General features: G+C 55.0%; 64 protein-coding genes across 64 annotated transcripts; 34 read left to right on the top strand and 30 right to left on the bottom strand.

Annotated features, from left to right (window-relative positions):
• Positions 1-18794: 18794 nt before the first annotated feature.
• GGS23DRAFT_606758 (cytochrome P450) lies at positions 18795-20613 on the top strand (the record flags this gene model as incomplete). The annotated part of the gene is made up of 5 exons (XM_051519940.1): positions 18795-19040; positions 19095-19220; positions 19279-19438; positions 19494-20129; positions 20180-20613. 5 exons carry the CDS (start codon positions 18795-18797, stop codon positions 20611-20613), a joined length of 1602 nt encoding a protein of 533 aa, XP_051369470.1.
• A 2396-nt stretch (positions 20614-23009) lies between these two features.
• GGS23DRAFT_580160 (DUF1690-domain-containing protein) lies at positions 23010-24652 on the top strand. Its single transcript, XM_051517112.1, has 3 exons — positions 23010-23490; positions 23638-23695; positions 23845-24652. Exons 1-3 carry the CDS (start codon positions 23432-23434, stop codon positions 24253-24255), a joined length of 528 nt encoding a protein of 175 aa, XP_051369469.1. The 5' UTR covers positions 23010-23431; the 3' UTR covers positions 24256-24652.
• GGS23DRAFT_580157 (methyltransferase TYW3-domain-containing protein) lies at positions 24653-25461 on the bottom strand (the record flags this gene model as incomplete). The annotated part of the gene is made up of 2 exons (XM_051517111.1): positions 25377-25461; positions 24653-25210 (listed from the first exon to the last, which is right to left on the bottom strand). The coding sequence occupies exons 1-2, from the start codon at positions 25377-25379 to the stop codon at positions 24656-24658; spliced, it is 558 nt and encodes a 185-aa protein (XP_051369468.1). The 5' UTR covers positions 25380-25461.
• Positions 25462-25842: 381 nt separating this feature from the next.
• Positions 25843-26570, top strand: GGS23DRAFT_580156 (uncharacterized protein). The gene has a single exon (XM_051517110.1). The coding sequence runs from the start codon at positions 25858-25860 to the stop codon at positions 26176-26178; it is 321 nt and encodes a 106-aa protein (XP_051369467.1). The 5' UTR covers positions 25843-25857; the 3' UTR covers positions 26179-26570.
• GGS23DRAFT_580152 (anaphase-promoting complex subunit Apc5) lies at positions 26565-28276 on the bottom strand. The gene is made up of 4 exons (XM_051517109.1): positions 27971-28276; positions 27657-27731; positions 27399-27491; positions 26565-27289 (listed from the first exon to the last, which is right to left on the bottom strand). Exons 1-4 carry the CDS (start codon positions 27996-27998, stop codon positions 27141-27143), a joined length of 345 nt encoding a protein of 114 aa, XP_051369466.1. The 5' UTR covers positions 27999-28276; the 3' UTR covers positions 26565-27140.
• Positions 28277-28728: 452 nt separating this feature from the next.
• Positions 28729-31321, top strand: GGS23DRAFT_580147 (DUF1613-domain-containing protein). Its single transcript, XM_051517108.1, has one exon. It carries the CDS (start codon positions 29470-29472, stop codon positions 31045-31047), a length of 1578 nt encoding a protein of 525 aa, XP_051369465.1. The 5' UTR covers positions 28729-29469; the 3' UTR covers positions 31048-31321.
• Positions 31307-35128, top strand: GGS23DRAFT_580146 (Coatomer, gamma subunit). Its single transcript, XM_051517107.1, has 5 exons — positions 31307-31489; positions 31598-31908; positions 31968-33282; positions 33353-34171; positions 34267-35128. Exons 1-5 carry the CDS (start codon positions 31414-31416, stop codon positions 34497-34499), a joined length of 2754 nt encoding a protein of 917 aa, XP_051369464.1. The 5' UTR covers positions 31307-31413; the 3' UTR covers positions 34500-35128.
• A 703-nt stretch (positions 35129-35831) lies between these two features.
• On the top strand, positions 35832-37590 carry GGS23DRAFT_224047 (Choline/ethanolaminephosphotransferase). Its single transcript, XM_051511993.1, has 3 exons — positions 35832-36247; positions 36352-36494; positions 36617-37590. Exons 1-3 carry the CDS (start codon positions 35940-35942, stop codon positions 37438-37440), a joined length of 1275 nt encoding a protein of 424 aa, XP_051369463.1. The 5' UTR covers positions 35832-35939; the 3' UTR covers positions 37441-37590.
• A 2443-nt stretch (positions 37591-40033) lies between these two features.
• On the bottom strand, positions 40034-42005 carry GGS23DRAFT_223840 (uncharacterized protein). Its single transcript, XM_051511992.1, has 4 exons — positions 41864-42005; positions 41173-41329; positions 40766-41073; positions 40034-40692 (listed from the first exon to the last, which is right to left on the bottom strand). Exons 2-4 carry the CDS (start codon positions 41317-41319, stop codon positions 40179-40181), a joined length of 969 nt encoding a protein of 322 aa, XP_051369462.1. The 5' UTR covers positions 41320-41329; positions 41864-42005; the 3' UTR covers positions 40034-40178.
• Positions 42006-45614: 3609 nt separating this feature from the next.
• On the top strand, positions 45615-48164 carry GGS23DRAFT_580127 (uncharacterized protein). Its single transcript, XM_051517106.1, has 2 exons — positions 45615-47936; positions 48006-48164. The coding sequence occupies exon 1, from the start codon at positions 45908-45910 to the stop codon at positions 47501-47503; it is 1596 nt and encodes a 531-aa protein (XP_051369461.1). The 5' UTR covers positions 45615-45907; the 3' UTR covers positions 47504-47936; positions 48006-48164.
• A 240-nt stretch (positions 48165-48404) lies between these two features.
• Positions 48405-49112, top strand: GGS23DRAFT_223751 (uncharacterized protein). Its single transcript, XM_051511990.1, has one exon. The coding sequence runs from the start codon at positions 48497-48499 to the stop codon at positions 48914-48916; it is 420 nt and encodes a 139-aa protein (XP_051369460.1). The 5' UTR covers positions 48405-48496; the 3' UTR covers positions 48917-49112.
• On the bottom strand, positions 49101-51096 carry GGS23DRAFT_223760 (uncharacterized protein). The gene is made up of 2 exons (XM_051511991.1): positions 50520-51096; positions 49101-50443 (listed from the first exon to the last, which is right to left on the bottom strand). The coding sequence occupies exons 1-2, from the start codon at positions 50978-50980 to the stop codon at positions 49309-49311; spliced, it is 1596 nt and encodes a 531-aa protein (XP_051369459.1). The 5' UTR covers positions 50981-51096; the 3' UTR covers positions 49101-49308.
• GGS23DRAFT_223744 (uncharacterized protein) lies at positions 51097-51945 on the top strand. Its single transcript, XM_051511989.1, has one exon. It carries the CDS (start codon positions 51213-51215, stop codon positions 51660-51662), a length of 450 nt encoding a protein of 149 aa, XP_051369458.1. The 5' UTR covers positions 51097-51212; the 3' UTR covers positions 51663-51945.
• Positions 51946-55983: 4038 nt separating this feature from the next.
• GGS23DRAFT_580120 (ABC1-domain-containing protein) lies at positions 55984-59475 on the bottom strand. Its single transcript, XM_051517105.1, has 4 exons — positions 58426-59475; positions 57857-58344; positions 57174-57613; positions 55984-57004 (listed from the first exon to the last, which is right to left on the bottom strand). The coding sequence occupies exons 1-4, from the start codon at positions 59238-59240 to the stop codon at positions 56711-56713; spliced, it is 2037 nt and encodes a 678-aa protein (XP_051369457.1). The 5' UTR covers positions 59241-59475; the 3' UTR covers positions 55984-56710.
• Positions 59476-62855: 3380 nt separating this feature from the next.
• GGS23DRAFT_223527 (SUR7/PalI family-domain-containing protein) lies at positions 62856-66015 on the top strand. The gene is made up of 3 exons (XM_051511986.1): positions 62856-63792; positions 63868-65332; positions 65389-66015. Exons 1-3 carry the CDS (start codon positions 63606-63608, stop codon positions 65897-65899), a joined length of 2163 nt encoding a protein of 720 aa, XP_051369456.1. The 5' UTR covers positions 62856-63605; the 3' UTR covers positions 65900-66015.
• A 2755-nt stretch (positions 66016-68770) lies between these two features.
• GGS23DRAFT_613649 (uncharacterized protein) lies at positions 68771-70539 on the top strand (the record flags this gene model as incomplete). Its single annotated transcript, XM_051520585.1, has 1 exon — positions 68771-70539. A coding segment is annotated over one exon (1443 nt), but the record flags the coding sequence as incomplete, so codon positions are not given.
• Positions 70400-71797, bottom strand: GGS23DRAFT_580110 (ribosomal protein L21e-domain-containing protein). The gene is made up of 4 exons (XM_051517104.1): positions 71613-71797; positions 71487-71554; positions 71365-71412; positions 70400-71197 (listed from the first exon to the last, which is right to left on the bottom strand). The coding sequence occupies exons 1-4, from the start codon at positions 71646-71648 to the stop codon at positions 70867-70869; spliced, it is 483 nt and encodes a 160-aa protein (XP_051369454.1). The 5' UTR covers positions 71649-71797; the 3' UTR covers positions 70400-70866.
• Positions 71798-72073: 276 nt separating this feature from the next.
• On the top strand, positions 72074-72812 carry GGS23DRAFT_599259 (40S ribosomal protein S9; the record flags this gene model as incomplete). Its single annotated transcript, XM_051518908.1, has 3 exons — positions 72074-72138; positions 72219-72317; positions 72401-72812. The coding sequence occupies 3 exons, from the start codon at positions 72074-72076 to the stop codon at positions 72810-72812; spliced, it is 576 nt and encodes a 191-aa protein (XP_051369453.1).
• A 274-nt stretch (positions 72813-73086) lies between these two features.
• GGS23DRAFT_606749 (Pre-mRNA splicing Prp18-interacting factor-domain-containing protein) lies at positions 73087-74493 on the bottom strand (the record flags this gene model as incomplete). The annotated part of the gene is made up of 1 exon (XM_051519939.1): positions 73087-74493. One exon carries the CDS (start codon positions 74491-74493, stop codon positions 73087-73089), a length of 1407 nt encoding a protein of 468 aa, XP_051369452.1.
• A 537-nt stretch (positions 74494-75030) lies between these two features.
• GGS23DRAFT_599257 (uncharacterized protein) lies at positions 75031-80226 on the top strand (the record flags this gene model as incomplete). The annotated part of the gene is made up of 2 exons (XM_051518907.1): positions 75031-75265; positions 75323-80226. 2 exons carry the CDS (start codon positions 75031-75033, stop codon positions 80224-80226), a joined length of 5139 nt encoding a protein of 1712 aa, XP_051369451.1.
• A 1327-nt stretch (positions 80227-81553) lies between these two features.
• GGS23DRAFT_580100 (uncharacterized protein) lies at positions 81554-85730 on the top strand. Its single transcript, XM_051517103.1, has 2 exons — positions 81554-82402; positions 82503-85730. The coding sequence occupies exons 1-2, from the start codon at positions 81912-81914 to the stop codon at positions 85057-85059; spliced, it is 3048 nt and encodes a 1015-aa protein (XP_051369450.1). The 5' UTR covers positions 81554-81911; the 3' UTR covers positions 85060-85730.
• A 1612-nt stretch (positions 85731-87342) lies between these two features.
• GGS23DRAFT_599255 (uncharacterized protein) lies at positions 87343-87662 on the top strand (the record flags this gene model as incomplete). The annotated part of the gene is made up of 2 exons (XM_051518906.1): positions 87343-87403; positions 87508-87662. 2 exons carry the CDS (start codon positions 87343-87345, stop codon positions 87660-87662), a joined length of 216 nt encoding a protein of 71 aa, XP_051369449.1.
• A 1121-nt stretch (positions 87663-88783) lies between these two features.
• GGS23DRAFT_599254 (COX6A-domain-containing protein) lies at positions 88784-89549 on the bottom strand (the record flags this gene model as incomplete). Its single annotated transcript, XM_051518905.1, has 4 exons — positions 88784-88829; positions 88961-89128; positions 89289-89313; positions 89381-89549. 4 exons carry the CDS (start codon positions 89547-89549, stop codon positions 88784-88786), a joined length of 408 nt encoding a protein of 135 aa, XP_051369448.1.
• A 262-nt stretch (positions 89550-89811) lies between these two features.
• GGS23DRAFT_223259 (DNase I-like protein) lies at positions 89812-92634 on the top strand. Its single transcript, XM_051511985.1, has 4 exons — positions 89812-90401; positions 90475-90487; positions 90550-92246; positions 92350-92634. Exons 1-4 carry the CDS (start codon positions 90305-90307, stop codon positions 92469-92471), a joined length of 1929 nt encoding a protein of 642 aa, XP_051369447.1. The 5' UTR covers positions 89812-90304; the 3' UTR covers positions 92472-92634.
• Positions 92635-96110: 3476 nt separating this feature from the next.
• Positions 96111-97758, bottom strand: GGS23DRAFT_599252 (uncharacterized protein; the record flags this gene model as incomplete). Its single annotated transcript, XM_051518904.1, has 2 exons — positions 96111-97576; positions 97653-97758. The coding sequence occupies 2 exons, from the start codon at positions 97756-97758 to the stop codon at positions 96111-96113; spliced, it is 1572 nt and encodes a 523-aa protein (XP_051369446.1).
• Positions 97759-97827: 69 nt separating this feature from the next.
• Positions 97828-99166, bottom strand: GGS23DRAFT_613635 (uncharacterized protein; the record flags this gene model as incomplete). The annotated part of the gene is made up of 2 exons (XM_051520584.1): positions 98638-99166; positions 97828-98518 (listed from the first exon to the last, which is right to left on the bottom strand). Exons 1-2 carry the CDS (start codon positions 98862-98864, stop codon positions 97828-97830), a joined length of 918 nt encoding a protein of 305 aa, XP_051369445.1. The 5' UTR covers positions 98865-99166.
• A 2911-nt stretch (positions 99167-102077) lies between these two features.
• On the bottom strand, positions 102078-105967 carry GGS23DRAFT_223222 (ANTH-domain-containing protein). The gene is made up of 5 exons (XM_051511984.1): positions 105792-105967; positions 105500-105640; positions 104894-105375; positions 102427-104840; positions 102078-102320 (listed from the first exon to the last, which is right to left on the bottom strand). Exons 1-5 carry the CDS (start codon positions 105821-105823, stop codon positions 102234-102236), a joined length of 3156 nt encoding a protein of 1051 aa, XP_051369444.1. The 5' UTR covers positions 105824-105967; the 3' UTR covers positions 102078-102233.
• Positions 105968-107960: 1993 nt separating this feature from the next.
• GGS23DRAFT_580082 (kinase-like protein) lies at positions 107961-108959 on the top strand. The gene has a single exon (XM_051517102.1). It carries the CDS (start codon positions 107972-107974, stop codon positions 108899-108901), a length of 930 nt encoding a protein of 309 aa, XP_051369443.1. The 5' UTR covers positions 107961-107971; the 3' UTR covers positions 108902-108959.
• Positions 108960-110629: 1670 nt separating this feature from the next.
• On the top strand, positions 110630-112461 carry GGS23DRAFT_580077 (CIA30-domain-containing protein). The gene is made up of 2 exons (XM_051517101.1): positions 110630-110943; positions 111040-112461. Exons 1-2 carry the CDS (start codon positions 110865-110867, stop codon positions 111804-111806), a joined length of 846 nt encoding a protein of 281 aa, XP_051369442.1. The 5' UTR covers positions 110630-110864; the 3' UTR covers positions 111807-112461.
• GGS23DRAFT_613633 (anaphase-promoting complex subunit 5-domain-containing protein) lies at positions 112052-115137 on the bottom strand. Its single transcript, XM_051520583.1, has one exon. It carries the CDS (start codon positions 114789-114791, stop codon positions 112434-112436), a length of 2358 nt encoding a protein of 785 aa, XP_051369441.1. The 5' UTR covers positions 114792-115137; the 3' UTR covers positions 112052-112433.
• Positions 115138-119092: 3955 nt separating this feature from the next.
• On the top strand, positions 119093-121839 carry GGS23DRAFT_223140 (ferric reductase NAD binding domain-containing protein). Its single transcript, XM_051511983.1, has one exon. It carries the CDS (start codon positions 119712-119714, stop codon positions 121608-121610), a length of 1899 nt encoding a protein of 632 aa, XP_051369440.1. The 5' UTR covers positions 119093-119711; the 3' UTR covers positions 121611-121839.
• Positions 121840-122831: 992 nt separating this feature from the next.
• GGS23DRAFT_580065 (2-isopropylmalate synthase) lies at positions 122832-125855 on the top strand. The gene is made up of 4 exons (XM_051517100.1): positions 122832-123266; positions 123399-123543; positions 123608-125185; positions 125261-125855. Exons 1-4 carry the CDS (start codon positions 123259-123261, stop codon positions 125426-125428), a joined length of 1899 nt encoding a protein of 632 aa, XP_051369439.1. The 5' UTR covers positions 122832-123258; the 3' UTR covers positions 125429-125855.
• Positions 125856-127677: 1822 nt separating this feature from the next.
• GGS23DRAFT_580063 (ARM repeat-containing protein) lies at positions 127678-132032 on the top strand. Its single transcript, XM_051517099.1, has 8 exons — positions 127678-127899; positions 128053-128354; positions 128476-128534; positions 128612-129418; positions 129495-130664; positions 130835-131078; positions 131147-131255; positions 131313-132032. Exons 2-8 carry the CDS (start codon positions 128303-128305, stop codon positions 131500-131502), a joined length of 2631 nt encoding a protein of 876 aa, XP_051369438.1. The 5' UTR covers positions 127678-127899; positions 128053-128302; the 3' UTR covers positions 131503-132032.
• Positions 132033-132862: 830 nt separating this feature from the next.
• GGS23DRAFT_613629 (uncharacterized protein) lies at positions 132863-137348 on the bottom strand. The gene is made up of 9 exons (XM_051520582.1): positions 136842-137348; positions 136008-136527; positions 135701-135829; positions 135469-135613; positions 134944-135359; positions 134669-134724; positions 134406-134568; positions 133972-134307; positions 132863-133829 (listed from the first exon to the last, which is right to left on the bottom strand). The coding sequence occupies exons 1-9, from the start codon at positions 137000-137002 to the stop codon at positions 133173-133175; spliced, it is 2583 nt and encodes an 860-aa protein (XP_051369437.1). The 5' UTR covers positions 137003-137348; the 3' UTR covers positions 132863-133172.
• A 1562-nt stretch (positions 137349-138910) lies between these two features.
• GGS23DRAFT_580051 (uncharacterized protein) lies at positions 138911-142226 on the bottom strand. Its single transcript, XM_051517098.1, has 2 exons — positions 141722-142226; positions 138911-141540 (listed from the first exon to the last, which is right to left on the bottom strand). The coding sequence occupies exons 1-2, from the start codon at positions 141727-141729 to the stop codon at positions 139425-139427; spliced, it is 2124 nt and encodes a 707-aa protein (XP_051369436.1). The 5' UTR covers positions 141730-142226; the 3' UTR covers positions 138911-139424.
• Positions 142227-142246: 20 nt separating this feature from the next.
• On the top strand, positions 142247-143341 carry GGS23DRAFT_223003 (uncharacterized protein). The gene has a single exon (XM_051511982.1). It carries the CDS (start codon positions 142400-142402, stop codon positions 143078-143080), a length of 681 nt encoding a protein of 226 aa, XP_051369435.1. The 5' UTR covers positions 142247-142399; the 3' UTR covers positions 143081-143341.
• Positions 143342-148694: 5353 nt separating this feature from the next.
• On the bottom strand, positions 148695-150746 carry GGS23DRAFT_222830 (L-gulonolactone/D-arabinono-1,4-lactone oxidase). Its single transcript, XM_051511981.1, has one exon. It carries the CDS (start codon positions 150482-150484, stop codon positions 148910-148912), a length of 1575 nt encoding a protein of 524 aa, XP_051369434.1. The 5' UTR covers positions 150485-150746; the 3' UTR covers positions 148695-148909.
• A 1813-nt stretch (positions 150747-152559) lies between these two features.
• GGS23DRAFT_599241 (Rec8 like protein-domain-containing protein) lies at positions 152560-154728 on the top strand (the record flags this gene model as incomplete). Its single annotated transcript, XM_051518903.1, has 4 exons — positions 152560-152578; positions 152634-152670; positions 152747-153022; positions 153084-154728. The coding sequence occupies 4 exons, from the start codon at positions 152560-152562 to the stop codon at positions 154726-154728; spliced, it is 1977 nt and encodes a 658-aa protein (XP_051369433.1).
• Positions 154729-154919: 191 nt separating this feature from the next.
• On the bottom strand, positions 154920-157578 carry GGS23DRAFT_222570 (GDP dissociation inhibitor-domain-containing protein). The gene is made up of 3 exons (XM_051511978.1): positions 157409-157578; positions 156122-157272; positions 154920-155864 (listed from the first exon to the last, which is right to left on the bottom strand). Exons 1-3 carry the CDS (start codon positions 157483-157485, stop codon positions 155452-155454), a joined length of 1641 nt encoding a protein of 546 aa, XP_051369432.1. The 5' UTR covers positions 157486-157578; the 3' UTR covers positions 154920-155451.
• A 379-nt stretch (positions 157579-157957) lies between these two features.
• GGS23DRAFT_222631 (ribosomal protein S5 domain 2-like protein) lies at positions 157958-159437 on the bottom strand. The gene is made up of 3 exons (XM_051511980.1): positions 159418-159437; positions 158124-159340; positions 157958-158060 (listed from the first exon to the last, which is right to left on the bottom strand). Exon 2 carries the CDS (start codon positions 159192-159194, stop codon positions 158181-158183), a length of 1014 nt encoding a protein of 337 aa, XP_051369431.1. The 5' UTR covers positions 159195-159340; positions 159418-159437; the 3' UTR covers positions 157958-158060; positions 158124-158180.
• On the bottom strand, positions 159438-160454 carry GGS23DRAFT_222630 (uncharacterized protein). Its single transcript, XM_051511979.1, has 3 exons — positions 160103-160454; positions 159876-160050; positions 159438-159803 (listed from the first exon to the last, which is right to left on the bottom strand). The coding sequence occupies exons 1-3, from the start codon at positions 160151-160153 to the stop codon at positions 159604-159606; spliced, it is 426 nt and encodes a 141-aa protein (XP_051369430.1). The 5' UTR covers positions 160154-160454; the 3' UTR covers positions 159438-159603.
• A 3186-nt stretch (positions 160455-163640) lies between these two features.
• GGS23DRAFT_606736 (ferric reductase like transmembrane component) lies at positions 163641-166277 on the top strand (the record flags this gene model as incomplete). The annotated part of the gene is made up of 1 exon (XM_051519938.1): positions 163641-166277. The coding sequence occupies one exon, from the start codon at positions 163641-163643 to the stop codon at positions 166275-166277; it is 2637 nt and encodes an 878-aa protein (XP_051369429.1).
• Positions 166278-169979: 3702 nt separating this feature from the next.
• GGS23DRAFT_606735 (kinase domain-containing protein) lies at positions 169980-171257 on the top strand (the record flags this gene model as incomplete). The annotated part of the gene is made up of 2 exons (XM_051519937.1): positions 169980-170481; positions 170536-171257. The coding sequence occupies 2 exons, from the start codon at positions 169980-169982 to the stop codon at positions 171255-171257; spliced, it is 1224 nt and encodes a 407-aa protein (XP_051369428.1).
• Positions 171258-174454: 3197 nt separating this feature from the next.
• GGS23DRAFT_599235 (uncharacterized protein) lies at positions 174455-175913 on the bottom strand (the record flags this gene model as incomplete). Its single annotated transcript, XM_051518902.1, has 2 exons — positions 174455-175008; positions 175100-175913. The coding sequence occupies 2 exons, from the start codon at positions 175911-175913 to the stop codon at positions 174455-174457; spliced, it is 1368 nt and encodes a 455-aa protein (XP_051369427.1).
• A 2878-nt stretch (positions 175914-178791) lies between these two features.
• GGS23DRAFT_599234 (uncharacterized protein) lies at positions 178792-180328 on the top strand (the record flags this gene model as incomplete). Its single annotated transcript, XM_051518901.1, has 3 exons — positions 178792-179201; positions 179309-179559; positions 180288-180328. 3 exons carry the CDS (start codon positions 178792-178794, stop codon positions 180326-180328), a joined length of 702 nt encoding a protein of 233 aa, XP_051369426.1.
• A 152-nt stretch (positions 180329-180480) lies between these two features.
• GGS23DRAFT_222259 (uncharacterized protein) lies at positions 180481-180939 on the bottom strand. Its single transcript, XM_051511976.1, has one exon. The coding sequence runs from the start codon at positions 180839-180841 to the stop codon at positions 180590-180592; it is 252 nt and encodes an 83-aa protein (XP_051369425.1). The 5' UTR covers positions 180842-180939; the 3' UTR covers positions 180481-180589.
• GGS23DRAFT_222267 (uncharacterized protein) lies at positions 180677-183052 on the bottom strand. The gene is made up of 2 exons (XM_051511977.1): positions 182840-183052; positions 180677-182790 (listed from the first exon to the last, which is right to left on the bottom strand). Exons 1-2 carry the CDS (start codon positions 182896-182898, stop codon positions 180981-180983), a joined length of 1869 nt encoding a protein of 622 aa, XP_051369424.1. The 5' UTR covers positions 182899-183052; the 3' UTR covers positions 180677-180980.
• Positions 183053-184498: 1446 nt separating this feature from the next.
• GGS23DRAFT_579998 (uncharacterized protein) lies at positions 184499-188164 on the top strand. The gene is made up of 3 exons (XM_051517097.1): positions 184499-184627; positions 184897-185002; positions 185094-188164. The coding sequence occupies exons 2-3, from the start codon at positions 184954-184956 to the stop codon at positions 187802-187804; spliced, it is 2760 nt and encodes a 919-aa protein (XP_051369423.1). The 5' UTR covers positions 184499-184627; positions 184897-184953; the 3' UTR covers positions 187805-188164.
• A 2256-nt stretch (positions 188165-190420) lies between these two features.
• GGS23DRAFT_613621 (uncharacterized protein) lies at positions 190421-191993 on the bottom strand (the record flags this gene model as incomplete). Its single annotated transcript, XM_051520581.1, has 1 exon — positions 190421-191993. A coding segment is annotated over one exon (1398 nt), but the record flags the coding sequence as incomplete, so codon positions are not given.
• Positions 191994-198926: 6933 nt separating this feature from the next.
• Positions 198927-200102, bottom strand: GGS23DRAFT_579989 (uncharacterized protein). Its single transcript, XM_051517096.1, has 2 exons — positions 199667-200102; positions 198927-199563 (listed from the first exon to the last, which is right to left on the bottom strand). Exons 1-2 carry the CDS (start codon positions 199983-199985, stop codon positions 199469-199471), a joined length of 414 nt encoding a protein of 137 aa, XP_051369421.1. The 5' UTR covers positions 199986-200102; the 3' UTR covers positions 198927-199468.
• Positions 200103-200114: 12 nt separating this feature from the next.
• On the top strand, positions 200115-201959 carry GGS23DRAFT_222117 (Di-copper centre-containing protein). The gene is made up of 3 exons (XM_051511975.1): positions 200115-201034; positions 201181-201350; positions 201485-201959. The coding sequence occupies exons 1-3, from the start codon at positions 200243-200245 to the stop codon at positions 201786-201788; spliced, it is 1266 nt and encodes a 421-aa protein (XP_051369420.1). The 5' UTR covers positions 200115-200242; the 3' UTR covers positions 201789-201959.
• A 3762-nt stretch (positions 201960-205721) lies between these two features.
• Positions 205722-209325, top strand: GGS23DRAFT_599229 (uncharacterized protein; the record flags this gene model as incomplete). Its single annotated transcript, XM_051518900.1, has 4 exons — positions 205722-205790; positions 206074-206153; positions 207239-208992; positions 209096-209325. The coding sequence occupies 4 exons, from the start codon at positions 205722-205724 to the stop codon at positions 209323-209325; spliced, it is 2133 nt and encodes a 710-aa protein (XP_051369419.1).
• A 1415-nt stretch (positions 209326-210740) lies between these two features.
• On the top strand, positions 210741-212563 carry GGS23DRAFT_579977 (SCO1 protein). The gene is made up of 2 exons (XM_051517095.1): positions 210741-211586; positions 211684-212563. The coding sequence occupies exons 1-2, from the start codon at positions 211029-211031 to the stop codon at positions 212110-212112; spliced, it is 987 nt and encodes a 328-aa protein (XP_051369418.1). The 5' UTR covers positions 210741-211028; the 3' UTR covers positions 212113-212563.
• Positions 212564-212605: 42 nt separating this feature from the next.
• On the top strand, positions 212606-215003 carry GGS23DRAFT_613611 (HAD-like domain-containing protein). The gene is made up of 2 exons (XM_051520580.1): positions 212606-213250; positions 213407-215003. Exons 1-2 carry the CDS (start codon positions 212970-212972, stop codon positions 214557-214559), a joined length of 1434 nt encoding a protein of 477 aa, XP_051369417.1. The 5' UTR covers positions 212606-212969; the 3' UTR covers positions 214560-215003.
• Positions 215004-215558: 555 nt separating this feature from the next.
• GGS23DRAFT_613607 (kinase-like protein) lies at positions 215559-219405 on the top strand. Its single transcript, XM_051520579.1, has 3 exons — positions 215559-216083; positions 216605-218043; positions 218246-219405. The coding sequence occupies exons 1-3, from the start codon at positions 215966-215968 to the stop codon at positions 219083-219085; spliced, it is 2397 nt and encodes a 798-aa protein (XP_051369416.1). The 5' UTR covers positions 215559-215965; the 3' UTR covers positions 219086-219405.
• Positions 219406-219796: 391 nt separating this feature from the next.
• On the bottom strand, positions 219797-220581 carry GGS23DRAFT_221999 (uncharacterized protein). The gene is made up of 2 exons (XM_051511974.1): positions 220345-220581; positions 219797-220287 (listed from the first exon to the last, which is right to left on the bottom strand). The coding sequence occupies exons 1-2, from the start codon at positions 220469-220471 to the stop codon at positions 219947-219949; spliced, it is 468 nt and encodes a 155-aa protein (XP_051369415.1). The 5' UTR covers positions 220472-220581; the 3' UTR covers positions 219797-219946.
• On the bottom strand, positions 220486-221280 carry GGS23DRAFT_613601 (uncharacterized protein; the record flags this gene model as incomplete). The annotated part of the gene is made up of 1 exon (XM_051520578.1): positions 220486-221280. The coding sequence occupies one exon, from the start codon at positions 221278-221280 to the stop codon at positions 220747-220749; it is 534 nt and encodes a 177-aa protein (XP_051369414.1). The 3' UTR covers positions 220486-220746.
• Positions 221281-222069: 789 nt separating this feature from the next.
• On the bottom strand, positions 222070-223011 carry GGS23DRAFT_221980 (uncharacterized protein). Its single transcript, XM_051511973.1, has one exon. The coding sequence runs from the start codon at positions 222892-222894 to the stop codon at positions 222289-222291; it is 606 nt and encodes a 201-aa protein (XP_051369413.1). The 5' UTR covers positions 222895-223011; the 3' UTR covers positions 222070-222288.
• A 994-nt stretch (positions 223012-224005) lies between these two features.
• GGS23DRAFT_221872 (SGNH hydrolase-type esterase domain-containing protein) lies at positions 224006-226440 on the top strand. Its single transcript, XM_051511972.1, has 6 exons — positions 224006-224450; positions 224554-225086; positions 225321-225502; positions 225639-225843; positions 225951-226074; positions 226326-226440. The coding sequence occupies exons 1-6, from the start codon at positions 224248-224250 to the stop codon at positions 226369-226371; spliced, it is 1293 nt and encodes a 430-aa protein (XP_051369412.1). The 5' UTR covers positions 224006-224247; the 3' UTR covers positions 226372-226440.
• Positions 226441-236348: 9908 nt separating this feature from the next.
• On the bottom strand, positions 236349-237946 carry GGS23DRAFT_221747 (uncharacterized protein). Its single transcript, XM_051511971.1, has 3 exons — positions 237383-237946; positions 236948-237327; positions 236349-236892 (listed from the first exon to the last, which is right to left on the bottom strand). Exons 1-3 carry the CDS (start codon positions 237555-237557, stop codon positions 236596-236598), a joined length of 852 nt encoding a protein of 283 aa, XP_051369411.1. The 5' UTR covers positions 237558-237946; the 3' UTR covers positions 236349-236595.
• A 13019-nt stretch (positions 237947-250965) lies between these two features.
• On the bottom strand, positions 250966-253055 carry GGS23DRAFT_599220 (uncharacterized protein; the record flags this gene model as incomplete). The annotated part of the gene is made up of 3 exons (XM_051518899.1): positions 250966-252545; positions 252729-252768; positions 252834-253055. The coding sequence occupies 3 exons, from the start codon at positions 253053-253055 to the stop codon at positions 250966-250968; spliced, it is 1842 nt and encodes a 613-aa protein (XP_051369410.1).
• Positions 253056-253860: 805 nt separating this feature from the next.
• On the top strand, positions 253861-256206 carry GGS23DRAFT_606729 (kinase-like protein; the record flags this gene model as incomplete). The annotated part of the gene is made up of 3 exons (XM_051519936.1): positions 253861-253906; positions 254085-254543; positions 254600-256206. 3 exons carry the CDS (start codon positions 253861-253863, stop codon positions 256204-256206), a joined length of 2112 nt encoding a protein of 703 aa, XP_051369409.1.
• A 1217-nt stretch (positions 256207-257423) lies between these two features.
• On the bottom strand, positions 257424-258589 carry GGS23DRAFT_221310 (uncharacterized protein). Its single transcript, XM_051511970.1, has 5 exons — positions 258266-258589; positions 258103-258141; positions 257875-257952; positions 257592-257718; positions 257424-257503 (listed from the first exon to the last, which is right to left on the bottom strand). Exons 1-5 carry the CDS (start codon positions 258416-258418, stop codon positions 257439-257441), a joined length of 462 nt encoding a protein of 153 aa, XP_051369408.1. The 5' UTR covers positions 258419-258589; the 3' UTR covers positions 257424-257438.
• A 978-nt stretch (positions 258590-259567) lies between these two features.
• Positions 259568-260925, bottom strand: GGS23DRAFT_599217 (putative O-methyltransferase; the record flags this gene model as incomplete). The annotated part of the gene is made up of 4 exons (XM_051518898.1): positions 259568-260342; positions 260404-260486; positions 260593-260703; positions 260761-260925. 4 exons carry the CDS (start codon positions 260923-260925, stop codon positions 259568-259570), a joined length of 1134 nt encoding a protein of 377 aa, XP_051369407.1.
• Between the last annotated feature and the right edge of the window lie 611 nt (positions 260926-261536).

Raw genomic sequence — 261536 nt, 5'->3', positions numbered from 1 at the left:
AGGATTATAATCTTACTTAAGCGGTTTTTAATTACTTATATATATCGATTACCTTTCGATAGAAATAAGTTTATAATAAAGTCCATTTATATATCCTTAAAGTAACGGTCCGGTATAAGAAGGGATTTAAGGAGACCTTTTTTATATTTCCTTTATAACTTAAAGCGGCCGTAAACGTTATAGTTACGGATAAACCTTCTTACGTATTAATAAAGTATCGGTTAATAAAAGTCTTGGTTTAGGATCGCTATAGTACCCTCCCGATTAAAGTAGTTAATAGCGTATAAATCGTAAGCTTTTTAGATTATTTTCGTTCGTAATTCGTTAAGCTAATCCGTACCTAAGGAATTTACTCCCGCGTTTCCGGGAGGCGGATCCCCCGGTACCTATACCCGGTTCTTAAATAATAACCGTCCTCCGGCGTTTATCGTATATTCCGCGATTTATACTTTTAGCTTTATAATCGAAGCGAAGGAACGGACGCCTTATCTTACCGTTTAATACGCTTATTAATATAACGTATCGAAATACGCCGTCCTTTCTTATAGGAATTAGAGTTTATTATTTTTAAAGACTTTAATATCGGGCCCGGCGGGTTAGAACGTTATTATTACGTAGGTTTAGTTTTAAAAAGCCTTTTTAAGGATAAGCTATAAATACCGTAACTCCTTATCGTTAACGCTTAACCGGTTTTAGTCCTTTCGGAAGAACGCGTCGGGAACTACGGCTTAATTACTAACGCGATAAACGAGGTTAAAGTTATACCGGGATAGGAGCTCCGTTTAACGCGTTTATCGTTCCGAGAAGCGCTAACGGGTTATAAAATATTCGAGGTTCTTATAATCGGTTAAGATAGTAAATTTCTTATAGTTCCTTAGCTCGGCGTTCTATTATTTTAAGTACTTAATAATAACTAATATCTCCTTATCGTAAATCGGGTAGTTAATCTTAGCTAGCCCTAGCTTCTAAGAGTAATAAGTTATTACCTTTCTCCCCCTCCCGGCCTACTAGAATAATACGCCGCCGAACGCCTACCCTAAGTAGTTTACTTCTAAGAACGTTAACTTATTTAGGTCTTATTACGTTAAAATAAATACCGACGTAAATAAGGTCTTTAGACGTTAGAACGCCTCTTCGTAAATAAGGTTTTATTTAAAAGGTTAATTCTTCTTTATTAAAGCCGTAAAGGAGGCGGTAATCTCGGAAAATCCGGGGATAAATATACGGTAGTAATTAACGAACCTTAGGAAGCTTTTAACTTCCTTTATTAAAGTAAGGGCCTCTTAATTTAATATTACTTTTATTTTCTCCGGGTCCGTTTATATTCCCTTACCGGCGTATATAATAAATCCTAAGTACTTAATAATCGTTATTATAAACTCGTACTTCCCGGGGTCTAAGTAAAGGCCGGCTTCGTAAAGGCGCTTTAAGATTATACGTACTTTAGCTATATAGTTCTTACGGGACCCGCTCGTATAGATAAGGATATCGTTTATATAAGCGCTAGTAAAGTTATCGAAAAACCCCTTTAAAACGTTATTTATATATCTCTAAAAAGTTACCGGGACGCTTATTAACTTAAAGGATATTATTAGCCATTCGAATAAACCGTATCGGGTTTTAAACGCCGTTTTAAATTCGTTACCTTTCGTAATACGGACTTTATAAAAGGCCGCGATTACGTCTACCTTCGTAAACTACTTTACCGACGTTAGGTTACGTAAGGTATCGCTAATAAGTAAGAACGGGTAACGATTTCCTCGGGTTAAGCGATTTAACGCCCGGTAATCGTAATAAAATCGGAGGCCTTTTCTTAACTTACGAACGAAGAGAACTAGAGCTCCTACTTCCGAGCTATTAGCCCGGATAAACCCTTTATTTAATAAGTCGCGGAGCGTTTTCCGTAGTACTAAAAGTTCTTCCCGAGATATCTTATATAAAAGGCCTTAAGGTAATAACTTCTTTCTTTCGTTTAATCCTTTCTTTATATCGATCTTATAATTAACGCCCGGGCGATATAAGGCGAAACGGTTAACTTCTTCCTTCTTTTATAACGGGAATAAGTCGTAAAACTCCTATAGGATTATCTTTCGTAGCTCCGCCTCCGTTTTTACGGGCTTCGGCTTTAAGGCTTTTTTTATATTTACTAAGGAAGCCGCGAATATCGATATACCTTCCGTATTTATTCCTTTTCTCTTACGGCGGCGTATTCTCTTAACTAAGCCTACGAACGTATTAATTAATACGTACTAAGCCTTTTCTAGCTCCCTTATAAGCGGGGTCGTACGTTCCTTTCCCTTATATTATACGCTTATTCGTACTTTTCCGTACTATAGTCGATTTTCGTATAGGTACGAAACTACTTCGTTATATATTTACTACGGTTTTTCTAGAATTATTAGAAATTCTAGTAACGGAATAACGTATACGTATATTAACTACGTATACCCGTTAATCTTTAGAGCTATATAGGTAATTCCTTAGATTACCGCTTCTTTTATAGCGCTTAAAGCGTCTTTAATATTATAGGAAAGGATAGGAATAAGGAATAGGTTAAGGAATCTAAATAAGTCCTTACTAATAGCTATAAAATATAAGTAACCTTCGTTTATAAGGGCTTCCGATAATAACGTTTTATTAATTATAATTAATAATAACGAGGGGCTACTTTTTATTCTATCCTTATAAGCTTTTTATTTATTTACTACCTCCTAGCTAGGCTCCGTTACCCGACTTCGTAACGGAACTATTCTTTTCCTGCCGTTATATTAATTAATATATCCTCTAGTTCTTTTAGTAATAATTCGATAACTTACGTTATCCGTACCGGTACGGGCGGGAACCGCCCTTAGTTACTCGGGCGAGCTACCGGTAAATAAGGATAATCCCTAACCTAGTACTAGCTAGCGCCGTAATAGAAGTAACTACCTTAGACCTTCCTTTTCTCGTATTCTTCCTAGGGTACTTATTTTATCCGTCGGATATTATTACTAGGCCCGTTATTAGACCTACCGTAAGCTTAATAGGGCTTCCTTTACGATTTAATAAAGCCCGCTATAATCGTATCGCCCTAAGTATTTATCCGGGCGAAGTCCGAGCGTTAAATAACGGATATTAATTCGTAGCTCGGAATCGTCGAATAACGTTTATTTTCGCTTAATTAATTCGTAAATCGCTTAAATTCGGCGGTTTATTCGTAACGCTACGCGATTAAGTAAATTTAAGCGATAAAGGTATCGTAATCTTAGGATATTTAAATTAGGATTAATATATTTTAAAGGTAGTTAGATAATACCGCCTTTAATTACGTTAGCTTATTATCGTTATCCTAACTAAAGCCTTTAGCGTTCGTTAAGACCTCTTCGAAATCGGGTAGAAAGCTTCCGAAGGTCTCCCCTTCTTTCTACCGTAATTTCCGTAGTTTTTACTACGTATCCTCCTTATAATGGGCTATGCCTATAGTAGGGCCCTGGCTAGTACTAGGGCTTAGTACGTAATTAGTACCTACGGCGGATAAGGCTAGCTATCGTAAGTACGGCCCATAGGGTATACTTTCTTCCTTTTTCTCCTCGTTTAGCTTTAGTTCATTAACATACGGCTTTTACCTAGCGAATAGCTCTTAAAACCGTAACAAAAAGCTAGACTAACCTTCTTTTATCGTTTTACGGAAGCAGTAGTATATCGAAGCAAGCGGAATCAGTAGTAGGAACGGCGATATAGCCCTTAGAGAAGCGGTACTAAGCTAGTAATCGGAAAGGCGGTATTAGCTTTTAGATATACGCGCCGGTAGCTACTACGAAGAGGACCGACGATAGTAGCAGACTAGTATCTTAATACGCGGGATTAGCAGTAGGAAAGGCGGTACTAGCGTTTACGCCGGCTAAGTTAACAGTCGGAAAGGCGGTATTAGCTTTTAGACATACGCGCCGGTAGTAGCCTACGGACGAGGACCGATAAGATAACCGAAGAAACGACCGATACCGATAGCCCCGAGAAAACGTAATTTAAACGGTAATTTCGAGATAAAAGAACGACGAAATCGACGAAATTTACGGCTAAAAACGGCGGAAAATTTTTTTCCGGAGAAAGTGTAATAGGCTGCGCCTAGTCATAGAACCCTGGTTAGCATAGTACCAGGGTACGTAACCGCTCCTCCCGCATATAGCTAGCTTCTAAAGGCGCGGCCTTAATAAAGCGTACCTTTCTTCCTTTTTTTCCTCGTATAGCTTTATTCCTTTAATTTATACCCTTTTATCTAGCGAATAGCTCTTAAAACCGTAACAAAAAGCTATACTATCTTTTCCGTAAGGTTAGTACTTAGACTTCCGATATCCGACTCCTAGATAGCGGAAGATAAGTCTAAGGCGTAATCGAGCGCTTAGGAGGCGACGCTAGCTTATTACGTATTATTATAAGACCCTTACTTCCTAAACTCCATAAGAGAATATATAACCGATTTCCTACGAAGTAACTCCCTAGTACCCGTATTACCGGTACCCGTACCCGTACCGGAGGTTATAGCTACCCTACTTACGGGCGTAAACGGAACTCGACGAAAACCTCTTAAGTAGTACGAATAAAACGGAAAGGCTATATCGTTTTACTTCTACCTAGAAAAACTATAGGCGAAAATCCTAATCGACGCCTTAAACGGGTTATTCGGTAATAATAACGCGATATAGTACTTTATCTTCGGTACGATACCCGAGGATCGGTAGCGGAAGATAGAATACTTCTAGAGATCTAACGGCCTAGAAGGCGGATTTTAACCTAAGGACCTACTAAGGTATATAAAAAAGACGTTTAGTAATATTTAGGTTAAGGAAGATACGTAATAAAAACTACGGAAACTACGGTAGAAAGAAGGAGAAACCTTCGGGAGCTTCCTACCCGATTTCGAAGAAATCCTAACGAACGCTAAAGGCTTTAACTAGAATAACGATAGTAAGCTAACGTAACTAAAGGCGGTATTATTTAACTACCTTTAAAATATATTAATCCCGATTTAAATATCCTAGGATTACGATACTTTTATCGTTTAAATCTATTTAATCGCGTAGCGCTACGAATAAACCGCCGAATTTAGGCGACTTACGAATTAATTAAGCGAAAATAAACGCTACTCGGCGACCCCGAGCTACGAATTAATATCCGCTACTTAACGCTCGGACTCCGCCTAGATAAATACTTAGGGCGATACGATTATAACGGGCTTTATTAAATCGTAAGAAAGGCCCCGCTAAGCCTACGGCGGGTTTAATAGCGGGCCTAGTAATAATACCCGACGGATAAGGTAAGTACCTTAAGAAGAATACGAAAAAAGGAAGGTCTAAAGTAACTACTTCCGCTACGGCGCTAGCTAGTATTAGGTTAAGGATTACCCCTACCTACCGGTAGCTCGCCCGGGTAACTAAGGACGGTTCCCGTTCGTACCGGTACGGATAACGTAAGTTATCGAATCATTACTAAAAGAACTAAAGGATATATTAATTAATATAACGGCGGAAAAAGAATAACTCCGTTACGAAGTCGGGTAACGGAGCCTAGCTAGGAGATAGTAGATAAATAGAAAGCTTATAAGGATAGAATAAAAAATAATCCCTCGTTATTATTAGTTATAGTTAATAAAACGTCGCTATCGGAAGCCCTCGTAAACGAAGGTTACTTATATTTTATAGCTATTAATAAGGACCTATTTAGATTCCTTAACCTATCCTTTATTTCCATTCCTTCCCGTAGCATTAGAAGCGCTTTAAGCGTTATAAAAGAAACGGTAATCCAAGGAATTACCTATATAGCTCTAGAGATTAACGGATATACGTAGTTAATATACGTATACGTTATTCCGTTACTAGAATTCCTAATAATTCTAGGAAAACCGTAATAAATATATAACGAGGTAGTTTCGTATTCATACGAAAATCGACTATAATACGGAAGAATATAAATAAGCGTATAATATAAGGGAAAAAAACGTACGACCCCGCTTATAAGGGAGCTAAAAGAGGCCTAGTACGTATTAGCTAATACGTTCGTAGGTTTAGCTAAGAAGATACGCCGCCGTAAAAAAGAAGGAATAAATACGGAGGATATGTCGATATTCGCGGCCTCCTTAGTAAATATAAAAAAAGCCTTAAAGCCGAAACCCGTAAAAATAAAGGCGGAGCTACGAGAGATAATTCCACGGGAGTTCTACGACCTATTCCCGTTATAAAAGAAAGAAGAAGCTAACCGTCTCGCCCCGTATTACCCGGGCGTTAATTATAAGATCGATATAAAGAAAGGATTAAACGAAAGGGAGAAATTATTACCTTAGAATCCCTTATATAGGATATCTCGGGAAAAGCTCCTGGTATTACGGAAAACGCTCCGCGACTTATTAAATAAGGGATTTATCCGGGCTAATAGCTCGGAAATAAAAGCCCTAGTCTTTTTCGCCTATAAGCTAAGAAAAGGCCTCCGATTTTACTACGATTACCGGGCGTTAAATCGCTTAATCCGAAGGAACCGTTACCCGCTCCCGTTTATCGGCGATACCTTACGTAACCTAACGTCGGTAAAGTAATTTACGAAAGTAAACGTAATCGCGGCCTTTTATAAAGTCCGTATTACGGAAGGTAACGAATTTAAAACGGCATTTAAAACCCGATACGGTTTATTCGAATAGCTAGTAATATCCTTTAGGCTAATAAACGCCTTAGTAACTTTCTAGAAATATATAAATAACGTTTTAAAGGGGTTTCTCGATAACTTTATTAGCGCTTATATAAACGATATCCTTATTTATATAAGCGGGTCCCGTAAGAACTATATGGTTAAAGTACGCATAGTTTTAAAGCGCCTTTACGAAGCCGGCCTTTACCTAGACCCCGGGAAGTACGAGTTCGTAATAACGACCATTAAGTACCTAAGGTTTATTATATACGCCGGTAAGGGAATATAAACGGACCCGGAAAAGATAAAAGTAATACTAAACTAGGAGGCCCTTACCTTAGTAAAGGAAGTTAAAAGCTTCCTAAGGTTCGCTAATTACTACCGTATATTTATCCCCGGATTTTCCGAGATTACCGCCCCCCTTACGGCTCTAATAAAGAAGAATTAACCTTTTAAATAAGACCTTACCTACGAAAAGGCGTTCTAGCGCCTAAAGACCTTATTTATATCGGTACTTATTTTAACGTAATAAGACCTAGATAAGTTAACGTTCCTAGAAATAAATTACTTAGGATAAGTACTCGGCGGCGTATTATCCTAATAAGCCGGGGAAGGGAAAAAGGTAGTAACCTATTACTCTTAAAAGCTAGGGCTAACCGAAATTAACTACCCGATTTACGATAAGGAAATATTAGTTATTATTAGGTACTTAAAATAATAAGACGCCGAGCTAAGGAGCTATAAGAAATTTACTATCCTAACCGACTATAAGAACCTCGAATATTTTATAACCCGTTAGCGCCTTTCGGAGCGATAAACGCGCTAAGCGGAGCTCCTATCCCGGTATAACTTTAACCTCGTTTACCGCGCTAATAATTAAGCCGTAGTTCCCGACGCGCTCTTCCGAAAGAACCAAAACCGATTAAGCGTTAACGATAAGGAGTTACGGCATTTATAGCTTATTCTTAAAAGGGCTCTCTAAAACTAAACCTACGTAATAATAACGTTTTAATCCGCCGGGCCCGATATTAAAGTCTTTAAAAATAACGAACTTTAATTCCTATAGGAAAGAACGGCGTACCTCGATACGCTATATTAATAAACGTACTAAGCGGTAAGATAAGGCGCCCGTTCCTTTGCCCCGACTATAAAGCTAAAAGTATAAATCGCGGAATATACGATAAACGCCGAAGGACGGTTATTATTTAAGGACCGGGTATAGGTACCGGGAGGTCCGTTTCCCGGGGACGCGGGAATAGATTCCCTAGGTACGGATTAGCTTAACGAACTACGGACGAAAATAATCTAAAAAGCTTACGACTTATACGCCATTAGCTACCTCGGTCGGAAGAATACTATAGCGATCTTAAGCCGAAACTTTTACTAACCGATACTCTACTAATACGTAAGGAGGTTTATTCGTAACTATAACGTTTACGGCCGCTTTAAGCTATAAAGGAAATATAAAAAAGGTTTCCTTAAACCCTTCCCTATACCGGACCGTTACTTTAAGGATATATAAATAGACTTTATCGTAAACCTACCCTTATTAAGAGGTAACCGGTATATATAAGTAATTAAAAACCGCTTAAGTAAGATTATAATCCTCGAGCTTACGCTTATTATAAACGTAGAAGTATATACGGAGCGCTTCCTAGCGTACTACGTCCGATATTATAACTAACTAAAGAATATCGTAAGTAATAAAGGATCGAATTAACTAAGCCGTTTCTAAAGCTATCTTTACCGCTTAATAGGTATAGAGTAAAAACTAAGTACGGCTTATTATCCCTAAATAAACGGAAGCTCCGAAAGAATTAATTAAGAAATCTAAGCGGTACTACGAAGCTATATTAACTACGAATAAAACGACTAGGTATAATAACTATCTATCGTTTAATTAGCGTTAAACGGACGGCTTAATACCTCGATAAAGCTCTTTCCTTTCTTCGCGATATACGGCTTCGATTTAAATCCTATACCCGCGGTTTCCGCTAACCCGGGCGCGGAAATAATACCCTTACCGCCGGAACTCTAAGCGAAGGCGTTCGTAAATAAGGTCCGCGTAGTTTTAAACTTCGTATAGGTAACGTTAGCTATAGCTTTTTAATAATACGAATTTTACGTAAATTAAAAGCGATTCCCGGCCGAGAGATTCTAAGTAAGCGATAAAGTATGGCTCGATTTTACTTACTATAATACGGATAGACCTAAAAAAAAGCTCGACTAATTAAAGGTAAAATATACGGTTACGAAAGTACTAAACCCGTACGTAATCGAGCTAGAAGGTATCCCGGCCGAGATCGATAATAAGTTTTACGTCGACTAATTACGGAGAGCGTATACGGACGAGTTACTAAGCTAAACCCGAAACGACCCGTAACTTCTTCCGCTATTTATCGAAGGAATTAATAAGTTTATAATAAAGGAAATCCTTTACGTAAAAGATAAAAAAGTAGGTAAAGGAAAACGACGTAAAGTCCTAATACGTTAAAAGGGCTATTAGGAATTATCTTAATATTTATTATCCGACTTTATAAAAGTAAAGGTATTAAATATTTACGAAAATAAGTACGGATTAATAACTATAAACGACGGTTTAAGGGAAAAATATACGACCTAGGAGAACTTAAAGTTACGATTAATTAAGAAACGAAATACCTAAGAACCGGGCCGCGAGATTAAATCTCTTTCCTAAACGCTATAAAGGCGTTATTTAATTATAAAAAAAAAAAAAAAGGAAAGGGAAAGGCGATTAGTCGTCGTCGTCGTCGTAGTCGTCGTTCTTTTCCTCCCCCGGAAGGAACTCGGAAGTATTAGCCTTTTCTACTTCCTCGTCGAGGATAAAGCGGGCGGCGAAAGAGCGGCGGGCGCGAGCGGCGCGGTTAATACTTAGCGTTTCGAGGGAAAAAGGAGAAGCTAAGGGGCGGAGGCGGTATTAAAAGCGGCGGGAACGTAAGCGGCGACGCGGGGAACGGATAAGCGAGCGGGCCGGCGAACGCGAACGCCGGAAGCGCTAGGAGCCTTCTAAGGCGTTAATCCGTTTCTCTAAGGCCGAAACCGTACGTTAAAGGGCGGCGTTATTAAAGCCGGGAACGGCGGTAATAACGGGCGGGCCGGTAAGGGCGGTAAACGGGCCGGTAAAAGCGGTTTTACCGAAGCGGGGGATAGGGCCGGAGGCTCGGGCTATAAGGTTTACGAATTCCTTATAAAAAAGAGGGGTTAATATATATAAAAAAAAAAAAAAAAAAAAAAAAAAAAAAAAAAAAAAAAAAAAAAGAAGGAGGGAAGGCTAACGGGCCGATTAAGCCGTAAGTTAGTAAGCGTTCGGCGGCGTTAGCGAAGACGAGGGCGTTCCGTAAGCGGGAGTCGTTAACGGAAGTACGGGCGATTATTTATTAATAAGCGGCGGAAAGCGTAACGACGGAGCTAGGAGATATTAATAATAACTATTTATACGGGATATATATAATACTTATAGCGGCTAATAGCTATATCCGTTAACCGCGTATTTCGCGTACGTTAGGCCCTAGTCCTTTTTATCGTAATAAATACGTAAAGCGTTTACGTAACGACGGTAAAGGAAGGCGCGGGCGCCCGTCGGACGGGTAGCGGCCGAGCGGGAAATAATAGCTATACGCGGGACGGTAGCCGTACGCGGAATAATAAGAGTCTAGGGAAAGGCGGTAGCCTCCGAGGAGACGGGTTCCTCGGCGGCGGGCTCCTCGGCGGTAGGCTTTACGGTAGCGGACTTAAGGCTAAGGAAAAGGCTTTCTCGCTATAAAATCGATTAATACGTAACTAAACGAAAGGAATAATAAAACGGAAGAGGTTAGCCTTATTAAAGCCGCTACGGTAGCGATACTACTTACGTTATTACTACTACCCTCGTCGGCGGAAAAGATAGGCGTAAGGCGTCGTATTAAGCGACGGAAGGTAGGAACGGGAAAACCTAAGAGATCGGAAAACGAAAAGAAGGATATTTATTAATATTACGTTAGCTAGGAATTAATCGAATACCCTACGAAGCGCGCGAATTAAAAGAAAAGCTATATCCCGACGAAATACGGCCTTAATAATAATATAATAACGACGAATAACCGTAGAGGAAGAGGTTTACTTACGTTAATTAAAGTAGCGGAAGCAGGAGAGCTATTATTATTATAAAAGGAAGAAAGAAATAAGAGGAGGAATAAAAGGGAGGTTAATTAATTAAAAAGGAAAAGAAGCGCTACTAACTAAGAACGATTCGAATACCTTAATTAACGGAAAGAAAAGCTTATATAATAAGTTACGCCTAATTATAAAACCCTAATTAATATAATATTAAAGTACGTAACCGCTCCTCCCGTATATAACTAGCTTTTAAAGGCGCGGCCTTAGTAAAGCGTATCTTTCTTCCTTTTCCTCCTCGTATAGCTTTATTCCTTTAATTTATATCCTTTTACCTAGCGAATAGCTCTTGAAACCGTGATAGAAAGATAGTAAAGCGCTAGAGCATAGCGCTCGTCGACGAATTAAGAACGCCCGAGGCGTAACATAAGGAAGGAACGGCGTTAGAATAGCAGGAAATATATTAAGGTTTCGGCTAGGATAATAATACTTCGATAAGGGTACTAGAGGTACTAGCGGTTTACGGAGAAACCACCGGTCTCTTAGTATCGATAAGGGCGCTAGCGGCGCTAGTAATAAACGGGAAGGCGCGCCCTCGCGCGCCCTTAAGCGGAGCCTTTAGCTCCGCTAGCGGTATACGATAAACGATAGTCTTAAAACGAATAGGAACGGCGTACCTTAGTACGCCTTCCGGCGGAGCTTCGCGGCTCCGCTAATAGTACGGATAAGCCCCTAGCCTTTAAACGATAGCAGACGAGAGAACGCGCCTTAATACGCTCTTAGGCGGAACCCTTAGCTCCGCTAGCGGAAGATAAACGATAGTCTTTAAACGAATCGGACGGCGTATTCTAATACGTCCTTTAGCGGATCCGACGGGATCCGCTAGCGGAAGATAAACGAAGGTCTTTAAACGGCGGTAGAAGGACCAACGATCCCGTAGCTACGGGAGCTAGGCTAGACCTAATAAGCGCCGATAGCGACTTCGTACGCGGGGCTTTAAAGTTCTACGGTTTAACAGGAGGATCGGGACCAGACCTAGGGGAGCAGTAGTACCCTGGGAAATAAGAGAAAGCCCCGGGAAATAATAACGCCCCGGGGAACGAAGATAATAGCCCGGGAAGCGGATAACGTAACCCGGGAAACGGAAACGAAAAAGGAGGAGATCCCGGGGAAGAGTAAGACCCGGGAGAAGAGCGCCGGGGGGCTAGAGACGCCCGGTATAGTACCCCGGGAAACGAAAGGCCCCGGGAAGAAGACGGCGGAGGAGGAAACCCCGGGATATAATATAACCGCCGGGGAGGAAAGGAAGGAGGCCATACCCGGGAGGCATTAATACCCCGGGAAACGTACGAACGGAAGAAGGCCTAGGAATATACTAATACCTTAAGCGGCGGAAGTAATAACCCGGGGAGCGAGTAGCGTACCCCGGGAGGCGGAGGTAGCAACCCGGGGAGCGAATAACGTATCCCGGGGGACGGAGGTAGCACCTAAGGATACGGTACGTATCCTAAGGCGCGCGGAAAAAAACGGATTAGGTTATTAGAGCTAAACGCCGAAGAAAAGGGCGGCAAGGCGTACTTTTTTTTTTCCGGGAGGGGACCTTATATAATAAGCTATGCCTATAATAAGACCCTAGCTAGTACCAGGGCTTAGCACGTAATCAGCACCCACGGCGGATAAGGCTAGCTATCGCAAGTACGGCCTATAGGGCATACTTTCTTCCTTTTTCTCCTCGTCTAGCTTTAGTTCATTAACATACGGCTTTTACCTAGCGAATAGCTCTTAAAACCGTAACACTCCTTAACCTAAATATTACTAAACGTTTCTTTTATATACCTTAATAAGTCCTTAGGCTAGAATCCGTTTTCTAAGCCGCTAGATCTCTAGAAGTATTCTATCTTCCGCTACCGATCCTCGGGTATCGTACCGAAGATAAAGTACTATATCGCGTTATTATTACCGAATAACCCGTTTAAAGCGTCGATTAAAATTTTCGCCTATAGTTTTTTTAGGTAGAAGTAAAACGATATAACCTTTCCGTTTTATTCGTATTACTTAAGAGGTTTTCGTCGAGTTCCGTTTACGCCCGTAGGTAGGGTAGCTATAACTTCCGGTACGGGTACGGGTACCGGTAGTACGGGTATTAGGGAATTACTTCGTAGGAAATCGGTTATATACTTTCTTATAAAGTTTAAGAAATAAAGGTCTTATAATAATACGTAATAAGCTAGCGTCGCTTCCTAAGCGCTCGATTACGCCTTAGACTTATCTTCCGCTATTTAAGAGTCGGATATCGGAAGTTTAAGTATTAACCTTACGGAGAAGATAATATAGCTTTTTATTACGGTTTTAAGAGCTATTCGTTAGGTAAAAGGGTATAAATTAAAGGAATAAAGCTATACGAGGAGGAAAAGAAAGAAAGGTACGCTCTACTAAGGCCGCGCCTTTAGGAGCTAGCTATATACGGAAGGAGCGGTTACGTACCTTAGTGCTATACTAACCAGGGTTCTATGACTAGGCGTAGCCTATTATACCGGTAACGCCTTATACGATGCCTATCTCGTCGGCGTTAAAGAAACGCTCGGGAGGAATGGCTAATAATTCGGAAGCTTCTAATCGGTCGAAAAAGAGGTTAATATTTACCGCCGTAACGCCCTTAATCCGCTTATAATCGACGATCTTAACCTTAAAGGCCCTAACCTCCGGGTTTCGATCTAAAAAACGGTAATACCAGTACTTCCCTAGCTTTCCAGAACCGCCGTTAGCGTTTAATAGGCGGTCGGTTATAAGCCTAAATTAAATAAAGGCTAGCGCGAAGCCTAACCTAGCCTACGAAATAACTTAACGAGCTAATTTAACTTCTAAGATCGGTAATAAAGCCTACCGATTCTTATTTAGCTCTTATTTCGTTAGTCTGCTAGCGAAACGGCGCGCTAGGTAGGAACGAGAGACGCTATATCGAAAGGTAGCTTTTCGGATACTAATACTATATATAACCTCCCGAATAACGGCTTCCGTACGGATTTACGTTTCCTTTAAAGATACTATCTTAATTAGTAAGAAATTAGGAAGAGATTAATAGTAAAAGGAATTACTAAAGATCAAAACTAACCGAGAAATTATAGGTTATTTAAGCAAGGGCGTCGCGTTAAAAGGCGCGTTCGTAGGTCCTAACGCGGTAGTCCGTGAAGGGGTGGCTCGTGGAGGGGTGCCCTAGCTTATACCGAACGCATTCAGATAAACTAGTCTACTTACCAACAGGAACTACTTACCATTAAGTTTAACTACTAGTGACACCCCATTTATAGGTCAAGCAACTGCTGGCAATATCCGTCGTATATTGTATCTCAGCGGACTTCCGAAGAGGTCGCACGCGTTATAAGCATTATTACTTCGACAGAGGCAGCACTCTCAGTACGTAGAGGTAGTTATGACTTTAATACCCATCACAGTAGCATTAATAAAAGCGGAATCCTCATAGATTTAAGCAACCTCAACTACGTTTTACTCGGGTTAAACAAGTAAACTGTTACCGTTGGGGCCGGTTCTCGATGGGGGCAAGTATACCAGGCTCTGAATGGGACTGGAGTATCCGTCAATGGCGCTCGAAGCCCCCGTCCAGGCATTAGTGGACAAATACTTGGTGGTGGGATAGGCTGGTTTTCGAACTTGGCTGGGCCTACCGCCTCGTCTGTAGTAGCGGTCGAAATAGTACTTACGAACTCAACAGTGATTATAGCTAACGAGTCGAGTAACACCGAACTCCTTTAGGCGCTGCGAGGGGGCGGCCCAAACTACGGTATCGTAACGTCGTTTACCTACAAGACCCTGCCTATTGACAGGATATAGTTTTATACGCGGCTATATACCGCCGATAAAAACCAGCAACTGTTAAACGCATTGGTCGCCTATGAGAAATTAACTACGTATAATCTCAAAGCCAGCCTCGTATATCAGCTATTATCAGAAGATACTTCCGTTCCACAGTCTTTCGTTGGGTTTTTATATTTCGGGCCTATCGAATACCCGGAGGGTTTCAAGCCATTCTACGACATCGAGTCAACTTCTAACATAATCAATTTAACTATAGGGACTCTCGCAGAGCTGGCAACAGCTTACGACGGCCCCCAATACCCTAAGCCTGGAAGTCGCCCATTAAGGTATATAGCTCACCACTCTATACCCAGGCAACCAAGTAACTAACTTACCATGGTATCTCTAGACATTATGTCGTATCTCACCCGCACAGAATAGACAACTCTACCTACCAAGAGAGTTACAAGGCATTTGTAGGGCATGCAAAGCGCGCAATAACCTTCGGATAGGAAATAAACTATGGCGCATAGCCGATCACTACAAGTGCGGTGAAAGGCTCCTTCAACACCCCTCTAAATCTAACACTTATCGACCAAGACTGTAATCCTCTCTACCATTCCCCAGCCAGGATCCAGACACTTAAACCTTTCGAACCATTACAGCACGCTAACAGGGACTATATGCAGGGGTCCATGTGACACCTTCTTAGGAGGCTTCAGAGGATAATGCCGCCGCGATGGAGTTAATTCATAGTATGGACCACAGCATCGGTATATCAGCCATCAATCATAGTTCTAAGTTTGAATACCGTTTTATGAACGATACTTATGAAGGACAGAATATCCTAGCTAGTTACGGGTTTAAGAGCATGGAAAAGCTTCCCGAAATTAGTCATAAATACGACCCTGACCGTATCTTTCAAAAGCTGCAGTATAGTAATTAGCTCCTGGAGCAGGAGGCATAATATACTAAATGAAAAATAACCGGTTGCGTTTTATTCGGGTTTAAAGGCTAGTCTTGTCGCGCGTGTATGCACTCAAACCGCGAAAGCATTTTCCTAACACAACAAGGAGAACAGCTGCGAAAAGAATGAAGTCTGTCGAATACTCCCAGTGCATTGAGTGTAGAAAAGGCGTAATAGGCCCTAAAAACAGAATCCTAGGATGCCAACCATTTTGACACCTTATGTGCCTCCTAATACAACCAGTACTCATGATGAGAACGCGCTAGCATGAATGTCCAGGATGCCTCCCAGGGCTATGCAGTTATGCATCCCTAGCATAACGGAATTCGAACATTTCAGTGCTTTCAGACGTCTCTGGTATCTTGCTCGTTTGAGGCACGTCCATACTCTGCGTCTTTGGGTTTTCAATTCTCGTAAAGGGTCCTCCATCGGTAGCATCTCGTGGTACCAAGGGGTGTCTGTATCCTCCATCCGACCCAGTAGTAGATTGTGTAGAATGGTACCGTTGCTTGAGCTGAGTTACAAGACCGGGAATCATTAGCATACAGCCACATATAATAACGCAGGCGGGCTCGACGACGGTTAAGATGATCGCAGTGGTAGAAGTATCTAAGAAACAGCGTTAGGCTAGCCTCATATAGCAGTGGGATCGATGCAGGTAATAACTCTTAACATATAAGTAGAATCCGGGTCAGAGCCTGAGTTAGCCCCTACGAGGAGGGGTATGCGAACGATACTGATTACCGTCGTACTTATTGAAGTTAGTTAGATGTTAATTCAGCACTTAATCAAGACACTTACAACGCTTCAACCAAAAACGCCAAACTAACGGCAAGCTTCCTTGTAAATAAAAACTGTAATCTCCACATCGCCGGTTACGGGAGAGCCAAGACACCGATATCAGATACGGCATTAGTAATACCAACAGCGACGCTTACTCTCAAGTCTGGCAGACATTTATAGGGTACGCCCCAATTCGTACTCAATAGCACACAGCCGAGGAAGACAATAAGCATACCGGCTACGAACTATAACGCGATGTAGATGGTAAGTACCCATATACCGATCCTTATAGTTCGAGTATAGAGGGTAAAAATCCAAGCATAAACCGCTAAAACAGACCATTTCCTACGTATCATCGCGCCCTAATAACCGACAGAAAACGCCAATTATACCTTCCAGAGCATTTGTTAACACACCACAGGACATTAAAAGAACCGAGTCGTGGTCCGCTTACCTTGCTAATGCAGACGAAGTTCATCGGATCTTGAGCAACCGCTATCAGGTGTTTTCCCGTCCCGTATTGAGCCACTGCATGTTTTAGCCATGACCCATAAGCAGGAACCAGGTCCTTCACTAACTATAGCATGCCGAGGTATTCAGCGCGATCAAGGAGATCTAAAGCAGAGTTTAGCACCTCTCGCTATCGCCGGTGACGGCTAGGTGATTATCCAACGTTGCCTCACCAATGCTGCGAGTGAAAGGTAGTCATCCGGACCCAACCTGACTCTAGCGATACGACGGGCAACCAGACGAGCTGTAAACACCAAAAACGCTATCGCAGTAAGCGCAGTCCCGACTCCCATGATCACGGGGCTAAGGTTATCATCGACATGGGCTTACTAGTAAGCCAATTCATCCGGGAAAAGTTGATCCATGCCGATTTTCTTGCTTGCTAGCGGCAGCTATGGTTGTAGGGGCAATGTTGCTAGGTGTAGTGTATGTAATAGTATATGTTATATGATGGTAGCTAAATATTATAAGGCTCAGGACCGCAGATTATACCCATTCAAGCTAAGGCTAGGATAAAAACAGGCAGCACAGCCCGTACTTGCTCAGTCTACGTAACTATATAGTCTCTAAAGCCTTGGGGTCATTACGGAATCCGGCCGGGCCTTAATTATAGCCTTCCAATAGCTCCGTCAACAGATAAACCGCATTAAGAGGGGATAGGTATTAGAATAAGCGTAGCTCATGGACACCGCCGCCGCTGCGCCGAGTGGCAGGTAGGCAGCTTTCAACCCCCTCCTGTACCGTTAAGTCCTAACGCTGCCAGAGCACCCCCACACCCACAAGCACCCACGCATTCTGTACATAAATAGCGCTGCGTCAGTCATCTAATATAAGATCTAGCCGCCAGTGTCTTGTAGCACGACCAATCGTACCGGTGGCATATCCTACAAGCTGTTGGTGTTGCCAGAATGTACATGTACCTACACGTAGGTACATAAATATCCTTACAACGTAGGAGCGAATAGGCGTAGGCTAAGATCAAGGCCCGGATAACAGCACTGCGAACCAAACGATAATTATGAGACAGTTGGGTGGCACAGACGCAGTTAGAAATCCTACATTAGGTATATTATGTCTCAGGGGACGGCAAGATATCAGCCCTCCCGGGAGCAGCCTGCGTCAATACATTGGCGGGATCGTGGCGGGCTTACAAGCCATATGCGGGGCTTCTGGGTCAGAAGGACCCAACCGGGTTACAAGGACTAGATACTACATATGAATGGGGGCTGTTGGGAATTCGCAGGCTTCGGTCGTGTTAACGAGTATTTCGCACAGTACCGAAAATGGCTTATGGGTTGCCTAGTGTTACTTGAGAACTGAAGGCAATAAGAGGGCATTGCCAACGGGGACACGGAGACTAGCAGTGATTATAGACTTGGTGAACCATTAGATATATAACTACATGGCCGGCATATGTTCCAGGGATCCTCGCTAGTAACAGTTGAGTGCTTGCAATTCTGCCGACTAAGCATGGCCACGAACATCATATCAAGTCCGCTGGATGATAATATCCTCCCTAGGTTGGGGGCAAGCCTTGTCTCAAGCCTCCACCCCTCGGGCCCTTGGCCATTGTAAACTGCTACAAGAACATTGCACAGCATTCAGGACTTGTCTGAGTCATAGGTAGCTATTTTTCCCTGTGGCCTGCTGCAAAAGGTGGTCGGGTTTATTTCAGCTATCATCGTTCGCAATCTCATTCCGTAAAGCCCTGCCTAGAGAGCAGAGACATCGGTACGCAATGTATGCTCTAGGCTTAATTATTATACGTATCCTGAGATACTGGCACCTTGGGGGGGGATCAGTTCCCCAGAAAGGCCCCTGAACCCGCTAAATCGGTTAGATTACAATAACTAGGAAGCTCTGCAGTTCGAAGGCCGTTAACCTCCACACCCTTCTAATAACATCTACTGTCTCCAACTCACCTTCGCCACCATAGAGATCACGAGAAGAAGTCATGGCCAAAGACGAACTTCCTGCTATCCAAGCATATGTTAGAGCAATTTCTGGCAAATTTAATTATGTGCACTTCCTGGTTCTATTGCTTGGTATTATCTCAGTTTACGTCTCATTCCCTAGGACTCGCCCTCGCGTCTCCAATGCGCCTGTCCACGGTTTTCGCTCCTCGTTCGAGCCTTCGTTGCTCCTCAAGGCGAGGTTCATCACTCAGGCGTTTGGAATAGTCGAGAGTGGATATAAAAAAGTGTGACCTTCCTTGTTTCTTCATAGATCCCTAGCTAATGTCGGTGGGATTTAGTTCGTGGACAGGCCATTCGTCGTGTCCCGCTACGACTCGGACGTCGTGATAATGCCCATCAGATATCTAGATGAGCTTAGTCGTTTTCCCACGAAGATGTTCGACAGCAAGCCTGCAGCCGTGGGAGTAAGTACGCGGCTATTGCGGAACACATAAAGGTTGCTAATACCGGTGGTTCGATTAGAACCTAGTTCCAGAATGGACCTGGATGAAATTTGCAATTGAGACAAACCTCCACATCCGCGTACTGAATAATAAGCTCATTCCCGAGCTGTCGAAGTACCTCGATATCGCTAGAGACGAGCTAGAGTACTCTTGGGATATTGAGGTTCCTAAGTCTGACGGTAACTCCCTTTCCCTCGAACATGAGAGGTATGTGCTGAAGCCAACTTCGCCTAGACTGGACGGAGATCGACATTCAACACATCATCCGCATGTTAATAGCACGCATGACAGCGCGTATCTTTGTCGGATCTGAAGCGGCAAGGAACCCGCAATGGTTGAACTTGACGATCGACTTTGCTGCGGACCTGTTCATTGCCGCATTCATGCTGAAGATGTTCCCGCCGTGGACACTACCCATTGTCGCTCACCTAGTCCCGGCACGGTACAGGCTCAAGCGTCACCTCAGGAATGGCAGCAGAATCGTTGGCGAGGCCATGTCTAAATGTGCCGAGGCAAAGCGGCAGAGAATATCAAACGAGCAGCCAGCCGAGGAAGACAACACTCTCCTAAGCTGGATGATGGATAACGGCACGGATAGAGAAGTGATGGTGCCAGAAATGGCGGCTCGGCAATGCGTCTTAGGTCTAGCGAGCATTCACACAACTTCGACGAACGCTGTGAATGTGCTGTTTGATTTGTGTGCTCACCCTGAGTGGTTTCCTGTATTAAGAGACGAGATCGACCAGGTGACAAAAGAGTACGGACAGCTAGGCGAACGAAGCGACATCGATGCAAAGCAGTGGCTCGCAAAACTAGAGAAGCTTTATAGCTTCCTCATCGAGACGCAGCGCTTCAATCCGCCAATGCTAGGTAGGTAAACAGACCCGCTGGTCAAAGAGACACGTTGCTGACTACCACAGTCCACCCGCAAAGGGTTGCGATGGAACCGCTTACCCTCAGCGACGGAACACATATCCCCGCGGGGACTTGGATTGCCTGGGCTAACCATCACCATGCTAATGATCCTTCTGTGACGCCGAACCCTACTCTATTCGATCCCATGCGAAGCTGTCGCAAACGGCACTTCTCGCCAGAGCAGATGAACAAGCATTTGGCTGGTCAAACAGACCCCAATCTCCTCTCTTTCGGATACGGGAAGTCTGCTTGTCCCGGGAGGTACTTCGCAGTCGGTGAGATTAAGACCTTGATAGTGCGCTTATTGACGGAGTTCGACTGGAAGTACCCCGACGGGAAGAGCCGACCGCAGAACATGTATGCGAATGAGAACGTGTTTGTGGACCCGAGCGCGAAGCTCCTCGTGAAGAAAAGGGGAGGCGGGGGGGTTGAGGGCTAGCTAGCACATTGCGTAGCTCTCTCACCTCGATCTTTGTCGCAGGTTTCGTGACAACAGAGAATGCTAGTTATGGGACCCATGGCATTGGAAACAAGGCGTTATTTACTAGCGTGCTTCACTCGCTAGGGTCTTGCAGTCGCCAACAGCGCATAAAAACACCCAATTATGGTAGATGTGGGAGCTTGGGTTTGGTGAGTTGCTTTAAGGCTACATAGATTCGCATACATGGCAATACTGCTATTGCACGTTCATCACAGCGTCAATACGTCAGGGCGCTGCAGGTCGAGCTCTCGCCCGGCGGAAAGGAAGGGCAAGCCTGAATATTCGACGGTATCGTTACATATAGTCTTGGTTAGGCATCCTAGTTTCTCGAACAGCCACTCTATGTAGGTCTCCCTTTACGTGTAACCCACCTTGTAAGATACGGGACGGCATTATTGCAAGCCCAAGAATATCACTTGCTGTAATACTACGTATACTTCCCTCGCATTCCACTCCTCGCGTGAGCAGACTCAAAATGATGTGCGGTACGGTGAGAGTTGGTGAGGCCATCGAGTTACTCATAGAGCAGCTTGCGGCCGCGTACGACCTGTCACCTTACGATCACGCTGTTGTAAGCGGAAGCAGTTACACAAAACATCCACTCTACACATGCTAGTGGTGTAGGCGGTTCTCGGCATATCTACCTCGGTAGGTATAAGCACGCTTGCACTTCTACATGAAAAGGAAACAAACAAGTCCAGCGGGCGACGGTTAGGTACTACCTATATTTAGCATCGGCTTTAGACATGTCACGCCCGTCTCAGTCTACGCCAGACACGGCCAGGCTAATATTTCACAACACCACGATCACAGCCCACACCCTTTCTCGGAGCAAGCCACCCCATTCCTGCAAAGCGTACCTACAAGCAATCCCCGAACATGGCGGCCTCACAAGAAAACATCCGCGCGGAGATGCAAGCGACCCTGAGGTCGTTCCTCGAGAGTCATGACACCGCTGTCGAGAAGCAGGACACCTCCTATCTATCCGCCAAACTCACGCCGGACTGCGAGCGCCGCCTTGCGCCCACCAGCTATCTAGCCACCTTTCCGGCTGCGAAGGCGGTCGAGACCAAAAGCGAGTACGAGGCCCGCATGAAGGGCGAGATCGCCGTGATGGAGGTCACGCGGCACAAGGTCCTGTCCCTCGTCGTCGACCCCGTCGAGCGCAAGGGCTGCGCGCACGCCGAGCACTGGACCAAATTCCGGGGCCACGAGGGGGTCGCGCTGGAGATCTGCTGGCTGGTCGACTTTACGCCCGACGGCAGAGCGATCTCCAAGATCGTGGAGTTCATTGACACCGCAGCAGCGACGAAGCTGGTGGAGGCTATGCGTCCTACGTGAGGTCGACAGCTCGGGCACAGGTCAAGCTGGAGTTCCATATATCTCCGTACGGAAAGTCAAAGCACGCTTTGGTCATCTGTATATCCGAGAACAGAAACCTTTAGTCCAGCTTGTCCTCGTCCACAGCAGTGATCCTGTTGTACATTAACTGTCAAGGCTCATATACCATAACAGGACTCATCCATGAGATGTAAGCTTAAGCGAAATCTCCTCTCGAAAACGATGACCATTGTACGATGAACCTACACCATAGACATATCCAGTTATATTGCCCTTACGAAGTGCAAATTCGACCGCATCAATAGTCTGAGCACTAAAACGACGTGGGACTTGCAGTGGGTTTAAAGGGGAGAAAGTTTATTCAAGTATTTCAGCCAAGTACTACAGCGAAGGAGAACAGAGTGAATCAGCAAACAATAACGCCATGGCGCCCGGTCGTCTGCACTCATTACCTTCGTCTTTTGGAGAACCAGCCTCGTCACACGCCGCCCTCCCAACTCTTCAAGCGCCGGAGGAGAGGCCTCCCTGTCAAGTTCCCGCAACTCCACGTCATTGGGAAACTTTACCCTTGGAAAAGACGGCCAAAGGGGTGGTGGCCGTGTGTCCCCGTTAAGACGATCGAAGTGCCGATAAAGTATTTGGCTCTTAGCATCGGTCGAATATGTATTGATACCATATCCCCTAGGCGCGGATGCCGTGATGTTTCGTCCCATGTCTTCTACGTGACGCTTCGAATCGAGGATACCTTTCCGTTCGAAAAAAAAAAATTTGCAAATCGCATAGGGAAGGGCCATAGCTAGGACCGGCCTGGTAAGGAAGTTGTAGGCAAACTCAAGAAGCCTGCCAATATTGTTAACTCCCGGGAGAAGTTGAGCTGCGATTAAGGACTCATTTGTCATAATTATTGCACGATTGAACCAATCTCTTGGCAGCGTAAGAATCGATGTTGAAGAGAAACATCAGATTTTACGGAAGAAAAGGGGGCTATAAGCAAATAGGAGTACCCCTCTACGGGCCACCTAAATTAGGTATTATTTTTCAACCACCACACCCATAAGTAGAGGTATTTTTATATTATGAAAATCAATTAAAATCTATAACGGCGGACTGGGTGGAAATCAAACAGGGGTTGAATAGAATCCTGGGGACGAGTAAATCTTCGATGGTACATCTCAGCATCGAGTGACATCACGTGGAGAAGTAGACGCAGGTAGGTCCCGTACGCAGGTACCTACGTACAACCCCAGAGATCAGCCTTACCGTGCGAATAGCGGACAGCACCTGGTCAATTCACACTATCTATTTTTTTTTTTCCGACAACGAAAACTACGAAATATTCAGGCCGGCGCGGCAGCCGGGCAAGACGCTCGAAATCGTGAAGCTATCAGAACAGCTAAGCCAGCCCGCCCCAACGACCCGAGTCGACCGACGAAACATGGGCACCAGCGCGTCCAAGCCGGCTTCCGGCGAGTCGCCCTCACATGTATGGAAGGCGTAAGGAAATCCCCCATGCTGTCGCTCTTTTCCCCCACCCTCGTCGTGTCCGAGCCGGCATCATTCAGTCTCCCCCCCTCCCCCCCCCGCTACCCTGCCATGTGCTCCTCTCGCTAACCTGACTTGCTCTCTCGCGGCGTCGATCAGACCGTCGTCTATAGGCCTCTCGCACGATGTCGCCGAGTCCCTCAACTCGAGTAGCGAGGTAAGAGAGATCCCGCCCAGTCCCGCCCGCCGTCTCTCTCCCTCCCCCCCACCTGTAGCGAAAACGCCCTCGGCCCGACCGCTACGGCGATGCTCGCGCGCACTCGGTTACCCACGTACTTACCTGCGCTCTCCGCGCGCCCCTCCCAGACCGACACCTCGCGCGCGCAGACGCTCGAGCTCCTCGTGCAGGCGCGCGTGGCCGACGAGCTGCGGCGGCTGTCCGAGCACGAGAGCGCGCTGCTGCGGGCGGCGCACGACAAGATCGCGAGCAACGCGGACGCGGACGACGGCGCCGCGACCCCGGCAGACGGCTCCTCCCCCTCTCACCCGCAGCACCGGCAGACCGTGTCGAAGGAAGTCGAGGCGCTGCGCGCGCGGCTCGACAAGCGGAAGCAGCTGCGGCCGCTGCCGGAGAGCGTCGAGCGCGCGCGCAGCGACGTCGTGCGCTGCCTCGTCGACAACGACCGCCGCCCGCTCGACTGCTGGCGCGAGGTCGAGGCCTTCAAGGAGGAGGTCCGCCGCCTCGAAAAGAGCTGGGTCGATCGGGTCGTGTCGTAGTCGCGCCCGGAAGAGGGGGCGGCGGTTGAAAGAGATGGTCCTGCCGGTGTCGAGGGAGCGAGCCGGCGGGGGAGAAAGAAAAGGGGCAACTAGTCGGGCCGGCCGAGGCATGGGAACCGTAGTCTAGGCGCTGATACTGCGCCGGACGAATCAGGGACGACAGGTGGATGAGCACGGGCGACGAGCTGGACGTGGAAGTGGGGAGGGGAGGGCTGTACAGAAACCAGACGAAGCGAAGTGAAGTTATAAGACAACTCCCTCGGGCAGCTCGTCGGGAAGACGGAAGGGGGAGCGAGGAACCGGGTGGCCACGGCGAATAGAGACACTCCGTTGTAACAACAGCCAGACACACATCAGTGCATAGAAGCTTTTTTAGAGACTATCTATTTTTACATACATGCTACGTAAAGCCTACACCGAGGGTCATGTCTTCCACCCCAGCATCTTTCGGGACAATAGTAATAGCATCACCATCTCGCTTACACTCTCGCTGCTGCCGCCGCAGCTCCTCCCTCCTTTGCAACCCCTCCGCCTTCTTCCTCTCCTTCCGGACCTGCGCGTCCTCCCACCGCTCCCCTGCTCTCTCACCCGGACTCGCGCCAGTCGCCTCCGCGAGCGCGTCTAGGAACCTCTCGATCCGGCGGGCGTTCTCGACGAACCGCGCGTTGGCGAGCCGGACCAGCGTCCGCAGGTACGCCGGGGACACAGTGCAGCGGATCCGGCCGACTGCGTCGCCGTCGTTAACGCCAGTCCCGGGCCGACAGAATCCGACCAGCGACTCGAACGCGAGCCCGGCGGACCGGATGGCCACCATCGGCGTCGCCTGGCCTTCAGATGCGGCGATGGCGGCGGACGGGACCAGGTTGATGGCGCCGCTCTCGCGGAAGCCGGCCTGCAGGCCGCACCGGAGGAGCAGCTGCGCGTGCTCCGGCGACGCGGTCAGCACGTGGAGGATCTGGCGCGGCAGGCCTGCGGTCAGCTTCGTCGCTCCGAGATCCTTAGGTATGCCTGCCTCGCCTGGCCGGAGACTCAATCTCTCTCTCATCAAATCAGGAGGGGATATAGGAAATCACCGCACCGTGGCGCACACAAGCACGCATCCAGAAAAGGGCGGAACTCACCATCGGCTCAAACTTGAAGTGGACCAGGCGCGCAGCCGCGACCTCTCCTAGCGCGGCCTCCTCGTCCTCGTCCCCCCCCTCATCCTCACCCCTCAAATTCTCGCCCCCCTTGCTCAGCCCCAGCAGCACCTCCACGTCCACGTCGGCGTCCAGCGGGACCGGGTCGTGGGAGACGAACAGCCAGGTGCCGCCGGCGCCCTTGCCGCCGACGCCCGCGAGCCGCGTCCTCCGCCCCCCCTTTCCCCCCTCCCCCTCCTCCTCCTCCATACCCTCCGCGCCCGCCGCGGGCCCCGCCCTCTTCCGCCCCTCGACAAACACGCACGCCCGCCCCGCGCAGCTGCTCGTCGTCGCGAGCCCCGGCACCCCGTTGACCCGCGCGATCAGCGCCCGCACCCCCTCGTCCACGCTGCCCTTGGGCGACGCGTCCGCGTACGCCGCCGCCCCGCCGCCCCCCTCGCCCCCCGCCGCCAGCTGCGCGACGATGCGCCGCTTGCGCGCCGCGAAGGGCGCCGGCTCCGGCGGCAGGGATGCCGTCGTCGCCGCCGTCGGCGGGCGGTGTCGGTCCGGGGACATTGCGCGTTGCGTCTTTCTCTTTCTCTTTCCCTCTCCCTATCTCTCTTTTTTTACTTCCCGCCTCCTCGGAGACTTCTTCCCGATCCCGGTCCCGGTCGCCTTGCTAAGTTTTTTTCTTTCTTTTTCTTTCACACCCCTCTCTGTATTGCCAGGTGAGAGAAATACGAGTTTCAGAAAATTAACTTTATTAAACTTTCAAAAACGGAGAGTTTCCGGCGTGGCGAGGTGACGCAACCCAAGCCAGCCAGATAGTTACCCCGTTACCTCGTTCGAGATTGCCGGGCTGTGCGGTAGACCCCACGTGCGTGCGTGCATGCGGAGATCAGCATCGAGGAATCGTAAAGGAGCGGATCAGAGGGGCTGACAATCGATCAATCACAATGCGATTGTGTCGCGAGAGGGCGTCTTGTCCTCGATAGGAAGCTGGGGAGAGGGGAGGGGTTGTGCAGGCGGACGCGCGAAACGTCTATCCGAGGTGTGGAGAGGAGGGAAACAACACCTTCACGGTCACGCGAACATCGTTAAATGTGGAAAAGCGAGAACTAGCTAAAAGGCATGACGACGAGAAAAGATTATCAAGGGCACACACTATCACATAGTGCATTTGCATGTAAATGAGCGACTGAAAAGTAATTGCTGACTACTTGATCACTACTGCTAATAAGTAATCACGACCGGCTCCACTGGTAAGAGCTCCCGCTACCGGAGAGAGTCTAGGTAGCTGTTCCTCCACGCGGTGTCTATCGACGCCGTCTTTGGCAATACGAGCATTGATTTTTCGGGCGGGTATGCCGATGAGTAATATGTAATGGCATTACTGCAGAGCAGGGGAACGAGAGTATTGCATGTCCATGTCATTCATACCACATCTCTGCGCGAAAACCAGCGACCTTATCGTCCTCCTCATTCTCCTCGCCACCCTCCTCATGCCAGACTCAGCCTCAGCCCTCGCCTCGTCCAACTGATTTCGAATACCAGAAGCCTCGACTACTCGACAAAAGGGGGTATCATGTCGTAACCACTCCGCAAACGCCTCGATCAATGGTGCAGCCCTTGGCACGTGGTAGAGGACCGCTAGCGAGGAGTCCTCGCGTAGCGGCCCCGCTCCTTCAGCACCTAGGGTTGACCATCTCAATTGTGGCTCGTGATCGATAGGTAGGCGTTACAGACGGTCCCCAGACATGGTCGGCATTAGAAACCGTGGACCTTAATGGTCTTGGGATCCAGCTCTAGACCCTCCTTCTTGTCGACGAGGAACTCCTGCACATCCTTGCGCTGGTCGCCCTGCAGCTGGATCACCTCGCCCATCTCGGTGTCGTTGACAATGGTGCCATTGCAGGCTGTTGGTCCCGGAAGGAAACGGATCCGGTTAGCCCTCGTCATCCCGGAAGAGGGGAATGCGGTGCGGCGCGGTGCGGCGCAGCACCCAGCAGGGACATAGTGACATACCGAACTTCTTCTTGATGACCTTAAGGATTTTCTTCTGGTCGAATTTCTTGGGGAGACCCTGGACAGTGGTCAAGGTTTTACGACCATTCCGCTCTGGTGGCACACGTCAGCACGAATGGTTTTGAGGTCACGCAAAATATGGTGGTTGGGGGCGAGTTGGGTGTGCGAGGGGCGAAAAAAGTGCCGCGTCGAGCGCAGATCGCCCACACGTGAGGCTGTCGGTGAGGGGGTTGGTTGGTTTGGTGAGGGGGAACGTACGCTGAATGCGGATATGGATGTAATTCTGGGCCTGCTTGGTTTCACCTGTATCCTCATCGGCTTCGGCGAAGGGGTCTGTTCCATCGAATAGATTAGCGTACGCGTCAGGATATGTATCGTCAGACGGGTTACGTGTAGATGGCAAGGGATAGGAGCGGCGAAAACGAAATGACCACCATCGCTCCGTCGCGAGATGGAAGCAGGTGTTGACGGAGCCACCGCTCGCCAGATGAAAAATCATCTCGCAGAGGGTGGCACGCATCGGGGCCGTGACGGCTGTGACGGCATCTCGACGACGCGGGTATTGCACGTACCATAGGTCTTGAGGTTTTCGATTGACATAAACTCGAGTTTACGGGGTGACTTAGGGGAAAGGGTTTTGTTTGGGTAGACCCGGGGTGAAGCGACCGACGACTGTGTATAGCAGTGGCCTCGCTAGATGAAAGGAAGGATAGCGGGTTGGTTGGTGGATAGGAAAAAATGCACTGTCGATGCTGGAAAAGGGTACGGGCGTAGTTGAAGGGGTGGTGGTGATGTGTCGGTGGGTGGAATCGATGGATATTTGTAGGAGGATGGGAGGAAGAGAGCGGACCGGGAGAAAGACCGCAGGTGGTGTGGCAGCCCAGGTCTTGAATCGGAGGGGCAACTGTGAATCGCATAATCCAGCTGCCCAGGCCATTCTTCTAGGGGCCAGCCAGCGGGGACGGTGTCGATACATGGCCGGTACGCGGCACGCGGAAATATCCCATACGTGCTGGTGGGTTGTTGTGGGCGCCGCGTGTATCCACGTGTACTCTTTGTTGATGACACGCCGCCCGCCTTATCGGACCAGGTACATGGCGTATACCTCGAGGGGCGCCCACATCACTAACCTAACGGGGCCAACCCCATCCGCGCAGGTAGCGCAGTGTACCCTGCTAATGATAGAAGCTTCGTGACATCCCGTGGGAGGTGGCGGCCTCCATCAGGCAATTCCTACGTCGTCTTTGATGGCACAATCTGCGAAGTGGGCGAAAGGCGCTTCCACCTCCCCCCCTCCCCCCTTTTTGCCTTCTCTTAAGGGTCATCTGAGGAGTTGTAAATGCCGGTCCGACCTTTTTTTATTTTTATTTTTATTTTTTTTACCTCTACTAGCTAGAGGCAGGTATGTCATAACCCGCCTTGCCGCGTCCGATGCTATCCTATCGAGTATGCACATATACGCGTAGATGCGTAGATGTATAGGTATGAGTATATCGGTGTTATACCTACGTGTATACAGGTATCCAAGGTATACATTTAAGATGCTCGCACGCGTATGCCTTCATACCAGCGAGACGGGAAAACTCGGCACGCGCATACGCATTCCACTTTCGCCTCCTGCAAATCCTAACCCAGACAATCACCACTTTGGTAATCTCCAATTCCCCATTTCCGGGGCAAATTGTTCAATCCCAACTCCCATCATCCCGCCGCCTGACGAATCTCCAACACCTCCATTCGACTGTGGTTACCCCCGCGGATCAACACATCCAAGGTCCGTTCTGGCTGGATTTCTCGTTCCAGGTTGTCGTGCCTGCTCCTGCACCGACCGCCCAGGTACTCTTCATACATATTACACCTACATACCTACCTCTCTACTTGCATACATACGTACATACCGACTGAACTTCTCCCCCTGCATGGGTCTCCGCCTGGGCCCTAGCTTGCTAGAACACCGCCTCATCGGCCTCGGCGTTGACCGCTAGCGAAACCTGCGGGTCTATCTCAGCCCGTGTCTGCGTGCCTCCCGATTCGGCTGCCTTCTGGCGTGGTCACGTTATGCCATCCTTTTATGCCAACATCTAACTGCTCTATCTATAAAAAAAGGGGCAATTCAAGACTACCCGTCCATCGTGACTTATATCCGGAAATGGTATTCGAGGCGGAAGAGTTTGTCGAAGGTTCCCCCTGCCTGGTAGAAGACACATCCGGTGCTAGATGGACGCCTCTCTTCAGGAAGAGCTGTGGGTTCGATTCCCAAATTTTCCTTAAGGTAATGATGAATTTCATCCGCAACCCGAATATCAATTCCAGTTGGCTGTTCCGGGCCGACATATTGGTGGAGCGTGACCTAAGCCGGCAGGCGTCCGTCGAACCCACCGCTGCTCAGCCAACAGTTGCCATCATTCTCTCTTTCAAGGGCATGCACCTGGATAAGGCCCTGGTACGAAAGCTTATCCCAAGAAATACCGTAAGGGACCAACCCTTAGACCAGACCTGTCTGGTTTACCATGGTAACGGGCCGGGCGGCGTGGAGAGATCTATGGTGGTTTACAAGCCTCACGTCTCCTCCCCGGCTGGTATGCCCTTCTACCATCCCGCGGTGCGAGGCATCGCGTTTCTTCACGAACGGAGCACCGAGACCGATGAAGGCACCGTCTCCATACACTATCACTTTTTTGACGATGTAGACCGCCCACCGAAGTTGACGAGAACAGGTCTCAACCTCCTAGCGATGCTCCACAAGCACGGAGAAGGGACTAAGGCAGGGTATGTCAAGCGGGTTCACCATGACACCATCATCCCCCAAATCTCTCTCCAGACAACGTATACTCGCCTGAAGCAGAGCTATGCCCGACAGTTGATCAAGAGTTGGGTCGAGGTCACGGACCCTTCAAAGCATGTATTTGAAGACTTGTGTATCGCAGCCTTTCTTATCGAGCTTTGGGCTCAGATGTACCGAGATTCACCTTTCCCCGGCTTTGTCGACATCGGGTGTGGCAATGGACTCCTCGTCTACATCCTCCAAGCGGAGGGCTACTCGGGATGGGGTTTTGACGCGCGGGAACGCAAGTCGTGGGAGAATTACTCTACCCCCTGCGAGGACGACGTATCTGGGTGTAAACGGAGCCTCCGGCAGCACGTCCTACTCCCATCCGTCCTCAACCAACATCCAAATACGGACGCAGACGCGCAGAGTGCCAGCGGTCTAGATAGCCCGGATATCCTTCACGATGGTTTATTTCCACAAGGGACTTTCATCATCTCTAACCATGCGGACGAGCTAACACCGTGGACACCGATACTAGCAACGGTGTCGGATTGCCCATTCATCGTCATACCGTGTTGCAGCCATGACCTATCTGGCGCCAGGTTCAGAGCGCCAGCGCCAAGGGTGCAGAACACATCGCGGTCAGCGTACTCGTCGCTCGTGGAATGGGTGAAAGGCATCGCAACAGACTGCGGTTGGGAGGTAGAGACGGAGATGCTGAGGATACCAAGTACGAGGAATACGGGCTTAATAGGCAGGAAGAGGACATGCGAGTCTTCGTCCGTCAACGTGCAGCAAATCCTAGCCAAGTATGGTGGCGCCGAAGGATACGCAGAGAACGTGATGAAGCTCACGAGCACCATCCCGAGAGGACACTAAACGGCACATGTGAGCTTAAGAAGAAGACAGAATATAGTAAGAGTAAAAAAGACCAAATCTAACGTCGCAACATATAGGTATTGATCTTAGGTAATATATTCAATGCTCGGTGTAGAATGGGACGCATTTTCAGGGGGTGCATTGCATCTACGGAGCATATGACATAAGGTTATAGAGGTAAAATGCGGCTTGAGAGATCGGATCACGTGATGGTGGCTGACGTCCCCGTAACAACGCTTCTCACGTACAGGGCTAGACAAGGGAAATGTGCTGGCCTCAATTTATTATCTATGTGCGAACCGAACTGCTCCTAAGATCGTGACATCTTCAACTTTCACCTCCAGATCAGCCGACTCACCACCCACCATGAGCTACGGCAAGAAAGATGAAGATGCCGATCTCGGCTTGGTCAAGGTAGACCGTACTCAAGTCTTCCAAGAAGGTAGGTGCCCGCGCAATTCTCCCTCGAAATTCCGCGGCATTGTCGCCCCCACCGTGCTGTGTCCTCTCTAGTAGTTGTCCTTGAGTAGCTAAACGGTGCGGAATGAAGCCCGGCTATTCAACAATTCTCCTATCCAGCCGCGAAGATGCCGCATCCTCCTGACCAAGATCGCCCTCCTCCTATATACCGGCGAGAAGTTCCCGACGAACGAAGCCACCACCCTTTTCTTCGGCATCTCGAAGCTATTCCAGAACAAAGATGCCAGCTTGCGACAGATGGTTCACTTAGTGATCAAGGAGATCGCCCACTCGGCCGAGGATATTATCATGGTCACAAGCACTATAATGAAGGATACCGGCGGCAGCACAGACGCGATTTACCGGCCGAATGCCATACGGGCCCTCTGTCGCATTATCGATGTGAGCCCGGCGAACATTCCAGCCCGCTCTACTCCCCCCTCCTTACTGACACCGTGCAGGCGACGACCGTACAATCTATCGAGCGTGTGATGAAAACGGCCATTGTCGATAAGAATCCCTCAGTATCTTCTGCCGCACTCGTGTCCTCCTACCACCTCCTCCCTATCGCTAAAGATGTCGTTCGGCGATGGCAGTCCGAAACCCAGGAGGCTGCCGCCTCGACGAAGTCGTCCGGCGGCTTCTCCCTCGGCTTCTCGTCGTCTTCCGCCTCGCTCCCCGTCAACAACTCCACCATGACCCAATACCACGCCATCGGCCTCCTGTACCAGATGCGGTCCCACGACAGGATGGCTCTCGTCAAGATGGTACAGCAGTTCGGCGCTGCTGGCGCAGTCAAGAGCCCGGCCGCGATAGTGATGCTGGTCAGACTGGCTGCGCAGTTGGCCGAGGAGGACCAATCCCTTAGGAAACCCATGATGCAGCTTCTAGACGGGTGGTTGAGGCACAAGAGCGAGATGGTCAACTTCGAGGCTGCCAAGGCGATATGTGACATGCGGGATGTCACGGATGCCGAGGTCACTCAGGCTGTCCATGTGCTGCAGCTATTCCTCACTTCGCCAAGGGCCGTCACCAAATTTGCCGCCCTTCGAATCTTACATAACTTCGCGTCCTTCAAGCCGCAAGCTGTTAACGTGTGCAACCCCGATATCGAGGCGCTCATCTCGAACAGCAACCGATCCATCGCGACCTTCGCCATCACCACCCTCCTCAAGACGGGCAACGAGGCTAGCGTGGACCGCCTGATGAAGCAAATCTCCGGATTCATGTCCGAGATCACGGACGAGTTCAAGATCACCATCGTCGAGGCCATCCGAACCTTGTGTCTCAAGTTCCCGAGCAAGCAAGCCGGCATGCTTGCTTTCCTCAGTGGTATCCTACGCGATGAAGGTGGCTACGAGTTTAAGAGGGCCGTCGTGGAGAGCATGTTTGACCTCATCAAGTTCGTACCGGATTCCAAGGAAGATGCTCTCGCTCACCTCTGCGAGTTCATCGAGGATTGCGAGTTTACTAAGTTGGCTGTTCGTATCCTGCATCTGCTGGGTCTCGAAGGCCCCAAGACTTCCCAGCCTACCAAGTATATCCGGTATATCTACAACCGTGTCGTCTTGGAGAACGCGATTGTCAGGGCGGCGGCGGTCACCGCCCTGGCGAAGTTCGGTGTTGGCCAGAAGGACCCAGAAGTCAAGCGCAGTGTCGATGTTCTATTAACTCGGTGCTTAGACGATGTAGACGATGAAGTACGTGACCGCGCCGCACTTAACCTCAGGTTGATGCACGAAGAAGATGACCTCGGCGAACGTTTCATTAAGAATGGTACGTACATGACCCAATCCCATCCCATCCATCCAATCGGTAACCCCCGACGGGCTAACCAGATGAGTAGAAAACATGTTCTCTCTGCCATATTTTGAGCACCAGCTTGTCATGTACGTAACTTCGGACGACAAGTCGGCTTTCGAAACTCCTTTCGACATCAGCAAGATCCCAGTGGTCACCCGTGAACAGGCGGACGCCGAAGACCGGACGAAGAAACTCACGGCCACCACGCCATCTCTGAAGCCACCGAAGGCAGGACCCACAAAGGCGGCGCCAACCGGCGCAGAGGCACAGGCCACAGCGGCAGCTGCTGCGCAGAAGTATGCCCAGGAACTGATGTCCATCCCGGAGATGAAGGAGTTTGGCGGCGTGCTCAAGTCGTCCCCGGTTGTGGAGCTGACCGAAGCCGAGACGGAGTATGTGGTATCGGTCGTGAAGCATATCTTCAAAGAGCACATCGTGCTCCAGTACGAAGTCAAGAATACTCTCCCCGCCACGGTGCTCGAGAACGTGTCCGTCGTCGCGACGCCCTCGGACGACGAGGAGCTCGAAGAAGTTTTTATCATCCAGGCCGAGACCCTCCCCACCGACGAGCCCGGAAAGATCTACGTAGCGTTCAAGAAAATCAACGGCGAGGGATCGCTGCCCACAACGTCCTTCTCGAATATACTCAAGTTTACGAGCAAGGAGATCGACCCGATGACCGACCGACCGGAAGAGAACGGATACGACGACGAGTATGAGGTGGCGGACTTCGACCTAGCGGGCAGCGACTACGTGATCCCGACTTTCGCGGGCAACTTCAACCACGTATGGGAGCAGGTGGGCGCTTCAGGCGAAGAGGCCGAGGAGACGATGCAGCTTTCTGGCTTAAGTAGTATTGCAGGTACGTGTTTTCAACACCCCCCCTCTCCCCTTGCCCACCCGAGAGATATAATCTCAGCACCCGAGTCGACCTGGCTAACATTGTATCGCTGCTAGATGCTACGGAGCAACTTACCAAGACATTATCGCTGCAGCCGCTAGAAGGCACCGACGTGCCGGTCAACCAGACGACACACCAGCTCAAGCTCTTGGGCAAGACAGTCAACGGTGGACGGGTGGTGGCCACCGTCAGGATGGCGTACTCGTCGAAGTCGGGGGTTACCACCAAGATCACGGTGCGGAGCGAGGAGGAGGGCGTGGCGGCGATCGTGGTAGCGTCTGTGGCATAATGATAATGGGGTTCGGAAGGCGTTTTCTGCCCCCCCAAAAAAACCACGACCAGCAAATGCTGGTCCTCATCCCTTAGGTTTTCGAAGGCAGGGTGTAGGTGGGTGTGCTATGCATACTGTTAGAGATTGGGGGGTTTGACCTGATGATCAATCAAGTACCCTAGAAGGCGGGTGGTAGAAGATTAGGTAAGGCTCCGAAATATCTCATTCCCCCGCCTCCCGCCTCCCGCCTCCCCTTCTCGTCCCTCCGTTGTCGATAGACGAGCAAAGAATGAACTGAGGGTGGGGAGAGGGTCGGTAGAGTGCCGGAGCAGCCAACAAAGGCGAGCCGAGTCCGGTAGGAAATAAGACCAGCATATATACCTACAGCGCCAGTATTACCTCCTACCGGGTGTGTGGGCCTTTCCGGGGTTCCTCGCTCTCCCATCCCAACCTGCGTCGCCGCGGATCCTTAGCTCTCTGCTCGTCAGAACTGTGTGCGTATATATGCACATATGTAGAATGTATATACACATGCATATGCGTGTATGGGTATATGTGTGGATCTCTGGATAAACATGGATCCGAGCCGTGAGCGCACGACACCTAAATATCAATTGCGTTATCCTAAGCTTCTAGTTAGCTCGCCTAATTGATCGACCGTTCAGTCTTCCTAAATATTCGCATACTGGTTGTTTGCCGACTGGTATCATGGGATCACAGGAAGCGGACCAGCCGCGAAGCACATACGTATGCTAAGTATGTTGTGGGTGGTTTACGAATGGATGTATGGGTTTATATGCATACTTACATATACAGTTTAGCTGTCCTTTTCACATGTCGGGTCCGACCTTCCCACTTGCGGTCGGATCGCGGGCTGGGACAGGCCCGATAAGCTCCTAGACAAACTCAGGTATGCATTAGGGAGTTTATGACGTGTGTCCAGTCGAGGCAAAGCTGGTCTAGCAAAGTTGCCCTTACCCCAGACTTGAACCATCAATTGAATAGTCTTTTTTTTTCTATTCGATTTTCCCTCTACCCGTTTAGTGCTTTTATTTCACTGCTCAACCTCTCTCCTTTCCCTTCGCCATTCACTGACGACGCAACGGTCGGGTGAATCAATTCCTTTCGCGATAGGATCATTCCGCGTGCACATACGTCTGTGTCGTGCCCACTTAGATCGGGCCACCCGGATTCTTGATCGGTTAGCGGCTGCTTCGTTCGTTCATCCATCCGCCCACCCATTCCGTCCCTCTGCCGCCGGTGTTCTGCGTACAGCCTGCCTGCCCAGCAGCCGGGCCACTCGGCAACTCGCGACGTGTTGCCAGTCTTTCTAGTCTTCGTCGCCCTCGCGAAACCTCAGTCAGCAACGGCAACTTGTCTCCACACAGCCGACTTCGTTCGCGCACTACATCACTGACTACGCCGGCAAGGGAGCCATCGTCGTGTTGTGTCGTCACGATGGTGTACGTGCGGCAGGAATACTTGCCGAACCTCAAGGCGTACAAGTATTCGGGTGTCGACCACTCGCTGACGTCCAAGTACATCCTCAAGCCCTTCTACACCAATGTCGTCATCAAGTGCTTCCCCATGTCCATGGCCCCGAACCTCATCACCCTGACCGGGTTCATGTTCGTCGTCGCCAACTTTCTCACCCTGCTCTGGTACAACCCTACTCTGGACCAGGACTGTCCCCCTTGGGTGTACTACTCGTGGGCCGCCGGTCTGTTCCTCTACCAGACCTTTGACGCCGTCGACGGGACACAAGCGTACGTGACTTTCCTGCTACTGTTCCTGCCGACATATATATGCCATCTTCTGAGTTTTAGTATCCACCCACTGAAGGCTAACGTGTGATTTAACCCCCTCCCAGCCGACGAACCCGGCAGAGTGGTCCCCTCGGGGAGCTATTCGATCATGGCGTCGACGCTCTCAACACCTCCCTCGAGGTCCTCATCTTCGCTGGGTCGCAGAATATGGGGCAGAGTTGGTACACAGTCGCAACTCTCTTCTCATGTAAGGACCCTACAGCACCACCACCCAGACGGAAAATCCGTGGAGTTTTCTTCTTACCCTGCCCCGATCCGCCTGCAGTGATAGTGAGGCAGGCTGGCTAACAAACTGACAACCTGGAACAGCGCTCCAAACGTTTTATGTGCAGACCTGGGAAGAGTACCACACCAAGACCCTGACGCTGGGCGTCGTCAACGGGCCCGTCGAGGGCATCCTAATCCTCGTGTCGGTGTATGCGCTGACCGGCTTCCTCGGCGGCGCCTCCTTCTGGCAACAGCCGATGCTCTCAACGCTCGGCCTGTCGCAGCTCCCAGGCCTCGACGCGCTACCACCAGTCCTGCAGGGCCTCACCTTCACGCAGTGGCATATGATCGTCGGCAGCATCGTGCTTGTATTCAACACGATCGAGAGCGCACGTAATGTGATCCGCGCGCGGCGCGCCCGCGGAGACCGCAGCCGCTGGGCGCTGCTTGGCCTCCTGCCCTTCTTCGGCACCTGGGCCCTCGTCGTCGCCTACCTGTACTTGCAGCCGACGATCCGGACGCAGCACCTCGTGCCATTCACGCTGTTCGCCGGGCTCGTTAACGCCTACAGCGTCGGGCGTATCATCACTGCGCACCTCGTGCACCTGCCCTTCCCCTACGATAACATCTTGGGGCTGCCACTAGCGTGGGGTGTGCTCGACTCTCTCGGGCCCGTGCTGCGGTCGCGCGTCGGGTGGGCGTCGGGGTGGCCTAGCGCGCTCGGCGACGGCGTGTACCAGGTCGCCTTCCTATTCTGCCTGCTCGGCGCGGCAGCCGGCGTGTACGGGTCCTTCGTCGTCGACGTCATCGTTACCATCTGCGACTACCTCGACATCTGGTGCCTCACCATTAAGCACCCGTACGTCGAGGGAGGGCAGGCCAACGGGAATGGCAAGGAAAAAGGGGAGAAGGCTAAGGTAAATTAAGGTGAAGAGGAGAAGACAGGATAACGAAACACGGAAGAAAGAATATGAGGAAAAGAGAGGAAGCTGGTAAGGGACCTGGAGAAAAGGAGAGACGAGCGAGGGAGGCTCGCCATCCTTTACAAGACACCTTTCTCGTCTTCTGCTCTGTTTTTTTTTTCCTCTTTCTTTTCGGCTAGGCGTCAACCATGGAGGAGCAAATGTGTATCGCTATACCAACCACGTAATAGTCGATCGGTCGACGGACAGACGGACAGACGGACGAGCTGGCCGGCGGAAGTAATTGAAATATACCTACAGGACTATGAAGGAGGCGGGTCGAGGAGGGGGTGCGGTACATGGCGAAGACGGTGCTGCGCTGAGTGGGATAGGATAGGGTAGGGCAGGGCAGGGTAATATATGCCCGTACCCGTCGGCACCAGCAAGACAGCAGATAGGCGATGATTTTCCCTAATGACGATGACGTTTTCTTCTGCTGCGTCTTCCCTCCTTTTCCTCTTGTTCCCGTGTTCCCCCATCTGTGCCCTATTCCTATCTCTTGCTCGCGCTATACTGCTCGCCTTGCTCTCTCGTCGGGCCCCCGCTCCCCCCTTTCGCCCCCCCTCGTCTGACAACGAAGTGGCACGGAGTGGCGCGCAGCAGACGAAATGAGCGGCGGACGGGACCTGCGAGGGGAGAACGGCGCGAGGGCGAGGGGCCTCTCTCTCTCGCCTCTGCCGCTCAGCTACCCAAGCGTGCCGGCGTCTGCCTGACCCGCCTATCCGCCCACACCGGCTGCCCGACTGACTCGCCGACTGGCCGACGCGCACTACTTTTTACTCAGGTAGCTCACCCTGCCCTCGCCGCCGCCACGGCGCAGAACCCGTGGGCGCGGCGCGCCTTGCGGCGTCCTCGTGCCACCCCCCCCCCCCCCCCCCACTCTCCTCTTCCCCCGCTCTGTGACGCTAGCGGCGGCGGCGAAAGGCGCCTCGCTAGGTGCGGGCTCGTATGTGCGCGGCTGTGTGGACAAGTCGCGACGGCTGCCTCCGCACCACACACGCGGCGCGAGGCAAGGTAGAGCTGCCTAGGCAGCTAGCAGGCAGACCCGTTCGCGCGGGGCCGCGACGGGCGTCTCTCTCTCGACACGCTCCCCCGAAAAGGCCTTAAAAGTAAGCCCGCCCGCCCGCCGCCCGGTCCAGGGAGCGGACCCCGCCAAGCGCGCGCCGTCTTCGCTCTCCGCCGCCCCGGGTTAGCGCTGGGTGCTGGCTAGTGCTAGGTAGTGTGATTAATTACGGCTGCTGCTATTCGTCTTTTCCTGTCTCGCCTCGCGCTGCTGCTCCTCGCCACCAGCTGCTATGCTGCCTACCTGCATTCTCCCCCTCCCCCTCCCCATCTCTCTCTCTCCTCCCGTCTCCCCTTTTTCTCTTCCTCTCTTACTGTCTCTCTTTCTTTCTCTCTCCATCTTTGCCCCCTTCTCCTTCCCCCCCCCCATACCCCATACCCCATACTACCCCATCCGCCCCCCCTTCACTCCTTACTCCTCCTCTCCTCCCTACCCCCCCCTCTCTTCTCACCTAACTCCTGAAAAATCAGCCAGCCCCTAAAGCTCCTCCACTCCACTCCACCCCACTCCGCCTCCCTACGACCACCGCGGCGGGACGGTCGAGTACTCGGTCCAGTCCTACCCACCTACCTACCTACCTACCTACTACGTAGCAACCTCGCGCTCTAACGTGCGGCTAGACACGTACCTAGACAGGCAACCCGGGAACAGTACAGCGCAGCACGGCCCGAAGAGGCGTTGCAATTTTTCTCAGATTTTTCCGTATCGTGTGGGGTTTGGTGCAAGAGAAAAGCGCCAACCTTGGGCCATACCTAACCAAGATAAGTCGAATACATACACGCGTAGCCCAGGTCCCATGGCAAAAAAAAAAAGGGGGGGGGGGGGGGACCCCAAAAAAGCTCGGCCGACTGCAACGGGTTCACCAGGCCCACACGCTCACTCCAGGTCACTTTCCCCCCCAAGCGAGAGGAACACGAAAAAACAACCCGTCCATATCTTGTTGTGGTATATGGCCCCAAATACCGTACGGATAAAGAGAGATCGCCTATACAAACCAGGTCCTGAGCTAGAAACCGTAGAACGCAGCCCTCCCCTCCGAGGCCAAGAACGAGAGCAGGAGCAGAAGGACAAAATGCGAATGTCCGTTCCGTCCCAGCCTGAAACTCGTCCTGGTTTTCGAGCCGCCTCCTTCTGTATGCCATAGATAGGTATAGTAGCAGTGTCATTATCATCCTTGGCCAGAAGTAATCGGGGTGGGAAAAAAAATAGCAAACTCCACCCATGATCCGTACGTCAAGTATTGATAGCCCCCCTCCCTTTAGTATATCGCCTGCCCGTTTTGTCCCCCGCCCGGCGCCTGTGCTGCGTCTCCGATCGACCGTCGCATCCCCTCCTCGGCACATAGACATCGAGGTGAAGGGATATCAGGGCTCGGTTGCGTCGGTTCTACAGAATCGCCCTTCGGTCGTTGCAAACGTTCCCATCCACTCGTGTCCCGTAAGCTAAGTCATTCGTCGTGGCAGAGGAGTCGATCCTTAACCATCCGCTTCTGGTTGAAATCCGCGGTGCGATAGCATACCCCCCCTCCCGTAACCGCTCCCTCTCCTAGATGTGCGAGAGGAGACTTCGACTCTTCCCGTTCCACGTCGTCATCTCGTCACACCTTAGTCTCTCGGGCCGACTCCAGTCATCCGTCCACTCATAACAGCTCGTCACTCCCACTTGCGACACTCTCCACAATGGCCTGGAGTATGACACGTTCCTCGAAGACGGGCCCTTGGCCGTCACACTTGGCTTGGGACTTCAGTCGCAAGCTCACGTCCCCGACGTCGACCAGGCCCTTCTTAAATAATTCGTGGTTGATGATGTAATCCCACGTAGCGCCGGCAGCCAGGAGGCGCTCGCCATCCGACTCCACTATGCGGTGGCTGGGGGTCTTGTTGGCGTGGTTTTGGAGAAGGTCCGAGTAGAAGTCCGTTGGGTTGTACTGCATAGGTCCTGTAGTCGTCGTCACAGCCGGGGACACAGAACCGTTCTGGGCGTGGACATTCGACGTCGCACGCAAGATCTCATTCTCGGTGCTGATCTTCTGCAGATCACGTTTCAGCTTCTCGTTCTCGCTGGCTGTCTGGTGCTGCGCTGCTTCTAGGCTCGCCAGCTTCGCCTCGAGGTCCTTGACGTGGCGTTCCTTGCGTTCTCGGAACGCGCGCTGGCTAGAAGTCGGTGAGGAGCGTTAGCGAAGGCGGCGCCCGTACCGCCGAGAGGGGAAGGGGGGGTGGCACTCACGCAGCCCGGTTTTGAGCCTTCCGGCGGGACTGTGCGGGTGTCAATTCATCCTCGTCCGAGTTAGACGCCGTCTGCCGACTTCCGTCGGGGTCCGGCTTTGCCATGGGTAGTAGGTCAGTGGAGCCATTCTTCACACCTGAGACCCCGTTCGCTTGAGGCTGGTTCTGGCCATTCTGGCCGTGCAGAGGGTGTGTCGGCGGGGTCGGCGGCCCGGGAGGCCCGTGGAAGGCTGGGGCTTGATTGAACTGAGCGTACGAATCATAGCTCGGCGGGAAGTGATCACTGTTCTGGAAGTTTTCATAAACATCCTAGATGAGGAAGAAGGTTCAGCGCCGCCGCCGCTGCTGTGCCGCCTGATACGGCTTTACGGTAGAATAGAACAGAGCAGAGACACGAGAGGCACTTACATGGGGAGAGTGGCTGTTATTGGTGCTGTTGCTGTTGGCGTTGAAGTCGTCGGATGCGGCCGAGTTGGAATGGGACGGAGTCAAGGGAGGGATCCCGATGAAGTGGTAGGGATTAGCTCCGCCGTAGAACGTGTGCGAGAAATCCATTTGTATGGTCCTGTGTCGTGTGAGCCAGAAGCCGCAGCGAGACTGGGAAAACGGGAGAGGTTGCGAAGGAGGTTTTCGAGGAAGAGAAGAGAGAGAAGGTTCTGCGCGGCGAGACCGGCGGTTCAACGGACGGTGTTATTATTGTCCTCTCAGCAGGGCGAGAGCTGATGGATGGTCCAAGTAACGGGGGTATAACTCCAAGGGGGGTGTCCCTCTCTCTCTTCTTGTCTGGTCCGTACCCTAGCCCCCAAAGAGGCCTACACCAATAGGATACCAACGGGCGGCGCGTGCTGTGCTTCGAGATTGACGCAAGCATGCAACACAGCAGATCCCCAGGTCGAGTGCGTCTTGGCTTTAGGTCGAGTTACCTCCCTACGCAATCCAAGCTTCTCGCTGTTGCTCCGTGTGTCCTCGACTTCGGCTTCGGGTGAGTGTCGAAAGGATTAGGGAAAATGGGGGGGGGGGGAGGAAATGTATCCTCAACCTCTGGTCTCCCCCCTCCGGTAGGTATGGGATTGCAAGAAATAAGGGAAAAACGTCTTACTAAGTCTGGTAATGTGCCAAGTGCTTCGGCTCTGATGGCAAATAAGAACCACCCTGTTCCCTCTCCACAGACGGGAATGGTAGGATGACCCGTCCCAACTAGTCTAGACCAGGCTCCAAGGGGTCATCTATTGAAAATATCCCACATCCCCCGGTACCCTATCCCACATCTACCCTCCCCTCCCCTAGAACATTCGATGATTCGACGACACTGATCGCTAGGCCGAAGGCGAGAGAGGTAGAAAACGCTCTATCCCCCTCTCTCTCCTCTCCAAGGCGAAATGTAAATGAAATAAATGGTCCTACCGTTCTTTAAAAAATGTTCTCAGACCCTTCTTGCATCAGTGATGGATGTGAATACGTCCTCTCCCCATTGGACGTGTGCGTCTATAACTCCACACCACTTTATGGCTCAACATCGTGCCATCCTCTATGATGACGCCAGTTATGCTATGCCTCCGAGATAATTTTGTCCAAAGCAGCCGGGATTTCGGCTCCTCCGCACGTTTGGGTACTCCGCAGGACTTGTTCAGCTCGAATCCTCTATGAGTAAGGCCATTTCTGGGGGTGTACTCTGTGCTGGTCGCCAGACCCGGGCCTGGATCAAGATTCGAAGCTGCTGTGCGCGCAGCAAACTGCGCTCCGGGAGGTTGCGTGGTGCCGCGTCCTTCGACAAGGATGGCCGGTGTGCGGCATCCTATGCGCCGTCTCCAAATGCTGCTCGCAGCCAATCTCTTCCGCAGAATCCATCTCTGCATCGAAGCGCAGAGAGAGAGCCTGTCTGGTTCACACAGACTCACGGGTAATCCGTTGCATACAAGACCGATGCTGGACCGTGTTTCCGCCAGATACACCCCCTGGCGACCTATCACCGCCAGTCCCCCGCAGGCCGAGGCAGTTAAGCTATACCTACGACGAGCGATACCTCTGAGTAGGCGTCAACCTTCCACCGCCACACGTAACACGCACGCCTTAAGAAATCCGTACCTACATGGTGAGCATGTAGAGAACTGCGCCTTCAGGCCTCCCCAGCCGCCTTATGGCCCGGGGCGCGTTTCCCTAAATAGCAAGCGTAGGTATGTCGGCCTAGACCGCCTAAAAGGGCCACCCGGGCCGCCTCAGCTGGATGTCTGACCTTCAGTGCTGCTCGTCAGTCTCGCAATCAATTCGCTACCGATGTCTAACAAGGCATGACGTGCGCCATTAGGCTATGCCCATGTGCCAGACAACCTCTGGCGTTCATCAGGCCTAACGCCGGCGCAGGCCGTGTGTCATAGTCCATCTAGGTTGCTCTCCATCGCCGCTCTCGTAAGCGGCGTTGCCTCGACCATGGCTGTCTGAATACGATTGGTGGGCATGCAATGCGCCTAGTCTTATATCCTGTGGTCAGCGGTCGTTTACGCAGTGAACGTACTTGAGCAAACTCCAACTCAAATGCATTCCTCCTAACTAGGGATCTTCGTGTGGCCGAGAAGTGGTATCCAAGTCGTCACGTGCATCACACTCCAGAAAGCCCCAAACGCCAGACTGCATCTTTGTACCGTGCGGTTTCAGCGATGCCCACGTACATGGCTATGCTTCGTAAGGCGCCAGGTAGGTCTTAGAAGCAGTTGTTAGAACCACCGATGTTGGAAACAGGCTCGGCGTCGAGACGAACCACGATACGACGATCATCAGCGTGGCAGGGCTCGGAAGATGTTCATAACGCTGGTGTGGGTAGATGCCTAATTCTTACCGAGCCTCGCATAAAACATCTCGGCTTGTTTTGATAGGCGATGAGCGGCTATAGCCTGCGAGAACAATCATTATCTGCCGACACCAGTCCGCCCCCTCCCCCTCCCCCTCCCTCTCCCCCTTTTGTCTTTCTTCGCCCATTACCTTGACTCTAAATGGTTCTATTTAGTACCGGACAGGTCTCATACGGGTCCAGACGAGAAACGCCTTCACGCTTCGTCATCGAGGACGCAAGCAGGTACGGTTGTGGATAAGTTACATACCGTTGAGACGAGCGCTTCCCATTACCTATCACCATGCATAACGACACAGGGCGATAGCACGCGAAGCACCGGAGAGACGGCTAGGTATATCTAGCGATGATTGGCAAGCTCAATCATTGCCAGATGCTTCGCGTCCGGCCGGTCGTCCTATCGTGGGGTGCCAATGCGGACGAATATCCCAGCCGGGATGGCTATACCACCAGCCACGACTCCGATCCCCATACATACCACCCACGGGGGGATTGTCCGAGCGCTTTGCATCGCCTAATCAACCCCGCAAGTGCGACAACTACACGTGAATATCGGCCGAGCTGGATTTGTGGGGGAGGACGATTCCGCTCGGGACAAACCAGGCGCGAGGACCGGAGAAGCTATCGAGGAACGGCCAAACGAGAACTGGGAAATGGACAAGTCGGATTGGTTCGCTGGACGCTTTCCCGGTTGCTTGCTAGGAGTTTGCCGGGGAGTTTGTGCTGGGCCTGTGTCTTATCAAAGGAGGAGTTGTAGAGTTGGCGACACTGGACGAAGCAGGGGAAGCGGGAGGGAAGATCTCGGTCTGTCAGCTCCCTCCAGATCTTTCCCTCCCTTCGGCCGGGGCGTATTATGAAGGCGGCGGGGCCGTACGCGGCTAACAGGCTGCCGTCGACGTCGCGAGACGGACGCGGTCCACGTAGGTAGGTAGATAGATAGATGCCTGCCTCCTCCCTGCTACCTACCTACAGGTAGGTATGTACTGTGCTGAGTAGCATCCCGACTTCCTCTACGTACGCGTTATGCCATTGCCGCTTCCCTTCTGTCGCCGCCCACACCTCCCCCCTACCTTCCTTCCTTCGCCACCTCCTCCCGCGACTTGTTCCGCAACAGCGAGGCACCCACCTTTCCTCTTGCCTTCCACACTTTTAGCATTCACTACCTAAAGTACCTAGGTACCTACATCGTCAACCGCCTGGCACAGTACGGGCGTATGAACCTTACGTGCCCACATCTGCATGTGCATGGGAGGTACCTACCTGAGGTATCTTGAGGAGGTAGAGGTACCTGCAGTGCCACATATTATATCAGGTATATAGGGTAGGAGTTGTCCATGCCCAAAGCATCTATACTTGTACATACCTCCCATATACCTGTACCTACGTAAGATATCAGGTAGGCAGGCAGGCATGTATAAGGTTAGATGTCTACCCTCTATATAGGTATCTGTACCTACATCTAGGTATATGTATACTTGTGGCTTAGGTGCAGGTGCCTAAGGCAGAGACGGCGGCACCCAAGAGCTAGCCTCGACAATAGGATATCCAGATGTGATGCCTCGTCGCCTCCATATTCACCGCTCCGGCTCCGACAGAGACACGTAGAGGTAGAGGCATGGCTACGGGCGACCCTGCCTCGGGTACTTGGGTGGGTGGTTAGCAACATGGATGGCAGCCGAAGCCAATATTGGCCCGTAAGAGACTAGGGCGCCTGGTCCGGGCCGCGAAATACAGCACGGCCGAGTAGAGGAAGGGGCAATCAACCTACCTCCTCCCCTCCCTCCACAGCTCCTGCCCGGACGGCGCCTATGCTTCGGATACGTTATCGGATCTGGCTGCGTGTCTCTGCAGGTAGGCAGGTAGGTGAGTAAGTAGGCACTTACCTACCTCACCTTCCTCTCGTTGCCCAGTCCACCTCAGACTCTCCTCCCGCAGACTCTCCTCACTCATCTTCATCTCCCTCACCTATTCACCCCTCGACTCACCCCCCCCCCCCCCCCCCCCTCCGGCATCCCCCTCCGGCGCGTACTCGTGCGTCAACCCTCATTCACTCTCTATACCGCTCTTCATGATCTTCGGCGCTGCTGGTTTTCTTATCCCCCTCCTCTATCCAACCTCCCCACCACCACCGACGCATCTCTAGCAACCGTCCCCCTGGTCCCTGAATCTACCTCCTATACGCATCCTGACATCGGACCATCCCAGACGCACGCACATACATAAAACTAACCGATCCGCCGAGGTCCTCGCTCGGGACGAACTTGAACCTACGTGTTGGTTACCCACGTAATTCGTTACATGGTAACCATGGATCCCACCAATCCGCCCCCGGAGCAGTCACAGCCGCAACGCTCGGCCGCACCTCAATACACCACTGTGGGCTCTGTCTGGAATCCCCAGTCGCTACCACTTCAGCCTCCCGTTCGCCGTGGCCGTGCTATGAAGTCTGCTCTCATGCATCCCTATAGCGACAGGCCCTCGTCTACTGTCCAGCACTACTCGCCCCTGCAGCAGAATTTCGACCGTGCTGTCAGTCCCGACCATCCTATTCTCGCGGAGCGCATTGCTATTCAAGAACGAGAGCGAGCTATCCTCGCCTCGTCACCCCGACTACCCGTCCATCAGCCGTATCTACACACGCAGCCTCAGGCAGCCAATCCACCCACCTTCCCCGCCAACCCATTCGACGCCGGCGATCTTCCTGTCGAGGGTCGAGACCGCCAAATCACAGAGCCCAACGATACCAGCAACACTTTGATACACATGACAACCAAGAGTTTGACCAACTTGGCATCATACCCAAATCCCATGCAGAAATCCGCCCAGAAGATGCTTGAGAAGGCCCGTCAGCCTCTTGCCCCGGCGACCAATCAGGCTCCTGATCCTAGAGAGGAAACCGATCTCCCTGTTGGCGGACCCCCAGCCAGCCTCCGAGACACTCGCTCCGAGTTTGCCGCTATGGCCCATCTGCCGCAGTCGGATAGAGCCGACGAGTATGGCGACTTCACCCGGCTCTCGGGAACTCATGATCAGACTGCCGCCGCTCCCTGCTTTCGAGAGACCGCGAGTCGTCTTGCCGTCCTATCTAGGGGCCCAGGCGCACCTCAACCCCTAACCGCAGGTCCTCCTGGCCAGCGGCAGTACCGTCCCTCTGGATTGGATCCGGCTAGCGATGCCTCGCGAAGGGACGCGCAACGGCTGCGCGAACTTAATGACGTCATCGCCAGCGCCCAACAATCCGCTCTACCGTCTCGCACACCCCAGCCCCTTCAGCTTCGGCGACGCATGCATACTATTGGTGAACGATCGAGCCCTGTACCAGAAAGCAGGGGTTGGCCATCCTTACGAACTCCAGCAAATATCGGCAATGAAGCCCCTGAGAGCCTTGACCACATCATCGACACACTCCCCCCAGAGGAGGCACGAAAGTTCTATCCGCACGCCTTCCCCTCGAATTATAATTACGTCTCCTCCGCGGCCAACGACGGTTGGTGGAAACAGAAGCTCCTACTGCTTGAGGATGGTGAAGAGCTTAAGCTCCATTCGCAAACTGTATCCCAGCACGGAGGAGACCTCAATGCTCCAACCGCTCGCAAGGACGGGACTCTCGGCGGGACCTATAGCAGGGTTTGCACTCTCGGCAGGGATTTCGATATCCCTTCCCACCGGGATGCCGGTGACGACTTAGACCGTGTAGGTGGTAGCAATTCTAACGAAGGACCCGGGGGCACGAGCGGCAACCGGTTCGATCTCCGGCCCACAGTCGAAGGGGCCGACGACATGGCCGCGTGTAATCACGCCGAGACCCCTTTCGGCGCGACGTTTCGGAGCATTCCCAAGTATTCGGGGTTTCCTCCCGGCTACAACCCGCCCAGGGACGGCAGTTCGCGTTAAGAGAGCCTCTTGAAGGAGGCCTAGAGGTATCGCCGATATTATTGGTAATCACGACAGGATGATTGGCTATTGCATGAGGATTTATAGGGGGAGGGGAGATGGCAAAGGGGACGAAGTTTCGGCAAGATTTGTTGTAACTGGACACGGCACACTTGCGCTCGGAGAGTTCGCGGAAGCATGATACGGACAACAGGGGACGGAAAGAGAAAATTCATTTTTTGTGATCAACCGAATGGCGTTTAGGCAGGTTGGCAGGCAGGAGCGTCACTACAGGGGACTTCTCAGCGAAAGACGGTCGGCGTAGTATTCGAGTCGATACCGCAGACATGTAGAGTAGTCAGTCAGTCAGTCACGACGACGACGGTGCCTCGCTTTTCGGTTTTTTGGGCATTGGAGATAAGAAATATATTCCTCGCAGACGTTCCTGGTATAGGTATGTGTGCAACCGGACACCACCCTAGGACGCAGGGGTTTTAATACTGACCTCGCGCGTCCGGCCCAGAGTGACGGGAGAAGCTAAAATCACTACTCCCGCCAGGACCTGGGCGTAGGGGGGCTCTGGCGGCCGCGAGAACGAGTATCTACCTAGCCTAGGCTCTGCGCTGCCCCCTGACCTACTCGCCTCCTCACCTCCTCTTAACACCCCCCCCTTCCCCTCCCCCCCTTTTTTTCTTTCTCTCTGCTTTCCCGGTCCTATCCCGTACTCCCTTATTACCCTTGCCTATATCTCGGTGCCGCTACTACTGCTACTACTTCCTCCCCGCATACCCCGGGCATACGGACAGAGATAGGTACCTAGACACCCACAGACACAGGTGCTTACCTAGGCACCCAGGCAGGCAGGCAGGCAGGCAGGTGAGTGACTAATGCTGGCCCCATCACAGGAGCAGTTACCCCCCCTCCCAAAAATAAAAGGGCAAGGGGGGAAAGGGGGAGAGGGGAGATTCTCGCAGAGCCCTACTTCGGCGCATACCTAAGTCACACGGCGCGGCGATGGGGACAGCGATGGCAGGAAAAAAAGTTAAAACTTTGTGTAAGTGGTATTTCATTCACATTCTTCATTCTCTTCTTCTCTCTCTCCCGTTCCCTATCCTCTTCCCCTTGCCCTCCCGCCTTGCTCCTCCTCCCGTCCCCGCGCTCTCGCCACCCTTCCGTATTCCGTCCGGGCAATATTGTGGGAGGGGAGGGGGGGGGGGAGGACAGAATAGTGGAGGCGATGGGGTCGAGAAAGTATGGGAGCGTCAGGAGGTAGGCTGGGGGAGACCCGAGAAGATCAGAAAGAAAGCCAAAAAAAAAAAAAAAAAAAGGGGGGCGATCGATCTGTGCGTCTCCAATGCCACCACCAACCGCCTAAGTGAAGGGAATCTAGAATGCGGGGAGAGCGAGAATACATCATACAAAGGAATCGAATAGTGCGCGTAGCACCCTTGTTGTTGCTGCTCATACCATGATCCGTCCTCGCGAGGAGGAAGAAAACTCGTGCCGGCAGGTCGCGTCGTTTGGTCGAGCCCATTAAGAGGTTAAAAAGAATTTCTTGTTCTCGAGAGCCCCCGAGTCCCCCTCCCCCCCAAAATAAATAATCGGCACCCGCCGAGCTTTTCCTGCCCTTTCCTGATAAACCAGAGCAGGCAATAATACACACAAGAAAACGATCAATCGAGGGGGTATGCTGTGATGACCACAAAACGCGAAGATATAAAAAGAGGTGAAAAAAAAAAGAAAAAGTGGGTGACAACCCGTAAAAGCTATGCCGCATCGTAATCCAGCACCCCATCAGGGATGGCACCGCCGTTCACCGTTCATCCTCATCGACGCCGGCTGCCACCAGGCTGTCGTTGCTTCAGCCGGCTCGTCCGCCAACCCTCGTACCATTGCTCCTTGCTGGCCTCGCGCAGCTCGCCGCGCCACTCGTTAAACACGGCATCCTTCAGCCGAGTGAAGTCGCAGTGCTCCTCGTTATAGGGGTCAGCGAAGCCCCACGGGAATTTGCGACCGACAACGCCAGGTTCGTACAGATCTGGGCTGATGATCGACATGGGGAGGAAGGGCACTTCGTCAGTCGTCTCGCCGTCCGACGCCCTAGATCGCGACCCCGACGTATTCGAGCGCCGTTTCGAGGCCGACGAAACCCGGCCCTGGATCGGCAGATCGTTCTCGTCGGGGCTCTCGTCTTCGGCGACGTCGGGCGCTCCTTGTTGACCCTCCGACTTCTCCTGCTCATCTTCGGATTCGACGGCCTCCTCTTCGTCAGCTTCATCAATCCTACTAGAGTCCGGCGTGGCGTCGCCTTCGTCGTCTAGCCCCAACACCTCGAGGGGGTCGAAGTTGGCCTTCTTGAGACTAGCCCAAACGGTCTTCTTGAGGACTGCCATATGCGCCGTGGTAATCGTGTCGGCTTTGGAGATGACCGGAATCACCGTAGTTTTGCCTTGGAGCGTTCGCATAACTTGCAGGTCGAGATCCTCGTCAAGGCCGCCTACGATGCGGCTACCCTCCGGCGAGTAGTGCTCGTCGTGGCCGTTGGTGGCGGTGGCGTTGGCGGTAGCTATATTCCGATCTAGGCGAGCCGGGTCCAGAATTAGAAAGACCGCGTGGATGTGCGTGTCCTGGACGCCCGGCGACCGAATGACCTTCATCTCTTCGGCAAAGGTCTCCTCGAACTTGCTCTCCAAAAAGGCCGACATCTCTCTCAGCTGCAAGTCCACCACATTCTTCTCGAGGCCCTCCGAATCCCACAGGGTCAGTCCGATGCGCTCGTTGTCGATCTCGCTCTCGAGGTAGTGGGGGATGAATTTGCCAGAAGGGGTTGCGGTAGCGGTGACCTCTTGCTCGATCTCGGTCGACCGTTGGGACCGCTTCTTAGGCGGCAGGGCCAGCGACGTCTTGAGGAACTCGAGGAACGAGGTCTTCCCCGAACCGCGGGTGCCCACGATCAAGATGCTGCGGACGACGACGGTTAGCAACCGGGACGCAGAAAGTGCATTCACGAATCGGCGGGCGGGGACACGCGACTTACTTGAAAGGCGTAGGATCCTTCCTCCTACGGACCCTCCTAGGGCTGTTGATGGTGCTCACGGCACTGCTCGCATAGCTATATCGGCCACGGTGGGTCATGCTTTCGGTACGAGCGTAGGGGTCGACCCAGGCTCCGTTGGGAACGGGGGGCACTGGGGGGCTAGCAAACGAGGACATTGACGGGCGGCCGGGATCGATAGAGGCTCTCGGCGGTTGGCGGTGAAAAGAGTGGTCGGCTGTCCCAGAGACAATGGCGAGGGAGTCGGGGCGAGCGTCGCCTCCAAAGCTTTGTAGTGGGGGAGGCGGCTGGGCACCATTGTAGAGGGCGGGCAGGCGGGGAGGAGACTTGGGGATGGTCTCGCGTTGCTCTGCTTTGTGGTGCTTCCGGCTCCCCTTAAGGTCTCCGGATTTACTACGTCGAAGCAACATCCCGAAACTAGATCGTCGAGGCGGTTGACTCATAGTTTACCCCTCGCAAGCATAAGCTCAAGATACGAGCAGCTCGGTGTCGATGGAACGGGTATATGTACCTGCAGGGGAATCTCTGCGCGAGGTTATGTATCCCTTGCAGGGGGGGTGAGTGAAGAGATACACCGACCCGGTTAAGTAGGGAGCAGAAGGGGCCCTTGCAGATGGCCGCCTCGAAGAAGGTTCAAGCGGCGCAGGACGGGCTTCCTTTGTGCAAAAGTCCGTGATGACGTCCGCTACCGACGAGGGTGGGCCAACGGGGGTGGGCCAAGGAGTGCGTTGGCGCAATTCAAGTAGAAGAGGGCGGCCAGACGGGCAACTGATGGAGAGGGGCGCCCGGCTTGAGTTCGACCTGCAGGGAGAACGAGAAACGACAGCTGACTGGCTTGGCTGTTGTCTCTCTGGCTCTCTTTCCGTCCTTCTCCTTGCCTTTTTTATTTATTTCACTGTTCTCGTGTTTAATCTATCCACCGTGAGGGTTGTCCTGTGGGTGCTCCTGCAAACAGACAAGTTAGGCGGGTTCCTAAGAACTGAAGATCCGAAACGATCGCGGCTGCGATTGGAAGCTCGGAGGGATGCGCGCGCATGCGTGACTAGCGAGAGAGATCCTCTCTTCTCATCCCACTTTTCCAATTATGGATATCTCAGCTGCACAGTTTCCCAGCTTCGGGACTAGATCGCGTGGACGGGGACAAAACAAAGACGACGAGGTTCAACGCATACGAAATCGCAAGTACCTGGATGTGCGCAGATATTCAGAGGTCAGCTAAGACTTGTCCGAGACTACCTCGCGCTACATCCAATATCTCCCGGTGCTCGTCAATGCGTCGATGCGGGGAGGCAGAAGCACGTCGCGACAGCAGCGGACGGCAGAGGGAAAGAAAAAAAGTGGGGGAGTAGGTTTTGTGATGTCAATGCTATCCAATTTCCTCTATGAAGCATATCATATTAAGGGGGGAAGAGGATTGGGATGATGACGGTGGATGAGGGATGATGACGGCGGACACCATCAGCATGAAGAGATACCGGTAGCAGAAGGAGAATGAAGGGCAACTGCAGCGACCTCGACCAGCGAGCATCCTAGGCGCCTGCTCACCCTCTCACTCTCTCCCCTTGGCTGCTGACCTCGGGTGGTGTGTTGATTAGGGAGGAAGCGAGGGCAGAGGGGATTGGATTCGGCACCCCAGACAAGCAGCCAGGACGGGCGGAGAGGTGGACGGATCGAAGGAGGGGGGAGGCCAATGGGAAACCGAGCTGTATTCTCCGATCGACCGTCTCGAAGCAGGGTGCGACAGACTGGAGGGTATGCGACAAGTACAGGACGCATGCCCGGCTGCATCGACAGGTTGATAGACGAAGAGGGGGCCGAGCTGGGGATGGGCTCGCTTGGGGGTAGCGACGCGCCGGCGATGCAGAAATAGAAATAGAGCTAACTAACCTTTGAAAAGAAGACTGGACGAAGCCGACCGGATTCCGAAAGCGAGGAGGAAAAAGAAAGCGGTCGGGTTCCTGATGGCGTACTGAGACACAGAGGGACGTGTTGCAGGTGATCGTGGGGAGAGGTGTGGGCGATCAACGGGATTTCTGCCAAATCGGCTCGAGCTGTCTGGTACGACGCAGATATAAAAGAGGAAAAGGGAGAGAGGCGGGAAGAGGCGAGTCTCGTATCGGGTGGTCGACGGTTAACCAGATGGCTGATTGGAGACTGGGAGGGGAGGGAAGTTGGCGGCTAGGAGGCCCAGATCGCGGAAGAGGATTTTGTTTGTTGGTCTGCTGCCACGACGACCAGAAGAAGGAAAAAAAGGGAACGTAAATGAGTGAGGGTGACTCGCGCGCGACTCGCGACTCGGTTGGTATAAGGGGAGAAAGGAAGAGGTATAGCAATCAGAGAAGAGAAAAAAAAGTCGACTCTTATCGCAAGAGGACGGGCAATAGCTGTTACAGCTCCCTGTGCAGCAACAACAACGACAACGACAAGAGCTGTCAGGACCGAAGGTACATCAGACACGCATAGCCCGCGCGTATGGGATGGGATAGACAAAAGTAGGTATGGACGGACGGAGGAAGCAGTAGACGGCGAGATGGGACGAGATGATGGAGGGAGTGATAGCGATGGCAGATCGCGCTGGCTCGACGCGAGGATCACAGGGCGAACTGGGAGTCATGGACGTTGACGTGGAGCTGGAGGTGAACCATCACGGTGAGAGAAGGGATTTGGGGCATTGGGGAGGAGGCGGATTGAGTGGACGGGAACGGGGGGTTGTACATGTGTACATAGGGGTGGGAAATGCAAGCTCTATCGGGCACTTTTAGGTTAGGTACCTACCTCCTTGTTATAGGTATCGCATACATCCACATGGCTGAAGTAAGACAGGTAGGCCGCCTACAACATACCTACCTAGGTACCTATCTAAACATACCTTCGAGTAGAAAACCAACCTCTCTCCCATTCCATGCCATCAGCATCTTTTCCCTCTGCCCCCCCCCCCTTTTTTTTTCACTGTCTTCCCTCGTGCCCGCAGAACCAGACGGGACTAGGGACGAGCAAATCTGTGAGTAGGTCGAAAGGGGGCAGCTTTTCCATGGGTTAACATGCACTAGGCGGGGTACACCCTACGTTGGGTAGCATAGCACCTGCTGCGCTGCCCACTACGCCGTAGCCATACCTTGTGTAGGTACCTTCTCCCTGTAGGTACAAGCAGATGCCCCATAAGTGCATGCATCACAGGCCTCCCCTACCTCATAATTAGGTACCTCTAGCACTTCTCATTGCCTTATTACCTTGGGTACCTAGGTATCTCTACAGGTGGGTAGGTTCCATGGTACTTGGAGGCAGGTGGGCAAGCTCTAGGTCATGGACATTAGGCAGGCGGCCCTCCAAATCCCATCTCCGACGACGAGATTCGTGAGGCAGACCAGCACCCTCTCTCTCTCTCTCTCTCTCTCTCTCTCTGTTTCTCTCTCTCTCTCGCATTGCTGGCCCGACCTCTGCGTGCGTTTTAGCGGGTTTCATGTGGATTGGAGGCGTGATTGCCCGCGGATTGGGCCATGCAAAACGGCGACGAACCCCTCCCCCGGTCGCCAATCTCGTGCACCAAACAAGGGACCGCATGGAAGCGTACCCACCAGCCGGCTGGAGCACCCAACCTGGAGGACCATAGTAAAATATCCCGACGGCCTGGTCTGATTTCCCGCCTGCTCCCAGGTATGGGAAGGATTTATGGTCCCTAATGTATAGGCCACCTACAGCAGGTATACTCATATACCCACGTGTAGGTAGGTATACACACGCAGTGGGCCCCGGCACTTACCTTCGTGAAGGTGCCTGGCCTGCCAGAAGAAGCTAAGCGGCCGACGCCCAGCCCGTCAGACCTGCGTATGTGTGCGCATTGGGTGGGAGGGAAAAGGAGATGAGGAGGAGAGCGGGAGGGGAACGTAGCGAGGAGGCGTTGGAAGAAAAAAAAAAGGGCTTCGATGAGGGAAAGGATCTGCCCATCAGACGGTTAAAGCTTTTTTAATCATAAGTATCATGATTTCCCTGGTGACTAGGACGATCCGTCGTAGGTACTTACATCGCCCCACCTTTTGTAGCAGAGTCCCGATGGGCTGACCAGAGGATATCCGACTCGTAAGGTTATCTAGTTTAGGTAGAATGCGTGACGTTAAATATACTTCTTCTTCTTCTTCGTGAGGTAGGAATGCTATTACTCTAGTATCCCGGATATTGCGCGTAGGTACCTAGCTTCCTACCTGTCACACACATATAGAGATATACTTACCTCCTATACTACGGTACCTGATGTATGGGCCCATATTCGCAAGCGCTTCCGCTAGCGACGGGTAGAGAGGAGCGAAGAAGAGAAGAGAGAAACGCGGTCCTGTCAGACACGCAGAGGCGCCTGTAGGCCCCCTCGGCCCAGCTACCTAAACCTGGGCCTGTCTCCTTGGCGGGCGAACGCGACGAACGAGCACCACGAACCTGTTAGGCAGGTTTTCGCGCCGGTCTTCTTCAGCTCCAGCCGCGAGCCACGGAAGGACGCGCATGGAATATGTGCGCAGCATGCAGGCATGCAGTAGGTACCTAGTACATCCATGCACATGCGTGCGCGTTGCTTCGACACGGGTACCCATCGCAGTGTTGGGCGAACGGTCTGGCGTTTTGCACGTGCCCGGGGCCATCAGATTTCGTGCAGTCGAACGGTCGACCTCGTCGCCGTCACGGCCGAGCGGGCCAAGCCCATGCGCAACGATTGCGCTGCCTCCGGAAATACCTACCTACCTACCTACCTACCTACCTACCTCTCTCCCACGATCCCACCATGCCCGGGCCGCATTGCGGAGTTACCGGCGGACCTCCTTGACCACCTACCTAGGTACGTAGGTGTCATGTAACGCGCCCATTCTCGTTCGCGGCCACCTGCAGCGACAACAGCCACGGCGATACGAGGGCGGAGAGAGAGAGGCAAATCAGAGGTCGGACTCTATATGCCTGCCCGTGCTGCAGGGAGCGAGAGCATCAGTCCATAGGAGGTAGGTACCTAGCTTGACAGCACCTACAACTGGAACCAAGCCGAAAAGGAACCGAACCACACAACGCGCGCGAGGGGACGGGAAACGAAGCAGGGCCAGCCAGTGCACGACACGAGCCCATGCGCCGCGCCGTGCGGGCGCTCGGCGTCGGCCGCGTGGCCGTCCAATCAGGCGAGAGGCGAGAGAGACACTTCCCCAAGCCCAGATGCGCCCGCCCACCCTAATAGGTACTTACTTACCTATCTGCGCACGCCTACGCGCCCCCATGGCAGCAGCCGTACTGTCTCCCAATTGCCTACCACACATGCGCGTATGGGCGCTACCTAGGTACGTAGGGCACCGGTCCAGCCAGCAGAACCCGGCGGCGGCACGCCACGGCCCCTCATCCCCCTCTCTCTCTCTCGCACGCCGCCATCGGCCACCGCCTGCCGGGGCCAGAGAGTCTACTACCTATCTCCGCTCCGCGCGCCGCGTCTGCGTACGCACCCGCCCGCCAACACAACAGGCAGATCGGCGCGGATATCTCTACCTACCTATTCCTAGGTTATTATAGGCAGGCATGTCTCCACCCTCCTCCAAGCTGACCGTAAGCGCACGCCTCTCCGTCTGTCTATCTATCTGCGTGCGTGTCCGAGACCGCGCGCCTGAGATTAAAGAGGCGGCGCCGCTCGTCTCACGTACATAGGTAGGTACATATACGAATATGTAGAGCGGATACGAGGCAAGCGGGCAGCCGTGAGAGAGAAGAAAAAAAAAAGAAGCGGGGGAGGGGCAGAAAGGAAAGAAGAGGAGAGAAAAGGAAAGGAAAGGAGGGAAAGCTCCCAGAAGAGTGTTTGGCAGAGGGGCCGCAGGATTCTTCTCTCTTGAGGGGGGCAAGGAGGGGAATTATCTCCATCGCTGTCCTGGGCGTATCCTGTCTGTCTGTGCCTATGTATGTCTGTATGCGCGTAATAGTCCTACATGTGAGCCGGCCTAGTCAGAATCTTTTACCTACCCCTGCCGTATGCCCGTCTACCCCATCTACTTCTTTTTGCCCTTTCGCATTCCCGCCTCTCCTTTTCTTCTTGTGCTTACTTATACATGCGAGACAAGTGGGCGTGGAGGTCTGATGTGTAGGTCTGTAACCCACAAAGGGTGAATGCTGTTCCATGTAAGGGGGAGAGGGACAGGTGCCGCCGACCTCCCTCGTCCCTTTCAGCCGTCGAAGACGTCGTGTTGCAACTCGACGCCGAAGTCCTTGGCCATGTCCTTCATCCGCGCCTCCACCTCATCCTCCATCCCGCCGCCCCACCCGAGCCACTGCCGCACTTTAAACGTGTAGAACGCCACGTCCGTCGCCAGCAACACCGTCTGGAATAGCAGGTGCCGCCACGCGTTCACCAACCGCTCCCGCCACGGCAGGTTCGGGTCCTGGAACAGGCTACGGCTCGCCCAGTTGCCCATCATCTTGACCCGGTTCACCGGCGACCCGAGGAACTGGTTGTTGCCCTGCAACGGCGCGCGCGTCAGTCAACTCTCGATAGGAAACCTCTGAACCAGATAGGAGAGTACCACACGAATGTACGCTTAGTGAGAGGGGAAGAGGGGGGTGGGGGTCTACCCTAGGATCAGGGGAATGAAAAGGGGCGAAGCGCAAGTATGAAAGTAAGTAACCCACCTGTACGATGCGCATGTTACGGCCGATAAAGATGAGCTCGTGGGGCCACTTGTCCTCGTCGGCCAGGACGTCGCGGAGGCCCTGCTTCATGCGCTGCTGGGCCTCGTAGTGGCGCTCTGCCGGCGTCTTGCCCTTGAGATCCATCATGAGCTGGTCCTTGGTGGTGCCGTCGCCGCCCTCGTACGGGCGCATGAGCGTCGCGCTCGCGAACAGGTCTGGCGCCTTGATGCCCCACTGCTCTGTGATCTCGGCGATCGTCTTGTTGTCGAACGTCATCAGCGACTTCCAGAACAGCGCGTACTGGTGCCGGAACTCGGGGCTCATGTACACGTAGAGCCCGTGGTCGATGAGGACCAGCTCCGCCCGACCCGACGGGAGGCGCCTGATGAAGATGTTACCTGGGTGGGGATCACAGTGCACGACGCCCCATTTAAAGATCTCTGCGGCACAATCACGTCAGCACTGTTTTCTGTATTGCGTAGCCGCCGGGATGGCATTTGCCGTCTCCGGTTCCGTTGCTGTTCGGATGAGCCGAAGCCGGCGCCGTCACAGGTCTCCCCAACGAGCAAAGAAGGCTTTGGTGGTTGGTTACTTACTACCGGCTAGTTAGTACGCCTCCTATACAGAGATTAGGAATCCAGCAAGGCATGGGTCGTATGCAGTCTTCTTTTTTAATACGTACCGGGCCGAAAATAGGTCTACCATCGTGGTCATGACCTCCTTGCTCGATAGACCAAGCCCACCCTTACCGCTCCGCCCTTTCCAGGTTTCGCGGTCGGGCTTCAGCCGTTCTTTGAATGGGTTCTCTCGCAACTCCCGGCGGGCAGCCTCCATATCGGATGGGCTAAACTGCAGCTGAGTGCTGTTAACGCCGGGGGAACCATTGCCATGCCCACCTAGCCAGTTTCCGCGCGTCGCATTCTTGTCCCAGAGCCGTATGCCTTCAATCCACTCCGTCACTAGCACCCTCTTCGTCGTAAACTCCGGGTAGACCTTCGGGACGTATACCCTACCCTTGAGGCTGGGTTCCGAGTTGACGAGGTTCCTCATTATTTCCGAATTCCTGGCTTCTGCCTCGAAGTCCGTCTCGAGCATCAGACGTTCCGTTATAAATGGTACTATGCTGTATAGGGGCAGGTCGAACCACCACGTATACACCCGCATCACTACTCTGCCTCGGAAATCAGTATGCACGCGCGTCTGGAAGGCGTCTAGGTAGCTCCCAGGTAGCCTCGAAGCCCATGGCACTCACCTAAACGCCCACAGGTCCCAACCGACTTGCTTGGCAATCTCGGGCTTCTGTAGCTTGACCGCGACCTCTCTCCCGTCGGGCAGCCTTGCCCAGTGGACCTGGGCGACGCTCGCGCTAGCTCTGGCCCTGCGCTCCATCAGCCCCTTGCCCTCCTCGCCTGTAAAGCTCACGCCGAAGACCTCCTCGACGCTCTTGCCTCCGAAGTCCTTCCTGATGACCTTTTCGACGTCCTTCCACTCGTCCTGCGGCGCGTCGTCGAACATCCTAGCGAACATCTTTTGGAACTCGGGGGGTAGGACGGCGCTCTGCATGGCGATAGCCTGGCCGATCTTGAGGTAGAGGCCGCCGTTGGCGCGCAGCACGTCGAACAGGCGCTCGGCGCTGCGCATGTGCAGGTCTTCGATGGTGCCGCCGAAGATGGGCTCGGCGCGGAAATTGAGCTTGTAGTCGAGGGCGACGAGGAGGCCAGTGCTGAACGTCAGCAGCGACCGTCCGATGCCCGAGGCGAAGGCCTGCTTATCAATCACGTAGACGGTGCCGGTTATCGCGGAAACGATCAGCAGTCGCCGGCCCCATTTCCGGCCGCGCTTGAACTCGCGCGCTTGTCTAGGCCTGCCCAGAGAAGCGGGCGAGGGCGGGCGAAGAGGCTCGAAGGACGAGTAGGCTCGTATCCGGCCCGCTTGACGTACGGGGCGAAGCGGGCGAGTCGAGAGGCGGAGGACGGTTCCGGTCGCGTGCGTGCCATCGTGAGCTTCTATCCTCTGCCAGGAGAGGGCTTGACGGGCGCAGAAGTTGGATGCGCCGTTGCGGAGCATCGTCTCTAGCTGCGTTTGGAGACGGAAGACGAAGCTTCCGACCCCCTCTAGGAGGTGGTTATTTTCCAGGCGTGCTATTTTATGGCAGTCCGTCCATGAACTACCTACCTCGGCGGTGCGAACGAGAGGGAAATAAAGAGAGGTAAGCGGAATGGGCTTTTCAATGACGATATTTAAGAGAAAGACCGAATGCCGTTGCCATTACCTTATCGCGCAGGCCTTATCGCCGTCAACCCCGAGTCGGCCTTGTCTTGTGCCGATCCGCCCCAATGACTTCGGCGCCCCAGGCTGGGCTCGGCCGACGTAAGTGGGTGGTCGGCAATAGGTACCGCTTTAATGCCCCACGCTCGTTTCTACCGCACCATTTCGGTCGTCAATCAGGCAGACAGTTAGTAGATTCGTAATATCCGTAATGCCGTGGAGAAGAACGGAGAGAAGAATAGAGACACATAGAGAGAGAAGACGTATCCCCTTTGATTTTGCCCTCGAGAAGTTGGTCGGTAACAGTAGGGTAGGTACCTAAGGTAGCTCGCAAACTTCGACCTCAATCCGTAAACCAATTCTCGACTTTCTCATCGCTTGCTCGCGTAATCCGAGCTCGCTAGACCCAACGACTTAAGCGCGGGATATTCTACCGTAAGCACTCGCTCTCTTTTATACTACGCGCCTATGCGTAGAGTGTTTCTAGGGGTGGAAGTATTGAATACAGATAGTAGAAGCCGGATATCCAAGAAACCAATGCACCTCTACATAGAGTACCTAGATCTAGAGGTAGGTTTGTATCTATACCTACCTCGGAGTGCATCTCCACCCAGATTTGTTCTAGGAGACGGCATTGATCCATCTAGGAGATCGTCGATCTTAGGTAGTCTTCCGATATGGACGATCCGGGAGCTCCAGCTTACATGTGTACTTACCTATGCAGATGTGTAGGCACATACGTATCTAGGGAACAGATCGAGGCTCAAGATCTACGAGTGATAGGCGCTTGAGGAAAAGCTTGAATTCTCCAGCAGACCCTCGCCGTGCATGTACGATCCACGGAGAGCGGGCGCGCAGCGATCGCGTTTGTTTTCACCGCTTGCACGCTATCCCTGAAATCTGGGGCTCTGCGACAGGAGCTGCTCATAGGACGCAGATCCTATGTTTGACCCGGGGTCATCTAGAGTTTCGAAGAAGGAGGGCGGAAAAAGCTGATGCATGACGAAACGCCCGTCACCACTGCCGCCAAGTCTCGAATCAGAATCGCGGGTCGACCTTCGATGCGATGTACCCGTCCGCCCTCGTCAGACGCCGGCGGGTAGGGAGAGGGGGATATGAATACCTCACTACGCAGCAGGCAGCCGTTGCCTGCCTCTGGTACCTATCTGTGTCTTTGCTGGACAGTAGCCGCCTTTGCTCGTCGCTGAAGCACCTTGTGATCTTGGTCTCTCGTCGGCTTGCCTCGCCCACGTCGCTTGTCTCTCGCGAGCCAATCGGAATCCGCAGCCAGGTTTGGGGTTTCTGGTGTTTGACGGAAGCGCACGCGAAGGGAGCGAGTTCGAGATCCGACCTGACCAGAGCTCTGGTTGGCCTAGGCCCCCGACGTTTCGATGTGCTTCGCCTCGACGAGCTCCATAGCAGGATAGAGACTACGTCGCCGCGTTACGCTGTCGTTGCGCAATACCAGGCCTCCGTAGATACTAGGTATACATACCTAGGTTAGGTGCGCAAGCACCTCCTTACGTACTGACAAATCTCCAGTTACATGCTTACCTCCATGCCTACAAGTATACCTGATCTGTGTTACTACGCACCTCACCGTGCGGAGTGGTAGTGGATGGTGGATTCTACCCGGCCGGGACGGTAGAGGACGCGTCCACATACCTATGTGCGATAACCCCCGTGGATGCTACTTTGCTCAGCACTTTCGGGTTTAGAACCCGCCTACCACACGCCTGCTACGTAGCAGCGTACGGATCTCGCAAGCCAGAAGAGCGCCACGGACGTCGACGCGTGGAAGCACGGCGCCAGAGGCAGCCTACACGCTCGATAGCCCAGGTGTGTATTGCATCTCCCAGACACGATAGCGACCTTGGGATGTGCTTGCTGTTTATAGGTAGGTTACGTTGGTATGTAGGTGTGTTGTCGATTGGGTGATCGCCTATACCGTAAAGGAGTTTTTCTTCCTGCGAACCTGAGATTACGGGTTAACAAGACGGATAGGTAGGAGGTAGATAAAGGATTCCCTCAAATATATGTATGAGTAATAGCCACTACAGGCACCAGCAAGGCTTCCAATGGCTCTGAGCTTCGATCCAGTCGGATCCGACTAGTTCCGGACGGGTACGTGGTGGAGCAGGTACTTTTAAGCCTACTCATACGGGCTAGTCGACGTAGGTACCGAGTACTCGCAGCCACAGCCAGGATAACCTCAGGTAGGGCGGGCTGGCTGGTGATCTGGGATGGGCCCCACTGCTCAGACGCTTGGTGTATGAGTAAGGGAATGAGTAGCCGTCTATGAGCGAGACAGCTGAGAGAGCAGGCCTCATCCATGCTAGGCCGCTCCGGCGTCGTGGGTGGAAATGTTGCATTATAGTAGGTCTCGGTCAACGACGCAGGTATGTAGGTAGGTAGATGTAATATTAAGTATGCAGTTTGTCCTGGTCGACGATACGCCACCAAGTACGGATGCAGACGTGTTCTCCCCCGTATATGTATATCCCCTGTGGGTGTGGTGGTGTGTTCTCTGTACATATATGGCGTGCGCCTCTAGCACGGAACTAGATCGGTGCCCGAGTAGGGATGTGGTCGAAGTAGGTACCTGTAGACAGGAGTACGGATGCACTACGATGAATAACATGAATATGAATAACATCATGGATTACTAGCCTAGGGTCAGCATTCGAGGTTAGTGGTGACAATATAGGCATGCATACGTACGCGCTACGATGCTACGTTAGGTAGCATAGGTGCGGTGGAGAGAGATGACAGGTCCCATCATCCAGATCACGACGATAAGTTCAACTCGCCCGACTTCCATTACCCTTCCCTGATGTCGCATTGATGTCTACCTAGCGCCTGGCTCGCCGTAAAACAGAACCGCCAGAGAGTATCTCTAGGGTTTAGGGACCTCAGACATGGTGGTATTACCAACCTACTCCTAACCTCACCCTGCTGGCACGCATTAACCACCTAGGTACCTTAGGTACCTACCTCAGGTATACACGTACTACGCGTATAGGTAAGGCTAGAGGTACCTCTCCGTATATGCACCAGGTAGGGTAGGTGTGTCTATCTGCTGCCGAAAATACCCAATGCAGCAGGTGGGTACCTGATGTACCCATCTGGAGCTGCCTTAGGTACCTACAGGTACCTCCCCCTTATGAGTAAGAGTAGGTTCCTGGTACGTATCAAACCTCCGACTCTGCGCCCCAGGCAGTCCTAGGATTGCTGCTCTGGCTGGATGACGGCAGGTATAGGGTACTACCTGATGGAGAAGGAGGTACCTATGTACAGTACCTGCTGGCTGTAATGGCAACGCAAATCGGGACTCGTCCCCACTCGTCCTCCCATCCTTTTCCCACCCCCATCAAGTCGAGCCTATCACCCGCCCACCACCACCACCACCTTAACCACCTACCTAATACCTACCTCTACCTACCTGCCTGCCCGCCTACCACCACCTCTCCACCACCACCCGCGGGCGGTGCACTCCAATTACCCAATCACCCACCACTCGTCTGTCTCTCCCATTCCACCCCCTTCAATCCAATCAATTCCACCCGTCCAAGTCAACTCCCTAACCTTCGACACCCACCATCGCCGTGTCACCATCGGCGACACTGCCACTGCCACTGCCACTCCCACTTGGTCGACCCAGCCAATCTGCCTCCTTTGGCCGCGGCCCTCATCGTCCGTCCGCCCGTCAGTCAGTCAGTCAGTCACTCGTTTCTGGGAAGCGTGTCGGGTCCGGCCATCCTTTCGAAAGAGGACAAAAAAAAAAAGAAAGAGGACCAAGGATCGAAAAGGAGGCTTAGGGGAATCACAACCAGCCAGGCAGGCGTGTGGCAATTCGGATTGTCGACTTCGGATTTTCGATTTCGGATATTCACCTTCGGATTCTGTCAAGCTCGGATCGTCATTCACCAAATCGCTAAATGACAAAGTCCGAAACGCGTTCTCGTCTGATGTGCCTCTGACCTTAATCTACATGTCGCCGCCGCCTATATCCGTGCATCCTCGTCGCCCATCTTTGCCTGCTCAAGTCCGCCATCGCCTCTGAAGTCCGAGTCGACTCTGGCCGCTCATTTCCGCTCGACACCGGCCCGCTCCTCCTCCGGCGTCGCTGGCTCATGCGAGTCGGCGCGCTGCTAGGCCGTCGCCATGTTGCGCCCAGCTACTCCTCTGGCCGTGCTGCTATTTGCCGCATTCGCCATGCTGTTGCTCGCCGTCCTGTCGACTCCCATCATTAAAGCAATCCCTTTGGGCACGTACAAAGGGGTCAGCTTCGGCGTCTTTGGCTACTGCAACAACGGTGTGTGCAGCCCGATAGAGATCGGCTACGATACGGGTATGTCTGTACTGCGCTATCATTTATATCCTAATTTAGGGCATTTCGTTGCTATTGGACTGACTCCCATCGCAGGAAATCTATTTTCTCCGGTAGACTCGGCTACCTTCGACCTCCCTCCCGCGACGCGAACGACGCTATCCGCCATCCTCGTCGTCCACCCTGTTGCCTGCCTCTTGACGCTGGTGATGCTCGTGCTTGCCATTGTCGCCCACCTTCATTCTCCTTCGCATTCTCCCCGCTATTTGTTGTTACTGTTTATCTTCGGCATCATTACGTTTTTAGTATGCCTCCTCTCCTTCTTAATCGACGTCCTACTCTTCGTTCCTCACATGGCCTGGGGCTCCTACATCGTCCTGGCCGCCACGATTCTGGTGTTCATGAGTTTCATTGTTTCGTGTGCTATGCGTCGCACCTTAGTTAGTAGGAAGGCGAGGAAAAAGCGTATCGCAGAAAATGCCGAGATGAGTGGAGAGAACTACTACAACCGCCAAGTACAACAACAGCCAGACGGTGCCTCTTCTACTGCTATATCCCAGCAACCAACCATCCCTGTCGTCTCTGGAGCAAACGGACCGAGCGATAAGCTAGCCACCTTTGCTACCTATGAGAACAAAGACGACCGCAGCAGCGACGAGCAAATACCTTTGACCTCCCGGACCCCGTCGAATAGGTCCCCGAACCCGATCCCCCCTGATGGGACCATGCAGAACTCGGCATACAACTTACCGCCGCAAAGAGGAGGCTCTAACGTATCTCTGCCGAGGGACCAGTACGGGAATCCGATCAACGCACCCCCGGATGAGTATCCGATGCGGCGAGGGCCGTCGTTCGAGCAGATGAACGCGAGAGGCCGCGGAGGTCCACCAGGCGGTTATCGGGGACGAGGAGGATACCCAAGAGGGGGTTATGGTGGGGGATACGGCCCGCTCCCGAATGGAAGAGGTGGATACGGTCCACGTGGTCGTGGTGGGTATGGTCCGCCGCCGGGTGGGCGAGGAGGCTACGGCCCGCCCCGTGGGGGCTACGGCCCTCCCGGAATGATGAGAGGCGGGAGAACGCCACCGCCAACCTACCCAGGCGGCGGGCCGTACGACCGACGACCATCTCCCGCCGGCTCGTACGGGAACTATGCTCCGGGCCGGCAGGTATCTCCGGGACCGCCGGGAGATCCCTATGGAATGGAGCCGCCCTTGCCGCAACCGACCATACCGAACGTCCCGCCCGAGATGCCGGAATCGAGTAACTACCAAGCCTATAACCCTAGCCGAACCAGTGAGCTACCCAGAGCGGAGTCGCCGCCTCCGTTGCCAGGCATCGACGATGCGCATGAAAGACCTGCTGAGCAGGCCGTGGAGACGGGTGCTCCTCCTACACAAAACCCAACACAGGCGCCGCAGGATTCCGGCCAGTTCAACGACCGAATTAGGGACAGCGACACCGATGTGGCTGGGATGTTAGCTCTGCAGCAGGCGAGAGCGTCGCCTGCCCACCGACATGATACCTACATGAGCGAAGGAAGCAGGTATAGTGTGGACGAGTAAGTAGGACCCCCCCGTGATGAAAAGCCGGATGGCTAACGGACTCCCTTCGCAGGCAATATGTTCCGCCTCGACAGGTGTGGAATCAGGGACCGGGTCGAGCCTCTCCATCGACTGTCCCTTCGCCCCTGCACATTCCCGCGCGTCCGCAGGAACTCGATAACAGAACGCCCCCCCCGCATCCACCCGCGCCGCCCCAGCCGGCACCGGTCGAGAGGGGCAATTATTACGAAGACGTGGATCCTCGCTTTACGGAGCCAGCCTCTAGGTCGCTGCAGGTGGTCCCAGACGGCCCGATAGGCTATGACGAGATACCTCCGGGAGCTAGGAGTCCGGCGATTTCCGAACAATCCGGCTTTACCTCGGTCTCGCAACGAGGCATCAACCCTCGCTGGAACCCACCGCCGCACGCGGGCTACGAGCCGATGCCGCGACGAAAACCGGTGGGCCGAAACGAAGTCAATATTCTCAACAGCAACCCCGACTTTCAGCTGCCGTCAACTCGCGGGGCATCGAACTCGAGGAGAGGAGGCATGATTCCCGGCAGCGCGTACCCAGGCATATGAGAACCTCACACTCATTCCTTACTTCCTTACTTCCTTTCTTCGCATAACCGTTCTCACGACCACGGTCGATATAGACCGCCGTTCGGGCTACCTACACACATAGCCCGACATTTCTGCCACACCCTTTCTCCAGATTCTCTAATCGTAGGCACCGACCGCGCAAGCATCATTTCCCCCATCCTTAGGATATGATGCAAATAGGGCACCGCAGCTGACTTTGCCTTCGTGCTCTCTATTCCAATATACCCCTGCGCAGAAAGGAACTCTTACCCGGTTTTCTTTTTCCTTTCTCCTTCTCGCGACCTGCGATTTCTTCGTCTCGCGTCGCCTTGCATATCCGGTACAACGAGGACGGGCCTTTTCTTCTTTTATTCGTAAGACGACACACTGCATATACCATTGGCGGGAGATCTTCCGTCGGGGTTACTTCGCCAAATCTATAGGATCCAGTCACTTGCTGTGAACCCGTTGACGGAGAAGTGGGGTCGACAGAGGCCGTCAATATTGGTGGCAATAATATCTTGCTCGCTATCATGAGTTGATCTGATTCGGTCGGGTCCCGAAGGTGCAGGCGGCAGCGGTGCCATGCGAGGATCCGGGGTCCGCCGATCGTGACATATTCTCGAAAGGTAGCGGTCGAGAGACATTTGGGTGTAGTTAAATCACCATGTGTGTGTATATAGGTCTACGTGTGCATAGGCAGCAAAGCTACGTCCCTCAGGGTAGAGAGGGGGGGGGGGGAGGAGTAGGTGTAAGGGGCTAGATATCTAAGTTGCCTTTCTACGTGGATGAGCAATACCATGACGAATGGATTCAAGCTTGATCTTGGGGAATATACGGAGGGACTCGTGTTCTCCTTGCTGAGGTGATCTGCGTCGTGTTTAGGGAACAAGGTATATATATTTTTATTACCTAGGAATAAGGGCGAGAAGATTGGTGGGGGAGAGAAAGGCGGCGTGGAACTAGTAGCACCCTCTGTGAAATCACCCCGCCCGACGGCCGTCGTATCGTCTCTGGAATAGCTAAGACGACGACGCTGGAACGCAACTTTGATGTGCTACCCGCACATCCTACCTTGGCGTCGCGCGAACGGTGCCGATGACAAAATACGTACGCAGGTAGGTTAGGTTAGAGGTAGGTCAGGTAGATCAGGCAGGTGTACTAGGTTAGGCTAGAGGGTTCGCGATCAGCACGTCACGCCACCGCAGCCGAGCGCGGTGCGTCCGTCTGGCGCGTCTCGCGTATATATTACCTATGCCTACGCACCGGCGCAAAGGCTATCGTCGAGAGGCGAGAGTCGTCGCTCGCCTGCTGCTTCTCCGGGCTCAGGTAGATTTGGAGCGCGAGCCAGAGCTAGACCGGGGTGAGTGGCAGTCGTAGGTTTAGGTGCTCGCTCGTCTTGCCGGGAATAACATGCCTAGAGGTGCTTTGCTCTCCTACCAAACTCGAGTGCCTACACTACATATATACGTAGTCTATCCCGGCACGACCGGAAGGGCGTTTTTTTTTTTGGCGTCACATACGAGTGCAAAGAACATTTATTTATGTACACAGTACGCAGGGTGTAGACCTTCTTGGTGAAGTGGTATAGGTAGCTGCTATACGACCGCTACGATGGAAGACGGGTACGCAATTGTGATCGGCGTCGGTGGGTGTTGTGGAAACGGATATGCGATACTCGGCAGGTATGTTCTCTGATGGTGTGTAGGTGCCTATTGTGATAGGTAGGTGAGCGCACGGATTCATGTGATTTTAATATCGGATGGGCGATTTACGTCGCGAGGTGAAGACGGTGAACTGGAGTTTGGGTCCGAATTGACCATAATGCCTACACCTCTCCTCTCTCGCGACGGTTGTAGCTACTTGCTACCAGCCAGGCGGGCCATCGTCGGCTGTTTGTTTTACCTCTATCTCGCGTGCCATGGCGACCCCCACGGCACATTTGCCGGTGAGAGATGGGGGAAGGGCGGGAAGGGATTCCACGTGAGGCCCGGCCGCGTGTGTGTATGCGTGTGCATGTTCTAGTAGATGGAACATTGGGCATGATTCGGATTCTATCCATTCGTCACTCCACGTCGCTCCCTTCGAGTCGAGCGAGCCAGGGGTGCGTAAGCAAGGACAGGTGAAGGCCCAGCCACCGCCTTGTAGACGAGGTTTGCGACACATTACCACGCAGTGTTACACTCTACCTATGGGAGACCACAACGGGGTTCCTGTTTACTGCCCTTTGTCCAGCCTGTCTCTCTGTCCGCCTTCCCTTTCCCCTCTTTCTCCCCGATTATCCCTTCGACAATCTGCTGATTTGAAGAGGGTTAAGCAGGGTTCTTATGGTGGGCAGATGTGTGGGTGTACTTACATACCTACAGATCTACGTAGGCAGTCGTAATCTCGCTGATGGGCTTGCGCGTGCGGTGTGCGTGCGGCACTTCGCCAACCACGCGCGCCAAGACAAGCGAAGGGGACGATGCCGCGCCGGACGGGGTCAGATCGAAGGATGATGATGCGGCCCACTAGCTAGGAAGACATGTGGAGAGTCCGAGGCGCAGCCGAGAGCGAAAGCGAGGTACGCAGAGAATATATACAGAATGGGGATAGAAATAGAGACAGAAATAGAGACAGGGAGAGAGACCAAAAAATCAAAGACAGACCCGCCACAGCGGAGGAAGGAAATGAGGATGGAAAGGGATGCCCCGTCGATCCTCGTTCAGCCGCTCGGCAGGGTCGTAGACCCGCCGCAGGCTTACGCTGCTAGGCTCAGTGCGGAATTGTCCTGGATGGTACCGCGTCTAAGTGAAGCCGTGAGCCACGCACATCTGGAGCATCCCCATCGTACTGGGGCTGCGCGTCCCGCGCTCCTAACTGCGAAATGCGGTTGGCGAGGTATGCCTGTGTGAACATGTCAGTGTCCCTGCCTGCCTCTACGTATGTACGGATCTGCTTATCAGCAGCCTGGTCTCATTTCCCTTATTGCCCTGGCTACGGGATGTAATGAAGGTAGCGTTGCTGTATCGTACGCATGGGTACATATCGCGGCCGTCACCCTTCACCCTTCCATCATTGCCCTTCCCACGTCCCTTTTGGATTTCCTCCCGCCAGCCGGCAGAAAAGGCTTACGAGGCTGGGATATATAAACCGAATAGAGGGAGCGAAAGAGAGAGAGATGAAAGATTGCGATTTCGCCATCCTAGAGTCCCTAGGCATAATCTAGATTCCGAACTGCCTGACATCTGCCTTGGAGCCCGCCTGCTTCGGCACACCCCCCTCTCGGCCTCTCAGTCTCTGAATATACCCGGGTATATAGGCATAAGCGTATACCTAGCTCCTCAGATCGACCCGACTTACACGGTCGACTTCGGAAACCGACTCATCACACACACACCCGCACTATATACCTATATAGACTACAGGCGAACGCGAACGCGGGGTGCGATTCCCACCAACCAACGCATCATGCCCCGCACCAAGAACCACCGCTCGAAGGCCGGCGGCGAGCTGCTGGCCGTCACGGCCGTGATCCGCGAAGCGTACGGCGAGCAGCGCACGGGGCCGGGCTTCTTCGGCGCGCCGTCGCCGCCGGCGCGGTCCCTCTCCCTCTCCCCCGCGCCCTCGGCCGACGAGGGCCCGGCGGAGCTCCCGGCGCACCCCTTCGCCGACGACACCCCCGCCGCCGACGACAGCAGCCGGGACGCGTCGCCGCACCGCTGGCAGCAGCAGCAGGAGATCCTGCCCGAGGGCGCCACGCGCCGGCGGGGCAGCAACACCAGCAGCGCCGGCGCCGACACGCAGCGCGAGGCCGCGGCCGTGGCGCCACCACCTAGTAGCGGCGGCGGCGGGTTCATCTCGTCGCTGATGTGGCGCCTGCGCACGCGCCGCGCCGCGCGGCAGACGCGGATCGTGGCCAGCGGGTGGGACGCGATGCGGGACCCGCGGGTGCCGCAGGCGGCGGGGCGCGACGACTACGGGAACCTGTACCTGAGCGCGCCGTGGGCGGCGGGGGACGTGCTGGGGCTGCACGCGACCGCGGCGGCGGCGGACAGCGACGGCGAGGGCGAGGGCGAGGGCGGCTGGGACGACGACGACGACGAGGCGGGCGCCCGGATGCGGCGCGCGGCCGAGATGGTCCAGATCGGCGGCAGCCTGCGCGACGAGATATGGCGTGCCGCGCTGGGCTTGCCCCCGGCGCCGCCGCCCCGGCCACGTGCCGACTGCGCCGTCGTCGAGCTCGATGCTGACCGCGCCGACGCGTTCCCGCCGAACTACGAGGTTGCGATCGCTATGGCTGGGCTTACCTGCGAACGGGTAGGGGGGTATTAAGGCTCCGTTAAGGTATATACCTACTTGTCAGCCTACCTACCTGGTAGGTAGGCGTGAAGGCGAGGGGAGAGGCGGCTGTTGCGAGTGGTGCAGGGAGGGGATAGATACCTAGCCGTAGACAATCGGCTCAGGGCCCGGTGCCGGCTAGTGTGCAGCTCATTCATGGAGCACGAATTGATACCCGAATACAAGAATTTGTAATAATTTACTATTGTAGTCTATCACTGTCTCTGCTCCTCCTCAAGGCCCGGCGTGGGGTGACAGGCGATATTTGTGAGTATCGTCGTAAAATAGGTTGTGATGCTCGCTCGAAAACCTACCGCACTACGCATGAGCGCAGGCCCTAGTAAGATGGATTATCCGGGTCTGACTCGAAGCCTGTCCTCCTTGCGCGCCATTCTTGCATGCCTGCTTGGTTCACATTCGGAGAGCTGTGGAGGAGCAGCCAGACCTGTCTCTGCTTTCTTTGGCATTTGGTATATTTTTTGTTTTGTCATTCCTCTAGGCGTCGCCCAATGTCCATCCATGCCTTGCCATGCACAGAAGAATCGATTCCCGGCCGCGCGCGAAAACACAATAGCCCCTAATGCAGAGAGAAAAGCAACCGGCAAGAGACCCAGAAAAAACACCGACCCGTCCTGGCTCCTCCCGCTCTAGATCGTCGTCTCGTACGCGATCGGGGTCACCGTCTCCGGGCGATTGTCCGCCATCGAGATCGTCCGCGCCTCGCGGGGTTGGGTGGCTTGTCGCTTGGTCACCACAGCGACGCCCTCTTCCTTGGCCTTCTTCTTCAGTGCGGCGTTGAGCTTGACGCGCTTGAGGAAGTCCTCTCTTGATCGCGACCGGCTGATGTGCTCGATGCGAAGATTGACTCGTTTCTCGATGTACCGGTGCTTCACCTTCTTGTAGATGATGACGCCGACCGCGTTCTTCGTGACGTTGTAGACGACGCCGGTCTTGCCGTGGTAGACCTTGTGAGGCATACTATTGTCGCCCGGTCAGCTCCCAGGATCTCGTAGCGCACACGCGCTGGCCTCCACCCAATTCACAGCCCGTCCTCTCCCCTCTCTCTCACCGTCCGGCCGGCTTTTGTCGTGGTGTCGGTCGCATTATCGACTGGGTGGGGTGGATGGATGGATATTTTGCCTTACCCCTTCTGAACAGCACCATTTGCCTTGATGTCAACGATGTCGCCAACCCTGTCTTACTGTTAGTCTTCCCCTACTCCTTCCCTCCCTCCCGCTACCCGATAGATCCGACGCCGAAAACATACTTGTATTGTTGTAGGTACGTGGAGAGGCGGATCTGGCCCTTCTGGCGGAAGTTCCTGGAGAAGGCGTACTGTAGAAGAAGCGTTAGTGAGAACAATTTGGCCTGGGAAGTGGCCAATTGCACCTACTCGAGTGCCAGCGCGAAGACCTGCGGGATGACCCATCTTGCTGGTGTTGTGGTGAGTTGGGAGGCGATGCGGGTTGTAATGTGGTGAAAGATGGGTGGGAGTTGTCTCGACGTGGTTGACGCTGTTGTTCCGTCCGCCTTTGGGAAATTCAGTTAGGGCAATTTTTTCGGACCCGATTTGTTGTGTGGTGCTTATGGAAGTTGCTGCCCACCTCGTTTTCCGCTCCTGCCCGTTGGATTAAGCGAGTGGAGGCTAAGCCCTATTAGGAATAGCACATCTCTTGCCCTAGGTACCTGGGTACTTTCTCCATCCCACATTTTCTCTCCGTCTATTCCGTCTTTTTCTAATTCGCTTTTCTTGCGCATCCCATGATACCCTCAAACACTCTTCTTCTTTTATTTCTCGTCGCCTAAACCCACCGTGTAGAAGAAAGGCAGGAACTCCGCTGTCGAAACGCAACCATGGCGCCTCTGTCCTACTCCAAGACCGCCAAGGTCCCCCGTCGTCCCTTCGAGGCTGCCCGTCTGTCAGTATCACCGGCCACTGAGCACGAGCTTGACTCTGCTTAAGTCGATTGTGAAGAGAAACTGACACGGTGTCCACCAGTGATTCCGAGTTGAAGCTTGTCGGCGAGTACGGTCTTCGCAACAAGCGAGAGGTCTGGCGTGTCCAGCTTACCCTCTCCAAGATCCGTCGTGCCGCTCGGTATGTTCACCACCACCCTTCCCTTTCCCCGTTGCGATGCCGGGGATGATATCCGAAGGCTAATGTTGGGCGCGCCTTTTTAGTCAACTTCTTACCCTCGACGAGAAAGACCCGAAGCGATTGTTCGAGGGCAACGCCCTCATTCGTCGTCTGGTCCGTGTCGGCGTGCTCGACGAGTCCCGCACGAAGCTTGATTACGTGCTTGCGCTCAAGGTCGAAGATTTCTTGGAGCGCCGCCTCCAGACCTGCGTCTATAAGCTCGGTCTCGCCAAGTCTATCCACCACGCCCGTGTCCTGATCCGCCAGCGCCACATCCGCGTCGGCAAGCAGATCGTCAACGTGCCCTCATTCATCGTCCGTCTCGACTCCCAGAAGCACATCGACTTCTCCCTGACCTCACCCTTCGGCGGCGGGCGCCACGGCCGCGTCTCCCGGAAGAAGGCCAAGGCCACGGAGAAGGGCGACGGTGGCGAAGAGGAGGAGGAGGAAGAGTAGATGCATCAGCGTTGTGTTTGATTACCTGTGGGTAGCTTCACTGGATGGGGGAATTGGTCATATTAAGAGCTCATGAAAGGACGCTCCACAGCTCCCATAGATCAAGGCGTTCGGCCTCGGGGAAACGGAATGCATGAAAAAAAAAATCCATTTTTCACGACCGCCATGATACTTGCTACGGTACAGTCGCTATACTCAGTGATATGTTGTCGTTACACCCTCGCCTTAATGTGCATATTTACAGTTAACGGGTATCCCGATCATGTGACGGATACTATGTAACTAGCTCGTCTTTGCCCAGGAATTTGGCCATAGGATCGTCTGCGGCCGTCCTCTTTCGGCGATACTCGTCGAGCTCGGCCTCTGATACGCCGCCCTTCATCTCCTCTACTGTGCGCTTCTTCGCTGTTTGCTTCGGCGGTTCGGCTTCTTCCGCCTGCGCCGGCGACGGCGCCTCCTCGATTAAATCCACGCCTGTCCGTTGCCTCTCGGCGGCCTCCCAGGCTAGTTTTCCCTCCTCACCCGTGCAGTAGCTGTTCTTGATTATGGAGTGGCAGCACGCGTATCCCCACTTGAAGTTGGACCACCAGCTGCCCCAGACGGAGGTGTGGTTGTTGGCGTAGACGTCCTCGGCGTACTTGGACTTGGCGACGGCGCGGGGCGCGCCCTTGATGAGGCCGGCCTCGTCGTACTCGACGAACTGCTCCGACTCGGTCACGGCGGCCTCCCGCAGAGCGGCGGGCATGACGTGCTGGTCACCGCCGTACTTGTCCTGCAGCACCTGCAGCCGCGCGGCGCGCTTCTTCTCCGCATCCTCCTTCTCCTTCCGCCGGTAGAACTCGCCGGCTGTCGGGTTCGCCTGCAGGTGCTGGCTCGTGTCGCCGCTCTTCTCCTGCTTCTCCCACGCGTACCGCTGCGCGCGCTCGAACTCGGCTGCGTCACCCGCCGCGCGCAGGAACCCTTCTTCGGCGAAGAGCTGCGCCGCCTTATCCGCCGTCGCGCCCGCGTCCACCATGGTCCGTGTCTTCGGATCGTATTTGGCCGACTCGAGGTCGAGGTTCAGCAGGTATTTGGCCGTGTCCTCTCGTATCCGCAGCTGCCTCGTCGCCGTGCTTTGATGCCGCCCCATGTCCGACTCCTCGGCGTACTTCTCGCCGGCATCCTTGCCCTCCTCGCCCTCGCCATCTTCGCCCTCCTGGTCCTGGCCCGCGCTAGACAGTTGGTTGCGCAGCTCGTCGAGCTGGTTGTAGCGCTCGACGACGTGGCGGTACTCCTTCGGGTCGTAGCCGTTCCAGCGGTCGCGCTTCGCGTCCCAGCCGAGCTCGACGTCCTGGATCACCTCGTCGGCCTGGATATCCCTGCCGGTCCACCGGGCACCCTTCGCGCGCGGACGGCTCAGGCAGTCCTTGGCCTTGTGCGTCATCGCGCCGCAGTTCTCACACGCACCCTTCCGATACTTGGTGGCGGCCGGCCCGAGCTTCTTTCCACGGTCGTACCACTTCGATTGGTCGTCCTTCGCCTTGTGCAGGCGCTGATGCTCGAGATAGTCGGACTGGTCGCCTTCCTCGCCCGCGTAGAAGGGCCGCTTACTGATGAAGGACGGGATGTAGATGTTTTCTTCCTTGGAGGCAGCCGATGCCTTGTCGTTCCTCCGCGAGGGAGGTGGCGGCGGCGGCGGCATGGCGAAAGTATGTCGTGGTAAGATTCGAAACGATTGTACGGACGACTCGGGAGGCAGGTTATGGCCGGATTATACAGGTTCGATGCGGTGGGTATGGTTATCGAAGAGCTGAAATGTCTGTCTAGGAAGATGTAGGAATATGGATAGACCGTAGAGTAAGGACCTATCAGCATACATAGCTTGTGGCTAGTGCGAAGTGGCTGTGCAGAAAAAAAAATTGTGGCTGGGACATGTACTCTCGTGAATATCTTACCTAATCGACCACCTTTCATCCAAAATTGAATAAAAGGAACTCGGACCACAACACCTGACAGCGCGTCGCGATGCCAGCTGCATTTCCTCTAGCCAAGTCCACCGACGCGTCCTTGGCTGAGGGGTGCGCGACCCAAACACGCAGCACAATCGGTTCTCCCACCTTGCTTCAGTTCCCTGCTTATATCACATATCACATTTTCTGTCTGGGTTCGTGCGTGGTGGCCAATCCACCCCCATGCCTCGTGCCAGAATCCCCGCCAGCGCCAGCATGTATAAATCGCCATGGATGTCTTTCGCGTGCGGTTGAACTGCATAGACCACTATCAGGCTGTTCAGACGAAATACGATCCTCTGCTTCGCAATGACGTCCACCCATCTCAGCTGGCTAAAGAGCCCGCCGTGCCCGTTATTAGAGTCTTCGGTTCGACAGAAACGGGCCAGAAGGTATGCGCCCATATACACGGCGCGTTCCCGTACCTGTATATCGAGTACAACGGAGGCTTGCTCTCAGACGATGGTAAGACGCGTGTACGTGGGTTTTATAACTGGAATTTTGGCTCTGACACGGGAGCAGTGGGTGCATACATCTACCAGCTTCACCTCTCCATTGACCACGCCTTGGCTGTGAGTTACCGTCGAAATGCGTACGATGCGAAGAGTAAATATGTGGCTAGGATCACCCTTGTCAAGGGAATACCTTTCTACGGATTTCACGTCGGCTACCGGCTCTATCTCAAGATCTACATGCTCAACCCTTTTACCATGACTCGTCTCGCGGAATTACTCCAGCAAGGCGCCATTATGAAGAGGAAATTCCAACCGTATGAGGCACACTTACAGTACCTACTGCAGTTCATGACTGACTACAACCTTTATGGGTGTGGGTACATCGAGGCACGAAAAGCTTGCTTCAGGGCGCCCATACCTGAGTACGACGAGGATGTAGGGTGGTCGCATCGGTGGCATACGCGATCGGTACCAAGTGCCTTCATCGCGGAGGATGCAGACCTCCCCCGTGCGAGTCATTGTTCGGTCGAAGTTGACATATGTGTCCAAGACATCCTCAATAGGCACGAGATCAAGGAGAGACAGCTCCATCACGATTTCACTGAGAGGAAGCATCCCTTGTCGCCTGACGTGAAACTTGTCCACAGCATGGCTGGGCTGTGGAAGGATGAAATCAAGCGCCGAAAGAAGAGAATGCATGACCCGACTCCAGGAAGTGGCCCCTCCCCCCCCGAAGCTATGGTATCTATGTCCGCAGACCCGCGTCATTCACAGCCCCCTGGATGGATCCACGAAGAAGAGTATAGAGAGCAGATAAGGGAACTGATACGACAGGAGCGCGGGCAAAGTGATGGCAGCGACCTCACCTTTGATTCATTTGTTCAGAACATGCCCCTAGAGTCAACGGTTAACACTCTATTACAATCCGTCGAGGATCTGTATCCTGAAAATTTGGAACGTGCTCTTGGCATGGCGAGTCAACATCTTGGAGATGATGAAAACCCTGCTGGCAGCATACTGGTAGACGAAGATCGCATTTTTGATGTTGAGCCGGATAATTATGACGGCGCCTTCCGGGATGACCCCGATGAAAATGCGCTTCGCGATATTGAGCCTCCGAAAGAGGATGAGGCTCCCAACGATAGCTCAGTACGAGCCGGCAAATCTCCATTTCAGACTATTCAGAAGGACAAGAACGATTCACGTGCTCGATCCAACCCCCTCGCCTCACCAGACCTGAGTGCTAGATCGGATGGGCGGACCTTTTCAGAAATGCGCGTCACTGGCGTGCATATAAGCTGCTTACGTACCATGAGTAGACACCAGATTCCAATCTCGGAGTGTCTACTAGATGTTGCGAAAGAGCAAGGACTTGTAAGCAAGGCTCCTCGAGATACGGTGCCCGTCGAAGTCAACGGGATCTTGAAACGCTCAGCCTCTTCGTTGCTCGAGGAACAAGAGACGAAACGTCGTTGTGTGGCGTTTCGGTCTATTTCCGATCTCGAGAACCCGGACGCTGTAGATCAGATGCCCACAGGCGATTTAGGACTAACCGACATTTCCAGTATGCAAAAACCATCCTCGCAAAACACACAGCCAAGGTTGAAGAAGATTCCTCAGGGATCTGGAAACCAGGCTCTCAACTTTCCGGTCGTGAAAAATCCTAACGACCCAAGCACGAAGCTACGCTTGAGTCAGCGGACGGCCTCTCAGCAAAGCGAAGATAGCCAGCCTACCAAACACGTCACATTTGGTGTAGATACTCCCCTAGAAGATGTTTCGTCTGGTTCGACTCTACACACGGAAAAGCCCGAGTCCACCAGCTCCGTACCACCCGGTACGCGGGAGAGGAGTACCGCAAACCCTCTTGATATTGGATGTGTTCCTCGACCTCACGCCCGATTCCACGTATTCAATCTGTCGCCGCCATCAACGGAAGATGTTCTATCGTCTATGGACATCTTAGGCCGGCCCAATGTCATTTACCAAGACGCGTTTTACAGTAACGAGAACGACGTACCTCAAAGAGTCCGAGAGTATGCCGGCCAGGAGTTTCGCCTCGAAGGCAATACGCTCCCGTATCTGCCGGATTTTGATCCGACAGGGGAAGCTCCTGCTAACTATGGCATGAAGTCTGACCTGCCCTTAGATGTTGATAAGGACAACCGGATGTATAGGAAGCAGCGTCGGGAGTGCTCGCTGAGGGGCTGGGAGATCGCAGAGCCTCCGCCTTCTTTCGACGAGGTGCAGGGTTGGTGGGTAGGAAGACAGAGAGTAGCAAATTCCTCTCAGGACCCCACTGTGAAGATTCGGGTTCACGAACCTAAACCGTACATGTCTCAAATCGACGGTCCTACCCCGAGGAATAGGCATGGGTTCAAATATTCCCAGAAGAGGAAATCGACGAGCGTCCAGCACGAAGCACAGTACATGAGTACGATGAGCCTAGAACTACACGTGAATACGAGGGGAAAGCTAGTTCCAAATCCGGAGGAGGACGAAGTCCAGTGCATTTTCTGGTGCTCCAAGTCGGATGAGAACTTCGCTACCGGTGATGACTCATCTGTGGCCGTCCAGTCCGGCATCATCGTTCTCTCGGAGGATGGATCGCTGGCGCGGAGAATACAGAGGCAGACCCGGGCCGAGGTCATCGAAGAGGCATCGGAGCTCGACTTGATGGGGAGGATGGTTGAAATTGTCAGAACGCATGACCCAGACATTCTCACCGGCTACGAGGTCCACGGCAGCTCCTGGGGGTATCTGATCGAACGAGCGAAGTTCAAATATGACTATGATCTATGCGACGAATTCTCACGAATGAAAAGCCAGTCCTTCGGGCGCATCGGAAAGGAAGCAGATCGATGGGGCTTCAACACTACCTCAACGATTCGGGTAACAGGCAGGCATATGATTAACATCTGGCGCGCTATGCGCGGCGAGCTGGATTTACTTCAGTACACAATGGAGAACGTTGTCTGGCACTTGCTGCACCGCCGGATTCCGCACTACTCCTGGCGCACGTTGACGGAGTGGTATGTTGGAGGGAGACACGGAGACTTCAGCAAGCTCCTCCGATATTACCTGACCCGGACGAAACTCGACATAGAAATTCTCGAGGCGAACGAGCTCATCCCGAGAACCAGCGAGCAGGCACGGCTTCTGGGCGTCGACTTCTTTTCTGTTTTCTCCCGCGGGTCTCAATTCAAGGTCGAGTCAATCATGTCTAGAATTGCGAAGCCGGAAAACTTCATACTGGTTTCGCCCGACAGGAAGCAGGTCGGCGGCCAGAATGCGCTCGAATGCCTCCCTCTCGTTATGGAGCCCCAGAGCGCATTCTATAACAGCCCATTGGTGGTGTTGGACTTCCAGAGCTTATACCCCAGCGTCATGATCGCCTATAACTATTGTTACTCGACCTTCCTCGGCCGCATTGTGAACTGGCGTGGCGTGAACAAGATGGGCTTTACAGAATACCAGCGGCAAAATAGACTGCTGGAGCTGCTCAAGGACTACATCAACATCGCCCCGAACGGCATCATGTATTGCAAAGCGGAGATCAGAAAGTCTCTGCTAGCGAAGATGCTGACGGAGATTCTAGAAACGCGGGTGATGGTAAAGAGCGGGATGAAGGAGGATAAAGACGATAAGACCCTGCAGCAGCTCCTCAACAACAGACAGCTTGCTTTAAAGCTGCTTGCAAACGTCACGTATGGCTATACATCGGCGTCATTCTCCGGCCGCATGCCCTGCTCCGAGATCGCGGATAGCATTGTGCAAACTGGGCGTGAGACTTTAGAGAGGGCAATCGCATTTATCCACTCGGCGGGAAAGTGGAAAGCAGAAGTCGTGTACGGCGATACCGATAGCTTGTTCATCTATCTCCCCGGGAGGACTCGAGACCAAGCGTTCGATATCGGGAACGAGATCGCCAAGGCGATCACGGACATGAATCCTCGTCCCGTGAAGCTCAAGTTCGAGAAGGTTTACCACCCATGCGTGCTCCTAGCGAAGAAGCGCTACGTCGGATACAAGTACGAGAGCAAAGACCAGGTGAAGCCCGAGTTCGACGCCAAGGGTATCGAGACGGTGAGGAGAGATGGGACGCCCGCGGAACAGATGGTGGAGGAGAAGGCGCTCAAGATCCTCTTCGAGACGGCCGACCTCAGCCAGGTCAAGTCGTATTTCCAGAAGCAGTGCGAGAAGATAATGCGCGGGGCCGTCTCGATACAAGATTTCTGTTTCGCGAGGGAAGTCAAACTAGGAACCTACAGCGACAAAGCGCCGCCGCCACCGGGCGCCCTGGTCAGCACGAGAAAAATGCTGGACGACGCGAGGGCGGAGCCGCAGTACGGCGAGCGCGTGCCGTACGTGGTGGTGTCGGGGGCACCGGGAGCGCGGCTCATCGACCGCTGCATCGCGCCGGAGGAGCTGCTAGACAGCACGCATCTTCAGCTCGACGCCGAGTACTACATCGTGAAAAACCTGATCCCGCCGCTGGAGCGGATCTTCAATCTGGTGGGGGCCAACGTGCGGCAGTGGTACGACGAGATGCCCAAGGTGCAGCGGGTGCGGCGGGTGGACCCGGGGCAGGGGACCGGGGGGGCGGGGCGGAAGACGACGCTGGAGTCGTACATGAAGGCGGCGGTGTGCGTGGTCTGCCGGACGCGGATGGGCGGGGACGAGGAGGGGCCGGCGTGCGCGCGGTGCCGGCGGGAGGCGTCGGCGTCGGCGCTGCGGCTGCGGAGCCAGCTGGGCCGCGAGGAGCGGCGGCTCGCCGACGTGACGAGGCTCTGCCGGAGCTGCGCGGGCCTCGCACCCCTCGACGCGGTGCCGTGCGACAGCCGCGACTGCCCCGTGTTCTACACGCGGATGAAGCAGGAGGCGCGCTGCCGGACGGAGAGGGCGGTCGTGGAGCCCGCGATCCAGCAGCTGCTCGACGGCTCGGTCGGGGCGGAGGCGCTGGAGTGGTGAGGGAGGGGAGAGTATGGTAAGAAGAACCGATGGGTTTTAGGTGGACTGCCATCCGGGTTGGGGCACAGGATATACCTAGCATTGCTATTTACGTCCCCGACGGGACTGGGGAGCTTTCCGGAATACGCATGACGGAGTATTAGACGGCGGGATTACGACGCGGCTGTCCGGGGTTTGGTCGGGTGATAGACAGAGGTGCATTGCCAGGGGACAAGGGGGGCCTGACCGAGATGCCACTTCAGTGTCTCGAGTCGATATAACGGCGCATGGGGACGTAGACGCATCGAGTGTGACGATGATGAGTATTTTCTTTCCTGTTATTCCGTCTTTATACCCCGTGCGTGTGTGAAGGGTTAAGTATATCATTTACTTATGGCACGTTCAAATCCGAGGTCGTTACTATGGGTATGTGGAGGCACCTCGTCTAGACCAGGGGTAGGGAGGTTTAGCGCCTACCAACGCTAGGCTAGGCGGCATCGGCATAGACGTAGGGCGCTAAGTAAAGGCAAGGCGGTCATAGAATGTACATAAGTACCTAAGGTACCCAGGTAGGTACCTAGGTGTGTACATACATGCATCCCTATACTAAGGTATATACCTATAATCGTATACCGCATGTACGTAGTACCTGATGGGTGTGAAGGAGCCTTGGTGTGTACAGGTAAAGGTCAGCTGCACGCCTCCCCGTGCACGTACCAGGTATATATGTACTTGCATACTCATACGTAGGCTAGTGACATGGAAGTTAAGCAAGGGTGTGTAAAGACGAGGGTAGCCCGGAAAGATACATATGAATTTAGAGGGGTGGAGATTGTGACTCTGCCGTTATAGCCGCCACCAAGGAACGCTTCATATAAGTTCCCACTTGTCACGACGCCTCCGTAAGATATAAGAGGGCATGCCGGCGCCATCAGCAAGGCGTATTAGAAATGGGCAGATATACGTGTAGGCATCGCTGGTGTGGATATACATAATAGGTATATACCAAGGTAGGTATGTATATATGTGTGTATAGGCATATAGAAATATGTATATACCTAGGTAGGTATCGATTCCCCGCGGCCCGCAAACCTGGAGCTGGGAAAGCCCCACGTGGCGCCTACACTCGCTCGTATTCCCGTCGTCCAACCTTCGCATCGTTCATACCACCGTTTCATATATCCTTTCGCTATCCGTATATGCCTTACGTACCGTATACTTGCATTGCCAGTCAGCCTAGCCTAAGTACCTCCCTAGAGAACAGACGCCCAGCACGTACAACATCCTTCCTACGTAGGTACCTGCCCTATGCATGCACGTATACGCGCATAGCTCCCTCCTCCTGCCGGCGCAATCGTTCTCAGCTATCAAAGCTCCCTAGGACCTCTTGCTCCGTTACTCCTCCTCCTCCTCCTCCTCCTCCTCCTCTGTCACGGCGGTTATTGTCCCTACTAATACACCCACCCCATCCCGCCTGCCATAAAGATCCCGTCTCTCCGCCCGTCCGCCACCCCTCGTTCATCCTCCCTCCTTTCATCTCGCATCATTCCCGACGTACCCCGTAGTTTGGTAATCCACCTCGATCCTCTTCTGTCTGGCGGGAATTCAGATGTAAACACGTTATCCATGCCCCTCGAAATCCGCCCGCCGCAACCGGTAGCAGGTTCGCACTCTGCCGGCCGTCCTCGCCATCACCACCCGAAGCGATGGGTATGAGCTGGACCGCATTCCTCCTGACCTACCTCTTTGGTGGCGTCACCTTGATCCCCTTGCTCGTCGTCCTCGTACTCTTCCACGCCCACCTCACATTTCCCGTTCGCGACAGCGAGAGCAGCTCGGGCCGTAAAGATGACGAGAACGACCCCGGAAGCATCGTGCAGCCGGGCGACGACACGACTGCCCTCCGAGATGCCCAGAAGGAAGAGTCTAGGCAGCGCCTCCTCGCTGAGTCTGACGTAGCCGCCGGCTACTTCGCCGTCTGTCGTGAATACGTCCCCATGGGCATCAATGCCAAACCGATCGAGCGTTCCACCCCCGTCGGGTCTACGACCGTCGCTGCACCGAGCCAGAGCGTCTATCAAGCCATGTACAAGAGCATATTCGACAGAAAGCAGAACCCGGATCCTCTCGGTGACAACAACAAGGGCGGCAGCCAACGGCCCAAGAAGGCGGGGAATGTGTTCTACGTCGTACTGAGGTACGTTCTGTACTTGGCTGCTTAGCTAGCTAACCAAAGCTGGCACAAGGCTGAGGGCCAAAAAAACGAGGCGGTGGCTAATCTCATGCATGCTTCGTAGGCACGGCTACTTGATGTTATTCGACGACGACGAGCAGCTCGAGGTGAGGCACGTCATCTCCCTCGCTCATCACGATGTGAGCATATACTCTGGAGGCGATCGCACACCCGAGGGCGAACTGTTCATCAAACGGAATGCCCTGTGCCTGAGCAGGAAGATTGATGGGAAAGAATTAACCCCCGATACCCAACTATCGAAACCGTTCTACCTGTTCTCCGAGAACTGCTCTGCCAAAGAAGACTTCTATTTCGCGTTACTCCGAAACCAGGGACAGGCCTTTTCTGGCCCGAATTTGGCGCCGAATCCCCAGCGGTTTGATGTGAAGAACATCATATCGTTGGTTCAGAAGCTGCATTCGTCAGAGGAGCACCTGCACACTCGGTGGCTGAATGCATTCTTGGGAAGGATATTTCTCGGTATCTACAAGACCAGGGACATCGAGAACCTTATAAGGGAGAAGATCACGAAGAAGATATCCCGTGTTAATCGACCGTCGTTCCTCTCGAGGGTAACACTCCAAAACGTCACCACCGGGGACGCGGCGCCTTATTTTATGAACCCCAGGCTTAAGGACTTCAGCGTTGAGGGGGAATGTGGGATGGAGGTTGACGTCAAATATACTGGGAACTTCAGGCTGGAGGTAGCTGCTACGGCGCGTATCGACCTCGGTCCCCGGTTCAAGGTCCGGGAGGTCAACCTTGTCCTCGCTGTAGTGTTGAGGAAGCTCGAAGGACATATCGCTTTCAAGATCAAGCCCCCGCCGAGTAACCGGATATGGTTCTCTTTCCAATCCATGCCCAAGATGGAGATGACTATCGAGCCCATCGTGAGCTCAAGGCAGATTACTTACACGGTTATCCTTCGACAGATCGAGAACAGGATCAAGGAGGTGGTGGCCGAAACCCTTGTAGCGCCATTCTGGGACGATGTTCCTTTCTTCAATACCGAGCACAAGCAATGGCGCGGGGGGATATTCGAGGGAGACGATGCAGTTGAGCATTCGCCCGATCACGAAGCCATCGCTGCTCAGCTCGGGAACATAGACGAACTTAGTCAGATCGAAGAGGCCAACACCGATTCCCCTCCCGAGCTCACTTCACTGGAGAAGAGCCATACCATGCCTATCACGGAAGCACCCCAGACATCAGGATTCTGGGCTAGGAGACTCAGTATCAAGAAAAACTTACAAAGCGAACCCAATTTAGGCGCTTCCGCATCTACAACGACTCTCGATTCGAAGAGCTCGCGAAGTTCCATTTCGGACGTGCAGCGTCCCCTGCGCTCGGGATCCCTCTCAGCTTCGGGTCCCTTTTCAAGTGCGGACCTTGCGCATGCCGACGTTCTCGGGCCGGCGAGCCCCCTAGATCGTGATGGGGCTGCTGGCGCAACGGCAGGCGTTTCTTCGAGGTCGAAGAATACTTCGCCCGCACAAACACCTGTAACTCCATCCTCAAACCCATTCTTAGATGCGCCATCCGTCAATGGCTTCTCGAACTCATCAACCGAAGCAATCCCCGAAGTACATGAGGAAGATGATGATGCGTCGACGACACACGGGAGACGCCACACTACCTCTTCCGTAGGGAGCAACGAGAGCAATGGCGTGCCGAGTTCACCCGCACTATCTAGAACAGGATCTGTTAAAAGCGGTACCGCTTCGATAGGCAGAGGTTTCTTTTCCCGGAAAGAACCGCTCACACCGGCTCCTACGAATGGTCCCCCCGAAAACAAGCGAAACACTCTGGCTGCCATGTCCAACGCCGCTGCGACAGCAAAGCGATGGGGTCTAAACGCGATACAGCGACAGAGTGATAGAAACGGCAACGGAAGAAAAGTACCTGAGCCTCTTGTAGACCTCAACCAGCCTATGGGACGCGGCCAACCTCTCCCACCTCCTGGAACTCCGCTTCCCGGGCCAGCGCAAAAGAGCTCGCCAATCCTCGTGCCGAAGCGGAAGCCGGTCGCCCCTCCTCCGCCGTCGCTCGCACGTCGGAGCACGGAGAATCTCACCAACAATATCAATATGACGCATATCGAGCGGAGGCCGGTGCCAGCGCCCCCTTTGCCGAGGCGGAGACGGGTCTCGCAGATCCATTCCCACGAGAACAACGAGATCGAGAACGTGCTCGTGGTCGCTGCGCCGGCCGACTCGGAGCCGAACAGTCCACTACCGGTGGACGAGTCAACGGCAACGACGTCTTCGTACATACAGCCGTGGGTAGAAGACGCGGAGCTAAACGCGAGCAGCGAGGAGCTAATATCAACGGAAGCAGGAGGCAGCAGCCAGGGGAAGTATCCGCCGGAGCTACCGCCGAGGGGGACGGAGGAAGGCGGTGGCAATAGCAGTAGAAATCACATCAATAGCGGCGCGTATCAGCACGAGGAACAGTGGCGACAGCTGCAGCAACTCAATGAGGAAGAGGGAATACGGGGGGAAGCGGGAGAGTACGAGGATGACGACGAAGACGGCTACACAAGCTGGGTAGATAACCCGGGGATCAGCCCCAGCGAAGACGACGGCAGCGGCAGCGGCAACGTCGTCAGGGTGGGACGGTAGGTACAATACTGCCCAACTATGACTGCCTCAACTGTTACCTCTGCTGTTGCTGCTGTTACCGCCGTTACAGTTGTGCTGCTACCACGGTAATACGAAGAAGAGGGGGGGCGAACATAGCTAGCCGCTGTGTGCCTACGCTACGCAGCCTTACGCTGACGCGGTGTACGAATATACGTATACCTGGGTAGATCCTCGATGGGTTTCAAATCGTATAGATTAGAGGTCGGGAACTTGGATGCGGGTAACGGGGTTCTGGTCTAGGCTACGGGTACGCGGATAAGGGGTGTTGGGCGTGTGCATCGTTATTAACGGATATGAATACATACATATGTAAGTGCTAGTCGTGTGCTGTGTCGTGTCGCGTCACGGTGCGAGGCGATTTGAGCGATAGATGCGATGAGTAGCTGAACCCAGCGCGTTTTCGTCCGTTTCGTTAGAGAGAGAAGATTGAGACGCCGGTCTGGATGCCGGGTGGTAGGCTGTATGTATATGTATTCTACTACATGCCTGTTCGTACAGTTGTCAGAGACGACGGCACGCGGCTACACTATAGAATACTACATACACCTACACGTACATATACGTTAGGCGCATTCCTTACCGGAGGGCTAGGTAGCATCACGATGTCACACAGTGTGTGTATTAGCGTATACGGAGAACATCTTGGGAGGTGTTAATCGAGTCCATCGGAAACATTAACCTCCTTCCAAAATAAAAATAAGGATAAGGGAATGGGGGAGAGCAGAGAATGCGGGTTGTCGCGTAATGGGCGAAGCGAGCAGCATATAAAACAACGACAGAGGTGCGATGTCACCTGTTGGGGGGTTGGCGCATACAATGGCCCGTATTCGGCATGCATCTCATGTGGTACAGGGAAAGGGGTTATAATAGGGGTTGGGCGTGTGTGTAGCCTAGCTGGCTGGGCCGTTTCTTCCAGAACGCTGCAACGCTGGCGATCCTCACGACAGCGGACGGGTATCGGCAGCGCACATGTATATATACCTAGAATCTATGTGCCTATATGGAGGGGAGCGGATAAGGGGTAGGGAAGCCAGAAAGCTCGCTCCCGTCGGGATCCCTCCGGCACCGCCCGCATCATACCCATCCTTGACCTCTTTACACCCATCAGGTACAAACGGTGTAGGACTATAGATGTACAATATAGGGATCTATGCATGTAACACACCCACCTACCTACCTCATGAGTATATTCTACGATCGCCTCGCCTTCACCCAGCACCCCTTGTCCATGCCGAAGCCGCCCAGCCTAGCGCTGGTAGGCGCCAATCCCCCCCCCCCACCCCTAGTCCCGTGGAGCCAGGGACGCTGTCGCGTGTGGATGCCTTCCTATCGTGTTCGATGTGGGGAGGGCCTTATTTCTTGGCTGGGGAAGAAAGGGGGTAAGGGTTTCCCGTTGTTGACATCGGGGAGCGGGCTAGCTGGATAGCTAAAACATCAACGACGACAGAAAACAAGACCCCCCCTGCCGCATGTGAAACGTAATGGTCGGGCTGTCCCATGTGCGCATGTGCGTGTGCGGGAGTTAGCTGTGTAGAGGAGAAGGTGATAGCGAAAGACAACTAACTAGGTAGCTGATTTCTCTCTGTCGCTCTGCTCTCTGTGGAACTCCAGTTGGGCCAGAGCACTTACACAAGCGTGTTGGTCAGGGGGGAAAGGGGGAGGGGGGGTGAGGGCATGATCATGACTATCTTTTGACCGCCATCTCTCTCCGGGACCTGGATCGTGCCTATGGGGCGGTAATACTAGCTAACATATGCACCCAAGTCTATGTTGGCGTTTCTATGTGGTCTAGTGTATTCTCTGCGGCTCTCGAAAGGGACCCCTTTGTGGAAACCCCGATGCCTGCTCCGCTCCCCTCCCCCGTCTAGGGCCCAGCTCTCGGCGTGGCAAGCGGATGCAACTTTGTGATCATCCTCAAAACAAGCCAGGCACAGAGATATGTATGATGTAGGTAGGTAGATAGCCTAATAATACCCGAGGACCAACGCCCGAGTATATAAATTTCGCGTCCTTCCCCGGAGTGCTCTTGGTTCCCCTTCTCTCCTCGCGCCTCGCCATTCAGCTACCGGTTTCTCCTTGAAAACAACCCCCCCAACAACTCTACCTTTCTCTAGTGCTGCGCACTTCGGTTTGACACCGTTAATTTGCAATCTACTCTTTTCTCCGGCTCGGGTCTTGTCGACTTTAATCGCAACGTAATCCGTCCTCCCGCCCACCTACAACACGACAAGACAAACTATCATCCTACCACCGCCGCCCACCATGCAGTTCACCAGCCTCACCGTCGCGCTCGTCAGCTTCCTCGCCGGCACCGCCCTCGCGGGTAAGTAGAGCCCCCCTTTTTTTTCTTGGTTGCCGTTTGCTCTTCCCCCCCTCCCCCTCCCCGGTGAGGCGGGACAGGCGCTGACCGCGGGCTCCGCTCCATAGCACCGGCGCGCGATCGCGAGGCCAGCCCCTTCGAAGGCCAGCCGTGCAGCCGACGCCAATTCAGCGGCTTCTGCCGCTTCGACGGGCGCTGCGGTCTCCAGATCCCGCCGAACGAGACGTCGTTCGTGTTCGTCAAGGGCCAGTGCGGCATCTGAGCATCGGGGCGGCGCGGGTCGGGCGTGGAGAGAGAAATGAGAGAGAGGAGGCAGTGAGGAGGAGGAGCGGGACAGGAGGTGGAAGCGCGACGGAGAGAGGAAGAGAGAGAGGGAGAGGGAAGTCAGCGGGGGAGACGACGACGGGAGGGCGGGGGCGACGAGGAGGGCGAGAGGAGGTGGATGAGAGAGCGAGGCGGATGCGGCGAACAAGTTAGGCGGAGCGAGCGAGCGCGGAGTGGAGGTTGCGAGAGGGTCGGAAGGAGGGACGGAGCTTGGGAGTAGACGGAGGAACGAGGGTCGCGGATAGAGAAAAGGAAGGGAGGTTGAGGGCATAGAGGGATGGGGCGGTCGGCGGTTTTGGACGGATTGGTGGATGGGAGTGGAAGTGTGGAGGCGGGAAGCGTGCTTGTTGGTCTGGATTGAAGAGGAGGAAGACGGAGGCGCTGGAGGGTGGTAGGAGGTAGCAGAGGCGAGACGGGAGAGTAGAGCACGTCGTGTCGAGGTAGAGTTGCCCGGGAGTAAACGAAAGCTGAATTATAAGTATCCGAGACCGTCTGCCACGTGAATATTCGTCGTTTGTGCGACATCATAGGCGGGTTCTGCTCCGTTCCCTACGGCCCCCTTCACGTACGGGGGACTGGCCGCAACTATGAGTATATGCCCGCTTGTTCGGGCTCGGACAGGGCGGTACCATTTATTATGGATTGAAGCTATAAGGATCGACAGGGATAATATATAATGCAACCTAAGAAAGCGTGAAAATCTTACAGGTAGCGGGGATCAGTTGAAAAGTGCGCTGGTTATGGAAATCTACTGGACCACTACATTTTGCATATGCTTCGCATGTTAAACTTGCGAAAAAAAACGTAGCAACCAAAGCTTCGATGTAATGCTCGGTCATGGGTTAATAACAAAGAGAACAACATATCTACAACGTTCCAGAGAGTGACACACATGCGACCTTCTGTGGTGTCAAGGGTGAGACCCATGCTCTGTCCACTTCTCTCTCCACCATCCATCTCATGCCTATCCCAGCACAACTCCTTTCCACCGTTGGCGGTCATTTTCCACGAACAGAGCACTTTTATAACCAATGACCGTACGGAGCTGATGCTAGCACTTTATGTAGCCTTGTCCTTGTTGTGGTAGTTGACCTTGTTGTTCCAGCTGTATTTCCTAGTTAGCCGAATGCTTTACCAACTCTCTGCCTCTATCTCATCCTCTCTATCCTTCTGCCGCAATATGCCTTGCTATGTGATACCTGACGGACCGGGGGAGGTGGGAAAGGGGACACCTACAACAGGGTCTTATCGCCGTCACCCCAGGGGTAGTTCTTGGTGCGGATGTTCTGGTAGGGGTACTCGACGCGCTCCTCTAGTGGAGGCATGTGATTCCAGTGGTCCCAGTGCTCGTTCCACAAGTTCCAGGCGTTGACGCCGGCGAGAAGGATGGCGGGGACGACGGCGCTGTGTGAGGTATTTTGTTAGCCTGGCTGCTGGCCCGTTTGCCATCTCTGGCTACCATTCATCGAGTCGTCTTCTGCGCTGTTTCCGGCTCGGGTATCCACCCTCGATATTGCATCCCGACTCGAAGTGGTTGAGGTGGGTGAAGGGGGGCGTCTCTTACTAGATGGAGATCTTGCGCCAGAGCTCTGTCTAAAGCGTCAGCGACGTTGTCCGGGCCCTATCCAGGCCTAGTCGACAAGTGGGACAACTGACCGGTAGTTCCGGCGGCGTGCTCCTTGACGGCACGGCGCTCCCTGACGAAGGCGTTCTCAGTCGATGCGAGACGGCGCTGCAGGGCAGAGCGGAAGACGGGGGCGTTGGCGGCGCGCAGCTGGGCGGCGAGGCGCGGCGCCCCACGGAAGAGCTGTCGCTGAGGGAGCATGGTAAGGTGTGGGACGTCTCTCGGACGGGGTTTCGATGCTGGATGCTGTCGTTAGGAGGAAGGAGGGGAGATAGTGTGGGCGGTGCTGTGCCGGACTCGGGGTTTGCGTGGAGGGCTTGGTCGGCTTGGGTTTTTATCTGGGGTGGTCCGATGGGATTGTCGAATGAGGCCAGGCTCGATTACCTACCTCCAGCGCCGAAGGGTACAAAGGTACCTCGCGGCCTGCCTCGGTTAATCCGCCGCCGCGATTTGGCGATCATGACATCAGTCCTGCTGATTAGGTAAGGGAGACATCGGTAACGATAACGATCACGTGCACCCGGGTTATTTTGGCGACGGCCATGTGACAAGTGGGCCCCTGCCTCCGTGGACACCGCGACTCGTCAACTCTCACGCACGGCGAGAGGGCAAGAACGTTTAAGGGAACATATCCGTCTACACGTGGTATCGTGGACAGGCATAGACGTTGGGCAATTCGCCGGCGAATCACCAGACACCCGGCCTCTCCTGTCTCCCTTCCTCTCCCACCGACATCTTCTCCGAGCGTACCCGCCTAATAAACGGCATACCGGCGCTAATCTGCGACGAGGCCCGCCTACGTAGGAGGGGATCGTGACTCCAGCCAGCTCCCTAGCCATTGGCAGCCCCCAATATACCACCGGCGAGCCGGGCCTGTTGAAGCTCTCTTGTATGGGGAATCCTCCGCCCGTCCAGCGGGAACTAGCCAATGGTAGCAGCAGCTAGGCGAATGATGAATGACGGCAGCGCGTCCACCGGAACCACCACCAGCATCCTCAAGACCCCCACTAGACGCCTTCGGCAACATGGGTATTCGCATCACCTCGTGGAATGGTTAGCCTCGCCCAGCTCTCCCCTCCCCCCTCCATTATGGGTTATCGACGACACGAACTAATATCGCTTACAGTGAATGGCATTCGGTATGGCAGTATGTTCGCAGAGGTGATGTGTGTTATAGTTCTAATCTGGCCCCCGCGCATAGGAATCCGTTCGGGTATCAGCCATGGAGGGAGAAGCGCACCTTCGAGGCCATGTTCGACATCCTCGAGGCCGACGTCGTAGTCATGCAGGAAACCAAGATCCAGCGCAAGGATCTCCAGGATGACATGGTCCTAGTGCCAGGGTGGGATGTGTTCTTCAGCCTACCGCGACATAAGAAAGGCTACGCCGGCGTGGCCATCTACACTCGGAACTCCGTCTGCATACCAATCCGAGCTGAGGAAGGGATCATCGGCGTCTTATGCCCGCCCAATTCCTCGACCAAGTTCCGAGATCTCCCCCCGGACCAGCAAATAGGAGGCTACCCGCAGCCCGGTCAACTCTCCGGGCTGGTCGACGAGGTGACGTTGGACTCGGAAGGACGTTGCGTCATCGTCGAGTTTCCCGCTTTCGTCCTCATCGGAACCTACAGTCCAGCCAACCGCGACGAGAGTCGGGACGATTTTAGGCTAGGATATCTCGATGCGCTCGACGTTCGTATACGCAATCTCGTGGCCATGGGCAAGCGAGTTATTCTGACGGGCGACCTCAACGTCATCAGCGCGCCTATAGATACCGCTAACATTTTCGAGAGGCTTAAGAAGGAAGGCGTCACAGTCGATGATTTCTTCGCCATGCCGTCCCGACGCCTCTTCAACCAGCTTCTCTTTGGGGGGGGGGTACGAGGCCCTAGGGACGAGAACAGGGAATATCCGGTATTATGGGACCTCGGACGACTCTTCCATCCCACCCGCGAAGGCATGTTCACCTGCTGGGATACCAAGAAGAATACCCGTCCTTCCAATTTCGGCAGTCGGATTGACTACGTCCTGTGCAGCGACAACATGAAAAGTTGGTTTAGCGACTCGAATATCCAGGAGGGGTTGATGGGATCCGATCACTGCCCTGTCTTTGCTACCCTCAAAGACGTAGTGGAAATTGACGGAAAAGAAGTCCATCTTAGAGATATCATGAACCCTCCCGGCGTTTTTAAAGACGGGGTCCGGCATAGGAATTGGACCATGAAGGATCTGCTGCCTATGTCGGCAAAGCTCATTCCCGAGTTTGACCGCCGACGGAGCATTAAGGACATGTTCTCAAAGAAATCCGGAGCTTCGACATCGAAGCAAGCAACGCCGCCCAACGAACCCTCGTTGAGTGCCAATGAAGAGCCGCCAGTACCCAGCTCGATGGCTAGCGAAGATTTCGTCGAGGTTGCACCCTCGCAATCCGAGTCGACAACATCGGCGCCTTCTCCAGCGAAAGCGATATCTGGTGGTCTCAAACGTACACCCTCCGACGCCGCGTCAACCAACAACAGGCCACAGAAAAAGACGAAGGCAGCCTTGATTAAGGAATCTTCATCCAAGGGACAAAGCAGCCTTATGGGCTTCTTCAAACCCAAAACTACAGTCGGTTCCGGCGGGAATTCTAGGGGTGATTCTAGTGGGAATTCCAATTCGGAGGAAGGCGACGACCTCGGTGGACCGGACGGCGCCTCAGATATCAGGGCGGCGGCAGAACCTAACGATGAGGGCCAACCGAAAGCCACTTCCCAATCGGACAATTCAGAGAAAGTGTTCGATCCCATCGAGTCCAAGGAATCCTGGACCAAACTGTTAGGTAAAAGAGTGTTGCCCAAATGCGACCACGGGGAGGACTGCATCAGCCTAGTGACTAAGAAACCCGGTGTCAATCGAGGTAAGCAAGCCTTCACCCGTTTTACGTTCCACATCGTCTCCTTTCCCCACCGCACATTTACGACCCTATACGGGTAATTCCCATTGCCTAATTATTGATCTAGGGAGATCATTCTTCATATGCCCTCGACCACTCGGTCCATCGGGCGAGAAGGAGAAAGGGACAGAGTGGCGATGTGGCACATTCATATGGAGTAGCGACTGGAACGCTTCTCGGTCTGAATGAGAAGATCTCATGAATCTAGGCCTGCATATACCTTGCCATTATCGCCTCGACAACATCCGCGCCTACTTACCGCCTTACCCCTAATGAGACCCTTGGTACTATGCAAAGAATAAGACTCTTGATATTGTACACACGGATCTTACCTCTCAAGGATTCTCCTCATCTACATAGTAAGCGATATGGCTTAGCTTCGTCCCCTCAGCTGCCGGATGAAGCTTCCTCTCGTCGTGTAACAACTTCCTACCAATACCTAAGCTACGTGGCGGTAGATAGATAGCTTAGTTCCTACCGTTGTCCCGTGTGCTCATGGGAAATAGTCTAGTCCCATGACTGGTAATAGTATATATCTCAAACACGACTCAAGCAATAGCCAGCGACATTTACACGTTACCAATGAACCAGTGAAGGCGACAAAACCAAGGCCTAGCGCTTACAAGGGCACACAGAACGATGTAACTGCTGAGAAACATACGTGGCGTGAATTTTCAACCTGCTGAAAGGTACGAGTTTCGGAATTGTTGACTTAGTTTCTAGCTGAACTGAGCCTTGGAATTCCTGGGTATATATATATAATACACCACCACATTGCCATGAGCTCGTGTACAGCACCTGACGGCGATCCCTTAACCCTAATTTCCGTAGGGTCTCCAATCTTCGACATCAGCATCGTCGCGTAGAGCGCCATCTAAGTCTGCGACATTACCAAATAGCGACATGTAGGCGTCTACGTTTCCCCGCACCAAAACACACCCTCTCCACGCTTTCTCTTCCTCCTCCAGTCGCTCGGCCCCCCCCCCCGCATTCCTCCGCCACGCGTGTGTCGCGTAGTCACATTTTGTTCCGGCGCTCATCTTTCTCGCTGTGTCGCGTAGTCATATGTAAGCCCCCGCACAAGTTGGGCGTGGGGAAGAGGTGGGAGGGAGTATAGAAATGAGTGGTTCGTTTCTCCTCTCGAGCTTCCCACCCCACCCCGCCCCACCCAAGTAGCTTGGGCTGCGGGTATTGTAACGACCCGCTGCCGGCCCGGAGGTAGACTCCTATTGTCTTCCTGCGTTCTCGGCCTGCACTCCCCGTTCGACAACGTCCTTGTGTTCTCGGTCCTCGATCGAGACAAGCGGCACACTAGCCGGTCTTGTGTCGTCCTTACTGTCGATCGAGATAAGGGCTACCCATCATGGCACCACCGTTAGGGTTCGGTGGTAGATGTTGGTGGGATACCCTTTTTGTTTTCGTTTTTTCTTGTTTTTTGGGGGGGTTTTTTAGAGGTTGTTATTGTTGCGGTCTCTTGGATAAGAGACCAGTCTTCTACCTGGATCGACGCACTGCGCTTGATTTGGGAAGGAATTGGCCTAGAAGGCTGGGTAAAGACCTTCCCATCCCCCCGAGGTTCATAATGCGAAGTTGAGTATCAACTGTATGTAGTAGTGTCCGCCGTAGACATCCGGACCAGGAATTCTTAGAAACCCAATATCCAGAATCTCTCTCATCGGGACAGACTCCGTGAGATGGCCTTATGTTTCGGGCCGGCCGGAGACAAACATACCTGTCTTGGCATATTAATGTCTCCCCGGGCCGCACGGCAATGTTAGTATTCGGCGTTGTTGTCGTTATTATTGTTGTGGTTTGGTTGATGTGGGAGACGGTGGAGGTCGCAAGTGGCTTGAATTGATGTGGGCTGTGGCTCTAGCTTATTATCTAAGCCAAGCGAGCGTGTGGCAGGGCTCATCCTTGCAGCTACACGTGACTGCGCTTGTGCGCCCACAGTGGAAAAAAAAATAGGCCGGGAGCTGCACAACCCAATGGCGGTGCCATGATGGGTGGCCCTTGTCTCGACCGGAGGTGAGAGTGGCACAAGGCCGGCTGGTATGCCGGTTGTCTCGGTCAGAGACCGGGAATACGGGAAGTGTTGTTGAACGGAGTATGTAGGAAGTGTGTTGTCCTTCGACGTATTGTTGAACAGTCGCGTCGCTACTCCAGCGCCTTCAGACGCAGCCGTAGTCGAAATGCCAGGTTGGGATCGTCAACACCTCGGGGTCCGCAAGCCGGAGGCTTTTGAGGAGATCCATTACACCCTGAGTCGATAAGACCCGTTCTTGACGGAGTTGGTTTTTTGTCGATTTCTTATCTCCGAACGCAAGGTATAGGTCCAATTTTGTGCCGAAAGCTTCCACATGCGATGGAATGTCATGTTGGCTAGGGTGCTAAGCGTAACGACGAGGACGGGTTGGTACACCGGTTGCTGCCCCATCTCCTCAAAGACGAGTTGCCGCGCGCGCCACGGTTGAAATCACGGCCGTTCGGACAAGGACGGGACGTTGAAGCTGCACTGGTTGCAGCTGCAGGGAAGTGCGATCCCGGATCCACCGCGGCAGTAGTACTCGCCCTGACCGTCCCGCCGCCTGATGGGAGCCGACTCGAGCGGCTCCCATCAAGCAGGGTCTTAGCCAGGGCAAGTACTGCTGCCACGGTGGGCGGTAAATGAAGTGAAATTGTGCTTATGGACCAGCTTGAAAACCCCCAGCTCCGAGTCCGGGGGGAGGAGTCCCCCCGCGGAGAGGATTCGTTAGGGCCGCTGTGTTGGCGGAAAACCTGTCAGATAGTCCTGAGTTCGAGGCCAGGGGGGGAGGTGTTCCCCCACAGAGGCCTCGCTAGCACCATGATGATGGCGAAAAACCTGTCAAATACACCCAAGTTCAAGGCTGGGGGGAGGTGTCCCCCCGTAGAGGCCTCGTTGGTGCTATCGTGGCGGTGGTTTGCCAACCAGGAGATAAACTCTGGTTTAGTCTCGGGGAGAGGAGTCCCCCCGTGGCGCACGCGTTGGCGCTGTTGCGGTGGTGGTTTTTCGGCCCTCGGCCGTTGGCGAGGAGTCGCCAACCACGTGGTCGAAGGCCGCGATGCCAGAGGGCGGCGGACGGGCACATGAAAGCGCGCGATGCGCTTGTCTCAGTTGCTCTTGGGCTCTCCGGCGTTCACCAGAGCGGCGGGCCCGTCAGTTGTAGATGCGGCATCTACAAGGCCCACCGTCAAAGACATCTCACATTCCCTGACGGAGCGCCGCCTGCCAGACTGGCTCTGGCAGGTAAGTGTGGGCTGGCGGCGCTCGGTCAGGGAGGAATGGTTGGGGGTGAGTAAGGGAGAGCTATAGCGGTCAGGGGCGGGGGGCGGTTGTACACATATGTCACGAGAGACTGGAAGATCTCGATCGTTACAGAAGTCATAGTAATAGGAGATGTCTGGAGAGTAGAAAGAACCACCAGTTCCCCCTTCAGAAAGCAACGCTTACTCTTTTGGCCCCCCGCTTGACCCCTACCCTTTTCTCCCCAACCACAGGTGAGATAGGCGGTGATGATGTGCCCACGAGGCCCAAACTCGGTTGTGCCTAGGTTTGTATTCTCATTCGCCAACTCGCTCTTCGACAAGAGGGGTAGCCCTTTGGTTTGACGGGGCCTATTCTGTGTCTTGGCTGCACAACAGAATAGCCCGGGCTCCCTCAAATCCAATCAGTTCCGGCGGCCTCGGACTCGCAGTCCAATCTCTTGTCCGAGTGCCACCACTAGCACCCACGTTAGCTTCTGTCACAGTGCCCATGATCGGGGGAGGCTCGCCAGTTAACTCACCAAAAAGTAGAACGCTGCTGCTTTACTCGGTTTCGCTAGTGAGATCCATCCCCGCCGAGGCGGGTGTCTCCTGGGCCGCGGCAAAAACGCCGTCGGGCGACATTTCGAAGCCGTTAAGGCACGCCAGAATTCCGGGCATCTGAGAACCCAGTGATGATAGCCCGGAGTTCCCAAATGCCGCTGTCATGTCCTCGTCGAGATCCAGCGGTTCACTGAGGGACATGTCGTCGAGGACCCCGAATGTGGTCCGGAACTGGTCACGGTCCGTGGGGACAGCAGTGTGTGACGTCCCAGTACTCGACTCAGATACTAGAGTTGACGATTTTTTATGTGGCTGTTCTTGCTTCTGAGGGGTGGGCACCTGTGCTGGTGTCGTATTCGGAGCCGAACCAAGCTCGTCGGACGGAGAGGCTGGGCTGGCAAATAATTCGTCGATCGAGGCCCACGTCCCCGCCTGATCGATAGTTTCCAATGTGTGGAAGTCATGGTTGTCGAAGCTGCTGAACTCCAGAATCGGGTCTTCGACTCCGTTGTCGCTAGAAGCTGGCTGCTCTTGAGTAAAGTCCGGTTGATCTAGGACTTGGGTCTCGCCAGTATCCGGGGCTATGGCCTGGGTGGAAGAAACTCCGTTGTGGTCCATGTCTTCGTTCCCAAAAAGAAAGTTGAAATCGGCCCATGCTTGGGCATCAACGTATTCATGAAAGCTGGGATCACTCATCACTGATCCGGTGACGTTACTGGGCCCCCCCACAGTGTGCGCGTCTTGTTCAGCGTCTTGTTTGCCTGTCTGTGGTTCCCCAATTGTCGATCCCGGCCCATGTTCAACTAAGGGCTCAGGCACCTCTATGGCTTGAGCCTGCTGGGTGTGTGGTTCTTGGTTGGCTTGTTTGGCTGGGGATACGTTGTTCCTTGGAGATTGGCTGTTGTGGCTGTTGTACTGGCCAGCTGACTGAGATATTTCGAGGGGACTTTGAATGGAATCACTCCCGTTTGTCATAGGTGGTTGCAAACCTCCGTGTGTTGTGTCACTGAGTGGCCGTGCTTCTTCCGGGGCAGAAAATGCACTCGGCGTGGGAATGGCAGACGCTGGCTGTTGCTGAATTCGCTCGTTCATCTGGCGACGGATCTTGGCGACCTGATCGTCGCGACAATACTTCTCAGGAGAGAATATCACCTCCCGACGACGACACACCGCGTTCATCACTGGAAGGTCGTTTCCTCGCGACGGGTAAAATACAGGGAAGTTGTTCTTTCGTAAGAATGCATGGTAGTCTCTTATAGCCTGGACGGTTTCGAGGTACCCAGGAAGAGCGAGCTTAGACAGGCTCGTCTTGACCACCTTTGATCCGTCGGCGTTGGTCTGTCTGGTCCTATATTTGTACCAGGGATATGTTTGGCGATGGATCATGGCCTCTCTGTTAGCCATGTCCAAGAAGAACTTTTTATGTTCTTCGGGCATGTTCCTAAATTGCTGCCCCAAAATCCGGGCTGTCGAGAGAGAGAGAGTTAGCAAGAGTTATTGGGGCGGACTGTCGGGGATGGAAATGGCACAGGTTCCACTTACAAATCTTTCCATTGCTGATCTGGGCATCTACTCTCGCCGTACCGATCTCGTCATAGTATTGGCGGAGCCGCTCTCCGAGCTCTCGCTCATGCATCATGCGGTACATCATGAAGCTGTTCCGTGGGCGAGGCAACTGTCGCCAGTCGAAACCTCGGGGCCACCCCTCCGGGGCTTTCTAGTCGCCCGGAGGGCCGCGGTCCCTATCTTCGTTCTGTGCAAAGCCCTCGCTAGAGAACCTTTTGTTGCTCTGATCTGCACCCTCTCCCCGCTCCACTTCAGCGGTGATAGCCCTGGTGGCATTCTCGGACAGTCGCGGAGTCTTGAAAAGCCTAGGATCTATCATTGATGACGGGGCCCTCTTCGCTGAGGGATTTCCCTCGAGCGTCGGTAATTCTTGAGTGGCGGGTAGAACTCGTGACAAAGGCGCTACTTGTCCTTGATGAGTCATTTCGACTGGCTGCCAGTGTGAATCGTAGAGAGCCATTCCAGGTTGTTGCCATGTACTTTGGCCCTGGACATTCCCCTGGACTTGCTGAGCCTGTGGCACTCGAATCACGTTGCCTAGGGGATCGAGTCCTGCTTGTGTGTTACCTTGGACTTGGGCCGGGGTTTGTGGGTTCTGCTCGTTGTGCATGCTATTGGAGAGAGACATTGTCTCCCTAGTGTTCGAGGCCTGCTGACGTTGAAGACTTGACCAAGCACTAGAGATGGCGGCCATTGGTCGGCCTCCGTGTTCTATCCATATCAGAGGGCTTTGGGGATCATGTGCGAATTCTTCAGGGTTCCCTAAGTGAATGGCATCTATATTTCGCAGATCCAAGATGTAATCGACGTTTCGACTACCTCTGTGGGTGTGGAAGAGCTTGCTATAAACGCGATTAGCATATATTGATAACACGGGCCCGTATTAGATGTGCGTGTATATTTTTGATGCCTAGATAACCCCCACGTAGGCCATAATGTAGTCAAGAGAGGGAATACTTACAGTGCTTGACGCCTGACTAGCTCTCTTCCATCTTGGCCCCACGACTCCCATCGAGAACGCTGCAGCGTGATGGCCTTCACGTATGGTTGAAATGAGTTCTTTATAGATTCCCAATCATGTAAAGCACTTTGGGTTGCCTCGTTGGCATACTGGACGGGCTGACCCGGGCAATAGGACTCATTGACCTGGTGCCCGCCGGGCGGGAAATAGAAGCTATCGTTGTTCATCGTTGACAAGTGGTTTACATCATTATACAATCGAGGTTCCTACCAATGATAGTACTCTGTGAACGATCCTGTAAAATAGCCGAGACAGGGAGCTGGAGGGGACACAATACATACCTTGCTACAAAGAAAAAGCTGGCGAGTGAATGGACTAGCGAACTTGGAAGCTAGGGACCTGGGAAGGTGGTGAATATAGGGTCTGAAAACCAGAGAACACGCCTGGGAGCGGAAGAACTGAGGAGCTGAGAAGCTGAGAATACAAGAGGCTAATAATCTGAGAATATGGGAAGCTGATAAGCCAAGAGGTTGATAATCTGAGAAATCAGGAAGCTGAGGAGCTGGGAAGGTGGAGATCTTGGGAGATTCGGGGAACTGGATTGACTTGAAGGTTTAGGGGGAAAGGGAGAGAGAGGAGGAAGAAACAATGAAGGGGAGGGTGAAGAGCTTTATATAATATTCTAAGGACAGTATGATTCTGTCCATGGGTAGAATCAGACAGTGAATAGCATTTCGAATAATGGCACAAATCGAGGACGGGGAGGTTACTCTGGTAAGATGCAAGCGAAGGAAGCTCTCGATCCATCTGAATCAGAGAATATATACCTCTGGAGAGCCGAGACCTCCCACACTGGCCTACAATAGCTCGATTATTGTTTCGAGGAGGTGATGCAAACATAGGATTTGTTTATTTGCAGGATTAGAGTCACATATGTTACTGTGGGGGCGGGCCAGCAGCCACAAGTACATGGCTTTTACACCAAGTTGCCTTCCGTCTCTGATGTATGTAATCCACAGCTGAGGTCAGTGGTGTGGCATGTTTATTGTGACATCGCCAATCTCCATACACTCTGGGCTGATAACGTAGGGACTGTAGGGGCCGGGTCCAAGACAATTAGCCAGGCTAGGTTATCTGAGAGCAAATACTTGCTCACTCACTAACTGGTGAATTTACCAAGTTCAGCACCAGATCCATCTTCTGTAATCTCCCTAGTCACGTACATATCCTAAAGGAGCCGAGGAAGTTTTGACCCTGGTACAAGAGCGGAAGGCTGACCCTCTGTAGCCGCTGTTTATGTCATGGGATGCCCCTATCGCTAAAGAAATGCGGACTTTTTACCTGGAAAGATATTGAGCTAGAGATATACAACAGGATGCATAATGGGTCAGGATACCGCACTGCAATACTGCTTTTTCTTTTGCAATATCCTTAGTACTTTAGGCACTAATGGGAGCTCGATACAGGTATTACTCCAGGTAGCAATGTATCTGTTCTTCTACGTAGAGCATCCCCAAGTATTACCTCCTCCCCCCTCTTCTGTATTCAGATGTGTGTAGACAGCTTTGTGGCTGATGGCATGCTGAGCAGCATTCTTAGGGAGAAAGGGATTTCGTGGCTTGATCTAAGCTGATACCGGATGTCTGTGTGCCTGTGTGCCTGTGTGCCTGTGTAAATAATGACAAAGGGTAAGTTAGAAATTATTATATATGCAACTTTACTTGCCAGTGATCCATCTTGACGAAGAACTTCACCACCTTGAATTTTACTTGATTTAATGCTTCTCAACCCCCATTTTATCTCTTGCTGCGTGATCTTCTATCTTAATTCCACGAATCACAGTGCTTCTGCTTGCTTCCTTGCCATTTTGGGCAAGTCAACATTGAGTGACTAACCACCTGCCAGCCCCCTCCCCCCCTTTTTTTTTTCTTTCTCTCTACAAACTTCCCCTATTTAATAATTATTACAACTGAATAAGCTGTACGTAGCTAGCTGCTTCTAAGCCCTTCTTTTTCTGTTGTATTATTGAATGTGTCAAAGTAAATGCCTATATATGTGAATGATGGGATGGAGGTACCCAGGTATCTATCTCTCTCTAGACATAAGCAGATTTCGCTCTCGAGTAGGGGGCGAGTCAAGAACATGCTTGTCTACCTGCCTACACATATATTGTAATTACCCAGCCGCTGAGGCAGAATCTCACGGAGCACAGCTTGGATAGGAGAAAGACAATATCGACCAGCACAGTACTACAGACCTGTATATAACTAGATGCATCCGGATCTGCAAGCACCGCTGGGTTACTGTGTGCCTGACAATTTTGTGGCTCATGTTTATGGCTCCGCTTTTGGGGCCATCAAAGTTGAGATGGACCACATACACTGTGAATAGTTAGCCCTTATCTTCCTTAATCTCAGGGCTGGGCAGCCATGGAAGCGCTTGCCAAAGCAGCAATTAGGAGATAGCATGGAGAAGCACGCGTAGGATGGCAAGGTTAGTTAATAGGTCATGACCATCGTCTGAGGAAACTCCCATCTAGATGGGATAGGGGTCTAGTGACATGTGCTCATGGAAAGATACTCTTCGGAGAGACGTGCTGGTTCATGCGTTTTGAGGATCCCCCTCTCCCCAGTTCGAATAACGCATCTGTTATCATGACCTGGGCAATGCCTATTTCCTCCCCGTACTGAACTCCGGTTTCAATGGTCGAGTTTCAGCTGGCTGATCACCTTGGCTGACAGAAACCAAACCAAAGGATTCATACCATCGTCTCTAGCTCTTAAACGGAGCTCTATTATTCACTAAGCGAAAGAGCAGAAGGGATTTTATCCTCGCCCTCGTCGCGTCCACCTATTCCCCATCACCTCGCATCGTGAGAATACATTTATCGACACGATAATCCTCGAAATGTGGCCCGGAATACCAGTAGAAACTATGCGGTGCCTGCTTTGCTCCTAAAGGTAACCACCAGGTCCCAGCGGCTGATCATTATGTGCCTGGCTAGCCATATCGCCAGCCTGAAAGGTTGAACACAGGGTTTCTTCGAGCCCTAGAGATATCATGTCCTTGCAAGGGCCCTTACCCCTTCTCACAGGTGCAGGGTTATCTCCCTCGGCATATATACCTATTCCCCGTAACCATCACTACCAAGATGGAGCCTTCGTGAGAGATCACAAGAGACAATACGAAAGCTGGCTTGTAGATCCTCCTTCTACAGCCGCCCTCTGCCTCCGAACTAAGGTCGTTAGGGCTGCTTCGAGGCCCCACTGGAAACCCCTATATTAGCTACCTAGACTAAGCTCGGCGGGTAAACGGCAACAGCATCACTTCTTCCACCTCCTCCTCCTGAGGTGTGGCAATTTTGTACAGAACTCTCGCCCTCACCTTCACAAATACATGGCACAGATAGGCGTCGATGTGGACACGTGTGAACCGCCCACTTTTGCAAGGATTACTTGTAGGAAGAGAAGTGAGACGAGAAGCAGAAGGAAAAAAAGATAACAATCGTGGTCTCTGCTGGTAATAACCACCAACCGCCCACTTTCCAAGAAACCCGTACCTCATCTCCCCATTCCCCCTTCTCACGCATGCTCCCTCTAGTCCTCCTGGTATGAGATCTTGCGCATCTCGCCGAGCCGGTGTCTTGCGGCCGCCAGCGAGTTCTCGAGCTGCAGAATTTCGACCTGTAGGCGTTCTCGGTAAGCATCTAGTCAAATCATCGCGTAGAAAAAAAAAAAAAAACGAGGGATACATCGAAAGAGGAGGAGTGAAAGAGAGAGTGAAACACACCTGCTGCTCCATCTCCCGAACCTTGAAGTCGTGCGGGTTGAGCTTGCTGTAGTCGACCGCATCATCCTCCTGGTTGCGGTCCTTGATCATGTTCTGCACCTGGCGCACGAGCGCGCGGCACGCTGCCCCGACCGCCTTGCTCGCCTGCTCGAGGCTTTCCTGGCTCTTGCTCATGAACCCGGCCTTGACGCGGCTCGCGGCCACGAGCTGCGCCGTCGATGCCGCCACGTCGTTCGACGCCACGATCAGCTGCTCCGGGCTGTTGCGGTCAGACAGCACACCATCCGCCGTTTCGATGAGGGTGTTGGTCGATCTCGCCACCGCTTTCGCCGCTGAGATGAGACCCTCGGTCCACCGGTTGTTCTTCTTGTAGAAGGCCGTCCTCGACGACGTGCCCCGTCCTGCTTGGACGATTTCTTGCTGTGTGGCGGTGGCAGCCTTAATCAGTTGGGCGATGGCGTTAGTGACCGCCGAGGCGGCGTCGAGGATAGAATCGTGAACTTTGAGTTCGTATGTCGAGTATCCGTCCCGAGGCTTGTTCTTCAGCTTAGCCAGGCGAGCAGCAGCTGCGGCGATGGCGTCTGCTGCCTTGCTCAACTCCGAATCGACGAGGTCGCCTAGATCACCCTTGTTGTTTGCTAGTCGGCCGAATCCCGGGGCGAAGGTCTCGACAAGGGCGGTCAACTTCTGCAGGTTTAGACGAACATCGCTGTTACCGTTGATAACAACATCGGTCTTCTGCAAGGCGTCCATGCCTTCCAGCCGGAAGCTCTGGAGGCTGCGGAAAAACTTGACAGTAGCCTGGGCAGCCACACGTGCACCGTTCATGAGCTGATCGGACTTCTTGTCGTCAGTAGCAAGGCGGGTCAGACCCTTGGTGTTGCTGCAAACATCCGCCGTGGCTCCCGCGTAGACGTTTATTGCTTTGATCAGATCCGCATGGCTGGCGTTGGGACCATCGGCAATGAAGCCGTTGAAGGCGGTAGCAAATTCTGTCGCACTTGACGCGGCCTTTTCGATTTGAGACAGCACGTATGATGGCGACGCATTCTGGTTGCCAGCCTGCATCGTCGAATCCAGCTCGTACAACGCGTCGTCGATTCGAGAGACTCCCGCTTGCAGCACTGAGTCGATGATATCATTGATCTTGTCCAGGTTGGCCATTATCAACACATCGATCTGGCCGTCCAGGACCTGGTCTGTGTCGCCTTGGTTACGCTTCAATTCGTCCAACTCGAGCAAGGTTTGGTCCATGCCGGCTTTGTAAACTTCGAGCTCCTCCTCCTTGTCACGGAGAAGTTGCTCGAGATCTGAGCTACCGTCCCGGAGCTTCGCCTGGGCCTCGTCCAGGGCGCGGGACTTGGTCCGCAGGGCCTCTTCTAGATCAGACATCTCTCGGTTATACTTGGCGAGCATGGAGGACAACTCGTTCCCTTTGCTTCGCTCCAGGTTATCGGCCCTGTCATTCGCCATACGCAGCTCTCGCTTCAACTTCTCGACTTCGTCCTTATTACTGCCGCTCAGCCTATCCTTATCGTGAAGCGCCCGATCTCGTTCCCGGATCATATCTGCCAACTCCAGATTCTTTGTCTTGATTTCGCGCTCTAGCTTCTCGCGCCTCTCGATAGCTTCTTGTGCCGACGCAGCCTTTAGCTGAACCGTCTTAAACTTCTGGAGCAGATCGAGATGCTCGTGGCGTAATTGGGAGTAGAGCTTTGCTAAGGCCTCGTATTTCGTTCGCCATGTGTTGACCTGTTCCTGGAGCGCCCGGATCTGGTCGTCCTTGCTAGTTATCTGCTGGCCAAAATTGTTCTGGATTTGCGATAGCTCGCTCTCGAGGGCTTTGACCCGTTGATCGTACTGCTGCAGCATGAGCTGGTCCCGTTCATACTGCGCCCTCGCGTTCAAGTTTTCTTGTTCGAGCTCAGCCAGCCTTCCTTGCGTCTGCCACTGTGCCTGCTGGGCCAGCAATGCCTCTTGCTCCCTCCGCTGTTGCTCTGCCAGGCGTCTCTGCTGTTCTTCGAAGTCCCGCTGCGCTTGTAACTGGGCTTCCTGCTGGGCACGAAGAGCGGCTTGCTGACGTTCATGCAGCACCCGCTGCTGCTCCTCGTACTCCTTATTCTGCCGGTCGATCTCGCCCTGCCAGAATTCGGCAATCTCGCCGGGCTCCTCGGTCTTGGGCTGGGGGACGGGGGTGGGTTGACGCTCGATCTCCTGCTTCGGGCGGGCCGGCAGGGCTGGCGCATTTTCGTCGTCCGCGAGCAAGTTGGGTGGATCTTGGGGTAGTTTCGGGATGGAGATCAATCTGGTCAAGTACCGCAGGTTCGAACATTCATAGTAGAACTTAACCAACCGGTAATGCTGAGCGTCGTAGCGTTGCCTCAGAGGCTCCAGGGCGTCGTTGTCACCGGTCGCTACGCAGAACGTTAGCCTAGAACCCGGCCCAAAGCTGTCGCCTTCAACGCACTGGAATGCATGGCTCGCAGCATGCTTGTGATGAACTTGTAAATTCCGTAACTCTCCTGCACCAGCGGGACGATGGCTGATATTCTACACTCGTTATTGCCTACGCCGCGGAAATGTGAGAAGATTAACTTCTGGAATTGCTCGATCTTGTCTTGGAGGCCCATAAGGTCGGTAATGGTCTCGTAGCCTTCGTTAGGATCGTTAATGGCCTTCAGACTGATGTATTCCTCGTACTCAAAGGTGCCATTGAACTCAGGGTGCTGCTGATGGAAAGATAATTTTGCCAGCAAGAAATACACATAATCTCGGATCAGGGGGCCGTAGCCACGGACACCCTCGCCGGAGAGCCCTCGATTTAGGCTATCGATCCACTGTCGGTTCGCCATCGCTTCTCTCAACGTCTGCGGGTGGCCCTCTTGTAGGACGCGATGAATGGTGATCAGAGCCTTGAATGTTTGCACTTCGTCGGCTAAAATGGGTTGCCTATATCGGTATCCCCGTCAGCCCCTGTTAGCCCCTGAACTCCCTCCCCCTTCCTCTGGGAATGCCATGATAGGGGGGCGGCGAAGTCGGTGAATCGGCAAGAGCTAGAGCGTCTGCCACCTACACTTTCATGCCAGCCCAGAAGGACTGGGAGGATTTGTGGTCCCAGGTATAGACAATGCAGCTTCGCACATGTTTTCGTTTCGGCGCTGTCTCTTCGGCACTAGTGGCTTTCCTGATATTGATGGCGAGCTCGGCCTCGGACCTGTGAAGGCCATAGTTAATACGGCCATGGATAGTAATGGGATAGGTATCGGCCATAATGTAGGGGGTGGAAGACAGTGTGCGGGTTGCAGTAGGAGGTTGGGGTGGGCTTCAGGAGACGCAGACGAGACGAGGAGGGAGAAGACACGGACTTGGTATGGTCGAGGCTGCGGACGGTAGCCATGGTGGATGTGCCAGTGTACTTATCGCCAGCGACGTACTGCTTCTCCGTCACGGCCGGCGAGGCGAGGAGTCGGTGAGGCGTGAGGTAGGTTGGGTCTCGGCTGGTCGAATTAGGTCGAGATGGGATGGAGCTTCACGGGCGAGCCACAGCTATCTGACGACTACCACCACAGCGCATCGCATCCAACGGAGCTGGTCAGGGGGTGAGAGGACAAGGTGCGAGGTATGTGTACGGGGACAAGAGGCAACTTCGGCAGTCTCGATAACACCGTCTCGTCCTGCACGGTCGGTTAGAGGGAAACGGGGAGGGGGATGGGGGGTTCGTCGAGTTTGCGTTGGACGCGGATGGCATAGGTAAAACGACGTTGGTGGAAGATGATTTGGATGGAATAGCGCGGTGGACGGAGCTTTGGACCTGGCTCTTGGCGCTGGGACCGCCACGGCGAGATGACGGGATGAACGCGCGGCTGCGGTGGCGGGCAAGGAGCCCGTACATTGATAAGAGATACCGTAGGGTAGGTACCTTACGTAGGAGGAGGTACCTAACGCTACCTGTCATAAATCCTTAGGCTAGGCCCATTCAACGTGTCCAACAGATCGGAAGTACCTCTTTAGGTACTTGACTTTCGCATGTACCTACCTGTATCTTTTCTTCCGTCAAACCATTTTTTTTCTCTTGAGTTAGGTGCCTCCTATCCCCTTAACGTCCACCTAAACCGTTCGCTGTTGATATACCGTACCTAGGTACCCCTTCAGGCGTTCCTATAAGTACCAGTCTCTCCCCTCCATCTCCTTGGCATAATCAGAGGCTGCCTAGGTAGGTGCCTAAACTACCTAGTCTATAGCTGCAACCCCTAACTCCCACACGTGTGAACACGAGGTCTTCCGCTTTACTTTATTATATTTACCTAGGTCTCGCACGTAATATTTTCATCACTCATCCTTTTATCCTTTATTGCCATTTACAGCAATCATTGCACAGATAGAATACACTCTTTTGGCTGTCATCCTCGCTGCCATGCATTTGTATTCGTCGTCTTCATCTTAGTCATTCTTCTTGTTTCTTCCAGCTGCCACCTACAGCTGGCCGATCATATGATACAGCTGCCAACCTGCTGTTGCAGCTGTTATCCTATTAATTGGCACCTGAGTTAGTTGTTGGCAGTTATAATAGCTGTTTCCTACCAACAGCGTGCCCACGCTGTTCCTCTTCAGTATAACACACTGGTGCCTAAAAAAAAGTAGTAATCGTCCCCGACCATTAGTTTTAATCATAATGCACCATTGTTCATTCTACTAGCCACGTTAATAAGAATCAATAAGTCGGGGTACCAACTACCTACATGTATCTGCCTCATCTTGGAGATGTCGGGGCATAGAGAGTGTGACATACCTCCCTATTTCATTCTCAAGAGCGGACTGGCGTATTTCGCCTAAAGGACATGCTCATATAGAGAAAACGAGTGACCTGTAGGAGAGAATCTAGTTCCTGGTGCCGGAGGTGTTATTCCTGATCCAACAAACAAAAATCCATAACTCGGGAACAACAATATCCTTAATTTCAAACACTCTTTACGGCATCATGCGGATCGCTAAGAAGCATGCTTCTGAATCAAGCCTTGACGCCGTAGTGTAGGAATCACTTGCTCCTCCGTCCACTCAGTACATTTTTTCAACGACCGACGAGCTTCCCCGCTTTCGTAAAAGGTCAGGGGGTTCAGGGGCTTGACTGGTTCCGTTATCCTGGTTTTGAAAGCCTTCTGCTTCGGAGGTGCTGGAGTGCCCCGAAGGACTGTGTCTCAGGTATTTGGGCGTGTATAGGTACTCGACGAGTTCTTTTGCATGCAGAGTATTAGACTTCCCAGGGACAACAGACCATTTTAAGCCGTCACACTTCCGACAGTTACCAATTACCAACTGTGTCTTAATATAAATCGCTCGGATCTACCTGCCTGCTTGTGGGGGTTGACTCATGTATGTAGGCAGCAAGGTAGGCCAAAGGTCTGCATTACGGACCGTACCACACGGCCGGGTCAGAAATGGCAGCGCCATTGGCTGTTGGCGTTGCGCTGATACTGCCAAGCCAGCCAGGAAGGGCAAATCACAGGTCTTCTCTACGGTATTATCACGGAATTATCATGGAATTGTCATGGAATCTGTACTTCCGATACCCACGATGTCGACAAATTTCATAACGAAGGCGATTCCTGCTCTCCCGTGGATTCGCCACAAGGACGAAATTCCCGGCCCTCTTCCGACAAGAACCGAGATCGAGGCCGCTACGGCAGCATTCCTTAGTATCTTCGATCCGAGCGCTCGGCGCACCGTCTTGGTGAAGAATAAATTTGTTGTCAAATACGGCCCCGCAGTATTTGAGAATGAAGGTCACGCGTTGATATTCCTAGAGAAATTTACACAAATCCCAACTCCTCGCCTGTACGCCATGTACTGGGAAAGTGACAAGCTCTTCATCATCATGGAGTTTATCTCTGGTCAGGGTCTTGACGATGTGTGGCCACACATATCTGAAGAGGAAAAGTCGCCTATTGTGAGCCAACTGCGACAAATTTTGGACCATGTGCGTGCTCTCCCGTCACTTGGGATTGCCAGTGGAGTCTATGGAGGGCCGCTACCCCACCGCTACTTCTTCTCGCTAGACAACGACCCGCTCGTTACCGGCCCCTTTACAACAGAGGAAGATGTCTGCCAGGCTCTTGTTTTACGGTCTAAGAGAAATTGGGATGAATATGGACGGCGGGGCTGGATGTCAGAGTTCTTCTCTCGTCATTTGTCAACCATGTTGCGTAACCACGAAATGGTATTCACGCATTCGGATTTCCAACGAAAAAACATCCTCGTCCAGGAGCAAAGCATTGAGGGGGGCTTGAAGAGATTTCAGGTGGTGGCTATCCTGGACTGGGAGTTCGCTGGTTGGTATCCTAGTTACTGGGAGTATGCATCGTGTTTTGCCCATTCTGACTGGTCGGATGACTGGGCCGAGAAGGTCGAACAGATTCTTGATCCGTATCTGACTGAAGGTGCAGTCATGAAACTGGTCGTACAAGATCTTGACTCGTAGAAAACGTAGCGACGTCAATAATAAAGCCAGTTCGCCATCAGCTGGTGAAATAGTAGGCCGAATAGTTGTAGATTTGTAGTATTAAGTAATATACCTAACCTGGTTGACACTATGGCACGTGGGTAACCCGGTTCTACAGTCAACTAACTGACAGCATCGCCAGACTCCACGCCTCCGAAGCCTATAACCTTCTCATTACGTAGGGAGTCCTACTTCGTAAGCCTACATAACCCACGACGGGAATATAGGCGTCTACGTTTTCGCGTGACACTTCTTCGTGATCCCTCATGGGCACCTATGGTGACATTGAGCCGAGCAACGCCAGTGAATATCTTGCGGCTTTCCATGACGATATCACCCCATAAACCCGGATCCTGCCTTGATAGTCTTGTGGCTGACGAGACTGAGTATATACAGACAGATGGTGCGTTAGATATAAGAACTATTTCCGGCATTTCAGTATTAACACTATCGGCCGATCATAGGTCAATTCAATCTTGGTAGTGTTACCTGTGGTCAGCGCCCTAGCCGGGGGTGGGGGTGTCCAGCGCTCCATCCCCGTGGGTGTTCTCATTGAAAATGGTCAAAAGCGACGGCCTACCTGTTCCTGGCACAATTGGGAAGCCTTGCCAGAAGAGATCCTGGCAAACCTAGCACGACGGTTGGCTTTGTCCGCGAACGGATACGTAACGCGGATATTGCCCTTGCAAAACTAGATAACGGTATTAAGTTCGAGAACGGGCTCATGGATATGGACGCTCCGGCAAAAGGCATTCATCCCCCTAACAAACCAAGACCGGAATAATGAGTACGTGATAGATTCCATTCGTCACTGGCAAGCAGATGCTCTACGATTTCAAGAAAAGACACCTATTGGAAAAACGTCGCTAAACTGTTACACATCCTCAGATAACACTCTCCACAGGAGGTCACTTAATCGCTCGCGGTAAAGCCGCCGATATCAAGTGCAAACAAGATGTTTATGCCACGAAATAACCGGAAATGGATACAAGGCTAAATATCTGAGATGGAGCCTGCGGTGGGTACATTGTCGTTGTTAAGACCGAAGTGCGATAAAGAAGGGAACGACAATCCGGGGCCAAATCCTGACCCTGAAGAGTCGCCGGCAAAAAAGCACTGAGCGTCATAATCTCGCCAGAGACCTCTACACATATGAGATAGATGTCAAAGATACCTATACCACTGACCTCCGAGGTTGGCACGTGAAAACGTGGACGGGACCGTATTCAACACTGTCGAGAAAACCCGTCGAAGTTGACTGAAGAGGCAAGGAAATTTCGGGAGAATGCTCGAGCGGGATCGACAACGGTTGCGGGAACAAATGAGGCTATCGTGAATCCATCAGGAGATCGCGGAGGGTCAGGGAGGAGAGGAGTAACGTGGATCCCCGGATTAGGTATCGTGAATCCGAGACCCCATTATTGACTGGAGCCAATAAGCTCTCTAATTCGCAATAGCTTCTAGTTATCTCTCCTAATAGATCAACGGTTTATCAGGTTCAGCATCCTAAGATTCTAATACTAGTTACCGACTGGCTTGTAGGTATTGGTGGGATCACAGGAAGCGGGCCAGCCAAAACGCACGAGACTACCTAGGTACCTACGTAATTCCATTTTCATTGACCCCGCCTCCACCTAGATCGCATTACGTAAGACGCCACTTCACTATGCGTACAGGTAGCTAGGTACTTTGCCTTGCTCTAGTGTAGCGATGTCTTCGCTACCTTCTTTACCACCATCATACGCTGGATCCTGAGGATCTCTGGAATAGCCCCGCGCGATACGGATGTCAAATCGGATGACGGAGCCGTCTGGCTCATCGACCACATCACCTCCTTAATCCGATCCCCGTACTTCGCCGCCTCGCCGGTTTTCTGCTCGCCTGGCCGCGATTCGAATCTGATTTCTGCAGACCTTTCTGAATCCCGACGTCGGCTTCCAAGATGCGCGCCACCGCGGCGTGCCTGTACAAGGGCTTCTGGGGGCGCAGCCTCGACGAGTTCAAGCGCCTCGCCAACATAGGTACCTACATACAGTCACACACACACAGCACCATAGAAGCCCGCGCAGTCCCTCGTTACCGCGAATCCCGCCCCGTACGCTGACAAGATGCCGCAGCCTTCAAGCTCGAGGGCATCAAGGGGCCCTCGGGCCCGATGCCCCTCCACAACTTCCACACCGCCGAGTCGCTCAAGGAGGCCAAGGTGATGAGCGACGCCGACATAGGCGGCTTCTCGAAGGCGACGCTCGACTGGATCCCTCCTCCCGGGTCCGCGTCCGCGTCCGCGCCCGGCGCGGCGCGGGACGCCGGCGGGCCGGGCTCCGGGACGGGGCAGGGGTACGCGCACTTCCACGGGACGATCTCGACGGCGCTGCCGCCGGACCGGCCGCAGATCCAGCGGTCGGGGTTCGCGGCGTGGCGGACGCTGGACCGGCCGCGGACGCTGTTCGGGCGGGGCACGTGGGACATCGACATGTACACGTACCTGGCGCTGCGGGTGCGGTCGGACGGGCGCAGCTGGCTGGTCAACGTGCAGACGGAGTCGCTCGAGCCGACGGACCTGCACCAGCACCGCCTCTACGTCCGCCGCCCCGGCGCCTGGGAGACCGTCCTCATCCGCTGGAACGACTTCGTCCGCACCAACCACGGCTTCGTCGTCGAGCCCCAGGCCGAGATGCTCCGCCAGAGCGTCCGCTCCGTCGGCCTCGGCCTCACCGACCGCGTCCCCGGCCCCTTCGACCTCGCCGTCGACCGCATCTGGGCCACCAACGACGCCTCCGAGGCCGACGCTGACCCCCCCGACGCCGACCCCCTCGGCCGCCCCCCCCGCGAGGGCCAGCTCCGCGACAAGCAGGGCCGGAATATCGCCTGGAGCGACAAATGAGACAACTAGGAAAATACCCAGTTTACGACGCTGCGCCTAAAAGGCCGAAACTGAATGCGTGCCGCTAGGCTGGTAGGCTTGCTGTTTTCGTCACCTGTGTAGCGTAAGTTACGCAAGCTGCCCGCTCGACAGTCGAACATCTCACTGCGACCTACCTCAACACATACCTAATTAAAAGTTATACGCCGTCTACAGAATACGCGATCCCTGAAGGGGTGGGGAGAGTGGCAGAGGCTAGCTAGCCGGAGAATATAGTCGTGGAGTTGACAAAGCACACGGCTGGCATTGGGCAAAGGGGACCTCAGGGAGGAGACGGGGTAAAAGGGTCCAAGTTAGCTGGCAGCCTGCCTACTGTGCACACGTATGTATATATTGGATCTATGTATACTATCAAGACCGAATCTCGTTTAAAGCCGGCCTGACACCTATAGTTAGAGACCCCCCCCCCCCAGACTTCGTAGTCCGTCGCGCAAGTGCCTCTTGATTGCAATGCCTACCCCCCCAACTCCACCCGTGCTGCCAAGTTCCCCTCTCGATTCCCGTGTTCGACGCGTAGACTCGTCTAGTGTTCTCCTTTACACCCGTCCTACCGCCCCAACTCCTCTCCCCTCCCCTCTCTTTACCCCCTTACCCCCACCCCCCCGCCCGCGCGGCCGCATCCCTGCGTATGGCGAGGTACGCGGCGGCGCAGTCGTTGGCGAGGACGGGGTCGCCGGAGACGCGCATGATGGTGGCCTTCTTGGCGAGCATCTCGCACTGGCAGGGGAGGTCCTCGACGGCGGCGTAGAGGGCGAAGGCGCGCTCGACGGCCTCGAGGGCCTGGGCGATGCGCTCGCGGCGCGGGGGGGAGGCGGCGGCGGCGCGCCCCGCCAGGCCCATGCTTGCGTCCGCGAGCTGCGCGTACAGCGCGGCGGCGGCGGCCGCGTCCTCGCACTCGAGGCAGCGCGGCAGCGCCGCGGCCAGCAGCGCCGCGGCCGCCGCGAACTCGCCCACCGCGTTCAGCACCCGCGCCACCGCGCCCATCGCCGCCCACAGCTGCGGCGCCAGCCGCGCCCGCCACGCCACGTGGGCCGCCCGCACTGCGGCCGTGAACCCGCGCTCGGCGCGGCCGCACCGCGCCAGGATGTCGGCCTTGAGCAGCAGCAGGCGCACGCGCAGCGCCACGTCGCGGTTCTCGTCGCGCAGCTCGGCCATCATGCGCTCGACCTCGGCGAAGGCGTCGTCGAGGCTGCCCCGGCGCATCAGGTACTTGACGTGCAGGTTGTCGATGACGAAGGCGAGGTCGGGCTCGAAGTCCTCGTGCTTGGACTGGAGCAGCTGCGACAGCAGCAGCTCCGCCTCCCTCAGGTTGTCCCGCCGGATGTCCCGCTTGAGCTTGATGATGCCGCGGTACTTGTGCCACGACTGGTTCGGCCGCCACGCCCGCAGCGAGTTCGCGTCCATGGCCTCTAGCAGCCCCAGCGCCTCGTCGTACTTGCCCTTCAGCGTCAGCATCGACGCCTGCCGGCCCGCCACCTTCAGCTCGTCGTCGAATATGGTGTGGCGCGCGTGGCAGCGGATGAACACCTCGGCGGCGGTCGCGGCCAGATAGGTGATTCCTAGCCGGTCCCACAGCGCTATGCTGATCGACAGCTGCGAGCCGACCAGGCCCTTCATGTTGCGTTCGACCAGGATCTGCGAGCTTCTGACGAGGTGCTCGACGGCCGTCGCCACGCTCTCGCCGTTCCAGAGGGTCATCTTGGCCTCGCTCATCAACGAGGAACTCCAGAGCGCCCACATGTCTGTCTCCTTGGCCCGGCTCCGGAGGAAAGCCAGCGACTCCTTGCCCGTCCCCAGCATGCTATTTGACTCGAGCTCCTTGGTGATTTCGGGGTGGGCTCGGCCAAAGTGGAAGAGCCAGTTGAGGGCAAAGTTCAAACAGGTCATATCTCGGTTCTCCCTAGCCGTAGACACGGTTTCGAGCATAGCGGAGATAGCCTCCTTGTGGCACCCAAAGTCTGCTTGGAGCACTGCAAGGTTCATGAGAGCGTATTGGTAAAAGGACCTGTCCCTATTTTGCATCGTGTAGTCGAAGTATCGGTGCAAGTAGTCGAAAGAAGTAGAATAGTCCCCGGCTCTCCACGCATCCAGATAGCTCAGATAGTGGGACAAGCTCGGTATGACGAGGCTGTCGTGTAGCAAGTCGTGGAATTGTCGTTGTATCTCTGGGGGTATCCGACTGCCGTATCTCTGCATTTGCTCAATCTGAAACTCGAGCAGTTTCTGAACGTCGTCGGTGCTGACGGGTAGGGTTGAGGTGGGGTCGTCCCTCAGCATATCTCCGTAGGCCACAGAAGCAACGCTCTCAACGCCAGCACCCCAGTCGCTCTCCCCAGTAAGAAGGACGTGGTCGAAGCTGAGCCTTTGGAAGGAAGGCGTCTTCTTCCGGTAATATGCTGCCGTAGTCTGCCGGTATCTGATGAAGGCCTTCCACAGCTCGAAAGCGTCGTGAAAGCGCAGCCGCGTGAACTCGAGCCGGGATCTGCGCACGAAGGCGCCGAAAGGCGAGTTGCGGGAGAGCAGGATGGCTTCCGGATCCGGTGCGGGTACACCCATCTCGGCATCCCGACGGAGCTCCTCTTTTGATTTCGCCAGCAGGTTCGCGCAGCGGTCGAAGAACTCGTGCAGGGCATCTAGTGAGTCGATCTTCCACAGCCTATCCACAAAGACGTACCACAGGCTCCGGCCCGGCATGCCCGAGGCTGCGGTGTGCGGCGCCAAGACCCGTTCGAAATCGGCGATGGAGATGACGAGGCTGACGGTACTTTCGGCCGGCTTCCACCGGCGTTCGGGGCAGGAGAAGGAGGTTGAGACGTCATTTTCGATCAGGTGAGAGGTTATGAAGGAGAGGACTTCGACAATGGAAGCCGTCGGGACAGCCTTGTGGGTGTACAGCTCAATGAGAGCCAGGAGGCCGATTTTGGCTGGGGTGAGAAAGCGGGACATGGTGCTGCGGCCTGGCGCGTGTCCGGGAGCAGAAGAAATGGCCCAGGTGCTCTACGCTGTCACCTGTTCATTGCCATGCAGTGATCCCTTGTGAATAGTCCCCAAAGCAGACAGACACAGCCAGTAGCTCCTGGATTCCGTGGGGGCCCCGGCGTCAACTGAATCAGGCGAGGTCAGAGATCTCCCGAGGACAGAATAGGCATCCTTGGGCTTGCGTATGTTTTTGATTCTATTCTTTGCTTCTTCTTTTTACTCTATCGAGTCGACGAAAAGGTGTGAGGTTATCGTGGCTCACAAAATAACGGGACATCGAAGCCGTGATTTCCCGCCTATGACGAGACTACGCGTTGGCAGGCGTGGTACAATTTAGTAACCCGACAGGAGGGATAATATAGTAAACGGTATACGACTGTATGCATTTAAAGGAATACCGTAAACTCGGTGCGCTATCTACTACGTACCTAGGTACCTACCCTTAAGGAAGCAGGTCACTTCGCTCCTACGCCGCAAAAACGGTTCGTGCGATTTTTTTTTTTTTAAAAGAACCCGCTGGAAGGAAATTTCCTCTTGCGTGGACTCCTCTCAAAGTATACCTAAGTGCGGGAGTGGGTGGACGAACCCGCCCCGCCAGGAACGCCGATGGACTACACCACGGCATGGCGGCTTACAACGCCGACGAGTTTCGCGTTTCCAGCGTGCCAAGTCCACGTGGCAGAGATGGCCACAGATTTTTACAACGTCTAGTCTCTCCGAGTCGCTTACCGGCGACCGAGGCGAAGTTAGCGGGACCGAGAGATTCGTCGGCTTGCCCGTGCTGCGGTGTAGCCAGACAGCGTTTAGGCTCGTAGTTTAGGGGGGGGGGGGGGGGGGGATGTCGATAGGATAGATACCTAGATAGCGCAGCTCTCACAAAGGTCGATGTGGCGTTGGCGATTTTAAAATGCGCCCAACGAAGGAATGATGTGGGTAGGAGATTATCAGGGCAGCACCCGAAGCAGAGGCTCCCCGAAGCCTATCGTGCTACGAATGGTCATCTAGGCCTCCCGAGCGGATTCCGATGGCCGGCCCGACTCGCCTGCTATCAGCATGGTAGAGCGCATCACAGGTGGCCTTATCCACGGCGCGTTCAAGACAAGATATTTCCCATTGTTTCATCCGAGATTAGCGGCGAGATTGGCTGCCAGTATCGGGCCTTGGCAGAAGAGCGAACTAGCCCGCAACGGTATCCCAGGGAAGGACTCGATAAGGATGCTAATACGTTGTACCACATACGTAGTACCGCGTACATAGGTGCAAGACATGGGAGGAAGTTAAGACAGCGCGTTCCTAGCGGCGTCGATCGAGGGGGACGAGCAAAGGGATCCCGGTGAGCACAGCAGCTTGGGTGCCTATGAAAGATCCCTTGTGTATACCCACGTAGGTAGGTTATGTACCATGTAGGTAGGTAGGCATTTATCATCGTCATATTGTCCCAGATCTGGGGAAATATGGGGACGTCGTTACCATTAAGCCGGCACCGCTTTCTCTCACGCCTGCCGACTCCGCGACTCTGACAAACGATTACCTATCAAATACGCGCGATGTGTATGTAGTATCCGGCTCTGCGGCTACGAGGAGGGACTGCTGTTGACATAGGCACCTGGCTGCATGGCGATGCGCCGCAGCCTCAGCGCGGTCTGTTCAGCCTCATCACGACGTCGACGCGCGCGATGGTTGATGATCGGCACCTATCCAGAGGGAGCTAGTATGGCCATATTGCCGTGTACTACGCTAGCGGATGCCAGTGAAAACTCTGGTGGCGCATCCGTCCAGACAGTTTAAGAGAGAGGGAGGGAGAGAGGCGGCGCTACGTGTTGGGTGGCCGGGCACTGCATTTTCGCATCTGCCGTCGTCCCGAGCTGGGTACCGCATACCAGGGATCTTTGGTACCTTTAGCTGCTCGTGTTCCACCATCGCTAAGATGTGCGGAAGCGTTTAGGGAACCAACCGATTTCACGAGCGGTACCGCGACGCACGTATTTGTTTACACTCGGAAGATACTCACGTCGGATATGGCACCGAACTATCATCTACCTATCTGCTTGGTCACGTCGGTCGCAACGAACACGGCAGGTCTGGAAACGATCTAGCTCTTTTTATCGTGGGACGGGGCGGCGACATATATCTAGCGGGTGATTCGCAAAGCGTCACTCGTATGAGACCAAGCCATCTTCGCTATTTCGCTGCCTCCGGGCGGGAGACGTGACAAGAACTGGAAATTAATGTCGCCCACGCACCGGCGCATACACGCGAATTTTTAGGACAGGTCTCGCGGCTGATATCTGACTCGGGCATGCGATCTCGACCTCGGCGGAGGACCCGTACCGCGTCGCCTTGCGGCTAGTCGCTTCCCACGAGTCATATGAGCATCATCTAACTCGGAGGCAGGCGGGAAAAAGGGCTAGTACGCCCAAAGTTGGGTTGCCTTACGGGGAGGAGATGCGGAGCAGGGTCTAGCGGATGGTGTAATCTGCCATGTTTCACAGCACATGGCATTGGGCAGAAGCAGTGGAAGTACGGAGAGGGAGGGAAAAAAAGGACGGCTCAGTAGGAAGCACGAAGTTGTGAGAAGAAATGATAGGTGTGCGGACGCTGACGTCGCGAACAATCTGGGTAAATGGTGGAAGCAAGGATCAGATTAACCCTCTTATTGGATCGCCGCCCAGGCTGGCAGCGGGGACGGACGGCCTCCCCTCCTATGTCCCGTACCTACCGGTTGCGAGACGGGTACCCGGAGAGGTACCTAAGACACCAGATCCCTCTGTGGAAGGGACATGCATCCCTACGTAGGCGGTACATACCGCAGTACACACGGTAGCAGGAAGAGCCCGCTGTACAGAGCGCCACTCAACAATAGAGTGGAGTGGAGGAAGATGGCCTAGCGAGCAGCCAGCCCCTGAAGCCCTTCGGTCGGTACGGGGTGGCTGAACACCGCGCCAATCAGCGGCAGCTCTTAACAGACCGCCAGGGCGCGCCGGGGCGACGGGGGCTGCGAGACGGCGTACGCTCTCGCCCTATCAAGTCGACCTACGCCGGTACCCCTGCGTCCTGCGTCGGCAAGGAGCGGAATACATGCGCTAGCGGGAGGGCACTAGCGAGCACACCAGCGGGGGTACGAGCGAGTGCGAGCGTGCTGCCGCATCCTGCCAGCCGCGTCTGCAGCGCGAAGGAGTCGTCGAGGTACCACGCCGTAGTAATAATCGCCAAGCTGCCTCCTGAATCTGGGTCTCCCGCTAGGGGGGGGGGATGTCCGGATACCACCTGCAGTAATCGGCGCTTGTGGCCAAATCACCGCCGCCCAGTCAGCGCGGCCAGGAACGCAGCAGCGACAGGTTCTGAGCCGGCGTCTGGGCTGTCGACGACATCGGGTGCCGCCACTGGCTGTCCGAGCTGCGCAAACCCAGCCCAACACGTGGTGGGATGCTGGAAGCCGCAGGCGAAGGATCGAGAGAAGGAGAGGAAGAATGAAAGAGGGAAACAAAGAAAGAGAATGGAGAGAAAAAAAAGACTCATACTCCTCTGCGCCGTCACAATGTTCCGCTGTGGGCCTCGCCATAGTGGCAGAATGCCGTGCGTCAACCTCTTCTCGACCTGACTCGATGGTCTACGTCCGGCCGAGCTGGGCTCAGGGGAACCGAACATGCTCGTCACGATAATTCCTGCATAAACCCGTAAGCCCCCCCGACCCGACGGGCTTGTCCTCGACGATCTTCCTATCTCTTCCTGTTTGGTGTCTTTTTGGCCTGTTTCTGTCCGGCGCAATTTCCACCCCTCCTCTTTTGGTTGGAATCATATCCGCACTTTGGGGGCGAGATCGTAAAGAGATCGTCCTCGTTGTGGCCCTGGCGACCACTTGCAATCTTGCTGATTGACATATCTGCATCTCTACTTCATTCCCTCTGCTAATCTCCCTCCTGTGGTCAGGATTCAACCTTGTTTTTTTTTTCTTCCCTACCTCCCTCCCCTTCCTCTTCGGGGGCAGCCAGCAAGCTCGGCAAGCTTTCTCGTTCCTTGCCTGCTTCCTGTCATCCGTCCAACGGTGGCCCCGTTCATCCAGTCACTCACTCATCCCGTGTACTTCTCTCCCTCCGCCTATTTACTCGACGGATTATTCACCCCATCCTTCGCTCTCGCTTATCGTTCACTTATACATCCGTGCTCTCTCTGTCCACCCGAAAGAAGAACAACAACCCCCATCATTTTTACCGGAGACCAACCTACAGAGCCAGTCCATCTACCGGACGATTACCATCGTTTTACAGTAGACGGGCAATATATCACGACGCGCTTATTGCCCGCCATACCCTTTGCTTGTCTGGGAAAATACCGAGTCGTCGGCTGCCGGCTGCCGGCTAGATCTCCCACCTGTCCACTTATACAGGTATAACTATCGCAGGTGACGAAGGGAACGGGGACAGCATATCGCACCTAAGTCACCCTATCCTGTCAGGCTAGAAAACGCGAGGACCGGGCGGCACTCAGAGTCCCCCCCCCCTCTCTTTGTGTCTATCCTTTGCTGTGGCCCGAGGCAAGGGACGTAGGCGTGCCTCTGCCGCGCCCCAAGGCACTACAAAGCCGCCTTAAAACCCTGACAAAAAGCATCGTCTCGCCCTTGACTCCAGACACCCTTGCTGTTTCTAGAACACAATGCATTCATAGAGGCCTCGAATGCATAATAGTGTTCTTTGCCCCCGGGGCTTCTGGATTATCGGACAAATCGCCCTTTTTTGCTATAGATTCTCCTTGTTCCCCCCCTCCCCTTAACCCCCTCGTCCCCCATCGTTTTCCGGACCGCTGCGTCGCTTGGAATATTCGTTTTTTTCTTCTTCGCGCTGAGAGCGCTCACTACCACGCTATTCGCTGATACCCATTCGCTGAGCCATGTCGCTCATACGGCGCCGGATCGCCGCCCTCGGGCCACTTACACCAGCAGCAATACTAGCACTTCGTGACGAAGGCACGGCCACCCCAACCGTGCATACGGGAACCGAAGAACACGATCCCACGTCCACCATCGCCCCCTTTGCCACTGCGCTGAACGGCGTGGACCAGGATAGCAACATGCTGTATAAGGACGTGCTCTGGTGGACGCTGGGGATCATGGCGCTGGCGATGCTTGCCATCCGCCTTCTCGACATAGCCTGGAGCAAACTGCGGCACGTCTCGACCATGTCCGTGCCCGCCGAGAAGCAAGGATACTGGAGGAAATCTCAATGGAGCTGGATGCCGGGCCTCAAGAAGCATCTCATCTACGCGCCGCTGTGGAGGAAACGACACAACCGAGAGATCAAGCTCTCTTCGGCCGTCAGCATAGGGACCCTGCCGTCCCGACTCCACACCGTCATCCTCGGCATCTACCTGATCAGCAACATGGTCTACATGTTCCACGTAAACTGGTCCCAGGAGAACCAGTACGCTCTGGCCGCCGAGATCCGAGGGCGCTCCGGCACGCTATCTGTGGTCAGTATGGTCCCCCTCATCATCCTCGCCGGCCGCAACAACCCCCTCATCGCGATGCTGAGGGTCAGCTTCGACACCTACAACCTGCTCCATCGGTGGATGGGCCGCATAGTCGTCATAGAAGCCATCATACATACGGTCGCCTGGGCCTACGTCGCCGCCGCCGCGGACGGCTACGAAGGGATGAATTTCAAGCTGACCCACGAGACGTTCCTGGCTTCTGGCTTCGCCGGAACGATCGCGCTCGTCGTTCTCTTCTTCCTCTCGCTCTCGCCCGTCCGTCACGCCTTCTACGAGACCTTCTTAAATATCCACATCATCCTCGCCCTCATCGTCTTTATCATGACCTGGGTCCACTGCGCGACCGCGCAGCTCCCTGGCGGGCTCCCTCAGCTCTCGTGGATGATGGCCATCTTCCTGCTCTGGTTAGCGGAGCGGGTGGCGCGCATGTTTCGCCTCGCCTATAACAACTGGTCCCGGAGCGGTCTCACCGAGGCGGTCATCGAGCCGATGCCTGCCGACGCCTGTCGTGTCACGGTGCATCTGCCCCGCTACGTAGACATCGAGCCCGGGACCCACGCCTACCTCCGATTCATGGGGGTCAACCCCTGGGAAAATCACCCATTCTCTGTCGCCTGGGTCGAACACCGCCCCGGGCCGGACATGATAGCAATCGAGGAAGAGAAAGATAGTAGCGTATCGCTGCGAAGAGGGGGAAAAACGTCGGTCTCTTTTGTCATCGGCGCTCACAGCGGGTTCACTCGGAAATTATACGATAAAGCTCTCAAGGGTGGGGGCCAACCCATCCGACTGAGGGCAGCGATGGAAGGCCCATACGCCGGCCACCACTCTCTCGAATCGTACGGCCACGTCGTCCTCTTTGCTGGCTCGACCGGCATCACGCACCAGATCTCGTACATCAGGCCGCTGATCCAGGGCTTCAACGACGAGACGATCGCGACGAGGCGCATAACCCTGGTATGGATCATACGCGACACCGAATCGCTCGAGTGGGTGCGGCCCTGGATGGACGATATCCTGCGGATGCCGCGGCGGCGAGAAGTCCTTAACATACGGCTGTTTGTCACGCGGCCCAAGAACGCGAGGGAGATCCACTCGGCGTCGACGACGGTCCAAATGCTTCCGGGGCGGCCCAATATCCCAACACTTCTCAAGAAGGAGGTTGAGGAGCAGATCGGCGCGATGTGTGTCACCGTATGTGGCCCCGGCGGGCTCGCGGACGACGTCCGACAAGCGGTGCGCGAGATACAAGACGTGAGCTCGGTGGTCGATTTTGTCGAGGAGAGCTTCACGTGGTAGATTTGCTTTCGGGGCAAGTGACTAGGTCAACACCCGAGGTTGGTCTCCCACGGTGCGGGGCGTGACAGCGAGCGTGAATCATCGCCGTCTCCACTCTGTCTGCGCCTTGCCACAGAGGCGTAGGGAAAGAAGAGAGAGAGAGAGAGAGAGAGAGAGAGAGAGAGAGAGAGAGGGAGAGGTCATTTTACATTCAATCATAGCGAGGCGTTCAACCGGGGGAGAGGAGTTCGGGAAAACTTGTGCTGATTCCCATCTTTTTTCTTCTTGCCCTGCCGCCGCGCTCAAGGGCGGTTGGAGAGATACCGATCCCCAATCCCACACCTCTTGGATCGGGAGCACCTCATCCCATAGTTCTGTATCGAGCTGCAAATTATCAGGTAGTGTTACCAATACACATAAAAATGGATACCTTGGGTATATGCTTTGCGCGTCCCGTGCTACCGCTATTCCCCAACTACTAGGTCGTGTTTTCGGTCTGGTTTGATCTCGATCGCGCAATCGGTAGGCGTGGTAAGACTCGCCTACGATCGCTGCAACTGCGTGTGTGTGTTGTCTCCTCACCAAGAGTCTGCCGTAGAGGCTGGCGAACGTTCCGGAGCAGATCTGTTGAACGCCACGTAAGGCAGGCAAAATGGTGTCGACATCGCCGTTGGGGCCAGACGGGGACGATGAGCCGATACACCCCTACGTAGGGATTGAAGGATTACCATACCTACCTACCTCAGGCACGGCAAGGCGAGCTTCTTATGCCGCGCTCTCTCCATTACGTAATTCTAGGTCGTTTAGTACAGGTATGCAGGTCCGTTGGTGGCTGAGGTACGTACAGGGACGCCTCCAGTAGTAGCAGGCTAGTTGCGGGGTTGTGTGGAAAACCCCATTTGCGAAGGGCTTTCCTCACTTCCATCCTCTACACCACTCTGCCTACCCTACAGAGGTACGGAGTAGATACCTGTTTTTTCCCTCTTCGGTGGAGCGAGCCAAGGAATTTGTCTCGCCTCTTCAATACCTAGGAGGTAAGTATGTATACACCTGCAGGTAGGCATGTATCCTAGCAGGTATCTAGCCTGTCCAAGATACCTCTGCGGGTAACTTCTATACGACCAGATATGTACCCAGACACTTTAGGAAAGATACCTAGGTAGGTACCTAGCTAGAGGCCGGTACATCCTTGATTTGATGTATGCAGTGGGTACCTGTAGCGCTGGATTCTTGGAGCCGACGATTGCCGGGATTGAGGTTATGTAGGTAAATGCAGTATGAATTTTTTTTTCTCTTTTTCCCAACCAAATCGGAACCTAGGCTCGTCGATGGAAAGGCGCCGTAGAGTTCTGACCCATGAGTAGGTTGCGGCCGGCTCGCTAGAATTAAAAACAGTAGGAGAAGGGCCGTTCTTTGTCCTATCCGTAGGATAATATTCTCCTCTATACTCTCCTCCTACATGCTTCCCACACCTTTCTTCACAACCACATCTTACACACATTCCTCCCATATCTCCAGCACGTCCACCCTACAGATACCGAACCCGCCGTCCCTACCGAACCCGGTTACTATACTCCTGCTTACGTGCTCTCCGTGAGGCTCGCCCGGCCCGCGTTGCTCATCCATCCGCCCCGCGCTGCGGTGTCCGCCGTGACCCTACGATATCACAATGCCGATGTAAGTCGTACCCCGGCAAGGGAAGGGAATAGCGAGTGCAAAAGCAAAACCCGCCGGATAGGCCCGATACAACACTCACATTGCACCCACCCTACGGTCTAGCTAACCTCTCCCCCCCCTCCCCCGCGACAGGCTCAAGGACCCCTCCCGAAAATACAAGAAGTTTACGCCTCTACACCTGCCGAACCGCCAATGGCCGTCTAAGACGATCGACAAGGCCCCGAGATGGCTGGCCACCGACTTGAGAGACGGCAACCAGAGCTTGGTTGACCCGATGGTTAGTACGGCCGGACTTCCCCACCCCTGCGAACGCCGTCTCTGACTGCGTGCGTCTACGGCAGAACGGCGAGGAGAAATGGAGATTTTTCACGATGCTGGTCGACCTTGGATACAAAGAAATCGAGGTCTCGTTCCCCTCCGCATCGCAAACCGACTTTGATTTTACCAGGCGCCTCGTCGAGACTCCCGGCGCCGTACCCAACGACGTCTGGCTCCAGGTTCTGGCCCCGTGCCGCGAGGACTTGATTCGCCGCACCGTCGACTCGCTCAAGGGCGCGAAGAAAGCCATCCTGCACATCTACCTCGCGACGAGCGAGTGCTTCCGGCGCATCGTCTTCGGTTTCACGGAAGAAGAGAGCGCAGAGCGAGCGGTCGCGTGCGCCAAGTATGCTCGCTCCATAACTAAAGACGACCCGGAGCAAGCTGGTACCGAGTGGGCTTTCGAGTTCAGCCCCGAGACCTTCTCGGATAGCAGTCCCGAGTTCGTCATCCGGGTCTGCGAGGCCGTCAAGGAGGCGTGGGGTCCTACGAAAGAGAACCCGATCATCTTCAACCTTCCGGCGACTGTGGAGATGTCTACCCCGAACGTCTACGCGGATCAGATCGAGTACTTCTGCACCCACATCTCGGAGAGGGAGAAGATCTGCGTTTCGCTCCACCCCCACAACGATCGGGGGTGTGCCGTCGCCGCCGCCGAGCTGGCGCAGATGGCCGGGGCCGACCGAGTGGAGGGGTGTCTCTTTGGAAACGGCGAGCGGACGGGGAATGTGGACCTAGTCACCCTGGGCCTCAACCTCTACACGCAAGGAATTCATCCGAACATCGACTTCTCCGACCTCAACCGCGTCGTCGACACCGTCGAGGTTTGCAACAAGATCCCCGTCCACCCCAGGGCGCCGTATGGTGGGTCCCTCGTCGTATGTGCCTTTAGCGGCTCACATCAAGACGCTATCAAGAAAGGCATGATGCTACGGGAGAAGGAGGGAAGCTCGTACGAGGACCAATGGCAAATTCCCTATCTTCCTCTTGACCCGCAGGACATCGGCCGCACGTATGAGGCTATCATCCGCGTCAATTCCCAGAGCGGCAAGGGCGGCGCTGCTTGGATCATCTTGCGCAAGCTTAACCTCGACCTTCCCCGGGGCCTTCAAGTCGCCTTTAGCGACGTGGTGCAGAGGAAGGCGGACCAGCTCGGGCGGGAGCTCCTGTCGGGCGAGATTACGGACCTGTTTGAGCGAACGTATTTCTTACAAGAGCACCCCCGGTTCAACATCATCGACTATTCCATCTCCTTCGACCGGTCGACGTCCCCAGCTCCCCCAGCCTCCGGCGGGGCACGAGATACGAAGAATCTCGCTCGAGTCTTTCAGGGAATTATCGCCATCGACGGTACAGAATACCAGCTTCGGGGCCGCGGCAACGGCCCTATCTCGTCTCTGGCTAACGCTCTCAAGGGTGTGGGGATTGACCTCGATGTCGCAGACTACAAGGAGCACGCCATAGGAGGCGGCAGGGAAGTCAAGGCTGCTACATACATCCAATGCACGGCTGCTGGAACGGCGCAAAAAGTCTGGGGCGTTGGCATTCACGAGGATGTGGTGCAGAGTTCTCTGGTGGCCCTCTTGAGCGCGGCGAGCAATGTGAGTGTTCTTGTGCCCCGGTCAAAACCGACAGCCGAGCCCCCGCCTCCGTTATCTAACGCCGTCTACCATCAGTTTATCCTGAGCCGGCCAGGAAGTCCTGTCATGGCCAAACGTGCCTCGCAGGCTAGCTTTGGCGAACACTGGGAGGCCTACAATCGCAGTTTGAACGGACCTTCTGCTGCCAACGACAAGACGCGCGGGATAGTCGGGGTCTTGGAAGCCAAAGCAAACGGTACGTAGGTGCCCAATCGTCCACTTGTTGGGGGGGGGGGGGCGCGACGGGCACGCTGCGGGGGTGCTGGAGGGCGACGAGCCGTCAGGCCTTGGGCGCGATTTCAGGTATCTATGTTGGCGAGAGATCTGTCGGGCCGTCGTACGCAAGCGCGCCTGTTATGGTAGAGGGCTCGTCGCCCCCAACGTACGCTTCTTGCCTGGGCCGGGACAGGATGCTCGATTTGCTACCATGTAAGCAGGAAACGAAAAGGCCGAGTTTTCATGGGATGGCAGTTTTGCTAGGTGGGTAGCCTGTGGTGGGGTGGATATTTCTCGGAAAAAAAAAGAAAAGTGAGTGGGATAGCGAATGAAATAAAGGAAGCCAATGACGGGAAGAAAAGAATAAGCAAGGGAAGAGAAGAGGACAAAGTAAATACAAATATTATTCTCCCTCCCTCCCTCCTCTCTCTCTCTCTCTGTGTGTGTGTCTCTCTGTCTCTATGTGTGTGTTGATTTGGATTGTTCGTTATCTTATCTAAATCCCTGTTTCCATTCCTCCTTTGCTTTTTCTCCTCCCCCTTTATTTTTCCTCGTCTCACCAACCGACTACCGGGAGCTCCCATGAGAAGAGAAGTAGGCATCTACTAGTTAAAGTAAGGGTCCGTAACACAGACGTCTGGGTACGAGTCATGATGGCGAGTAAACACTTTTAGGGCTTGGGTCTACGAATTTTGGTGTCTTGGGGTTCGTGACCAGCGAGGTATGGGATGCTGGTGCCACCTCCAGGTTTAGGTGGTCCCGAGGGCGGCTGACTGGATGCGGGGGTGAAGGGGCGAGAAAAAAAAAAGATGGAAGGGAAGAAATAAGATCCGGTTCTCCTGGTCCGTTTTGCAAATGGCTGGGGATACCTACCTACTACCCCCGGGCTGTCTTGACAATGTGTGCACAATGTGCCATGTGCGACCTTGCACTGAGGAGCACAGAGGGTAGCCGATGTCTATGTTGCCAAATACAGCTTGATATAGGCATTCCATCAAGGCTTCAGGGCAGACGCCTCATGCCTTAGGTAAATAGGCATGTGACGGGCAAGGATGGGCCAAGGGCAACGGGTCAATTGATTGGCCTTGCTATAGATGGAGGCATCTCAGTTATTATTGAAACATAGCCAGTTAGTTGCTTGCGCATATCCAGTGTGGGACGAGGTATGTCCTGCACACCGCCCGAGGGACGAGGTCGGTACCTAATATAGAGATACGTGAGATGCATCGCAGCCTGCTGTACCTACCTAAGAAGCTGTGACGATTCCCGAGAAGCTCCCAGGCTCAACCACCCCTAGTAGGCAGTGCTGACCTCGCTCTCCCTGCCCTACGCAAAAGCACCCTAACCCAGCACCACTGGGGCGTATTGTAGGTACCTAAGGTAGTGAACATCGTCCTGAGCGGTACCTGCCGGGAGGTAGCCTCCTGTCTCTACGCATGGAACGCAGCAGCAGATATCTACAAGGTAGCTAGATACACATGCTGGGTTGGCCTGGTCCTGTCACGTTGGAATTTCAGTTAGTGTTAATGTGGTGAATTTGGAGAGAAAAACATTAAAGGTTTGCTAGGTTGCCAGTGACAGGCTGTAGCTTATCGTTGATATGTGTGGGCACTTAGATTAGGTACTTATACCTATGGTGGGTTAGGTGTAATGTAGGAAAGGTAGCAGGCTGTTATCGTTAGTACCATTTGCATTTTCTATTCTCCCTCCAGGCTAGTAACAGGTATGCAGCATATCTTTACCAGGAGACACATGATTACAAAAGAATATACCACTGTAGCTATACAGCCTGGAAAAGGGAGACCATTGCTCTTGAAATAATGATACGCTTTGGAAGTACCTAAATATATCAAAAGGTTTCCGCTACTGAATATTTTCCTTCAATGTGTGTATGGAAGCGAAGTACCTAGGTACCTAACCTACCTTTCACAGGTGGTCAAGGTGCTCTTTCAGGCGCATAAGGTACTTGAGCTACGTACCCTTTCTAGCAGCGAATAGCAATGCATTTTACTTCTCTTACCTTAGAGGTATCTATGCCTTTTAGGTGTTCCTTACAAACCTACCTCTACCTAGGTAGGTAGGTACATGGGCTAGGAGGTACCCTAGGGACAGGTAGGTAGGTACGCTGAATCAATGATCAAGTACCTAGCTTAAAAAGATTTAAAATAAAATAAAATAAAAGCAACCCCGCCTCTAGGTGCCCGCGCACAGCTGGGCATTATGCATTATATATAGTACCTAACGTTAATTCACCACCGGCCGCGCTTTAAATTGAACGTATAGAGAAGGACGAGAAAAAAAATAAATAAAGGAAACCCCCAAAACTAAAGCGAAACCTCGGGAGAAAAACACCAAAAATACTAAGTAAAAGAGGGTCTATTGTAAATTGCTTGACAAACATACCTGCCTGAAGGTTATTGTGGGTTGCCCGAAAAAAAACAGAGCAGGGCCGCTTCTGGGTTAGTCGGTCCAGCGTCTATCCTGCGGAGGACTTCACTTCTGCACACTTCGTCTTCTCCCTTTCTTTTTTTTCCTTTCCTAAACTTCCTTTCCTTTCGTCAACAACAACGTCGCCCCTCTCCGCTTCGGACTCGGCCTAATAAAATTCCTAGACACACCTAAAGTTTCCCTGCGAGAACCGACCACGATTTGTCAATCCGTCTTGCCATTTACGTGGAGGTTTTCCCACGACTAACCCCCCTTGCCTTGCTGCTTTGATCTCACAACAGGCATTTTACCGTACTTGACCTGCCTGCTATCCTAACGCAACGCGAAATCCTAGTCTCGATACTGACGCCCGGCACCCCAGACCCTGTGAACACCAGCTGGAAGAGGACAACTGCCGGTCGCGCAAACGACACCATGGCTGACAGCAGTGATATCAACACTGTCCTCAGCAACTCGCTGTCTCCAGGTACGTAGATCGAGGGAGGGCGCCGTGTGTGCTGGTCGCCACGAGCGTCGCGCGTGCCCTCACCCACATACCCTGTCTCGTCCTCGACGCTATGCTGACACCTCATTCCCCCTTCACGTAGACGCGGCTACGCGTACAGGCGCTGAGCAGCAGCTCTCCCAAGCTGCCCAAACCAATTTCGTACGTTGCCATTGATGGCCTGTCGCCTCCCCCAGCCGCTCTTTGTGTTGATACTGACTCCTTGTGCTTCCCTTCAGCCTCTGTACCTAGCCACCCTAGTCCAGTCCCTGGCCGACGAGAGCGCCGAGAGTAACATCAGAGTTGCAGCAGGCCTTGCTCTGAAGAACGCCTTCACCACCAGGGAATTCGCCCGACAGCAGGAGCTTCAGGCCAAATGGCTGCAACAGACAGACCAAGATACCAAGACCCGAGTCAAGGAACTCGCCCTACAAACTCTTTCGTCAAGCAACTCGCAGGCGGGCCAGGCTGCCGCCCAGGTCATCGCCTCTGTTGCTGCCATCGAGCTACCTCGAAGCCAATGGCCTGATCTGTTGTCCGTCCTTGTCCAGAATGTCAGCAGCGGTCAGCCCCACCAGAAGCAGGCTTCCCTGACCTGTATCGGCTACATCTGCGAAAGTCAAGATCCCGAGCTGCGAACCGCGCTCATAGGGCATTCTAATGCCATCCTCACCGCTGTCGTACAGGGTGCCCGTAAAGAGGAAGCCAACACGGAAGTGCGCCTCTCTGCCATATCCGCCCTGGGCGATTCTCTCGAGTTTGTTGGCAACAACTTTAAGCACGAGGGCGAGAGGAACTACATTATGCAGGTTGTCTGCGAAGCCACCCAGGCCGACGACGCGCGGATACAGCAGGGTGCATTCGGTTGCCTCAATCGCATCATGGCTCTCTACTACGAGAACATGCGTTTCTATATGGAGAAGGCCCTGTTTGGTCTGACGATTCTGGGCATGAAAAACGATGACGAGGATGTTGCCAAGCTTGCCGTCGAATTCTGGAGCACCGTTTGCGAGGAGGAGATCAACATCGAGGAAGATAATGCTCAGGTAAGTTACCGTGGTTGGCGCCCGCCTGGGGACGAGCGGGTCGGTAGACTACAGGGCTAATATGGCCTCGCTACAGGTCGATAGCGCCGATCAGATGCGCCCGTTCTACAACTTCTCGCGCGTTGCCACCAACGAAGTTGTCCCTACGCTCTTGCAACTTCTGACGAAGCAAGACGAAGACGCTACGGACGACGAATATAATATCTCGCGTGCTGCCTACCAATGCCTCCAGCTCTATGCCCAAGCCGTCGGTCCTAACATCATCCCGTCTGTCATCCAATTTGTCGAGCAGAACCTGCGATCCGATGACTGGCATTTCCGAGAGGCTGCCGTGGCTGCGTTTGGCGCCATTATGGAAGGGCCAGAAGAGAAGACGCTGGAGCCCATCGTCAAGCAGGCTCTGCCCATACTGATTACCATGATGGATGACAATTCCACCTTTGTCAAGGACTCGACCGCTTACGCCCTCGGTCGTATCACCGAAGCTTGCTCGACAGCTATCGATCCCGACGCTCACCTGGACTCGCTGGTCCGATCCTTATTCGCCGGCGTTCACGACTCTAAGATGGCGGCATCCTGCTGCTGGGCGCTGATGAATCTCGCAGAGCGTTTTTCTGGCGATTTTGACGCGACTTCGAACCCCCTCACCCGTCACTTCAACCAGAGCGTCCAGACCTTGCTCGCCGTCACGTCGCATGCCGGCTCCGAAACCTCTGTCCGCACGACTTCGTACGAAGTCTTGAGCGCGTTCGTTCAGCACGCGGCGACCGAGAGCTTCCCAGCAATCGCTCAGCTCTCTGACGTGATCATCACGAGACTCGAAGAGACCATCCCCATGCAGAGCCAGGTTGTCAGCATAGAAGACAAGATCGCGTTGGAAGAGATGCAGACGAGCTTGAACACCGTCCTGCAGGCAATCATCCAGAGACTTGAAAAGGAGATATCACCCCAAGGCGACAGGATCATGCACGTCTCCCTACAGATCCTCAACACGGCCGGCGCCAAGTCTAGCGTCCCCGAGTCCATCTTTGCTACGATCAGCGGCCTGGCAAATGCTATGGAGGAGGACTTTAGCAAGTACATGGACGCCTTCACGCCCTTCCTCTACAACGCGCTCGGGAACCAGGAGGAGCCAAGTCTCTGTTCGATGGCTATTGGCCTGGTCAGCGACATTACTCGATCGATGGGCGAGCACAGCCAGCCGTACTGTGACAACTTCATGAACTATCTCCTGAATAACCTCCGAGTTCGTAGCCTCTTTTATCCCCTTTCGATGCCTATATAACAACCCCCCCCCCCCCCTTTCAAAAAAAAAAATTTTTTTAAAGAGGCGGTTGGGGGGGGGGGGGGGGGTATATTCTCATATCCTATCATGGAGCAACTTGCCAGACTATATATCTAACCATTGAGTTTTAGAGCACGACCCTGTCCAACCAGTTCAAGCCTGCTATCCTTCAGTGCTTTGGCGACATTGCCAACGCGATCGGCGGTCACTTCGAAGCCTATCTCTCCGTTGTCGCCCAAGTCTTGCAACAGGCTGCTACTGTCAGCGCTGCGCCGGACGGCTCCTACGAACTCTACGACTATGTCATCTCTCTGCGAGAAGGAATCACGGATGCGTGGGGAGGTATCATCGGTGCCTTAAAGATGAGCGGCAAGAGTGAGTAGTGCCCCTCTCCCCCTCCCGGCTATTCGATGTATCGACGCTGACAACATTTTTATAAACAGCCCAAACGCTCCAACCATATGTGCAGTCCATCTTCCAACTTCTTAACATCATATCTCAGGACATGAATCGGAGCGAGTCCCTCATGCGATCTTCCATGGGTGTCATCGGGTTAGTGACGCAGTATCTTCCACTCCCCTCGTATAGAGATGCTAACAAATGGGCCAGCGACCTGGCCGACGCTTTCCCCAATGGCGAGCTTGTTGAGGCTTTCCGACAGGACTGGGTGACCGCTATGATCAAGGAGACGAAGACCAACCGGGATTTCCAGCCTCGTACTATTGAGACTGCACGATGGGCACGCGAGCAGGTCAAGCGCCAGCTCGGCGGCACTGCGTCCGTTATGCAACAGACTTGAACGCGCCGCTTAGTCGCTCCCGTTGCCAACCCCATCCGCCCACCCGCGCCCGCCCCCCGCCACGACACCCGATCCTCCCGACGAACAAGTCCGACTCTAGTCTGGCCTCGTATACTAAGTTCAGAGGCAAACCCAGCAGCACCCACATCGCAGCACTCTAGTACCCAGCACCAGCACCAGCACCAGCCCCGAGATACTCTCCCCTGGCACTCTGCACTTCACAAGACCCCTGTGTATATAATCCCACCCACCCATTACTCAGTAATCCCATACGCCCCTCCCCAATACACACCCAACGGAAATGCCCTTCCCAAGCAGCCCTTGCCCAGATATTAACCACCCCTTGCTGAGTTTTCCTTCCTGTTGGTCTGCAGAGCCATAACAGAGATATGTCTAGTCCCTTTAGAGAGAAGATCACGTCATGTACGCCCCTTTGGAGGGGGGCCACGAATTCATGTAAGAAAAGGAGTTTTAAGAGGATGTTAGTGAGGAGGAAACCCTGATAGCTGGATCTGATGCGTTCCGCAGGGGGAGGGGGGGGGGGGGGGGGGGGTTGGCCTAATTCAAGTGAATTAGACATAAGGAGAGAAGCTCTCTCGTTGGAAGTTCCACCCGAGTCCTGTCGGACCGACCGAGTGGATCTATCAAGGGATGCACGGATGATCGACACGATGGTTGCAACCCTCGTCGTCACCATCACCGTCGTTGCCTACCGCGAGAGGACGCGAGGGGGGAAGGGGGGGAGGTAGAGTTGACGAAAACTCAGCGCCGACCCTCTGGCGAGCACAGCAGCCGGAGCTTTATAGGGTCGGCGATCCTCTCCAGACCTGGCTGGGCTTTTTCATTCCCCCCCCCCCACCCCCAAACGAAGATAACTGCGAGAAGTAACGGTCCTGGTAGTTTAGTGCTGATACCTAAGGCAAATAGAGGCTCTCTTCTACCCGCATATAACTTTTGCTCCATGTTCCCCGCGTCACGAGGTTATTATCTTGTCGGGTCGTTGTTAGTGTAGCTGCCGTTTCCATGAGCTCGACGCAGCTGTGGTAGCTAGCATCGTAGGAGTTATTAGTAGATGAAGCTCAAGTCCTAACTCTTTTAACGTCGTGTCTTCTTACCTCGCCCGCAGGCACACAGTCTAGGGGTACTGCCAGAAATTGATTGGGAGTCGCCCCGGCGGCGTATATCTATAACGGGGACGAGTGCGGCTTTCATGGCAGCTTACCTACGCACTGATACAATACAAGACGTACAGGGACGAAGCCGTGTCGGCGGGCGAGGCGAACGCGTCAGCTGTAGGCTACATGTGCGAGTGCTGGCGAGGACGTGCTTCGTCCTACCCTAGCCTAATTTGCCCCCCCCCCCCCCCTCTTCCGAACCCCAAACGCCGTTCCTCCCTCTTGGCCTGGCGCGGCCTCCGCTGAAACAGTCTCCCTCCCATCCCGCACGCTCCGCCCTTTCCGATCTGTTTCCGATCCGATCCGTTCCGTTCTATCGCTCTCTCGCTACTTCCCCGTGGGCCAGAGGCCGGGTTATTCCCCAGTGCCTGCACGCCCGTCCTCCTCGTTTCTGCCACGGGGTGTTCTTTTCGTTCTGCCCAGTTCTCGCGGCGGCGGCGACCCTCTGCCGTTCCCGCTCTCTCTCCCAGAGGCTGGCTGCCCTTCCCCGCCGGCCTACGGCAGATAGCTGGGCAGCATGTCGTAGGCGCCGGCGTACAGCGCGCCGGCCTCGGCCTCGGCGGCGGCGGCGGCCGCCGCCTCCACCGCGTCCATCTCGTCGGCCGCCGGCATCCACGGCCCGCCGGCCCCGTCGACGAGCATCTGCAGGTTGCTGTCGAAGCCGTCGTCGAGCACGACGCCCGGCGCGGCTCCCATCATGGTCGTCGTCGGCGGCGGCGGCGCCGCGTAGTACAGGGGCGGTGGCGACGAGTACGGGCGCGGCGGGGACGGCGAGGAGGCGGCCGACAGGTGCGGCGCGTGCGCGAGCGCGAGCGGCAGCGGCAGCGGGTACGCGTGGTGCGGCAGCAGGTACGCGTGCGGCGGCGCCGGCGGGGCGCCGGCGTGGCCCAGGGGGCGCGGCGGCGAGGGCGCGGCGTAGCGGTACGGCGGCGGCAGCGCGCGGGGCGCCGGCCCCTGCGCCAGCGGCGGCAGATACACCTGGTGCGCAAACGCGGGCTCAGGCGGCGGCGGCAGCTGTCCGTCGTCCGCGCGCGGCGTCGTCGGCGTTGGCGGCGTAGCCGAGGCGGCTGCGCGCAGCCGCCCGAAGTCGACGGCCTCGGCGGCCGGCCCGCGAGGGCGCATCACGCTGAGCGCGTAGGGCTGGGGCTCTTTCTACGCGAAGGGGCTGTTAGCGAAGCGGAGGAGGGTTTCACCGGCGCGCGCGAGGGCGGGGGATGCGGAAGACGGAAGGAAGGGAGGGAGCGAGAGAGGCACACGCGTGGAGGGAAAGGCAGGGGCCCGGCGCCGAACTCACCCCGTCTGTCATGGTGCCGGCCTCGAAGGAGGTGCGCTCCGGGTTCGCGTCCTCGTGCCACTTCTCGAGGCCGTTGCACCACGTCTCGGCCAGCGGCCAGACCTTCTGGCACTCGCGCAGCACCGCCACCACGCGCGCGTACATCGTCCGGCCCTCGGCCCGGATCTCCTCGAGGTCCTGGCCCGGCCGGTGGACGTCGACTGGGATCTGGTCAGCGGGACTCGTCTTCTTCGCCGGCTTCGTTGGGAGGGGAGCATGTGGCAGCAAGCGGTCCTTACGCTGGGGGAATTTGCACAGGTACGATGCGAGCAGCCCGCAACCGTAGATGATAAAGCCCTGCAGCCGCCGGTGCGGGTTAGCAAGGTGCTCGATGAGCCTGCGAGCGGCACGCAGCAGGCAGCAGGCGGGCGCAGATAGGTAACGTCCGAACTTACCGCCATCTGGGAGCCCACGCGACCAATGGTGACGCCATCCTCGAAGTGCGCCTCGATCTGCTCGTACAGCTTCCGCACGTTGAAGAAGAGCTCCTCCGCCATCGTCTTGTAGAACCGGACCTCTGGGCACGTCGTCGGGTCACCCTGCGCGAGTCGGATCATCCTGTGGCACGAGTTTAGTTCCGACGACGCGGTCGGGCCGCAGCCTGGGAGGAGAGGGGGAAGGGATGCGTATGCATGCATGCACGTACTCTTCCATATACTCCTTGCGCAGCACAATGTGGCACAGCCGGATGCAGCCGGTGAGACCAAGGTACGCCTAGACGGGGGAGACGAGGGTAGAAGGGGGGGGCTTATTAGCTTTCGGTATCTCAGTGAGGTAGGCGTCTTGCTTCCGCTTCCGGGACAATGACAATGGGGGGGAAGGGGTTACGTTTTCGGGCTGTTAAGAAGAAATGCAAGAGCACGAAACAGAACTACGCGACGCCAACGGAGAGGGAAGAAAAGGAAACGAGGGAAAAATCCAGCCTCCCCTTACCAGATCCTGAGCGTAGTACCGGTGGGCGCTGAGCAGCACGGTACTGAAGACGTGGTCGCGGGGCAGGGCGCGCTCGAAGTCGCGGAGGCGGCGATCGAGGCGGGCGTATTCGCCGTCGGGGTGGTCAGGGGCGGCGGGGCGGCCGCGGCCGCGGCCGGCGGAGGAGGAGAGCAGGACGCGGCGGGCGACGGTGCCCCAGAGGTCGTGGGCCTGCATGAGGGAGGCGAAGAGGGAGCGCGACGGCAGCGAGGCGAGCGCGGGGTCGCGCAGCGCCGGCGGCGTGCCGGCGAGCGCCGCGCGCAGGGCGGGCACCCGGCCCGCCTCAAACTCGGCCTCGTCGCTCGGTAATAGCGCCGTGATGTCGCTCGGCGCGAGCGACGACGGCTTGTACGGCCCCGACGTGAGATTGTCTTGGCCTACGCGTGGGGGGGAGGGGGGCCCGGACGAGGGAGGAGGAGACAGGGGTTAGGCATGGAGCGCCGAAAAAGGGGGACAAGAGCAAGGGGGAGGGGCAGGGAGACATACTGTGTAGCATCCACTGTGTCGTTGGCTCGCCCGCGGCCGTGACGGCGGGGAGGTGGTTGGTTAGCTGGGCTGGCTGGCTGGCTGGCTGGCTGGCTGCTCGCGGGAAGAAGAGGAAGGGAGAGAGAGGATTGGCGGCGCTGGACTTCTAGGAGTGGCGGCGCCCCGGCCTACGAGTCAGGGGAAGAAAGGGGGGGTGGGGAGGAAACACAAGGAATGCCGCGCAACAACTCACAAACGTGCGTCGCGCAGACTCGGCGCGGATCCGGTGCTCGATCGGCGACTGGGCCGTGATGCGGCTGTACGCCTCCTCGCGGTGGAGGCGCATCAGGGCGGCCATTCGGAAGGCGATGCCGGCGCTGATCTTTTCGATTTGTTTAACCACGCGTCGAGGTGAGTTTGACTGGTTGGCATTTCTCTCTCTCTCTCTCGGACCACTTCTTCAGGGGTAGGCTTGGAGGGGAGGAGGAAGAAGAGGAAGAGGAGTGGGAGGGAGGGGAGGGAGATATACTGTGCTCGTCTGGGATGGAACGGCGACTTACGTAGCTCGTGTTAGATTTGCCGCTGCCCTGCTCGGCAATGCTCAGGAGGTAGAAGGCCTGGCAGCGCTCGAGGGTGGGCTGCTGGTAGAGCTCGTGGATTGCGAGGTGCTGGGCGCGGCGCATGTACTCGGCGGCGGCGGCGAGGCCGCCGCGGCCGTCGTCGTCGAAGCGCGCAGCCACCGCCAGGATGGCTAGCAGCAGGAACCCGCTCGCCGTCGCCGGGCTCTCGCGCACCTGCCGCGGGAACCGCTTCTTCGGGATGAACCCCAGCTGGTAGTAGTGCCGCGTGAAGGCCTCGATGCTCGCCACCACCGCGTCGACGCCCGGCAGCAGCGCCCACTCGTCGTCCACGCGCGGCGGCCGGTAGCTCGCGAGGAGCCCGTCGGGGCGCGACACGCCCGGTGACGGCGGCGTCCCGCTGGTCGCCGCCTCCCGCTCCCTCCTGGCCCGCTTGTCGGCCCTCTGCCGTGGATGCCGGAATAGCCGGTCCTGATCTAGGTCGCCGCGGGAGGGAAAATCGCTGAGCGAAGTTGCGAAACGGGCGTGTAAGCGCGCGGCAGATAAGCAGGGGAGGGGGGAGGAGGAGACGGAGAGACGAGATGCAAGTTGGGAGGATTGGCTGTCCCTGCTGAATAGGGGAGACGAAAACTGCATACCATTCATCGGGCACGTTCGCTTCTATGCAAGACTTGCAAGGGGGTTTCTTATCGTGGACGCATTTGCTGCGCATCCGGCGGCATCTATCGCGGCGGAGGGATCGTGGCTCGCTTAGCGGCATTTTTCTAGGGCACGGAGTTTTTTCCGGCGGGGGGAGGGGAGGGAAGGACACGATACCTTCGACAGGCTATAGGGGCTCGGCGCTTGACGGGCGGCGCGCTAGGATCCGGATTAGCGGCGACGGCGGCCGGCGGCGTAGTAGTGGTAGTCGATATTGCTGTGCGCAGCTGAGACGGGGCGGATGGGCTTGTCGCCTCGATCTCTATCATCTTGGCCATTATGGAGAGCGGCGCGGTCCTGATCCTTCGTGGCTCTCTGGGCTCTTACTAAATGGTACTATAGCTCTGTTGCTCTGTGTAGCCTGCAAGGACTCGGTAAGACGACGCCGGAGCCACACAACAGTAAGATCAACAGGGTCCCTTATACGATTAAGCGGTAACTTAGCCACCTAGCATCTGGGGGGGCACGACCTTTCGATGCTGTGTGCGTGTGTGTGCGTGCGTGTGTGAGTGGTGTGTGTGTGGTGCAGTTTATAGACACATACTGCAGGGGAGAAGGGCGGAGGAGGGGGGGGGGGAATAATACAAGAATGGCGAGGCCGGGAGGGTGTTGGCTGGAAGCAGGTCTGGTAGGGGCCGTAGGTCTAACAGCCCTACGGCAGTTGCTAATCTGCCCGATGCTATTTTCTGAGCGGAGACGATCAGGACGTCTTCTGGCAGGTCCTGTTTCTTCGAATACCACCTCGCGGGCCGGTCTAGCCCAGCCCAATCCAGGCCTCAAGAGAGCAGCACATCCATCACGCAGATCGCGCTCTCTGCGGGAACATTAAGCGAACAAGGCGCGAAGCCTCACGGCGGGCGGTGCAGGTCGCTCGTGCGTCGATCAAGGGTAAAGGGTTGGAAGAGGAAGAAGATGGACGGGGGAACAGAGAGAGTGTCATGCTGTGTGTGGTTCGGTGCGACGCTGCTGGTGTGGTTGCTGTGTGGTTCGCAAGGTGAAGCGATAAGCGCTTGGACCTGAGCTGTGTATACGGGCGTCTGTGTGTTGGGAATTTGTGTATCTGGAGATCCGGATTGCTTCGACTTAGAGTCCCCATGTACCTACGTGGTGCCCTGTCGAGAGCCAGGGCCACTGGGCCACGCCCGGAGTCGGTCGAAGCAGCAGCTGGGCGGATGGCCTCATTAGACGAAGAGGCATGATAGGCCCGGCCGGACACTCTCGAAGGATTCGGTCCGCGGAGGTGATTCACACTCCTGTAGACAGACCTTGCCTACGTACGCTTATAATGTTCCCTACCTCGGGCACGTAGGTACCCATACCTGGCAGGTAGAGAGCCAGACATGCCAGACATTCCCGTCCTCCATCACGCTCCCACCGATGCAGACCGGGCCAGCCAGCTAGGTCTACATACCTACCTTATATATGGCCCACCTCCCCCCGGATTAGGAACTTGGCCGGTGTGTGTGTGATGGCCCCCAAACGCACCCACATATGGGTAGGTAATATCTACCTATAGAACCTCACATCTCATATTCGCCCGACGCCACCAACCGGATTCCTGGCTCCGATCTCACCCTCTGACCTGGGTCTAGCGGATAAAACTATACGCCGTGCTGATGATTATGTGGGGACAGTCCAGAGTCCATCTCGGCACTTCCGGGGCGACTTGGTCCATACCCGTGCTTCGGCAGAACCCGTGCTTCACAGAGCACGCCTACACAACCTTCATCCATACGCACCGCGACGCACCCGCTAGTCGAGAGCGCGCCCGGGGCCTGCTTCAGGTTCGTTAGATCCTCCCCCCGTCCCCGCGTCTCGTACGGCATCCTCCGGTCCACGCTGCTCCACTACCCCGACCCATTCAGCATCCAGATATGGCCGGTATATTCCATCTATCTATGTAGGATGCCGCCGGTTGGCTAGGCCCTATGACTTGAACGTTCCTAACTCTGCAGCGGGCATTCTACCCTACTTGGCTAGGCTGGGCGCATGCAACGGTATAACGGCTGAGGGCAATCCTGCATGTGAACGCGAGACAGGAGCCACGACTGCGAGGACGACGGCAGCGACGGACCTAGGCCGAGCGCGTCTGAATTGTGTCGTAGGATGATGTGGCCGTGCGTACCTTCGTTGGCTTCATTCTCCTCATAATAAACGTGCACAGCTATCGCACACAATTTGTCCGGTCTACGAGATGCTCTTCACTGTCGCATTTAGGCGCGGTATCGTATTTGCGGTCCTTCCTATTATGTGATTGCCCAGGCTTCGGGCCTCCCCGGCCCCCCCCCCAGTCGTCCCAGAGCGCGAATCCCAGGCAGTGCGGAACCTTCTTCCAAGCCCGCCATGCATTCCCTCCCGGACCCGAGAATGCCAGATACCATCCAAGTTCCTCGAGTCGAGTCCCTTATACCCTTGAGGCTCTCTCTACTTGCCGTCACCCAAGACGGACAAACCAAATCGACAACCAGGCAACGCCGATCCGCTGAATGCACCAATGCCAGCCCGACCCGTTCGCCCGAGGCCGCCAATCGTAGCTGGTTTCGATAACTTCCGTATTATACATGATGCTCTATGCCCCAGCGCTGCGAAATATGTACCGCGCGTATACAATAAAAATGTCTATGAGAAAAAGGTTGTAGCCCGTGGAAGCGAAAGAGGGAGGTTGGTTATTAAGGTTGGGTATGATTCGGGCGTCGATAATTATACAGACGCCTGCTCGTCTAAAGTGGCGGGAATCGTAAGCGAAAGCGATTGATCCTGGTCTTTGCTTGCTTCGGCGTCGGTGGCGTCGGTGGCGTTCGCATGTCGAGCCGAGTCTCTGGCATCGATAGTCGTGACAGACTCGTTTGCCGCCAAGTCGATAGTCTGACCGTCGGAGAAGTTCAAGGTTGGAAGTTTTGGTTGCTCGTCGCCCACCAAGACTTTATTCTGTTTCAGCGTGATCGTGGATTCGCGGGGACCTTTGGGCGGCCCTTCAACTCCGTCCGTCTTACTGCCGTCTGTCGAAGGGCTGTTCCCATATTGGCTGATCCGGGTAGATCTCTCGCTAATGCTACCGAAGCGTCCGTGGTGGTGCATCACAGGAACGACGCCCCCTCCGATGCGACTCCAGAACATTTGATCACGCAGTTTAACGCTCTCTTCCCAGGCAACTCGCTCAGAGTCGGCGTCGTCTGCGCGCCAGTGCCCATCCTTAACCAGACGCAAGAAACCGAGGAAGTCGCAAGTTGCCCTGACACGGTCGAGACAATACTTGCAAAGGGGGTATCGTTGGGCGGAATCCGATTCACTTGTCCGGAAACGATGGTTACGCAGGCGAGACGCGTCCTTACGCGATTCACCGCAAAGGGAGCAAGGATAGAATTGCGGTTTGCTAATAGAGGCGAACGGGGTGTTCGTCGGTACCGGCTCGACGACAAGTGTCCCCTCCGTCATGGCGTTAATCACGGACCGACGGGCAAGCCAGGAGAGTCCTGGTGCCAGATCGAGACGCAGAGTCGGTTCGATATCTTCGGTCAGGGCCCTCTTGTAGAATTTGGTTTCCTTAAGGGGGGGCAATGGGATCGCGACAGCGGCGGATCCCACGCTGAGGGACGAGGCCGGCGTATTAGGCGTTTGCGGGGAGACGTTGGGGCTAGTTCCCACGGTAGATAGAGATACTGTTGAGGAATTCGACGGGACCGACGCGTGTCCGTAATACCCGGTGCCGGTCAGACCAAGAAGAGGGTTGAGGCCGCTATACGACCCCGGCGAAGCACGACTGCTCGATACTCTCTTCGACGTCTGGATAAGCGATAGGAAATCGTCGTAGGCCGGCAGATCGGTTCTCAGCACGGGGTGGACAAGGTGATGAAGATTTGTCGGGTAGGTGGGGGGCAACGGTTCCATGCCGCCAGAGTTCGAGCTTCCATCGGATATCTGCATCTCCTCTTCCCTCGGATCGAATTTACTCATCTCGGGCGTTGAGGGCGCGGTGCCGGTGTAGTCATCGCGCTCAGAGGTGATTTGTTCCATGACGACCTTCAGCTCTGTCAATTGCTCCTGTTGAGACTTTAAGAGGCCTTCGGTATCGGCTAGTTGTGCTTTCAACTGCTCGTTTTTCCGATGGAGGGCATCCTGTTCCTTCTTTGCTTCCTCCTTCGCCGTGATCACCATCCTGTTCGCCTCCTCGAACAGGGAGACGGTTAATGTTTCGAGCTCCTGCTCGATCTTTCTCTTGTCCTTCTCGACCTCGCCGCGCAACCGCTTCTCCTCAGCGATGCGCGCAAGTAGCTTACCCTTCTCTATCTCGACAGCTGAGCGCTTCACCCAGACGTCGCCGGAGAGGGTTTCCTGTTGTCGTGCCACCACATCTTCTAGCTCCCGAATCCGCCCGCGAGCAGCCTCTAAATCCTGTCTCGTCGCCGAAAGCGTGTCATCCAGATTAGTTTGGTGGTTGATCGCATTGATGAGCTTAGTGCTGAGCGTGGCGACTTCTTGGTCCAAATCGGGGTGGTGAGGCGGTTGGACTGGGCCCTCGCCGTCAGTGGGGGCGACGACACGTATCCGAGGGTCGGGTATGGTACTGTGATCCTGGTCCTCCATGAGGGAAGTGTGCGACAACCTCCTCTTAGGCTGAGGTGAATCGTGAACATTCAAACCGGGCGGGATCATCATATCGGAGAATATATTTGACGAGGACTGCGACTTTCCCGGCGATCTTGAACGAGTAACAGAAGACGGCGACATGGTGGATAGAGACCTAAAGTGGCCAAAGGTACGTTGCGGAGCAGGGCTCGGGCTCCGGTGCTGCGACCAGGCGGCCACATGGATGAAACTAAGTGGCATCCTATTAGTGTGCGAAATATAAGCAGATAAGGGAAGGCTACAAATTGGTACGATCCTGGAGTAGTCGAAGAGGCAAGAGGGGAGGTGGTGGATAAGAGGCAGAAGAGATAGACGACGCGGGGCAGCGCGGGCAGTCAGGAGGCGCATTCGGCGGGCCGGATTGGACTTACGACTCCATCTTGACGACTGGTGGACCGAGGGGTCCCGAAGACTCCGCAACCCGACTGTGGTGCTTTCCGGGGAATGTGACGAGACAATCCAGAGATAGCGTCGGGACAGGCCAGTCGCTTCAGACGAGGGTTGGCAGAATTTCGAAGGTAGAAGAAGCGCCCATGGAGCCAATGCCGCGTGGTTTCGTCCGTTGTCGTGAGAGGGATATGGTAGAACCTAGAGCGGGCCAAGCATCGGCGACGGATACGCGCGAATATGCGTGGGCACGCAGACGAGCCTAAGGAGATGTTTGCTATCAGCACAACGATCTCGAATGTCGTATGACAGACGGAAGCAATCCGGTCACAACGGTCACTCGACTCTCCGTGTGGTTCGTTGCCTAGTGGCACGGGAAAGAAGAAGGGAATCCTCCCCGGGGACAGTCGGCAAGATACATACTAGTAGGTGACGAGAGGACGAGACGAGGCAGAAGGGGGGGTGGGAGGGGGGAAGAGGCGAAGTGGAGAGAGGGTGGTGGAGAGATGCACATAGATGATGATAGACCAGAGGGAGCTGCTGCATCTCGCTGGTTGCCGGAGCTGCGGAGTTGGCAAGTAGTGTGTAGTTAAGGCAAGGGTAGGGGCCCGTCTAGGCGCCTCTGCGAAAAGCAGCCAACCGACCTATCCATATTCCAGGACATGGGGGCGGATGACCAGCCTAAAGCAGAGGGCCGAGTGACGGCCGTACTGTTCCGGGGTGCCCAAGTAGCTGTACATCGAGGCGTGATTGGTACAGGGTCAACCATACCTTTTCAGGATCACCGTGGCCTAGGGTCGGGTTCAGTCTCTCCTTGTGTCTTTCTTGGTTTTCTCGTTTGGCGTAAGCCCCCGAGCGTGGCGTCTTCTATCCGACCTAGCAACCAGAGCAAGATAGGCAGGGCACCGACGACATGGGGTGGAGGGCAGTTTGCACCAGCAGCAGTGGTGGGAGCAACGGCTGTATTTATTAGTAGCAAGGGGAGGTCCGAGGGACAAAGAAGGGGAAGACGACGAAAGGTCCAGCCAGCCAGGACCGGACTCTGTGTAAATGCGACGGCGTGTATGCGGTTGGGGTGTATGTATATGGCCGAGGCAAGACGACGAACAAGCAACGAGGGTGCAAGCAAACGCGTTCCGCACAGAGATGTCTGCGCGGACGGGATTAGGATTAAGATAAGATTACTATGTGCGAGGGAGGGGAGGCAGGCAAGCCAGGTCGTTGACTGTGGAGTCGTAGTCGTGGTCGTAACGGTAATAGTGGTGATGGTAGTGGTGGTAGTGGTGGTAGTGGTGGTAGTGGTAGGAGTAGTAGGTAATGACAGGAAGGGTGTGTACTGGTAGAGCTGCTGCGAGGCAACCTGTCTGCGGTGTGAATTGGTACAGCGGCAGCCACCCGGTGAAGAAAGCAAAAGGGTCGACGGACGGTCGTCGCCTTAGTATTAGTCAGAAAGACGCGCGAATGCGGGAAGGAGTGTGTTGAGAAGGAAGGAGGGAAGGAAGAGGAAGCTGCCAAAGCTCGCGGCCTTTCCCTCTCTCTCCTAAATGCCCAAATGGGGAAGGGACCAGAGCAAGAGCAAGAGCAGGAGCAAGGGGTGGGAGGCGCGCGAAGAGGCTTGGGGGGAGGAAGGAGGCCAGTGTACCACGTCAGGTACCTCGAGCGCAATGGGGTGCCTCAGCTTACGTACGCGTATAAGAGGGCGTATTATCCAATATTATTCAATAAACGGAAACAACCTGGTCCCTGGATTCGCACGCGCTCTCATTACCTTCGGCACCTAACCTACCCACCTACAGGTACCTAACATAGGCGACCAGCATGCCCAGCAAGCGAATCGCAATATGTTCAGCAAGATACGTACAAGACACGGAGCTCCCATCATCCACGCCTCAATCTCGAAGAGCTGACCGAATGATCAAGGTACAGAGGCACATTAGGCGTCCAATAGCTTAAGTTAGGTAGAGGCAGGTACCCGGTAGGTCTCGGCCTGAGGTAAAGGCAGCCACTACGTAATGTGGGAGCGTATTGGCGTGTATCGGGTATAGTGTATAGTGTATAGTGGATGCATGCGCGCCCATATGCACCTAACACATGTACCTAAGATATGCAACTTGCCTTAGGCACCTCAACCATCAAGTTATGCAGGCATCTACCGACCACTATGTCATACCTATAGTGGTGATGTCGGATATGATGTCTTATGGCCGATAAGCGTTTACCGCCAGCCCGTCAACAAACCTAACTTGGCAAAGGAAACAATGGCACAGGGTGCGTGTCATCGTATCCACCGCTGTTCTAGCCTCTCTGGCTGTTCTTATGATGCTGGGTGTTCTCGTTTTACCAGGTACTCTCTGGTTCCATCGCATCGAATGCTGCGTCGTATTCGCCGGTTGCCGTATGCGGCAAAACCAATACATCGTGAGACACGAGTTGAGCTTCGGCGGGCCTATGCCGTATCCGCCGCGATGCCGCGCCTTTTTTGCTAACGAGATTACCTCTTGAGTAGTCCACAACACCACGGTCACTAGCTAGCCCGCCTAAACTTACCTGCGACAATGCTGCAATTCGCTACACCAGAATACTCGAACGGAGATACACACCTCAGGAACTCGGAATGCTCTCTCTCCCTTCTTATAAGGTCTCTTCTAAGCGCTTCTGCTGCGCGACGACGGGTCCGCCGTGCAAAAATAGAATAACGTTGACGCCGAATCACCCAGCCGCCTACCTACCTAACCCACCTACCGCATCCATCCGTCCTTTTTCAAATACATCTACCTCACCTACGTACATATGTATGGCACACACACACACGCTCGAATTCCTCGTCCTCCACTGTTCCCGTTCGGGTGGATCCTTTCCTGGTTCGCTGCCAGACTAATCGCGTGCCTCCGCCTATCCACAGTAGGCTTAGCACGTCTCGACTGCTGCACTTGGCCTCGGAATTTCTTGAGATCTTTGGGATTGTCCGTATCCACCTCCTCCCCCCGGTCACCCTCAGAGGTACGGCCTGGCTTCTCGAGCACTTACAGATTCGTTCTCGCTCGGTAGCTCACTTCGTGTTCTCACATCACCTCGTTCGCGTCTCGAAGTCGATCCGCACGCATAACGACCGCATCCAGCACACATCCCTATATTTATACCTAGAAACACGGCAGATAGACCCGCATCCGCGAAGGGGAATCAACCGCCCGATACGACGATCTAACAACCATCTCAGTCCATATCGCCCCCATCGCCTCCTCAATCGCCCCCGTCCCCTCTTTTATGTGTACCTATCTAGGTATGTCGTAAGCTCTTCGCAAATGATCGTCAGGAGCGAAAAGGAAGAAGGGAAGAAAGAAAGATAGTGGCCCAAAGTACCGGTACTTTGCCAGAGCGTGCGGTACAACCCGACGGCTCGCATGGGGACCCCGGATGGTCCCCAATAGTCCACCATCCTTCAGCAGCGAAGCCCAGTGAGCCTCGAGCCTTCGAAACCGAGCCTCGATCGAAACACATGATCCAGGTAACCTAGCAGCTCGGTGATCGATGATGCGCCTCTATTCGCCTGATCCTCGGGACTGCCCGTGCTTTCTTGGGACACCTATGACGATGGCGTGAAATTTGTCTTGTCTCCCCCTCCCCATATCGCGGCCAGGGACAATCTAGCACACGAGAGGTCACGTTCTGGTCAGCTTCGCTGCTGTCCACCACCTCTGTTCCCGTGACCTCCCAAGATTTCCCAGCGTCGTAGGCGATAAGCCTCTCGAGGCACAGCCCAACGGTTCTAACCCGATTACTATACTGAGCCCGTCAGCTTCCTGTCCACCCAATCAACCATGCAGTGAGAAGACGACATCAGGTAGCAACCCGCTGCAGTGCAATCAATTGCTGATTCGGCACTACGATGGGGATGATGAGCAAATCGGCGAGTCTGCAGGCTACCAGCGGGCGACCGACACATTCCGGGCGCCAACCACGCCGCCTGCCACAAATATAATACCGAGTACTTATCCGGCCTCTAAATCGCCCCTCGCAGGATTTTCGCAGGCGAATTTCCAGGGAGGGTTCCGGATTGTGTCTCACAGAGGAGCGAACACTCGGCATTAAGCGGCGACGCTCCGCACCCGCATGGTGCATGTGCTTTCGTATTCCGAGGCGTTTCAAAAGCCAGCTATGGGCACGCACGCCCCGGCATTTGACACCACCGGTCGAGTTATCCGTACGGTAGTAGAACCGGGAGGCTGCTTGATCTCCTCCTCTTTTCGCCCTCTTCACGTGCGGGGGAGAGAAATACCTATGTGATTACGCCATGGCTTGACTAACTCGCCGGCCCTAAATTCGGATCCTTCACGACAAAGTGCTATCGCACTAGTCTGCGGTCGCGGCCGGGTCTGGTTCGGCCCCTGGTGCAGATTCTGAGACCGAAACTCGTACAGAAATCATCGACGTCGTGGCACACGTGTGGCAATTTAGATATACACACGCCGCTCGGTCCCCTTCCGCCTGGACCCATCGCCCGCCAAGCAGCTGATCAGCCAGCCGTAAGAGGTGCCATGCCGTGCGTGAATTGTTGTCGGCTGAAAGCTTCGGTCTACGAGATACTGCCCGTTCATCTACAGCCTCGCACGTTTTTTTTTTTTTGTTTGAGCGCACCTCAGGCACTTGGAGGTTGGTGGGTATTTCGCAAGATACGAGAAGTCTTGGTATTTGCCTAGACAGCACATACTTAGCCTGGCTGAGGAACTAACGGTGCCGCTATTCCTCTATCAAGCCATCGGTATTCAGCAGGAGAATACAATGCGCGCGCGCGCGCAAGTAAGACGACGATGGCGCCCTTGGGAGTCTCGTCTACTACGTAGGAGATACTTCTTACTTACCTACACCCTACGCGGAGCGGCACACGGAGCTAGATTTAGGGGCTACGATTAATTAGGTACATGCCTATTTGGTACCTATGTTGTGCAGCGTGTCCACCCATGCATCCGCCCCCCCTTTATATCTCCACCAATGCTTATCCCGTCTGTCCCGCACGCATGTGTGCGTGCGAATGTGCCTCAACCAACGCTCCCGGGCTGCTTACTGTGTAGAGAACAGGCCTACCTAAGTGCATCTCGCCGTCGGCGCAACGCATGGAGCGTTCGCCTCCCTCGCCCCCCTTCCCCTCATGGAGCCAAGGGCAGTGGGTAGGCAGATAGGCATGTGGGCGCCAACAAGCACGTCACGTCGCTGAAGGCCGTGGTCGCGCCCGTCTGGAGTCAGTTGCCTACATACCTCCTACGTGTAGGGAGTCGATGTGCGGCGAGTATCCGCATCCCGTTCCGCCCTGCGCAAGGCGTGTATGTAGCTGCGGGCCTACCTCTTGGTAAGTACCTATGCAGAGTACCTAAGCCGCAAGGCCCAATGCAAATGTAAACACCCCCAATCCTCTATACCTACCCGCCGAGTTGCTTATGTGGTAGGTAACACTCGCGTTGATGTTAAACAGATAATCAGCATCTACACGCGGATATTATGCGGCAATTACCTTACATAAATAAATTCACTTCATGCCGCTGCCGGCGCCTCTGGCCCTCTTCGTCCTCCAAACGAGACAACCCGTGCAGCGAGCTAGCGAACGAAGGGGCAGAAAAGGACAACCACGCATCTCTCCCTTCGGCGCCTCGCCATCCCCTACCGTCGCCTGCTGACCTCCATGTGGGTAGGTAGGTATGTAAGTAGGTAACACCTGTAAGTAAGCCCCGCCGTTTGCAGCCGGGCTGCTGCATAGAATGGGAAGAGATAGCAGGCAGACAAGCCGACAAGCAGGTGTGTAAGCCACGCAGCCGTGCGGCGGCGACGGCGGCAGCCCGCTCCGGGTGCATGAGGAGTACCTGCAATCCAAGCCCGGTGGGCAGCTCGTCCGCCTGCCTGCCTGCCTCTCTACTCGCGAGTCGCTGCGGAGGGGCGGCGCAGGCCGCCTGTGTTTCCATATCTGCCTACTGCCTACCTAGGTACATAGACATCCATCCGTCGCTCGCCCCCATCCTTTCTCCCTCCTCCGGTGCTACGCACCGACGCCCACCCTCCCGTCGGCTTCCTTGGGCTGTCTCTCGGGGGCACACATCCGGGCCTCGAGCGAAGGCGTGCATGCCCAGCCCGTACCTAGATATTAGGACGCGCCGTGCTGTCCCTCTGCGGCGCTACGCCTGTGCCGCGGGGCACCGTTGCACGCAGCCTTTCCGCGACTCCGTATCACCCCCGACAATCGTCGCCGCGCTACGAAGGAACAGGGAGAGGAAAGACGAGAGTGAAAGAGGCTGTGGAAACCGAGGCTTCTGCTCCTAACAGCCCCTATCCCTGGGACCCAAGGTAGGTAGGTATAGAGCCCCGAGACTATACATACGATCATACAATACCCATGACCCAGCACCTGACCCGTGCCCCCTGAGAATAAAGGAACAACGTCCATACGTACGTTGAAACAACGAGGTGGACGGATAGGGGTGTGAGCTAGAACGCATCCTAGCCCTACGATTGCCCGAGGGTTGTTGGCCTTGTCGCTGTGCCAATCCCAGACATCTACGGCATACCCTACCTATGATTCTCCCCTTGCTCCTTCTTAACCCTTTTGGAAAATAGGTCGGTGTGCAGAGACTGCGTGCCTTCGATCTCGGCGAGATCGAGCAATCGCCAGACGCTGCCTCTGGGGGACAATGGCCGGCCGTAGATGGAGCCCTCTCGACGCATGTCTCCCCTGCCTATCGCTACCAACACCGGCCATTTCCCGGGGCGGGATAGGGGTCGCCTAGTTGCGAAAAGCTACACGTCGCAAGAGGGGAGGGGGTTAAGTAATTATGGGACATAGGTATGTTACCGTATCGCGGCAGCTGCCAGAAGCATTCTCGTACATTTACAGCATGACTAGCATAGGATCCCTATCCCCTAAGGAAAATATAGACGTCAACAGGAGCGCTACTAGAAAGCGATCCGGGCGCTAGGAAGAAGGTGTATAGCTCTATGAGTATGGCTTGTATAAACACCGTGGGGCTATGAAGAACTCTAACAAGAGGAGAGGGATAATGTGTGGTACTCCTCACGATAGGTCGTACCATATATAGTACATGTCGGTGATGAGGAACTAGATGTTTCCGGACAGCACCTAGAATAGTCTCCCGCACCGCTAACTATGCCAAGCAGGCAAGCATGGCCACTTACTGTCCGGTCCCGACGGCGCCCTCGAACACGACGCCTACGCGCGGCTTGTCTTCGCGCTTAACCTCTACCTCCTCGAGCGGGAGATGGGGCCCGCTGGCTAGGACATGCCGACGGTGCCACGCGCCCACAAACATGCCATCCGGGTCGACGCTCTCCCGGACCTGGCGCCACTCGACGAGGTGGTCACCATACATGTCTTCGATCGCCGGCCCATACGTCTCAAAGTTCTTAGCCCAGTGCGGTCGTCCGCCGATATCCCGCATCAGCCATTCGAAGGCTTCGTAGTACCGGTCCCGGCACGGCGGGTCCGTGTGGTAGGGCCGGTAGAGGGTGGCGTTGAGATACAGCGTTGGGCCATCTTCGACCGTCGGGTCGAGGTAGGGCCTGCTGTTCGGCGTTGAGGACTTTGGGTTAGAAGGCGAGGTGTCGGATACCCGCACCTCGACCGGCGCGTGCACGTAGAGTCCTCCGGCGTGAAAGGGGATGTTGTGCGGTACGTAGTCCGGATCCGAAGAGGGGAGTTGGTTGAGCCAGCTGCTCAGACGTCGGAGGGCCTCGGGCCCTCTGTGCAGAGGGATGGCCCACTCGTTCACGAACTGCGAGTACAGACAGTTCATCAACAGCGCTTTCCGGCTGGGTTGAACGGCGCTGCTGGTCGTGCCGTTCTGGAAGCCGTATTGCATGCCAAAAACAAACCACTCGACCCATGGGAGTATGCGCGGGAAGAACTGCGAGATGTACAGCAGGTTGTGGTAGACGTAGTACCCGATAGTGCCGTCATAGTAGGACACTTTGGGTTCTATAAGCGGCTCATCCGTCTTCTCCGCCGACCACACCACCGCGCGTCGGGTGTAGGGATACCACCAAACTCTGACGAACTCGGTTTGCGTCCAGAGGTCCTTCTCCCACGCATTGAAAATCTTCACGTCAGCGTCGATGACTTGCTGCCACCGCAAGGTGAATGCGGGTACGGCGCGGAACGTAATCTCGGTGACGACGCCGAGCGCGCCTAGCGAGAGGAGAGAAGCGCGGAACAGCTCGGGGTTTCTCTCTGGGGAACAGAGTTTGGTGGTACCGTCGGCGATGGTGATGCGGAGGGAGAGGACGTCCTCGGACATGAGGCCGTGCCTGAGGCTGGATCCGTGGGTGCCGGTGGAGATGGCGCCGGCGATGGACTGTTGGTTAATGCTGCCCAGGTTTGGCATCGCGAAGCCGTACTTCTCCAGCTCCTCGCAAAGGGCGTACAGCCGGATGCCCGACTGCACGACGACGACGCCGGTGGCAGTATCGACAGACAAGATGCGATTGTACTTGTCGAGATTCACCAGCCACGAGGAGGTGCAGGTCAAGGAGCTGGGCGAGTGGCCGCAGCCGGTCGTCGCGATGCGGCGGCGACATTTGTGCGCAATTTTGACAATCTTCTCGATTTCAGCGAGCGATTGCGGCTGCAGATAGAGCTCCGGCCGGGACAGAAACGTCTTGGCCCAGGTGGTATGAACGTGGTTGCGCACGGCGCGGAACGGGATGTCGTCGGCGCATTTGGCGAGCTCGGAGGCGATGGAGGGATCCATGTCGCGCGCGGGAAGTCCAGACGATCGGATCACCCAGCAGCAAAGGCGGCGAAGAGGCCCAGAAGACAGAGGGGGGCGATCGTGCTCAGAATGTGAAATAAGAACCCTACATAGGTATGGTTTTCAGGGTCTCCCTCCGCCGAGGGGTCGGTGGAGCTAGCGAGCCAAGAAGTTGGGATGTGCTGCGGAGACCAACGGTGATGGCGGGGTGTGTGAAGAAGAGGGGGTTCGAGTCACCGTCGCGGTTTCGCCGGCCCCGTTCGAAAGCCTAATACGCGCATGGCGAAAGTAAGAGCAGATCCCGAGCTAGGGGAGCAGTGAATGGGGTAGCGAACAGGCGATTGATGAATGAGATTAAATGCCCTCGGTAGAAGAGAGAAAACGAGACCGGTTGAGACCGGATGAGGACGAGAGAGAGAAAGGGAGAGGCGAGGACCTGCTGCTGGTTGGAATGATTCCGGAATAGGTACCTAAACCCGCTCAGGTACGTGCGTGATCTCCGGTAGGACACACAAATCAGGGTTATGTGTTTAGGTACTCCAGGTACTCGGTCTCTCACAGGTACCTGCTCGCGCACATGCGCGGATCACGGCCGGCGCCTTGGCCTGCAATGTGTTCGTCGATCTTCCGCCATCGTCGAGCTCTGTGATTGGCCCATCTCGGTGGAAACGAAATGCCTCAAGTACCGAGATACGTACTTATACACGTACGTCGATCTCCCTCCTAGCCCTGGTATATTCCAGTACGGGCTGTCAATTGGGGGGAGTACATGTCGGCAGGTATCGGTGGGCGATCCCGAAAGGTCCCGACTTTTTAGTAGGTTGACTAACCTAAGGTACATGCGGTATACTGTACTATAGGTGAAGCCGTGTCGATTAATATAGGCACCTAATCACCTGCCACGAGACAATGTGAATAATAGCTGTATTCGATCAGGGATTGTACGCTTTATAATAATACTTCTTCCTGCGCGACACCGACGCTGAAGGCTACCTACCTACCTACCTACCTTAGGTACCTAGCCAGGTAATAGGTGGGTAGTTTCTAAGATCAGATACCTACCTCTCTTTTCATCCCTTGTCTCTTCCGACACCCTAACGTGCGCAACCAGCTATCCCACTTGAAGGCAGGAATCTTAAGAGAAGACAAGCCTACCTGCGAAGTAGATCTTAAATGCTGTTTATGGACCTACGATTTTCCGGGCTTCTTATACTTTGCTACGGTTTCCCAGCGATGTTGTCCTCAACAGGGGCCTAGGCAGAGCCTCGAGTGGACGCAGCCTGATGTATTAGTAACCATTCAAAGTCGGCAGGGCCTATATAGGCATCCTCTCTTGACTTCATCACCGGGATCACTGAGGATAAGGCGATCTCACAGCTTGCTAAGGTAAATTCTCTTAGTTTTCGTATAGGCCTTCATCTCTAGATCCCTCCTTACCTCCTACCTTAAGCACATAAGAGGTAGGAATCTCAGGTGGGCACCAAGAAGTATAGACAGCTATATAAATTCTTGTAACACCAGGTGCTTGGATCAGATACCTCCTCTACCTAGAGGTACCTGACTCCGTCACCTCCATCTTCACGGTACAGTGCGCGAACTCCGTGTAAGCTACTGTGCTCTATCCACGTCCAGAGACGGCCGCAAGTAAGGCAAGTGCTTCGTATCCAGTGCCTGTCGCAACTTCCACGAGCCATATGCCTATGGCTTACTGATCTGAATCCATTCAAAGTCCGCCTGAGCATGCCCACAATGTCTTCAAACCAATCATCCCTCGGGAATTCCTACAACTCCTACGATCCCCTACGAGTCCCTATCTCAGCAACTAACCCGCCCCCTATCGGTCCTGTACATCCTATCCACCGTCCACCACCGCATCTTTTCCCACAGGATTCCACCGAGCATCAGATATCGGCCGGCAGAGGTAACTCGGTAGAAACTAACTCACTGGCGAAGGTATCCACGTCTCGGGGCAACCACCCAAGCCTGGGTTTCGAGGTGGCCCGTATACCTATTCTTTTCTCGATTCCGTCTATCAACATACCTGGAGCCAGCGGCTTGCCGCCTCGCCGTTCGACATGTTTTACAGTCACGAGAGTACGCTTTATCCTCCGTCTTCGTACCGCAACAATTAGTTAACATGCTGCCGTAGTCCTGACCAACCGCCAGTACGGCGTTGCCACTATCTGGTAAGTACTTGGTTCTAGCATCCTCCTGCCTGTGGTTCCCGGTTCGCGTTTTCCGCTCGACTTACCGTTCGGACAGGCTTGTAGCCACCATAGGAAATAGATCAGCCTCCAGAAAAGTTACTCGGAAGGCGATCCAGGAAGTTGATGTCCAGAAGGCATGCGGCAAAATCAGCGAGCCTGGCGCACCTGTTGCCTTGAGACTCCAGGGACATCTTCTCTATGGCGTGTCTCGTGTCTACAGTCAGCAATGTGCGTATATGCTGGCGGATGTGCAGAAAATCCAGATGCACATGCACCTATTCTTCAAGAGCTTCGGTTCGAATGAGCTCGACTCGGATGCCGGCCAAGCAAGGTAGGTGGAATCTGGCCATGTCAGATAAGGGTGTACAAACACCTGACTGTCTTCCTTCTAGGCCGGAGAACCTTCTGATCACCAACGATCCCGACTTTTTCCCTGACGAACGACTTCCCCAGTTTGACCTTAATGCTCTTGTGGCCGGCAGCCAAGTCACCAACAAGACTTCTTCCCAAATGTCGCCTCCCAATACACTCCTCTCAGGCGCTAGTATGCAGGGAATAGACTTCCCCGTACGGCTCAACCTTCAGCACTCAGACTCTCTCGGTCCCCTTAGCTCTCCTTTTGGCCTTCGGGGTCTTTCGTCTTCACAAAAACCGGACAGCGGCGAGATATTTCCCCAACAAGATGACGAGCTTGCCAGCTTCGGCGATTGGGGGATGGAAATCGATGAGCACGGAAACGTAATTGAGTTTGGAGAACCCGCTATAGCCGAAGGAGAGCCCGATCTACCTCCACTTCGTCGAAGGCACGGTGTAGAAGTCGAGGCCGATGCCGAGCAGCAAGTTCGACGACACGTTGATGAACAGGAAGATATAGTTATGGGGGGTGAAGCACCACAGCAAGTGCTCCAGCAAGCGCGGCGGGGAGCAGGAGATATGTTAGAACGTGCGGTCCTAGACGACGATGGTGCCTCCGCCGGTGCTCACCGTCATACACGATCTCGACGGACTAGAAAGGTGCATCCTGTCCAAGTTGATGAAGAGACACAGGTTTCAAGAGAGACGTTGAGACAATGGCAAACGGACTACCTGGAGAACTGTGGTGTCAAGAATGTACGGGCAACCAGCGCCGCCCAGGCGAGGACGAATGCGATGCTTCTTACATTTGGCCTTGGAATTGGCAACGTGGGCCAGAACGTCGGCATTCCTGGACTGGTTCACCCACTTTCTCGTCAATTCTCCGGCGACTCGTTATTCACCGCTCTCACTGGGCTTAATGTGCCGAAGGCGCCCCGTGGTAGACGTCGGACTGCATCCGAAGCTGGGAAGGATGATGAACAAGAGCAATCGGAACGTCGCGTTAGACCGCGACTCTCCGATGACGCCGATCAGCAAGGTCGCGGCACAGGGGGCCAAGATGTCATACATCGCTTTAGCTCCCCTGAGATTGGTCGAGAAGCCCAGGCACCCATGTCCGATCAACCATCCTCAGGTGTTCCCGCTCCTTGGAATAGAGGCTCCTCTGCCGTGCCCGGCTCGTCGATTCGCGGTTCCGCCCAAAAAGGTCGCATTGTGTCTAGCCCACTCGGAAACCGTGGCGACATCCAAGACATAGTGCGTTACAGCGACGACCCAGCTATGGTATTCGATGATAGCGGACTTGGAATCGGCGGCCTTCAGTCGTTGGACACGTCATTTGGGGCCGAATTGCAAGGGCGTCGAGACGACGGAGACGAGCAGAGGCAGAGCCAGCAGCAGGTTCCTGATCTCGACGCCGAGTCTCGGAATTTCCTCTCTTTCATGGAGACGGCGGTCCGCGATCACGGCGAGCACCGCCGAGACGAGGACTTCGAGATGAACCGCAAGTGGGTCGCGTTCGACGACGTGTTCGTGTCTGGCGAGACGGCCCGCGCCACGGCGGCGCAGGCCTTCTACTACGTGCTCTACCTGGCGAGCGCAGGTAGGATGTATGTGATGCAGGAAGGAACGTTGCCGGGCGAGCCCTTCGGCGGCATCTGGGCCGGCCTGAAGCATTACTAAGCTGCCGCCGCTACCGCACACACGGTCACGGCGAGCAACGCAGTTCGCCGACGGGAACGGCGGCTACCCCGATCGGTATCTTACTGCGGGATCTGTTGAGGTTTCTCGTGAGGAGAGACACCGGTACTAATATCATAAGCTGCCGAAAGGCATCCGGAGCAAGTAACTGATTTGGGGCTTTTTCTTTTTCTGGGGGGGGGGGGGGGGTTCGCTCATAGCGCGCTTATTCATAGGATCGCTCTGCATGCTGGATATTTGCAAAAGAGCCAGCAACGAGAGAGATATGTCTAGATCTGAGGGTTACGGGAAGGAAGGGAAGGAAGGGACGGACGGGGATACAGGCGAACTAACGGACAATTACGCGGATGGGTGGATAGATGGAGAGGCGGACGGAAAATAGACACAAGAATTGGTCTGGTTTCTGACGATGTTAGAGGGGAAGGAGGATATTTGCGCAGTTTGCATCACATAAGATACCCGCTTCACGAGGCCCGTCATTACTTTTCACATATCCTAGGCAGGAGGAAACCCTCACTGCTGCAGTGTAGTTAGTGAATCGATCTGCCGTTCCATTGCCAACCTCGTCTTGCTCGTAGGTTCTCATGCATATATACGCCAATCCTAAGACCATGTACACACATACACACACAGCCTCTAGGCTCGAGCTCTAGGTACATGTATATACGCCATCACATTGATTACGACAACTGTAACAGACCAGCCTTAGTCGTAAGCCGCCTGGCCGTCGTCATCGTATTCGGCCGCGCCCTCGCGGTCCTCGAACACCATGTACCCGCCGTCCGGCCCCTCGTCTCCTGTCCCTTCCCCGACGGCCAGCCTCCAGGCGTCCCTGACCGCGTCGAGGGACGCGTCGTCGAACGCGAGGCCCAGGGGCGACGGCGGGAACGCGAACGTGACGGCGGCGCCGGGGGGCCGCGTCTCGCGCGGGGGCGTCTCCGACAGGGTGCCGCCGGCAGACTGCTCGTACCGCAGGGCGTAGAGGCGCGCCGGCGGCGCGTCGGCGGGCGCGGGGGTGGCGGCGCGGAGAAGGGCGTCGAGAGCGGCGTCGAGGCGCTGGTGATGGCTGCGGTCCGAGGCGGTAGTAGGTGTGGCGAGGGTGGTGAGGTATATGACGCCTGTAGAAGAAGGAAAGGGTGGGAGACGCGTTAGTTTACGTGTTGGAATTGCGGGTGGTAGGGGGAGAAGGGGCGAGAAATAGAAAAAATAGGATGGTGCGATCAGGTTGTCAGAGGTATGGTATCGTCAACGCGCGCAATGGCTCGGACAATGTAGATAAGTATTCGTTTTTGTTGGATCATCACAGCACCACAGAGGAGAAGGAAAAAGGAGAACGCGGTAGAATGGGGGTCGAGGGAAGGAAAAGCGAGCTTACTTTGACCGACGGGACATTCTCCCGTATCGCTCGAGTGTACAAAGGCGTATATTGGCCCGGTAGTCTCTAGCGACGCGGCATCAGCGTCCCCGGCGATGGAGCCGGCGGGGAACGCTACGACAGCTACGGCAGGCGTCGGGGCGCCGTTGACGACGACCTCGAACAAGGCCCGGAGAGGCGAGTTGATGATGGTGACGAGCCGGGCGATGGTCTGCGCACCGGGCGCGACGTCCTGCTGCGAGGTGATGAGGCGGGGCGTCCGGACGGACAGCTCGTTCGACAGGGAGAGCGAGATTTCGCTGCTACTGGAGCTGTCCTTGGTCTGTACTTGCGTGTCGAGCATGTAGATGCCGCCGCCCACGGCGCCGGCACGGCAGGCCACCTGCGCGATCTCAGACGAGCCGCCCCATTTGGGGTAGACGGCGCAGAAGCCGGGGCCGAACTGGCCCATGGATGTGAGGTGGCGGTGGATGGCGGCGAGTCCATCGGCGACAGCAACGCGGCCATCAAGCGTCAAAGTTAGCGCGAGGATATACCGCTGCAGGCTCTCGTCGAGTCTGAACTCGGTTGTGAGGAAGTCGGCCAGCGGCTCGCGCTCGCGGCCTCGCCACACGGCCCTCTGCTCCTCGCCCGCGTCGTAGTCGACGACGAACTTGAGAAATTTCATGAGCGACCGCTTCGAGCGCACCGCGATCGCCTCCGCCGAGAACACGTCCTCCCGGCTGCTCGGGATCCGGGCCAGCGTGGACGTGCCGGGAGAGGCCGAGCCATCATATACGAAGAAGGAACCGACGGCCAGGAAGTCGACCTGACGGTACGCCCGCGACGACACGAGCTGCTCTAGCAGCCGGGAGCGCGTGTGTATGATCTGGGGTGCGAGGGCAAGCGAGTACGCCCGGGGGAACGACAGGCCGAGCGCCTGGGCTTCCGGGTGCCTCGACGCACTGGCATTCGCGAACACGGGCTTCCTCGCACGTTCCGAGGCGGCCGTAATCTCTTCGCCCTCGCCGCTTACGCCCGGGGTCAGAGAGGATCCGGCGTGGGCGGCAGCCCAAGTATCGGCCTCCTGGAGGCTGAAGGCGGCTTCATTCCCACCGTAGTAGTCGTTCGGGTCGAGGTGGAGAATGCGTTTCTTCGACCGGGAGAGGGCACTTCATATCGAAAAAGAAGAAGCGAAGAGCAGACGGGCTGGGTCAGTCAGATCAAGCTTCCCGACGCTGTCGCTGCCTGTTGCCGCTAGGGAGACGAAGTAGAACAGGAAGAAGCATAGGAGGAAGAAATGCTTACAGAGCCAATAGCGACTGAGACAGGCCGGTGCCGCAGATCACTACATCCCATGGCTCGTCCCCTAGAGAATCCATCATAGAAGAGGAGAAGGAGGAGGTAGAGGTTTGCGAGCTCGGCGGAAAATATTTGCTGGAGGTTGGAGACTGGGGTTGTTTGTGAGGTCGCTCGAGTAGGTACCTCTAGACGGTGGCTGATTAGGCTAGTAACTGAAGTACCTGATCAATGTGCTTAGCTAAGCTTCGGTAATGCGGCGTTACTTGTAGGTACGTATTTTGTGCACGGGCCGTCTTATGAATTTTGATAAATTGTCGCCTTCTTTTTCCCTCCCTTTTTTTCTTCCTTCTTCCCATACTAAGTGCCGCCCTCCGGTATCTGCGGAATTTGCCCATGCCTGAGGCTCCCTCGCAATGCTGGTGACTGAGAGCGGCCTTTCAGTAGGCTACTTGCTTGATCGGGCGGCAGAACGAAGCATTCCTCCCGTATCTACTGTCCTAGATTGCTCGCAACCTGATAGGACGGTTCGAAGGGTCGATACATGTCGCTCTTTTCTGTTCCCCCCTTTCCCCCCAACCCCGAAGAAGGGTCCTCGGCTATATCCAGATACGAGGCGTTCACTACCCGGGTCGCATTGTATTGTGGCTACACTGGTAACCTATATTGTGGTTATTTTATACGCTGTGCTTCGTATCGTAAACGGGACTTCGTGAACTCGTACCATTGTACATCTTGTGCCGCTTACATCTCGCATGAAACTGGGTATCACAGATTGTTTCTACCGTAAGACGGCACGAAATTCCTTCCATCGTGCCTCAGCTACGCCAGCGCACTCCTTCAGCAGCGCAGGTCCGATAACGGTTCCACCGCTCTTGGAGAGGGACAAGACTGTCGTCTCTCCTTCTGTACAGTCAACCACCATCGTCACGGTCTCGTCGCAGAGGCTTTCCTCCAACCGGTCCGGGTCTACGAGGATCCAGTACTGACCGCCGCCCTTCTTCTGCCTCTCCTTGGCCGTAAATACGGCCGCCGTGCAAGCTACGGGCAGTCCACGTATTTTCAGTGGGGGGGCTGCTTGTCGAGAGCACAGGACTATTTCTCGGTCGATGTCCCAGTAGGCACGGGGGAGCTTCGTATCGCGTAGGGCAGCTAGGATGGCCGCCCACGCCACGTCGAAGGGGTTCCCGTCGAACGAAACGAATAAGACGTCGATATATAGCACCCAGTATGCCTTCACTTCTCTTGCAGCTCCATTCTCCTCTTCTTCCTCGCCCCTCTCCGTCTCCCCCCCAACCTGCTGCGTGAAACTGTCCTGATATATGCGCAGATCCTCAGGATCGAGGAGTCTGGACGTATGGAGTAACGAGAATAGGCGTGTGCTCAGAGTCTGGGCGAGCGTCGTCGGCGGTGCACCGGGAAGGAAATTAGGCGCGGATCCAGTGGCTAGTTCAACGTTGGGAACAAGTAGGTCGTAATCTTTGAGCTCGTAATCATCACTGCTGCTGCTGCTTTGCGACGGGCGATAGTTCGGGATCTGGGAGGTGAGGAGGGTCTCGCCTCGGACGCCGCAAATGACGGTGGCGTCGCCGGTGCGCACGACGGCGCTGCCGTGCGCATGGGTTAGAGAGGACGTGTTAATATTATACGGACGTGCTTGAGACGGCTGTCGGCCGTTGGTGCGCGAGGACGGCGTGGACGAGTCGGGTGGCCGGAGGTTCGCGAGGAGAAACGGGTGTGGGGAGAGCTTCGCGAAGGTCGCGCTCGATATTGTGAGGGGGCTTGGCGCCGCCATTGCTGGTAGTGGGAAAAAGTTGATGATTAACAAGGAAAGGCTTCACTGGAAATTTAGGACGGTCATGATATCTAGCCGATGGGGCGGAGATATATGTACAGAAGAAGAAAAGGAGAAGAAGAAAAATAAGTAGAACAGAACCCAATCTTGGTAGCCTCGCGGGGCTTCGTCAATAAATGGGATCTTGAGAACGGACCAACCAACAACGAGATCGCGTACATACCTATCTGTAAGCGAACTATATCACAAGGCTGGCAAGCGCCGATATATACACAAATATGCATAAATCAAGGTGTCGAGCACGATAAGATTGCATTAGGTACATTGCATAACATTGTTACTTCTGTTCAACCTATCTAATTAGACCTCCTATCTGGGCAAATCCACTGCCCGCTACTGATGACGCATTTCATGACGACCTCTGAAGCGCGGCTGCTAACGGGGCACCATCCATATAAAACGCAGCACGGCGGATCAATCCCTTCTCCTCCCCGGATGTCACCAGGTGGATGGCAGCGAAGGCCGGGACCGAGACTATCTCCTTCTCTGGATCGTCCTTGATAGCCCACGTTATGCGGCACGGCGAGTAGATCCTGTCTTCGATCATGTCTACCATCCATTACGATTAGCCAATCCAATCTCAATATCTCGAACCGGTAGGAATCGCTTGTCAACCCTCACCGTAGCTTTCGATCGCGTGGTGCATTGTCTCCAGCTTCGGCCAAATAGCCGAGAAGAAGTTGCGGAGCGCGTCGTGCCCGACCAGAATCGGCATGTTACCAAACTGCACCTCGGCGTTCTTCGCGTATATATTTGGTAGTTTGTTCACGTCGAGCGAGTCGTTAGACGCATGAAACTAAGTACGCAGTGAGCTCCGAGCGTCGCAGTCGTCGTGAGTCCGCACTCACCCTGAGCAGCCATGCTTCAACTTCGGACCGTGTCGTCGGAACGAAAGCCATGATTTTGGATATCCTGATGGGTTGGCTATAATCGCACAGTCATCTATTTTCAGTCGTGAAGACTTGAATGTCCTTTATAGCCGTGTCTTGTACTTGTATCCCGTCTCTCGTGGGGGCTTCGTTGAGTCTAAATCCGAAAGCTGACATATTCCCCAGCATCACCATTTTCCACTTTCGGAAAGGCCTGTGGATCTAAACACTTAACAAGATCTTCCAGCCCGTTTTACCTCGAAAGAATTACGGGATGCCTGGTTTTATGGAACCCGGAGCGATTTTGCATTACTAACTCTCTTCATTTCTACGTGGCATCCGTGGTGCGCTTACCAGCTGCTAGCTATGTGGGCAGCCGGCGGCGATTGACGCAGGAGTCTTCAACGGCACTATCACGACGGGCATATTAGCAGCACAGTGAAGGGGGATCCGCTCATTGAGTCGAGGAGACACAACCTGGTCCCAAACCCTCATCAGCTATTTCTGACCAATCAACCTGTCTACAACTCGGGATCTAACTGTGCTGTGCGAAGCCGATAGCCAGTTGTCCACAACACCGGGACGCTTGCTATCCGGCATTCTTGCATTATTATCTCGGTGGGCGGATCGACTCAACGCTCATCTAAAGCCGATGCCCGGCGATTGATAGGGAAGCAAAGTCTTAAGGAAGGGGAGGCATTAATTGGTACTGAGGTGACCAGGATAAAATCCGAATCGAGATCTACGGCTGATGCCCTCGAAGAAGCTAGGTAGCTAACTGACGGGCGAGAACACAGACTCGGGAGCCTATAAGCGCCAATATTATGCTGGGTGGGTATATTACCCATACTACCTATAAGAGAGATCCAGTTGAAGAAATTGTCATCTAAGCGCATGCGACGCAACATCGTCGCCATGGCCTATACGCATTAACCATTAATATCAAAGCCAATAAGGCGATTGAGAGTTCACAATGCCGACAAAGCATCCAAGATTAAGCAGAGACAAGCATTTTTCGCAGCGCCGCATCTCTACATGCCGCGGCCTGACATGCACATCATGGTAAATCTTACAGGTCAGATACGCCCGGACCGAAATAAGAGACTCCTTATGAGTGCTCTATGAGTAGACCAATGTCGCATTGGGTGGATCGCCTCTAAACGGGATACTACTTTTGCCCCCATCGAAGGAAGATCTTCAGCGGGGACTACGGGGCCAACAGGCAGGTTACGGGAATTCTTTTTCACCCAGAGTAATACTATAGAACCAAATTTGTCGCCGGCTCCGAGTCAGCAACGTTGTTATTGATCGACGGAGATCACTGCGTCCGCCGCGTCTGCCGCGTCTGATTAGAAAGGAAGAACAAAAGGGAGAAGAATGGGATAATAGCGTGACGCAAGGAAACATGGCGCCCTCGCGTGTTAGGCGCTATCCCCAGGGCTACTTGCCATTGCCCAGAATTGCCGCTCTAGAATCCCAGCAGTCCGGGACACATCTCATCTGCAAGCGGCGGCGTCATCACATTATCACAGCTGTCACCTGTATTTCCGTCGAACAGGACAGGACACGATCAATGCTCGGCTCGAAATCACCTACCTTTCCATGCTACTTATCCGGCTCAATTATTGCCATTGGCACACTGGCCGGGGTGTGTGAAGGGAAGGGTGGAGTGGGTGGTGAGGGTAAAGGAACAAATCAAGACGCGCCATTAAGCGCCTGGCATATCCCCTTTTTGATCCAATCCGATCGCTTCGTCACCCAAACTCCGAGGTGGATTTCCTTGCTCATACCACCAAACCCTAGCTGGGAGACCTTTGGGGGAGCAACTCCGCCGCATCCTGCTGCTATTTGGGAGAAGCCTGGGTCGTGAAATCAACCGATGGGGCCATCCAGGTCGTCGTCAGGTGCTCACTGGCTGCAGCGGCTCATTCGTTCTAACCCAGCTCAGAACACCCGGAGAGTAATTGAATCGCCGGACTATTGCGCTATTCTGTCCCATACCCACGGACAGGCAGGTCGCTTATGAGGTTGGATGCGGGCGGTTTATTATCATCATGCTAGATACAACGAAGCCCCCATCCCCCCAAAGAGCAAGAGACAGAGAGGGAGGGAAGAGGCGGGGGCAGCGGAGCAGCACCAGGGTGAGACATCGCGAGGAGTCGATGCTCAGAAGAGAAAATGAGAAACCGACACGTGTTAACACTTATACAGCATCGCGAGAGGGAGAGGGCTGGGGGGGGATCCGAGCTCTTCTAGACTCTCTAACCGCCACCGGTGTCTAGAGAGTCAATATGTAAGTGTATGTAAGTGTTTATGTGTGTCTTCGTCACTTACGGAAGCTCTAGAAAGCTCTTAGACGACGGAACCGCATCCACATACCCTCACGCCCGCACACCCATACGCACGTCCTATGCGGTGCATGTATACTGCGTATGCACAACTTAGCACAGAACAGGATGGATCCTGGCCAACCTACCGGCACGGCAATCCTCCCGTAGCCTGGGACCCCTGGCAGGCCCGGTGATAAGTCGAGTACACGTATTGTTCACCTCGTTCACACGCTTCCTAGCGCCCACGCCCTTCTCCCACCAACGCCTGGGAGCACGCATGCCGTGCTACCCTGTAGAGACTGCGGGGAATCACTAATAAGGTAGGGGTTAGGGGTGTAGGGGACGAAAGCAATCTCACTTCCAAGACAGCCAATATCGAGGTATGGTCAGCCGCTGGTGCCTTTGACCCCGAGCAATACCCAGTTCACACCAATCCATGCTCGCTCCTGATTGCACGACCCTGGTATGAGGACGAGCTCGCCCCGCCTGCTTTCCCACGAGGTCTATCTCTCGTAAAACTCCTATTGGTATATTTCTCGAGAGAGGAAAACCCAATTGAGACAGTTGTGTGACGAGATTGGAAAACCTATCTACTGGCTGTGGCTGGCGGAGAGAAAGTGCTCTACATTCTGTCTCTCCTCCTCCTCCTCCTCTCCCCCACCCCTGCTTCGGCGACCCTGGCCTGCGCTGATATATACCTACCTCTTGCCTCCGGCACTCTCATCCCAGGGTCGGCCCGGGTTCCCTCTGCTCCATTCTCGCTGTCGTCGCCACGCCGTTGTTCGTCTGCCCAGCAGTTCCAATGGCCGTTATCACTACCTTCCCATGTCTACAGGTCCGATGAATTGGTGTATGCCTGGTATTCCTCGCCAACTCGTCCCCGACTTTCGTTCCAATAAACTCCCCGGAAAATAATCGAAGCGCAGTGAAGATACCCCAAAGAATGGCCTTCGGTGCTAATTTATGTAACCATTAAAGATATATATATATATATATATGTCGATGCATATATCGCAGTAAGACCAGGAGGACGAGCCAGGCCGGCTTTCGAGACCAGAGGGGGCACTCACACATACAAAAATCTAGACCTGGTGCGAGAACACGGGATTAAGAGAGCTCTCCGTCGTCTCCTCTTTTTTCGCCTTCACCCATAGACCCCAATCACGGCCAAAGAAGCCTCAACGGTCATGGCGGGAGCCACGAGGACACTCACGGCGCTGGCAAAACGAATATACATTCCTTTAACAGCAACAAGCCCACCAGGGCTAGTGGAAGCGAATACGGTCGACCCCTGGAACGATTCCGGGAAATACGGCCTGGGATGGACATATTTTAGCGTGGCGCTGATGGGAGTGGTGGTACTGGTACGGATATGGCATTGGTGGCAGGACAAGATCCGGCAGGCGATATACAAGCAGGAGGTGGAACAGCACTACCAAGACTTATACAACCTCGACCCCGAGTACGCTGCCGCAACGGGCATGTACACGGGCCATACCGGGAGCCGATTCTTTCCGGAAGACGGGGGAGGGGGTGGAGGAGGCGAGAAGAAAGACTTCAAGCCTAAATCTGACTTTTCCGCCGTTGGCCCCGTCCTCGATGCGCTCGCCCTGTTCAGATGGGTCTTCTACCGCCCGATACCAGACATCGTGTGGCGGAAGCGTCGGTTCACCTTTTCGTCGCTGGCCGTCCTGACCGTTGGCTTCATCGCGCTAGCGTTCGTGTCGATATATACGTTTCTGAGGCAACCCCTATACTGGGACAGCATCCAGTATGGCTCCCCCCCGGTCGCGGTCCGCTCGGGTATGATCGCCGTCGCGATGACGCCTTGGATCGTCGCGACCAGCATGAAGGCCAACCTTCTCACCCTCATCACGGGCATCGGACCCGAGCGCCTCAACGTGTTCCACAGGTGGGCAGGCTACCTCTGCTTGTTCCTCGTGCTTGTGCACACGATTCCCTTCTACGTCCAGCCGGTATGGGATGACGGCGGAATGGACGTGTTCGAGAGGTTGTTCCCTGAAGGGAGTGGCGTCATCTATGGCACGGGTATCGCGTGTTTAGTCCCGCTGATCTGGCTCTGCGTCGCCTCGCTCCCTTTTATCCGCAGAACGGCTTACGAATTATTCATTACGCTACACGTTCCCGTCGGGTTCGTATATCTCGGCTGCCTGTTTTGGCACACTAAGAATTTCCTGGCGTCGTGGAATTACTTGTGGGCGACGATCGCCATCTGGGTGCTCTGCTACTTCCTCCGAATATTCAACCTTAACTGGGTCAAGCCGTGGCGGATGTCGTTCCTCGTAGGCGACGAGGCAGCGATCACCCTCATGAACGAGAACGCCATCAAGATCACGATCCCGACGCAGATGAAGTGGCGGCCGGGGCAGTACGTCTACCTGCGGATGCCCGGCATCTCATTCTTCGACAACCACCCCTTCACCATCTCCTCGCTCTGTAGCGATGACTTTCCTTCCGAATACGGCGAGCAGTACAGGGACTGCACCCTCGTGTTCAAGCCGTACGGCGGATTCACTCGGAGGGTCCTCGAAACGGCGATCGAAAAAGGCCCATTCCATACGTATCGGGCATATCTCGACGGACCGTACGGTGGTATGCGCCGGGAATTGGCCGCATTCGACACGTGCATTCTCATTGCCGGCGGGAGCGGCGTAACTGCGCTGATGTCGCAGCTGCTGAACCTGATCAAGCGCATGCGCGACGGCAAGGCCATCACCAAGAAAGTGGTGGTTGTCTGGGCCCTCAAGAGGCTCGAGGCCATGGATTGGTTCCGAGAAGAGTTGCGCATCTGCCGCGACTCAGCGCCGCCGGAGAGCGTGACCTGCAAGTTCTTCGTTACCTCGGCGAAGAGGCAGACACACGCCGCCCACCCTCGCGAACGGGGGCCTCGCCCACTCAGCAACATGTTCCATGACAGACTGGACGGCTTTGTGGCCGGCATCGCCTCGAAACGCAATTCTCAGCTGATCCGGGACGAAGCGCAGGGCAACCCAGAATACGAGCGCGAGCTGCGAGCCGAGGACGAGGACCGGATTACCGCCCTCCCTCAGCAGAAATACCTGCAGCCGCATCACATCCCGCCGCAGGGCCCACAACCCACAAACCGGCTCTCGCCGCAGGAGGAGTCCCTACGCAAACTCGAGGGCCGGGACCACGACGATGTCGAGGACCCAGATAAGACGGTTTCACCTTCGATAGAGGAGTCCCCCGAGGACAAGCTCAAGCGGGAATTCCACTTCCCGCCGCTGCATACACGGCCCGAGCAGCAGCCGCACTTCAACTACGCGCCGCCTTCGCCGCGCAAATTCCCTCCGCCGCCGGGGGCAGCCAACGCGGACGGCGGCGGGCCGTCTTCCTCGGCATCGACGGCCGGGCCTTCGGAAGCGATCCGGGCGCCGGAATTCGCGCACCTGCGGACGACGAACCTGCCCCCGGCGCCGGCGCCGGGAGCGCGGCCGACGTCGACGTTCGGGCCGCCGTCGGGTTTCGACTTCGGGTTCCCGTCGACGCCGACCGAGTTCCAGAAGAGCCTGATGCGGTTCGCGTTCCCGGTGCCGCACGAGATCGACGGCGGGTGGAGCGTCGAGTACGGGCGCCCGGACCTCGGCTACATGCTGCGCGAGTGGGCGACGGGAGGGCCGGACGGGCGCGGCATCCTCGGCCGCCGCACCGCCGTCTTCGTGTGCGGACCCCCGAGCATGCGCATCGGCGTCGCCACCACGGTCGCGCGCCTCCAGGCAGAGATCTGGGGCGACCCCATGCTCGAGGAGATCTTCCTGCATACGGAGAATTACGCGCTGTGAGAAGGGAGAGAGGGGATTAAGAAGCCGGGGGGGCAGGGGGGGCAGGGTTGTATATAAACGCGAATCTAATGCTGAAAATCAGGCGAGGAACGGAGAGATAATAGGGTGGGATGGATGGCCACGGTTTGCTTGCTTACGAGACGAGACGAGACGGCGCGCGGGGAGATGACGACTTGCTTCCGGACCGGCGTTCTTGGATGGGGAGATACCAAAGCCAACAACATGCGGGGGCTTGTTATATGTCTGTATGTGTGTCTGTGTGTGCGTGTCTACGAGGAAGAGCACTTGTATATATCCCAGGACGGGTATTGATGATAATATTCACTAGCCTGTGGGCAATTAACTGGAGGGCAGCCTGCCCCCTATGAGATTTGCTCGCCGGCTCGCTCGCCTGGCTAAACTAATCGACTCTCATGATTGATGCCAGAGATCCCTTGGTTCGCCGACGGGCGATTGACAGTGCTCATGCTGTATTATATTTCTGTGCACTGTTTTGGAGCCCTCTCTTGGTGTCCCAGCCTACGAGTATCTACGCATCATATTAGCCCCTGCCCAGAAACTCGGAATCAGTGCCCCCTGAACACATACACCCTATTAAATTTACTGTCACGTAGAGGTTGCTCCTCTTCGTTGCTTACCTCAGCAACAAGAGCTCCTATATATACGCTCCCGTTGCTTCCATTCCTTTAGCTAGTTCTTAGATAGAACTAAGACCTTTTTCCTCCTTTTGCTCCTCCTCCCGTTACTCGCCGCTCGTGAGATAGCTCCTCGCGCGCGCTCTCGCGCACGTAGTTCCAGCTACGTGACATTTACGTATAATGTTCTAGACTTGCGTTTACCCATCGTTGATGCCAATCAAATGGATACTCTGGTAGCTTCATAATAGATAGGCTTATGAGACTCTGTTGGCAACACTGCTCACCTGGCACTATACCTGCCTTCCATCAGCCCTAAATAAACTAATACGTCGCCCATGTTTATTCACGATGCCCAATATGTTTCACGCCCAGGTCCCTACCACAGAATCATTTCCAGATTACGCATTTAGACCACACGATGCATATTTAACACGGGGTATGCGATCTATGGAGACATTACTAGGTCTGCAAGCGTAGGAATTCTAATAATCAGATTTCCGAACACGCCAGCCGGTATTATTAGAGTGTCATCCGCGAGCCTCACCCATTTAACCCTCCCCTGTCGCCTTTTTTACCTCCCCCATCTTGTAAACTAGTATATGGTATATAGGTATTACCTTTCAGTTGTACGGCATCATCACATAAATTGAGCAGGTACTAACCTAGAGGACAGGCCATATGACTCTACGTACCAACGACTCTCTTACCTACCGGCTCCATTTAAGAATACCCCGTGATTCTAACAGCACAGATAGCCTAGGGCAGTATTTCCCTTAAGCTGGGTACTTTAGGATATTATGAATAAAATCTTCCGCGTTGGGTTCCGGATCCTAACGTATTCTGTAGACGTTCACCAAGGTTCCTAACTGGTCCTAAGACCAAAACGAGACCAAAACGAGACCGAACGAGATTAGAGATAGGTGATGTAGGGAATCCAGAAGAGGGTATGTCCTAGCACCAATGGCTTGATCAACTTGGTGCTAGGTATATATGTAACATACACATCCCGTATCTCCCCTTTGGATAGCTTCGAGGCTCATTAGGGCTTAGTATGCATACAACTCCCACTACCCCTCCGGCGGCGAGCCCCAAACAGCCGCTGGACGGACGCGGAGGTCCCGCTGCAGCGGGTGCCTCCAGCAGCGCCAGGCCAACTAATCCATCCACCTCCTTCCCGACCCTCTCCCCTAGGTGGGAGAGGGACCTCCGGGGTTCTCGGAATTTCTCCCAGCTTGCTTTCTCTCGAATACCATGCATCCGCGCTCGGACGGCACCGAACACTGGATCTTGTGCTATTGTCGAACTTCCCAGATTCTTATCGGGATTTCGCGGGTTTTGCCCGCAGCTGGAGGAGTCGGAGGAGGGCGACGGATACGCGTCATGACTCCCTCTCCCTCTCTGTCAAGTCGGATCTGCGTTGGCATCGTATTAGGAAGTGGCGGCGTTCCGGTTCACGGCAGATACCCCAAGCTTGTCTTTCATGTTCGCTTGTCTTCTGTGCTTGTTTCTTTACGAATTATCATTGCCTCCTTTCTCTCGCTCTCTGTCTCTCTCTCTGGCTAGTTACCTGCATGGTCCTGGGTGTTGAGTTTATATGTATTTCATTCGGATAGCTATACTGGAGCTTTCGTGTCTTGATGAGAATATTGCACATCAAGTTCCCGTATTGGTGTTTGGCCTTTCGAAAATGGAAGCCTAGACTTAAAGTAGTAATACTAGTAGGTAATAGGTAATTAACGCCTACGGGGATTGCTTGCTGAGGCCATCCCGTGACCTCCCTTAGGGTACTAGGGGCGTGCTAGGCTAGGCTATTTACAGCTTTCGGCCCCCTATCTAGCATCTCTGTTCTTCGCTTCGCCTCAGGCTTAATGGTCAAGACGTGTGGATGCTGGGGGGGCTTAGGCTTCCATTGTCAAGTATAGAGTCGCCAGCATAAGCTTCTCTACTAGTCGGTGATATAATAATAGGCAGGCGATACCTACCTTATCTGCCTGCTTTACTTTCTCGTCTACGACTCTAGGCTGTTACGCAGGTATCCGTTCGGGTCAGCCAGGCTCTCTTCGCAGGCTACGGATCGATCTCGGATGCCGCGTCAAGTTGCCTTTTCACGGACTGCACAGGCACCTCATCTTGGCCGAGATCCGCGATATCGCGGTGAAGTTTGGGTTGTTCGTCCTTGGCGTCAGGAAAATTGTCTGCAGGCAGCAGGTCGTGGGAGCGGCTAAGAAACGATTGGTTGTCGGGTTAATAGGTAGGTATCTCGCGCTTCCCACAGGCGTGCGGGGGTAACATTTCAGCGTCGGCGCCTTAACCTTCTACCTATGTCGCCATTTACCGAATGCTGTTTAGGGCTTAGGTATCATGCTGTTCGCGCTGCGCCGTCGAGCTGAGAGTTCGACTCAGCGGCTGGAGAGCGACTCGCTGGATTGGAGCGCAGACTTCATTCTCCAAAGAGGCCGCAGGAGGGATAGCAGGTAGAATTCTCGGCCCCAGGGATTCACAGCATCGGCAGCGAAGATTGATTAGTGGCCGGGGACTAGTAGGGAAATACTCACGCACATCACATACGGAAAGGTGGACGCGCTCTAGCTTGGTGTGCGCAGCGGTACGCCCGTGAGAGTAATGAGGGTAAATGGTAATGGGTGTACTCTCGTGCTCATCTACCGGGGGGGCTAGCCGGAGCTCCTGATACCTAGATGTTCCCATTCGATCGGATCTGCCTCGCTTCCAACACATCCAATGCTGAACGTGATATCTACTAGGATCCAAATGCGTTGTATGAGGAACGATATGCATTAGGTAGGTATAACAAGTGGTGGTGGTGGTAGTGCAGTGGCAGTAATCGAAAAGCCTCGCCCGGACCTGTTGGTTGTTGGTGGAGTGTGGTTGTTTTGAAAGGAGCTAATAGGTTATCTTGCCTACAGGGGATTACTCATACTCGTAGTTAGGCTGGTCTGTACCTATAGGTACTTACCTACAGCCACACACACACACACACACTCTCTCTCTCTCTCTCTTCAATCTTAAGCTTCCAGTGCACGCTTTTTCAAAGTCGAACATCATCATGTCTCTGCCTGAGCTACCTAAATTCCGCTATCGCCAGCCGCGTATGGATTATGTCGAAGACGTCGAGCAGTACGTCCCGGGCGGCTACCACCCTGTCGACATCGACGATGTGATCGGCACTGATGACAAGCGATATATAGTTATCCACAAGCTCGGCTTCGGCGGCTTCTCGACAGTCTGGCTAGTTCGTTCGTGCCAAGACATGCGCTACTTTGCCCTCAAGATCCTCCGTGCCGACGTCACCAACGCTAACGAGCTGCGAATCCTCCAGCATCTCAAAGGCCTCGGCTCCGATCATCCGAATGTCGTATCTTTATACGACTCATTCCAGATCGAGGGCCCGAATGGCTCGCACCATTGTCTCGTTTTCCCTGCCCTAGGACCGAGCCTCTACAACTTGAGTGTCGCCGAGAACCTATCCGGTCCTGTGCGGCATCGCGTGTGCCAACAGATTGCCAGTGGCATGGCGTTCCTTCATCAACAGGGAATCTGCCACGGCGGTAAGTACTATCTAGCCCAGCTTTGGTTCACAACTAAATGAGGTACAATCACAGATCTTACCATCTCTAATATTGTCTTCGAGCTTCCAGACATCCGGTTCATGTCTCCGACCGGTCTGTGCCAACTTCTAGGCCCCATAAAGGCCGAGAAACTCAGATTGCCTAATGGTTCGTACTCGCCACACGCCCCAAAACAAGTCGTCCAGAGGCCCGATCTCTCGGGCCTGGATCTGTCTTTACTCGTAAATGTCCGAATTGTCGATTTCGGACAGGCCTTCTTCGCGAATCAACCGCCCACTTCGCTGGGGATCCCTATCCAATGTTTTCCTCCAGAGGTCTGTTTCGGCCTTCCCCCCTCGGCCGGAAGTGATATTTGGGACCTCGCCTGCGTCCTATATCAGGTCCACGGCATAGCCTATTTATTTCCTGTATTCTTTCCGATATTCGGGATTCTCATGGGCACTATCGTGGGTATGCTAGGCCCGCTTCCCCCGCGTTGGAAGGGTCGGTTTATGTTTGATGAGTACGGTTACAGAGAAAGGGGACAACTTAAAAACGTGGACAGAAAAGAGCCGCCGTGGTGGTTTGAGGACCAAGCTCTCGAAGAGTCGATGAACGCCCGGCTTTTTAAAAGCGCACCACATCTCTCCGCCCCTCAACGGGAGGAATTTGCCCAGCTTCTCCTAGAGATGCTGGCATACGAGCCCGAGAAGCGATTGTCGGCGATCAACGCTGTACAGCGTTTGAAGTCGGCGGCATTTTTAGATGATAATTGAGTGGTTCACCGAGCCCCGAAGACGATGGTGAGTCCTGGTCGAGAGTTTGGCTCATGGTAGCACGCCAGTCAACACGACAAACAGATATCGTCGGTGAGTCCACCCGCAGGGATATAGGTGCATCTATAGCCCGCGTGACGCGTGACTAAGGCTGGCCGTTACGAAGGCCTGCTGAGAGGTCGTCGGTGAAGTCGAGAGTCGCACTTTTAATAGCTCGGCGCCTCATACCTAGGTAGGTAAATACCACCAATAGTAAAATGTGTAGGCAGCTAAGAACGATTGGTTGTTGGGGATCTTCCGCCTGATGTCATCCGTCCGGGTAGCTCAGATGACTTACGGTCCGAAGGCGTTCGCAAATTCGTGTAAAACGCGCTGGTGAACTCTTCCAAGTTCAGACACCTAATCGAATATCGATACATTTATTCCGCAGTATCAGCGGTCAAACTGCCAGAGCGATGATTTGCCGGTCGGAGAGTTGTGCGATATGTGATCCTCACAATAACTCTAGGCGAACTGGAACGATAGGTACATTACCTAATACCTAACTGTAGCCAACCCATCCGGTATCTGTTTCCCACCGAGTCTCACCTGCTCTGGCGCAACGGAACATTCAAGCAGCAGGATAAAGGTGTGGGCTTCGGGCATAAGTGCATGTTACTCACGAGTAACCATTCCCCAGGACATCGCTAGCCTCGGGCCAGATACCTATTAGGTATGACTCGATGTGAGGGCCAAAAATGAACCTTGCAGATGCATTAGGTATTATCCTGTCCAGCATCTCTCGACATTTGGTCAGGCCCTGGGAATAGGCCACTCGCCTGGTGAATCAAATTGGTAGGAGTTCTGACAGTGTCCGCGAAGCAACCCAAACATAGCGGTCTGCTTAAGACCGGCCTGTCTAGGCAGCCTTGTTGTCAGGACTTGGCATATTTTTCCTTTCTACACCAACCGGCATCCACATTAGTCGATACACGCTGATTCCTGCCGGTGGTGAACACTGCCTCACGTTTGCGAGGTGCCATATGCCTCACTGCGCCCAGCCCTCCCCTTGTTTAGGGATGACTTGCTCAACTCCTTCGACGGCTGATGAGAAGTCGTGAATGTCGTTAATCTAAAGGCACGCTCTTACGGGGCTTTACCTAGGTTTTGATAAGATTATTATGTCGCTCGCTGAGCCAAGATGATCTCCCTTCAACACTAGAGAGACCACAGGGTCAGCGTCTACTAACGCTAAGGCCATTTCGCTCGGAGTGTCGAAACTAGTTGATGGGGTTAACCTGCGCCTCCATGGTATCCGCAGTTTCCTTATCGACGACATTAACGGACTGGAGCTCCCGGAGGACTGGAATCACCTAGCTCTGACAGTTTTCCGTTATGGAAGCCATGTCCTTAGCCTGCGGCGGAGGCACCTCGTTGGCGAAATAGTCGAGCCGTAAAATGCCGCTGTCGTCGATCTCACACACCTGCTAGGCGTTGATGAACGAACGAACGCGTGCTCAAGATATTTATTTCGGCGACGTGATTATGTCGTATGAATGTGTTGTCGCCTTTAACCTAGTAGATCGTGCCGCTGCATCCCTCTTCGCCAACGAAGAAAGACCAGTGGAGCGGTTCGCCTTGAGTCTGACGCTGCTGGACGATATAGAGGCAGACGGGGTCATCTGACTCTGGGCCAGGGCTCACTTTCCTCCACTCTGTCCATGACCCATTGAGATTCTTCTTGCGCGTCCAGTCCACCCTCTGTCCATCAGCCAAGAATTCTCTCTTCCAGACAGTACGAATTTGATCTTTCTGGGAAGACATCCCGTACGTGGGATTGGCTGTCCCGAAGTTAGTAGATCAGTGACCGAAGTCTGAGGCGTGTTGCTTTATGCGGTCTCGCTTTCGGTTCGGTTCGGCTGGCACTTCCACGCCAGCGCCTGATTCAAGCGCAGAGAGGCTTTGAAAGGTATACGTTCAGGAGGCCTTGGGTCAATTAATGATGGCACTCTCGCCTGGACCGACGAGCGCGTAGAGAACTGGAGGGAGGCTATATAGGCGATACTCGATGGCTGTCGATGGGACTCTGAAGATGTTGGGTTAAAAGTGGCCACATTGACACTGCCGAAATACCATGGACGTCTATCTGCCACTACAAGACGGTAAAAGGAAGGGGTGTTGATTACCTAACCACGTCTTTGCGGTGGGTAGCTCACGCCACCATAGCGACTACCGCGTATCATCGTGAGCGAAGGCTTCCTCGAGATGTTTCATTAACGAGACGCGCTCTTTCTACTCGAACAGGTCACTGCCAACTCTGGAGGGAAACTGAAGCGATATGGGGGGCTAAGAACGTCTAGTCTTTGCGTTATCCATCCAGCCAGACACCGCTCGTCCAGAGCTGAGGCGTATTACTTCGTAACGACAATTTCCAAGAAACGCTCTCACGCCCGAAATATCTCGAACCTGACCCACCCAGCCAACACCGTTCTATTTTCCGGGGCACCACCGGCTCCTCACGTGTCCACCGACGCCCGTTATGTTAGATACCAAGACGAGGACGATGCTATGCCAAAGAATCAGACGTCGATATCACTACGAATAAGTACTGATTTTGTGCAAGATTCGGGGATTGGATATGGGATTCGATACAGGGCTGGGGTAGAACGATTGGCAGGTGTAGGGGTGCGGAACTTGGTTATGGTGGGAAAACGTTTGGGATAGAGCGGCTTGCTATATAGGACGGGGTATAGGGTTATATGCCTTGGAAATATTAACAACCACGGCATTTTATCTCCTCGTATTTAATACATACGCGATGTCCTCTGCGTAGGTACGCGGTAAGCTCGCGGCCAAAGTGGATGGCTTCTGTATACCGAGGGCTGCGTAGGGTCTACCCTCAGAATCCTACGTGGCAATTCTGACTTAGCGGCCCATCAGGGATTGGGGACTACAAAGCCTTTTCCATAACGAACAAACACCGCAAGAGAGAAGGGAAACTGGTGTAGGTACTTTCGATCCATACGACTTCCGACGCAGGACAACCCTAAGCGGCCGAAGACGGGTAGATTCCAGCCTGTCGTCTCCATTTAACAACGAAACCAACCACTCTTGTCCGAGGCTACCAAAACCGCATGTGTGTAGTTAGTAAGAGATAACAAGATGCCCTCTCCCCGAGATTATTCTCACGGAAAGCCACCGACCGGCCGGGCGCGGAGTCAGTCTAGGACTTCGGCCCAATTGTTCTCTAGCTGGCGCCGCTCGAAGCGAGTCTCCGCCTCCTGACGCATGACATCTTCGGCGTCCAGCTTGTTCGCCGCGGCCGTGGCCGTCTCTTTGATCAGGGTTCGCACCGCGCTCATCAGTAGCTTATACCAGCCGGTGTGCGGCTTGCAGCGCTTCTTCTCGCATGCGCCGCGGATGGCCGGGTCCCCCTGCAGGTCCGGGTCGAGGGGCGCGTCGAGCTTCCCGGCCTTGAACGTGGCCTGGCCCTCGGGCGTCTCCAGCCAGGCGGCGAACTGGTAGCGGACCGAGACGGTGTCGAGCCGCCAGTCGTAGCCGCAGCTCTCCTTCGTAAACTTGCCCGCCTCGATGGCGAGCTGTCGCCGCTGGTTCGCCCAGTCTATGAGCTGCATCATCTTCTTATATTGCACAATCTCATTGCCGAGAGCGAGACGCTCGGCCGCCGAGCTCTGTAGGAAGGCTTGCTCCTCGTCGCTGAGGACGCCCGGACGGGTAGGCAACCCGTTCGACCACAGGCCTTCGACGTTACCTACACATCTGAGATCAGTGGCAAAGGAGAGGGCGAATTGGGGGGAAGGGGAGGGGAGAAAACGGGGGCGAGCGCAAGAAATAAAACGTACCAAAGGGCTGGTCGCCGAGCCTCCAGCCGCCTTGCTCGGCGGTGTTGGCGAGGAGGCCGACGAAGTCCTCCTGGGTTAGGACCTCGACGGCCTTCTGCGAGGCAGCCTTGGCGGGGAGGGTATTGATTATGGAAGCCCACCAGACGTCGCAGTGATCGCCGCTGCAGAAGACGCTTCTTTCGTCGAGGGTCCTGGTATACAGGCGCGCGGGGTTCTTGCAGCCGGACAGGGAGCAGGTCTTCTTGTACTTGGTATAGTTGGCCTTGCCATCGGTGCAATTGGGGCAGACGAAGCGCTCGACCAACTTCTCGCCAGTCTCCTTGTCGAGGCTGACGCACTCTCCGTGGAACCAGTCTTCACAGACGTCGCAACTTATCATCCATCTGTGGTCGTCCGGCCCACGGCAGATACAGTACGGGCCATTGTCGGTCTCGTCGTCGGAGCTCGGGGCGCCGGCGACACGTCCGAGAGGGTTGCGGTCCTTCTTGGACCTAAATTTGGGGGGTTTGGCCCTCCTCGGGCCTTTCTTGGCAGCGGTGCCCTTCTTCTTGGATGCAGGCCTCATCTTGCCGGATTCGACGGACGGCGAAGAGGGCAGATTCTCTTCGTCGTCGGATTTGACCTGGAAGATGAGGGTGCTGTGAGGATGGCTGGTTTGGTCGTAGGACGCCAGGAAGGGGGCGATATGGTTATGCGTGTCGCCGCCGCCGGACGCCTTGCTGCCCAGTCTATGGCTGGAATACGAGTCGGTGCTCCCCATCTCGACATCGTCGCGGCGCAACGGATCGCCACCCCCTACGTCGCGGTCCGCCATCGCGAAATCCCGCTAACGAGGGCGACGATGATACTTATGATAATCGAAGGCTTCGAAAGAAAAAAAAAAGAAAAAAGCCCTCGTTTAAGGTCTCGAGGATGATGGGGGCAATGTACAAGGTACGGTTAATTTATTACACCTCGGTGGATGGCCAAATATTTCTTCGGGTTGCGCTCATCGGGGGGGGAGATTACCGGTTGCCAGTTGTCGAGGAGGCCAGCATTGTTTATGTGCCTCCAAGGATGGCCCGGGGCTGTCTGTCTATCAAGCCGGATGCGTCTGGGTAGCCAGACATAACCAAATATTACCTCTGTTACGGTTTCCCATCAAGTCAAGTCCGGGTTGTGCCAGCTTGAGGTCGAAGGGAACAAGGGAGAGAGGGCGCGGCGACGCATCCAAGCCGTGTGAGAGAATGAAGAAGCCATCGAAGGCGCTGCGGCAAAGCGAACCTCGTCCCGAAGCCCAAAGTGGCGCTCGGGCATTCCAGGTACCTAGGTACCTTACGGAAGTGACCCCCTTATCGATAACAACACCGTGTATCATAGTGTGCGCCGGCATGCCGCCACGAGGCTATTCGCACAGTATATCGGCACGTCAGTACTCCGATCCCCCCCTTTTCACCCGTCAAAGTACCCCCTTTCCCTCGTAGTATATTTGGGCATTCCTACCGAAGAACAACCGTGTCCAAGCTCAGGGCAGACATCTCACAAGCAATGATCAAATCTCAGAAGCAATGATTAAAAGACCAGCTAGGCAAAAATATTAATTCTCGCCTCTTTCCTGCAGCTGCGACTGAAATTCCCGTGTCGATGTCGGGTATGCCGATTTCTGATTCGAGAGCGCTTCACGGGTTAGTCTGCCTCGATCGGATACCGTTCAAATGCTCCCCAGTCTAGTCAAATATGGTCGACCGCCTCAGATGGCGCCTACCAATCCATTGTCACTGTTGAACAAGGTGAATCGGTTGACTTATTGCCTAGATACCTGGTTGACAACGGGGGGAAGCTGATACTTATAGATATAAGAGAGCTTGGCCAGCTTAGTTATTACCTGGTCAGTGAGTTAGTGCTACCTAAGGGAGGCTAACAATAGAGCCTGGAGATGCCTAAAGGAATGACCCGAAACGGGTTCGATCGGTTCCTTCAATAGTCACTAACCCCGGATCCATACAGCAACCGCAAACCCGGGGATCTGGGTTGGTCCAAGGGACAAGGACGAAAAGGGCTTACTACGCTGGTATCCCGCATCGGGTGTGTTGGTTCAGAGCCTGATGCCTCATTAGGAGGCGACTGGGCGTAAAATTCAGTCTTGGACCCATAGGTTCTTCCTGCGCCCTCCTTTGTAAGCTCGGGCTGCGAAAGACATTATTCTCAGCGAGAATGCAATTCTTGGAATCACGACCATCCAGCGGCGCCAAAACACGCTCTAAAGGGTCAATGGGATAGCCCGGTGTCCGTTGTAACGCCCAAAGGCAGGGTTTTCGATAGCGTGGTGGATGTAATAGTCCAAGTGATCCTGCCATCTGAGTGTTTGTGGAAGTGACGCCCGCTTTCGGCATCCTGCTCCTAACAGTCTTTCCCTTTGCTCTTTTATCTGGATAGTCCGCAAGGTTGCTCGACTATCTCGTAGCTAGCTGCGTCTTCGTCTGCGTTCGTCTCCCCGGAGGTGCTATTAGCGCAAGGCTTTCGAGGTTCGTAGCATCATTTTGGCTGCAATCGAATCACGTCGGTTGCGTCCGCACGAGAAGAACCGAACGGTCTGTTGCGCGCTCGTTGTTGATGCGCTCGGAGAGAAACTTGCCGCCTGACAGTTTACAGCTGTTTATAGCTGTGATCTCGTTCGATCGGTACTAGGCCAGTTGTTAGTAGTTGAGTAGCTGGCCAGTCTATTGCTTATACGGGGCTCCTATAGCGTGCCTACGCTGTTCCTCTTTAGTGGCGATTACCTACCTAGTCGCTCGAACGTAACCTTAGCCTTAGGAGCACCCTTCTGTAGTTAGTAAGGTTCACAGGATGTCCTTCTCCTCTCCGTCTCCGATCTCCTTGTTCCCGCTCCCCTGTACAGACTCCTAACGTGTTCACTCCGGGACGTTCCCGCACGTCTCCCCCTCGCTTTCCTTCCTCTCCCCTTTCCTTCTGTCTTGTCTTTTGTTTGTTTCCTACATCAGTCGTCATTCACTGCTGCTGCTTTCGGCTCTTGTATCCCGATTGTTTATTGTATTTTGCTCTCCGTCTCCGTTGTCGCCCATCCCATGGGCCATTGGACTCCTATCTATAATATCCAACCACGTTCAGGCCCCTTATTTTGTTCACTTGGCCCTCCTTTCGCCTAAATCAATGCTCTATAGCTACCTACCCAGACAATTTCCCCATCAAGTGGTGGTCCGTCATCTTCACCTACCACAAAGCATTTGTCCATGACTAGCCTTCTATCCTCAAATCGGTCCTCTGACGCGTCTGCTAACCTGTTTGCGCGTTCAGCATCTCGAATGAAGGATGGTTGGCGTGTCGTCCGGATTCCCGCCAACTACCCAAAGCCGGCAACGGCTAAGGCAACTATTGCTGGTAAGTCTGTACTCCGAGAGATACTAACTTCAGGCAAGCCCGATCTGAGTGTAAATCAGAAGGAATCAAGTCCGGTCAACCCCAGCCAGCAGGTAAAGGAGAAGCGTGAGAAACGCGTCACTATCCTGTCCCCAGTTCAAGAAATGACGGAGAACCAAGCGGTTGTGCCATCTGAGACCCCGACGCCTCAGGACTGTGCTGTCAGAGTGCCCACTCCCACCCAAACTCCTACCAAAACTCCAATAAAGAATCATACACAGGCTCCTTTCCAGAATCCCGACTTGAACGATCACCCACTACGCTAGTCACCAAGCATGTTCAAGCCGGAGGTCGACCGTCACAACTGGAGCTGGTCCGAATGGGACTCTCCCTCCCGAGAACTCGAGGATGTCTCACACGAGACAGACGACTGGCCAGTTAGAGATCCGCTCGCTGCTCTGCCCCCGAAACTTAGGGAGCAAATCAGGGCCATTCTCGCAATGAAGCCGCGGAGCCCGACAAATCTCATCAACATAACAGAAACCGGCACATATAACAAATCCAGCAACAGCGTGCTGGAGGATGCATGCCTCAAGCTGGCCGACTTGCCTTCACCGGTATTCCCGTCTGGCGAACCGACCCGTCCGGAATCTCCCGAGTCCTCTTCTTGGATTGATGTGGATGCCCGGCCGTGGCCCGACCACCTGCAAAAAATGTGGATCGACAGCGAGAAGACCCGGGCATAGTGCCGGGAGCATAGCATCAAGGAGCATACAAGCTCTACCGACGACAATTCCACTCTTTCTCTGGGTCATCAGAAGCCTCGCCTCTGCTCGACCCGCGTCCTGACAGCGAGAAGAAGGGCCAACAAGCCGAGGACTGCGCGGAGGAGTCGCCGGCTGACCCTTCTCCTCCGAGTCCGGCCGCGTCGAGCCTGACCGCATCCAGCGTCCTCGTGGTGAACGCGCCCATGCCGGATCCGTTCATGCCCGCGCTGTCGGCAGACGGCGCCGCGTCGGACCGCCCGCACTCATCAACCTCGACGTCGCGCTGGGTCGACCTGGGCGGGCTGCGCCGGTGGAACCGGGCGACGCTGGCGCCGAGTACGTGGCACCCCGCATCGTCTCACGCTGTGCATTGCCTGATAACCCATCCCAGTCCCTCCTTTCGGTCCGGTTGATTCTGGCGAGGCGGTTTTGCAGCACCCGAGGGATTTGGGTTGGGTTGTCTATTTGTCTTGGTTCCATGTACCCCTTTCCCTCTCTCTTTCTCTCGCTCTCTCATCCCACACCCTTGACTCTCACCCCTTTTGCTTATTGCTTCGTGCACACATTCTCTTGCTTGCTCTCTCTTCTCGGGGCAGGGGTTTTTCGCTGGCGTACTTGGTGGACTTAGATCAATGTGTAATCATGTGTACATACACCTTCTTTCCCTCTTTCCCTTCCCCTCTTCCTTTACTCCTCACGTACGCACTCTGTCATCTCTGTCTCCGCACCCCTTTTCCTTACTACTCATCTGCATGCCTGTCTCTGGTCTCTCGCTTGGTATGGCTGGGGGCGTTCCTTCGGTTGGTTGGGTGGTGTCGGGCGCTGCAAAACCGCGGGAATCCGGGCAGGAAGAAGCTGGAAAGGGGCGTCAGGGGCAGGCTATCTTCTCGGGGCTTGGGGCTTGGCTTTTTTTTCCCTTTCTTGTGTTTCGGGGTTTTTTTTCTGGTTTTTGGTTTTTCCGCTAGTGTCAGTGTTGGCGTTTGGGGCTTGGGTTTATTTGTCTCGGTTCGGCGTTTCGTTGTGCTTTTTGGTTTTCAGGGTTTACTAACTGTGTCGTCTACAAGCCGTCACTCTTCGAAATTCAAATCGGTACTTTGGCTGCTGAAGATTGTGGTTCGTCATACGACGATCGCCTTAGGCACTCGATGACATTATTAAAATGCGGATGAGAGCCCGAAGAAAAGACATGATCTGCCTATGTATTACAAGGTGGAAAAGTGCCAGGGAGGTCACCGACTTGATTAACGTATCAAAAAGGAGCAAGGTAAATAGGGGAAGGCCCAGCAAGGGTGTATTAGGATGATGCTGGCTCAGAAAGTTAAGATATGTAGGGGCAGAGTACCCCGTCGCAAGTGGCATTGCGATATTAGACCCCATGACTCCGTCTCGCCCACAAACGTGCCGGTCCAGTATTACCCAGCTCCCAGAAAATAAGTACACGTGACAACAAAAGAAATGGGAGGGCGGTGGCACATGTCGTAAAGCACTCATACATCGCGTACTCGTCAATAGTGCGAGAGACCGAGTAATAGTAGAAACACTGTAGAAGGAGAGTGGAAGGGTAAACTATTAGGTCCACTAGTCGTACGGTATTACCCAGTCGGCGTACGGATGCCATTGGAACAAGTAAAACAGGCCCCTGTGGGGAGAAGGAGGACCGCGAAAGGTAGCGAGGCAACGGGGGAGGCGTATATGGCCCATCGTCAGACGAGTAAGGGCAAGGGGATGGCGGGTGAAGGGTAAGAGCGGTGGCGGGTCTAGTGGACGAAGGCAGCGCCGCCCTCCTTGTGCTCGGCGCAGGCGTCCTTGCACGAGCTATCGCACTGCTCGACCTTGAGGCCGATGGCGGCGCTCTGGCAGTTGGTGGCGGAGCAGGTGCGGACGCAGGCCTCGAAGCTCTCGCCGCCGTGGGCGCCGGCGGCGGGGCCGTGCTGGAGGTGGTTGAGCGGCGGGGCGTGGACGCGGCCGTGGGCGTCGAAGGGCGCGAGCGGGCCCGGGTGGCCGGCGGGCGCGGCCTGCGGCCGCGACGCGTGCGCCGCCCCGTGCTCGTCCGACGCCGCGCACTTCTCCTCGCACGCCGCCTCGTGACACTGCCCGATCGGCTGCCCCCCCAGCTCGATCTTCTGGCAGTCTGAGCTGCACGCCTTCACGCACGACGCGAACGCCTCCGAGTGCTCGAACCCGGCCGACGACGAGCCTAGACGTGGTAGCGGCTCCAGGGGTCCGGCCGGGTTACGCCCAGTGAGGAGGCTATGGAGGCCTTGGAGATGGCTGTGGTTGTTGTTGTTGTTGTCATTGTTGTTGTTGTTGCTGTTGCCGCTATTGCCGTTGCCATTGTCGTTGTCACTGCCAAACCGTGACACGCCGCTGTGGTGGCCCTTGACGCCGTGCTCAACGTCGTTCTCGCCCACGCACGTGTTCACGCACATATCGGCGCAGTTCTGCACCTCCGTGGGGTTGACGGCGCCTTTGCAATAGAGGTTGCAGTCCTTGACACACATGGATACCTCGGGCTTAGGGATCGGCGGGGGAGGGCGCTGGCCGTTGCCGAGGCCGGCCGGAAGCTGACGCTTGCCGTGGAGAAGACCTTTGAGCAGGTCGTCAAGGGGGTTCTTCTTGTCCGTGTTGGTCTTGGTGGCACCGCAGGACTCGATGCACGACTTGAAACATGCTATTGCCTGGGCCTTGCCGCTCACTTCTTCACATTGGGCTGCGCAGTCACAATCAGCCTGGCCCGAGGGCTGAGCTGCCGAGGAAGAGGTAGGCGACTTGACAGCACCGGACTTGGAGAAGGAAGCGGCAGTAGAGGTGGCGGTGGCAGAGTGCTTGGAGGAAGTAGTGGCTGTCTCCCATCGCTTGTTGGCAACATCTACCGCGTGAACATAGCCAGGCCTGCTGGCAGATTTCTGCGGGTGGCCGGCCGCTTGAGGGTACGGTTCTTTACTCTCGGTATGCTTCTCCTTGGGTTCGTCGTGGTGCTTATCCTTGTGCTTGTCGTGGTGCTTGTCATGCTTGTCGTGCTTGTCATGCTTGTCGTGATGCTTGTCCTTCTGAGTATCCCGAGGGTTCTTGTGGTACTTTTCTTGAGGTTCCACAGAGTATTTGTCTTCGAGCTTCTTTGGATGCTTTTCCTTGGGCTTCTCATCCTCATACTTGGGCTTCTCATGCTTGTCATGTTTATCATGCTTGTCCTTTGACTTCTCATGCTTATTCTTAGACTTGTCGTGATGCTTGTCTGTCTGTACATCACGAGCCTTGTCGTGGTGCTTATCTTTATGCTTGTCATGGTGCTTGTCCTTATGCTCGTCGTGGTGCTTGTCCTTGTGCTTGTCATGATCCTTGTGCTTGTGGTGCTTGTCATCCTCCTTCTCCTGGACCTTGACCTCCTTGGGTGGATCGCTGGCAGGATAATGCGGCTTGGGGGGCTCGCTGGCGTGGTAGACGGGCTTAGGAGTAGGGTAGGCGGCCACGTCCCGAACGAAGTGGTGAGCCGCCAACGCAGGATCGAATGACAGGGTATCGTCAACTTCATTGCCTCGCTGCATCACAGCAGGCCCATCTTGCAAACTGGTCTTGTCAGATCAAGATCATGAGTTCAGGGACGAGTGAGACTTACGCGATGGGTTTGGCCATGAGGGCGGGGATAAGACCCGCAAGGAGAACTTGGGTCAGCATCGTGGTAACTAGCGATATTACACGGCTGAACTGCCGGGTTGTTGAGCTACCGTGTAAAGACTAGAATGCTTCCCGTTCTGCTAGTCCGCTCTACAACTCCTCGCTGTCTTCTAGGTATGTTGTCCTGTCGCAGCAAGAGACGACCTCCCACTGACACGACGGGATAGCTTTCGCTTTATAGGCAAAGGCTATGCGACGCGAGCTAGGAAGCGGCGGTAGACCGAAAGGGGGCCAAATTAGACACCTCTGTCGTATCCCCGAACGCCACGGCGAACGAAATGCCGATCCCAACACCATTGACGCAGGGAAATGCCACATAATGATGCCTCGATGTTTTGGCGACGCAAATCTTCGAGACAGGCCAATTTGGCGCGTATGCCCCGTAGTCCACCCTTAGAAGCTAGAGCAGCCGGTGCCATGAGTTCGATAGCTGCCTGCCACGAAGCTACGCGCCCAATCCTCTCGACACACGACTCCTCACACACAGTCATTCCAGCGGCTGCCGTGAAGCCCTCCTCTCCTGTCTTCGAGTGGGCTATGGGCCCTCGGCACACATCCACCAAGACAGCGTGCGTTCCCTGCTGGACAAAACCGCATACTCATTCAGACTGTCGCTATTTCGGCGTTCAGGTTACGCGACTTAGCCATGAGGATTGAGGATGTCGCTGGAGCGAAGCAGATGTACTTACAGATTACTCAGACCTGGAGTATCTACGGTCGAAAATGAGCAATTAGGCATAATTCAACGATGAGCAAGTGGTTCAAGACCGGAATTATGGCTCGCTGCCCTCATGCCCCCCTGATTCATAGCGGGGATCGAGAGGCGACTCTGCGTGTATCCCATGTACTTCGAAGGGATTCCTCATAGACCAAGACGGGAACCTCCCCCCTTACATCGAAAGGAGTCCGTCTACGTTTAGGGGGGCCAATTTTCAGGAGGTTCTTCTCGTGTTGGGTGAAGATGGCTTAGGTGAAGATTTCAAATGGCATCTATTTAGAACGAGAACTCTTACGGCTTTCCGGCGTGTGGAGGTTGTTATTATGAACAGGGCTGTATCGTTGGAATTAAGAGCGCGTAATGGGGGCTTTTCAGGAGGCTTTTCAAGAGGCTTTTCGCCGATTGTTTGGAGAGGGTGGTGTGACGGAGATGAAGTTGATTGACATTTTGTTTATTTACAGGTGCGTTATGTAGGTACCTAGGTACATATGTACCTGGAGGCAGGTACATTGGGAGGTACCTCGCGAGGCATGATATCAACAGCGAGAGAACCGCCACATGTCACATTTAGTAAGCATTTCCACAAGTCACGTGTGCTGAGGTGCAAGGTACCCGGTGGTACCTGAATCAAGTCCCAGGCAGGGAATCTGAAACAAACCAAGCGTCCCTGCCCCGGGGGAAAACCTCGGCCGAAAGAATGAAGAGCGAAAAGAAAACAGGAAGGCGCTGTGTGTTGGCCCGTGCTTTATTGGCCCGTGCTGACATATTCTGCCACCGCTCACCGCACCACGCCTAATCCGCGTACCGAGGTACTTCCCTTCTTTTCTGCGGCCCACCTCAGCTCCGTCTCAACACCAATCCCGGCTTTATCGTCGACTTTATCGTGGGTCACATACCTGCCTACTTACGTGCAATATGCCAGTGGGGCGTGGGCCTCTCCTCTCTCTCTCTCTCTTTCTGTGACTTGTCCCTCTCAGGAAATGCGGCTGCGGTGAGCAATCGATTCGACAGGTTCGTGGTCGTATCCTTTACCCTCTTTTTTTTTTTATTCACGGTAGTTATGGTATCAGTATGGTAGGATTCCACTGTCCATCCGCGGTGGTTGGGCCGCCCAGCCTCACGCATCGCGCAACCCAACGCAACCAGCCTCTCGATATGCAACGGCGGGAACCCACCTCCAACCATATTTCATTGCTCACCTCCCTCTTCATGCAATTTTCCTATCTATCTCTCCGGTAGAATCCGCTCTTCGTGCGACTAATTGGTCATCGTTGTCCAAGTGGGTTGTGGCCGTCGATTCCGAGCATCGCACATCAGCCAGAGACCCAAGTCCAAGCATGACCTCTCACCATCCCGATCCCGACCTAACCTTAGGCGAACTAAGTCGTATGCCAGCCTCCCTCATCTCTAAGCACCGTCACCGTCCGCCTTGCTAGTGCTGTTCTTATGCCACGCCGACTAACACAGATGTTCCCAGGGCCAGATCCAGCCTATACGGCTGGTATAAATAATTCTGCCGGATCTCAACCAGCCACCACCGATTCCCAGGTTACTGTCGTCCACGATCCGCTCCTTGGACCCAATCCAGGCACCCGGCAACAACAAGAAGAGCCATCTTCCGATTCCAAACCCACCGTCGTGCCCTACGCCCCGACGCCCCCTACCGCTCCAACACCTCCCTCGGCACCTTCTGAACCCGAGATTTACGGGCCTGATCGGCTCTTCAGTCGTCAGGCCGTAGTATCCGACAATGTGGATCGCTCGCTGATACCGAGTCCCGGCGTACGGTTGGAGCAGTCCCAGTTCCCCTTCATGGCTGCTCCGTTGGACACTGTGTCCGCCATGGATTTCAAGGACGATCTGGCTAGGGCCGCCGGTGTCGTCACTCCTGGCGTTGACGACGGCCCCTACATCCGATACGCTCTAGATGCCATGACCAGGCCTCGCGAAGACGGACAAGGGCCGTCGGAGTACCCCTCGTCTTCTGACAGTGAGAAATCTCAGCCGTCGGTGCCACATTACACTCACACCACTGTGTCGGCGCCTCAGCCGCCAGAGCCCCCGGCCAAAGAAGTCAGATTTCCACAAGGCAACGACCCACGATATTGGTGGGCCGTCCCATCCCCTAGCGATAAACCTACGCCCACGCCTACACCTCCGACCGCTCTATCCCCTGAGGACGACCTTCGCGAAAGGCGTGAGCGCCGAGAACAGCAGAGAGCTTTAGAGCCGCCCTGGGATGCCAACATGGGTTTGCCCCCGAGCCTACCCTCCGAACGCCCCGAGAACAGCCTGCCGAGAGCTTTGGATCATTGGCAAGCCGAGTCAGACGAGGTCGTCGATCCTGAGAAAGGTTTCCACGGCGTGGGAAAAGCCTTCAAGGACTTTGCCCCTCTGACCTACAAGCCCCGGGTTTTGCGGCCTGTGTCGCTGACGCTGCTGGCGCTGTTATGCCTATTGATGATCGCCGCTTTGATATTCTGCGCCGTTTGGTCCGTCAGTCGAGTCGGCTTTACGCCGTACGCCGGCACGATATACGGAGGCCAGTACTTCCTCTTCCGGATGCTGCCCCCGCTGCTAGCCATCACCCTCTTAATATATGCCCAATGTGTCATCGCCACGGCGTTTCGGGTCCGGCCATTTTCGGCCATGGCGGCCGACGACCGCCGCGAGCGACAAGATGCCGTCTTTTTATCTCTATACCCCAAATCGTTTCTCTGGCCCCAGCTCTCCGGCAGCTGGCATGTCTGGCTACCCACACTTAATGTTTGGCTCTTAAACTTCACGATTCCGCTGCAGAGCTGCCTATTTACCGTCATTCTCGTCGATGGAACTTGGACCTGGGCCACTGTGCAGGGCGTAGCATGGACATTGGTGGCGTTGTACGTGTCCTTTTTCCTGTCGGTGGGTGTCATGTTCATCGACTGGCAAGACCGTAGGACCGGCATGATGAAGGGTTGGGACATACGAACTATAGCCGATATCATCTTCCTCGTGTCCCAGAGCAACTCGTTGCCGCAGTATCGAGGCTTAGAGACGGCAGCGACGCGAGGCAGCATGAGGCAAAGAATTGGCGGAACTGCGGAGAGGCTCGGGTTCTGGTCCGCCCCTAGCATACCGGAGCATGGCATGTGGTACGGCATTGGCGTAGCCACCGATGAGAACGGTCTAGAAACCGAGAAGCCAGGTAGCCAGGCCTGGGACAATCGGCGGCCACGAGAAAAGGCTGGGTTAATTGCAGACCCTGAAGTGGGCGATGTTTCTGCGGACCCGGCCGTACGTTACCGTTACCTTCCGTGGTGCTTCCGAGATGCTCAGATTGTCGTCTTTGCTATAGCATGCTCCGCCCTCGTGGTGGCCTTGCTCGTCGTCTCGTTTCTCGACGCAACCGATGTTCGTGATGGGTTCCTCCCTCGACTCAGCGCCGCACCCACGGAAGGGGCTTTTTCGGCTGCCAACTTCCTCTATTCTTTTCTCCCTTCGCTGATCGGCCTTCTGCTCTTCCTCGTGTTCCAGTCTCTGGATCTGACGCTGCGTATCCTGACCCCGTGGGGCCAGCTCGCACGGCCGGAGGGCTCACGCGCAGAAACTTCGCTCCTCTTGGATTATGCAGCGTGCGTGCCTTTTGGATCGACGTTCAAGGCCTTGAGGAACAAGCACTGGCGGGTAGCCTTCATATCTCTACTATCCCCGCTATTTGCCCTGCTGCCAGTTCTGGGCGGCGGCGTGTTTATGGCATTGACCCCGTCTTCCGGCACCGTGCGCATGTATCCCAACTTGCCCGCTTTCGCTATCATCCTCGCCCTCCTCATCCTGTACGTCGTTGGAGTCGTTTGCCTAATCCCCTACCGACAGCAATTCCGCCTGCCTCACGCTGTCACCTGCTTGGCTGAGATTATCAGCTTTTGCTGTAACGAGCAACTGCGTTCGAACCCGTCATTCGGCTTCGAGAGGGTGATGGGACACCGGGACATCGCTGGCCAGCTCGGCATCGGCCTCGATTGGCACAGGCAAGGCCGATGGGCATTCGGAGCCGGGCGGAGCGATGCCGGACATCTCGGCATCCAACACTACAGCAAATTCACGGTGAACCCCAGCAAGCTACGTGCGTACGACAAGCAGGTAAGGGGCCAGCTCATATCGGCACCGCTACCCCAGGACAGCGGCTCCTTATTCAACAAACGCTAAGATTTATACCTAATTTATTGCATAATAATGTCTTTTTTTCTTTCGTCATTTGCCAGCGACAGATTGACGGACTGTATCGAATTGTGTAAACGGGACACGAATGTCATGGAATGGTGTTTACGGGTAATGGATTACGGCTGCATGAACGTTATCGACCTTAGAGACACTCGCTATGAGGACCATGAGAATCACGGGGGGAGGCAGAATTACGATTCTACGAGTTGCTTTGGAAGTTGATACCTCTATTTGCCTTACTAGCAGCGGGATTTGCTCACACCTTAGAGAGTAGAAATCAGACAGGCCACTTAAAAGTTAACTTCCAAGGGAGGCGTCGATTTGGCGCCTCTACACCTTTGCTGACTTTTGTTATTTCTGTTCCCGCTATTCGTGAGGGTGACTCTCCGCGCTTGCAGAGCAACTTGTGCAGCTTGAAGGGGCCGAGGGCGGTTGAAGCCAATAACTAAGTCGGCAATGCCGAACACGGCAGGATTGCAGTTTAGTGGCTTTCCTGAGGCCGACGTGAAGAGGTCGGGTTGCGTGAAGATTCCCACAAGCAATAAATCCAACCTCCCAGCCTAGACTACAATGTTAAGTTTCGAAGAGGGGTAAATGAGGCTGGCGATGATCTCGGTCGAGATGCGTAGGCTGGTCAGCTTGGCCTTCTGGTTTAAACCCGCTCAGGGTCAAGAGGCGAGATATAAGCCATACAGCTACAGTTTAACTGTGGCCGACTCTATAACAGCCGACACTGACAAAATAACCCGACATCGAACAAATCGTTAAGTTAGGAACTATCTATCGATTAATCCAATCGAATTCACGAGGCAAACCTCGATCTAAGAAGGGGCAAGATTTATCGAATTCCAAACCCGCGAATTCCAAGCATGCCTACTCCTACCCTTACAGTTCATCATCCAAGCTACTTCCCAACCAGTCAACTACCTGAGAAAAAAAGACGATCTAAAAAAATAAAGCCGACGCCCTATTTAGGGCTACGCGTTTATCCGCCCAGCCCAGAGGCGGTGGTATTTGTTTACACGCTACCAGCAAGCAAGAGGTAGGCATCTAGGGGGTCGGCTGTCTGGGCAAGTCCCAGAAGTGAAACCTTTCCAGCCACCGTTGTCACCCGAACCACGCAGATCTAGGCGAGGGTCAACTATTGCTAACTAAACGTTCGTTTTATTAAACACTTCTGTTTACCTATCGGCAAGTAAGTAATAGACGCGAGAAGAGCATGCAGACGCCATCTCGTAGTAAACAACGCGAGCCGATGACAAACGCCAGCATCAATATCAACAGTGGTTGGGCTGATATTTTACGAGACAAGTATGCAAATAATCGCCTAAACCTGTCGTCTGGGACGGGGCACTCACATATGGAAGTTGAAGAGTCGGGCTTGACAGCCACACTGTGCAGTCGAGAATACCAACGGTATTAACCCACCAGTCGTAACACTCCTTACCGTTAGCCGTCGTAAGAACACGAGGGCTCAGCCCCTGAGCAATGTGATAGTTGGTAGCCAGACAATTTCATAGCGGTAGAGGAATGAGAATACACGGTTATTATACACACACGTAGTACATAGTAGCTGTTGCTAACTAGCTACACTACCTCAGTTCGGTAGGCCAGTCGGGAGGGAGAACGCCAGCGCCGACTAGCATGCGCGGCATCCTCACGCAACCATAGCAGCAGCAAACCCTTGCGGTAGGCATGTTGAGAAACGATAGGAATCCCCCGGGGGCAAGAAACAACAGCCACAATGATAGTCAATAGCCAACGCCGTCGTCCTCGTGCGGTCATCTCCGTGCTTTTCGTCGCCCGTCGCGAAAACCATTCGTGATCATAGATCATGTCTGCCGCTCACACGGACAGAATACACGGGGGAGGGGGACTTCCCCTACTCACGCAGTTCCCCCCCTTCCCCTGCCCTCTTCTCGTTGCGCGCGCGCGGGGGGGGAAATTCAGTACCGTCAAATGCGTCATGCGCTGCCCGCCTACGCCGCTCGCGCGAGCGAGTCATGTTAACAATGAATCTAGCCCAACGGCTGCGCAGCCGCCAGGCCTCCGTTTCCTGTCCCTTTCCTGCTTTTGCCTCTTTTATATTCCTTCCTTTTGTTCAATTTACTTTTGGGGTCGGGGGGCGGAGGAAGATCCCTCCCCCCCCCTTTTTCTCCCTGTCCGATCCGTCTGCGCAGGAAAACCCGCGCCTCGTCGACCGGGTGCGCCTACCCCGATCTCCCAACCGTATGCGCCGTTCGTGAAAGCCGAAGACGGTAATGTTGGGGTCGGCCTGGGGGGGGGGGGGGGGGGGGGGGTGGGGGGCGATAACCCCCCTCCCCGTTGCGTTGCGTACATGCTATGCTTACATTTCTCGTCGTCCGATCGTACATGGAGAAAATGATGAAGAGAACAGTAAGGAAATCGAGAGGATGGAAAGAAAAACCGAGAGAAATATAGAGAAAGAAATACGTGGCTAGACAGATAGAGAACCGTGTCGTCGCGCGCCGCCGTAAGTCGTTGTTCGGAGCAACTCGTTGCTCTAACCGGGTCGTCGAATGAATGAATAAGTGAACAGGTGGACACGTGTGCTCGTGGACATAAGAGAGACGGAACTACGGCAGAAGATCGTGTGCGTGTGGTACTCGTACAAGGCAGTAGAAGGCGGTTATGCCTTCACTCGCGTGAGATTAATGGGGGGGAAGATACGGAAGGCCTGGGAGCGCACCGGGCTCCGGACCCAGTCGGTGGTACATCATGATAGCACGGGCGGACGCGTCGACGCCGACCCCAGCTAGCGGTTGCGGAGCCCGAGGATGCGGCCGAGGCTGCCGCCGCGGCGCCGGGCGCCGGGCGCCTTGCCCGCGTCGGGGGCGCCGTCGCGGTACCTATCGTCGGCGGAGCCGCGGCGCGCGCCAGCAGGGGCAGAGGCCGTGCTCCGCTTCTCGCTCGCGCTCTTCTTGTGGAAGCCGCGGGCGATGCGTCTCGTCAGGCTCCCGCCGCCGCCGCCGCCGCCCCCGACGCCCTCGGTGCACGACTCGCGGTCCGAGTCGAAGTCGAACACGGACACGTAGCGCTCGAGCGAGGGCCGCGCCGGGCTGGGCGCGGGCGCGGGCGCGGGCGCAGACGCCGGGACCTGGGGCACGGGGGGCGGCGCCACGCCCGCCGGGCTGCGCGGCTCCCGCAGGTTGAACGCCGACGCCGCGGCGCGCAGGGCCGGCGGCGAGGGCGGCGGCCGCGTCGAGACGAAGGGCGGGCTGGGGAGCGGCGAAGCTGGGGACGGCGGCGGCGGCGGTACCACGTGGTGCGCACGCTGCGCCGACGGCCGCCCGGCGTGCAGGTGCGCGCTCGACTTGCTGGGCTTGAGCGCGTGGCGGCGCAGCGCCGGCGCCGGCGCGAGCGACGACGTGCGCGGCGGCAGGTGCACGCGCGTCACGTCGCCCGGCTGCGGCTTTGGGTAGACCGAGTACGAGGGGCTCGAGCCGTGCCTGGTCCCGGGGCGCGGGGGCGAGGGTTGGGCGGCGAGCGCGGGGGCGGAGGCAGGGGTCGCGACGGGGCGCGGGGGCTGGTGGTGGTGGGGGTGCTGGTCCGGGGTCCTCTGCGGCCCCGGTAGCAGCTTGGTGGTGTCGTCGTCAGCTTCGCGGCCCGCGTGCTCGCGCCGCGGGAAGGCCTTCTGGAAGTAGTAATTGGTCGCCGAGGCGCGCAGCAGCACGGGGTACTGCTCCCCGGGCACCTGGGGCCCGTGGCGCCAGAAGGTGTCCCACAGCTCGCTCGCCGACGTGTTGTAGTCGCTGCCCTCGTCGAACGACGTGTCCGAGTCGGAGGAGTCGGTCATGCCGGGCATAGAGTCTTCTGAGGTCAGCGACGATCGGCTGTCGCTCGATCCGTGACGGCTTAATTGGCCCTCTGGCCGGGGATAGACAGGGTTGTTGGCGAGGCTCATCTTCTTCGACAAGCCCGGTGCTGCTGCTATGACGTCCCCCGCGCGTTTCCCAGACCCAGAAGCGATAAGTCCTGGCTGGAAAGAGTAGCTAGCGAGTTCCATGATCTCGATGAGGTTGAATGATCGATCGAGATCGAAGCCCCGGCCCTGAGTCCCTATGACGGATATGTGCAGTTTATAGGTATCCCGAGGAGGAGCAGGAGGCGGTGGTAGGAGAGGGAGAGGGGCTGGCGTTGGCGTTGGCGTCCCACCAAGACAGTATCGGCCAAGGGGGGTGCGCGCGACAGAGCCCTTGGATTCGCAGATCCGAACCGTCGACGGCAGGATCTCTTGAGGTAAATAATACAAGGAAGAAAGAGATAGACAGAAAAGGCGGGGGAGGGAGCCAGGACGAGAATGTGGATGAATCAACAGCTGGTGTGGCCGATAGGGATATTTATGATCGATTTGCGTCGCTCTCCTGATTCGCGTCTAAGTCGGGGGGAACGCCTAGCACAGCGGCAACGGGTGTGCAGAATGCATAACAGCAAGGGAGAGAGATGTCAAGGCAGCCCGCCCGAGGTGCGTCTCGCATCTGGGTCCTCATCCAATGCTGTTCCAGTCGGATGGCGCGCTACGTCACGGGCGAGGGACGGGAATGTAGCTGGGCACTGTGGAGAGAGATAGAGAGGACGGGGGGGGGGGGGGGGGGGGGCGCGAAGACGGGAGACAACAACAACACTTAGCGCGGCAGGACAAACGGTAGTATTGGGATCGGAAGAGGTTGAAGGATACATACGATAGCACTACCCGATACGTTGGTGGCGGAAGCGAGAGGAGGCAACTCGGACGGTGATAGATCCTGTATACTATGCACATCCGTATTCTCGTGCATCGTCCGACTTGCTTTATCATGTGTAACACCAGAGAACTCATATGTGACGAGCAAAGAGGCGCTCGTGGAGCCGGCCGGCGAACGTAGGGGTGGAGGGGAGGGCAAACAGGAGTGGGAGGGCCGGGGAAAGGGGGGAGGGATCCCTTCCGCGTAGGCCGCGAGAAGAAGAAGAATGTATTGGGTTGCACCATTCCAGCCACCGCGAGGGGAACTCGGTCCGTCGTCCATCGAGGCCGGCCACGAAAAAACTTCTGCAATGCTCCCCCCAAGCCCTTCTCCCCCCCCCTGAAGCTGGGTAGAATGAGAAGAAAAGGGGGTGGGGAGGTTGCACGAAAGAATATCGTCGCCTCTCCCTCTCCCCTTCTCCCTCTCTATTCTCCCATCTCTATCCATCTCCATCTCAGAGTGCACTTACATCTTCGGCCCTCCCCATTCCAGCCCGTTCGTGTCGCGTGTGGGCCCGCTCCTCGTAGACCGGCTGCAGGCCGCGTTGCTCTGCAGGTACATGCATACTTACCTGCCGGTCCCTTGGCGGCGACAATACGTAGACGGTAGACCCGAGGCCTCTCCCATCTGGGCGTGTGTAGGTATTGAGTCGAGCTGTCACTTCTTTTGTTTTGTTTTTTCTTTCTTTCTCTCTTTCGTCTCTCTCTACCCGCCAACTTGCTCTGGTTGGGCGAGAGCAGTCAACAGGTTACTGAGACAGGATCGCGACATCGACGTCACGACCTCTCGCGATGTAGGTGCTGACCGGGTGCCGACAGCTTCCGGAGGCGATTTAAGGTACAGCAAAGCTGAAATCTGATGGCTGCGCCAGCCAGTATTTCCCTCTGAGGCTCCTGCAGATCGGCGCCCCCCCCCCCGGCATTTACCTTGCCGATCGTCCAATAGTCCGGGATCTGTCACTCTGTCGCTCTGTCACCTGCATATTGTATACGTGTGCATGTGTATGAGCGCCGACTGGCCGCAAGACTGGAGCAATCAGTCGATGGGCGGGCCCCGATTGCGGTTCTGTCTCGGTGTTTGAGGTCAAGAACCAATAAAACAGGCGAAGCGGCAGCTGTTTTGAGCCGCATTCAGGATCATACAGCGGGAAGACGGGTGTCTTGCAGTGGACGGGGCGCAGACGCGTCTCCGGGGCGGGTTCTGCAGAGGTGCGTGCCGAGGGTTAGAATCTTGGGCTGCTCGTGTCGGGAATCCTTTCTCTCCCTCCCCCTCCTTCAACCTCTTCTGGCCCCCTTATCGACGTCCGCCAGGAGATATACCACAAGCACACGAGGGATGTCAAGACCGACTCGGCACCTAGGCAGGTAGGAGTCCACCGGGCTAGGCTGGTGATGCAAACAGTCTTGGGTGCTTACGAACTTACCAATGATGTCTTGAGATTGACATCGGAAGAAGAAAGGGGAGGAGGTGGCGGCGGCGGCGGCGGCGGCGGCAGAGGAGGAGGAGGAGGAGGAGGAGGAGGAGAAAGAGGAGGAGTTGACCAAAGTCGAAGGCGCTGAGGGGTTGGAGGGACAGAGAGAGAGGGAGTGAGGGAGTGAGGGATGGATGGATGGGAGGAAGCAAGATGGGGACGGATGCCGGAGGCTCCTGCCCTTACCGTGTCTCCGTTTGGTTTTCGAGACCAGCGTCCCCTGCGGTCAACTCGCCCACCGTGGCTGAAACCCGTTAGACCCCGATGCCCTTCTCCCTACTACTCCCTCCTAGTACGAGAGGCCGTTCAACAGGGTGCAGAATCTCGCATCTATCTCCGTGCTACGTGATACGTGTGTATGCGGCGCAGTTTAGTTGTGGGAAGCTTGTCAACTCTGAATTTGCACCTGCTGTCTTTCCCTCTTCTTCCCTGTACGCAGTATGTATGCATGTGTGTGTGTGTGTGTGTGTGTGTGTGTGTGTGTAACTGGTGATAACTTACCCCCCTGGCTACCTGTATGGGGTTGGGGCTGCCCGTGTAAGTCTGTCAAGCGAGGGAGAGAATTTTCAGGTGGGACGCGAAGTTCGGGCGGGCATGCGAGGCAAGGCAACTCGACAGGCTCTCCTTACCCAAACCTGTATCCAGTGTTACTTCGTACGCTCCATCGTTTTGTCATATATCGCCTGGGGCGTTCGGAGGATTTCCTCTTTGGTATCTTAGTTGCGTGCGGCCCAGTGAGGCGGATGTCTCTGCGCACACACAGGCTTCGTAGAATCGGAGTGGAATCCAGGATGAACCCCGACACACTGTCGCCTCGATGAGGGGATTCCCGTATGGCGAATCGACCATACGTCGCTATCTACATCTGCGATAGCACGACATTGCCATACCTCACTTTCACCAGGGTCCAGCTTGTCATCCGTGAAGCTACGGTGCAAGTTGTAGCGATGTGTCTTCGAGGCAGCCCGACTTGCGTCGGTGGGCCGCGAGGTCTCGGGTGTATACAGATATTCGCCGAAAGCCTGCGAACTATCGACCCATCCCTAGTGTTATTTCGTAGGCTGCTTGTTTACTTACGCAAGCGGCCTCCAGGAGGCGGGAAGACTTGAGTAGATGAATGGTGAGAGTTGGTGTTTCTGGGCTGTCAACATAATATCGGTAATCGGGAGCTGCTGTCCTCGTCCTCGGCCGGCGACTCAGCCGGCTGCTATATTTATTACTGCTAGACAATCTCGGAAAATAAACCGGTCGGAGGGCTCTCTTCGGGTCCCCTTCTTTTTTGGTCCCTCCTGTCTATGTAGTCCACATAATACGTATGAATGAGGAACAGTTATGTTGGGCAGCTGGGATATTTGCATGTTGTTCTAGAAAGATGAAAATAAATTAATATGCTGTCTGTTCACGGCCAGGGCCTGTCTCCGTACACGGACTAGATAGATTAATTAGATGCATGGTACCGTATGTCTGGATCTTGCATAGATGCATACGTAGGCACACGTAGATATCCTTATTTTCACACAGACAGACATCGACACACCTCGACACACCTCGACACATCACTGCCCACATGCCCACCCAATGCATGCCTACCTAATACCCTACCTATGTCCAACATGGCTCAAGTATCCGTACGTTATATGCCGATGCACACGAGCCGAGGTTACACAGCCGTACTATCAGCGCAAATTGTATAGGTAATCATGCGACCACTTCCAGCCCGAAGACGCGCCTCGTCGCGGTAGACGGATAGGACATTTGGTAATCGCATAGTTAACGGCGGGCTGGCTACCGCCTGTAGCTCCTCCTCCTCTTCAAGGCTCTATACCTATATAAACTCTCTCCTTAATTTTTTTTAGTAATATTTTCATTTATATATACGGAGAGATCCTCCGATCTCTCTTAGCACTCTCCACTTGCGTCGATGGTACCCGGTCTGCCGCGTGAGAATCTTAACTGACTCGTTGGGGTCCGGAGCTAGCGAGAAATCTCTTGGCCCTCGAACGCTTTCCCGTTAGAATCTGGAGAACTCATTTTCCTTCTTCTCTGTCCCGTGGCCAGCCAGCCGGCCGACCCGCCCAGCGTGGTGTTAGAAGGCATAGTCAGTTGGAGACGTCGGTTAGGACGGCTAGCGTCGAGGAGCGGCAGAAGGTCTCCGTCTCCGTCTTGGAGTCGTCTTGGGCTAGGTGCTATTGATTCAATGGTTCAATGGCGGGCTTTAGCGGTACACCTAGCTCGACGCATGCGCGGCTTGGTGATAAGAGTGCTACTACGGTAGGTGGTGTGGACTCCTCTAGGTGCCTATGAAAGGGGGTACAGTTAGGAGGCGCCGCAATGGCCAGCCCAGCTCTGCGGGATCGTCTGCCCACCACCCCCTATTCAGGTCTCCACTGCCATGAACTGCACGTCCGATTCTCCTTTAATATTGGTGGGGACTTACATTACCAGGGTCTGTATTGGGCGCCGACGCCCCACGGTAGCAGGGAATGACATAAGTACCGGCAGCACCGCCACTTTGCCACGCGTGTACTTACCTAAGTGGGTATATAGACACGTACCCAGCGTACCTAGAATACCTAACATAATGTACATGCGCACCATACCTACATCCTTTATATACATAGTAGACATGCATGCGTACGTGCAGCTTCATGTAGACTACTTACCCAGGTACCTACCTCAGGGTACCTCGGAAAGCACACGCCGGCCCAATCTGCGGATCGAGGGATGGGGCACCTCCTCCAGACTATACCAAGCTTTTCGCCGACTTGGTTTTTGGGAGAGACACATCCCATCTATCCGTATCCCGTCCGTACATGGGATGAAGGAGGGGGTCCTCGGCAGGAGATGGGATGACACATTATGTAAGTCATTTAATACCCAACTATTGATACCGCAATTCTTCCTACTCCGGGCTAGCTAGGCTATACGACTACCTGCGCATAACACGCGACGTGTACCCATAGACAGAACCAACAGGTGTCCATAGCCTACCTAATACTGCTAAAATTGTCATCAACACCGATTCCCAGAATGCGAGGCGGCCGTCCCAGTCTTTCCTCGACATGCTTACATCGTTGGTGTCAGCGATGCTGTTCAATACGAAGCCGCAATTCTGCGGATCAGCCCATCTTGTGCGGTGATGGGATCTTTTGGGGACTCCTTGCACATTGCATCCCCCTAGGTTTGGCTCGGCTGCGAGGTGTGAAGATGCCCATCCCGGTTGGCCGCCTGGCTCTTTTCGGGCTTGTTTAGCCCGGAATTGGCCAACGGGGGTTAATTTCAGGCAGGTACAAGTGTTTTGTATTTCCCAGCATCCTCGTCGCGAGCGTGTCAGCCCCTGAACGTCAATCCCATCGTTGCCATGAATAGGCCTATCTCTATCTCTAATGCCTACCCCCTCCTAGCCTACCTACTTACCTGGGACCAACCTGGCTGGGTAGGCTATACTTACATACCGTATTCGTAAAACGCGAACATCGAACATACATAAATAGACAAAGTTGTGCATTACATTATAGGCATACATACCTGTCTATGTCAAGGTGCAGGTACCTAGGGATTTGGCCTTCCTTCCCTCCCTTTTTTCCACGTCCCGACTTGCCTAGGTACCTCTGCCTCTACATGCCTGTAATGGAAGTCACATATGCGCTACCTACCTCTACATAAGATTAGGTGCCCCGGGTCAGGTCGGATTAGGTACCTCTACTTACCATACAGGGAGGGGGGGGTCTATTGACACTATGTCAGCAACCCTTTCTATGACTGGACATAGTGTCTGCCTCGTAATAAGAGTAAATTAAACTCTAGGCTGACATTATTACCATTTCTCGACATAGTTACCATCCGGACGTAATGTCTTTATTTTAAAAAAAGGTACATTCTATAGGATTACCCGGTTACCTCTAGGTTACGAAGTACGTACCTTTGTACCTTTGTATCTTTTACGTCTGTTACCTACCTAACCTCCTACCTATCTACCTACCTCTTCCATAGGTTCGAAGATAGGTAGTAGATAGATTCTACGGGCGCGCGAACTAGCTCCTATAGGTTTAAAGATAGGTAGATAGATTCCACGTGCACGAACTGGCTCCCATAGGTTTGAAGATAGGTTTGAAGATAGGTAGATAAATTCCACGCGCGCGAACTAGCTCCCATAGGTTCGAAGATAGGTTCGAAGATAGGTAGATAGATTCCACGAGCGAACTAGCTCCTATAGGTTCGAAGATAGATAGATTCCATACGCCTGAACAAGCTCCCATAGGTTCGAAGATAGATAGATTTCACGCGTCCGAACTAGCTCCCACAGGTTCGTAGATAGGTTCACAGATAGGTTCGCAGATAGGTTCGCAGATAGGTTCGAAGATAGATAGATTCTACGCACGAACTAGCTCCCACAGGTTCGAAGATAGATAGATTCCACGCGCCCGAACTAGCTCCCATAGGTTCGCAGATAGGTTCGTAGATAGGTTCGCAGATAGGTTCGCAGATAGGTTCGTAGATAGGTTCGAAGATAGGTTCGAAGATGGGTTCGAAGATGGGTAGTAGATCATGGTATGTAGAAAAAAGATAAAGACAACAGGTCTAGGTAGGTAGGTCTAGGTAGGTAGGTAGGTAGGTAGGTAGGTAGGTAGGTAGGTAGGTAGGTAGGTAGGTAGGTAGGTAGGTACCTATGGAATATATAGACATTATATCCGTCTGGACATTAGTTCCTACGTAGTCATAAAAACCATCCTGAAATTATAAGAAGGGAAGGTAATAAGGTCGGTACCGCGACCCTTGCTATAATTCTTTTAGCCCCTCCGAAAGAATGACCAGCTAAGGTAACCCTTACTAGATTTAGTTACCGTGTCGGTACCCCGACTCTATTGCTGACATACTGTCCATAGACCCCCCCCTCCCTGTATGGTACCTATCCGCCCTAGTCAAGTGCTGACGTTAAGTACTTAATATACCCGATAGGTATCGACATCAGGTACCTCTACCGGACCTCAGGTACAGGTTATAGGTACAGGTTATAGCACGTTAAACGGGTCCTTCCGTTAGAGGTACCTAAGGTACCGAATGCATGAGTAGGTATTTTCGGCCTCGCCAGACCCTGCCAACTTCCCACTCCTAAAATAGCCACCCCCATCGGCCATTAATCGTTGAATCATCATCATCTATTCCCAATCTCTCGCTCCCTCTCTCGCTTCTCTCTCTCTCCGCATGTAAACTGGCACCACACCCTCGGGACTGCCCATGGCACCGATCTTTCTCGATCATTAAATACAATCATCTGGTATCCGTCTATTAAGCCTTCCACGGCGAATCTCGAAATGGATCCGCTTATTAAAATGACAATAAGCGAGTCGTTGGAATATCCCCTGAACCCCCCCTCCCCAGTCTGCCCTAGGGAGGAATAAACCCGAGGGGAGGACTTCGTATCGAGGGGTCTCATCGACTGCTGGCGGAGCCGCTAGGAGACGCCTGGCCCTGCAGATTCTGCCATGTCACGATCTCCCATTGGCCGCTAGTAGGGTTCGACTGTGCTGTCGAGATGTCAGCTCCTCAATTCGTCCTGGTAAGCTTATGAGTATCATGCCGGATTCGAATTAGGATTAGACTGGTCCCCTTGCGCGTTCTGCGTCCTACCTGAGAGCCCGCCGGGAAACCTGTTGGCTAGAGCGCCGTCGCAATAGTCAATCTCGTATACTATGTCAAGTGGCAGATTCCCGTCAGCGTCGGGCACTTCGCTCGTACGTCTCGTGAACTCGGCTGCGTGCCGTATTGCGTGAATCGGCCAATCGTCGTTCGCGAGCTCAGGCTCTAGACGTGCCACCCCAGGTTCCCGAAGTTCTCGGCCTTGGAGAAGAAAAGTCGAACGAGGAGTAGCGTGAGTGAAAAGAGGGAGGGCGAGACATAACAGAGAGAGAGGGCGAGAGACGCGTGCACGGATAACAAGCCCGCCCATGCTAGAACCGGGGGTGCACTTCCATACAACGTAGTACCTGGGGAGGGCCGATCCACATGGGGGGCTTGGGAGACATCAGCCTACCCGCAGACAGCGCGTAGGGGGGGAGAACCTATATAACTAGCTGAGCCGTCGCTGTGGGATCTGCAGGTGAGGCTTCTTTCTCCCCTAGCGATCTCGATCGTCTGCCGCTCGTTAACTTCCATAATCTGTATATATATAATATTCGATATATACGGGGGGAAAAGCTACTCATCATGAAGACCACATTCGCTTTATTCGTGCCGGCGGTCTCGGCCGCCGTGCTCCCATCCGCCCCGGCAAAACAGGGTCTCCCGCTATCCGCCTTCGGCGAGGTCCATTCCATCTCCATCATCGAGGCTATTCAGGGAGTCGATCTCATCGGAACCAACTTCTCGGCCCTGCCTATCTCTACTATTGACGGCCTCATCGACCCCGTCCTGGACCTGTTCACCCCCAACAGCGGCGACAAAGTAGACGAAGGAAGCTTCAGAACCTCCAGCACCAGCGGTAATAAGGTGGCGGCCTCACCCTCGCCTTCTCCCTCACCTTCGCCCTCGCCTTCGTCTTTCAGTGTCTCCAGCACTACGGCCGCGGACGACAGTGTGAGCGTCGCCGCCGAGTGCACGAACCCGCACGTGCGGTACGAGTGGGACAACTACTCGACGTCGGACAAGAAGGCGTTTGTCGACGCGCTGCAGTGCCTCATCAACGCGCCGCCATCTGGGCGGTTCAGCCCGTCGCGCAATCGGTACGAAGATTTCGTGCGCTTACACCAGTCGTATGCGCCCAACATCCACAGTACGAGCACCACCCAGCAGACGCACAAGTTCCTCCTCTGGCACCGCTACTACGTGTGGGCCCTCGAGCAGGTCATGCGCGACGAGTGCGGCTTCAACCGCGCGTTCCCGTGGTGGGACGAGAAGAAGTGGGCTGGTCGCTTCGCCCAGGCCACCATCTTCACCTCCGAGTACTTCGGCAGCCTGCCCGGCCCTACCAACGGTGCCGCTACCTGCATTAACAACGGCGTGAGTATTCTTCCCGCGCCCCTTACCCTCCCCGGCGTTGTTGGGGTCGCTCCATTGCGGAGTGCATACTTGACGGCCTTGATGAGGGCGGAAATTCACGGACGGCGAATAGATGACTAACTAAATCGCCGCCTCGGCGTCTGTAGAGATTCGCCGGCATGTCCGTCAGCCTGGGTCCCGGCATGACCACCAACAACCCTCACTGCCTGCAGCGCGCCGTCAACGAGGGTGTCACGGCGCAGACCGGTCTGAGTGCGTGGGATGCGTGCTTCTCGCGTTCATCGTACCCTGACTTCCACAGTTGCGTCGAGTTCACGTGAGTGATTTCCCCAGACTACCACCCACCTGTTCAGCCGCCATAACCTCCTCCCCCCCCCGTTCCGGTTGTTCTACCACGTGATTTTTGCTCTCGCCTCGTGGTTCGCTATGCTAATATTGCACGCGCCATAGTTACCACGCGCAGGGCCACAACGGAATGGGCGGCATGATGGCGGACGCGATCGCGTCGCCTGGTGACCCGGCCTTCTTCATGCACCACCTATTCGTCGACTACGCCTTCCGCAAGTGGCAGATCGAGGACGTCCAGCGCCGCACGACGATCAGCGGCTGCGCCGATAACAAGAACTGCTCGCCGTTGACCCTCGACACCATGGTGTACGTGGGCCAGATCTGCGGCGCCAAGTGCCCCGACCTCCGCGTCCGCGACATCCTCAACACCATGGAGGGCCACTTCTGCTACCGCTACAACTACTAAGCTTCCTGCGCTTACGGTGTGTTAGAGCGAGGCCGAGTTCCCTTGGAAAGGGTGGGGGGGCTGAGTAAGAAGGGGAGAAGAGAGGAGAAAGGGCGGTTTGGGGTAATCAGATTTTTTCGATATCCCCTCCCCGGGCCGCGGCGGCCCACTGCCACACGGACACACGTCTTGATGCCGGGCAGCGTATCTGAGCCGACAGAATTTATATATACACATTACACATGGCTGAATCTAGCCGGTAGGGGGTGATCTGGTTTTGGCTCTACCCTACCCTGCCCACTGCACATATATACCTAGTCACCGCTATAGAGAGGAGGGAAGAAGCACATCAAATAATAGCACTCATTTTTGCATTCTACCATACCCACCCGTTTTGGAATAACAGCAAGCCACGGCCGACCTAGTCGCAACGTCTTTTTTGGTTCGGGTCAGCCGGCTCGGATAGTTTTTCTCGCCAGTCCTGCGCAGGTGCGAGATCGGGTAGTGGTGGGACCGATGGGTGCTACGTACGTCAGCGAGCCCGAGTATGCGGGCGTGTATGTGAGCGTGCGCACATCTGGCTCTCCCCTCCTTTCCCACCTCGTATTCTCCTGCCTTGCTGCGTCTCGGCCGTTTGCAAACGTGTCTCTGTCCTCTCTGTTTCTCTTTTGCATACACACATAGGTATGTATAGGTATCGATGGATGCGTGGATGAATGTAGTATGGTATGGACCACACGTACACTCCTTGCCCCGCTTCATATGAGTGAGGTTAGCGAACATAGTACTGAATGTGATTATGCTGGAGGTGATGTTTTTGCTTGTCGGCCCAAGCTAAAGATCCAGCCTTCCCCCCCCATCCTGTTCGTACGGAGGGGTGCCACGCGCCCCCGCGCGGCCGAGGGCGAACTGCTGCGGCCAGCCGCGCGCGATAGCACATACGAGCTTGTGCAGACGAGCCGGGTCTGCCTGCTTCCCCCGCGCCGGTTCCCGAGAAGTCGTGTGCTCGGCGTGTGATGGGGGGGGACCTTTGGACATCCCCCTAGCCGCGAGAGCCGAGAGGCTGAGCGCATGGCAGACCACAACCCCCCCTTAGCGCCCTCCTACGTATCTCAGTCCAATGCATCTAGTGCTGGCGTCTCTGCGCATCGCCCTTGTCCTGTGCTTCGCTGGCTGGCTGGCTGCTCGCTGTCTCCGTCTCATACTTACCTGGGTAGGTAGCTAGCAATGTGCGAAGCTACGTCGGTCACTAGCCGTGCTTTCTTTCCATATATGTACCTACTCAGGTAGGTACCTAGTGCCCTAGAAGTTTTATGATATTACCTGTAGGGAGGCACCTTAGGTAGGAGGTATGTAGCAACACTCTTCTTCCCAACAACTGCTCGGTACAGTCGTTACCCCGCGTCGTTCGTCACATCCCGTCGCCGCGGAGTACGAGTCGACGCTTCGTCGGAGCTTCTAATTGGTCAATGGCCAAAGCTACCGGATCTTGGTGGAGGGACGGGTCGTTCCTTGCTGCTGCGACCTCCGTACAGTGTTAACTAGAACTCGTCGATGGGCGGAGGATATCGCTACAGTGCCTACCTCCTAGATATAGGTACACCTAGACGCGGAGGATGTGATGCTGCATGCATGGACAGATTCTAATAGCTGTCCCTGGTATGCCCACTGGGTGTGGGGGCAGCCTACGTAGAGAGAAGTTAGGTGCCCTCGAAGAAGAGACGTGCTTGTTGCCTCAATGTGTGTTCAGTAACATACCTAGAGGTAACATAGAGCGGTTAACTCGAGGCTGGCTGGCCCCTGATACTACCTACCTACTTCCTAAAGGCCAAGGCCAAATAACAAATGACCTAGGCTAGGCGCTAATTTCCCGTCGCCAACGTATATCACCTTACCCTATACATATATTCCCAACCAGCCTCCCTATAAAACGCCTCTGGCAAGAAGGGGATCCGGAGTCTGTTTCCGTAGGACAGGCCCGCACGTGATAGGACTCCATCTCTTCTTACTGGGCTCATCTTACCCTGGGGTCACAGAGCGTGAATCAGCAAGCTGCGTGATGGAAATTGGGCGTGTCCGTCACCGTTGGCTAACCAGGAATTATCCGCCGGCTTAGATTGGAGGGTCACAGTTCCGAGTGTGAGATCCTCCTTGTGTCACCTCTAGGGGTTCACGTATGGAGATATATCCATGTACGTACCCGAGGCCGTCGAGTTACCTATCTGCTGCTCTCTCCTCCCGACCCTCAGATTAGACTGGTGATAGCTCCGCTAGCTACCCACCTCAGGTACCTACCTACCTACCTATGTACATACATCAATTGCCTTAGGTAGAGGCACGCCTACGGATGGACGTCGATCCGCTCCCGCGCGCTGCCTTGTCGCGTTTGTGACCGAGACATTGAGCATCCAAATCTCCCGCTCCCATGTCTTAGCCGCTGAGACGAGGGCGGCCGTGATCTTCAGGCACGACGGACACCGACTCATAATAACGAAAGCCGCGGAACGCCCCAAAGTTCGAGATCGCCTGCTTGTACCTGCGTATCCCTTGCCTCGGGCGCACACCAATATTTTACCTACCTGCCGTCAATACATTGTGTGCTGCAGGTCGTGGTCGTAGAGACCTCGTATTGCCCGCGCCTCCATTTTGACGCTCCCACTCATGGGCAGGTCTTGTATGTCTTACGTTAGGCAGAGCACGCATGCACCGTGATGTCGCTCCCAGCGCTCTGGAACGAGTCTGGGCCTCGTCCCGCCAGCTTCTGCCCAGCATCGAGCCCAACCTGCAGGACCCGCAGGACGCTAAGCCGGAATGCTTCGTCACAAACTTGCCAACGCACCGGCCTCTCTTCTTTGTTCTTCTTTTTCGCTCCCTCGCTTGTTGCTGCGTCTTGTACTCGTACGTTCGATTTCTCTGCTCTCGTATTGCTAACCCTACGCATAATAATACGCCTTTGCCTCTGCCGGCCTCTGCATGAACCGATGGAGGCAAATACACCAGTCCATGCATGCGTGTTGATATAGCGCCTACCTGTATCTTTTGAGCATCTTAACGTGTCGAACTCCGCCTACAAATAGACCCAGCTCCAAGGTTCGCTGCTTTTCCCCAGCTTAGCTCCGTGCCTGCCCCCCTTCGAGCCGAGGGACGTTGTCACTGGTGGAGGGGCCCCTCTCGCTGTCGTCGGCACGCTCTGACCTGTCACCCGGCCGAGTCCCGGTCCGGTCTGATGTGAAGCCTGAATTACAGGTCAGGTAGATGCATGTCATCTTAGCCACGGCTCGAGTCGGACAGCCTTAGCACGTCGATGCCTGTGTCCTCCTTCTGTATATATATATATTATATATATAGAATAGACAGAATGACGACATACGAGACAACAATTGAGACAGAGAGGCTAAGATACGCTTATAATGGGTTGTCATCCGGTCGATGTAGGTATGTTACAGGTATCTTTGTCCTTCCCACCAAATGATGGGGGGGGGGGTCCTGTGGTCGGATTAGACAATTCTTTATACCCCCACATTCACTTCCAAGTGAGATCCTCGATGACTTAGGTCCCTAAGGTAAGCGTCACCTTCCATTGTAGCATTGACTTACAACGTAGGTAGACACTTGACTTAGGTGCCTGCTCTATACCGACCTCCACACCTCAACCGGTGAAGCTGAGCTATTACCTTACCTTTTATGTACCTGACATACCTTCCACAGTACCTTGCTTAGATTAGGTACCTACCTACTCAAGGTACTTGGAGCCGTGTTGGGAAGCCGTATCAAAGAGAGTGTTTATACCTTCTATAGCCTTAGTGTGTACTTTCTGTCACCTAGGCCGACTAGCCGCCTGCACCTTAGAGCCTGTAAGTGGGCAGGTAGAATCGCGCAAGTGTGAACTACCCGTCTCTCTCCTTCACAAGAGGGAGGGAGGCAGGTGGCACTTGAATAGGCACATGAATAACGATGCAACGGCAGGAAACGACAATAGCAACGTGGACAGTGCGACTGCTGCAGGCCCAGGGCGTGTCACAGGTACCGAAGTACCTGCGATCTGTAGGCACCATTATTACCACCTTCCTACCGCAGATGAGACCCCAGGGCCTGGCAGCATGCTTCCAGCTCCTCTCTCTCCCCTGCGCGTCCTTTTCTTCATCACAGCTCTCCAGGGGGGAAGATCGGGCAAGCTGCAGTGTCCGAGAAGAGAAGAGGGAGACAAAAAAAGAAGAATACTCAGCCATTGGCACGTAGGTATGCTCGCAACATATCGTCGCTTGCTAGCGTCCAGAGAGCGCAGCCCTACTACCCCTTGCAACAGCTGATTGCCTCTGGTAACCGGGCAGCGCTGGCACCGCCGGCGCTGCTGGACGCGGATGGTCAGAAGGCCAGAAGCGAAGGGTGAGCAGACGAGAAGCCGGTTGGGCAGGCGAGTCGCCGCGACAACAAGACGAGATTAACCGACACTGCAATTTTGAGAGAAGATTAAAAAAAAAAAACCCACATGCAGAGGAGAAGAAAGGCAAAGAAGGGAAAGAAATATTACAAACGAGAACCCACAAACAACACGAACACGTCTTCACGACACATCGATCTTGGTCTCGACAGCTAGCTCTATCTCTCCCTTTTGGTGTTGGGGCCGATTGGTTTCGACTGCGGCTCCTCGAACCACCAGCCATCGCATTTCCCGCGCTTCTGCCCAGCCCAGCCTCCGACTTTACGGGCACCAGACAGGACACCAGCCAGAACTCGAGACGCGAACACCGCAACCCTTCCCACATGCACCTTACGATACCACCGCTGCCACCTCTCTTTCCTCCGTCTGGGAAGTACCCAATTCCGATACACTGACCACAGAAAGAAAGAGGGAGAGAGATCTGCGATCTGCTCCAGCTCAGACGCCTCTTTGCCTGTCTTCTCCATTGCTTGGAGCTGGCAGCCAAGTAGACCCGTCTAGCACTTTACCTGTTACCTCTTACTGACTTGGCTCTGCTGTGTACCCTCAACTACCCATACTTACCCTCCTACCCAAAACCACCACCGCACATCCCGAATACATCCACGTATACGCCACTGCACCTAAGGTAAGCAGCAGACCTTTCCTATCGCGTTTTTCACCACCGCTTAGATGGTACCCGGGGCACGGCCGGAGAGATCGATCTGTCTCCTGCGGGATTAGCGTGCCACTTACAACATACTCATTTGTTTTCTACCCTCTTGCAGTGTCTCACTCACCACTGCATACGGTGGTGATTCTCTCTCACGTTGTCCGCTTCACCGTCAGCTCGTGCTGCCGGGGAGACGACCGCAAAGTTGTCCGAACGAACCCCAACCGCGCCTGCTTACGACCGTCACGACCGTTACGAATTTTCTACGCCAACACCCACCCAGCGCCAGCGGCGTGACCTCCTCCGCCAGTCTCCACAGCCGCGTACGCCGGAGCCCAAATCCGCTGCTACTCCCCCTTCCCTTCACCGACTCCGTAGGACACCGCGCTTCTCCGCTTCTCCCAGCTCACCGCCTGAGAGACAGCCCCGCCAGCCAATTGGCCGCGTTACCGTCACTCTCGGGCCTCAAGGGCATTACATCCTCGCGCATCCTGAGCGACAGCCCGGAGCCGAACGCCCCAAACCTCCTAGGCGACGACTCTCCCAAGGGAACCTAAGTGACGATTCCGAGGCGTCCTCGACCCACACTCGCCCGCCCTCGCCCCACCAGCAGACGACCACCTCTACTTCGAAATCGGACACACCTGAACAACACCCAGCCCTTCGCATCTCAAGGCAGTCCCATAGCGCCATCTTGTATGCGCTCGAGCAGACTCTTCGCGGCCCCAAACAGCTGACCGACGACCTCGTCGAGCTATACGCCCCGATGTCCGACCTGATGGGAGGAAGAGGCGGCCCCGCCACCACGAACGGGAATGGCGCCTCGTCCGTACGACCTACCACTGCACGAGCGGCCGTCGGTTCCCCTTCGGGAATTAGAGGCCCCCGGGTGATTATGCAGGAAAGAGCTGCGCGAGAAGCCGCGCGAGAGGCCAGACAGCGTGAGGAGCAAGAGCGGGAGCGGTTGGAGCGTGAGCACGCCGCGAACGAGGCACGTCGGCAAGAGGAGGCAGTCCGGAGAGAAGCAGAGCGAAAAGACGCGGAGCAACGAGCTGCTGCGGCGACTGCAGCTGCCGCTGGCGCTGGTATCTACGAATCCGGTGTTGAACCCTCCACTCCGCGGCGGCCCGCGCAGCCTACTACCTCGGGTCGCATACCCGGAGATAATGATGCTCGCGCATCGATACCCCCTAGAGCCACCTCTCAGGCCCAAGCCTCGCAGCAACCTCGGCAGGCCCGACCTGCCGTCTCGGCCACACAGGGCGCCCCGGGTCCGTCGACATCCGGCCCGGGAATGGCGGGTCCTTCTGGCACACAACCCCAACCAGGCGAAAGCTCGACGGCCATCGGACGGGGTAGAAACTCATTCCCCCACGCATTTGAGCGTTGGGAAACCCTGTCCGCCCATTGGGAAGGCTTAACAAGTTTTTGGATTCGCCGATTAGAGCAGAGCGCGCATGAGATAAGCCAGGATCCTATCTCCGCACAGCTGTCTCGGCAGGTTACGGATCTTTCTTCTGCCGGCGCCAATCTGTTCCACGCCGTGGTTGAGCTCCAGCGCCTGCGCGCTTCGTCGGAGCGCAAGTTCCAGCGCTGGTTTTTCGAGACCCGGGCCGAGATAGAACGTTCGCAAGAAATTACGGCGATGCTTGAGGCGGCCCTCGAAGAGGAGAGACGAAGCCGGGCAGACGCGATCCGCGAAGCCGTCGAGCACGAGCAAGGCACCTCCAAGATGCAGAAGCAGCTAGCTGAGTTGCGCAAGGAGCTGACAATTTCTAAGGAAGAGGCGCGGCGTGCGTGGGAGGAGCTTGGCCGACGCGAGCAGGAGGAGCGAGATCGCACCACTTCTCTGCAGCTCGGCCACCCGACCATCGTCGGCGGGGTCCAAGTCGTTCCGATGACCCAAAGTCTTGGTCGCGGTAACACGCAGCGAACCACTCGTTCCCAGAGCCAGCAAGAGCCTTCCGACTATGCCCAACCCCAGCCATCGCCTGCTGCTGCTCGCTACCAATTCCCCCAGGTCCCCACAACCCAACCAACCCCGGGACCGGCTGGCGGCAGCACCTCCTTCCAAGCGCCTTCTTCCGTCCAACACCAGCAGAGCTACGGCTCCGAGGGAGCCTACAGTGAAGGTGGGTATATTAATGGCATACCGACAGGCCCCGTCCGAGACTCACGAGATCACGAGAGCCCCGTTCGCGCCCCCTGATTTAAATGGTTCTGACAATAGAGCAGAAGAGTTCGAGCCGCAAGCGACCCAACCGAACGTCTATCAACCAACCGGCACCAGCACTCAACAACCACAGTATTCGACGGCCCCAGACTATAGCGGTTCGGGTTACACGATGCCTTGGGAGGACGCGGACAATCGCCACCACCACCCGACGCGCCTGAGCGACGTGATCGAGGAAGAGGACGAGCGCAGTCGGACGAGCGCAAGCCAGAGCCAGGTCAGCCGGCCCTGAGGGGCCATGGAATGCGCACAGCTCCGACATGGACCCGAGCCGTTGCGTGCTCCGAATGTTTCCCAGGCCAAATATGCGACGCGCTGACGGAAGTAACTCTCGTCCCCTTCCCTCGACCATTCCGAAGATGCAGGAGAACGCTATTTCGAGAGGTCTTGCGGAGAAGTAGGGCGTAGATTCGTTCGCTTCGGTCGGCGCGCTGTTGGTATCCGGATAAGATTTCCCTAATATTCCGACGCCAATACCTCATCCATTGGAGTTCTGCGTGGAGGTTGTTTTCTGTCTCTTCTCTTTCTGTCTGTCTCTACTTTCTCCTCGCGAGGGGGGACACATCTATGGCGTATCGAGGGACATCGACGAAAATAGAAGGAGCTGCATGAGCCGCACTCTGTTTCCTTTTCTTTTTTTCTTCCCCTCCTCCTATCTCGTACCGAGGGGTCCATAATGTCTGGAATCGAGTTGGCGGGAAGGGTAATCGCAGGCGGGCGACATGACGGCATTTGTGAAAACGAAAAAAAGAGGCGGCGGCATTGGAGCATTTCTGTCCTCCCATTTTCCTTTTTTTTTCCCCCCCATTCTCAATGCGTGCCGAAAGGCGTAGGCTATATCCGATCATCTTGTGGGCCGTGGTTGATTGGCATGGTGAACCGAGGAGATGGTATTGCTGCTTTTCGTTTTATTTCTTTTCTCCCCTCTCTTTTTTCTCTCCCCCCCGTTTCACCCCTTTCTCTTCGACGAACAAGATCAAGGCGGCGAAGGAGGAAGGGAGGGGGATGCGGGAGCGGGAAGAGGGAAAGTTGGTGTGAGAGAGGGCGGTGGTATTGGAAGGGAGGCGACGACCTGACAGGAACGATGGAGTTGGTCTTTTACCTGTGTTGGGAATATTGTATGTGGTGCAGTTGTAATTATAGTAATATGTGATGACAACGGAATTCAATGTCCCACCAGGCATATAGGCCATTCCAGAGGATGGCGATGACGAAGGGTACCTAGGGTTGGAGCACCGTAGACCATGACTGAAGAAGGGATCGACATACCTTGACGAGGCGGGTTCCGGCGGTGTTTTTCCATGCCTACACGACTTGCCCGGGCTAAGGAGGCAGGCAGCGGACTGTCGCAGGGTTTCGAGTGATCCCACGCACGTTATTCAGAAACGGGCTGGTTATTGGAAAGGAAGTGCTGCCTTTTTTATAGGATCTGGTTAGTTGCTTTTTATATAATCGACACAGGTCATAGGCTGGTTGCATGACATATATATATGATCACCGGCCCTTCTGTAAGTGCATACACGTGCATACGTGCATACACACGGTACGCCTATGTATTTAAGAGTGGTTACATAGGTACCTGGTTATGCCTAGGTACGATGTGGCTGAAGCTTGTTGCTCACCCCTCCAGTGGCGCTGCCCGGAACTGGCCGGCTTTGCTGTTGCTTCGGCAGCTCTCAATTCCTTTTTTCTCTTGACGTTGAACCGCACTCACCCGCACCTCTACCCACCTAACCTCGCTGATTCGAAGCTCCCTCTCTCTTCCTCTATGCATTGCGCCACGTACATGTCGACAGAAGTTCACGCGCGCAAGAGAAGTCCGTCGCTAAATCCACGCAGTCCACTAGGTGAACCGCTGCTGGTTCTTGTGAGCGAGCAGCTCGGAGCTGCTACTTAACCAAAAAAAAGAGGAGGGATTGCATACGAACCGCAACGATGCCGCCTCTATTCGAGGTCTCGCGCCCCCTTTTCCGGTCCCTCGCGCAGAGCCAACGCCTGTTCCACCGCGCCGCGAAATCCGCGCCGTCGTCGTCCGCACCCCCTTATCTATCTTCGCCGCGCCCCTCCGTCTCGTCGGGCTCGTCGGTGTCACCCCTGCTCCCCTCGCGACAATACCACCACCAACACCAGCACCACCACCAACTTCTCTTCCACCCGCGGCAAGAGCCGAACGCGCGGCGGGTGACGGCGCGGCCGCGGGGCGCGAACGCGGGGGCGGGGGCGGGACAGCGGCGGCACAAGGCAAAGACGGTGGAGGAGGCGCGGAGCCGGTACCGCACCGGCCCGTTCTCGTGGAAAGCAGGCGTGCTGTTCGTGACCGCGGCGGTCGGCCTGACGTGGTACTTCGAGAGCGAGAAGGAGCGGATGCACCGCCGGCGGGTGGCCGAGGCGACCAAGGGCGCCGGCCGGCCCAAGGTCGGCGGGCCGTTCGAGCTGCGCGACCAAGAGGGGCGGCCGTTCAGCAGCGAGGCGCTGAAGGGGCGGTATGCGCTGGTGAGTTAGCTCTCCCTGTCTGTCTCTTTTTTCTTTCTCGGCGACACGGAGAAGGCGGGAGGAAGAGGAACAAGGCTGACGACCTGCGACGGGCTAGGTGTACTTCGGCTTCACGCACTGCCCGGACATCTGCCCGGATGAGCTGGACAAGATGGCGCGGATGGTGACGCTGGTGGAGGAGCAGCGGCCGGGGTCGATCACGCCGGTGTTCATCACGTGCGACCCGGCGCGGGACGACCCGGCGACGCTGAAGGCGTACCTGGCCGAGTTCGACGAGCGGCTGGTGGGGCTGACGGGGACGTACGATGAGGTGCGCGACGTGTGCAAGGCGTACCGGGTCTACTTCAGCACGCCGCGCGACATCAAGCCGGGGCAGGACTACCTGGTGGACCACAGCATCTACTTCTACCTGATGGACCCCGAGGGCGACTTCGTGGAGGCGCTAGGCCGCCAGCACAGCCCCGATCAGGCGGCTAACGCGATCCTCGATCACATGAAGGACTGGAAGGGCGGGTGGCGGCAGTGATGGGGACGGCGAGAAGGGGGGGGGAGATGGATGTACATTGGAACCGAGACACACTACTCCCCCGCCAGAGACGGGCCTAATCGATCTGGCTGGTAAAGTTGCAGGTTGTACATATGCGGTTTGTAGCCGCGGAAGATAGGGAAACATCATGGGATACCTGATGGATTACGGCTTGGGACTGGAGGGATCGGTGACAGGGTAACCAAAGGCAACCCGCTCCCCGGATGTACCTTTCATGCCATAATGTAGACTTCCTACCTCGGGCAGGCCAAGTTTACGTGTCTATACAGGTGAATGCAACAGGTACGTCGACGTCTGCGTGGTAGGTACTGCTGGTAGGTAATTCTTGCGCCACTGGGCTTGTTGCCGGACCTGGCAACATCTGGAGAGTTATGCAGACGAGTCGGAAGCGTTGAGGCGTGGGTTCATGTCGGACGGGAGACGGATGGCTTGAAAATAAAGAATAAAAATCCAAGTACCTATCAATCGAAACTCGAACTCTTCACCTCACAATCTCGGCGTTTACCTCCCGCACATATTCTCCGGGCAAAGTCGACGGATCCCCATCGCGAGTGCCCGCACCCAACCCACAAGGCAAGCTGCGGCTGCTACGTAGGTATTTTTTTTTTTGATGTCGCTACGTAGGTAGTATTTATTGCCTTGCCAGCTCTCTCAGGGCCCCCTACAAAAAAGTGGCCTATACACCCCCACCACCAACATTAACATCCCCGCGCTTCACCACATTCGCATACCATACCTGAGGCGCCCGCGACGACAGCCTGCACCGTGACCATCCGAGGAACTATGCTAAGCAATACGAGGCACTCTGCGCGCCTGACCTCGTCCGCTACTTTACCATGAGGATTTTGCGCCCCCGCGTCGTCGCGCCCGTCGGGGCCGCATCCCGCCAACTGTGCCACCAATTTTCATCCTCACCCCTCCGAGCGCCCCTCGCGCGAACAGCCTCCGTGTCAACCACCACTACCGTCCCTTTCACTCTAGCAAGCAGTGCCGCGCGATGCCGACGGCGAGGGAGCGCCGCCGCCGACCGGGTTCTCGGCCCGCTCACGTCCTCGCGACCTCTCAGCGTCGGCCACGAAGCGCCGAAGCAGCCACCAACGTTCGCTTTCGCCTTTGAGTAAGTTCTTCCCCCTCCTCCTACTATCAACCTATCGACACCGCCACACGGCCAACCTTGTTTCTTGCGCTCTTCTGGAATTCCCAATTACCTTGAGACGTAGAATAAAAAAGAAGGGAAAAACTAGACAGCCCATTTACTTACCTACCTCGGCAGCATCGACGGCGTACTGATGCACGTCGCGAAGCCGATCCCGGGCGCGGCCCGCACGCTCGCGTACCTGCAGCAGCAGCGGATCCCCTTCATCCTGCTGACCAACGGCGGCGGCAAGCACGAGACGGAGCGCGTCGCCGACCTGAGCGCGCGCCTCGGCGTGACGCTGACCACGGAGAACTTCGTGCAGTCGCACACGCCCTTCCGGGAGCTCGTCGACAGCCCCGGCGAGGGCCTGCGCGACCGCAACGTGCTCGTGACGGGGTCGGACGCGGCGCGGTGCCGCGCCATCGCCGAGCAGTACGGGTTCCGGCGCGTCGTCATCCCGGCCGACATCCTGGCGGCGCACCCGGACATCTTTCCGTTCGACCCGCTGATGCGGGAGCGGTACGCGGCGACGGCGCGGGCGCTGCCGCCGCCGCTGCCCGAGGACGTCGGCGCGGCCGGCGGCGGCAGCAGCGGCGGCGGCCACCCGCTGCGCATCGACGCCATCCTCGTCTTCGACGACCCGCGCGACTGGGCGCTCGACATCCAGCTCATCACGGACCTGCTCGCGTCGCGCGGCGGCGTGCTGGGCACGTACTCGCGCCGCAACGGCCGCCCGGACCTGCCGGGCCGCGGCTGGCAGGCCGACGGCCAGCCGGCGCTGTACTTCAGCAACCCGGACCTGCACTGGAGCGCCGGGTACCGGCACCCGCGGCTCGGCCAGGGCGCGTTCCAGGCGGCGCTGGCGGGCGTGTGGCACGAGCTGACGGGGGGCCAGGCGGCGCTGCGGCGGACGGTGATCGGCAAGCCGCACGGGCGGACGTACGGGTTCGCGGAGCGCGTGCTGCGCGCGCACCGGGAGACGCTGTGGGCGTCGGCGGGGGCGGGGGAGCAGAAGCTGCCGCCGCTGCGGCGCGTCTACATGGTGGGGGACAACCCGGCGAGCGACGTGCGCGGCGCGAACGAGTACGCGAGCCCGCACGGCACGCCCTGGACCTCGATCCTGGTGCGGACCGGCGTGTGGGACCCGGACCGCGCCGGCGCCCCCGCGCACCAGCCCGGCCGCATCGCGGACGACGTCGCGGCGGCGGTGGCGTGGGCGCTCGAGCGCGAGGGCTGGCCCGCGGCCGGCGGCGCGGGGTTCGACGCGCTGGCGGCGAGGGAGGGCTGAGGGGGCGAGAGGGAAAAAGAGTCTGTACGTTTACGCGGACCGGGTAGGTAATATACCTAAGTAGGTGTCTAGTAGGTAGCTGAATCGAACCCAGCTCCTTTCGCGCTCTTACCTACGTGCCAGCTTAGGGGTTAGCAGCACCCTAGCATCCCGTCTCGGTGCGTAGGCGCGGCAGCCGGCGCCGCTGTAGATCCGCGCGTGCGTATTCTCGGGCGGGCTGCCTGCCCCGCGACGTTTCCGTCGGCGGGCATGTAGGTAGGTAAGTAGGTATGTGTAGTGCTGTCGCATCCGGCGGCGAGACGGCAAGACGGGTCGGCGGTGGCGCGCGATGCCGACGCTCCTGTCAAGAGGGCGTGTGACGGGGCACTCGTCTGGGCCGTGGAACGGGCTGAGGCTGGGGTGGTATTCGGGACGCAGCGCTGGCCGCCTCGCGTCGACCCCCCGATGACGTCGCGCAGGACAGCGGCACTGAGTCGGGGGTTGGCGGGCAGGCGGGCAGGCGGGCAGGCTGCTGGCGAGGGGCGGGCGCAGGCCGATGCGTACCTAGGTACCTACTTTACCTGGATGTGACCCCCCAAAACAACCCCGCATTGTCCTGCAGGGGCGGACCCAGCATGTAGCTACCTTAGATACCTCCCTAATGTACCTATAAGCCCTACTTCAGGTGTTGCCTCTATACCTAGGTACCTAGGTAGGTAGGTCTCAACCTAAGGGCCAAGGCATCTGGCCCTCCCTGGAGCGGCCTTATCTTGCCTACCTCTTCGGTACTTCCTGTCTAGCCCGGGCGGGTTAGGTACCTGAGATATACCTGTATATATCACATGCCCTCAGGTATTACTCATATAGGTACCTAAGGTACCTACACGTTAGCGCAGGTATGCACTGCAACTGCGTCCGTCGTCACCTTATCTCGGTACATCGTGAGATATCCCTGGCTTTAGGTAAGTACCTACCTCATAGTATCTACAGGTACCAGCCTTGTCCCCCCCTCAGGCGTCACCTTTCTCTATATTACGTACCTACCTAAATCATGTGGTGGCTTCGCCTTCTTTTTGCCCCCTCCCCAAGCCCAGGTCGAGCCAGCGTAAGTTTTTATCGTGAACGAATAAAAAGAGGTTATCGTCGTTGGTCAAGTTCGCCTCGTCAGACATGATCTAATCCCATATTTTTTTTTCCCTTTTTTTGCCTCCGCAAAACCTTCGACGGACGTCATCTTTCGTACCGTCATCGCCTCTCCCTCTCCTACCCACCGTGCTGTTTTGCTACTATTCCTATCGTTGCTGCAACGTAGAAACCGGTGATAACTGGAAACAAGTGTAACGCCCTATCCGTCCCCTCGAGTCCTGTGCGTCCCTTCGACTCCCTGTTCATGTCACGCCTTCTCGCCGCTGTCCCTTATCGCCTCGATGTCTGCCGTGTCGACGCCTACTTTCACCGCCGACGGGCATCCGCTGCGGTCCGTCCTTAAACAGGATGACGATTCCGAGAGGACGTCCTCGCTGCATAACACTCCGGTGGCCAAAGGTTGGTGATCCTGGCCTAGTCCGTGTCTCCTGTCTTCCGTCGCGGTTAGCCGGGCCCTCCTTGAGACGACTGCCCTGTCGGTCCTCCGGCCCCCCCTCTAACCTGGCACATTTACCTTTGCTCCGTCGCCCTCCGCGAGGAGACTCATAACCTAAGATTCGCGGCCTAGTGGCGTTTACCCCGGCCTTATCTTGAACTCCGCCTGCCTGCCCCTCGAGGGGGTGATCTATCTGTATAGTTAGCACTGCGCATATTCACACATGTTGATATATACCTATGTCTCTGCATCTTTGTCTGTGGTGATATCCAAGCCGCCGTCTTACGTCCCCCTCCTGTTTACTCTCGCATGGCAGTAGCAAAACCAAGGCGTATTAGCAATACCTTCCCTTCCTGTACTCTCCCTCTAGCTCTCATATTCTGTTCATCGCCCTTTCTAGCCTCACCTTGAACCCCTTTCCCCCTTTGAAAAAAAAAAAATAGGATGCCCAGTAAATAGGTATACCAGACTAATTCGACTCTAGCCGTACAGATTGCGGAGCCCCCGCCAGACCCGGACAACGCAGACGAGACAGCACCGAAGAGGCAATACTCGGCCGGAGTTGCCAGACGCCTGAGCGGTCGCCCCCCGCTGCAGGACAGCAGCTCATCCAGGACGTCTCTCCTCAGCCAAAGTAGCGTAGAGGCTCTGAGCAGCCACACCAGCAGCCAGTCTCTCCATCAATATCCGCAGGACGGCAGCCGCGCCCACTCGCATCACCATCCCCATCACCACACCCAGTTGGACAAGTTCCTCGCTCAGGTGGCCGACTGGCTGGAACATGAGCGAGCCAAGAAGGAAAACCGAAAGGCGAAGAGAGTCCACTCAGGCGGCAGGCGGAAAGCCGCCAGGGATGAGGCCGACGCGCCGCCGTCTCAGCGAGCCCGGTCGCGCTCGACCGATTCTGAGTCCAGCGACGTGTCCCTCGATAGGCTGCAAGTGATCGTCGACGATGGGATGGCGGCGCTGGGGAAGCTTGCGCGGAAGACCCAGCAGCGGCGGCGGTCCGTGACCGCTCACCGCACCGCGTCCTCCGACACGGACTATCACGACGGCGACGTACTCGTCCCCGCCTGCGACGCCGTCCTCGACAACACCAAGACCCTCGGCTACCTGGCGGCGAAGGCCTCCGCCGGCGACAGCAGCGCCCCTTTGCTCTCGAGCAAGCGCGAGGAGAAGGAGCGCAAGGCCTGGCTCGCCTTCAAAACCGATATCCTAAAGCTAACGCACACGCTAGCGCTCAAAGGCTGGCGGCGGGTGCCCCTCGAGAGCAGCGAGGCTATCGACGTCACGCGCCTCAGCGGCGCCCTGACGAACGCCGTGTACGTGGTGTCGCCGCCGGAGGGCGTCGCGGCGCGGGGCGAGGGCGCGAAGCGGACGCCGGCGAAGCTGCTGCTGCGCGTGTACGGGCCGCAGGCGGAGCACATCATCGACCGCGAGAACGAGCTGAGCGTGCTGCGGCGGCTGGCCAAGAAGCGGATCGGGCCGCGGCTGCTGGGCACCTTCACCAACGGCCGGTTCGAGCAGTACCTCAACGCGGCCGCGCTGACGGCGGCGGACCTGCGCGACCCGGACACGTCGCGCCAGATCGCCAAGCGCATGCGCGAGCTGCACGACGGCATCGAGCTGCTCGACCGCGAGCGCGACGGCGGGCCCATGGTGCTGCGCAACTGGGACGCCTGGCTCGGCCGCGCCTCGCGCGTCGTCGCCTTCCTCGACCGCCAGATCCTCTCGCCCGACCCCGGCCCCGGCCCCGGCCCCGTCCGCGCCGGCCCCGCCGACGCCTGGAAGGCCCGCGGCTTCGTCTGCGGCGCCGAGTGGCCCGCCTTCAAGGCCATGGTCGACAAGTACCGCCAGTTCCTGCTCGACTACCACGGCGGGCCCGCCGCCATACGGGACTCGCTGGTGTTTGCGCATAGCGACGTAAGTGCTTAGTTGAGCTGATCCATCACAGATGTTTTTGCATTTATCTCTCTTCAGGGGGAGGGGGCGGTCCTCGTTTCATCTCATGATATGCATTCATTTTCCTTTTTAAGTTTTCTCTCCCTCCCTCTCTTATCCCCTCCTGTCCTCTCTTCCTTCCTCTGCGACTAAGAAGACCTGTTACTAACGACAGCGACGGCAGACCCAGTACGGCAACATCCTGCGGGTGCGGCCGGACGACAAGAAATCGCCGCTGCTGCAGCCGCACTACGAGCACAAGCAGCTCGTCGTCATCGACTTCGAGTACTCGGCCGCCAACACGCGGGGGCTCGAGTTCGCGAACCACTTCACCGAGTGGTGCTACAACTACCACGACGCGCGCGCCCCCTACGCCTGCGACGTCGCCACGTACCCGGCGCCCGAGGAGCAGCGCCGCTTCATCCGCGCCTACGTCAGCCACCGGCCCGAGTTCCCCCACGCCGCCGCCACGCCCACGCCTCTCGCCACGCCGACGATGCGGCCGAGCACGCCGGGCCTCGGGCCCACGATAGTCGGCGCGGGCGGTGGAGAAGGAGGAGGAGGCGGGGGCGGGGGCGGAGGCGCGGTCTCCGAGGCCGAGGGCCGGCTGCGCCCGACGAGCTCGATCCGCGAGTTCACGCTGGACGCGCGCGCGCCGGCGGGCGGGTGGCGCGAGGAGGAGAAGCGCGCCGAGGAGCAGGCCGAGGCGCTGGTGGAGGCGCTGGTGCGGGAGGCGCGGGTGTGGCGCGTGGCGAACAGCGCGCAGTGGGTGGCGTGGGGGGTGATGCAGGCCAAGATCCCGGGGTTCGACGAGGACGAGGACGAGGACGAGGGCGCGAGTAGCGGCGGCGGCGGCGGTGGCGGGCCTGACGAGGACGAGGGCGACGCCGCCGAGTTCGACTACCTCGCGTACGCGCAGGAGCGCGCGCTCTTCTTCTGGGGCGACTGCATCCGGCTGGGCCTGCTGCGCGAGGAGGACCTGCCGCCGGCCACGCGCCCCAAGGTCAAGTACCTCGACTACTGAGGCCTCCCCGGCGCCGTCGCCGAAGGAGGCCGCGCCCCGCGCCAGGCCGTAGCCGCACTGAGCGGCGCACGAAGGCGACGGAGAGCACAGGGTCTACGTTCACCGCGGCGAAAGGGGTGGGGGTCGCGAGGAGGCAATATACCTACCTAGGTATATGCCTACACGCGACGGGCCCGCGCACACACATGTCTATCTATCTGCGTACCTATCTACTCTGCTATGGAGGAGGAGGAGGAGGAGTAGGAGAGTAGCCGGCGTCGCGAGATACCCGGGACAGCAGCGCGTCGCCTACGCGCCCGGGCAGCGAGCGGACGAGAAACGCATGGGAGCACATGGTAGCCGTTACAGCAACAACGAACCACACCTACCCGCCCGCGCAGAGGCGCGAGAGCGGACGTGGCACCTAGTGGTTGGGGGTGTGGAAGGCATTACCTACGCCGCAAGCCTCTGCGCATGTATACCTGGGTTCTTCGTATAGGTACACCTACGGGGAGGCGGACAGCGGAAGGGAGGAAGAGGACGGTTCCAACTAGCGCGTAGTATCCACGATACACGCCTACAGTCCGGCTTGCTTTTGCCTCGTTCTCTCCTTCTCCTCCCCCCGCTCCTCCGCCTCGACGGATTCGAGCGCTGTAATGTAAGTAGGCAGTCAACTATCGCCGACATACTCGGATTTTGCTTTCAACACCATTCACGTACCCCCCCCCCCCCCCCCCACACACACACACGAATTGGCACCAGTCGTCATAAACCGAGGACGAGTTAGAATAGTATATCTCTTTCTAGTCGACCAGAAGCAGGAACAGGAACGTGCCCGTCGCTTGTGTGGAAAACTAAGATGCTATACTCCAAACATAGAACTCAAATAATAGCTGCCGCTGACAACAAGGTATCTCTTCTCTTTCCTCCCATCCTCCTCGCAATGCACACGAAGCAACAATAGCAAACAACGACAAAAAAAAAAACGTGGTGCAGATGGTATGCCCACGATTTTGAGGAGTATCTTCGCGCTTGTCCGAAGGGGGAACCTAGAATTTCCAATTTTTCGTGACGACGACGGGGGGGAGGGGTATTTAGACTAAGAAGGGAGATGACGCAAAAAGAAAGGAGAGAAAACACAAGAACCAACGCCGTTAAAGGTTCACAAATTGAGCCGTGAGGCCGACCCTTCCTTCTTATCCAGCCGCGAGGCATCCACCCATCTTAATAGACATGTAAGAAACGTGGATATTTTCCCGTTTTAGGTAGTGGGACAGCACCTCCATCGTTGAGGAGTGTGCCCTGTCCCCTTTCGGAGAAGCAAGCCTCTTCTTCAGCGTAAATCCTAGAGAAAAAAGAGAGAGACGATGCTGCGTCTCTGTCCCGAGGCGACCCGGCGCCGAGCATGCCTCGAAGTCCGTTTTCTGCGGTCGTGTGACCCTATGCTTCTATATCTTCGTGCTGCGATATTTTTTTTTTCATACCCCCTCCTTTTCCACTGTGCTCTGGTCCTGTTGGCAGCTTGCCATTAAATAATAAAATAAGCCGGTACTCGGGGAAGCTCGATGCGGCTTTTCTTCCCCCCCGAGGCCAAATTTCTGCTCTGATCGACACCCCGATCCACGGGATGGTACTTATGTCCGCTCATTTCTTAGTACGCTTTTCTCTCTCCCTCTCTCTCATCAGTGTCTACGTCTGTGACCGCCGGAAGAAGCCGCTTCCTGCCGGTGCGAATGGCTGTGGCGGTGAGAGTGGTGGTGCTCGCGCCGCGACGAGCTCGAATTTTCGAGTTCGCGTTCTAGGTTCTCGACTCGCTGACGGTAATCCCTCACGATATCTCTAATGTGGGCGATGCGATCGAAGTCGAGCTCAAGCTCGTCGATCTGGCTCATGATACCCTGAAAGCGCGCAATCTCAGCATCGGCATTGTCCACCAGGTTACCTGCGTGATCATACTGCTGCATCGTCACGACGGAGCTCTGTTCGCTGAGGTACTCGATGCGTTGCTGGATCTGGTGCATCAAGCGGTCGAGGTGTCGTGACAGTGCGGCAAGACTGGAGCTGTCGAGTAGGAGGCGCCCCTGGGAGGATGCGTGGCTGGCGGCGCGCGAGGACGAGGAGCCGGCCTGAGCTTGGTGGTGACGGAGGAGATTCACCTCCTCGTCGGTCAGGCCCAATTGCGTATCCTCGATGGTACTGGGCTCCGCGGGCGGCATGGTTCTGCTCGGCGCTTGGTCGTGTGTTCGTCTCTCGCGCCTGCGACGGCAATTCCCGCCTAGAAATCAAGCGCTGTGTAGCGTCGGCAAGCGGGGTCGGTTCGGATGCGACGTCGTATGGTTCTGGGACGGAGTAGGTCGCGACACCCTATGGTCAAGCGTCGAGGTGGCCGCGGCGCGCGGCTTCATTGTCTCGAAATGGCGACGGGAGGCAGTGACGCTGGTGCTGAACTGCAGTAGTACCGTGGTAGGTAGTAGGGAGGAAAAAAAGGGAGGGCGGATTGGAGCAGGAGGGGGAGGTCGAAAAGTCGGACACGATGGCTGGGGAGGTTATCAGGACCGGAAGGGAAGATCGCAAAAGAAGATGGAGGGGAGATGGACGGCTGATTTTGCACAGACACCCTGTATCCGGGATCGTCTGAAATTTGGTGATACCACGGACGAGCCACGTTTAATAGGTACCTTTTTTTGGTCGTCCTACTATTACCGTCTGCCACACCCATCCAAAAACGTGCTTGCTCGGCGCAATTTGGATCCTCTAGCGACGGGAGAGGAAGCTAGAAGGGGGTAAACCCGTAGTATCTAGCGGTCAGCTGAGGGAGGGTTGCCTTATTTCCTGTTCTGGGGTTTCTCGACTTGATCAGGGCACTATCGGTCCAGTGCATTCGTGGAATAAGAGGCAGTACTAACAATGAGAAGGAGGATGGTGGTGATGTTGGTAATGATGGTGACGATGATTGCGATGACGATGCAAATAATAACGATGGCCACGACCACCTCTCCCCCGTCTCGTAATCTTACAAGAAATGTATGTATTTCGACTTAAGCCGGTGATGGGCGAGCCGGGGCGGTATGCTATGTATGGATGGATGTACGTAGGTATGTATGTATGTACGTAGATAGGCAAGGCAGGGTATAAGGGAGGGTATATAAGCCGGCTAGGGTAGGAATTGGGCAGAGAAGGTTGAGAGAAGGCAGACCAAGAGAGAGACGATGGATGAACATGAATCAATACCGGGGAACCGGCGGGGCTCGCTGCAACAGCCAGGGTTCGGGGAGGGTGAAGGATATCATAGGTCGCCACGGACGTGTAAACATCTCCAGATTACCATCGCTGACTGTGGTCGGTATTATAGGCCCAGCGGACGAGACGAATGATTTCAGGGCTTCGTCGGCCCACTCGAGCCCCGAATCGCGGGTTGTCCCTCGCTTCTTACTGCAACGCGCTAACTGATACGGACGATAACATGTTCCCCTGGCGCGGGAGAGAACAGAGACAAGACATGGATCGGACAGCGGCCAACAATAGCCGTGCGAGGCGCTCTGGCGCTTGCGGCTTACGCAGAGCTCGGAAAGCGAGGCGGCGGCGTCGCCGTCGCCGTCGTCGTCGCCGTCCCCGCCGAGGGCTCCGACGGGAGGGTCTTTCAAGCGAGGGATGAGAGGGAGACGGCGGCCGAGAGCAGGCGAGACTCGACCGAGACGAAGCTCTCGTGGATGCGGCCCTCGACAGGAGAGGGGAGGTGGAATTCGTGGGTAGACAGACAGCTCGAAACCTGGAGAGATGAGATGAGCTATGGTGTGGTAGCGAGATGAGCTTGCAGCCGATGGTGTCATGACCGATGGGATGGGATGGGATGGATTGGATTAGGTAGGTTAGGTAGGTAGGTAGGTAGGTACCTATGTCTCTGCAGAGATTGACAACCTTCCGTAAGTCAGTACCTCCCCGCAAGCCTATGACCTCAGGCAGGTACCTAACGTGTGAGTACACCGCGCAGCTGTCAAGGGACCTAACCCAAGGTAGGGGAAGGTGCCTGGCCTACTCACAGGTACCTACCTAGGTACCTAGGCAGGTAGGTGGGTACATACCGTACTCTGTCGCCCGCCCACGCTAAATCATCGGCCAATATTCGCATATATTGATCAATACATTAGGTACTTAGGCTCGCTAAGGCCTGGGACCTAACCACATGTCGCAGTCCACGACCTACCAATCACAGCACGCCTCTGAGGAAGGACCAGGCAGATACATCTCGCCCGCCCTCTTGCCATGTTCATTATCGATTTTTGTGAGGTACCTATTTCACTAACTCTCTTACCCGCGGCAGGTGCGCGCGTTGGGCAGGCACGCACAGCTAAAGTGATGACACCGACGCCGTGACCACAACGTCATAGGCACAACCCTACTTCTTGCCTTATTGAACCTGATGAACCGAACCCGAAGCCGCCTTATGTAATGCATGTAACGTCGTATATTCCCGATGCAAAGCCGGTCTGGGCCAGCGTCCCTCTCTCTCTTTCTCTCTCGCCTCCGTCGCGATGGACCTGTGAACCCCGCTGGTAGATGAGCCGCATCGTCACTGAGACCTCGGATCCATCCGTCTCGCACCCTTCGCATTGTCACGCGCGAACTCCCCCGGTCCGTTGTCCTGTTTTCTTCCCGTGTTAAGACCGAGAGCCACAGCTCGCTGCTCCCGTCGTCCATGGTACGGACATCAAGCGTGCATCGCGTCTGCAGCTACATAGACCGTGCTCTCTTCTCCAATTCATCTATCTCAATTGCCTTGCCGTGGTTCCGCATTCGCATGTCCTTTCTGCTTGGAGACACGGGCGTCGAGCCTCCGTGGTCAAAAGGGACAACGGCGGGCCGTCTTGACCTGCCTACCGCGACCCTCAGAACATGGATTTATTTCCGTAGCCGAACCCCCCCGTAGGGGACGAACGTGCGATTCTAGATGGCAATCGCTATATAGTCACCCCTTGGATCTGGCCCTGGTCTCGGGGTTGAGAACCCCAGAAGGGTTAGTGTAGTTTGTTCTCTTTCGCGTGTCTCCGTAATTCGACTGCATTGCGGTAATATTATATACCTATTTGAATGCCGAACGCATCTCTCATCGTCAGCCCTCTCGTCCGAGGTTTGGACAGGACAGTGGGGAAGCACAGCAGCGAAGACCTCACCGGAGAACGAAGATGTTTTTCAGCAAGTTATCATACACTCTAGGCCTATGCTGCCTTGCTGCCGGCACGATTCTTCAGAACGGCCAAGTGAGGACTACGAACTACCCTGATATCAAGATAGACGTCGCCTCCTATAGGTTTAGGACTTACGATGCCAACGCAACCGAGATATCGTACAAGGGGCGATGGGACTCAAAAAAGGTGTCGTGGTGGTCGTAAGCATTTTCGTTTCACCCCGTCTCGTCCCGGTCTCTGCCCCTGGGATCTGTAAGGAAGGGAACTACGCCTGACTGGGGAATCGATCATCTTCCATCGAAGAGCGCCTGGCCTAGTCTTCGGCTTCACGGGGGACACTGTGGCCATCACCTTTGGCGACTTGACCACGGACACGACGTTGGTCGGATACCGCATTGGAGGTATGGACTGGTCTTTCACGAACGTGAGCGCTGGGGCTACGCACCTGTTCGTTTCGAGCGCCACCCCTGGCGTCCACGAGACGTGGCCGTTTAATCCGCTACCATTCGAGCTTCGTGTCACAAACTGGGCGTACGGCGTGCAGATCGCTCAAGTCCACGTCGCCGAGGGAGAGTCGCTTGTCCGTATCCCGCCTCACCAGCGGACCATCGAGTTCATCGGCGACAGCCTGTCTGCTGGCATGTACACTAGTTTCGAGGGCTTGTCGAGCTTCGCCTACGGCGTGGGTGCCGGGCTCGGCGATACGGAGTACTACGTCACGGCGTACCCGGGAATCTGCGTCTCGGACCAGAATTGCTGGGGCAACCCCCGGGGCCAGGCGCATCAGTGGTTCTATACGTCTGACACAAGCTGGCGGGCGTCGACTATTTGGGGAGGTACGTTATCAGCATGCTGTTGCCAGATTCTACCTAAGAAGGCAGATCAGAGTCGCGGCGCTCGGTAGGTGGGCGGCAGGCCTTCTCATCAAGCGGATGAGATGATATTCTAAACGGCCCCCCGAAAATCATTCTCCCTTTTTCTTCTCCCCTGGTTAAAGGGGACGAAACTTGATATCCTAGTCATTGTTAATTCTTTAACTAAATGGATGACTGAGAGCCGCTACAATACAGATGCGCCGGAGCCCTGGGACTTCGAGAGGCAGGAGACGACCCCAGACATCGTCGTCATTAACCTCGGCACCAACGACAACAACTCTGCCAACAACGTCAGCACCGCAACCTACGTCGACGCCTATACGAAGCTCATCCAAGGGATACACGGAAAGTATCCCAAGGCTCAGGTTATTGTGATGGTGCTCGCCCCCCCTTTTCCTATTCCTGATCCGCCTATGTCCCTCTTTAACTCTTCCCCCCTATTCCTTAAGCCTCCCAAATACCTTCGAGTCCCCGAGTTTGCTCGCTGATACCGTATCTTGTCGACGTTGTTAGCAACTCTGGATGGGGTTCTACGCTTCTGGTAACAGCTACGCGCAGAATCAGGGCTACGAGCAGGAGCTTAAGGACATCGTGGCCTACTTCAACTCGGACGAGTATCTCTCCGCGCCGCTAGTCTGGGACGGAGCCACGAACACGACGACGAAGCTCGACGCCCCTAGTGAGCCCTTCGTGTCCTACTTTAGCACAAGAGGAATCAGTAAACCCCCCCGCTCTCCTTTCTCATACACGTGTGCTGCACACACTCTCTGTGTGAAGGGACGGAAAGACCTCGATACTGATTGTCCGACACTCGGATTGTTATAGTGCAGCATAACGACATCGGCCCCGCGTGGCATCCGACGGACGTCGGCGCTATTAAGGTGGCGAGCCACCTGAGCCAGTTCATCAAGTTAACGTTCGGATGGGAGCTAGTCGCCACGGGTCCGGAGTACGTCCCCCCTTCTGTCTTCTTTTCTCCTCTCGCTTCCCGCCTCCGCGCCCTCACCCCTATTTTACTTCTACACGCACGTCGCCGCTTCTCTATCGCCCTGCTCGCGAACACCTCACATACCTCGAACCAGAGGAGATGACCGATTCATCCCTGCCTACCCAAACTGTTTCTGGGTGCTTGGTGCCATATCGAGTAGACTAGGCAGATGTCGGGTCGACTTCGTAACTGACCGCCGGTGCCTGTAACAGGATCTTCCACGAGACGCTGTACTGGAACGACGAGCAGAACTATTAGACTCCGTAGCCCGCGTGTACGCATAGCACCTAGGAGGCAGAAGGAACCCTCTCAAGCCTGGCACTCTGTTAAGCATGCGTGCCGATACCAAAGGAGGGAATACGGAAGACAGACTCCCAAAACTTCCCCCAACTCACTCATCCGCCGGATCGAGACGTTTCTCTTGCCGACACGGCCGTAGAATCTATAGAAGGCACCGCCGAATAGACAGGAAATCTACCAATCCAAGTTCTACTTGCTTCCACGCGACGTGCCATCCATGCCAACCCTATCTACTCCCCTCCCAACCCCCCCTTTCGACGCGCACCAACTCTTCCCCTCTCCCTCCGTTACCCCCTCACCTACCCTGACTAGAGCACGCGCCCTGCCCACCCCGCGCGAGCGGCAACAGCCACGGCGACGACACCATGTCCCGCGCCGGCTGCGTCTGCGTCGGGGCGGAGACGGGGTGTGCACGCGTACACACACGCGTACATACCTACCAACACACAGGCCCGCTTTCGTTAGAAGGCGAGGTCAGGTACCTACCTCAGTAGGTAATAAACATCCACATGTCTGCGCGGCGGCCTCGCGTGCTCGCGTGCATACCTATGTCTCTGTCCACACATACCTAATGTATGTATACCTGTATATCTATATGTGCATGTGTGTACATAGAGATGTAATGCACGGCGGCCCCGCTGAAGAATGCGTGCGCCGCCGCGGGGAGCTATCATAGCTACGTGGGTAGGCAGAGGGGGGGGCGTATGTGCCGCTTAGGTAGTAGACACGGACCATCGCCCGGGACAGGCTGGGCCTCACCGTAGCAAAGCTCACCGCAACGAGACGGCTGCAGCGATCGTCCTCTCTCTTTCGACCTCGCTAGCCAACCAACTACATACCTACGTAGACGACATCATACCGCGAAAGGGACGGTGGGTGTAATAGTCCCTTCCCCGGTGCGTAGGTATGCATGTTGTTGTCACTGCCCCCCTGGGCCATGTGGTCTCGAAGGTTGTGTGTCCCCGTCCGCAAAGCAGCCATTTGTAAGCGAGTGGTCCGTACGCGCGCGCGCAGAACTCAGGGGTGCGTCGTGCCGACGCTGTGATGCGCGTAGGCTAGTCCCGACCTAGTGGCAAGGGAGACCCTGAGGCTCTTCGTGGATTTCTGAGGTGATCTCGAAATCTGGAGTTCACAGCATCTTCGGACGATTGACGACCCGTGACGTCTGTAACAGCCCAAGTGTGAATCAGCGATCCTGGGGTTGTCCAGAGCCGGCAGGGGTTTCGCTCGTCCCAAGTCTTATTTTCCCGGTCCGTGGTCAGCAGCGATATGCGTAGCCTCATCTTGAGGGCCGTCCCCCCCCCCCTTTTTGGGACGACTTGAGACGGGGTCTACTGCACGGCTCTCTCTCGGGCCCTCCAGTTTCAGGAGCTGAGCTCGGCAGAGCGGTCAGGATTCGTATAGTTAACCGAGGGCCAATAAGCGAACCTGGGGAGAGCTCCATACATGCATCGATCTGATCCAGGGGAAAATAAGCTTAGCAAGGCTGAAACCATCGCCCGAAAGTCAGGAGGCTGTTAGCCGCCCCCATCGTCGTATCGGACCTAGACGCGTCTGATATCCGACGGCCGAGCGACTTGTGTGGCATAACCCGGTGGCGGAAGTTGACACCATCGCTCGCTATGCTTGCGATCGTGGGCGATCTGGATGTGCGAGTGCTCGGGTCTAGAAGGCGACCGACTGGGATGGCAACCTGCGCACCGTTTCAATATTTCGATAGTTGGCGTAACAAGAGCCGCCAAGGGCGCACTGGCCTCTGGCATCGTTACCTGGTTTCAAGTCATCCTAAGGTAGTCACCTAGCTTAACTTGTTTTCTCCGTTGACTTCCGACGAACGGAAGTTTCCATCACTTGGCTTTTTTTTTCCTTCAGAGTGAGGCCAAATCCTCCCAGTGCTAGCACTGACGATGCGGGAATTACTAAGTCAGACCGCCGTCTTAGTACGTAGGTGAACGTGCCAGACCTATTGTAGATGACCCCCGGCACGGGTAGATCTAGAGCCGTGGATGACGAAACACTTGGCCACGATGCCCCCATGCCCTTCCCTTATCTGTCTCGGCCACAGAAACGAGTCCGTAAGCGATTCCAAGGGGTACACCGTACTTGCGGTGTTGGAGAAGGCCGACGGTGATCTTGGCATCATTACCGCCGTTAATGTCACCGACTCGAGAGTAGGGACTTCAAATCAACGTGTCCGGGCGATCCAGTGTTAGTCTTGGAAAGGAAACCGACTGTGGACGGGGGGGGGGGGGTATCTCTCCCATCTCCGCATTTCGCAACAGTTGCGGCTTTCTGCGGGCGGAGGGGACAGGGGCTTAAAAAAAAAGACCCTCTCTGTAGCACAAAACATCCGGTACCTACGGATTTACACATCGGCATCATCTCTACCTGTTCTGGCACCAAGTGGTTTTGGTCGGTCCTTCTGATAGTCGGTTGCAGGCCGACGCAAGGCGCTATAGGTCTTATGACGCCGAGAGATCATGTCTTCGTCTGGTGTCCCCGCGAACACCACGCTCGCAGACTTTGGACGAAACAACAAAACACTCAGTGCCATCGGCTACGACGCTGACTGGACGCATCATCGGAACTGGGGACGACCGAGCCGGTGGGAACGGGGATACTCCGCTAGCCCCTGCGAATACCCAAGACCGCGAAACCCAGATGGGTGCAGATCCAGCAGATCTGGAACCCGCAGTGACCGCTCTTTGCATACCTACCAGGAGCGATACATGGTATCCGGCCAGGGAGACATGATTCGTTAGGTCTTTACTACAATGGGGGTTGGCGACGGTACCAGCACGTCCAATCTAGGTCTGCAGGAAACGTACGACTTGGAGGGACTAAACGAGGACTATCTGAGATCAGAGCTCCGCGGGCGGTATGATGTGTATGTTTGCGAGTTCACGCTAGTGTGGTCGATGGCCCTCCCGGGTATGCGTAAGAGCAGCCGTGTTCGCATGGTTGTGGAGATAACGATGCTGGTCGGCGAGGGCTAACCCAGGTATGGATGCAGTGCCGAAACGGAGGTGAAGAGACGGCTCCTGCGTTATCACCGGGCGGGCCAAGGGCTCACGACACCCCTCCCTAGCGGCTCTAGGACAACTGGCGGTTGATGGTCCCGAGTCAGTCGGTCAGGAAATCGAGCGGTCCGGCTGACGAGGGTTTTTTCCTTTTTTTTCCACTTGCCCCTCTCCCTCTGTTGACTCGGCCCGCCGTATAGCTTTAAAGGTGCGTAGCAGCCAGCAGATTAACGACGGAATCGATTTGCCGGCTGCTTATTTTTATTTTTGGCGAGTGCCATTTTCGGCTCCCCTCTCTTTTCGGGATTTGGCCTTACTGGTCGGTCGAAGATAGCGTCGTCGCGTCGGCGTGGCGACGAAGTGCCAAGATACGGCCCCTTGGCGGTCGACGAACGGGGAGCTAAATTGACTGGGTGACTTGAGCCACCAAATGGATTGGCCGGATTACGGATTCGCGGGTTCGCAGATTCACAGATTCACTGGCCGGCCAAGCGGATGACGTACGGCGTGGCAGTCGAAGCGGTTTCGAGCGAGGTCGCAACGGCGTAGGGACCAGGACGCAGGGTGGCATGGCGATGGAGAGTGGAGGAGGGATCCGAATGGCCCAAGAACGACGAAGAGAAGGAATTGCACCAAATCCCATCGGCCAACCGCGCGTGGGCCGTCCTGGGTCCCAAGCGTCTGTATCGGCCTGTGGGCCCGGGATCTGCGCTGGCGGCTGGCGACTTCCACTAAATCCTCTCTCCACTTCTGCCTCCCACTTTCCATTTTTCTATTTTCCATCTTGGCGCCTGCTTTTTGGGGGCTTTAGCGGTTTGGGGCTCTCCGGGGGGGGAGGATGTGTCGCAGGGATCCGCACCAAGCATGTACATAGGTACCTACAAGTACACATGTCGATATGTACGTACCCGCTACGTACCAACGTACCTAGGTACCTATCCACGTATCCCCTGTGCCTTCGGTGCTGCCTTGGGTACCTTTAGTACCTAAGTACCGTAGGTATCTCGGTACCTGTAGTAGGTAGATCCTACCCTACACCTCAAATATGAGGCAGGCATATAGCAGGCGCTTTTATAGGGCTCCATTGCACTTTCACTGCAACGGTGCGGTGAAATACCAGGTAACGTACCAGGGCATAGGTAAGTAAGGTAGGCGCCTCCTAATAGGCACCCTAGGTACTTACCTATAACTGCAGTTGCCTGCCTTACATATAGGTACACAGCGAAGTAGTACCCGGGGTACCTACGTAAGCTGCAACCTCAGGCACCCAGCACGGGCAGACTTCGACTTTCCGTCCGTGTGAGCTCCTCTGCATGGGGAGGCCCATCTTGTTCGTCACGTGATTGCAGCATTCGGCTCCAGGTATGTTTCTAGGCGACGATTCTTCTACCTACGTATACCCGCCTTACCTGATAACCCAACAAGTTTCTCGTACACGCCTGCGTGATACGTATGCCCAAGTAGGTATACCCAAGTTTAGGTATATCCCTACACGTGCACGTAGGTGCAAGGAAGCGACTGAGGCTTTTTTCAGAGGTGTGCAGAGTAAGATGCACTCCAACGCGTTAGCCACATGTCTTGTGCTGGCAGCACGACATTCGACCCCGTTCCATCTGGCTAGCAGCCGCAACCGCAGCGCCCTCCTCGTATCTTACGCCCTGCCCGCCGTTCCGCCGGGCGTAACTCAGGGTGGTGTGTGGACGTGTACGTATCTGAAACCCGCCTGGCTTCGTTCTAGGCAATCCCCGGACGTACCGGGTGGGGGGTTTGGAGGGAGGGTGACTTCGGTGGGACGGGTTGGCGAGACTACTCTGGTGATGAGATGTGACGGCAGGACAGCTGCGTGCGCGCGACGCTGTTCCGGCCCAGGCCGCGCGATATGTTATATAGCATAGATATGCGGTGGCAGTAGTAGTACAGACCATACGTTGTATGCATCCGAGGCGCAAATTTCCGGTCTCGTTGCTGCTATCGCGTACAGACGTGCGTGTGTGTGTCACACCCCCCCCTCACGTTGGGCAAGTTAGCTGCGCCCCGGGGATCTCTACGTATCTCACCTAAGCGAGATTCGAAGACCTCGAGGAATCCTGGGTATTCTCCTCTCGACGCGCTGGGAGTAGTTACCGATGTAGGGCGACATCGAACCGCCAGCGAGGGGGTGACCCCTTGCAGAAATGGCGGTAGATCATCTGTTGCCAACGCGGTTTGCTAATGTGTACCTATGTATGGACGGATGGGTGGATGTACGGCGACCGCTGATCGGAGAAAGGCTCGAATGTGGGGATGACGGAGCCCTCGCCTTACTACGTAAAGTCGACGCAGATCGCATATCGGTGCCGCAGACGATACCCCCCATACATACATGCCCGGCTGCATCTGTCGTCTCCCGTGATCGTCTCCTCCTGCCTAGGGGCATTCGTTCTCAAGATACCTCGGGTGCGGACACTACGCGTGCGCAAGACCTACTTAGTTATGGGGCGGGAGAGCGACGGCAATATGTCATGGTTCAACCCGAGCACCGCCTTGGGGTTCCAGAAGACGAGCGACCGCATGCGTGGCGTGGCATCTGACGGACGCTGTCCTGTCAATCTTCATCAAGGGGCCAATTAATTAAGCAAAAGTGCAATGCGACACACCGAAACTCGCACTACAGATTGGGGCCTCTCCGAGCACATACCCCCCCTCCCCCTAGCCTTCCCCAGCCCGTAACCGGTTAGGGCTTCGAGGTGACAACGACTCCGTGACTATGCTTGTATGCAAGTGAGGCGTTGTCGTCGACGCGCGTGCACATACATACAGAGGTAGCAGCAGCAGCAGAGGCCGGGCGGGAACGGTAAGAAGAGAGAATCTCTCGAGGCGGTGTCAGCGGAACGGGCAGCCGACCCAATGGGAAACCCTGTCGACGTAATCCTCAAGCGGGATGGGCGTGGCAATAGGAAGGAAAAGGGGGGCGGAATGTGAGGGCCACGACATGGCTCGTCCCAGAAGGGCGGGCGATGCGGATAATTCGACAGCGTGCTATGGAAGATCCGGCCGGCCTGGTCCCAACTCGTCGAACGACTTAATACCGCGGATGCGCGCCTGGCTGGTTACGCCCTGCTCCATCGGGTTGCAGGGCCCCGGACGCGAGCAGCTACCGAGATCCTTGGGTATAGGATAAGGACTATATGCAGCGCGGTGCGAACATTTCGCATCAGGTGATATGCCGTGCACGTCGATAATGCGACTTTGATGTGTTCGCTGTCGCCGTACTTGTCGCCGTCGCCGCCTCCCACCCACTGCCGACCGGGCAGGCTTGCCTCTTTGGAACGCTGGCGGTTCTCGATCCGGGCGTCATTGGCTCGTTACCAGCATAGATGAGCCGCGCGAGGTCCAATGAACGAACACCCCAGTGGACAGCTGATGCGGTCGGCCGAGAGTGTAGGCGGCCGATGCCCCGGACAGGTAATTGGCGACGTGCACGTCGACGGAGAGGAGGAGGGATGAGTAGCTGTTCTATTGGCGATGGGCGACCCCTGCGTGAATTGGGATTGGTATACACCTGTGCTGTGTAGAACCCTAGGCTGCGGGACAAGGGTGTGCTGATCTGTAGGATCTGATCAGCAGAGCTTACTGTGTTCGCTAATGGGAGGTTTTCACGGATGTTGGCGTTCAGGGACGGCGCGGCGTCTACGTACGTGTAGGTAGGCGGCTTACCGAAGATGGGGACGACGTGGACGCAGGACATTTAAAATAGACCCATGCTCGTGATCTTTGCTTTCCGCTGTTACTAATACCACCGGCGGCAGCCTGTACTCCTAGTACTTACCTAGGCACCTATGCGGTATGCCTACCCCTACCAACGATGGCTATTGTATGCGTCTATAGGTGCTTATAGATACAAGAAAAGGTGGGAGGCGCCTAAGGGTCTATGAGCAGGTATTATACCTACCTAGGTACCTAAGGTATATGACTCTTTACCATGAAGGTATTGTACTGTCTATGTACATAGGAATACTATGCCGCGCGCAGAAAGAGAGAATAGGCAGGGAGACTGTAGATGACGCCTCTGCCTACGGGTATCTCTGTCGTCTACGCCAGCACATCGTACCGGGTACCTACGGGAGAGGGGCAGGTATGTTGACATGTGCCGAATATACGACACGGTGATGGGGATGGACGGCGGTATGGGACCATCGCGATGAATACATTACATGTAGGTAAATAAATATGCCTTCCTAGGCACCGACTGCTATGCCGTAATCTCAGGGATCGACGTCGCTGCTGCTGATGAAAATCATCTACCCTTTTCTCCCAGGGCCGTCCCCTCTCCTCGTCCCCTTCGGGCCAGCCTCTTGAAAGTCCCCGAAGGACAACGTCGTTAATTGCCTCCCCTGCGTATAGAATCCTAACAGGTAGGTCCTGTGCCTGTCGAATGTATGTACCCATGACGAACACACATGTATACCTCCTAGAGGCAGACACCTTCACCATGCCTCGGGGCGTTCCCGCGTCGATGTCCTTTCCCACGGGATGACCCCCCACACGAAGCCTCATTCTATATAATAATAGTACGTGTGGTATTCCGGTAGTAGAGCAGGTTAGGTACCCCCTCCTCCTCACCTTGAACGAGGACACGAGGGTGAGATGTACCTAATGTACCTATGCATTGGCCTGGATTCGTGCCAAGCCCTTAACCTCAACTCCATCTCCCACGCGACGGACCAGGGCCGGGCTTGTGATCTACAAAATCACTATCATGAAATGGGTAACTTGCCTACCTATTCCCTAGCTCGCTCCGCTCCGTAGCGCCGCATTACTATGTCAGCGCAAGGCGTTTACGCAGACGTGCACACGCGCGCTCCGTCGGTATGTGCACATGTCCACGCACACGCACACGCACACAACGCACCCTACCTGTTGGGTGAGCTGGTCAATGGTAATAACGCGACTTCGGTGGAGGGGACGGTGACGAGGAGAGTGGTGGTGGTGGTAATAGTGATGGTGATGGTGTGTGACTGCGCACCTAGATACCTATAACATTTGCCTCCCCTCACCCCCCCCTTCCTTCTTGACCTTCCCTCCGCATGGTGCTGATGGTCCGAGTAAGTAGGCTGGCTAGGCGGCGGGAGGGCGAAAAACAGGCAAGCAGCTCAGGTAAATCTATGAAACAAAAGGGGATACAGGGACAGATCATCTGCGTGCGCGGCGATCTCACTGTCACATATTGCGGGTGGAGAGGTTGCCTACATAGGCAATTCCCGAACCTGTCCGTGGGAGGTTGGGTCACAACGGGGTAACGCCTGGGCATCGGGGAGAGCTTGCGGAACGTGATGATGTCGTAACGCCAAGACAGGCGGACGACGAGGAGACGGCGAACAGGGAAAGGTTCTAGGTTTCTTCGTGCCCATCTTGGAGGCACGGAGTAGAAACGGAACAACAACAGAGACAGGATTTATGTAGGCCGGGGGGGGGGAGATACCGAGATGAGCAAGCTGCCAGATGGGGTGATGTGACTGCTACGCTGTAAAACATCATAGCCGCGTAACGGAGTGCATCTATGCAGCAGGCAATATGCGTAATACGCGAGGATGCGAGGAAGATTACTTATTCTCATCAGCTATGTGCGTTTCTTGGGTGAATTCGGCCCTATTAGACACGGGACTGAGCACGGGCAGACCGAGATGAATGACTCGAAAAGGCCTTTCTCTTTCGGGATTTTGTTTTCTCTCTTTTTCTTTTTTTCTTTTTCTGTATCTATTTGTTTTATTGTATACCTCCTCCACTTCTCATACCCTCTCTCCCATGGCAAACGTCAACTTCGACGGTCTGAGCGTTGAAACAATCGCTCCATAGTTGACCGTTGATATCGGCAGGGGGGACTTGTCCATCATCCAGGTCACAACCACCTCTTCCCAATTTCCGAGCCACCACCTACCCTTCCTCACTCACTCTCACAGACCACCCTGCCTTTTGTCGTTTTCCCAAGGAGTAGGGAAAAGGTTCCCATATGTTACCGTAGTAGGGTTTGTTTCTACTTATGTAGACTCCCGGCGGTTGACAGCTACACGCGTGAAGCTCGAAACAATGCTCCGTTCGGTTGTGTACACACAGAGGGGAAGGGAAAGGATAGAAAAGAAGAAAAAAAAAACTCCTGCCGAAATTCCCCACGCCGGGGAATATCCGCTGCCAACGAAACAGGGTTACCTGCATAATATCGCCTGTGTTAAGCTTAAGTTGGCTGGCTTAGAGAAGGGTGCTCCCTCGTAACCAGCCTGCTTGTAGCCTCATCCCTAGATGCGGGAGAGACGGGAGGACGATGTTGGACTGCTGTCACAAAGCATCATGCATCTAAACTAAGGCACTTATTATCAAGATACTTTATTTGGTATTGTAACTCTCCGGACTTGGCTGACTCTGTTTGCTTAACCAGTCCCTCCTCGTATGGATTCTCCCCTACTCATAGTACAAGCTGTGGCTTGCTCATCACTTTGGAAGATTGGTGTTGTCGTTCCGATCTTGATGTTACCCCCGAGTACACCGTCTTCACAGTCCTTATTCTATACATTCGGACTAAGAAAACCACAAGTAGGCAGGGAGAAGGGGGGGGAAACAATTCGAGCGAAAGGGGCTAAGATTGCTCTTAATTTTTGTTTGGGAAATAGGTTCGACAAGATTCCCTTCCCCTAAGATGGTATAACGCCGGTGTAAATGCCTAAAGGTGGTGACCCATTGCGCCTTGTTGTGAACACAATCACACCCCCTTAAGTTTGGATGCAACCGGCACCCTGTCCCGCTATTCCGACCCAGTAAGCAATATAAAAATAGAGATAAAAAATAAAAGCACACTGCCTCCGAAAACCTCGCTCCTTGCGGAGGCGTCAAAATATATGCCCCGATTCATAATCGCATCGAGGCGGGACAATACTCGGATGAGAAGGGGAGCGAAAATAATGTACTTTGGAGAGGTGGCCGGCCGTTCAGATCATATCGCAATCCTGTGTGGGGTATCAAAAATGCATCCCTCATTTCCCTAGCTCTTTCTTTTTCGATCCCTTCCCCTTGCGAGTGATATTAGTGGTTAAACAATGACATTATCGAACGTGAAGGCATTATCGGTGGGCGTGTGTGTGGATGTATGTGCGTGTGTTGTCTCTGCGGATCCCACGTAGCCAAGGCCGCCTCAGTTATCCAGGTTGTGGCATCCCCGTTCGTGCCGCTTCATGTTGCTCCGTACGCTGAACGCTTTCCCGCAACCGGCGTGGGGGCATTTGAAAGGCTTCTCGCCCGTGTGCGAGTGGCTGTGAATGCGCAGGGAGCTGGGCCGCGAGAACGCCTTGCTGCAGGTCTGGCAGACGTAGCGGTCTTGCGACTGTGGGAAGGAGGCTGCCGAAGACGGCGAGATGTAGTGATGGTGCTGCCACGGGTTGCCATTCGGAGCCGGCGCCAGAGAGACCGCTACTGGAAGTGGCGGAAACGCCTACGTAGGAGTTAGTTGCGATGTTCGGGATCGACACGTGCCAGCGAAAACATACCTGTGGTAGTGGTCTCTGGTAGTAGAGGCCAGAGATCTGCGGTTGAGCTGGCTGAGCTCCAGCGAGGGCAGAATAATAAGGTGGGATCGTTGATTGGGTCATGTACGGCGGTGTGAAGGTTGACTGCGGGAACGCCGCGGCCGGCACGGGAATCCGAGGCACCATATGGTGGCGGTGAAGGTCCTCCAGAGGCGGTGTCGTCTCGTAATAGTAATTCGGCGTCGAAACTATGGAAACTGATTTGGTCGAGGGCGAGTTATATCCCTCGAACGAGGCATCGGAGCTCATAGGAGGAGTGGGCGGTAGAGCCGCTCGCGAAGGCCCGTTGCTCGCACAATGAGACGAATTCGGGCGAGTCTCAGACTTGGCTGACGATGCTGCTGGGGAGGCTCAGTCAACGCTGTTCTAATCAGGGGAGCGTATAACAAGTCATACCTTGTTGGGGCTGAGGCGACTGCTCTGTCGTCGGCGATCCAGCGTCCGCTACCACCAACAGATTGGAGATAGATGGAAGAGAGCATTTTGAGGTCTCATCCATGGGAGGCGATGGGGGAGGCTGCGGGTATCCGTACTGAGCACCAGGCTGGCTTGCGTATATGGCGGTTGCCATTGTATAAAAGGGGAATCGGGAAGGGTGTTAGGCCGGTGGACTTGGTGTATACGTGTGTGTGTGATTCCAGAACGGCAGTATTAGTGACTGGTGATTTGCCGACGATGGTCGTGAGAAGCTATTACAAGGACGTGCCCACGATGGCTTTCGGTTCAGGAGTTGGCTTGATGAAAAAAATATTACTCGCGTGTCTGTCTGCTCGGTGTTATCGAGAGTGTCTTTTCTATTAATGATCTAGAGGACGATGGGTTGGCGGTAACGGGGAGTGTGGAGTCTTAAGTACAAAGGGACAGGAGATGGTGAACAAGCGACGAGGGTTGACGATGTATCTACCAGATCTTGCCGGGATGTATAATAAAAAGGACGATCAAGCGTCAATCCATACGGCAATCCCTGGAGAACAACTGTCACAAAATTGAGTGTGGGTCACGGCAGACCTGGGTTGGAATCAACAGTAGATCGCCGGTATCGAAGGGTACTCCTGCGTCACCGGCAAGTACTTGGAGCGCTCCCTATCAGACGCCGATCCTCGAAGTACAATAGCTATGTATGTAGAGCCCCATGTACGGCGAGGTATCCGGGACTGCTTATGCTCGCTTCTTTCTAAGTGGTCCCAAGGATGGGCTGATGCAAGGGTAGTACGTATGCGTGTGTGTATGTACAATGTGCATGTATGTGTGTTGACGGGAGAAAGAAGAAGGGGGGGGACAGGGGGGGAGGGAGTATGAGGGAGAGCAGGAGGGAGGAGAACACTGGGCAATGGGGGTGAGATCGAAAGGATGGCCGTGGGAGAACGGCTCCGCTGGGATTCTCGTGGGATCGCTCAAGGTCAAACGGCTACTGGCTACGTCCTATGCACCAGCAAGGGTCTAACAAGACGCCCGTGTGCGTGGTCGTCTGCACTCTGGACATCCCCGGTGGACCGTTTAAGCTCATCCCTACTTGTTGGTCCTCGCCTGGCTCTCTCCTCCAAGTCTTGGCCAGCTAAGACCAGCATGCGTCGTCGAACGTGTGTGGTAGACGTTGTGGTACTTGGTGTGCATAGCACACACCCGGGTCACCATTTCCCCTTGGAGTCATTCTGCCGTCCGGATCGCTGGTCAGTGATCCTTGTCTTGGTACACCTCGAACAGGGGGCCCGGGTTAGTCTATGTGGAGTAGGGGATTTGAGACGACAACGGACTCGAGCTTAGTGCCACAAGAGCTTCATCAACACAGCCTTTTAAGCCCTGCCGAGCCTGTGCTGTGACCGGATTTCCAGGCTGATCTTATGCCGTTCATCCCCACGAACCCTGGCGGCGCATGCTGGTAGATGTGTGCATGCCTACCTCCCTCTTCTTCTTTTTCTTCCCTGGATGTATGCCTGCCGACCAATCTTTCGGATAATCAGCCTCTTCCCCAAACTGTTTTGATATTTTTCCCATCCGCACGTATGCCGTCTACTGTGCATCAGATTGCCGGATCTACATAGCTGCGAGGCTGCCGTCTGGCCTGGGCCCAACCCGTTGGGGCGTAACGAGGTGCCAAAGCATTGATCGGGACGCGAAGACTTGCAACAAGGAGTCACTCGGTAGCCGAGTTGCCGTGCCTGACAGACGAACTAGCCTGTCTGTCGATGTTATGAGTCGATCCCGTCCGTCCCTCCACCACCCCCTTCCTTCTTCCCGTGTACGACTAGGCCAGCCTTCTCGGGCGACAACTGAGCGGTGGTGGATGGGCAGAAGCAATTCCGATAGAGGATCCTTCGTATGCTCGTCCCGTGGTGCCACGAGCGATTTTCGGAGCGTCAACTCCATCATGGTGACGATCAATTATGCCATCACAACTTAATGATATTAAAGATCTGAGACGGATTCACTATGTACGTATGTAGGAGCCGAAACTAGGGGGGGGGGGGCGCTAAAGAAGACGAATAGTACAAGTAAAGGTGCAGCTGGCACCGTCGTCATAGGACTTGGTAAGAAGAGTTATTGAGATGCGCCTTACCAGATCATGCGGCGAAGTGCCTGTTGTATCTGTTGTATCCGTTGGATGGGAATATCCGAGAGACGGGTCTTTGCATATCAGGCTCCGCTTAGCCCTCGAGACGGGTCCTCCTCGACCGACCCCAGACGAGGGCCACAGTTCTTGGCGATAGGAGATAGCCTCATTAAACAAGCTTATGCTCCCATGCGTACACAAATAATACAACGTGTATAGGTATGCGTTCAGGTCTGCGGTGATAACCACAATGAGAATGATCAAGAGTTGGCCTGAGGCTGAGCGCGAGAGGGGGGCCACGACATTGAAGAATATTGCCAACCTCCACCACGAGTCCCAGACAAGGCGGGTGTGTTCGAGAGACGTGATGTCTTGGAAGAAATGTTTCTCGTGAGAAACATTCGGACGCTTTTTTTTTTAACAAAAAATCAGAAACGAGGCTTAATCTCATATGATCATCGGCTTGGCGCCAGGAATCTACTCGCTAACGCGCGGTGGTCCAAGTGGCCAGCAGGGGGATCCTCTCGCTCCGGGACAACCTTTTTTAGTGGTTTTTCTGGTCATGTCTTTGGCCTCGATGGCCCCTTTCGGTTTCTGTGATCGACAGCCTAGACCCCCGAGCCAGGGTCGTGTCCTCCGCTTCCGGATAGTAGCTTTCTCTACCTGCTTACACCCACCACAAGGCCCTCCCCTGTCATCCTGACACTTTAGTTTCCCCGTGAGGAAAAAAGGCATGAAGGGACAGCCAAGTTCCGAGTTATCTGGCACGAGCCAAGTCATCAGGGACCTCCCCGCCAGCTTCAGTATGTTCCGTGCGAATTACACATGCAGGCATGTACACTTCGTCAGACTCGACTATGTAGGTATGTACGTACACACGTAGACGGATTCGATGCGCACATTGCTACGTTGAGACATATTGAGCCGGGCTTTTGATGCTCTTGTTAACGAATCCGCGGTGTTTGCGGATCGGAACGCGTCATAGCCGCAAGAAGACTGTGTTCGGCGCCTCCAGTATAACATCGTAGAGAGGGCAGGGCGCCTCCCTCCTTTCCTCCCCTGCTCTCCTTCAGCGTCCTACTTCCCATTCCCACACCTGCAATTTTTGACGGAGGGTGGAGAGGGCGAAGTTGACAAGTCTAAGCGGCAGAGATGTCGAAGAATCCGCGAAACCCCACGTGAAGTATGGCGTAGCTTGCTTTTTTCTTCTCCGCCCCGTCTGTTAGCTTCCTCCACCCATCTCTGTCGAGCATGGAAAATCGGGCTGAGGCTTGCATGACGGCACGCTAGATGGACGCCAGAACGACGCCAGAAGACGCCCAATATTGTTGATAAGCGGCGACAGTAATGAGACAATGCTCCTCGCTCTAGTGGGTAGTCCATCCTCCCATGATACTGGAATACATACATACCTACCTACCTACCAGACGCCGCCGGCAATACGAGTTCGGTTGGGTCAGAACACCGCACTGGCTAGTACTCCACGCTACGCATGCCCAGCATGACGAGTCAGTCATATGAAATGAAGTCGATGCTTATTAGAGGCGCTATTATCGCTTCGGGTTTGCCGGTCGGTATGTGCTGGCTGCCCGCAGCTTTCTAACACTCCTTACCCGTAAGAGGCCTCTCGTGGCTTAGAAGAGTCGCATACGTATACACGTTGCATGCAGGTCTTCTTCAGCTATTTGTTATAGAGACCATCAGTATGGAATCTCCAAGTTCTCAATAAGAATCGTCTGCTATCAAGCTGCCCAACAATCAACGACGTATCTACGTGCCGGAATGGGGTATCACCTCCTATTTTAGCACCGGGCGCCAACCCCTCTCCCTCTCCCGCCCAACTCCTCTCTCTCCACTACCCAATTTATCATTTGTTCTTATTAATAACACAGAGTTTTATCTCTTTTCATCCGCACCATGCAGGGCATTCTCTGCTACGTATCTCGTTGTGGTACATGCCTATAAGCCTCGTCCAGATCTAGAAACCAACGCGTAGGGCGTACATACACACCTTCTCACGGCTGTGGCGGGTTCAACAGCTTGTTGACGTAGACGGTAACCGACAGTAACGGAACCCTGGTGATTCGGACCCGAAAGGAAGGCCGCATATCCACGGCTATGTATGTATACATATGGTACAGCCAACTGGCATACAACATTCCCACGGAGGTTTTTTTCCTCCACGTACACGGAACTTGGGGGTCTGGGTCCTCCCAGGCAGGGGTGAAGGGGAGGGGAGATTAACAGCTAACCTGGAGGAGGCGGGTTGAAGACGGAGCTACTTCGGAGGCTCTGTCAGAATCCCTGCTAATAGTGCCACGATGTTGTTGGGATGAGCCAAGTGACAATAATAATTAGCACGCCCTCCCCGCCAACTACCAGCAAGCAGCGTGTAAATTATTTTGTCCATCGAGCTGATATCTCTCAGAGCTATTATAGCTCACCCCACCCGCATCTGACATGGAACACCTGGGGATTTCCTCTAAGCGATGTGCGCTAAGGCACCTCGCTGATCTCGAAGTCACCCGGCTCCCGCAGGCTAACTCCCCCGATGGCATCCCAAGCCCACGCCGTCAGCGTCGATCTTGACCCCTAATCCAAGCCTTCGATGACCTGTCACGTTTTTTTCGGGTCGCCTTTCCTCGGCTCGATGCCAGGACCCGCGATGGCGGCGAGAAGCACGGGTAATTCCTATCGCAAATCTAGCGGTGGACGAAATTCTCCAGAGACGAGGCGATGGGTCACTCGTAGGAAAGCTAGCGTGTTCTTTGTTAGTTTCACGAGGCACGATATGTAGGCGCGTGCGTGTATGCATATACGGGTACGCCGAAGAAAGACACTCGAGTTGGCGTGATCTTCTATATAAATATTGAGACTAGGCGTCTATGGACGAATACGACAATGCCGATCTTCCAAGCCCGACCCGGAAAACGTCGACTTGTGCGTGTTCCCCTGGACTGCACGCTACTCAACCAAACAAACCGATAGGCTTACCGGAAGCACAGAATATAGGTACTTACGATCGCTCGCCCAATATTGCCCAATATAACCCTCGCTGCGGTAACTAAGCCATAAGGTGTTCTATCTAACATGCTCGTGGCATCCAAGGACATGTCAGGCCCAAGCGAAAGACAGGGGAAGACAATAGCCTCTACGAGGAGCTATTATCCCTTTAATCTACGTGGCCGCTAGGTGCTCTGGTCGAACAGATTGTAGAACTGCCGGGTTCAATAAACAAACCCTAGCCGACATGGTCTCTGGTCAGCCCTATCGGTTTCAGCTGCTGCAGGAATACATAATCCTAACCAAGATAATACAAACCTAGTGAAGCATGTATATACATACTAACGGAGTGTAACTCCTCTCCTTGAAGGGAAGAGGCGAAGATTTCTCATCGTAACACCACTTGGCCCCCCCTTTCCGCTCTGGCATGTGTAGGTACATACACGCTACGAGGTTCGATTTTTCTGCGGGTATAATAATTGTTCCAGAACCCAGTCTAGTAAAGTCCATCGGGGGTGGTGACCGAATTTGTGCAAGACGAGGTGGTGGGATCGACGATCTTAGCAAGGGTCATTGGTCCCGAGCCATGGGAATCTCCCACATTAATCACCCATTGTGCTGTTGCAGGGAACAAGGCGTACCCCAAAAGTTTCATTGATCAATACATACATATTCACGGGACCCAAGTCTTTTTTCCGTTTCCCTTTTTTTCAAAGGGATATGAGTGACTGGGTCGACGTAATAGTTTCTAGGGTTCTGCTGCCCATTTTTGTCCTTGGTCTTCCTCTACGAATCCGTAATCTTCCTCAAGGCTTGTACACCATTCGGTAGGAGGCCCTATTTCCCCAAGAGGCCTACTTGGTATTCATAAATTACCCGATGACGATATGGCTCAGGTGACCATCCGAAGTCATGGGCGATAGCCATGGCAATAGCCTACCAACTGTAAGGAACTTAGCTCCTGGGGCACGTCATTCGTCTACTCCCATTCCAGCCTGAGTCCAACAAGTTGGTTATATGATAGGGCCTGGAGAGATGTGCAATTCTTTTAGTTGATATTACAACACCTCGCCACCATACGCCCAACGACAATTCACGTACCTCCTGTCTTAAGCTAGTGCCCAACATGAGCGAACATCGGATATTCCACCTGTTCAATAATATTGGATGCCGTGAATGGCATCCGAGTCCCTTACTCGGCAGGCAGGTCAGCTACTACAACGTCGAACTCGTCCTAGGAGTGGGAGAGGAAGAGGTAGTGACTAGGCAAGACAGGCCTACTGGATAAGTCATGATGATGAACCCCAATCACGACAGCATCAGCACACACGCATAACCCCCCCCCCTTCTCTCTCTCCGATACGTTCGAAACAAGTGCTATGTACATATCGTCGCCAACTTTTACGTATGTGATGTATATATACCTACATAAAGTGCAGCGCTGAACGGCTTAAGAATAGGCACGATGACATACATGATAGACGATGTTCTCTTCGAGAACCTATGGTACGCCTTAGGCTGGCCGTTACAGTATCCAGCGGCGAAGCTCTCTGCCCTCAAGATCTCCGAAAGCCGTGACCAGACAGAATGTGTGCTGTTGTGGCATCAAGGCAGCAATCTATCCCGTATATCTATGCGAGCTTGACTCACCACTGCTATATGCATAGGCTTGAGTAAGTAAGAGTGACAGATGATCCATGTCACCATACACCGGGGCTATGGCTTATAATACAAGAATGGTATTAACAATCGTGCTTCCCAAGCTCGTCGTGCTCCCTCAGACGAGAGCCCGGTATGCACCCAAGCCTCTCGCACAACGAATCGGAAAAGAGTCGGGTTGCATTTCGCATTTCGGCGTTAGCCATACCTCGATATTTCACATTGGCCACGGGACAAGTCTCACCCGTTATGGCCTGATGTGGCTGCTTCGACGAGATATCTAGTGGCCCAGATCGATTCTGAGAAGGCTACGCTGATGTGCCATGCATACAGTATGCCAGACCTCGGGGCGTATGTAGGATTCATCTCCCCAAGGGATTCGTCACCCCGAGGAGGAGGAGGGGGGGGGTTGAATCCTGTCGACGCTTTACCCCAGATGCCTCATCTGCCATGGCTTTCGAAAGCGAGGCAAGAGGAAACGCGTATGGTATATCCATGTTGCTTTCTGGTCTAGAGAAACCTGTCGCTAGATATACCTCACGCCTATAGACGGATGGATTATGGCATTTGAAGTTACTAATGACTTGAACCGAGCCAGGCTGGTCCGCATAAGCCTGGGGACGTCTAATAACCCCAACGCGTTTTTGAGCTCATCGAGATCACCAGCAATTCCGCCTCGATGGGACTACTACATGAGATCTCAGAAACACTTGCCATTTCCCCAGTTAGGACGCCAGAAGCTGGGAGAGGAATACGTATGCACGGCAGGGGGATCTACGTAAAGGACTCTTAAGAAGTGGAATAAGGTCGATAACGAGAGAAAATTTACACCCGGTATTTCCTGGTTATCTACATATCTAGTAACCTATATCAGCCACATTATATACGCTCCTCCACTACTATTCGAAGACGCCAGGTTTATCAAATTCTCCTACACCACCATCAGAATGAAGCTATCCTTTCTTTGGAGTGCCCAGCGTAGGTTGCAGATGCTGAGATACCACATGGTTAAAGCAACAGCATGAGACCTTCACTAAGGGAGTGAGAGGCCACTGGATCTTCTCGGTTCAGTCAAATTTCGCATTAATGCAGATGCAAGTATTGCACGGTGGGCACGGCAGCACACACCCGTTACGACCCTGGCGGATCACCGTATGCACCCCAGTCCGCATCGATGCTCCAGCGTCGTTTTCTTGATAAAGGGGAGGAAGGGAAGGGGGACCCCGGCCGATTCGATATCCGTCCATTCAGACTTGGGAACAATGCTATCCCCCCTACGGTCCAAGGGATGAGCCAACGCCATCTCTCGGTATTGGTTCATACATCGCAGCGCATCATAGGGACGTTGCCTGGAAACGATACCTTTCTCCGTAGTCGGCCGCCGACAAGACAACCAATAAACGAAACTTGGTAGTTTTCGATTCTAGACAAATTGCGCGTTTTTGAGATACACAGCAAGACACACACATAGAAAGAGAGAGGGATCCGGCTCTTCAACCTACGTATCACATTTCACAACAGGACCACGACCGCGGGATGAATAAACGAGCGTTGCTTTTCCTTCGCTTTGGGGGAAGGGGAGAAGGAAGGGAAGGGGGCTTAGAGGGAGAGCTCCTTGTTACATATGAACCCGGTCAAGCGAGACGGTGGCATCCACGACTCCTCGATTCTACCCAGACCGTTGGGCTGGGATTGCAAACAGGCAGGGGTCTAGGTAAAGCGAATTTTCACGAATCTGGCCTCGAGAGCAACCGCGCGGTCCAATACTTACTGATCACCATGACATCAATATCGTAGCATATTTCATGACGCATTCGTTGGAGAGCTTCTTATTGTGCTTACGCTCTTCTCCTCGCCCCTAGACGGAAACGCCCACCATCTTACTAGACCCTCTTATAACCAACCCCTACCGAACGGCTATTACCGCCAATACATGAGTCTGGGTGCATTCTTCCACATGTACCGGTATCGTAGATCACCCCGAGGGATCTGCATACACCTGTAAAAAGATCTTCAAACCTGGCTCTTCGGAGAGAATATGGTAGATAGATGCGTGGGCACCAGTTCCCATCGAATCTTTCACGTGTCCCACAAAGGCGGCGGTATCACAACACCCTCCGGCCATTGCCAATAAAGGCCCTCCCGCGTAGTACTTGGCTACAATAGACGAAAATGCTCGGTATTTTCACCTGTCGCCCACGCACGCGGTAGTTATAGATGTCGATCATGAAACCCCCCCTGCTCTATCCGGCTGCGGACCCATCAGCCCTCTGCAATGACCCTGACAGCCCTGACTAAGAATGATATTAGGGAGGTCGTGGTATTGGTTGGGCTGTAAGAGAAAACCCGAAGTGACAGCCATGGCCAAAAACTGATGTGCTCCCGAGATTAATATGCCCCCTTGATGCAGCTGCAGCATCCCGTCAGCGAAGGGGGGGAGAGGGGGCGACAGAGGAGCTGAGCACACTCCCATCGCTTTGGCGTCGTGAATCGTTAATTTTCATCACTACTACGTCTTACTACCTACCCCCCCCCCCAGTGAGCGGCTGGTCAGCGGAGAGAAACCAGCGTGTAGCTTGCCCGCGACAAGGGTACTATGGAGCCTATATGTCCCGAATAGGAACAAATCGAGATTAGTATCCATCCACAGTACCGGGAAATGCGTGCGTACGGCCACCACGAGCCGGAGCCGGAGCCTCCTACGTTAACGGCTCTCCAGCACGAGAGAAGCCCGACCCTGAATGCTATGCGCGTGGCTGGCGGCACCACTGAGCAAAAAGCACATCCTCGGATAGGCATGCCCTCCCGGAAACCGTCACACAGAAGCACACACGTATGTGTTTGGCAGGCTAGGTTGGAAGCGCTACTGAACTACATACACACACGTAGGTAATGAAAAAAAAACCCCTGACGTATTTTGCTTCTTCTGACACCCCCCCCCCCCTATCTCGGCCTCCCCTGCCCCCCCTACTCATACTAAGCGATAGACGCAGTCCGTCATGTAGGCAGGTATACGGGCCGAAACGTGGACGAGGATACTCCATAAGCCTTTTGTGACCAGTCCCCAGGGGAAGAATGCCCGCCTCGCGTCGAGACTCCAATCTCGCCTTGCCCAGGCCGCGGACGTGCGTTGCTGTGCCTCGTCGCCCCGGTTCATGGATGCGACGGGCACCACCACCAGCACCGCCGCCCTGGGGCGAGCGCCCCTCGAACGCGGACGGACGAGGGGCGGGGAGGGGGAAGGGCCCCAAAGGCCTAGCGGGCTCGTCGGGTCGCTGCGGTTCGGCGGGACCCGTACGCAGGTGCTTCGCTGCGCGCTGGCGCGCGGGTTCTACTGCGAGAACTCATCACCGCTACGCGACCTGTCGATAAGAAGGAGGGGGGGAGGGCGCGCGCGGTTGGTCGGGCGCATATGTATTGCGTCTTGCCACCGCCCTGCACGCCATCGCGCCCGGGTCGACATGATATATGCAGAGGGTCGAAAAGAGCTGGCAGCTCGCCCGCGGGATGGCTCGAAACGCTTAGGAGGGGAAAGCCACAGCCTAGGGCGAGAGCGAGGCGAGGCGGCTCGAAGGGGAGAGCTACGGGGGAGGTGAACAGGTAGGCAGCTTTCCCCTCTCCTCCTCCTCCTCCTCCCTCTCCCTTTCCTCCTCCCTCCTCCTCCCTCCTCTCTCCGCACCAACGCCTACCCTAAGAGCCCTGCCGTCTGTCTCCGTCAGCAAATCCCGCTCACCGGATGCAGCCTCCCTATATGCCGTCCCCCTTACGCCCGGGGCGCCGATCCCCATCCCGTGTCTGTTTCTGAAACCCTGGAGGTGATCAGCAGAAGATCACTAGTCCTACAAACTAGTTCGCCAAACTCGCCCACGTACCGAGCCGTACACGTGTCGATCCTCTGGCTCAGTCTGGCCAGTGGGGAGTTCCGTAGGGAGGCTTGAGCTCGTATGACGGCAGATGCGTACCGCATCTTCGTAACTGGTACGTAGTCTGTCCACCGTAGGTAGATGTGAGTCTGGTCCGCATGTGAGAATACCAATGGCCCTATCCACGTACATACAAGTACGACACTTTTATATGGGCAGCTAGATGATTGGAGAGTAAGTTGCCCTGTGCCGCAAGTTGCAGCATCCCCATTAGCGTGTCTCCTGCATGCGTACCGCTTCTATCACACTTCCACGGTAGGTGTCCTAGGACCGTGGTTTGGCAGAACGAGTTTCCGGTTGGTGATCCAAGATGGATTTAGCTCACTTCCCCCTGCCATAGTGATGTATTATGTTTCAGAGAATCTATTCATATATAGTGTCTGCCTAGTAGGTATTTATGTGCATTGTCTACCCCCCCACCCCTATGTTTATCTCCATCCGTCTCTGAACTGTGCCTATGGCTAACAGCCGGCATGGTGAGGGTAACAATATCGATCAATATTAGAACGGGATATGCAGGTATGGTTTATTAAATTGACATTGCATATTGGCGTCAATGTCGTGTAGTCCAACATAAGAATCGTCCTTATTGATAATATGCCCGCGGGGATGTCCAGTCAGCCCCTATCAGGACACTCAACGTACCTGGGCCTACATATAGCAAACCGTAATATATATCTGCAGCCGGTGGCATCAGACCAATTGTACCGTATTTTGTAACGAATAAAACACTGGTCAGATTTGGCCCCCATTTTGACGATGGGGTAAGCTCGCGGATATAGTCTCGCCCACGCTGCCCCTAAGCCAAGGATCCAACCGAAGACTGCCGATATAAAATCTGTAGTGGGTTAGCACTTTAGCATCGTCCCTAAGCCATAGAGAATCGAATATTCCGAGCACGAACCGGCCCTTTCCTGTAAAGGGGTCGGGAGGGATATAATCGTCACCGTAGTTTAGGGTAATACCTCGTCCTCACAGTAGCCTTCACAGTACACGGTCAGGCATGAAGTACCTGTCTGTGGGCCCAACGTGTTTCTCCTAGTTCAATTGCAATACTCTTCCATGGCCGAAGTTGATAGCACTCTCAACTACTTACTTAGGGAAGCCAACTAGCTATCCCTCATCCGTCACGAGCAAGTGGCCGCCCCCCTCCCTACGAGCGAAGGTTCATCTCTCGTCTTATCTCGTGCGCCAGGGTATGGCTGCGGCATAAACTAGTAAACTAGGGATCGTGTCCGTGTGATATGTCTTGAAACACCTGACAGACCGGTCGCTATCCTTGGGAACGAGGCAAGGGAAATTGTCATCCCCTATGGATATATCTTCCAACGGGGCGTAGGTAAGGCTCCGGCCCTTCCGCGCGGCACCGTATCCCAAGACTGTCGGCTGGCATCGGGGGTCTCGGTAATGGACGCGTGGATCAGGCGTCCGCCCTTGGCCTCGAATGTCTCACCCCCCCAAACAAGAACGCAAATGGCCGATTCGCGCATGCGCCCGCGCTACTCGCGTGCCACAGATACGTGGCTGTCGAGGGCAACGTAGCGGAGAGGGCGGGCGAGAGAGAGAGACGGTGGAAGAAGAGGAAGGGGAAGAAAATTCAGGTTTTTCTCGCCTCTTACCGACGGTATCCTTTCCCTTGAAACCACATGCCAAAAGAAGGCCCGGCCCCGAGACCAGCTGTATACCTACGCAGCCCAGTCGACGGATCTGTCGAGTATCCCCGAGACGAGGCTGCTTCTGTGTCTGTAAGCGCTGCCGGCGACCTCCGCGAACAAGTCCTAATGAACAAGTCCAGGGTGTTTCCCGAGAATAGGGGCCACTAATGAAATGGAAAGAGAGTCGCCTCCTCAACGGTACACCCCGTCTGAGTCGCCATACGAAGCCGGGCGCCCAGGCAACTAGCGAGCGACTTCTTCAAGGGAAAGGAGCCGCGGTTTTCACAACAGGTATAAGCACGGCATGGAGTCATGATGGCCTCGTCGAATGGGCGCGTTGAAAAGACGGCAGCGCGACGGGCAAGTAGGCAAGAGACTACGATTGAGTAAGTCATACGAGCGGTTTATTTAAGCCTGAAACAGGAAATGTGCATAATCTAAGAGTGTCCCGAAAGCTCCGCGGTAGCACCAAGTCTCTCTACTCACGGGACCGGCGAGAGATGTCCACGAGTTGGGTGGCCACAGAGATAGCGGCGCATAATCTACCTACCTACCTAACTCCCTCTTGAAAACCCCGACTAACGGCTGGGATCTCGGGATTTGGCCGAAGACATTCGTCGCTCCGACCTGCCTCCAAACCATGCTTCCGTCTTAGGCGTTCACCATCGACCGATCTGTTGGGTTGGGCAACGGATACATCGGACTCGCTACAAATGGGAACGTCTCGTTCCCTTTTGTGAGGTGGGTGGCATCCCGGCAGCCGAGGACTTGCATATGTTCATGCGTACGTGCTAGCCCGGTAGTTGTCCTAAGAGTAACCCCATGACTGAAAAAGACGGGTCGTCAATGGCGGGCTGAAGTCTCTTGCTACTGAAGGCGCTGGAAAGGCCGAGCTTCGAACGACCACGGCGCATATACAGGTTCAATCTATGTAAGGAGGATGGGATGGCGCAGGGAGCGGGGGGGATATATTGACCTATGGGAGCTTGCTTGATCATACGAGAAGAGTTCAGCATCCGGATATAGGCATCATCGCTGGCTGCGTGTTCGGGGACACGTTAGGCCAGCCCTAGGCAGTACGTAATGAATAGAGCTGTACGTGATGACAGAGGCGTTCTTCGATGGGATTCGAGGAAGGCCGAGTTCGAATACCTGAACCAGTCTCCACCGACCTAGTGCCGCGATCGTCTAGGCATCCAGCTTTAATTTTTCTAGAATTTGATCGATCTTCTGTAGTAGAAGCTGGTAGTTTATCGCGTCAGATGCGAACTCATCTTCGACGAGGTTCCCGTCGAGGGTCCTGACTACGCCACCCTGTTTTGCCGAGGTGTCTATCACGTCCGTCTCCGGGGCCGTATCAGAATCGGCTTTCTTCAAGTCCATAATATCGCCCAACCCCGAATCCTCAAACCGCAATCTAAAACGCTCAGATAAGTAATACCGGATGTCATCGAGAAGCTCGATCGTGTCTGTCTCCTCTCTTGTCTTGAGTCTCGAGGCGCTCTTATGGATGAGCTCGGTGAATTCCTCCTCGTCGATATAGTCTTCGAGGCGGTAGGCGATGTAGCGAGCAGCGAATTCTTCTAATCGCTGGACTCGCAGATCCCAAGCTGCGTGTATGACGTCGTATATGTTGATGGGCTCGACCTCGACCTCTACGACTTCGCCCTCCTGAACGTGTGTTCGATCGACTAAGATGCTATTGTTGCCGCTTCCTAAGGTGCTGATCAGGGCCGCTGCTTTGGTCTTGACCTTGTCCAATAAAAGCATGTCAGATGCGTAGAGCAGATCTAGACCAAGCTCTAGGGGGAATTCGACTTTCTCGGTATAGAGAAACGTCAAAATGATCTCCAGAATCTCGGGTGAACAGTCGACCTTGATGATGTGGAGATGTGCCGATGCTTGGGCCTCGAGAAACTGGCTGGAAAACATCGTCTCGAAATAAGGGGACCGAATAAGCATGGCCTTGTGCACGGGATACAAGACGGATTTCCTAGCTTTCCTGACCGTGTTATTCTTTTGTGGTTCGGAGAATGGACCAATCGGTATTCCGTTGGCGTTATCTTCTTGCTTCTCAATATCTCCTTCTTCGTCTCCTCCTTCGTCCGCCCGCAATAGACAGTCGGCAAATATGGAGTTTCCGTGCGACCACTTAACCTCGTGGACTTTCCGGGTGTCGACGGCCATCTTGTGCCCGAGGACTTTATCTTGGAAAAAGCTCTGGATCTGCCTCTGGGCCCGATTCACCTCATCTTGATGTCTCTGTCGTGCCAACCGCCGATCCTGTCCTGCGAGAATAGCCTCCCAAAGCTGATCGATCTCTAACTGCTTGCTGACCTTATCAATCCCAGTCAGAACCTCATCTTCGGTGGCGCCGCTTCGAGAATCAACTAGATCTCTCGGAATATCGCCCAGGTACAGATAACGCGTGACAACCCGGAAAGACTCCGCTGGGATGGCCTGGGGGAGCTTCCAGTTTTCTGAGTCAGGCGCCTCGGCGAGTTTCTTCTGGAAATAGGGAGATCTTGCCGACAGGAGAAATTTGTGAAGCTCGAAGGGTTCCGAAGTCGTCATCATCGTTATATCATATGTCCTCGGTATATCCCTAGAGAGCAAAGTGCTGATATGGGCTGCCCATGGCTGCAGGGGATCCGTAGATTTCGAATAGTCGTACCTCAGCAGGAGATTCCGGATCTTGTCGTTGAGCGCATTGTAGATACACCGCTCCCCTTGAAATGTATCCCGCTCGGCTAAAGCTCCGGACTCGACTAAAAAACGCTCATAGTCAGCACGACCCGTGTAACTAGGGCGGTGTTCAAGAGGCAGTCCAAGATGGGGTATTCGGTGAAATGGCATTTGCATATCGCGATGCGGCCAGCTTAGGGATGCAATCATAGATTTTAAGGTAGAAGCTATGAACGACTAAGGCACGAAAACACACGAGCACATACGCAGCAGCTCAACGAGTTCGTAGTGTCCGCAGAGACTCGCCTGAGGCGACGGTCAGCTGCGGGCCTTCTCCTGGAGCGAAGAGTGGGAAAGCTAGCTCTACTCACGATGATGAGCGGAGTGTAATCGAAGTTGTCCTTGCCATTTATATTAACGCCCGCTGAGATCAACTCCTGTGTCCGCTTGAGATCGCCCCGCCGGCAGGCCTGGAGCAGGTCATCAAATTCCGCGCTCAGATCGAGTGGGTTCTCGTCGCGGATCGTTCCGCTCTTAACCAGGTCGAGCTCATCCTTCAGCTTCGCCTCCAGCTCGTGCTTTCGAAGGACCATGTCGGCCTAGAAGTCGCAGACGAGAGAGTGAGGACACGGTATGACGTTGATGATCAAGAATCGGACGTACTAAATAACCGCTAGGCTTTTTGTGTATGGATAGATACACGGCAGTTTGGAGATGGGGCAAGACACGAAATTCGATAGCATGACACGAAATTGAAGGGCCTGCGAGGCATGGCGATTCACGGTCGGCCCACGATTCGGAGGAGTGGATGCGAAGAGACGAGAGAGAGAGAAGGAGAGAGTCGGGATACTGCGTGATTGGACCGCTCCGAACCGGAATGGATGTTATGTCATCAGGGGATGTTATGCCGCGCCGCCATCCCGATAAGATAAGCATATCGATACAGGTCTGACAATGGGTCCAGCCCGTATTAGGACTAGTGCCTTGTCAGGGTCCCACTCGGCAGTCTGTTGCCGTGGCCACGGTGGGTTTGTTGACTGAGGACACCAGAACCCAAGGCCTGCCATTCCCATCGGCTCGGATCTCTTGTACTGGGTACACATTGCCTGCCATTTCCTGTGCATATCCCAGCGCAGCTTTTCCGTCTGCAGGCCAAACCCTACCTCACTCCCTCTTCAATGCCACAACCCTACCCTTTCTGCCCTGTTCAACAACAGAACCTGTGAGCTGAGCAGCGCCCAGTAACCCATACCAGCAGCCCATCTAACACCTTCATCAGCTTACCTTCCTTGTCTCCTCTCCTCCTCCTTTATCCTCCACTTGATTCTTTTTCTCTCTGGTGTCTATGGCACAGCACTACACAGCCAGTACCTGCTAGCGCTGTGCACTGAATTCACAATGCCAGAATCCATCGGTGATCAGTATGATGTCTTGGAGAAGATAGGTATGTTTTCGCTGGTGGGCTGGCGGGCGGGCTAAACCTTCCCCGCCTTCAGGACTTACCCATCTACCCGTCCTCGGGGGAAGAGGAGGGAGAGGAAAGATACGGACACGATGACGGAGACGGAAGGGTATCTGCGGGGATGGATCGTCAGCTAACTGCCGCGGCAACGTGAACCCAGGCCATGGCTCCTTTGGCATCATCCGAAAGGTTAGGCGAAAGACAGACGGGATGGTTCTCTGCCGGAAAGAGATCAGCTACTTGAAGATGTCGCAGAAGGAGCGCGAGCAATTGCATGCCGAATTCCAGATCCTCTCGACCCTCCGACACCCCAACATTGTTGGCTACTACCATCGAGAGCACCTCAAACAGAGCCAAGACCTGCATCTGTACATGGAGTATTGCGGCAACGGCGACCTCGGCCGGGTGATCCGCAACCTCGTCCAGCGCAAGGAATATGCCGAGGAGACGTTTGTGTGGACCATATTTTCGCAGCTGGTAACCGCCTTATACCGATGTCACTACGGTATCGACCCCCCGGAGGTGGGAAAGAATGTCCTGGGGATAGGCGGTGTAATGAAGCCCAAGACGCCGCCCGGCGTGATGACGATCCTTCACCGAGATCTCAAGCCCGAGAACGGTATGCTAACCCATGCAAAACGCCCCCGTCCGTTACCATCTGCTGACCCGGCGCAGTGTTTCTCGGGGAGGATAACTCGGTCAAGCTCGGAGATTTTGGCCTGTCCAAGATGATCCAATCGCACGATTTCGCCTCTACCTACGTTGGCACGCCGTTTTACATGTCGCCGGAGATTTGCGCGGCGGAGCGATATACCCTCAAATCCGATATCTGGTCGCTGGGCTGCATCATATACGAGCTGTGCGCGCGAGAGCCTCCGTTCAACGCGAAGACGCACTTCCAGCTCGTGCAGAAGATCAAGGAGGGGAAGGTCCCGGCGCTCCCGCGGGTCTACTCGGCGGAGCTCATGGCCGTGATCAAGGATTGCCTCAAGGTTAACCCCGACGTACGACCCGACACCGCCGCATTGCTCAACCTCCCGATCGTGCGTCTGATGCGCAAAGAGCGCGAGGCCGTCGAGGCCAGGAAAGACCTGCGTGCCAAGGAGAACCTCCTCAACGTGAAGTTAAAGCAGGTTGAGGAGAAATTGGCGAGGATTGAAGCGGATAAGGCATACTCCCGGCAAGAGATCGACGGGCAACTACGACGAGAATGGGAGGTCAAGGCTCGGTTGGAGATCGACCGCCTCGTCAACGAAGAGATAGAGCAGCTCCAGAGACGATTTGAAGCCGAGGTCGAAGCGCGAGTCCAGGAGGAGCTCAACAAGAAGAGTGTTTCCTTCGCCCCTACGGACACTGTGCAGTTCGTATCGCTCTCCTCCTCGCCTCTGTCGAGGTCGGATTTCCCGCGATCTACCAGCACAGAGGGTGAATTCCCGTCCACTACTGATATAACCGAGTTTTCTTGCGACTCACCCGAGGACGTACAGCCTCTTAAGAGGAGTTCACGCGTGCCCTTCGGCCGTGCCCAGACTATGTTTGAGCGTGTTCCCGGAACACCGATGGATGTCGACATGGCATCCCCGTCGCCTATTGCGATCGCGTCCCTGTCCCTATCGCCTCGCCGCAACCACTTTAACAAGGTCCCGATGGGCCTGAAGCCATCCATCTTCGACCAGGACCACGACGAATCCCGGTCGGATAAGGGTGGGGATTCGGACCCGGTCCTGTACGATTCTGACGACGATGACACCCCTATTATCCCGTCGCCGAGTCGCCCGCCGCGATCGACTAAGAATCCCTTCGGCCCCCAGCGACCGGTCCTCACGGCCGCCAAGACGGCCCCTGCCAACCGCATGAAGACGGTGGGCGCTACCAGGTCAACGCCCCCGTCGTCCGTCTCCGGTCCCGAGCTGCGCACGCAGGCCAGCAACGGCGCCCTCCGGGAGCGAGGCAACTCCCCCAACCGCCGGCTAAGCAAGATCCCCTCGGTCGCCAACCTCGCCGCGGCCAGCGGCGAGAACGGCCCGCAGCGGAAGAACTCGATCAAGAAGGAGCAGGAGCCGCCGCTCACCAAGGTGGCGGCGAAGAACAACATCAAGGGCCGCACGCTGGTCGAGCTCCAGCAGGCCCGCGCCGGCGGACGCCCGATCGAGAACCTCAATCCCAGCCCCAAGCGCACGTTCAAAGACCGACTGTTCGCCGAGCCCGCCGTCTGGGACCCGGAACGAGACGAGATGCCAAGTCCGTTCCTCGTGCGCAGAAAACCCGCTGCTCGCGTATAGGCCGACAGCCCTCGGAGGGGCTGCCGCCTCCGTCTAATCCCTTCTCCCCGCTCCTCCTTCTTGAGGCGAGTGTGTGTGTTCGGAGCAAACGAATTATACTATATCACGCATTCCAAGGTCGACATGGATTGCCGACGGGAACTCACCACCCTTCTTTCTTTTGTCATAGGAGATGAATCATCTGGGCGAACGGCTAGAGGTAATGACATTCGGCGTCTCATAGCATCATTGTGCACCGATCACACGTACGTCATGACCGGTGAACAGACAGGCGTTTTAGTTGTTACCACGAAAGTGTCTTGCGTTGCAGTTTTTTTTTTTTATCCAGGTCGGCGGCGTCCTCGGGCTTGACGGCTGGTTCAACCACTTCAACCACCCCTCCCTCATTGTGTATAGTCGGCTCCGAAATGCTAATGCTATGTGTTTATGAAAACAGCCTGCTCATGTGGTGAAGATGGGGTTGGAACTCTTAATAATTACACTCTACGCTTCTCCCGCCGACTGCAGTACCCCTACGCTACTAACCGTCTCTCTGCCCGCGCCGTCGACGAGGCGGAAGAGGAAACCCGTATTAAAAGCTGCCTGACTCCGTCTCAAAGTTGTCACTTCTCTCCGCCACTGACTGCTTGCTACTGAAGGTGGGTACGATTCAGCGAACTCAAAGTCGTAGATGTGCCATGCTATGAGCGTGACAGGGCCTCAGCTATACCGACGTCTAGCTCGAGGCGTCAGATAGGTAACCGGGTTCGTAACAGTTGTACTGTAGATTCAATATATACATGATAGGAGACCAAAGCGAGTGCTAACTAAGTGTGTGATCGCTGATCATCAAAATGGTTGTCTCGAAGCCAAATTCGTCCCGGGGTATGTATGAATCATTGCCATACGTATCGCCCGGTAGAGAGATGGTAATAGGTCTGATAATATATGAAGATATATTACAATCGTGCTGAGGACCCCAGCTCGCTGAGGGAGCCCAGCCGATTACGTTCCTTGTCCGCCGAAGCTCCAGATCCCCCACTGCCCATTAAACATATCATCGCGATTCTGCCAATTACGAGGTCGTTGAGATTGGAACTTAAGCTCGCCAACCACTCAACCGCCTCCAGGAGGCTAACCCCCTGGCCGGAATCCCCTAGGGAAAGGCAGTGGGCCAAGAGAGGGCCATATCGAGAAGACCCGTCCAACGGCCCTCCCCCTTAGCGCGCCAGTGGGAACAAACCCGGCCCCGATCAATCGCAGAAGTACAAAAACTCGTCGTCCTGGTCCGTAGGCTGGTTGGTCGTCTTGCAATCTCCTAGCATCTCATTGTCAAATCCCGCAAAACTGCGTATATAATAGACGTCTCTAAAGACCAGACGTCTAAGAAAGGAGGGGGAACCCACTGTTTTGCGCGTCGCAGTCGGAGACCTTGAAGGAGGCGTCGCCGCGATTGGACTGATCCGCGCAGTCGTTCTTCTGATCGTCGCAGACACGGTCCGAGGCTGCTTCAAAAGTCGTCTGTGTTCCCTCCTCATTGACGGGTTAGATACCGCGCGGGGACGTACGTGGTATAGCCTGGGCTAGCGGGGGGCGGGCAGCGGATAGTAACAGCCCGTGGGTGCTATTTGGTTTCCGCGCCTCTTGGAAGAAAGCGTGTGAGAGAGCGAAGCAGGGAAGAGGACGTACGAAGGTACTCCCATCGGATCTCCCACCGGAGATCATGAACGGGCGCTCTTTGGCATCGGAGCCGTCATTGAAGACTATCTAATTTCTCACACCCAGGCTTTGCGTCAGCTGGATCTAGATCCTGTCGATGCACTCGCCGTCTCTCCGGCGCTCTCTCTTCACTATTTAGACTACACTTTCGCCCAAAGTGGGAGGAAGGGAGAGCGGTCAATATAGGAAGAAACCTACCTGCGAGGCACGTTGACCACCCATGGCGTCCGAAAATCTCTATATATGCAGACGAGCGAGTTAGCTTGTCCTAGATGAACCTCGACGGAATACGTCCAGTGCCTAAACGTGTCTAGTTCCTAAACGATTCCTTCCGAGGGGCGGAGCGCAAAAGCCTACGGACCTGGAAGTCGGGCGACTGCTGCCGCCCGAATAATCCCATCGGGATATCCCGCCGGACTTCCTCCGCGATCTTGCTGGCGAGGGCGGCGCCGGCCAGGAGTGCCGTCAGCAGGGGGAGAATGGCGGCCGCGCCGGCGACCCCTCGGCACCTCATGATTTGACGTCTTTCTCTCTCCTTCTCTCCCTCGCTGACTTGTCTTTCCTTCTCGCCTCTTCCTTTCGCCCTGCCGTGTCACGCCTGGGCACTTCTCGTCTCCCGTGGCTCGTCTAGTCTCTCGTCTCGCACCAGGGCCGGATCGTCTGCGGTGGCAGGATGACAGCGACGTATACGGCTCCTTCGCGCCGCATAGGCTAGCGGGGGGGGTTGTCGGCCAATATCACGAATTTAAGACGAGGGGAATTCAATTGGTTGCGTCGCAAACGGGACAGAAGGGGAGAAAAGGGAGGAGAAAATGGTTAATGGTTGGGAATGACTCCATCCCGGACCCCGCCTCTGTCTACGTAGCCCAGCACCCGCCTTCACACGCCCACGTCCTCACACATGTATGCCTTGATCTGTACGTGATTGGAAGGTTGTAAATGTCTGGCATGTTGAAACGATTCTGAGACGATGATCGATCGCAGTCCCGTCCAAGCGCCGGTTCCTCCACGGGTATCCGTGGCTCAGGCGTTGGTGGCTAATGCGCCCAGAAAGTGGCTGGTAGGCGACGCTTGGTACCTTTTACAGGTAGCTATTAGGTATTAGGTACCTACAGGTAGAAAGAGGTGCGTAGGTACCTAAGGTACCTACCTCTATGTGCATACCTATATTGCCTCTTCTTATAACGGCCAGTATTGTCTAATTAGGTAGGTACCTGCCTATAATTGCACCTCGTAACAGGTACCTTAGGTACGTATCGCGTAGTGCAATTCGCCTACCGAAACGTTTCTTCGTCGAACCATGATAAACACGCAACCCTTACCTTACCTCCATGTAAGGGCAAGGGGGGGGGCAACTCCCAGGGAGACAACGGCCAGGGTGGCTCTGGTTTTACGATGACTTAAGTAGGGCGGGTTATCCACTGGGTCCCGCCGGTAGCAAAACGACGATGCCTACGACTTACTAGTATAGTCATCATGAGCTACCTAAATTCTCTCATTGTGCCCTTCGAGACACCGATCTTAGAGGCGGTGCCTGTGAGTTACGGCCTATACAATTGTATCGTGCTAGCGTTGGTGGACGGCCATGGGATTGCCTCGCGCTCATCTACCTTCTGCTTCCCCTTTCTACCATGAGTGATAGGCTGAGGTTGTTCCACTTAAACTAGGCTATTTCCGCCTCAATAAGACTCTCGGCGACCATATCGTAACTGTACACATGCACGATCTTAAACCCCGCGCGCCGTAGCATGTTTTCCCAGTCAGCCTGGGTTCGCTCTCTCATGGCGCCCAGCACGAATACTAACTGATCCATTGACGTGGCCGGCCAAGCGGCGTTTCGATCGGGGACAATGATCTCGTTAATTAGCAGCCTAGAATAACCTGGCTTGAGCGCTGGTCGCAGTTGCTGGAGAATCTTGACACAGTAGTCCTCGTCCCAATCGTGGAAAACGGAGCGGAGATAGTGTGCGCGGGCGTCTTTTACCGGCTGAGGTGTGAAGAAGTCATGGGCGGTAGCTTCGGACACGTCTTGCCCGACCACCGTCGAAATAACGTCGGGCTGGTCCTGTAAGATAAGCTTACCAGGCAGGGAGGGATGCTTGTCCTTGAGCTCCAGTAGATCGTGTCCCCTGCCACCACCAACGTCGACAAGGAAGACACCACCGTCGCCCGACTGATCGTTGAACCCTTCGGTAAGACGTTCGGATACGGGGTAGAATCCCGGGTCGACCCAAGAAGGCTTTCCAGCGCGGTAGGCAACAATGTAGCTACTGAATATTTGGAGGTAGGGAGGGTTCTGGTGCAGCCAAGCGAAGAAAGGAAGCTCTGTCTTATGGGCAGCCTGGAACAGTCCATCGTTCAACTTTGTAGGAAGCGCATACTTGATGCTCTTTAAGTATTCGGGCAGTCCACGGAACGATGGGCCTGCTACATCGTGCCTATTAAGAATCGCGGGTATTCGCTACCGGTTCCCACAACATTTGAAAGGAAGCTACTCACACGTAGATAACACCGTCGCGGTATCTAGGTTCAGTTAAGGCGTTGCTTAGACGTGTTGCGGCGTATTTCTGCATCGCTCTCGGCTATGACGTTCATAGCAGCGAGATGCTTCAATGTCCGGACTGTCGAAACTATCAGCAATCCGCGTCACATGTTCGCAAGTGATCGGCCCAGAATACCAATTCAGACTTCATCTGCCCCAGTCTTTGCGGCCACTTCCTTGGCGCTCTGGTTGCTATCTTTAAGCAGCTCAAATATCCCGAGTTCAACAGCAATGCGGCAGTGCGCAGCTCGAGCAGGCTGGGTGATCGCCTTAAGTCAGCATCAATTTCTCCCGAGAGCTTCTTGCCAACTCACCTCAGCCCAGCCCATGCGCTGGATAGCTTCACTAGGAAGCTCAACGCTGGAAACCAATGCATAGCCGAGATTTAGAAGCTGTTCTCGTGCACCGGGCTTCTTCTCGGCATAAGCAGAGCCGGCAGCCTGGAGCTGCGCAAGGATGGCTTCCGGCGTAGATGGCATATTGAAATTTTGGGCGTAAATGAAGACGGATCTTGGAAGAATAGATGTTAGTGCAACGGGGAAAAGTACGAGAGAAGAGTTGGTGAGCGCGCACCTCATATTATATTAAGTGATGAACGTAAAGGTAGCGGGCGGGAATACAACGGCCTACCAACACCCGACATAAAGACCACCCTTCCGAGTATCCGCGAAGCCCTGCCTGAGGGGAAAGAAATTTTGAACCGGACCGGGAGACTGTCATCCTGACACCACAACCAACATGCTCCCTTGGGCACTTAATTCGAATAATGTCCAATCCACTAATTGATGTATTATGTAGTTAAGCATATATATGTATCTGCGAGGGCAGGCTTTGTAGCATGCGGATCCTAGGCGTCCCATTGGTCAGTGTTATTAACTCACAGTTGTTGCCAACGGCATCCTGGGAGATAGGCCAATATTCATTTTAAAAGTAGCCATATAAAAGCTCGTTATTTCGCAGTTCTAGGGCTTAGTTATCCTCCTAATTGATCAGCAGTTCAGGTTCAGTGCCTCAGATGAATAAGTGATTACGAAGCAACAGGAAGCGAGCCGGCCAAAACGCACAAGCATAGCTTGTGCAACAACCAGAG

Source organism: Durotheca rogersii (genome assembly GCF_024521655.1).
Source record: "Durotheca rogersii strain YMJ 92031201 chromosome Unknown GGS23scaffold_22, whole genome shotgun sequence".
In the NCBI taxonomy this organism is placed as follows: Eukaryota; Fungi; Ascomycota; class Sordariomycetes; order Xylariales; family Xylariaceae; genus Durotheca; species Durotheca rogersii.
Note: the sequence above shows the minus strand (reverse complement) of the source record. Positions and strands in the feature narration are given on the sequence as shown.

What these genes read in the sequence shown, in the direction of transcription:
- GGS23DRAFT_223259 (XM_051511985.1), top strand. Translation starts at nt 90,305, where the DNA reads ATGACGGCAGCGCGTCCACCGGAACCACCACCAGCATCCTCAAGACCC. An exon ending in GAAACCCGGTGTCAATCGAG is followed by an intron (nt 92,247 to 92,349) that starts GTAAGCAAGCCT and finishes TTATTGATCTAG; the next exon opens with GGAGATCATTCTTCATATGC.
- GGS23DRAFT_222267 (XM_051511977.1), bottom strand. Translation starts at nt 182,898, where the DNA reads ATGCTGACCCAAGTTCTCCTTGCGGGTCTTATCCCCGCCCTCATGGCC. An exon ending in CTCATGGCCAAACCCATCGC is followed by an intron (nt 182,791 to 182,839) that starts GTAAGTCTCACT and finishes TGACAAGACCAG; the next exon opens with TTTGCAAGATGGGCCTGCTG.
- GGS23DRAFT_221999 (XM_051511974.1), bottom strand. Translation starts at nt 220,471, where the DNA reads ATGCTCGGCGCCGGGTCGCCTCGGGACAGAGACGCAGCATCGTCTCTC. An exon ending in CACACTCCTCAACGATGGAG is followed by an intron (nt 220,288 to 220,344) that starts GTGCTGTCCCAC and finishes ATGTCTATTAAG; the next exon opens with ATGGGTGGATGCCTCGCGGC.
- GGS23DRAFT_613629 (XM_051520582.1), bottom strand. Translation starts at nt 137,002, where the DNA reads ATGGCCAAGATGATAGAGATCGAGGCGACAAGCCCATCCGCCCCGTCT. An exon ending in GCAAATCTAACACGAGCTAC is followed by an intron (nt 135,830 to 136,007) that starts GTAAGTCGCCGT and finishes CAAATCGAAAAG; the next exon opens with ATCAGCGCCGGCATCGCCTT. An exon ending in CCGGCACCATGACAGACGGG is followed by an intron (nt 133,830 to 133,971) that starts GTGAGTTCGGCG and finishes CCCTTCGCGTAG; the next exon opens with AAAGAGCCCCAGCCCTACGC.
- GGS23DRAFT_579989 (XM_051517096.1), bottom strand. Translation starts at nt 199,985, where the DNA reads ATGGGCGGGCTTGTTATCCGTGCACGCGTCTCTCGCCCTCTCTCTCTG. An exon ending in GTTTCCCGGCGGGCTCTCAG is followed by an intron (nt 199,564 to 199,666) that starts GTAGGACGCAGA and finishes ACATCTCGACAG; the next exon opens with CACAGTCGAACCCTACTAGC.
- GGS23DRAFT_580127 (XM_051517106.1), top strand. Translation starts at nt 45,908, where the DNA reads ATGGTAACCATGGATCCCACCAATCCGCCCCCGGAGCAGTCACAGCCG.
- GGS23DRAFT_221310 (XM_051511970.1), bottom strand. Translation starts at nt 258,418, where the DNA reads ATGAGGTGCCGAGGGGTCGCCGGCGCGGCCGCCATTCTCCCCCTGCTG. An exon ending in AGCAGTCGCCCGACTTCCAG is followed by an intron (nt 258,142 to 258,265) that starts GTCCGTAGGCTT and finishes CTGCATATATAG; the next exon opens with AGATTTTCGGACGCCATGGG. An exon ending in GATCCGATGGGAGTACCTTC is followed by an intron (nt 257,719 to 257,874) that starts GTACGTCCTCTT and finishes CCCGTCAATGAG; the next exon opens with GAGGGAACACAGACGACTTT.
- GGS23DRAFT_221872 (XM_051511972.1), top strand. Translation starts at nt 224,248, where the DNA reads ATGTTTTTCAGCAAGTTATCATACACTCTAGGCCTATGCTGCCTTGCT. An exon ending in GGCGTCGACTATTTGGGGAG is followed by an intron (nt 225,087 to 225,320) that starts GTACGTTATCAG and finishes GCTACAATACAG; the next exon opens with ATGCGCCGGAGCCCTGGGAC. An exon ending in AGGCTCAGGTTATTGTGATG is followed by an intron (nt 225,503 to 225,638) that starts GTGCTCGCCCCC and finishes CGACGTTGTTAG; the next exon opens with CAACTCTGGATGGGGTTCTA.
- GGS23DRAFT_580082 (XM_051517102.1), top strand. Translation starts at nt 107,972, where the DNA reads ATGGAATCTGTACTTCCGATACCCACGATGTCGACAAATTTCATAACG.
- GGS23DRAFT_222259 (XM_051511976.1), bottom strand. Translation starts at nt 180,841, where the DNA reads ATGGCATCCGTACGCCGACTGGGTAATACCGTACGACTAGTGGACCTA.
- GGS23DRAFT_221980 (XM_051511973.1), bottom strand. Translation starts at nt 222,894, where the DNA reads ATGACACCATCGGCTGCAAGCTCATCTCGCTACCACACCATAGCTCAT.
- GGS23DRAFT_580065 (XM_051517100.1), top strand. An exon ending in AGAGCTTGGTTGACCCGATG is followed by an intron (nt 123,544 to 123,607) that starts GTTAGTACGGCC and finishes CGTCTACGGCAG; the next exon opens with AACGGCGAGGAGAAATGGAG. An exon ending in TCTTGAGCGCGGCGAGCAAT is followed by an intron (nt 125,186 to 125,260) that starts GTGAGTGTTCTT and finishes GTCTACCATCAG; the next exon opens with TTTATCCTGAGCCGGCCAGG.
- GGS23DRAFT_223222 (XM_051511984.1), bottom strand. Translation starts at nt 105,823, where the DNA reads ATGGCTACCGTCCGCAGCCTCGACCATACCAA. An exon ending in GCTGCGAGCCATGCATTCCA is followed by an intron (nt 104,841 to 104,893) that starts GTGCGTTGAAGG and finishes CGTTCTGCGTAG; the next exon opens with CGACCGGTGACAACGACGCC. An exon ending in TTCGGGAGATGGAGCAGCAG is followed by an intron (nt 102,321 to 102,426) that starts GTGTGTTTCACT and finishes GAACGCCTACAG; the next exon opens with GTCGAAATTCTGCAGCTCGA.
- GGS23DRAFT_580063 (XM_051517099.1), top strand. Translation starts at nt 128,303, where the DNA reads ATGGCTGACAGCAGTGATATCAACACTGTCCTCAGCAACTCGCTGTCT. An exon ending in CAGCAACTCGCTGTCTCCAG is followed by an intron (nt 128,355 to 128,475) that starts GTACGTAGATCG and finishes CCCTTCACGTAG; the next exon opens with ACGCGGCTACGCGTACAGGC. An exon ending in ATCTCCTGAATAACCTCCGA is followed by an intron (nt 130,665 to 130,834) that starts GTTCGTAGCCTC and finishes ATTGAGTTTTAG; the next exon opens with AGCACGACCCTGTCCAACCA.
- GGS23DRAFT_580110 (XM_051517104.1), bottom strand. Translation starts at nt 71,648, where the DNA reads ATGGGTCATCCCGCAGGTCTTCGCGCTGGCACTCGA. An exon ending in GTCTTCGCGCTGGCACTCGA is followed by an intron (nt 71,555 to 71,612) that starts GTAGGTGCAATT and finishes CTTCTTCTACAG; the next exon opens with TACGCCTTCTCCAGGAACTT. An exon ending in ACGTACCTACAACAATACAA is followed by an intron (nt 71,413 to 71,486) that starts GTATGTTTTCGG and finishes ACAGTAAGACAG; the next exon opens with GGTTGGCGACATCGTTGACA.
- GGS23DRAFT_222830 (XM_051511981.1), bottom strand. Translation starts at nt 150,484, where the DNA reads ATGGATCCCTCCATCGCCTCCGAGCTCGCCAAATGCGCCGACGACATC.
- GGS23DRAFT_221747 (XM_051511971.1), bottom strand. Translation starts at nt 237,557, where the DNA reads ATGGCAACCGCCATATACGCAAGCCAGCCTGGTGCTCAGTACGGATAC. An exon ending in GTCGCCTCAGCCCCAACAAG is followed by an intron (nt 237,328 to 237,382) that starts GTATGACTTGTT and finishes GAGCCTCCCCAG; the next exon opens with CAGCATCGTCAGCCAAGTCT. An exon ending in ACCAGAGACCACTACCACAG is followed by an intron (nt 236,893 to 236,947) that starts GTATGTTTTCGC and finishes ACTCCTACGTAG; the next exon opens with GCGTTTCCGCCACTTCCAGT.
- GGS23DRAFT_222570 (XM_051511978.1), bottom strand. Translation starts at nt 157,485, where the DNA reads ATGATGGATTCTCTAGGGGACGAGCCATGGGATGTAGTGATCTGCGGC. An exon ending in TCTCAGTCGCTATTGGCTCT is followed by an intron (nt 157,273 to 157,408) that starts GTAAGCATTTCT and finishes TTCGATATGAAG; the next exon opens with TGCCCTCTCCCGGTCGAAGA. An exon ending in AGAATGTCCCGTCGGTCAAA is followed by an intron (nt 155,865 to 156,121) that starts GTAAGCTCGCTT and finishes CTTCTTCTACAG; the next exon opens with GCGTCATATACCTCACCACC.
- GGS23DRAFT_579998 (XM_051517097.1), top strand. Translation starts at nt 184,954, where the DNA reads ATGACCTCTCACCATCCCGATCCCGACCTAACCTTAGGCGAACTAAGT. An exon ending in AACCTTAGGCGAACTAAGTC is followed by an intron (nt 185,003 to 185,093) that starts GTATGCCAGCCT and finishes AGATGTTCCCAG; the next exon opens with GGCCAGATCCAGCCTATACG.
- GGS23DRAFT_579977 (XM_051517095.1), top strand. Translation starts at nt 211,029, where the DNA reads ATGCCGCCTCTATTCGAGGTCTCGCGCCCCCTTTTCCGGTCCCTCGCG. An exon ending in TGAAGGGGCGGTATGCGCTG is followed by an intron (nt 211,587 to 211,683) that starts GTGAGTTAGCTC and finishes GCGACGGGCTAG; the next exon opens with GTGTACTTCGGCTTCACGCA.
- GGS23DRAFT_223760 (XM_051511991.1), bottom strand. Translation starts at nt 50,980, where the DNA reads ATGAGTCAACCGCCTCGACGATCTAGTTTCGGGATGTTGCTTCGACGT. An exon ending in AAGGATCCTACGCCTTTCAA is followed by an intron (nt 50,444 to 50,519) that starts GTAAGTCGCGTG and finishes CGTCGTCCGCAG; the next exon opens with CATCTTGATCGTGGGCACCC.
- GGS23DRAFT_580146 (XM_051517107.1), top strand. Translation starts at nt 31,414, where the DNA reads ATGAGCTACGGCAAGAAAGATGAAGATGCCGATCTCGGCTTGGTCAAG. An exon ending in TACTCAAGTCTTCCAAGAAG is followed by an intron (nt 31,490 to 31,597) that starts GTAGGTGCCCGC and finishes TGCGGAATGAAG; the next exon opens with CCCGGCTATTCAACAATTCT. An exon ending in CCCTCTGTCGCATTATCGAT is followed by an intron (nt 31,909 to 31,967) that starts GTGAGCCCGGCG and finishes GACACCGTGCAG; the next exon opens with GCGACGACCGTACAATCTAT.
- GGS23DRAFT_613607 (XM_051520579.1), top strand. Translation starts at nt 215,966, where the DNA reads ATGTCTGCCGTGTCGACGCCTACTTTCACCGCCGACGGGCATCCGCTG. An exon ending in TAACACTCCGGTGGCCAAAG is followed by an intron (nt 216,084 to 216,604) that starts GTTGGTGATCCT and finishes ATTCGACTCTAG; the next exon opens with CCGTACAGATTGCGGAGCCC. An exon ending in TGGTGTTTGCGCATAGCGAC is followed by an intron (nt 218,044 to 218,245) that starts GTAAGTGCTTAG and finishes CAGCGACGGCAG; the next exon opens with ACCCAGTACGGCAACATCCT.
- GGS23DRAFT_223003 (XM_051511982.1), top strand. Translation starts at nt 142,400, where the DNA reads ATGGGGGCGGATGACCAGCCTAAAGCAGAGGGCCGAGTGACGGCCGTA.
- GGS23DRAFT_222631 (XM_051511980.1), bottom strand. Translation starts at nt 159,194, where the DNA reads ATGGCGGCGCCAAGCCCCCTCACAATATCGAGCGCGACCTTCGCGAAG.
- GGS23DRAFT_222117 (XM_051511975.1), top strand. Translation starts at nt 200,243, where the DNA reads ATGAAGACCACATTCGCTTTATTCGTGCCGGCGGTCTCGGCCGCCGTG. An exon ending in CTACCTGCATTAACAACGGC is followed by an intron (nt 201,035 to 201,180) that starts GTGAGTATTCTT and finishes CGGCGTCTGTAG; the next exon opens with AGATTCGCCGGCATGTCCGT. An exon ending in CACAGTTGCGTCGAGTTCAC is followed by an intron (nt 201,351 to 201,484) that starts GTGAGTGATTTC and finishes CACGCGCCATAG; the next exon opens with TTACCACGCGCAGGGCCACA.
- GGS23DRAFT_580156 (XM_051517110.1), top strand. Translation starts at nt 25,858, where the DNA reads ATGCGCCGCTTGCGCGCCGCGAAGGGCGCCGGCTCCGGCGGCAGGGAT.
- GGS23DRAFT_580160 (XM_051517112.1), top strand. Translation starts at nt 23,432, where the DNA reads ATGGGCACCAGCGCGTCCAAGCCGGCTTCCGGCGAGTCGCCCTCACAT. An exon ending in CCCTCACATGTATGGAAGGC is followed by an intron (nt 23,491 to 23,637) that starts GTAAGGAAATCC and finishes GGCGTCGATCAG; the next exon opens with ACCGTCGTCTATAGGCCTCT. An exon ending in CCCTCAACTCGAGTAGCGAG is followed by an intron (nt 23,696 to 23,844) that starts GTAAGAGAGATC and finishes CGCCCCTCCCAG; the next exon opens with ACCGACACCTCGCGCGCGCA.
- GGS23DRAFT_580152 (XM_051517109.1), bottom strand. Translation starts at nt 27,998, where the DNA reads ATGTCAATCGAAAACCTCAAGACCTATG. An exon ending in CGAAAACCTCAAGACCTATG is followed by an intron (nt 27,732 to 27,970) that starts GTACGTGCAATA and finishes TCGATGGAACAG; the next exon opens with ACCCCTTCGCCGAAGCCGAT. An exon ending in CATCCATATCCGCATTCAGC is followed by an intron (nt 27,492 to 27,656) that starts GTACGTTCCCCC and finishes GTGTGCCACCAG; the next exon opens with AGCGGAATGGTCGTAAAACC.
- GGS23DRAFT_580077 (XM_051517101.1), top strand. Translation starts at nt 110,865, where the DNA reads ATGCGCGCCACCGCGGCGTGCCTGTACAAGGGCTTCTGGGGGCGCAGC. An exon ending in CAAGCGCCTCGCCAACATAG is followed by an intron (nt 110,944 to 111,039) that starts GTACCTACATAC and finishes AAGATGCCGCAG; the next exon opens with CCTTCAAGCTCGAGGGCATC.
- GGS23DRAFT_580100 (XM_051517103.1), top strand. Translation starts at nt 81,912, where the DNA reads ATGGGTATGAGCTGGACCGCATTCCTCCTGACCTACCTCTTTGGTGGC. An exon ending in GTGTTCTACGTCGTACTGAG is followed by an intron (nt 82,403 to 82,502) that starts GTACGTTCTGTA and finishes CATGCTTCGTAG; the next exon opens with GCACGGCTACTTGATGTTAT.
- GGS23DRAFT_223527 (XM_051511986.1), top strand. Translation starts at nt 63,606, where the DNA reads ATGTTGCGCCCAGCTACTCCTCTGGCCGTGCTGCTATTTGCCGCATTC. An exon ending in AGAGATCGGCTACGATACGG is followed by an intron (nt 63,793 to 63,867) that starts GTATGTCTGTAC and finishes CTCCCATCGCAG; the next exon opens with GAAATCTATTTTCTCCGGTA. An exon ending in AGCAGGTATAGTGTGGACGA is followed by an intron (nt 65,333 to 65,388) that starts GTAAGTAGGACC and finishes CTCCCTTCGCAG; the next exon opens with GCAATATGTTCCGCCTCGAC.
- GGS23DRAFT_223751 (XM_051511990.1), top strand. Translation starts at nt 48,497, where the DNA reads ATGGGGACAGCGATGGCAGGAAAAAAAGTTAAAACTTTGTGTAAGTGG.
- GGS23DRAFT_223744 (XM_051511989.1), top strand. Translation starts at nt 51,213, where the DNA reads ATGACGTCCGCTACCGACGAGGGTGGGCCAACGGGGGTGGGCCAAGGA.
- GGS23DRAFT_580147 (XM_051517108.1), top strand. Translation starts at nt 29,470, where the DNA reads ATGCCAACATCTAACTGCTCTATCTATAAAAAAAGGGGCAATTCAAGA.
- GGS23DRAFT_222630 (XM_051511979.1), bottom strand. Translation starts at nt 160,153, where the DNA reads ATGGCTTTCGTTCCGACGACACGGTCCGAAGTTGAAGCATGGCTGCTC. An exon ending in TTGAAGCATGGCTGCTCAGG is followed by an intron (nt 160,051 to 160,102) that starts GTGAGTGCGGAC and finishes CTGCGTACTTAG; the next exon opens with TTTCATGCGTCTAACGACTC. An exon ending in CCACGCGATCGAAAGCTACG is followed by an intron (nt 159,804 to 159,875) that starts GTGAGGGTTGAC and finishes AATGGATGGTAG; the next exon opens with ACATGATCGAAGACAGGATC.
- GGS23DRAFT_223140 (XM_051511983.1), top strand. Translation starts at nt 119,712, where the DNA reads ATGTCGCTCATACGGCGCCGGATCGCCGCCCTCGGGCCACTTACACCA.
- GGS23DRAFT_224047 (XM_051511993.1), top strand. Translation starts at nt 35,940, where the DNA reads ATGGTGTACGTGCGGCAGGAATACTTGCCGAACCTCAAGGCGTACAAG. An exon ending in GCCGTCGACGGGACACAAGC is followed by an intron (nt 36,248 to 36,351) that starts GTACGTGACTTT and finishes ACCCCCTCCCAG; the next exon opens with CCGACGAACCCGGCAGAGTG. An exon ending in AGTCGCAACTCTCTTCTCAT is followed by an intron (nt 36,495 to 36,616) that starts GTAAGGACCCTA and finishes AACCTGGAACAG; the next exon opens with CGCTCCAAACGTTTTATGTG.
- GGS23DRAFT_613611 (XM_051520580.1), top strand. Translation starts at nt 212,970, where the DNA reads ATGAGGATTTTGCGCCCCCGCGTCGTCGCGCCCGTCGGGGCCGCATCC. An exon ending in ACGTTCGCTTTCGCCTTTGA is followed by an intron (nt 213,251 to 213,406) that starts GTAAGTTCTTCC and finishes CTACCTCGGCAG; the next exon opens with CATCGACGGCGTACTGATGC.
- GGS23DRAFT_613633 (XM_051520583.1), bottom strand. Translation starts at nt 114,791, where the DNA reads ATGTCCCGCTTTCTCACCCCAGCCAAAATCGGCCTCCTGGCTCTCATT.
- GGS23DRAFT_223840 (XM_051511992.1), bottom strand. Translation starts at nt 41,319, where the DNA reads ATGGATTTCTCGCACACGTTCTACGGCGGAGCTAATCCCTACCACTTC. An exon ending in ATAACAGCCACTCTCCCCAT is followed by an intron (nt 41,074 to 41,172) that starts GTAAGTGCCTCT and finishes TTCCTCATCTAG; the next exon opens with GATGTTTATGAAAACTTCCA. An exon ending in AAGGCTCAAAACCGGGCTGC is followed by an intron (nt 40,693 to 40,765) that starts GTGAGTGCCACC and finishes ACCGACTTCTAG; the next exon opens with CCAGCGCGCGTTCCGAGAAC.
- GGS23DRAFT_580120 (XM_051517105.1), bottom strand. Translation starts at nt 59,240, where the DNA reads ATGCTCCGCAACGGCGCATCCAACTTCTGCGCCCGTCAAGCCCTCTCC. An exon ending in TGGGACCTGTGGGCGTTTAG is followed by an intron (nt 58,345 to 58,425) that starts GTGAGTGCCATG and finishes TTTCCGAGGCAG; the next exon opens with AGTAGTGATGCGGGTGTATA. An exon ending in GGTAGACCTATTTTCGGCCC is followed by an intron (nt 57,614 to 57,856) that starts GGTACGTATTAA and finishes ATTGTGCCGCAG; the next exon opens with AGATCTTTAAATGGGGCGTC.